The sequence below is a fragment of the Myotis nattereri genome (assembly GCF_964212035.1).
Source record: "Myotis nattereri genome assembly, chromosome: 8".
Taxonomy (NCBI): domain Eukaryota; kingdom Metazoa; phylum Chordata; class Mammalia; order Chiroptera; family Vespertilionidae; genus Myotis; species Myotis nattereri.
In genome coordinates this window covers 3,903,888-4,188,889 of record NC_138083.1, presented here as the reverse complement: position 1 = coordinate 4,188,889, position 285,002 = coordinate 3,903,888, and the positions used below count along the sequence as shown (strand labels likewise).

At 54.6% G+C, this 285,002-nt stretch overlaps 2 protein-coding genes and 2 pseudogenes across 4 annotated transcripts; 3 read left to right on the top strand and 1 right to left on the bottom strand.

Annotated features, from left to right (window-relative positions):
* Positions 1-47,132: 47,132 nt before the first annotated feature.
* CDH4 (cadherin 4) lies at positions 47,133-158,576 on the top strand (the record flags this gene model as incomplete). Its single annotated transcript, XM_081097674.1, has 21 exons — positions 47,133-47,208; positions 48,707-48,933; positions 63,517-63,714; positions 91,829-92,006; positions 92,209-92,315; positions 108,398-108,553; positions 108,690-108,750; positions 109,073-109,125; positions 110,056-110,200; positions 123,497-123,669; positions 135,840-136,034; positions 136,501-136,675; positions 138,285-138,364; positions 140,469-140,654; positions 145,657-145,910; positions 146,445-146,587; positions 148,788-149,021; positions 151,170-151,403; positions 151,841-151,980; positions 152,767-152,931; positions 155,131-158,576. 21 exons carry the CDS (start codon positions 47,133-47,135, stop codon positions 155,332-155,334), a joined length of 3,384 nt encoding a protein of 1,127 aa, XP_080953800.1. The 3' UTR covers positions 155,335-158,576.
* A 5,050-nt stretch (positions 158,577-163,626) lies between these two features.
* Positions 163,627-227,628, bottom strand: TAF4 (TATA-box binding protein associated factor 4; the record flags this gene model as incomplete). The annotated part of the gene is given in 16 exon segments (XM_081096704.1): positions 163,627-165,072; positions 179,609-179,728; positions 180,138-180,194; positions 180,590-180,715; positions 181,428-181,558; positions 181,818-181,987; positions 184,578-184,692; positions 185,032-185,179; positions 187,344-187,589; positions 188,310-188,399; positions 188,836-188,958; positions 189,551-189,670; positions 191,716-191,835; positions 193,024-193,190; positions 226,316-227,385; positions 227,387-227,628. Coding segments are annotated over 16 exon segments (3,213 nt in total). The 3' UTR covers positions 163,627-164,904.
* Positions 207,750-208,260, top strand: LOC308523872 (glycine cleavage system H protein, mitochondrial-like; annotated as a pseudogene). The gene has a single exon. The product of its transcript is annotated as a glycine cleavage system H protein, mitochondrial-like (transcript).
* A 49,678-nt stretch (positions 227,629-277,306) lies between the features above and the next one.
* On the top strand, positions 277,307-277,821 carry LOC308523041 (peptidyl-prolyl cis-trans isomerase A-like; annotated as a pseudogene). Its single transcript has one exon. The product of its transcript is annotated as a peptidyl-prolyl cis-trans isomerase A-like (transcript).
* Positions 277,822-285,002: the final 7,181 nt, after the last annotated feature.

Genomic DNA, 285,002 nt, shown 5'->3' with positions numbered 1-285,002 from the left:
CAGGAGCCCCAGAGAAGGGCACGCTGCTCTGCAGCCAGGTGGGCGTGCTGGGTGCTTCCTTCTCTGTCTCTCTCTCTGTCTGCCTCTCTCCCAGGCTCTGTCACACACATGCACACGCTCACACGCCCTGCTCTGCTCCTGAGACCCGGCCTCGCGGTGGGGCCTGGCAGGCAGGTGCGCCTGCGCCCGGACGCGCTTCCGGTGAAGCTGGATCCGGGCAGTAGCTGAGAGACCGGGCCTCTCGCTGCCCTGGCCTGATGTGTGCGGTCATTTCACCGTCTTCCTTTTCTGTCTTTTTCTTTTTCTTTCTTCTGCTGTCATGTCTTAACAAGCATCTCAACCTTATGCAATATTAGCCGTGTTCTCTTCAAGCATAAAGCACCCGTGACATTATAAGAAGAGTGACATAAAAATAACTCACATGTTGATCACATTTGCATTGTTGCAAAACTAGGTTGCCCTGCCAGGGGATATTGAATGTGCTTTGGAGAAGCGATCGATTACAAATTATGGATTGTGCAGCCCTGCAGACAGGACGCCTCCGGCATCTCCCGTGCACAGCTCACTCATTTCTTCCTCTGTCCTCGGAGTCCGGTTCCTTCCTTCGCTGCCCTCCCCCCGTCCCCCCAGTCACCCTGCGCTTGCGCACTGGATGATACAAAGAACGTCTGCAGGCTGAGTCAGCAGGGGCCGGCTTTGGGAGTTTTCCTTTCCCTGTTTGAATGGTGGATGTTCCTACATAAAGTCGGTTTCCTGACGGCTAGTGGGAACTCTCCCCTTCTTGTCCCTGAGCTCAGTCTCACCGAAAGCCCGGCGGTGACAGAGCCTGTCCTGTGCTGGGGGCCTCCGGTGTAGCCGGTCTCTTCCCTGGTGCTGTGAAGGCTCCGTCTGAAGCGCACCCGCGAAGTGCCTCTGAATGTAGCGGCCTGTGCAGTTATGAACGCGCGGTGACATTCATCCTCTGATTTACCTTTTTGTAAGTTCTCGGTGTCATGGGGCACGGGAGACGTCAGGGGACCCATAGAGCAGTCATGTTTCCACCTGTTGCCTGCCATCGCTGCCAATGGGGTCACGGTAGCCCTGCCCCTGCCCTCCACTCCCCACGCGGTGCCCTCCACTCCACACCCGCCCCCACTCCACACCCGCCCCCACTCTGTCACGGTGTCCTCTGCTCACTGGAGACCTGGTCGTGCTCCTGGCTGGCGCCCAGGCTCGCGGCTGGCCTGGTGCTAGGAGAGCCTGTGCGACACACTGGGCTGGCTCTGTGGACACGCGATCGCCAATCTCCCGAGTAAACAGTGGTGTCTGATCATTCCCCTGCCACAGGCTGGGTTAGGAAGAGAAGGTTCAGGGACATTTCCATCCACGGCTCTGGATCCATCCTTCAAGGTACAGCTTCCCCCTCCACCCCTCCCAGGAGCAGCAGCATTTGTTTGTTTGTTTGTTTTCTTGCTCCTCTAACCCTCTTCACCTCCCTGTGCGTTGTCTGTTAGCTAACATCTGAGTTGGATCGTCAAGACGTAGGGCCACCAGCAGCACACCAGCCCCAGAGGCTTCGCTCAGACAGTGGCCCCGGCGGCCTGTCCTCAGGCTGGTCTGACGGGCAGGGTGCGAGGGGCGCCCTGAAGAGGGCTCGCTGCTCGCCAGGGGAAGGGTGTGTCTGGCTGCTTGGAAAGTGGGTTGGCAGTCAGATGGCAAGACGGGCCTGTGAGTGAGTATGCTCAGCAAAGCCAGGCCTTTCAGGAGGGACAGTTCCAGCAAGGACCCCGGTCGGAGGTGGTGTGTGTCTCAGTTATTGATGGCCTTGAAGACCCGTCTATGGAAATTGGATAGAAAGAGTGAACATAGGGAGGGAGGGATGGATGGATGGATGGATGGATGGATAATGGATGGATAGGGATGGATAGATGATTACCGGGTAATGGATAGGGGATATATGGATGGATGGATATGGGATGGATAGATGGATGATGGATGGGTGGATGGATGTGGGATGAATGGATGTAGGATGGATGGATGGGTAGATGGAAGGATGGATAGATGGATGGATGGAGGATGGATGGATGGATGGATGGATGGATGGGTGGATGGATAGGTGGATGGATGGGTGATGGATGGATGGATGGATGGATGGAGGATGAATGTGGGATGGATGGATGAAAAAAGGTAAGATGCCAAGGCCAGTGGCTTGAGGCCAGCGGGAAGACAGCAAACAGCCAATGGTATGGGAAGACAACAGCATCCAGCATGGATGGGTGGAAGGGAAAAGCCCAACATAAGACAGAAGACCACTGGGGTCTGCAAAGGAGGGAGGTATTTGAACTCTAAAGGGATTTGGGAGGGAAGCAACAATGGGAAGAATAGTCTAGAGGAGAGCTAAGGAGAGGCATTGGGTAATGTGGGGTTGTCTGGAGACCAGCGAAGGGAGAAGGGCTCCTGGTAGGTCCTGTGGTGTTGGCAGAAGGACCTGGTGAAGCGTGGAGATGCCTCGTGTTCAGTTTAAGGTGTGTTGTGCGTGCAAACCTTCCCGTTGCCCCTCTCTGCCCACGCCTTGAGTTGAGTGCTCTGAGAAGGGGTTGGTTTAGAGTTTTGCCCTGACATCTGGAAAGATGCAACACAGAACAGGGGTGCTCGTGTGGAACGTGGGAGCACAGGTGACCCTGACACCTGGACCTGCCTTCCAGCTCCCAGAGACCTCAGGAGACCGGGGCTTCCACGCAGTGTGTCCGGGGACTCCTGCAGTCAGGTGCAGCAGACAGGAAGGCGGGAGAGTATGCATAGCGTCGTCATGGGAGTGACGTGGGGCACCTCACGCCGAGCACTTTCGGGGCACCTAGTGAGGCTCAGCAAATGGTGGTGGGACGAACGGACGCACGCATGCAGGTGAGAGAGCAGCGCCACCTGGGCCTCGCTTCTGCCCCGCACGAGGGATGTGTGTGCAACAGCCTCTGGCAACCGTTCTGAAGTCCCAGGCGGCGAGGAGCTGCAGATGCCAGAGCACGTGATTGTACAATGTCATCACCCGCCCCTCGCACCCTGCCCGTCAAACCAGCCTGAGGACAGGCCGCCGGGGCCACTGTCTGAGCGAAGCCTCTGGGGCTGGTGTGCTGCCGGTGGCCCTGCGTCTGGACGGTCCAACTCAGATGTTAGCTAACAGACAACACACAGGGAGGTGAAGAGGGTTAGAGGAGCAAGAAAACAAACAAACAAATGCTGCTGCTCCTGGGAGGGGTGGAGGGGGAAGCTGTACCTTGAAGGATGGATCCACAGCCGTGGATGGAAATGTCCCTGAGCCTTCTCTTCCTGACCCAGCCTGTGGCAGGGGAACGATCAGACACCACTGTTTACTCAGGAGATTGGCGATCGCGCGTTGAGGTGATCACTGCACCGCGGGCCGCGCCGCTGAGAGCCCGCAGTCATCGTCTCTGTACGCTCGCCGACTAGTCAGTGCCTGCCATTCCCAACCTGAAATAAACCGTTTACAATATTAATTTGAACACGTGACCTCTTCGAAGACATGATAAAGACGCGGGCGGTAGGTCATCTTGATCAACTGGAGTTTAACCTGCTGGGGGTCCAGGCCGTGCCGTCCAGGGATGGGCTGTGACCCTGCACAGTCCAGGGAGGGAGGCTGCTTTCCCGAAAGACGCACTGAGTCTCCTCTGTGACCCACATTCTTGGCGCGAGCTGAGGGCACAGGCCCTGCAGGACCTTTCAGAGCCGTGAGCAGCGTCGTTATTTCTTGGTGGACTTGGGGTCAGCCAGCCAATTACTGCACATCCTTTTGTATATTAAGACTACCATGGTGCCTGGCCGGTGTGGTTCAGTGGTTGAACATCGGCCCATGAACCAGGAGATCACGGTTCGATTCCAGTCAGGGCACAGGCCCGGGTTGTGGGCTTGATCCCCAGTAGGGGGCGTGCAGGAGGCAGCAGGTCGATGATTCTCATCATTGACATTACTCTCTCTCCCTCCCCCTTCCTCTCTCTCTAAAATCAATAAAAACATGTGTGTTTTAAAGGCGACCGTGGTGCGCGGGCGGCACGGCTCTCTGGCACTGGGAACGCCCGTGTTGTCATCTCGGAGCTGATTTGTCAGACGCTGAACCCAAACGTGCTTCTGTTTTGTCATAATTGCCTTCTGCTCGCTTTTGAAGTAATTGCATTCTCAGAGGAGCTTTTGTGGCTTCATCTTGGTGACGGTTCACTTCGGGAGGCAGGGGAGAGAGGGAGCTGCAGATCTGCCTTCCCCGCGAAACTTGGCGGCTTTGATGTTTAGTGGTGGATTTCGATAGAAAAAGCCCAGAGATAATAGCAGCATCTCTTTCTAGCTGGAGGAAGGCAGGTGCACAAAATCGTTTACTTTCCTTGTTCTTCGTGGCATCTGAGCGGTGCAGCCAAGTGCGCCTTCCCGCATGGAGAGCTTGAAGGCCAACTCGTTGGAGGGCAAGTGATGGCCACGTGTGGCTCTGTGGCCACGCTCGCTGGGACCCCGTGGCCCCACTCTGGTCCAGGGTGCACGGGCCGCCTCCCGAGGGGAATGGGACTCTGGCCCGGGCACGTGCAAACACAGCGCAGCATCAAGAGTGCGGTGAGCCCGGTGTTACTGAGGGAGACCAGCCGCCCTGCCGCCGGCTGCCGGGGCCCACGTGGAGGGCAGCCACTGTCCTGGGGCGTTTCCGCGAGTTGAGGCCCGTGTACAAGCAGGAAGCCCTGCCATGACCATGAGGAGGGTGGGAACAAATGCTGCGGGTGGTCCTGCCCACGCCCCCTTGGGAGGAGATAGGGGCAGGACTGGGGGCGGAGAGTTCTAGAAGGGCCTTGAATACACGTGTGAGTCCCCCGCTGCTAGAACATTCTGCCCCCTCACCCAGCACACTCAGCGGAGGTTAATTAAACACGCGATTCCGACCAGTGTCTGAGGAGCAGCGGGTCAGGCCACTGCAGGGCTCTCTGATCAGTGGCTCCAGTTCTGCTCCTAACTCCTAACCCACAAGTTCCCGCTCCGAGTCGGGAGAGCGTGACCGTGGCCACGGGAGGTGCTGGGCGGAGCGGCTGCTCAGGGAACACTGGGTCTGCGTTTCCGTTCCCACAGGGAGGCCTGGTGGCCTGTGTGTGCCATCCTGGCTAGTGGGCTGGTACCATGGGACTATGACAGATCAGAGGGGTGGTCAGTTCCCTATTGTGCCCTGTGTCCAGGCCCTTCTTGCCCCCTTTGAGACTGGCAAAGACGCCCTGGGTGGCAAGAGGCTCTTTTCTCTGTTGGCAGCGGGGGGGGGGGGGGGCACTGGGGAACACTGCAACTTGAGAAGGGGTGCCCGGGCAGAAGGGAGCAGCTTGAGAAGGGGTGCCTGGGCAGAAGGGAGCAGCTTGAGAAGGGGTGCCCGGGCAGAAGGGGGCAGCTTGAGAAGGGGTGCCCGGGCAGAAGGGGGCAGCTTGAGAAGGGGTGCCCGGGCAGAAGGGGGCAGCTTCAGAAGGGGTGCCCAGGCAGAAGGGGCAGCTTCAGAAGGGGTGCCCAGGCAGAAGGGGGCAGCTTGGCGGGCGGGGGGCCTGCAGAGCCTCACTGGACCCTCTACCAGGGTTCAGGTTCCCCATTTCCCGGCTGCTGGTTCTGGCTGAGCAAACGCGATGCTGCAGGCGTCGGGTGGGGGCCGCCGCTGCCGTCGGCTCCTCGGGTTCCTGTGCGCGTTCTCTCGCTCTGGCCCTGCCTTTCCCTGCCTGTCTGGGTTTCCTCCTGCCTCTGGCATTGATCTTCAGCATCACCGTGTATTGAGCTGTAGGTGTTACAGAAAGAATCGCTCTCACGCTCACTAGGGAGGGCGAGGAGGACTTTATTGAGAGGATTGCAATAGGGAGAGAGGCTGCACCCGACTCCACACGGCAAGACGTCGGGGGAGTCACCGGGCAGCCAGACGGACGAGGGGTGGGGAGGTGGGGGAACCACAGAGGAAGCTGGCTACAGGTCAGGGTAGCACTTCCCACTAAGGGCCGCTGCGTGGTTGGCTGTGAAGGGTGGGGCGAGACACAAGCAGATGGCACGAGCGGGAGGGTCCTTAATCTGCCTGCGGTTCTTTGGTGGAGCTGAGCGTGGCAGCCAGGCAGGCGCCTGGTGGGAGGAGGGCTAGCGGAGCCTGCCTGGAGCCTCGGCCGGGCGGCCTGGTCACAAGCCCACAGCTGAGCCCTGACGTGGAGACTGTATCAGGCCACACGGAGCGGAACAAGCCAAAAGCCAAGTCCTGGAGATCCCAACACCCACGCCCTGGGCAGCTCTGCCCTCCGACCTCATTTCCCCACGCTCCCCAGACCTGGCGCTGGGTCCGTGAGGGACGGTGGCAGAGGGGACCCGGCCGAGCGCAGGTGAGACAGCCGGGCCCCGGAGCCTCATCTGGGCAGGTTCATCGGGAGGAGGCCCCCAGACCTCCCCTCGCCTCCATGGGAGGCATCCAGGCAAAGCGGGGAACAGAACGGACCGTGTTCAACAGGAACCCTTACACGGCGCTGCTTTTTGCGGGTTTCTGGAATCCTCTGCGCAGGGAGCGGCCACACCCGCCAGCCGGGAGCAGCACTCAGAGGAGCAGAGGTAAAGCAGCCCCATCCCACGAAGGCGCAGAGCACAGTGCTTTCCGGTCCGGAGATGAGGCCCGCGTGGCGTGGGCGGGCGGAAGGGGGCGCCCTCCGTGTCGGGCCTGGGGCCCGCGGTGCCTCCCCTCAAACTCCCTGGGCTTAGCGGCTCCCCAGAGCCCTCAGAGCAGCCAGGACCTCTGAGTGGCCAGAGGGAGTGAGCAGCGGGAGGCGGATCCACGCCTCTGGTCCGTGGGGAGCAGCCACCGGCAGCCACGGTCTTCATTAACCCGGGGGAGGGGTCACAGAGCAAGGCCCTGCGCCAGAGCCAAGCAGAGGCCTTAGGCGTGAAGATGAGTTAACCAGCGCCTTGTCCTGGAGAAATCCCGACTGTTCTGCCACAGGTGCTGCTTCAAGGGCCACCTCGTTCTCCGTGCCCGTCGCCCGCCCCTGGGATCCGCCCTCCCAGGGCTGCAGCCAGGCCTCAGCCATGCCCCTCAGAGACACAGGCTCACCTCCGCATCAAGCTCAGGTCCGGGGAGAGGATGGAGGCAAGGTCGGCAGTATGAGCTGGACTCCACTCTGCCAGGGAACGGCCACGCCGCCTGGATTTTACCCTAACCCTGTAGCTTTCTTCCCAACTTCCTTTCAGCTTCCTCTTGCATGCTGCGCCCTCAAACGCATTTTTGAGATTCTAGAGACGCTGTACATCAGGTCACAGTATCTAAGTCGTGTGAAACTCTGCTTCCAAATGAAGGCTGCCTGGCCGGCGTGGCTCAGAGGGTGAGCATCGACCTATGAGCCAGGAGGTCACGGTTAGATTCCCGGTCAGGGCTCATGCCCGGGTTTTGGGCTTGACCCCGGTGGGGGGTGTGCAGGAGGCAGCGGATCTGTGATTCTCTCTCATCATCGGTGTTTCTCTCTCTCCCTCTCCCTTCCTCTCTGAGATCAATAAGAACATTTTTTTAAGTGAAGGGTTGCCATTCTGCCCACAGTGCAGGCGGGAGCCAAGGAGCAATGCGTTCACGACCGCACTTCGCTTCCTGCGGGAGACGCAGGGCGTCCAGGAGCCCCGGGGAGGTGTCTGGGCCTGTGATTAGGTGGCAAGGAAAGCTCGTGAGCCCTAAGCAGCCTCTGACCATTTGCTCCCAGGACAGTCCCTTGGCCAGGGACTGGCTTGCTGGGAGACCTGGGAGAAGAACGTTTAGGGACCTTCGCATGGACTCTGTTCCCAGCATGCAGTGGGCTGCCGGCTGAGGGAGGGCACACAGTGCCAGGGAGGCCTCCTCACCTTGCTGCCCGCAATCCCACGGTGCTTCACTGCGGAGGAGGCAGCTCCCGGCCTGCTGCAGCAGCGGGTGCCACGGGTGTACCCCAGGCTGACCCCGGTGATGCCGGCCGAGTCGGCGCCATCCCAGCACTGTCTCCGGGGCTGGTCGCTTTCCTGATGGCCAGTCGCACACACCACCTCTTCCAGCTCCTCCTATTCGTTCTCTGCCAGGAGCAGCCTTACTAGCCCATGTGTTCTTTTGTTTGTTTGTCTGTTTGTTTGTTTGTTTTAAATATATTTGTATTGATTTCAGGGAGGAAGGGAGAGGGAGAGAAACAGGAACATCAATGATGAGAGAGAATCCTGGATCGGCTGCCTCCTGCACGCCCCACACTGGGAACTGAGCCCACAACCCGGGCCTGTGCCCTGACCAGGAATCGAACCGTGACCTCCTGGTTCATAGGTCGACACTCTACCCCTGAGCCACGCTGGCCAGGCAGTCGATGTTTTTATAACAGAAACTAGAGGCCCAGGGCGCGCATTCGTGCACAGGTGGGGCCCATCGAACTCCCGGTCGAACTCCCAGTCAAGGGGACAGTTTGCATGTTGGCCTTTTATTGTATCGGATTGGAACGTGCCAGTGCTTTGCTCTGAGCTCTGCATCATGTTTAGGGAGAAGTCGGACCCTTCCCTGTGGGCCCGGCCCGTGGTGACTGCTGCTCTCAGCCCGGTCACTGCACCTGGCGCCCTTCTCTGGGGCCCTGAGCACCCAGCGCCTCCTCCCTCGGAGTCCCGGCTCACCAGCTCCAGAGGCGGGGCCCCGCACTTGTCCTGACAGCCCCTCTCCTGCCTTTGCAGTCGCCCCTCGATGTGCCTTGCCCGCCCCCCACACTCCCTTCTTCCCCCGGCCTGTCCTTGCTCTCGGGCAGGTTCCCACTCAGTACACATTTATTCCAGACGAATGTCCCACCCGAGGTCAGGGCTGTGTGCTTTACAGCTGCGTTCTCACGCCTGTGACGCCTGGCACGCAGTCAGTCATCAGCTTATGTACCTTCCACAGGACTTGGTCACCGGACACGGCTTGTTATCTGACTTGTATTTACATTTTTTGCATAAAGTTTGGATATCTGGGAGCATCTGGGCAAATACTGTCATTAACCAGTTCATCTTAATATTAGCCGAGGAGCACTTATTACAGATTTTGCCCTTTTATTTTTTTCCAAAAAAATACTGGTTGAGCACCTCTGGTATGACAGGCCCTGGACTGAGCCCTGGGGTGTGGGCTTGACTAAGACAGGCAGGCTCTCCCTCTTGGGAAAGCTGTATTTTAGCATCAGCATATGATCATCCCTATGCTGCTCGTCTACGGGATTTGAAGAGGTTTACTTTCGTTCTTCAAGGTAATAATAATTACAGGTATTTAGCACTGCTAGTCCAGAAAGAAGTAGTGTTTCTTAGTTTCTCCAAGAGCTAACAATTAGCTCAGTCTCTCTCACACATGTGGAATTTGTGTCCTAGACATTAGCACGGGTTTTAATCAACACACCCGTCCATGTAATTATGTTCTTAAGTGGCCCTCGTGTCCATTTCTACCCAGGGTGACATCAGACTTTCTGGAGGACGTTTTAAAGCAGTAATGTGGGCGAGGCAGACATTGGTGCTGCTGTGTGGGTTAGCGTCATGGTTGCCATGGCAGCAACTTCTGACTGCCGGTGAGGGACGGTGGGAAGGACACTGCCCTCCCAGGGGGTTCCCCACACTCACAGGGGCTGAGTCTTGCTTGAGTCCCCACAGCAAGTCCCTGCGACCTGGGTGGGGGATGCACAGCCCCCAGGACAGAGGCTGCGTCTGTGACACTAGCCCATTGTCACCGGCCCTCACCACAGCCAGCCCTCACCTGAGGCTGCGGCACACTGACCGGCGTGTGGGTTTGGACTCACACCTGGGCAGGAACTTCAGCTTCACCCTTCAGAGCCTGTGACCTTGACAGGTTGCCCACCTCTCAGGTAAACAAAGGGCCACCTGGGCCACCCTGCTGAGGGGAATCCCACCAACTTCCTCTCCTCCAAATTGAAGAACCTTCCATCTTTATTTTTGTTAATCCTCACGCAAGGATCTTTTTCCTATTTATTTATTTATTTATTTATTTATTTATTTATTTATTTTAAAGAGGGTGGAAGGGAGGGAGGGAGAGGAAAAGAGAAAGAAAGAGAGAGAGAAAAAAAACACATCGATATGAGAGAGACACATGGATTGGTGCCTCCAGCATGCTCCTGGACCAGGGATCGAGCCCACAACCTGGGCATGTGTCCTGACCGGGAATCAAACCTATGACCCTTTGCTGCTCAGGCCACACTCTAATCACTGAGCCACGCTGGCCAGGGCTCAATTATGTTGTTCTATGCGCATTTATTTTCCAATGACTTAGTGGTTTTAGGACCTGCCTCAGGCTCCTCCCAGTTTCCCTTCTCTCAAACAGAATCATGGAAAATGGTGTTCTTCTCTTCATTGGCTCCATTTTGGGGTTGCTGGTGGGTTGTATGCCCAGGGGAGGCCCCTGCTATTGTCCTGCTGCCAAGATGATCCTCAGAGAACAGGGAAGACGTCCATGGCAAGGGTGACGGGTGTGGTCTCCCCGGGTTAGGACTGTCGTCTGTAAGCACAGAAAAGAAGCCAGTTGGATGACAGGGGGTTGGAATCAGTGTCAGCATATTTTAATGTCACTGTCTCTTTAACCTCATTAAAGCACATCACAAACATTCATGAGGAAAAAGTGGGGATTACAGAAAAGAAGAAAAAGCATCCGTACCCCAGTGGCTGTGTAATGGCCGTAACCCTTTCACACCGTCCCTTCCACGTGCCCATTATTCTCTATGTGAACAAAGGGCGGGGCAAAGGGAGGAAAATAATACAGTAATTAATGAATAATAATACGATAGCTCTGTGTTTGCGTACTCACAACTGTAACCCCACTTTTGCCCCGCCCTGTTTAGGGTTCATTCATTGCACAGGCTTGTATTCTCCACAGGAAACCGCCGGTCGCGGCCTAAGCCGTGCACTTGTCCATGTTACAAACCCCCAGCAGCATTCTAAGTGACTGGCTTCCCTGTTAGGGGAAACCGTCCTCTAGCTGGTCCGTTGTGACTGATGTTTGGGTTACTTCCAATTTTCCAATATTATAAGTAACAGGATAATTAACACTCCTAATCACCCTTGAATTTGTCTATTATTCATTAGGATAAATTCTTAAAAATAACACTATCAGCCAAAACCGGTTTGGCTCAGTGGATAGAGCGTCGGCCAGCGGACTGAAAGGTCCCAGGTTCGATTCCGGTCAAGGGCATGTACCTGGGTTGCGGGCACATCCCCAGTGGGAGATGTGCAGGAGGCAGCTGATCGATGTTTCTCTCTCATCGATGTTTCTAACTCTCTATCTCTCTCCCTTCCTATCTCTCTGTAAAAAATCAATAAAATATATTTTTTAAAAAATAACACTATCAGGTTATAAAGCATGGACTTTGTAATGCTTTTACTAAATACTACCTGAGAAAAATGATTGTATGCATTCCCACTATTAGTGTCTGAGAATTCCATTCAAATCCATGGAATCTTGAAGTTTAATTTTATCTGATTTTTGCCCCAGGGTCATGCTGGAGATGTTAATCCCTGGGCTGATTTTTCATTTGGGGAAAATGTATGTTTCCATTCCCATAATTATTCCAAAGAAAGTTCAGGAATTGTGAGGAAGCTGTGTGAATTAGCTGTGTGTTTACATTGCATGAGAACCTATGGATTGCTTTTACAAACAGCTGTATGCACCATTATTGGATCTTCTCACTTTGCTCTTTTGTGCTTTGTTACGCCGTCTTATTTACTAGATGTGTCTCAACCCATTGCTGGGGTTCATTTGGCACCAAATCACACTGACTAAAAATGTTTACAAAAGAGAGTTAAATGGCATAACACGGTTATAAAATTAGGTTAAACAATAAAAGCAGGATATAAAATTTTATAGGGAGAGTGGTCTCGCCAGTGTAAACCTTGCCTAGAACAGCCATCAAACCCCAGGATGTGACTCTAGGCAGCCTGGCGCGGAGAGCGGTGGCTCGCCCAGCACGGTCTCCCCGCGGTGCTCCGTGTAGGTTCGCTCCCTGCCACCACAGGAGCAGGTGATGCTGTGTGGGGCGGGGAACGTGCACCAGGAGGCACGTTCGTTTTTATCCCATATATTTAAGGTTACTAGTTCTCTTAACAAGAATATTACATTTTCTCTAGCCAGTGAGGCTCAGTTAGTTGAGTGTTCTCCTGTGCACCAAAAAGTTGCTGGTTTGATGCCTGCCTGGTCAGAGCACATGCCTCAGTTGGGGACTTGATCCCCGGTGATGGGTGTGCAGAAGGCAGCCGATTGATGTTTCGCTCTCACAGTGATGTTTCTCTCTCTCCCTCTCCTCTCTGTAAAAGTTAATAAAAATAAAACAAAGCTTCCCTGTATCACATAGGAGCAGATGATAAACAGGAATAAAACACTTTAAAAAAGAATGTTACATTTGGAATCGCATTAAAACGGTCTGCAGGTATGCATGTGTGTCCTTATGTGTGTATCCGAACACAGAAAGAGCTGTAAGCAAACATGCCACACAGCCCAGGTCCTTCGTGGTGAGACAGCGGCTCTGGATTGTCACTCACGTGTGTGCCTCCAGTGTTTGAATAGTTACTTTACTTCTTTAAAAGAAGAAATATGTGTGGGTCACTTTTGACAGTACAGGCACACACACACACACGCAGACACACACACACACATTTATTCTGGCCCATCACAGTGAAAGGGCAAACAGGACCCCGTTTAAAGGAGTGGTCATGTTGCAGGTACTGCCTGGCCTCCCCGGCTACCGGCACAGCCCCCTCTCCAGGAGGCCAGGCCACCTTCCCGAGAGTCCAGATTCTGCAGAAGGTAATACCCTGGCCAAGCAGATCACTGCATTTTTGTTCGTGGGTAGTTTGTGCATCCATTGGCCCATCAGCTCAGAAAGTAGATTCCTCTCACTCACCCATTCATTCATTCATCTGTCCATTCATTCTCATCTGTTCATTCATTCATCTGTCCATTCATACATTCCTACATGCCTTCGTTCATTCATTCATTTCAACACTCATTCATTCCTACACGCATTCATTCATTCATTTGTCCATTCATTCATTCATCTAGTCCTATATTCCTTTGTTCATTCATTCATTCATCCATTCATTCATTATTTCTACACTCATTCATTCCTACACTCACTCATTTATTAGTTTGTCCATTGATCCTCCATTCATTCCTTTATTCACTCATTCAGGCACAAGGCTCTGTTCTAGGCATCGACACCACAGGGAACAGCCAGCACAGGTCCCTGCAGCCTGGGCACCTAGCATGGTCCCCAGTGCACAGCGGGTGCTCAGGGCAGCCCAGGGAATGCGACCGGCTGAGAGAGAGCAACCGGGCACTGAGGATGCATTTCCCCAAACAAGAAAGAGCTAAATGACCCTGTAGTGAAAGTGGAGAGATTGGAGGAAGGACTTGCTGGAAATTACTTCTTGGGTGAGGTGCCCACAGTGGCGGTTGGGCTTAGGGTGCCAGGCCCAGCGGAGGGTGAGACACCCAGCTTGGGAGCAGCTTCCTTCTCTGGCCGTGGTGGGGGCTGCATGTGCTGCTGTGTGTCACTAGCCTCAGTCACCAGGGGCCTCGGGCTCTGCAGTTTCTCTCCTGAGCAGGTGGCAAGTGCCCTTGGGCAAGCCCTCTGGCCGCCTGCATCATTGCTCAAGGATACAGGTGGCACAGTCGCACCACCAACCTCCACGAGGGCTAGGGCTCCTTGTTGTTACCGCCCAGAAACACCCACTGGGGACGTGCCAGGCGGAGATGACAATGGTTCAGTCCTCTGAGGCCACTGCTGAGACATCCTCAGCATCTAGAATATTCTTGGGTCAGAGCAGGCCTGACACATGTTTGGGTGAAGGGAATGACATGGCGAGGGCCTCACAGGAGTTGCCTGTGGGACCCTCTGGCCCCGTCACTGCGTGCCAGGCTGGCGCAAGTGCTTCTGTGCCCTGTCATCTCGGGGGCTGGTTTTCCTCTGTCCCACACAGCGCGGAGGGGGAGCTGACACTTGAACATATAAACTTAATTGCTAACCACACAAGGTCATCCCTCCCCGTGCCCCGAATCCTGAAGAGGGGTGTTTGGCTCCCAAAACAGGTTGCTCAACAGTCTCAGATGGTAACTGCACATTGTTGTGGGTATATTTTTGAGTGATTTCCAGGGTTCGGGGTTATAATGATAACTCCACAATCTATTTTCAAAGCAGTTTGTAGATGCTCGTCTTATACCATTAGTTTCAGGCCCTTTTTTCTTGATTATCAAAGAACCAATCTGCAGCCCGTGATGCAACAGGTAGCGGCTCCCTGGTCCCCCAGGGGAGGAGATGTGGCACGTAGCATGTTCAGGTAAACCCCTGTTGTGGAAAGAGCTTCGGAAGATGTCTTGTCTCTGGGCCTGGTTGTTGACACCCTGAGTTTTGCTGAAGGGACGCTGACCAGAGGGTTTCAACATGAAGACATGCGCAGGACACGTAGTAACGTGAGCAGGCATTCGCCTCACATGGAGGCAGGGCTTCAGGATTTGTCATGAACCAAAAATCAATAGCACTAAACCCGCACCAGCGAAAGCACTTAATCCATTAAAAATGCACTGTGTTCATTCGGGGGCGGGGGCGGGGGCGGGGGCCTGGCTGTGGGAGGGATGTGCTTGCAGGGAATTACAGGTGTGTCAGGAGGAAGGGCACCCCCACCCACCCACCCAGAAGGTTCTGAGTCAGGAGGCCCAGGTGGGACCAGAAGTGCACATTCAACAAGCTCCCAGGGCAGCGGCGGCTGGTCCTGAAGTCGCTTTGAGACCCTCCACTTGAACACACAGTAGTCTGTCATGTGTGGCACACATGTGGCAGGGCCTGGCACACAGGAGGAGACGGAATCTCCAGTCTTCTGGGATGCCCCTGCTGCATAGGCATTTCCCTACGGGTGGTGGGGCTTGCCGAGCCTGGGACCCTTAGGACCCTCCCATGGGTCCTAAGGGCGTGGAGGAGACCAGGCCTGGGACAGGCGCGGCCACCTGTGGGACCAGGAGCCACAGGGAGCGGGGAGGAAACGCTTGAGGGTGCCAGAGAAAGAGCATGTGCGCAGCACAGGAACGGGGTGAGTGTTCCGGGGCCACCTCGTCGGAGCCCACGCTCGCCCAGAGAGGGGGCGACAAACCCCAGTGTTGAGAGAGAAACCACCACCCTGGACTTCTGCGTCCAGCAGACTCTCCTTCCAGCGAAGGAAATAGCCCTGGCCGGTGGGCTCAGTGGTTATAGGACCAAAGTTGTCGTAAATGTTTCCCTCCACGTCCCACGTGGTTCAGGGTTCAGTATCTGGAAGAGGAGCCACACACAAATGAAAGAGAAAAGACACGAGATAATTTGGAAATACTGGGGGACCAGGCGGGTAGGTCCAACTCAGGAGGAAGGACTTCCACCGTGCTCAGGCCGCACCGACCTTTTATAGTCGGAGGTAAACAAGGCAGAGGTTACCATAGCTACAGTTCTTGTGAGTTTCACCTGTTTTGACCATGTTTACACTCCCTGCACTTCCCTCAGCCCATTAGCTTCCCAGGTAAGATCTGGGGAGTGTTATAAGGTCAAGCCTAATTATGTTAAGAGGACTGAGCCCTCTAAGCTGGGACTTGTTTGTGACTTTGCCAGCAGGTCAGTCCGAGGCTTAACCCTATATCATTTTCCCACACAAAGTGTCTTGGGCTCGATTCCCGGCCAAGGGCACGTACCTGGGTTGCAGGTTAGATCCCCAGCCCTGGTAGGGGCACGTGCAAGAGGCAACCAGTCGATGTGTCTCTCTCACACCAATGTTTCTCTTTCCCCTCCCTCCTCCCTCCCTTCCTTCCACTCTCTCTAAAAATCAATGAGGATTAACAACAACAACAAAAAGTGAAGGAAATAGAGACTTTCTCAAACAAACAAAAATGAGAATTTGTCACCAGTAAACCTGCCTTGTGTTAACCGAAAAATAAAACAGCCCTTCAATGTGAGAAGCAACAAGCATTTATTGAGATTAGTAGCAATAGCTATTCTGGAATCATTAATACAGGCAGAAGCCCACACAATGTTCTGATGTGGAGACCAAGGCGATGGGCGTCTACGAGAAAGGGAAGGGACAGTTCCGTCCTCAGCAGGAAGGCGCGGCTGCTGGTGCCGACCCGACCCGGTAACAGTGAGGCTGATTCTAAACAATGTTTTGATTTCCGTCTGGTACCATAAGGTGCGCTTTCTTGTTACCTTTGCAGGCAGTGGTTGGAGATACGATGTTGCCCCAGGTCCAGAGGTTACTTGTCCAGATTTAACCTCCAAAGGGTTGAGGTGTGAGACCTGCAGGGCAGTTCGTCTGGGACAGCAGCAGCTCAGGCTCTGTCTTAAGGGGGCTGCGTTTACGATTTCTTGCAAGAAACATTCTAGGAAGTTCTTCAGGGTGAAGAGAAATGATACATAAGTCAGAGACTCAGATCAGAGAAGGAACAAATGAAGGTAAAATAAAATCTTATTTTTCTCATTCTGGATTGATCTAACAGGAAACTTTATTCAAAAAGTTCTAAAGGGCAAAGATCTAAGGAAACTTGATTCAAAAGAATAATAGCAGCAAGTAAGCCTCGCTTGCCTGGCAGAGTTCTGTGTTATTTTAACTGGTTGCCAGCATTTAAAAATGTTGGGGTTTCACATAAAAGTCTGGATGCCACAGGCACCAGCCACCAGGAGGCCGCTCCGGGGCTGCTGTCTGCGCGGGCCAGCCCAGCGAGCCCTCCGCCTCTTCCCCAGCAAGCCCCCTGAGCGCAGCCTCTGAAGGCGGAAAGGGAATTCTGAAAACTCTAGCCGTGGCTTTTACAAGGTAGTTGTCCCAAAATAGACATGGACACATGGAGTGGGACAGAGGATGGGATGGGAGGATGAGGACAGGTGTGCGCCGACCTGACCCTGGACGCAGCCCTCATCCTGCCGCCTCGGAAGGCCGACGTGAGCCCACCCCAGGCTCATGGGCCGCCTCCCCCGTGGGGGCTCAGAGGCAGGGCCTGGTGTCCCTGAAGGGCAATGTCACCTCAGGGAGACAGATGACCAGCCCAGGCTCCTTCCAGGGGACCCTCTTTTTTCAGGGTGTGTGGAAGGTTCTAGAACACTGCAGGGCACACTCAGGGAGCCCTAGTTAGAGGAACAGGGAGCCTGACTCAGGGACCCTACTCCATCGGCTCTGAAAGGAGATCGAGCCAGGAGGGGAACCCAAGATGCCACCGTTTGCCCTGTCCCTTCCCCACTCCCTTCCAAGCTCTGGAAACTCCTTTTCAGGTGAAGGCAGACGCCTCGGGAGACCCGGATCAGAAGGGGCAGGAGGAGATGATAACACAATTCCACTTCCTCCTGGGGTCAGGCTACTCAACAGCCTGTCTGTCTCCTGCCTCTGAGCCCCCACATCTCCTGGGATTGAGCATCCTCACTCCTGAGCCCACTTCTCTGGGGAGACAGATGGGTCCCCTTCCAGAAAGAAGAGTGAGTGTAAAGCGAGGTGGCCTCTCTCACCCCGGACAGCTCATTCATGGATGATGGAGTCGCCTCCATGTGTGACACGGGGCAGGGATGATGGAATCACCTCCATGTGTGGCACAGGGCAGAGATGATGGAGTCACTTTCATGTGTGACACAGGGCAGGGATGATGGAGTCACCTCCATGTGTGGCACAGGGCAGAGATGATGGAGTCACTTTCATGTGTGACACAGGGCAGTGATGATGGAGTCGCCTCCATGTGTGACACAGGGCAGGGATGAAGGAGTCGCCTCCATGTGTGACACAGGGCAGGGATGAAGGAGTCACCTCCATGTGTGGCACAGGGCAGAGATGATGGAGTCACTTTCATGTGTGACACAGGGCAGTGATGATGGAGTCGCCTCCATGTGTGACACAGGGGAGAGATGATGGAGTCGCCTCCATGTGTGGCACAGGGCAGGGATGAAGGAGTCGCCTCCATGTGTGGCACAGGGCAGGGATGATGGAGTCACCTCCATGTGTGGCACAGGGCAGGGATGAAGGAGTCGCCTCCATGTGTGGCACAGGGCAGGGATGATAGAGTCACCTCCATGTGTGGCACAGGGCAGAGATGATGGAGTCACTTTCATGTGTGATGCCAGGAGAGATTGCGGAGAAGACTTCGTGGCCCTGGCGAGGGGGAAGCACTGGCCTCAGGTCCTCACTGCCGCTCCTCACTGCCGCTCCTCTCCTTCAGCCTCACGCAGGCAGATGAGACGTAATTGGCTGTGCATTTCCTACAAATTGTCTGCGGTAGCTTTCTGCAGGGTTCCGCTGACTTTCTCTTTCGTCCAGATCACACAAAATACCCTTTCTGAGTTGTTAAGATTGTCTGCCACACATTTAATGAGGCTTACTTAAATGACCCAAAGGTGACAAAAATGTGTGACAGCGATACACATTAGACAGTTCTTGGAGATTTATAACTGTGTGTTTCACATTTGAAGGTGTCTGAGTCCCCAGCCTGTGTACCCCGGGGGGCGGGGGGCGAGGGGGGAGCATGGGGCACTAGCCATGGTTGGAGGAAAGCCCCAGTCCTCCTGGAAAAAGGTGTGGGGCTCAGTGGCCCTTGCAGAGCCCCAAGAAAGTTGGGGTTCCCTCCGCAAATGGGCATGGGTGCGTTTGGAGCTTCTGCATCTGCCTTTGAAGGGCTCTGGCAGGCTGGCCCACGTGCCTTACTCTCCTGGACTTGGAGCCTGTCTCCAAGCAAACCAGTGGGCGGAGCGGGGGCTGAGGAAGCGATACCGTGACGCTGACGGTCACACGGGCGGGAACCCACGTGAGCCGCAGGGACCAGGGCGGCCCGGCTGTCATCTGTGTCCCTGCTATGGGGGCTGCATGCCCCAGGTTCTGTGCGGCGTGGGTGAGAGCTGCTTGCAAGGATGGGCATGGAGGGCTGAGTGGGTGTCCTCGTGTGGAGTGAGTGGTACAGCCGGGACGCCGCAGGGCACCAGGGGCACCCAGAGACCCGTCCACATGCAGGTTTGGGCACCATCCCTGCAGTTACCGACTTCATAGCTCGGAGGGGGGGCCTGAGGGTCCTGTTTTATATAGTGTATTTTTTAATTGATTTTACAGAGAGAGGAAGCAAGAGGGAGAGAGAGAGAGAGAAACATCAATGATGAGAATCATTGACCAGCTGCCTCCTGCACACCCCCTACTGGGGATGGAGCCCACAACCGGGGCATGTGCCCAACCAGAATCAAACCGTTACCTCCTGGTTCATTGGTCGACGCTCAACCACTGAGCCACGCCAGCCGGGCCCGAGAGTCTTCATGTTAAGTCCCAAGCGTGTTAGTCTCCGATGTTGCTGTAACAAATGACCAGAAGCCTCGTGGCTTAAAAAATACTCGTCTTACAGTTCTGGAGGCAAAGCGGTGTCACCGGGCTGAGGCGAAGGTGTCGGTGGGTGTGCTTTTCTGGAGGGAGAATTCTGGTCCTGCCTTCCAGCCCTCACCCCAGCCCCTCCTCCACCTCAAAGCCAGCGCGTGACCCCTGCCATGTCTGACCCTGACCCCGTCTTCCAGCTCTGGGACCCCTGTCGCTCTGCCAGGCCACGCCAGTCATCGGGACGGTCTTCTGCCTCAGGTTCCTAGTCTCATCCACAGACTCCCTTTCGCCATGGAGGGTGATACGTTGACAGGTTTGGGGGAGCGGATAATGGCATTTTTGTGGGACCACTATGCCGCCCACCGTGCCAGCCGATGCTGACACTGCTGGTCTGTGGACCAGACCGAGTGCCCGAATCAGGAGGACCAGCTCAGCCCCATGTTCGGTTGATGTGACATCAGCCGTCTGCCCAGTGCACCGGGCAAGTCCCCACACACGTGGTGCACCCAGACCGGTCCCTTCCCCCAGGAGGAAGTTCTGGTTCAGGGAGTCCACACTTCCACTCCCTGACACTCAGTCCCAGAGGCCTCGGGGCGAGGGCTGCTGAGCTGGGCCTGCCGTCCCGGACCAGGCCACAGCAGGGCTGACTTTGTTTGAGGCTCCGGGGTGTGGCCGTGTTTGTCTCACAGAGCAGGATGGGGTGTCCAGGTAACGAAGGCGATGATGGGCAAGCCCACCCCACCACTCCCTGAGCCAAAGCCCCACACGCTGGGAGACACCAGGGTGGCCCCGCAGGACAAAGCTGGAGAGGGTTGTGGGGTGGACAGGTGTCAGTACGTCCCCAAGCCTGTGCCTTTGATGGCACTGCTGCACCCTTCCTGGCAGGAGCCTGTCTCCGAGCAGACCGGACCCTGCCTGGGTCTGCAGCCTCGAGCCACCCAGCAGCAGTCAGGTCCGAGGCCGCCCCTCAGGGAACCCCTGTCTGCCCAGCTCAATCACTGACCCTGGCGAATTGCAGCGGTGAGGGACAGGGCCTTGTGCAGCAGCATGTGACAGACAGCAGGGGAGGGAGGGAGCACAGGGCCCAGTGGGTTTCAGCTACTGGTGGATCCAATACTGCCCTCAACACGTCACTGCCACTCACCTGTCTCCAGCCTGGACTCTGGCATCTACACAGGCTCCTGCCTTTATAGCGTTTACCTCAGTGGGCATGAGAAGGTGTGGGGGGTGGATGGATGGATGGATGAATGGATGATGGTGATGTACAGACAGAGAGATAGATGGGAGGGAGGGAGAGAGGAAGATGAAGGGAGGGAGGGAAGGAGGAGGGTAAGCTGGGTAGACGGATGGATAGATGAATGGATGGATGGGTGGATGGATGAATGAGTGGGTGGGTGGGTGGATGGATGGATGAGTGGGTGGGTGGATGAATGGATAGATGGATGGATGGGTGGGTGAATGGGTAAGTGGATGGATGATGGATGGGTGGGTGGATATATGGATGGATGCATGGATGGATTGATAAGTGCATGGATGAATGGATGGATGGATGGACAGAGGATGGATGGATGGGTAGGTGGGTGGTGGATGGAAGATGGATAGGTTGGATGGATGCATGGATGGATGAAGGATGGATGGGTGGGTGGGTGGGTGGATGGGTAAATGGATAGATGAATGGATGAATGGCTGGAGGATGGATGGGTGGATGGATGGATGGATGGATGGATGGATGGGTAGGTGGGTGGGTGGATGGAAGATGGATAGATTGGATGGATGCATGGATGGATGAAGGATGGATGGGTGGGTGGATGGGTGGTAAATGGATGGGTGGATAGATGAATGGATGAATGGCTGGAGGATGGATGGGTGGATGGATGGATGACGGATTGGTGGGTGGGTGGCTGGATGGGTAAGTGGATGGGTGGATGGGTGGGTGGATGGATGGGGTGGGAAAGGAGAGAGACATTAACAAAGAAAATAGAAGCAGAGGCATGGATATATGGAATAGACTGACAGCTGTCAGAGGGGAGGGGGTTGGAGGACTGGATGAAAGTGGGTGAAGGGATTAGCCGAAAGCACATATACATAGCACACAGACACAGACAACAGTGTGCTGACAGCCAGAGGGAAAGGGGATGGGAGAGGGGGCACAGGGAGGGGAAAATGAGGGAGGAAAAAGATTTCGCTTGGGGCAATGGGCGATGTACAGATGATGTTTGAGTTGTACACTTGAAACCTATATGGTTTTGTGAACCAGTGTCACTCCCGATAAATTCAATTTAAAAAAGAAAAAAGAACGAAATAACGCCTGGAGGAGTGTGAACTGTGTGCTTCCTGCTTAGTGGAGAGGGGCCTTGGAAACCCCAGGGCTCTAACCTGTGTGACACTGTGATCCTCTCAAATTTGTAGGTTTGTGGCCTTTGTCATGGGAACGTTTACCGCGTGGAGCAGCGTGTTGGTAAACAATCAGGAAGTGGGAATTGGCTGCTCACTCATCCCGCGGGACCCTTCCTCTGGGAAAGCACTTTGAACAGATGTGTGAGAGCAAATGTGAACGGTTCTCACTTGGCAGGTTTTAAAGCGTCCGCAGCTTTTTATAAAGATGGAAATCACAGGGCAGAGTCTATGAGAAGAAACGCGAAGCCGCGGAGTGTGGAGGTTGGCCGGGCGCCTCCTGTGGCCTGGGCGGCTGTTTTCTCCCTGAATTCTCGCTGGGTGGGCTGGTGCTGTATTCCCCACGTCGGGGTGGCCCCGGGCACGTGGTGAATCCTGAGATCCGTGTGCTGGTCTCATGAACCCCGATCTGTGAAAGTGGGAGGTAGACATTGGGGCGGCAGAGAGGACAGCGCCGCAGAGGAGAGCATGCCCTTCGGAGGCTGATTCTGCCACACAAAGGGCGCCGGGCTAAATCCCGTGTGGTTCCCCTCGAGCAGCACGCGTTGGCCTCTCTGAGCTGCCCCCCTGCAGCCCGGTGCCCCCACGCGGCGGTCCGGGAAGCCACGGCCGACGCCGAGGTGTGGGGGCCAGGTGAGAGGACCGCGTCTGCCCGCCCGGCGGAGGAACGCCCCGCACCCCTCCGGGCTGTCCTGGTGCCCAAAGAGGGGCAGTTTGGAGCCTTGCTTGCAACTTGTCACTCGCCGATGTCATGAAACATACTTTCCGTAACGGAATTTAATCATCCAACCAAAAAGTAAATGCCTTTGCTTCTGGCAGCGTCAGGCTCCCTGTGAAGACCGCCGCCAGGTGCGGGGCGGCCCTCTCGCGCTGAGCCCCGCCCTGCGCTGCGGGAATGGTCCCGATTCAAACCCTTTCATGGAAGCTTTTCGGGCTTCGGGGCATCTCCTGCCGCAGCGGGTGCGACAGGGGCCCACCTGGCGCACAGCGACAGCGGGAGACAGACAGGAGTCCCCCGACCCGAGGGGATGCGTCCCAGACCCCAAGAGGATGCCCGAAACGCTATACGCACCCTCCTTTTCACGTGAGGGACGCGCCTTCGGTTCTCCCGGCGGATCCCAGGTGCAGCGGCGCTGCTCTTGCGCGGTGGGGCCTCATGAAGTGGCATCCGGCGACTTCCCACAGCCCCGGGATACAGCTGGCATGGCTACTCAGGGAAGGCAGCGTGGGGACGCGGACACCGGGCAGATCGCGCCCCGGCGGGACGGCGCGGACAGTGAGATTCCGTCACTCTGCTCGGAACAGCGAGCAACTTAAAACTGATGAGTTGTTTCTGTCCGGAGTTTTCCATGTAATAGTTTTGGACCCCGTTTGACTGCGAGTAACAGAAACCACTGAAACGAAACCGCAGATGAGGGGGCGGCTGTTGCACAGGCCACCGCCACCGCCTGGCTCCACACGCTCCTCCCCAGGACCTGCACCCGCGGAGCGGCTCCATTCCAGCGTGTGCGCCTGTCCCCGTGGTCTGCCTGGTGCCTGGTGCAGGGTGCGCTGCGTGGAGCCAGCCGCACGCAGTCATTACCGCCACTCCCTCCCCAGCACCGTGTCTGAGTCTGTTTAGCTTCCGTTGTTTCTCGAGAGCCATACACGCCGCCAGTGGCTTCACAGCTGCCTGCGTGCCCCGGGGGTGCTGGCCCTCCCCGACTGAGGAGCCTGTGCGCCCGTGGCCAGCTTGCCGCCTCGTAGCAACCGCACAGGACATGGTCGCTCTCCCGGCACACACTGCCCTTCTTTTGGTCCCAAATCCTCCCCGTGGGGGTGCAGAGGGCATGCTTCAGTCCTGCTCCTCCTGCTGTGCTGTCGGGGCCCTTGCGTCATGTGGCTTCCAGCCTGGCCATTCAGCTCTTTGCAGCTCCTGCTGCCACCACCTGCACGCGGCAGTCCTCTGAGCCCCCTCCCCGCCCCAACTTGGGGCACCAGAAGCGCCTCCCTGTTGGGTCTCCAGGACCCCAGCCCTCGCAGGGTCACCTCTTACACAGCAGAAGCCTTGTGGGTGCCCAGTGCGCAGGCCTTCCCGTTGTCCTGGGCTGTGCACACCACCCGCAGGGCCCTGTGGGTGACGCCCATCGCCTTGTGGCGGCGTTTGCAGGGAGAGCTTCCCTTCCAGCCCTCACCCTCCTGACGCCAGAGGAGACTTGCCGCCCAGCCTCTATGAACACCAGAGGCAACATTACGGCCCATTCTGAGCTCCATGCAGGGATTTTCCTCCAGTGAAAATAGACCAGTGGTACCTGTACGGATAATTTTACTACTTTTCTGCCAGGACAATGGGGGTCTTGCCAGCTTTTCCTAAAAGAATCAGAGCCCCCGCCCCTGAAGAGCCCACCCCCTGCAGAGCCCTCTCCCCCAAGAGCCCTCCCCTGCAGAGCCCTCTCCCCCTGCAGAGCCCTCTCCCCCTGCACAGCCCTCCCTTTGCAGAGCCCTCCCCCGCAGAGCCCTCTCCCTGCAGAGCCCTCTCCCCCCAGGGCCCTCCCCTGCACAGCCTTCTCCCCCTGCACAGCCCTCCCCTTGCAGAGCCCTCTCCCCTTGCAGAGCCCTCTCCCCTTGCAGAGCCCTCCCCCTGCAGAGCCCTCCCCCTGCAGAGCCCTCCCCCTGCAGAGCCCTCTCCCTGCAGAGCCCTCCCCTTGCAGAGCCCTCTCCCCTTGCAGAGCCCTCTCCCTGCAGAGCCCTCTCCCCTTGCAGAGCCCTCCCCCTGCAGAGCCCTCTCCCCCTGCTGAGCCCTCTCCCCCTGCAGAGCCCTCTCCCCCCAGGGCCCTCCCCTGCACAGCCCTCTCCCCCTGCAGAGCCCTCCCCTTGCAGAGCCCTCTCCCCTTGCAGAGCCCTCTCCCCTTGCAGAGCCCTCTCCCTGCAGAGCCCTCCCCCTGCAGAGCCCTCCCCCTGCAGAGCCCTCTCCTCAGTTCAGTGTTAGCACACCCCCACATCTTCTTGGCTAAGGAGACTGTGAGGATGCATGGACTGAATGTGTCTCCCCAAAGTCATGTTAAATCCTAACCCCCATGTGATGGTGTCAGGAATTGGGGCCTTTGGGGGTGATTAGGCTGTGAGGATGGAGCCTCCGTGATGGGATTAGTGCCCTCATAACAGAGACCCCTGCGAGCCCCTCACCCCTACACCTTGGGAGGTCACAGCAAGAGGACGCCATGAAGTGGAAGTGGCCCCGTCAGACACCAAATCGAGCCTCCAGAATTGTGAGAATAACTCCACCCGTGTGAACAGCGTGGGCAGGCCAAGACAGAGCACAGGGTCCCGAAGGTTCAGAGAGAAGAGCCCCATGCATGTGCGTGTACGTGTGTGCACGCATGTGTATGTGTTATGTGTGTGCATGTGTGTTGTGGGTGTACATGTGTGTATGCGTGTGTGTAAACATAGATGCAAACATTTGAATCCTTAAGATCAATTAGCACCTATTACAGCCTTCTTACATGTCTATTATGTTCATCTATAAAGACATAAAAGCCTTTGTTTCTTAAAAAAAACCTTCACTTTTTTTGATGCAAGGAAATTTCTAGCATGAGGGGAGGTGAGTCCACTGGGGGATCAAGGTGTGTGTGTGTGTGTGTGTGTGTGTGTGTGTGTGTGTGTGTCCCTAGCCGGTTTGGCTCAGTGGATAAAGCATCAGCCCATGGACTGAAGGATCTCAGGTTCAATTCCAGTCAAGGGCAGGTACCACACTTGCAGGGTCAATCCCATCGATGTATCTCTCTCACATTGATGGTTTTCTCTGTCTCTCCTCCTCCCTTCCACTCTCTCTTTAAAAAAAAAAATCAATAGAAAATATCCTCGGGCAAGGATTAACAACAACAAAAAAAGATGTGTGTGCGCGTGTGTGTGTGCGTGTTTGTGTGTGTGTGTGTGTGTGTGTGTGTGTGTAACTTTTATGTTTGTTTTACCACCATGTCCTCAGGTTTAATCAAGGATTATGCAATGTTTTCTAGGGGCACCACAGGCATTTTATTTTCTTTCCGGCAGATGTATTCCTACAGGGACCTGTTTGAATAGATAGTAACCTAACGCTGATCTGCCTTCAGACTTGAGGAAAATAAGCCGGGAAGAAAGACGGGGCGTCTGCCTCAGGCCACGTGAGCTGGCGCGGGAGGTGTTAGCCCACGCTTCCTAACAAGCGTATTGACTGAACCAGGACATTTTCTGTCGGCGCTTGAGCGGGGGGCAGATAGACGGTGTCACAACGCTGCCCCGTGGCGAAGACCGCGTGCTTTGTGCGACTCCGTTTGTATCCACTTATATGCATTTCTGCAGCAACTGAGCAGCAAAACCCATTTAGATCCTGCTGTAGAGCTGCTTTCTGCCAGGGAGCAAGCGTTATCTGGCAAGTGCTAGCCGGGGCCTTGGAAATGCCCACGTGGGTACTGGTCAAAGGTTAGCACATTTCCTGAAGGCCTTTAAGCCAATAGAGTCAGGAGGTTTACGAAAGATGGATTTTTTCCGCTTCCAATTAAAATGATACATGGCAGCAGCCAGCCCAGGTGGAGCCTAGGAAAGGGCTTTGGGGTTGGGAGTGGCTAGTTTGGAATCTAGGAGAAGCCTCTTAACCCACCACCAGACCTACCGGTCACTAGTTAACCTACTGGTCACTACTTAAGCCACAGCCTACTATTTCACCCGTTGGCCACTACTAAACCTGGTAACTCGTGGGTGGACTGGGCGTTTGCTGGCGTGGCAGTGGGGTGGGACAGCCGTCAGCGGCCCCGCAGCCTCTGGGTCATCCTCTCACCGCATGCCTCCCTCCCTGATTGCCTGCTCTGCACCAGTCCCTGCGTGGAAACCCGCGGGCAGCCTGGGTGGCACTGAAAGGCATGGGCTTGTCGCACATGGAGGCTCGGACCTTGTCGGTGAGCAGTGTGTGGGTCCCTGGGTCCCCTGAACATGAAAGGGTCGCCCCTTCTCTTCTGCACCCCCAGAGCACCTGTGCCCTGCAGCCCAGCCACTGCGGCTCTGGCTCTGCCCTTTCACCTGCGTCCTGAGCAACACGTGCCACGGGGAGTGTGCAGGCACGCGTTTTTATGGGTTCCCGGCTTTTCCAACTAGAATGCCGTGAGTAACGCATTGTCCCCATCGGTACCCGCACACCAGAGCCGGACCCCTCTTCAGGAGGTGCCCCTGCCCATGGAGGGGTGGCAGGTGCAGTTTGTGAGAACGCAGTGTGGCCACTCGGAGCTCCACGTCACCGTCCCGGCCGCCAGCATGCGCCTTCCGCAGCCTGCAAGGCGAGCAGGATGCAGCGGGAGGGCCGCGTTGTCCTTGGCTTTGCATTTTCTGGGAGGCGTGGGGCTGTTTGCTCTCCACTGGCTGCCGAGGGCCACGGGTCTCAGTCCTGCATCCTCCCTGGGGGAGTGTCCCCTTCCGGTGCTGACGCGGGAGAAAGGGACTTCTTGCCTAGGCCAAGGGGAAAAGGCAAAGGTGACCCTCCAGGGAGTGAGGAGGCTCCGCATTTACATCGCCATGACCTGCCGAGGTGGAAGTGAGATGCTATCCTGGAAACAAGGGGCCACGGGCCACCCAAGAGACAAGCTTGAGTGGAGGAAGGCTGAATGGGGCCCTGGGTTAGAAGTGGAAACCCTCAGGGCAGCATCCACACCTGTGCTGGAGGTGTCAGGCCGGCACAGACTTTGTGGTCCCCACCCCCCAGACACTGTAAAGACGAGATCAGCAGGCGGCTTCCTCCTTTGCTTGGCGCCACCATCAGCGGTCCCTGGCGGTGCACGAGGTCCGTGGAGATAGCGCTGACAGAGCCAAGTGAAATGTCACCAGCGATGGGACGCCGAGAGCTGGACTGCGGCTTGTGCGTCAGAGACTGACAGCTGAATCTTCCCTCGCGTTTGCGGCCTGTGGCCCGATAAGGCTTCCCTCTGGACGGTGCGGGAAGGCGCAGTCGCCGCCACTTGGCTGCAGAGAACGAGCACAACAGCCTTGCTGGCTGAGGGCAGATGCTGCTGCTCTGAAGCCAGGCCCCAGACCGCCACGTGGGAGCAGGGCACGCAGTCACTAGCTCTGGCACGGCAGGCGCCAGCTGCCTGCAGGACGGCTGCACCCAGGGCGCGGCCTCCCTCCTGGGGCTGCCTGGCCTGGAGGGACTCCCTGCCCAGCATGTGCCCAGTCCTCCTGCTGGCCACAGGCCTCTCCGCGCTCCTGCCCTCGCAGCCCAGCTCCTGAGGCCCCAGGTGCTAAGGTTCAGTAACTATTTGTTCAGCCAGTGACTGACTGAGCCCGCTCCACGGGAGGGTTCGGGGCCTTGGGCTGCCACTCCCCCTGAAGTCTCCCCACGTCGTGTCCCAACGACACCCCCATGTCCCCTGTGGGATGTGTGTGCATGGTCTTTTCTGTCCTCAGCGCAGCCTGGCCAAGGCCTGATTGTGACCTAACGGGGACCTGGGAGGGCGTAGGCACTCGCACCTCCTCCGGACTCCTGCGTTTAATGGATGGTCGGTCATCCGTCCCTCCAAAAGGTCCCGCGCCTAAGGGATGGTCATCTGTCCCTCCAAAAGGTGGCTGTGGCTGTAGATGCGCGCAGTGAGGTGGCAGCAGAGAGGCCTGCCATGGCTCACACGCACACCCATGAGAGACCCCAAACCATGCCAGCCCCAGCTTGGGGTGTGGGCGATAGTCAGACACGGCCCGGGGCAGGAGGCATCCCCGGCCCGAAGCCCCACGTGGCCACTGAGGACAAAGCGGCACCTGTGTGGTGCTCCGAGCTCTTCAGCTCCAGAGATGAGTATTTTCAGAGATTAGAGTCCCCGGCACCGCTTGCCTGGTGACGTCCCGAGAGCAGCCCAGCCGCGCCCCAGGGCACTGGTTTCCCGGAGGTCACCTGGAGGTCACCGGGAGAGACCGGCGAGTGAGGTGGAGCTGACAATAAGCGGGAATGAAGGGCCTAGAGGACGACAGGCAGAAGGGGACCCAGCACAAAGCCTGTGATGGGGACGGGCTCCCCACTTACTGTCCCACCCAAAGCACACACTTCTCCCCGAGAAACCAGCAAGAACATCAAAGCTGAGGGCTCTTGGGGCCCGGCCGGTGGTCACTGAGACCGGAGAGAAAGGAAGGCGGAGGGGTGCTCACGGCCCTGAGGTCTTCAACACCCTGCCCCCCACCCAGATACCAGCACGCAGGGCCCGTGGGGATGGAGGGATGAGGCGGGAGCCTGGGTACCGCCGTGTCCACGCCAAAGCAGCGTCACGTGCACAGCCCTCCTGACTCAAGAGATTACTCTTTTCCGCTTGGGCAGAGGTCACACGGCTCCCTCATCCTTGGGGCCTCAGCGGCCAGTGAGGCAGAAGGGCGCGGCACTCCCCCCCCCCGGACGGCCACTGAGGCCCGAGCTCGGGAGGTGGCGTCCCCGACTGCGGGTGCCGGCTGCAGGCGGAGGGCCCTTTGCAGGCGCCTGCCCCGGCGTGTCTCCACTTGCCTGTTGACTCTGACCCTCACAGGAGTGGACGCCGTGCTGGATGCAGGGTCGGCAGTGAGCGGACAGGAGGTCCGTGCTGGGGCTGTGCAGGAACCCCTGCCGTGGAAACCACAGAGGAAATAGCAGGACAAGATGGCAGAGGTGGCCAGGCAGCACAGGCGAGAGCTGCGGCGGCTCAGCTAAAGCAGGTGGGCAGCCAGCTGTGAGCGTCCCTGGGAAGGACCTCAGCAAGATGGAGGCAGGACGCTGGCCCACTGATGCCGGGGGGCGGCCTGGTGGGTGACACCCCTCTGCAGAGTTTGCAGGCCTGTGGTTCTGGGCGGGGTGCGGGGGGAGGGGGCAGACCTACCAGAGGCCACCAGGGGCTCAACATACCACGAAGACCAAGCCAACGGTCAGCTGGGGGGCCTTTTGGAGCAGCTGAGCCTGCCAGCCTCGCGCCTCCATCTCCCTGCTGCCGTGTGAGCTGAGCCCCGGGCTCTGTGGCCAGGACCTGTGACGCGGAGCTTCCTTCCTGCACGGCTGGGGCCAATGTCTGAGTGAATGGAGGGGCCTGCACGGCGCTCCCACTTCCACAGGGAGGAGCCGGGGCCGGCCGGGACGGGTGAGATGCGGGCTGCGTTCGCGGAGTTTGAGCTAATGTGGGGAAGACACCATCTGTCCACAGCAACGGGTGGGCAGGCCAAGCAGAGCAAGGCCAGGGCACAGGGTCTAAGCCTCCGAGTCCTGCCCCGCGTCCTGTGTATGTGTGTGCGTGTACGTGTGCGTGTGCGTGTGTCTGTGTCTGTGTTTGAACAGCATTTACTCAGAGCTGCTTTACCTGTATTTTCATTGGGAAATATTAATTGTGACCTTTCAGAACTCCCAGTTCAACTTTCCCAATGAAGTGGAAAGGTGGCCTAGCAGGAGCTACGGCGGGCTCGGCAGATGCTCAGTGGCTGTGGTTAATGTCATTACCAGGAGGTGACCAGGCCGGCAGCCATGCCCCTGAGCTCAGGACACCCCACCAGGAAGCCTGGAGTCCAGGGACCCCTCCCACACACACACACACACACACAAGGCTGGGACCCCCAGCTCAGCTTTCAGGAGCAACAGTGTCAACCAGCTGGGGACCAGGAGTCAGGGGCTGAGGTTAATCTCCACGAGGTCAAAACTGTCCTGGTGCCCCTGACCATTTGAAGTGTGGCCTGTGTGGCCACCTAGGTGCCCAGGTCCACACAGTTGCCCAGGGACATGAACTCTGCTGAGTCTGCCTCCTTTCCAGCAGAGACACCTGTGCGCGCGAGCCTCCTCACTCCACGGTGCCCGGGGTGAGCTTTCGTGGTGTGGGAACTCGCCCAGCTCACCTGGCTCATGGGCCGTGAGAGACCAGTCAGAGGGACACTCGGCGCGTCCCTGCACGAGTGGACAGCACTCGCTCTCAGCACACCTGGCCCGCATGCCTTGCCCGGGGCCTGGCTCCTCCCAGCTCCGGGCCTGGCTCAGGCAGTGTCCAGGTGGCACATGGAGGAGACGGGCAGGAGTCCACAGGTATCCCAGGCCCTGCCACCACCTCCACATGACAGCGTGGCACTGGACAGCGTGGCCCAATGCCCAAAATGGGAACCCAGCACACACCTGGCCCTCTCTCCGGGGCGAGGGGAGCCAAGCTCCAGGACAGCTGCTGTCCGTGCGTTTCATCAGGGCGGTCGGGACCTCAGCCCACTGCCAATGGCGACCTCCACTGCCAGCCAATGACAGGGGACACGGAGCTGGTCCCACGTTTCCCGAGTAACAGGAGCAAAGGGCAGTGCCCGCCGTCTCCTGGGCCCAGAGCGGCTGCGCAGCGCGGGCGGCGGGCCTGCCATGCCTCCTCCTCGCGCAGGCAGCCGGCCTGGCTCGTTGTTCTCACTTGCACAGCACCTTGTCCTCTGTGGGTTTTTTCAAAATGTTAGAAAACAGATGATCAGTCTGCTTTTGTAGCCGTGTGAGAGTTTTCTCATTAACAGGCCGGGGCAGGATCATCTGTGTGTTTAGTGGAAAGTTTGCCACCAGCAGAGTTTAAAACTTAGAAACAGTGGCTGAGCAGATGCGTCACCAGCGCTGGGCTGCCTGGGCGGAGCTGGAGACACAGAGGCCAGAAGGCCGTGTTGGATGGGCCGCGGTCCCGGGCTGTCCTGGTCAGCTGGCCCTGACTCGGCGGTTTCCTGGGAATGCTAACCAAGCCGGAGAACTTTCAGAAAAAACAGTGGCCAGAAGTTTCTGCTGCCAGCTGGCTGTGTGTCCTCAGACAAGTCAGCTCACCTCTCTGAGCCTCAGCACCCGGAGAAGTTGCAGCTGATGGTTCTCAAGGCTCCTGTCCTAGGAAGGGACGCTGAGGCCATGCAGCATCCATGAGAGATTCCCAGGATGGGCCACAGCGCAGAGCTGCAGCCACCCTCGCAGCTCCCTCATCTCTCCTGGGGCAGAGCCTCCTGGGGCAGCACCCTCCTGGGGAAGAGCCCTCCTGGGGCAGCACCCTCCTGGGGAAGAGCCCTCCTGGGGCAGAGCCCTCCTGGGGCAGCACCCTCCTGGGGAAGAGCCCTCCTGGGGCAGAGCCCTCCTGGGGCAGCACCCTCCTGGGGAAGAGCCCTCCTGGGGCAGCACCCTCCTGGGGAAGAGCCCTCCTGGGGCAGCGCCCTCCTGGGGCAGAGCCCTCCTGGGGCAGTGCCCTCCTGGGGAAGAGCCCTCCTGGGGCAGTGCCCTCCTGGGGCAGCGCCCTCCTGGGGCAGTGCCCTCCTGGGGAAGAGCCCTCCTGGGGCAGTGCCCTCCTGGGGCAGAGCCCTCCTGGGGCAGTGCCCTCCTGGGGCAGCGCCCTCCTCAGGCAGAGCCCTCCTGGGGCAGCGCCCTCCTGGGGCAGCGCCCTCCTGAGCAGCACCCTCCTGGGGTAGCGCCCTCCTCAGGCAGAGCCCTCCTGGGGCAGCGCCCTCCTGGGGCAGCGCCCTCCTCGGGCAGAGCCCTCCTGGGGCAGCGCCCTCCTCGGGCAGAGCCCTCCTGGGGCAGTGCCCTCCTGGGGCAGCGCCCTCCTGGGGCAGCGCCCTCCTGGGGAAGAGCCCTCCTGGGGAGCTTCAGGTGTGGATTTCTGCAGTTTGTCATGAAAGTGATGCAAATCGATGGGCGGGGACCTAGCCAGTGAGCTGCACAGTCCCCTGCTGGGTGGTGGTGAGCAGGGCAGGGCCAGGGTGCAGCGGGGTAGCCAGAGCCTCAGTCACCCACCCCGTGTACGTCAGTGCTGCAGACACGAGGGGTTGAGTCGGTTCACGCCAGCAAGGCTGACCTCCTTCGTTCGCTCAGCAAACGCCTGCTGAGCACCGGCTCCAGCTCCACACTCGGCACTGCTCTCGGGAGACACGGGTCCGGACTGCAAGCCGGCCCTTGGGAGCGTGGCCACACTCCTGTGTAGCAGCACACAGACCCCGTGGCCTAAACAGCAGGAACGTGTCACCGTAGGATTCCGAGGTCACACGTCCCAATAAGGGTGAAGCCCAGGTGGGCGGCCTGCACCTCCTGGGCTCTGGGGCGGGTCCTTGCCTGTGCTTCCGTGGTCACATGTCCCTCTCTGACTCTGACCTCCTCCCTCCCTCTTACAACGACCTGGTGATGCCCCTGGGCCCCCAGCACCCAGGGTCACCTCCCTGCCGAGGCCCCTCACTTCAGGTCTGCAAAGAGCCTTTCGCATGGGAGTCACCTATCCCCAGGTTCTGGGACCAGGACGAGGACATCTGTGAGGGGCCATTGTTCTCTCCCACGGAGGGGACAGCCCACCACAGGCCTGTGGACGCTGTGGAACGCGGACACGCGCTCGGCGAGAAAGGCAGCTCTCCCTCGCAGATGTCGTATTTACATGTCACTGCTCCCGAAGGGTGGTTCGGGGTGAGGTGACAGCCCCCCTCGAATCTCATCGGGTCCCCCCTGCCCTGCACCAGAGGAACACGGTGGTGACACCTGTGTGGCGGGCCCTCCGTGGCAGATGCTGGCAGAGCCGTGGTCACAATCCAACCCGTGTTCCCAGTGCTGCAAGTGGTGTGGCTGAAGGCGGCAGGCCACTGTGAGCTTCGGGCTCTGGTCAGAGATTCGCTCCCGTTGACCTTTAGAGAGAGTGGCAGGGCGGGGAGAGAGAGAGAAGCATCGATGTGAGAGAGACACTCCTATCGTGGCCTCCCACAGGCACTGGGGATCGAGCCTGCAACCGAGGTAGTGCCCTTGACCAGAATCGAACCTGGGCCCTTCGCTAGCAGGCCAACGCTCTATCCACTGAGCCAAAGCAGCAGAGCCAGAGATTTTTTTAGGTTTTGGCAGTTTCTGTTCACCCCTGACGCAGCTGAGGCACCCACGGGCTGGCACCTGATGTGAAGGCGTTGCCGCCTGCAGCCTCGGGCAGCGCCTTCCAAGGCCCCGGCAGGCACGGGGCCAAGGCTTTTGCTTCTTTGAAAACAAAAGCTGTTTCCCTGGAAGAACCATGACATGCGAAAGCATTAGGGATGTTGCAAAATAGTCTCGGGAAATAACTGGAAATACTTCTCCAAAGCCTCAGCCTCAGTGGGCTTCTCTCCCCTCCCAGCCCAGAGAGGTCCTTTCTCCGTCTTTATCTGGCTCCTCCTGTAGTTGCCGCTTTACATCACAAACGCCTTTAGAGATATGGATGCAGAAGGCACAGAGATGCTCTCACCCCGCTCACCTGCAAGCCCAGCCCTCCCCGCACCCGCACACACACACACCCCCGCCCCCCCGCCATGAGGAGCAGTGGGAATTGGGGAGAGGGGCGTGCTCCTCCGGCAGCGCCTGTGCTGGGGCCCCGTGTAGGGCTGTGTCTCGCAAGCTCCTTTGTTCTTTGCTTCTGAAGAGCTCCGTTCCTGGGAGTGGGCGGTTCACTTGTCATTGTTTTTTTTTAAATTAAGGTACATTCTGCTGCCTGACCGCTCAGATAAAGGGGGTGGGGCCTGTGGGGAGGCACCTTGCTTTTGTGCAGAGGAAGAGAGGTGATAAGGCAATGCACTGTGTTACTTGGACAGCTGAGAAGTCAGGGCTGTGTGTCTGGTCGTTGTCAAGGTCAGCGTCCTCCCCCTTTAACTGCTTTTTGTTTCTTGGTAACAGAAGGGGGGGGGGGCGACCCTGGGGCAGGAAGCTGCCCTGTAGTCACCCACCAGCTCCCTTCTGCCTCCAGGGAGACAGTGGGCTCATCTTCCCAGCTGCCTCCAAATGCCAGGCACTGTACCCGGTCCCTCTCCGTGTCATCTCATTTCATGTTCAGAGAGGTTGAGCGAGGTGTCCGAGGCCACACAGCACGTCCCACCAGCTCCCGGCCTTAGCTCCTGGAGGCAGCAGGCTGCACTTTTCCCCTGTCATAGAGGAGGCCTGGAGGCGGTGCCGCCCCTCAGCGGGACTCGGTGAGGGAGTGAAGGTCTCTCTCTGCAGCAGCCAGAAGAGTCCAGTCCACAGGCTGCCTTTTCTCTCCAGGAAAACCCAGCCCTCCTCGCCGCCTGAGCCTGCAAAGGAGCGGCCCACCGGGACGGTGGCACTGGGGCAGGTGGGCTGGCTGGGCGGCAGGAAGCCCGCGGTCGGAAGCTGGGCCGGCAGGGACGCCCAGGGCTCTCCCTGCCCAGCCTTCCCAGTTCTCATCGTCTGAATCATCCCCGGTTCATTGACCTTTCTGCAAATTTTAATTGACACTGAGGAGGAAAATGTCATATAATTTTTATACATTTGGCTGAGCTTTTTCACCGTTAGATTAACAAACAATTCTTTATCGAGATTTCCCGTCAAACTCCTTCAAGGAGTAATCACCTCGGGACAGAGGCAGTCTCCCCGCGGGCGGCCGGCGCTGCGCTCCTCCGGGAGGGCGCGGTGTGCGGCCCAGGCGAGGCCAGGACCCACAGCCTCCAAAGTGACCTGGGTGACTGGCTGCTTTTCCTGCCAGGACAGCCACCACGTGTAGCTCCGATGGGCAGGAACCGGCAGGCTTGTTCCCGCTAGATGCGGCCCAGCGCGCCATACTGAATGGCCTCCGTGAGGGAAATGGGCTGTGGGCTCCGCGCGGCTCAAGGATAGAAGAGTGGGAGCATCTCAACCCCCACCTTCAGGGACCTCACAGCCTCACATGAGAGAAAGAACCACCAGAGTGACACCGTGATGGGGACTTGGCAGGGACACGCGGCCGAGGTGGGCGGGGGCTGACTTTGCAGGCAGGCTTACAGCTGTCCCTCTAGACCAGTGGTTCTCAACCTTGGCTGCACATGAGAATCACCTGGGAATCTTTTTAAAATCCTGATTTCTGGGCCTCATCCTCCGGAAATTCTGTTTCTTTGTTACTAATGTTATGGCCTCACCCCATAACAAAGAAACAGACTTTCTGGAGGATGAGGCCCAGAAATCAGGATTATAAATAGATTCCCAGGTGATTCTAATGTGCAGCCAAGTTGAGAACCACTGCTGTAGACAGAGGCAGCACTCGCTTGGCGTGCGTCCTCTAAGTGCCATCTCATTTCTCGTAGGACAGAAATCGCAGTTGGAATGTGTAGCGATACCCCCAAATGTGGCCGGTCTGTGAGGGAACAGCAGGCACAGGAGCCACTACTGTTAACATGTATTGTGTGCACACACGGTGGGTCTGACTTCCTCACTCCTGTGCTTAGGGCCAGATGCCCGCTTGGCTCTGGCCGAAGGTGTGCGAGCAGAGGCAGGTGCGTCCCCACACCCCCCAACAGGAGGAGGCGGGACAGCCAAGCGTGAGTCCCATTCCTCAGAGCCCGCATCCCTGGCCTCAGCCGTTGTGAAGCAGCTCGAGGACTGCAGGCAGAGCCCTCTGACCCACAGTGGCATGTCATGCGATTTGGGAGCTCTTTGTTACCCCGCTTAACCCACCTGTGTTGACTGATACACCCTGATTTCCCAGCATGCATTTCTTCCGGGGATAATAGAGTGTTCAGGTTATACAGGTGCCCTCACCCTCCGGGACTCCCCAGAGCCTGTCATGCTCTAGTGTGTGCGACAGATTGTCAGGGGAGAGAGCAATACACATACTTGTCACTCAAGTGACACCGTGTCCCTGCCCCTTCCCCACGCCAGCCCTGGCCCGTGCTCCTTGGACATTGTTAGGACCAAAATTCTGTGGCCGTGAGATGTTCCTCCGTGCTCTTTAGAATCAGGAACAACCAAACCCCAGCCGAGGACGCCGCCTCCTCGGGGTCGGCCCTGGCTGAGGAGGAGGTGCCCCTGAGCCCCGGGAAGAGAGGAAGGGGTGTTTCCTCCCCAGGTCGGGGTGGAATTCACTCCCCACCACTGAGCATCCCTAGTCCGAACCCCATCAATGTGTCCCCACGTCCCGGGTGACCGCGGGCCCGCCCTGCAAAGGAGTTCAGAGGGGCCGCGCTGGGCCCGTTTTTCCTGGAGAACTCTCCCGTACTGTCCCGGGGGGCCTCATGCACCCGGGAGGCCTGGGACGAGGTGGGCCCGGATCACTGTCCCCCTCACCTAGGGCTCCTCTTCCTCCTGGGTCCGCCCGGGGCCCAGGACCGTCAGGCCCCTCCTGGCTCCCCTGGCACCTTGTGCTGAGTCCCCACAGCACTGTCAGTGTGCGGTGTCTGTGCCATCGTCCCCGCTGTACCGGAGGAGGTACTGTGCTCCAGGCAGCCTGGCCCCCGTGGGCCTCAGGTGGACCGTAGGCACCAGAGATTCCCATCCTCGTTTGCAGGCCCACCGGGGTCTCCTCATCTCTAGGGGGTCCCCAGTATCTCCCAGTGAGCCGTGAATGCGCCCGGGAGACCAGAGAGGGGCCAGGCCGTTGGTGTGGCTGAGAGGGGAGAAAATGAGTCCTTTTTCTTTGCTTTAGAAAATGGTTGGCGGCCATCGCAAATGTGTTTGCAGAGGGAACGGCGGTAAAATTCAGAGTGGCGTTTGGACTCAGTCCCAGCAAACTGAGGCCGAGGACTTGCCAGGCCAGGGGATGCCAGCTGCCGGGCCTCTGAGCCAACGCAGGAGGGGCGCCAGGGCTCTGCACCATCCAGGGCACTGCACGTCTCAGGCCGCCCCTCACACCAGCGTGTGCCCAACCACAGCAGTGGTGGATGTGCCCTCGCACAGGGGTGTGCCCTCACATGGGGTGTGCCCTCGCACGGGGGATGGGGGATGCCTTCGCATGGGGGGGTGCCCTCGTACGGGAGTGTGCCCTCACACAGCGCTGGTGCCTCGGGTCCCTGCAGAGCAGCCTGGGCAGTGGATTCAGTGCCACCAGATTTGTACCCATAGAGTCCAGACCCCACATCCTGCCCAGACCCCAGGAAGGCCCTTCGATCAGAACCCAGAGGCTCTGGGATTTGTGAGCTCAGGGAAGTTGAGAGGAAGCCGCAGGGTCCCACCCTCAGGTGCCCACGCAACCCCTTGAAGATCCGGAAACGTTTGCCCACCTGCAGCCTCAGAATTGGCTTTCTGAATCTCCTGAAAACAAGGCCCTTCCTGGCACAGAGCTGCCCGAGACATGCCCCGTCCCTCAATCTCAAGCAGAAAGAGCAGTGGGGGCCCCTCCTGAGGCCACAGTCACCTTTATCGCCAGGAATAAGAGGCCTGCCCTCCCGCCGCCGCCATTGGTGGTCCGGCTGCTCTGCCCCAGGTCCTCCTTCTGATTTGTACATCTGAGGTGAAGGGCAAAGGGTGGCACGTGTTTTGCTTCTGTGTGTGTGTGTATGGGTTTAATCTAAAGAGCGGGGGGGGGGGGGTTGCGGACGGGTTGCTGATCCTGCTATTGTGAGGCCTGAGACAGCGTCCTTAGCACCTCTCTGGGTGTGGCCCTCGATCTCACCTGAACCCCAGTCCCCACGGCTTCAGGTGCAGCCGACCATGTGCAGACGCAGCTTCGGGGCCCCCTGCCCTCCTGAACCTCACCAGGCCTCACATGCCACGTCCTCCTTCGGGAAGAGATCAGTGAGGATTTAAGCCCACAGGAGGGCATCACAGGGAGCCCAAAGGAGGGCATACAGGGAGCCCACAGGAGGGCATCACACAGAGCCCACAGGAGGGCATCACAGGGAGCCCACAGGAGGGCATCACAGGGAGCCCACAGGAGGCATCACAGAGAGCCCACAGGAGGGCATCACAGGGAGCCCACAGGAGGCATCACAGGGAGCCCACAGGAGGGCATCACAGGGAGCCCAAAGGAGGGCATACAGGGAGCCCACAGGAGGGCATCACACAGAGCCCACAGGAGGGCATCACAGGGAGCCCACAGGAGGCATCACAGGGAGCCCACAGGAGGGCATCACAGGGAGCCCAAAGGAGGGCATACAGGGAGCCCACAGGAGGGCATCACAGGGAGCCCACAGGAGGGCATCACAGGGAGCCCACAGGAGGGCATCACAGGGAGCCCACAGGAGGCATCACAGAGAGCCCACAGGAGGGCATCACAGAGAGCCCACAGGAGGGCATACAGAGAGCCCACAGGAGGGCATACAGAGAGCCCACAGGAGGCATCACACAGAGCCCACAGGAGGGCATCACACAGAGCCCACAGGAGGCATCACAGCCCACAGGAGGGTAAAGAGAGCCCACAGGAGGGCATACAGAGAGCCCACAGGAGGGCATACAGAGAGCCCACAGGAGGGCATCACAGGGAGCCCACAGGAGGGCATACAGAGAGCCCACTGCCCTTCAATAAAATTCATTCCAATCACACACCAGGCCTGGAGGCCATCGAGGCCGCCCTTCCTCTCCTGGGCTCCCATCTGCAAAGAGGAGCGTGGAGGGGCTGGGAAGATGGCATCTGGCAACAGCCAAGAGAGCCCTCTCTCCCCCTAGGCCTTAATTGTGAGCGATTTCACCAGCTCAGTCCCAAAGCACAGCCGCTATTGAGAGGAGGCTGGGGTCCTGAAAAGAGTGGTCTTGTTTTTCAGACAATCCTCCCAGGGTCCCCTCCCCTGAGCCCCGCCCTCTCTTCCTTGCCACCTCACATGAACTGTGTTCACATGTGTGCTATGAGCCCCAGGAGGAGGGAGCGGGAGCCGGGCCCAGGCCACCAAAGCCCCAGCCCTGCAGAGGGAGGAGATGATGGAGGGAAAGTGGTCCATGGAGGGCGCTGTGGACTCCTGTGTCCTTGTAGCAACAGGCATGGGGGGACACGCTGAGGAGGGGCACTCAGGAGAGTGAGGCCAGGAGCTCAGCAGGCATGGGGGGATGGGGGGCAGGCCCCGCCCCTGTGCTGGGGGCAAGCTGCCCGGTGTGTCCTGCCTGGAGTTCCTACTGAGAGTCGCCCTGGCCCAGTGTCCCCTCAGGGACCCCTGCTCAGTGGACGCCTCCTGACTGCAGAGACCAAGTGTGGACGCTTGGACACACCTGGTCTTTACTTCCCAGAGCGCTCACCGTGAGCTGGGTGACGGCTGTCACTGCCATGCTGTCGGGGCGAAGGAGGGGGTCTGGGCATTGATTGGGTGCCACAGTTCTTGACGCGTGGTAAGGCCCCACAAACTGTCCCCGACTTTTGATGGCTCGACTTGGGATTTTTTGACTTTCAATGGTGCATGGGCTAGTCAGAACTTTATTATAAAACTAGAGGCCTGTTGCACGAAGAAATTCATGCAATAGGCCTTCCCTTCCCTTGGCTGCTGCTACCGGTTTGCCTCTGGCACCTGGGACCCAGGCCTTTGCTCTGGCCAGGCTCCAGCCGGAGCCGGCCCCGGAGCCATCAGGCTTCACTGCTCCGGCCCCAGGGCCATCAGGCTTCGCTCCACTGCTTGGAGCCTATGTATGCAAATTAACCGCCATCTTTTTTTTGGTTAATTTGCATACTCTCCTGATTGGCTGGTTAGCGTAGCAAAGGTATGGTCAATTTACATGTTTGTCTATTATTAGGTAAGACTAGAGTCCCGGTGAATCAAATTCGTGCACTGGGGGGTGGGGGTTGCCTCAGCCCAGCCTGCCCCTCTCACAGACCGGGAGCCCTCAGTGGATGTCCTACTGATGGCCACAGTCTGGCAACAGAGGCTCGGAGCAGGCGTCCCGTGTGTGTGTGTGTGTGTGTGTGTGTGTGTCTGTCTATCTGTCTGCTAGGGCCTGCCCCCAGCTGCGCCACGTAGGCTCGAAGCAGTTGCCGTGTGTGTGTGTGTGTGTGTGTGTCCCCACTGGGGGTCTGCCCCCAGCCAAATTGGAGGCTCAGAGCAGGCAGGGTGTGTGTGTGTGTGTGTGTGTGTGTGTGTGTGTGTCTGCTAGGAGCCTGCCCCCAGCCACACCATGGAGGCTTGGAGCAGGAGCCCCTCTGTGTTGATCTCTCAGGCTCCTAGCCTCCACTGCATGTTGTACTCTCCCTTGAGCTATGGCCAGGATGGGGGTGCTGCTTGCAAGCCGGGCTTTCCTGCTCCTGGATCGCCATGGCGACCGGGGAGAAGGCCCAGCTGGGGGCTGCCCACAGGCCAGGCTTTCCTGCTCCCGTTTCAGGCCCAGCTTGGGGCTGCCCGCAGGCCAGGCTTGCTTTCCTGCTCCCGGATCCTCATGGTGACCGGGGAGAAGGCGCAACTGGGGGCTGCCCTCAGGCCGGGCTTGCTTTCCTGCTCCCGGATCAGGCGCAGCTGGGGGCTGCCTACAGGCCACACTTTTCTGCTTACCGATGGCCAGATCACCACAGCAGCCCAAGGCCCAGCAGCACTTTCCTGCTGTCCAATAGTCTTAGGGTCCCGGCTTTGGGGCGGGGCTTAGCAGTGCGGGGCTTAGGCGGCACGGAGGTCCCGGCTGGGGGCTCAGGTGGCACACAGGTGTCCCCCAGGGCTGCACATGGGGCCCGGATGGCAGCTCGCGCTGTCCCGCCCTGCCTGTAGTATAGGATAGAGGCCTGGTGCACGGGTGGGGGCCGGCTGGTTTGCCCTGAAAGTGTCCCAGATCAGGGTGGGGGTCCCGCTCAGGTGCCTGGCCAGCCTGGATGACGGGCTGATGGCTGTTTGCTGCTGGTCACACCCCCTTCAGGGTGGGGGTCCCCACTGGGGTGCCTGGCCAGTCTGGGTGAGGGCCTGAGAGCCGTTTTCAGGCTGGAGGGCAACTTAAGCTCCCAGCCTCTCCTTTTTTTCTTTTTTTTTTTTATTCTGGGATTTATTTACCTTTTATAGCTGTCACTGGAGCTTAGAGCCGGCTCCAGCTCTGAGGGATGAAAGCAGGTTTCTGGGTCTGTTTGGCTTCTATAATTGAAACTCTCTTGCCATCACAGCAGCTCTAAGCTCTGAGGCCGAAGCTGGCTGAAAGCAGGTTTCTGGGTCTGTTTGGCTTCTATAATTGAAACTCTGTTCCCATCACAGCAGCTCTAAGCTCTGAGGCCGAAGCTGGCTGAAAGCAGGTCTCTGGAGCCTGTTTAGCTTCTATAATTGCAACATAGTTGCTTAGAGTGCAGCTCAGAGCTGGGCTGCGGCAGGCGGGGAACCTTAGCTTCCTCCATGGCTGGAGCAAGCAAGCCTCCTGTTCACTTCAGCTGCGTGGCTGCCGGCCGCCATCTTGGTTGGCAGTTAATTTGCATATCCTGCTGATTAGCCAATGGGAAGGGTGTCGGGGTTATGGTCAATTTGCATGTTTCTCTTTTATTAGATAGGATGGTCTGCGTTCAATGGTTTGCCCACCAGCGGGCTAATGAATGTGTTCTGAGCACGGAGAGAGTCCTGGGAGATGTGTCAGTAACGTGTCAGATTGTGGTCCGGCTCGGGGTGAGGGAGCCCCGAGGGAAGTGTGGTTTTGTGTTCCCTGCTGTAAACGAAATGGCACGAGAGGGCTCCATGTTTTGCTTTAAAATAGGATTTTTAATATTTCTAAGCAGAGTGTTTCCTCTGGTGAATATCCATTTTTAATAGACTATTTTTAGAGAAGTTTTACATTTATGGGAGAATGGAGCAGGAAGTGCCCAGCTCCACACCACGCTGCCCTCCTGCCTGTGCTGTTACAGCTGATGAGCCAGTGTGGATTCATTGTTGTAACTGGAGCCCACGGTGTGCACTGGGTCACTCGGTGTGGAACGTTCTGTGGGTTTGGACAAATGTGTAATGACATGTGTCCACCTTGACACTGTCACACCGGGTAGTTTCATGGCCCTAAAGTCCCCTGTGCTCCCCCTGCCCATCCATCCCTCCTCCCCAGTAACCCCTGGCCACCACTGGTCTCCCCAGTGTCACAGTTGGCTCACATTAGCCTTTTGGGATTGGCTTCTGTCACTTAGTAACACGCATTAAGGTTCCTCCTTGTCTCTTCATGGCTCGACAGCTCATTGGACATTCAGTTTCAAAGCAAAGGGGAACGGAATTTGTGCTTTTATCCAACTGGAATTTCTTAAGCACCTACTGGGCGCCAGACAACCCCAGTGGTAGGTTCTGGGGACCTCACTGTGGAGGGCGGGGCCCCACGCTTACAGCCTGGCAGTGGAGCCGTGGTGAAGCAAGCACCTTGGGGGCTTTGGGGGCACAAAGGACAGCCCCCAGCAACCTGGGGGTGGGGGGAGGAGAGAGTGTCCACCTGCACAAAGTGGATGTGCGCCTGGGAAGTTAGAGACTGGGTGCTGCCGGGAGGCAGGTGCACACGCATGTTTGTGCTCAGAGAAAGCGCGGGCACGACTGTGAAGACAGGACCACGCACTGAACCACTCGGAAGGGATTAGCTCAGCTCCGTGTCCCCATCACGGCCGCAGGAGCTCGGAGGGGCGAGAGGCAGGGGCGTCTGAGGCTGGGCTTCCAGAGGAGGCGCTGGCACCTCACAAACCAAGTGGCGAGGGGGCAGCGGTGACCGGGGGACTTGGAACTCCGACATCTGGGCTGCGGGGTGCCGAGGGCAGTGCCCCGTCAGGCCTGGAGGCAGCTCACGTGTAGTTGAACGCACATCCCCATAAGGCTCTAAGGGCCCAGCTGGACCCCAGGGCTCAGCGTCCTGGCAGACCTGTCTTCTGAGAGCGGGCCCTGCGGGCTCAGCAGACCACTGGTCCTCACGGGGTGGCAGTGAAGTGTGGGGAGCAGCTGCGAGCCCCAGGACTAGGACGTCTGCAGAGCAGGACATGGTGTAGCAATGAGACCCAGGCCCCGGGTCCACATGGCCTCAGGGGCCGCCAGTGAAGTGAAATCCTGAGCTGGGCGAGTGTTCTCAGCGCTCCCCACGCCGTGCAGCCAGCGGAGGGCTTCCTGGGCCATCAGTCCTCGCTTGCGCTTCCGGAACAGCCTTTGAGGCGGGGCGGAGCCCAGCCGCATGCAGGCACAGCTCAGGAGCGGGCAGACGCTGGCGGGCACTGGATGGAGCAGCTGCCACTCTTCTCTGGGCATCTTCCCAGGACAGATCCAGGGCCTGGAAAGGGACTCTGTCCTGCCCACGCCTGTGCTGCGTGGGCTGCAGCGCCCACCGAGAGCTCCTGATTCTGCACCTGGGCTCCCAGTGGGTGAGGAGCAGGATCCCAGCGGGTCAGAGCCCCACATGCCGGCTGACCCCGCACAGCCTGCAGGGCCCCTAACCCACCCCGGCACTCCCAGACCAGTCAGGGCCCCTCTAGGTGACCCCACAGAAGCCGGGGTGGTCCAACCATCCGAGTTGTCGTGCCCCAGTCACCTCCCCCTCCAGCCTCCGCTCTGTCTTCCCAGGCAGACCCAGAGCTGGCACCAGGGGCCACACGTTTGTGGAATGAATGACCTCGTGTGACCTTGGGCAAGTGCCTCATCGTCCTCAGATGGGTGGAGAGCATGCCAGCCGGAGCGTGAAGGAGGCAGGCTGGCGTCTGTCCAGTGTCTACCCTGTGCCGGGGCCGCCCGCCCTCTGCTTCTCCCACATGACAGGACAGGGACCGTGCTCAGAGCGGCCACTGCTTGTCAGTCATGGACCTGGGGTTCCAGCCCCATCCCAAAGGGGCCGGGCTCGTGTGGGTGTGGCTACAATGCACACCCCCACCATGAACACCACTGCACACAGTCCCCACCATGCACACAGTCCCCACAGGGCGCACCCCCCACCATGCACACAGTCCCCACAGGGCGCACCCCCCACCATGCACACAGTCCCCACGGGGCACACAGTCCACACAGGGCACACCCCCAACCATGCACACGGTCCCCACGGGGCACACAGTCCACACAGGGCACACCCCCAACCATGCACACGGTCCCCACGGGGCACACAGTCCACACAGGGCACACCCCCAACCATGCACACGGTCCCCACGGGGCACACAGTCCACACAGGGCACACCCCCCACCATGCACACGGTCCACACAGGGCACACCCCCCACCATGCACACAGTCCACACAGGGCACACCCCCAACCATGCACACGGTCCCCACAGGGCACACCCCCTACCATGCACACAGTCCCCACAGGGCACACCCCCTACCATGCACACGGTCCCCACAGGGCACACCCCCTACCATGCACACGGTCCCCACAGGGCACGATGCCGGGGTCCAACCCCAGCGGGTCCAGGGGTCCCCAAAGGTGTAGACGGAGTCGGCGAAGAAGGAATGACACGGAGACAGCGATCAGTTGATCAGCAGCCTAGCCAGGATCTCCAGCCAAGTTCTGGTCTTGATCTCCAGAGAGGTTCTGCTGTTTATTGTCTTGTTACATCCGTATTTATCCCAGTTGATTTTAATCCTGTCAATTTCTATTACAAAGGTTAGGGCGTTTCTTATCTCCATTCCAGGGAGTAAAGATTATGTAGCTTAAGCATGATTGTTTGTAGTTAAAGTGATTAACTACCCACCTGGCACTTAGTTAAGGAGTTTCATCCCCTCCCTGACTTCAGGGAAAAATTCCTACCTGGGGAAACAACCTTTCTAGGAGAGGCATCCCCTCCCTGACTTCAGGGAAAAATTCCTACCTGGGGAAACAACCTTTCTCGGAGAGGTGACCTTGGTTAAAACACACAGCGCTAAGGGGAGCAAACATATTAAGAACAGTATGCTATATACGCCAGGTCCCTTGAAACATATGCTGTGCAGATGTTTCTTTCCTGCAGCGACTGTGTCAAGCAGCAAGGATGGACCGGCTTCCGGCAGCACACCCCCTACCATGCACACAGTCCCCACAGGGCACACCCCCTACCATGCACACGGTCCCCACAGGGCACACCCCCTACCATGCACACAGTCCCCACAGGGCACACCCCCTACCATGCACACAGTCCACACAGGGCACACCCCCCACCATGCACATGGTCCCCACAGGGCACACCCCCCACCATGCACATGGTCCCCACAGGGCACACCCCCCACCATGCACACAGTCCCCACAGGGCACACCCCCTACCATGCACACAGTCCACACAGGGCACACCCCCCACCATGCACACAGTCCCCACAGGGCACACCCCCTACCATGCACACAGTCCACACAGGGCACACCCCCCACCATGCACACAGTCCACACAGGGCACACCCCCCACCATGCACACGGTCCCCACGGGGCACACGGTCCCCACAGAGCACACGGTCCCCACGGGGCACACGGTCCCCACAGAGCACACGGTCCCCACAGGGCACGCTGGCAGGGATGGCACCCTGACATTGACCATCTGTTGGTGTCTGCGGCCAGGGGACAGTCATGCTCACCCCACCCCTCCCAGGCCTCCTCTGGAAGCAGTGCTGACTCTTGTGCCAGGGCCCATGCACCCTGCCCTCCTCCCCCAGCGCTGACTGTCCAGGTGCCCGGCCACCACCACGCGGGGGACGGAGGCCTGGGGGCTGGACTGTGTGTGTTTTAAACTTTGGCTTTAACTTCTCTCAGGATATCTTCTCTCTCGTGTCAAGTGCGTTTAACACTAATGGGAGGAATTGGCGCGCGCAGCGATGCGCACAGCAGTCGGGCTGTGGGTAGGCGTCAGGGATCCCGAGTGGGGTCCAGGATGGAGGAGGCGCCCTCCAAGCAGGTCTCCATCAGTGGAGCCAAGCGGCTGTGACCTTTGTGGCTCCCCCACAGCTGATTTCTCCCCAGGAAACAACGTTCCGCCTCACAGTTAGTGCTGGGTCTCTGGTCCGGGAGGGCGGGGTCACAGGCAGCCCCGCGCGGGGACCGTGTGGCCATGGAGGCCTGGAATCGCAGCCTCCGTGAGTGGACAGGAATCCCCCAGGGTCCGATTTCTCTAGGCAGCAGCAGGAAGTCCCCCAAGAGGACCTGGAGGCCACATCGCTAGGCATCCGAGGGTCGCCTTGCCCCTCCCAGAGAACCAGCCTCACGTGGCAGGCCAGGGTTCCAATCCCGCTGCCTCCGCTTGCTGCTGCCAGAAGGTGCGAGGTGTCTGTGAGCCTCAGTTTCCTCAGCTGCAAAATGGGACAATGCCACCTGCCGACTGTGCCTCCTGTCGGGCTCGCGCGGGGTGCTGGGCATGGGGAACGAGGCACTTCCCTGGGCGACCTCAGGTGAACTAGGGTGGATGTGTAATTCTGAATTTAAATCAGAATACAGTCCAAGTTTTTCCGTATTCGATGGTTTTATCTAATACATTGAGGGAAACACTTTCTAGCGATGCCACTGCATTTTAAATTTCTCCTTAGGACAAAGAGAGAAATTAGATCGAAAACAAATACAAATATAAGGTGATGACCCGTCGGACGGAGCAGATCGCCCAAGTCGTAGTCACACTGAAGCCGGACGCGGGGCTTCCGGTTGTCACAGGCCCCGTGCTTGTCCATGCCTGAACGGGTTCTAGTTAGACACAGACTGGAAGGGCGCTGGCGTGTAAAACCCACAGACCACGTGAGCACCGCGTGGGGGGCCCTTGACTGAGCCACAGGTGTGGTGTCTCGGAGGCTGGGCATGGCAGCCGTTCCTGGTGTCATCATCTCCGACACCCCGAGGGTCCCGGCCGCCAGGGACGCCATCACCTGAGCAGCCCGCTCCTGCGGCAGCACCGCCCGCTGGGCCGCCAGCTGCGCTGCTCTGAGGGGCGTTGGCACCTGCACGGGGGCCAGCACAGCCGGGCCTGTTTATTCAACGGGACGCATGGCCCGGATCCCGAGGCCGAACCCCGGGCTGTGCAAGCCCATTGGTGTTAGAAACCTGCTCGTAGAGAACGAAGGTGCTCACCTCTGCATCGAGGGCTAATCTCCCGGCAGTCACGGAGCTGTCATGTTTGTGTGTCCGTGTCACAACTGTCAATCCGCGTTTGCCGATTTTAATGTTTGCTGTGAGGAGCGCTGCTCTAAAGCAGCTCGGAATTGTCCTGTCACATGAAAGCAAGGCCATGGCTCCTCTGTCAAAGGGAAAATTCCAGGGAGCCACGGCCACTCACACCCCCTCTGTCCGCCCGGGGGCTCCACGTGTGGGCTCTCCTGGGCCAGGCGAGGCAGAAACGCCTGGTTTCATCCCATTTAAAAACGTTTTATAATCAACCCGCAAGTGGGAGGTGCGGGTAACTGGGGCGCTGGGGAAGGTGAAGGATTTGATAGAGGGAACGCGTGTTATTTGTTATTTCTGAGCAGGCGACGGTAACTGGTGAACGCGGAGGGAAAACACTGCACCGGTGCAGCCGCGAGGAGCTTTTTTTAGTTTCTAGAATAAATAGCAATTAAATCATGTAAGCAGTGACAGTGAAATTGCTTCAAAAACCGATCCTCCCACCATAATTGCTGAGGGACTCACATTTTTATAAATACGGGGTAACTTTATCCATCGCTCTTATCAGCAGGATGTGACACGGGCTGCAGGGCCTCGGAGTGTACAGGCACGAGGCGGCCCGGGGGCGCGTGGAGGGTGTGCGCAGGTCCAGCGCCGGCTCCGGGGGTGTCCCCGCGCAGAGCAAGCGCCTCACTGGGGGCCGGCAGGCCGGCTTAGCTGATGTTTGGGAAGCCTGGCTGCCTGCACTGCGCCTCCCGGTCACCGACAAAGCACCGGCTGCCCCGCGGTCGCTGACGGCCCATCGCCGGCCGCCGGCCTGGTGGACAGTTCGCAGGTGCCAGGTTTGTGTCCAGAAAAAAACGGACCTGAGGCCGCAGCGGATGCAAGCCCTGCCCAGAGCTGCTCTTCTCCGTCCCGCACTTGGCCGTCTTGGGTGGGAAATGGCCACTAGGGCCTTCAACGCCTGTGGGACGCAGTTTGTGTGTGGTGGGCGCGGGGGTCGTGCTTCAGGTGGACAACACCCCGCACCCGGACTCCGAGATGCCCGCAGGAGCGCCGCTCAGCTGTGCTAGGTCTCCAGAGAGCGCGGCTCAGCTGTGCTAGGTCTCGCGAGAGCGTGGCACAGCTGGTCTAGGTCTCGCGAGAGCGTGGCACAGCTGGTCTAGGTCTCGCGAGAGCTTGGCACAGCTGGTCTAGGTCTCACGAGAGCGTGGCACAGCTGGCCTAGGTGTCGAAAAGCCGCCACTGGTTTTTAGTTCCTTTTCCTGAGTCCTCTCCGTGTTCCCCAGGGGGAGAGAGAAAGCCCCAGACCTGACAAAATACATCCCTGTCGTGGCTGATTCCTGCTGTCCTTAGAAACCAGACCTGCTGCCTGGAAGGAAGCCATGTGACACGCCTGCCTTTCCCCTCGCCCACCGCCCACACCCCCGCGTCCTGACCCCCTCTCCCTCCTCTTGCAGTCAAGTTCAGCAACTGTCTGGGGACCGAGGGGACGCAGTATGAGACCAGCAGCATGGACTTCAGAGTCGGGGCAGACGGGACGATCTTCGCCGCCCGGGAACTGTGGATCCCCTCTGAGGAGTTGGCCTTCACTGTGACCGCGTGGGACCGCCAGATGGCGCAGCGATGGGACGCCCTGGTGCGGCTGCTGGTGGCCCAGACCTCGTCCCCCGGCTCTGGACACAAGGTAAGGTGGGCCGCCGCGATGGGCATGGTGCATGCCCTTCCTCCTCAGGCCCCTGTTCCCTGCAAAGGCCCCGGAAGACAGGCCACCCCGGTGGCTGGGACAGCAGGAGGGGCCTCAGAAGAAGGGGGCGGGGAGGACAGAAGGAGGGAGAAGACAGGGAGAGAGGCAGGGAGGAGGCGGAGGAAAAAGATGGAGCGACATTCACCACCCTCCCTCTACTTCACTTCCCCCAGCTTGCCTGCAGGGCCTGTCTCTGTAGGTCGGAGTGGGGTGAATTCACCCTCCCCTGTTCCTAAAAGGCCTCTCTCATTGCTACATTGCCTAGCAACCCATGGCCAGCCCCCAAAATCCTCAATGTTAGGGTTCACGTGTCCAAGGGAGCCAGGTCTTAGTCCTTTTCTGCTGGTCCCATGTTCGGCTGCTGCATCGGCCTTGGGTGTGGGGGCTGCGGGGCCGGCAGGGAGGTCCCAGCCCTGCTGCTCATGGCCGCCTGCCCCGGGACAACTGGTGCGGGGAGAAAGTACGTGAGGCCCCTGACAGCCCACGGGAGGCCTGTGCGGTGCGTGTCATCGGACTGCATGTGCGGCTCGTTAGCAAAGGAGCACACGGGTGAAGCAGTACGAGGTGACCTTGGTGGCGTTCACAGCTCCCTCAGGAGAGGGCCCGTGGGCAGTAAAGAGTTAAACCACGCTGGCCAGAATCCTTTCTATCGACTTGCCCAAAACCTTATGCAAACCTGTTGTCTGGACCTCACTGGGACAGTCTGCAAGTTTCCCCAAATCTCTTGGCCACGGAACCCTTTTCATGGAATTTTTGGCAAGAGAGGGGTTCCAGGGAACCCACTTTAGGAAAATGGGGTCTGCATCTTGTTTTTAGAGGTGGTTGCGAAAGAGAATGTTGTGACTCAGGTGGCAGCGTTCTCATTGGTGAGCTGACCCCACGGGGAGGGACACCTCGAGCGCCTTGAACCAGGTGTCCCCAAGGCAAGGGCCTCGTCCTGTGGTGACGAAAACCAGGTCCGATGACTAGTTTTTCCTCTCTCCTGAGTGGTTATCACAAGCCGTGTCCTGAAGGAAAGGCAGTGAGCAAGGCCAGCCCCGGGGCAGCCCCGGGGACACTGTCCCATGCGGGGCCCCTCCCTGCAGGTGGCGGGGACCGGGGCCGAAGGACAGGAGAGCGGTAGTAAGCTGCCATCCCTGACTCTGGTGCAGACCCTGTGTGCCTCCTGAGCAAAGAGCAGGCTCCTTTAAGCCTCAGATAAAAGGCACTAATTGAGAACATGCCTCTTGTTAGGCATGTTAATGAGGAGGCTCTGATGCGGTCAGCCCCTGGTCCTCCGTGGAAGGTGGTTGCGATTAGTCCCCGTAGGAGTGCACCGCCAGCCCAGGCTGGTCTGGCAGAACAGGACACGGAATCCGTGCCCCAGGCTCGGAGCATCTGTGGGGTTGCACACCCACGTGTGTGAACTGTGACCATAAGAGACGGCGGGCAGTCTGCAGCCCACCGCCCGGGCCTGGTTCCAGTCTCGTCACCTGCATGGCTTCCTTTTTCCTTTTTCTCCAAACCCAAAGCAGCCCGGCCTGACTTCCGGATGTCACACAGACCCTGCTCTATGTGGGATCGTCTCTCCTAACCCTCACGTGTCCACAGTGGGCACTGCAGACGGAGAAACTGAGCCGTGTGACTGCAACCCCTTTGCTACATGGGAGAAGCGATGTTCTAGAGAGGAGTGAAAAGTGGATGTTAGTGCAGCGGAGCCCCATTGTGGAGGGGCCTGCCTGCCGGGCTGTGGGTTTGAACCAGGGCTTCTCCAACTTACAGGCTGACAAGGCAGAAAATCATATCTAAACATCGATGTCAAGAAATTATGAAAAGAACAGGAAATGAAACACAAAGTAGAAAGAAGGAAACAGAAAAACCAAGAGGAGAGACTATATAGATAGAATCAACAGACAAAACCTGGCTCTATAAACTACTAAGCCAAGCCCTGGCCGGGTGGCTCGGTTGCTTGGAGCATTGGCCCGTACACCAAAAGGTTACAGGTTCAATCCCCAATCAGGGCACATGCCCAGATTGAGTGTTTGATTTCCAGTCAGGGCACATATAACCGATCAATGTTTTTCTCTCATGTCGATGTTTCTCTCTCCCTTCCTCTCTCTCTTAAAAAAAAAAAACAACAAAAAAACAAAACAAAACAAAAAAAAACAATAAGAGCATTACAATAAAATAAACTACTAACCCAATCGGGTTGTATAAGAAAAAAGAAATTGCAAATTATCCTAATCAGGAATGAAAAGAGGGCATCGTGACCAATGTCATAAACTATAAAGAGCATTTGAGGATATTATGTATGATCTGTGCCAACCTTTTGAAAACACATGTGAAACGGATAACATTCTAGAAATATATAGTTCACCAAAACTAGCATGAGAAGGAAATCTGCACTGTTTATTATTCCAAACAAAATTTAAATTAAAATCCTTATCATAAAGAAATGCCCACACCATCATGGCTCCACTGGTAAATCCTACTTAAGCCTTAAAGAGCAATTGAAATTAATCCTGTACACGTTGTCCAGAGAGCCGAGCCAGAGGAGTCATTCCCCAAACAAGCAAGCACCGTGTCCAAACCACCGCGAGCCCTTCTCAGAGCCAGCAAGAGCTGTGTCCAGAACCAGCCAAGACCTTGAAAGAACAGCAGGGAGGTTATTATAGGCCAGCCTGCTCACAAGTAGATGGAAAAAATACCTAAACAAAATGTTAACAAACGAGTCCAGCCATGCATACATAAAATAAGCCACGGCCACACCAGTGTGTCCAAGAATGCAAGGTTGTTTAACATGTGGAAGTTAGTCCATGTAATTCAACACAGAGTAAAGTGCATAGTGATTGTAAAATTTCACCTCATTCAGGAGGAAAATATTCAGCCGATTAGGGAAAGAAAGGACTGTCCTTAATACTGTAAAGGATGTCTTAATGCTGAAAAGCAGACAGCAAGCCTCAAGTCTACAAAGCCTTCCTTGACATTGGAAAGAGGACAAGGTCATTCCTACATCACATGCTGGGGGTTCAAGCCAAGGTTAGGCAAGAAAAGGAGATCAAAATAAATAGGACTGACATTTGTCGCTGATATGATATGACTGAAGATCTGGAAGAACCTGTAGGTAGCACGCTGCAGTCAATGAGTGAGGGTAGCAAGGATGGAAAAGCCATCCTCCCTCTACAGACCGGAATAAATCATCAGGAAATGAAATTTGAGCCGGATATGAATTACGAAAGTATAGAAATGGTCATGTAACTAGAAGTAAGCCTAACAAAACTGTTCAAGACCCTTCCATATTATTGAGAACAATTAAAGAACCCTTTAAAAGGGAGGGGTGTGCTACTCAGCAGGGAATGCCGGTTCTACCCAAAGGTTTCTGCAGACTCAGCACATTCCCAGCATGGTTTTTGCTTGTTCGTAGGAGGTTAACAAGCTGACTTTACATTTTTTAAAGGGAATGCAAAGGCCAAGAATGGCCTAGAATAACAGGAACACAGGACTTGGACATCAAGACACACTAGTAGACCCAGCCAAGCTTCTCGGCCTCACGCTGTTGGCATTTGGGGCTGTCCTGCACAGTAGGGTGTTGCCAGCAACCCTGGCCTCCACCCGCTGGAGCACCCACACCACCCCATATGCAGCCAATGCAATCTCCAGTCATCGATTGCAACGTTGCCCCCGTGGCAGAACCACTGAACTGTTAGAGCTAAAATGGTATGGTTTGGGCGCGAAGAGGGTCAGATGGACAAATGGAACAGAAGAGCAAGGCCAGAAAAAGATGTTTAAACCTTTAATTAAAGGTCATCTTCATAAAGGCATCGCTTTTGTACAATAAGACTCGCCCACTTCACATGGACAGTTTGGCAAATTCTGTCACGCACATGCTGAAGACCCTTGGGTTTTGTAGGTGTACCAGAGGTCAGCCAGCCAAGCGGCAGGCCAGCTCGGGCCTGCCGCCCGCCTTTCGGTGGCCTGCAAGCTAAGAATGGTTCCTACAATTTAAATGGTTGTAAAAGTGTTGTATTAATAGCCTTGGTTTCGCTCCGTGGCCCCCAATGCCTAAAATCTTTAACTCTCTGGCCCTTTAACAAAACGTTTGCCAAGCCCTACTTTGAATAGGGAGGGAGGACTATCTTTCGATAGTGACACTGGGCCCACGGCGCCTCCCACGCACACCCTGCCACCAGCTCCCCGTGGACTGTGAATCTACGTGAGCAAGACAAGGCGAGACGACTGGCAGAGCATGTGAGGAGGGGGTCGTGGGGCCGCCTTCTCACACCTCTGCTCACCAAAGCAGCCACTTAAGAATGAAACGTTGAGCCTGGGGATGGGAGAGGGTATTTCTGACACCTGACAACTAAGGACGCACATCCGAGTGCACAGAGGATGTCAGTCACCGGGTGAAGGAGAGCCGGGCTCGGCCAGTGTGGCCGCATTCAGCCTCGCAGGGCAAGGCAGACCCGGGCTCCACACCGAGAGTGATAACACCCATATGGGTGAGGACGGGTGCAGTTGGCATTTTCCTGCACTCACGTGGGGGTGTATTTTGGTGCAACGTCTTTAGACCCTGATGCGGCGTGCTCACTCAGTTGAACATACGTGTACTCAAGTAAAAGGAAACCACTTCCTCTACTCACAGCACATCCGACACCGAAGGGAAGAGCTCTCTGCCTGAGCTGCTCTCCAGCTCCACAGACACAGCTGGGGGTCCTACCACGCAGGCCCTAGGCTTGGGGTCCAATCCCAGTCCCAAGCAGCAGCAACATGAGTGAGTGTCCTCGACACGCGTGAGGGGAGAAGGCAGACGCCAGGCAGGACACGCACACTGTGTGACTGCACACAAGTGGGTCCCCGTGTGTGACAGTCAGGACAGAGGTCGCCTGTGGGAGGCGGGAGGAGGGGCTGGGTGGGGCCAGAGAACATGAGGCAGGGCTTGGGGGCAGGTGTTCATTCTGTGATCATTTAACTGCTCACTGATGTTTTAAGCACTTGAATGCAGGTAGTTTGTAATTCACAATTTTTTTATATTTTTTAAAATATATTTTATTAAGTTTTTACAGAGAGGAAGGGAGAGGGATAGAGAGTTAGAAACATGGATGAGCGAGAAACATCAATCAGCTGCTTCCTGCACGCCCCCTACTGGGGTTGTGCCCGCAGCCAAGGCACATGCCCTTGACCGGAATCGAACCTGAGACCCTTGAGTCCGCAGACTGACGCTCTATCCACTGAGCCAAACCGGTTAGGGCTGTAATTCACAATTTTAACACTGCTTTCAGTGTCCAGATCCCTGGCTGGGATTGAACAAGGTGGGGGGTTCAGACTGGACACAGTGAGCAAGGTTTCTGTCGGCAGAAGGTTCTAGAAACAGGGCCTCCATTAAAGGAGCAGTTTGCAGTGTTGGAAGTCTGGGGGCGCTCTTAGAAAGGGAGCCTGGAAGCGACGCCCTGGAGGGGCCTTTCATCCTCCAAGGCCCAGGCTCCTCCATGCCTGTTGCTCAGTGGCCCTGGGTGGAGCTGGCCCGGCCGGCAGCTTTACACTCAGATGAGCCGTGCAGATTTGGCAGCGCTTCTCCTTCCCATCCTCTCCGCTCCTAGCAACTGCCGACAGGCAGGCGTTCGGCAGGCAAAGCGCCTGGGTGGGGAGAACGCTTGGTATGTGTAGTCTGGCAGGAAAGCCGATAGCAATTCAATTAGAAAATGCAAATGCGGTCACACGCTTCCCTCGGGAGTGCTGAGCGCCTCGGGGATCCGAGCAGTAGCCCGGCCACAGTACTCGCTGACGAGAAGCGGCCCCCCCTTGTCAGCTCGGGCGCAGTGGCACTTGGAAGGGCAATGGGGCCTGTGGGTATAGTTTGCGAAGAAGAAACCATTGTTTATGAAGCTAATATTGGGTCTTACGGCTGCGTCAGCATTTATGAAAGAGACTCAGCCCAGCGACACCCCTGTGTCAGACTGCCCGCGGCCGACCGTGTTCTCCCCTCGGGCTTCTGCCCCCAGGCATGTGGGCTGAGTTGTGTCCCCCTGAAACTCTTGTCGGGGCCCTAACCTACAGGCCCAGAGAATGGGCCTGTGTGTCTGCAGGGTGAGCAAACGTCACTAGTGAAGCGAGGCCATCGGGGGCCCGACCTCACCTGCCTGGCGCCCTATGACGGGCACGCAGAGGGGAGCACTGTGTGACAGAGGTCGGGCGGTGCTTCTGCTGGCCAAGGGCCCCAGCGGTGACAGGCCACCACGGCACCTCCAGAGGGGCCTGGAGAGGCCTCTCCTTCCTCCGGAGGAACCTGCCCGCCGCCCTGGACCCCAGACTTCCAGCCCTCGGAGCTGAGGGGGAACGTCTGCTGTTGAAGCGCCCAGTCTGCGGCGGGGGGCGGTGGCCCCCAGGCACTCACACCAGGGGTGGGACCTGTGTCTTCCTGCCGAGGTGGAGACTCAACCCCCGGGAGTGCAGATGCCCCATCACCCTGACGACCCCCAGGATGAGTCCCGACCTGGGGCCCACCCAGCGCCCCAGACGCCCTCAAGGCCTCTTCGCTCGGCCACTCGGGTCTCCACAACAGCGAGAACCAGGCTTGCTGAGCCCCGATTCTTTAGCCCCGTGTCCCGTGGCCTGTGACCCTCCATCCCCATGGTCTCCCCTGCCCCATCCCCACAGTTGTCACCCCTCCATCCCCATGAGTGTGTCTCCATGGGCCCAGGTTATTTATAAAACAGTGGAAGGGAGGACCTGGTTGAGAACCATTCCTGTGTCAACCCGAGAGATGAGGCGCCAGAGGTCAGGCCCGCCGCGTGCGGATCCCGCGTGGCCTGTGTCCCCATGAGCGCCAGAGGGCTGGTGTGCGGCCTGAACCCTGACACACGGGTCCAGAGCTTTCTCCAAGGGGCCACCTGGGGCTTGCATGCCAGGTGTCACCTTGGGGAAGCACCTGAGGTCGCTAGGTGCCGCCCAGAAGCAGCGAGCTGGTCCTTCTGTCCTTTCCCAGAGGCGGCCCTGCCCGTGCGCTGAGAAACAGCGGCTCTGCAGCAGCAGTGTCACGGACCAGGCGTCCGCACTCCCGTTCCCAGGACGATGCCAGCTGCCTTGATGAGTGTCAGCCCCTCCCCTCAGACAGCGCCACGCGTGAGGCTGCTGCAGACCCGCTCGACGGCCTTGGGGGTGAGACCCCTGTCCCCATGTGCTCTGTGCATTCCTCCACGGCACAGACCCGCACAGCGGCCGGCAGAGCCCACAGCCCTGTCAGTGCCCCACCCAAGGTGGGTATTAACAGACGAACAGGGCTCCCCAAAATAATCGCCGCCTTTAACTCTTCGTAGGGGTGAAGGCGGGTGACTGTTCTCATCGGGCGAGAGTCTCCTTTGCCCTGGCTTTTCCGATGGCAGCCCCGGCCCACACACCTCAGCTGCCGGGGGCTGCGCTCTCTGGGCAGGCAGGAGTCCCAGGGTGGAGGTCACACTTAGGCGGTGCTCCAGGCAACAAATGGCCTCACAGGGCAGCCCCTGCAGCTGGACCGGGGCACAGCCAGGCTGAGGAGCGGCAGCGGCAGCGGCATCGTGTCCTCAGTCACCTTCCCCGGCCGGTCCCGTGGAGGACACTGCCGGGCCCTGTCTCAGGGAGACCTGCTGGGACAGGACAAGACAAGCGAGCCCTCACAGGTGACTTGCTGGGCCCTGGGCAGTGTGGGGAGCAAGGGGGCAAGAAAGGGCGTGTAGGCAGGGAAGCTCCCGAGGATGACAGTGGGGGGTGCCCGGGAGCCACTGCCTGGACCTGGTTTTGTCTGGTTAGGCCTCAGTCAAACCCTTCCCTCGTCCTGGCCGTGGCCTTCCAGAATCATCCGAGCAGATGGAACTGACCATTTTTCTCACTAACTGACACCAACATGAACCACTCCATTCATTTCCACCATTAACAATTTTGGCTTAACTTACTAATTTAAATTTTTACTGTGATTTTATTTTTCCCTGTAAACTGAAAGGTGATTTCATTTCAGATAGTTCTCACTAAACATGATTTCTTGATTCTCTAGAGCAAGTCCTCAACCAGGGCATGGGAAGACATCTGGGCTGTCCCCGCAGGGGGCGCAAAGGGGGCTGCTCCACACCCCACAGTGCCCAGGAAGCCCCCAGACAGTGATCTGGCCCCAAGTCAGCTGTGCCAAGGGGTAGACCCTGGTCTACAGTCAGGTGAGGGACAGCCCAGATACTGGGGGTCTTGGTACAATGGGGAGGTGAGAATGGGGGAACAAGGCCAGCCACATGGTAGTTACATACACACATGCACATACACACATATGTGTGCGCGCACATGTGCACGTACATATATGTGCATACACATCCACATATGCACATGGGCATACACATGTACAGGCATACACCCTCAGAGCCGCAGCCCACATGCCACACCCACCCTTTCAGCCAAGGGGCTGAGGGGACCCTGGCCCTGGCTGCCTGGGCGCCCCATCCCCAGGTGTAAGCGAGGGCGGGCCAGCCCCACCTCACGTGGGTGAGCCCGTGACGCAGGAGGGACGGGTGCAGAAAGTTAGCGCTGAGGCTTTCCGTTCCAGTGGATGATGCAGAAGTGCTCGTGCTGGCCGCTCAGGAAACCTTTCTCTGGTGTCTGTGGAACTTTCCAGAAGGACCCCACCTTAGAAGAGACGGGAAATGAGGACTAGCGTAGGGCTTGTGGGGAACCACGCGTTCAGCCCCCTAGTGTCATGGACGGAAGAGCGTGCTCAGCTACGTGCCTCCTCAGCGCCGCAGGCACGCCCGTGTTATTTAAATGGCTCACAGCATCTGCTTGTAAAGAGTGGCGGTGTCCCTGTCCTTTTGTTTTCTGTTAGTTAAGCACCATTTCATTCTGTCCATCCTTAGCTACCATGGAAACCAGCCGCAAGGTTGCGTTCAGTGCCCTGGCTAAGTATTTTAAATATACGTGTTTGCAGGTGAGCAAACTGTGCCGCTTCTGAAACATACATTGAAGGGAAGGAGAACCAGCTGCATAGATTATAGTGCCTTTTTTTCTTTTTAAGAAATTGAGTTATTGTCACTGACAATCAGCAGCAGGTTTGACATTTGGGGGAGGGGCGGGGAGGACACGCTGTTCCTTTAGTAAAGCATGTTTACCCCAAAGCTATGAGGAAGCAGAAAAGGGGAGGATGGCCGAGTGGGAGACACAGAAGAGTGGAAATGGCATTGGCATCTGGGCACGCTCCCCTGCCCAGTCCTACGGTGAGTCGTGTCCGTTCATAGGACAGAAGCAGTGCGGGTTCCCACATGTTTCATCCTGAGGACAGCCCCTAGGAGCTGAGCGACCTCGGGACTCCAGGGCCCTGAGACGTGGTGTTCGCATGCGGGGCCTGGGCCCTTCCCAAACATCAGAGCCGCCTGATGAGCCGGTGTCGGTGGGTCTGGGTGTGACAGGTGGAAGACTGGACAGAATTCGTCAAAAGGAAGGAAGGGCCCACAGGCTGGGTGGAGACTGCTGTATGCGCCCCGGAATGAGGGAGGGCTGATCGAGGCCTCCTCGCGGGCCTCCCGGACCTTCCATCCTGGGTGAGCACAGATCCACCCCTCGGCCACACAAGGGTCGTGCAGACTGTGGCGAGATAGACCGGGAGAGCAGGAAAAGTCGGGGAGTTCCCCACCCGCTTGTTCTCTGCTCATGCAAATTGCAACATAGGCCCCCTCCAGAGAAGCCAGTCTCGGCATTAGGGGTCTGCCCAGCTGCGCTGCCAATCAGAGGAATTGCTGTCCTGCGTCAGGGAAGCTGAAGATTACATCTGGGGCAGGGCCGACCTGGAGCCCTTGATTGAGGAGAGGCCTCGAAGATATCAGTGGTCACCGTGCCGGGTGGACGTGTCCCACAGGAACCTAACGGACATTGTTCCGTTAATTGCATTATCGAATCAGGTGGGCTTGTGTCCATGCCGTTTTCTCAAACGGGGGAGAATTTAAGGTGCTCAGGAAGCGTCAGCAGGCCCGCCCAGGACCCGACGGGTGGGAAGGCCTGTGGGGACAGCAGGCTGTCATCTGGGACCCTATCTTCAAAGGGTGAGCTGCTGGGCATCCTTAGAATGTTGCCACATGCGGCTGGCTTCGGAGCAGCTTCTACTCTGCTACCTTCTCGGAGAACGGGAGCCTCGCTCCCCACACAGTGCCCAGTCCCGGCCGCCCAGCTCTCCCGCGCTCCCTCCCGCCCGCTGCTCCTGGGGCTGGCCCGGCCCAGCCCTTGCTCTAGTGTCCCTGCGTCTCAGAGGCGCTCCTGCAGCACCGTGGAGCCCCCACGTGGTTGCTCCATCTCCCGGGCACATCCACCATGCGGACCCCAGGCCACCTGGGGAGCCTAATTTGGTGGGTCAGGACTGGGTGGCCCTCGGCATTCCTGTCGCCTGGAAACTCACACATCGCTCACTCACCTGCCAGCCAGTCCACACCCACCTCACCCTTCATGGCGGGAGGCCCGGGGAGGCACCCAGGGCTCCTGCCCCGAAGGCCAGCCCTGGGTTATTACACCCCCCGTGCAGTGACCCCCGAGTGTGTTAGGGGCCGGCCCGCTGGCTCGCAGCCCGCGCGCACACCTGGCTCTTCATAACCCTGTGTTCTCAATCTGTGCAGTTGGACAGAGAGGATACATTATACCAGGGGTCCTCAAACTACGGCCCGCGGGCCACATGCGGCCCTCCGAAAACATTTATCCGGCCCGCCGGGTGTTTTTGCCACCGCTGCCTGTCCTGCTTAGCAGCCGGGCCCGCAGTGCGCATGTGTGGAATGTCTGAGGGACAGTGAACTGGCCCCCTGTTTAAAAAGTTTGAGGACCCCTGCATTATACCTTTGCATGGTGACTGGAGGAGGTGCGTGACCGCCCTCCTCCCATGCACTTCCTTTTCCTCTGTTTTTTTAAGGCGATAATTTAAAGCCTGCCCCAGGTCAGTCTTGCATTATTCATCTTTCACTTGCAAGGGACGCCGGGAGGAGGTGGCCCACCTCTAGGTGATAGTGGTGAGTCCCTGAGGGCCTCACCTGGGAGTCATAGTCAGTTACACTCACAGTCAGACAGCAGTCCCCGACGAGGGGCCAGGCGGGCGCAGGCGGGGACCTGGGAAGGGAGCTCAGGAAAATGGGGTGCGGGATGAGGGGCCAGCAGGTGGAGGCGGAGGACAGGTCACTTGGAGTTCAGGTTTGGGCCGGGGAGGTGAGGGTGGTGAATGATGGGATTTGGGGGCATCATGAAGCTGGCCCATGAACTTGGGGGCTCAGCCGGGCATTGCTACATGCCGTGCTCCGAGAGGGCCCGGGTCACGGGTGTCCAGGACACGCTCGCCCCATCCAAGTCCCGGCCCGTCACCTTGGGCCTCCCGGAGAGGTGGGAACGTCCTGCTGGCTGAAGCGGGCACAGGGCTGGCGCCGATCTTCCCCAGATTTGTTATTACGTTTGTCCCATAGCTTTAAAATAGTCGCAAATACAGGCAATTTATTTAAACAGCCCTAGGAAAATTAATGCCGGGCAGCTCTTCCTGAGCAAATGAAGATAAAACAGGGCGTCTGGGCTTTTCAATGGCTCTTTGAAGCCCTTTGAAGTTCTGTGTCTGTAACTCAGAAGGCTCAGGTGAGCATCTGCTGGGGCCCAAGCGCCCCGCTGAGGCAGACCTGTGCTCTCCTGTGCGGCGCGGTTAGGGTGTTTTGGCCAGGTTCAAGCCTCGGACTAATGAAAGGACAGGGTCCTCTCACTGCCACGTGCAAGTCCCAGCTGGAGGGCAGGGCCCTCCCAGCACAATCATAGCCAACGGCTGGGCTTGTGAGCTTGAACCTGTGGTCCGAACGCGTGGCCCCACGTGCCTTGTGCTAGAGTTCGGGTGCATGTAGTTGAGTAGGGTTGAAACTCACGAGAATGCTGTAAACAACGTGACCACGCCCCTACTTTGCCTCGTGGCATCTGCTATAAAATAAAGACACGGCTGGTGGGCGCTGTCGTCGTCTCCTCATCAGGGAGCAGCGCCCCACCGAGACCCAGCTTCCATTCTCTTGTCTGTCTTTCCTTAATCCTTTCACACACACCCCCCCCCAATCAGGATCACCCTTGGCTGTGCCGGTGTGGCACACTCTCCTACTGTCATGCGGGGTGTGGGGGCACACGGACAGCCCCCCAGAGGCTATGCTTGTGGCGGGGGCTCCCGGGTCATGGTGCACAAGGTGGGTTGGGCGGAGTCTGCCTGCTGCCCTGTGCGGACATGCTCAAGAGCAGACCCCGCCCGGCCCCTTCTGAGCAGGGACCTGGGGACGGCGGAGGAGTCCCAGGCAAGGCTGTGAGTGTGTGGAGCACGTGGCACCTGGAGGGCCCCTAAGCAGAGATTCCGGGCCCACCCCAGAGGCAGCAGATCCAGGTGACACCTGAGCCTGGCATTTCTAACGAGCTCCTGAAGCTGACTCGCCGGGACCTCGGAGCGCTCCCTCCACAGCCTGGGGTTTAGCACCACGTCTTCAGTGGGGACCCTGGTTTCTGCACAGCCACCTAGGCCAGGACTGGGAAAGGGGTGCAACCTCACAGGCACGAGCCTCCAGCAGGGGAGGGTCACTCCCCACCTGGTGCTCTGGCCTTGCAGTCTGGCTCCCAGGGTTCAAACCCTGCCTCTCCCTAATGAGCTGTACCCTCAGGTGTTCCTTGGCGCCTCTGAAGTCCCCTGCTGGGTCCCTAGTAAAGTGGGGGTGCCTCCACCGAGTTAGCGATGGGGCGGATTTGGGTGGAAACGGCGGGACGCTCAGCCCCTGTGGCGTGGAAAGCAGCTGCGCCCTGCCTGGTCCCGAGGCAGCGTGCAGCAGGGGGTGCAGTGTCCCAGCCTGCGGCAGCAGGGCCACAAGGGCGCACGTGCCTCCGGGGCTCCTTGCTGAGGAAGAAGGACAGTGACCTGGGAAAGCCCTCGGCTCTGACTGGGGCAAACTCTTGAATTTGGGAGCGGAACACAATGAGACAGCAGGGACCGACGGGACATCCCAGCGGGTCTCTCACGGGAGTGTGGGTGGCCAGATGGGCTTTCCCTTGGAGTAGCTTTAAGTTTGGGCATCTGGGCGTATAGAAGTTTTTTTGTTTGTTGTTTTTTTTGGCATCAACAAGGCAGTTTTGTGTGCATGTTTAACTTACTGCTATGCAGCTTTTTGGCAAAACAGAGTGGGAAGTTTCTCTGTCCACAGAGGACGATGCTAAGACCAGCCGGGGGCCTCGAGGGGCCTTGAACTCAGTTGGGGGTGGAGGGGGGACCAGCCAGGATTGCTCAGACGCCTCCAGCCAGTTTTGTCCCTCCGCCTTGGCTGTCCTGGCCCAGGTCAGCCTTGCCGTGTGAATTCTCGGCTCAGGGCCCGAGACCCGGCGTGAAGTGAACATCCACCAGGAACACCGGCTGAGGCGCCACATGGGCGCCTTGAGAGTAAACACAGAGGTGACAGATGTGTAAGTGCCCCGTGCACACATGAAGTTCTGCTGGCTCCTTTAATTATAGAAAGCCGTGCATGTGATAGCGTTCAGGTACACAGAAATATAAAAGGAATAAAGCAAAATGAAACCCGCTGGTGACCAGAGAACACAGGCGGCCTCTGGGTGCGTCTGTCCCATCTCTTCTGGATCCTTTGAAAAATAAGACTTGGCCCTGGCCCGTTTGGCTCAGTGGGCAGAGTGTCGGCCTGCGAACTGAACCCCAGGTTCGATTCCGGTCAAGGGCACATGCCCGGGTTGTGGGCTCAATCCCCAGGGGCATGCAGGAGGCAGCTACTCAATGATTTTCTCTTGCCATTGGTGTTTCTATCTTTCCCTCTCCCTTCCTCTCTGAATCAATAAAAAAATATTTAAAACAAAAAAGAAAGTGGCTGGAGTTTGGCGAGATGAAGGGACTTAGCCGGTGTCCCGTGAACCCTTGCGTGCACATAAGTGAGACCCCAGGTCTGCTCCCCGCCCAGCCCCGCGCCCTCGGCCCTCTCTCTGCGGCTCACGCACAGCACACCTCTCCCTGCAGAGCGCCCACTCGGTTTGGGAGGTGAAAGGACACATTGTTTTGCTTTGTTTGATTACCGGGACACATGGGCGGTTTTAGGAATTTATTGGTCCTTTATTTTGCTATTAAGTTTCTATTCATGTCCTTTTCCTGTTATAAAAAAGATTCAAAATGTTTATTGGTTTCTAAGTTCTGTTTGTATAGCAAGGCTGTTAACCCTTTGCTCCTAGTCCAGCAGTTGCTTTTAAGATCTGTTTTCCTAGCCAGGAGTTTTTAAACTAAAATGTATTTGTCCCTTTGTGATTGTTTTCCACTCGGGATTGAAAAGCTCGGTCCACTCTATTGGTTAGCTAACTGCATTTTCTTATTTTTTGTGGTTTCTTCCCTCCCCCCCCCCCCCACTCCCCGTCTTGTTTGGTGTTTTCGCTGACACAGCCCCTCCTCACAACATCATCCCGGCTTTCCCTGTCGATCAGGAAAGTTTGGGTTCTCTAATTGACGCCGTCTCCTCAGAGCAGAACCTAACTGCGTGGTGGCTCTTCTCTCCCCCTCCCCACCCCACCCTGAAGCTGCCGCAGATGCCGCAGAAAGGAAGGAAGACTCCAGCCCTGGACCTCGCCCCGCCTCCCAGCGACCTGCTACTGCCGTGGCCCCAGCACCCACCTTCCAATGGCCTGGGCCTGCGGAGGCAGAAGCGGGACTGGGTCATCCCACCCATCAACGTGCCGGAGAATTCTCGCGGGCCCTTCCCGCAGCAGCTTGTGCGGGTAAGTGCAGGCCCTCTCCTGCGTGGGGACCCCCTCCTGCATGGGGCGGGGCGCCCCTGAGTGGGGAGCCCCTCCTGCGTGGGGCGGGGAGCCCCCATGCATGCAGACCCCCTCCTGTGCGGGGAGCATTTCCTATGTGGTGAGCCCCTCCTGCATGGGGAGCCCCTCCTATGTGGGGTAGGGAGCCCCCTGCGTGGGGAGCCGCTCCTGCATGGGGAGTCCTCCCTGCGTGGGGAAGGTCTAGGCTTCCCAGCCTCTGCTCTGCGGCTCTTGCCCATCAGGTCTGATGGGCTTGCTCCTGGTGGCGGGAGGGGTTGCATTTGTATCTAAGGTTGAGATGTCGCCTTTTCAGTGAGAGTTACACGAATGACAGAGCAGAGAAACCCAGGGGCATCCAGTTGTCCAGGGCAGATGGGCTACGTGAGTTGGGTCCCCTGGGTCCCCTCTCTCGCAGTTACTGTCACGTGACTGTGCCCAAGAGTGGGAGGAGGCAAGGCGGGGCTTTGGTTCAGGCCCTTGGCCTCTGACACCTGTCTTTGCCTGATCGGTCACACGCCTTTCAAACAATGACGAAATTGCTGAGCGGTGGCGTGACTGTATGATGATCTTGCTGAAAAGTCACAAGACTTGAGTCTGGACTGTGATTCCGAGTTGGCGGGGGGTCATAGCCAATGACTGAATGCATTCCGGCTGCCTAGTGAGACCCCACCACAACCCACAGGCCCTGTCTCGGAGGGCTTCCAGGGTGTTGACCATGGGGGCGTGGGGGCAGTGGTGCTCCGGGGAGGGCATGGAGCCTCCACACCCTTCTCCACACCTTGCCCTGCGTACCTCTCTCACCGGCCTGTCGCCAGCTATATCCTCTATGATTAACTGGCAATCTAGTGAATGAACTGTTTCCCTAAATTCTCTGAGCTGCTGTGGCCAATTAAGCGATGCAAGAAAGGGTCATTGGAACCTCCGATTGATAAACAGCCACAGGTCAGCAGCGGTGACAGCCTGGACGGGGGGTTTGGCATCGCAGTGGGCAGTCCTGAGGGCCTGAGCCTTTCACGGGCCGGAGTGGGGCGGGGAGGGGTGGCGCTGTCACTGGGTAGGTCGGGGCAGGAGTGAGTTAAACTGTAGGACACCAGCTGGTGTCAGGGAACAGCTTAGTGGGGAAACCCCACCCGGTGTGAGAGTGTGAGCAGTAGTCGGTGACACAGGCATTTCCCAGCTCACAGCACAAAGCCGGCCCTCCTTCCCCACCCCCAGGTGGGGAGAGGGGCTTCCGGGCCTTCTCCGGCCCTGGAGTGGCCCGACTGGGGATGTCGCTGTGAAATGGAGGTCAGGACGTGGCGAAGCACTCGGCCATCGAAACCCCAACCTGGGCAGTTTCCCCGGACTCCCGCCTTCCAGGCCACCTGCCAACCCCAGCCGCCCCTCCAACCGCCAGGCCCTCGCCGAATCTGATAATCACTTGTCATTTAGTGAAAATTTTTCTCTAGTGATTGCTTGTTAATATAAATTTATGCTACAAGGAGACTTCCTGGTAGGCGACCACTGGGAAGCCAGCGTTCCTGCGAAGCAGCCACAGGCAGGGCAAGTGCTAATGCCGGCTGCTCGCTGCCCACCGCAGCCCAGAGCTGCCTGCCTGTGTTCGAAGGGGCGGCGACCCTGAAGCATCCACAGCAGGACCCGCCCAGCCGTGTGGCTCAGTGGATAGAGCGTGGCCTGCACTGAAGGAAGGGGCTGGGGTTCAGTTCCTGGTCAAGGGCACATACTTGGCTTGTAGGTTCCATCCCCAGCCCTGGTCAGGAAGTGTATGGAGGCAACCAATCAATGAGTCTCACATCAATATTTCTCTCTCTCTCTCTCTCTCTCTCTCTCTCAGAAAATTATCCTCAGGTGAGGATTAACAACAACAACAAAAATAGATACAGCAGGGCCTGAAGCTTAGCCCAAATGTTGTCAGGATTGAACAGACTGGCAAGGGAGTGAGGCTTCCATTGTGACTCGGTTCTAGTTAAAGTTTTGTGCTTGTTCTAGGTAAAGGTCACCTCTGGTGGAAACAGGTTGGTCTGACTCAGGGGGAACATTTTCAGTAAAAGGCAGAGAGTAAGTAGTTGAGGCTTTGCCGGCTGCCTTTGTGGTCTTTAAGGTGTGAAAGCTACCATAGGCAACATGTAAACACAGGGGTGTGGCTGTGTGCTAATAAAACTTTATTTACAAACACAGGCAAGGGGCCAGATCTGGCCCCCGTAGCAGGAAGGTTAGAGTGAGTGAGTGGGTTTATAATGAATACCCAGCACTCTCATCTGCTCACACACCAGAGGGCACGCGTGTGATGCTTGGCGGGCGTCTGGTGAGCTGTGCCAGGGTGCGCTGCAGGCCTGGCTTTGTAGTTTCTCAGGTTGAGGATCCCGGCACCGACACATGGAACCTTCTTCCTCTGGGCGCATCCATACACAGACCTGTAAAAGGTGCCAGAGGAGAGACGGCCACTGTGGACAGAGCCCTCCCTGGAGGATGCCCAGGACCTGCTAGCAGCCCTTTGGGGAGGGCCACCTTCAGGCCAGATGTCCATCTGAACAGGCTGTGAGTGCAGGGTGGGGTGTGGGTGAGGCCTGGCTGGCTGCTATGACGAGCATCCCAAATATCTGAAACCTCACGTGGAGGCTTACTTCTTGCTCCTGTGAAGGTCTCCTCAGGGTGTCCCTCAGGCCGAAGTGAGGGCCCAGCCACGCCAGGCTCTCCTGGGGCGCTTCCTCTTCAGCAAATGGGAAATGGGATTTCCGTTACGGCTTCTGTAAAAGATTTGTCTTTTCCAAATGGACTCCAAGTTATGACGTAAGAACTCAGCCCACAGACACACTCTCATAGGCTCACCTTCTGCTTCCCTCCCCACCTTTCCCGCATTAATTTCTTCTCCCGCACAGACAGGTGTTTCCTTTCGGGTGCTTCTCACCTGTCACTGTCTCCAGGAGGCTGATGAGTTTCCTGGCCGTGGCCCCTGGCCCCGCTGAGGGAGCGGGAAGCGGAGCGAGGAGCACGGGGAGGTGCAGCTGGGATCCGCTCATTAAGGCGCTTCATTCTGACGGGACAGTTCAGGGCCATCCTCGGGTGCCAAGCGCCTGCGGGCACGGAGATTCTGAGGGAGGAGTCCGTTCGCGCCGCAAGAACCGCCAGGCGTCAGCTCTGCTGCTCACTCCGAATTCGGCCCCTTCACTGTCCCTGGGATTCTTCCCAAGTGGACGAATGCGGGGCTTTGAGACCCAGGGCTTCTCTCGCAGGCGGAGGAGGCTTGCCTTCTGGCAACACTCAGGGTGAGGATCAAGCAAGCTTTTTAAGAAGAGGTGCATTTCCTAGCTGAGTCTAATCAGCAGCGTTCAGACTGTGTTAACGGGAGAGGTTGTCCAAGGCAGTGTGGGAACTGCCCCAGAGGATGGGAGGCAAGTCCTTGAATTCTGGAAGCAGGTATTTAACAGACAGGAGGTCGTGCAAACCCATCCTGGGGGCCTGCCAGGGAGCAAGGCCTGGAAAAGGACTCGGAAGCAAGCCCTGGCACAGGTGCTCAACGTGAAGGCAGCACGTGGCAAGGACGAGCAGGAGAGCATTTCTGGAGCAGGAGCTCAGGGAGCACAGCCGGGGCCCTGGTAAAAGCAGCTGCTCACACGAGCAATGCCGGTGAGCGGACTGACACCGGGTTTTCTTCACATTGCCTTGGTAAACGTGGCTCCCATTTCGTGCACATTGCTTCACATCCAGCCGCAGTATGTACTGACCTTCTGCATGAACGGGTACAGGCTGGGTCTTTGGGGCAAGCGCTCCATGACGTGAGCTGCGCCGGGGCCTGCCAGGGACACGGTGAGTCCCATGTGTGGCCCAGGTAGACTCTCCATGAATGTCCATCTGCACACGAGAGATGGCGCTCAGTGCGAGTCTACAGATGTTTGCTGGGTGACTGGACAGGACACTTACCATGGGTCCCCCTGGGAACCTCCTTGCTGGCACTCTGAAGACACCCAACCAACATGAATGACGGACATGGTCATTGCTTACTGCCAATGGAGGCAGGTGGCTTGCCAAGCACACTGTCTGTGTGTCATGTCATTCCCTTCCGTCCTTTCCCCGTTGTCCCCAGGAGAAAAATCAAACTCCTTAGCCTGTCACACAGGCCTCCACGATCTGACTCTGCCCCAGACGCCAAACTCCAGCCATGCTGGACTTTTTGCAGCTTCCAGACTTGATCTTGTGCTTGGTTACCTGGAGGCCTGTGTGTGAGCTCTGCCCTCAATCTGGAGTGTTTTCTCACTGCACCTGGCACCCCAGCCTGGCTCCTCCCCACCTCCTCTGAGAATGCCCCACTTCTCAGGACCCTGCCCTCCCTGCCCCCCCCCCCCCCCCCGCCTGCCATGGTGGCAGAGTTCTTGAAACTGTCTTGTCAGTGATTATCGGTCTGTCTTCTCTATAAACATGAAAATCCTTGAGGGATAGATATGTCAAGCACAACAGAGGGGACAGAGTAGTGTCATCAGTTCTTTATAAATGAATGAATGGTACAGCCCCATGCCACCTCCACCAGGCAGCCTTCCAGGAGCACCCTGTGAAACATGCTAGGTGAGCTATACCATCGCTGACAATAATGGAATTGCAAGTTTTGCTTCTGATAATGGTGGGATAGTGTATATCAGACTAACACTCCTAAAACAATAATTATAAACTCGGGGTCGGAGGGAAACTTAAAGAACTTTGCAGTTACTTGAGAGTGGTCACTAGTGGGCAAAAACTGTGGAGACTCCACCCTTGAGAAGAAAGCAGCCCTGGTTGAAGTCTGTGTTTGTGTGGCTTTCCCTCTGAGGGTACTCCTTGTCCTGCTTCAAGGTTGGCTAGTTCTCACGCAGAAGACCACTGGCCTGCCCTGGCCAGTGTGCTCACTGGTTAGAGCGTTGGCCCACGCACGGGTGGCAGGTTCAGATCCCAGCCAAGGACACGTACCTGGTTGCAGGTTCATCCCTGGACCAGGTTGTGGAGCATTTGGGAGGCAACCAATCGATGTGTCTCTCTTACATTGATGTTTCTCTCTCTCTCCTCCTCTCCCTCTCTCACTTCTACTCTCTCTAAAAAGCAATGGAAAAAATATACTCAAGTGAGGATTAACAAAAAAAACAAAAACAGTCTTACCGGTCAGTGGAGTTGGAAGATGGGGTTAGAATGACATAGCAGCTGGAATGTGAAAGGATGAAGCCTATAAAATATGTAGCTAGAGGCAGAGACTCCCAAATCCACTTACAAACTCTGCCCAGATCCTTGGCTGCCCCTTGAACTATGCACGCACAAGGGAGACCCAAAGAACCCAGTGAAAAACAACGGTGAGATGATTAAAAGAACTAAGCAGAGGTTTCAGCTGCTGCCTAATGCAAGGGAAGCATGTGTATTTCAGATCAGCCAAGTTAACTCCGGGCTATAACAAAAATCGACACCCTTCAGAGGAAGATAACAGAGCCAGAATCTCTGCAATGTATCATTCACAATGATCTGTATACAATAAAAAATTACTAGATATGCCAAAAAAATGTGACCCATACTTAAGAGGAAAAGAATGCCCATAGAATCTAACCCTGAGGTTTCCCATATAGTGGATCTCTTATACATATGCTCAAAGACTTAAAGGAAAATATGGTCACAATGAATGAATACATGGGAAATCAGCAGAAAAATAGAAACTCTAAAAATATAACCAAATGGAAATGGTAAAACTGGAATGTATAAAATCTCTAATGAAAAACTCACTAGATGGGCTTATAAATAGATTATAGAAGGCAGAAGGAAGGCTCAGTGCATTCGAAGGTAACGCAGTAAAAATTATCCAATCTGGAGAACTGCAGGGCAGAGGATTGAAGCATAGAGTTTCAGTGAGATAAAGTCTGGTGACTTAGTGTATGTCATTGGAGTCCCAGAGGGAGAGGAGAGAGAGATAACAAGATAGAAAAAAAAAATGGTTGAAATTTCAAATTTGGTCGAGAAACAAACAGATCCAGGAAATTCAGTGAACTCCAAGTAGGATAACTACAAAGAAAGCCATACCTTGATCAGAGTCAAACTGCTGAAATTAAAAAAAGAGAGAAAGCCCTAGCCCTGTGGTCAGCAAACCGCAGCTCGCGAGCCACATGCGGCTCTTTGTCCCTTTGAGCGTGGCCACGAAGTTTCAGTCACACTGTATGTGCGTGCCCGCATGTGGTATTTTGTGGAAGAGCCACACTCAAGGGGCCGCAGTTTGCCGACCACTGCCCTAGCCTATTTGGCTCAGTGGATAAGCATCAGCCTTCGGACTGAAAGGTTCCGAGTTTGATTCCAGTCAAGGGCACGTGCCCAGGTTGCAGGCTCAATCCCCAGTAGGGGGCAGCCAGTCAATGATTCTCTCTCATCATTGATGTTTTTACTTCTCTCTCCCTCTCCCTTCCTCTCTGAAATCAATAAAAATATATTTTTTAAAAAATCTTGAGAGTAGAGGAAAGATGTGTTACATACAAATGATGACAGTGAGGAATGAGGGCTGGATTCTCTGTAGGAATAATGGAGCCCAGCGTGGCTCAGTGGTTGAGCATCAACCTATGAACCAGGAGGTCACAGTTCGGTTCCCAGTCAGGGCACATGCCCGGGTTGCAGGCTCGATCCCCAGTGTGAGGTGTGCAGGAGGCAGCCAATCACTATCTCTCTCTCCCTCTCCCTTACTCTCTGAAATAAATAAAAACATTTTTTAAAAAAAGAAAGAATGGAGACCACTCAGCACTGGAATGACATTGTCAAATTGTAAGGCAAAAAGTGGTTGGCAATTCAGATCTGAAGGAAGAGTTGGAGAGCACAGAAAAGATACATTTGTGGGTTCATATAAAAGGTTATATTTTCCCCTTGATTTATTTAAAAGACAGCTGACTACTTAAAGCAAAAATATATGACACTGTATTGTAATGTTTGTAATGGATGTAGATGTGATAAGTTTGGCAATAAGGACCTGCTGAGGAAGGGGACTAGACGTACCCCAAACCCTGAACCAAGCCCTGCCTGTCGCATGGATTGTCTGATGAACACTGCACAGGTAACGGGACTTGCTCCTCTGTGCACTCCCCAGGTGCAAGGCGCCCTCCCCCAGGTGCAAGGGGCCCTCCGCCAGGTACAAGGAACCCTCCCCAGGTACAAGGGGCCCTCCCCCAGGTGTAAGGGGCCCTCCCCCAGGTGCAAGGCGCCCTCCCCCAGGTGCAAGGGGCCCTCCCCCAGGTACAAGGAACCCTTCCCAGGTGCAAGGGCCCTTCTTTCTGTGAGATGGGAGGCACATCCACTTGCCTGCCACCTGCAGTGCAGGAATGCCTCCTTCCCAGCCCATGGGGAGCATCCGACACCACCTACCCTAGCGTGGCTTCTGACAGCTCAACCCTGACACACAGGTGCCCTGTGGGATCTTGGGCCACGGCGTCAGCCGCCCTGTGACGACCAGTGTATACCACGTTGAGACCTTGGGGAGCTCCTACCATCCCCGCCAGCGCCGGAGGGGACGGGAAAGCAGCCGTGAGCAGAATGCGCGGCTCCTTTCTGTGTCCGTTCCGTCTTAAGTTGCTCTCATGACTAGATTTATGCCTCTGAACGTTCCTTAAAAATGAGAGTAAAATCAAAATGCTGCAGAGGCTCCGATGATTTATTGGTGAATAGTCAATTGGATGTATTAATGTTTTAGATTTACCTTAGTGATTTCATAGTCAGAGGGTTCATCTGGTCCTTGAACTGTGGTAGCCCCCTGCGTGGGCAGGAGCTTAAGCACCTGCTGAGACTGGCCGCCTGGAATTGGGGTCCCAGCCACAGCTCCCACCAGCTGGGCTTTGGCCACAGCCACCAGGCCTCTAGTCCGCAGACCAGACGCCGTCTGTAAGTGCGGACACTCGCCGAGGGCCCCGATGGGCCTCGATGCGCAGCCAGGGAAGAGGTCAGGGCTGGAGTGTTCCGGAACTCAGTGAGCAGTGCCGGTCGTCACGGGAGAGGTGGCTGTGAGGGTGGAGGCTCATTCCCGGGCCCACCGGCCTGGTCCATCCTCTGCTAAGTCACCTCCAGGACAATTGGGACGTTATCAGGGAAACCACTTCCTGCCCCTGAGGTTCCCGCTAATGAGTGGGCCGGGGCTGTGGAGGGTATGCGGGGCAGGCCTGCCTTCCTGGGAAGGGGGTCCTCCGTTCTTCACGTGGCCCTCCTCTTCCTGGCGGGAGAGGATGATAATGACAGGAAGACAAATGACTCCGGGGTGGCGGACAGAGAGCAGGCCCTCGCAGGCCGGATGGCCACTGACACAGGAACACGCAGCAGGTCAGCTCGCTGTCCCGGGTTCGTCTCCCAGGTCCTGGCTGGCACCCAGCGATGGCTCAGGAGGTGCCTGCATGCCCCCAGGGAGTGTCCCCTTGAGACAAGGACGAGGCAGCCTACAGGGCATTGCCTTCTGGGATGGTGACAAGACGCCCGATTGGGCAGTCTATCCCGTGACTGCACCCTGCAGGAGGCCCGTTCGTGCTTCCGATGATGTTCGCCTTTCCCATTGGTTTCTTCCAAACCGCAGACGTTTCACTCGAAGACGCCTTTCTTCTGAGCAGCAGAGAACCAAGGGGAATACCTTCTCCAAAGGCTCTGCGCATAGAGCCTCTTCCACTCACGGCCACCGGGCAGAGGCCACATCAAAAGCAAAGCCAGGCAGTGGGGAGAGGCCAGGGAGGGCTGTGGGGAGATCAGACCTCGGCTGAGCTGCAGAAGGTGACTGAACGGGCTGCAGAGCGGCTTCCTGGCAACGCTGGAACCGTTGGACTCTGGCTTTAAAGTTACTCTTAAAAATGATGCCCCAGTCCGGCCGGTGTGGCTCAGTGGTTCAACATCAAACCATGAACTAGGAGATCACAGTTCCATTCCCGGTCAGGGCACATGCCCGGGTTGCGATCCCCAGTGTGGGGTGTGCAGAAGGCAGCCGATCAATGATTCTCTCTCATCATTGATGTTTCTATCTCTCTCTCCCTCCCCCTTCCTCTCTGAAATCAATAAAAATATGTATGTTAACAACAACAACAAAAACCTGAAAAATGGTGCCCCAGAAAGAGGCTGTGCTGATGGCTGGATTGTGGCCGGGTGCTCTGTTTTGTTTGCTTCTGGCTGATAGTGGCCTCCCCAGCACGGCAGGGAACCTCGCTGTGCCAGCCACCGGGAAGGGACCTCGGCAGTGGCGGCCCTCAGTGTCTCAGACCCCGAGATGCCTAAGGAGGAGCTCGCTTCTGCTCTGAGCCATTCGCCCGTCGGGCCGTGTGACTGAGTGAGGCGTTTGATTTGGGCTTTGGGGATTCGTGAGCTGTAATGCTGATTTCAGCTGAGATGCTGATTTCATTTTCCTAAGATGTGGGGCAATAAAAACAAGAAAAGCCACAGAGCCTCATGTCTAGTAAAAGCAAAACTAAGCCGGCAGCTGAGCAGCACCTGAGAGAGCACCTGCAAGGAGGTGCCCCGCCCCCCCCCCCCCCCCCCCGACAGACACACACTCACACACACCGCCGGCAGCCTCCCTCCCGCCCCCTCCACGGGGAGCTCAGCTCTGCCTGCGCATCCGCATCCAGAGGACGGCCAGGAGCTTACCTGAGCTCACGGCCTCAAGAACAGTCTGCACACCTGAAAAGAGCGGGAAGAGAGCGCACGACTGAGGGTTCTGTGTCTCGGCAGCAACCTGCTGTCTCCGCTGTGACTTGCTCTGAGGCTCCTTTGTCCCAAGAGGGCAGAGCTGGGCACACAGCATTTTCAGTTCGCCTGTCGCCTCTGGGAGGCAGCGTTGACCATCTGCTGTGGCCAACCTGGGATGGGCCAGGCCTGGCACTTTGCTTTTGGAAGTGAGGGGCCAGATCAAGGTTGGGCTTTCCATTAAGACTAATAGAATCCAATGAGGATAAAGGGGGCAAATGGTGACGAAAGGAGACTTGACTTGGGATGGTGAGCACACCACACAGTATACAGGTGATGTATTATAGAATTGCACACCTGAAACTATATAATTTTATTAGCTAACTAGAGGCTCAGTGCATGAAATTCGTGCACTGAGGGGTGTCCCTCAGCCCAGCCTGCACCCTCTCCAATCTGTGACCCCTCAGGGGATGTCCAACTGCCACACATAGGGCCTGAACCAGCAGTCGGACATCCCTCTCACAATCCAGGACTGCTGGCTCCTAACTGCTTCTGTCTGCCAGCCTGAACACCCCCTAACTGCTCCCCTGCCGGCCTGATTGATGCCTAACTGCTCCCCTGTGGGCCTGGTCACCCCTAACTGCCCTCCCCTGCTGACCTGGTCGCCCCCAACTGCCCTCCCCTGCAGGCCTGATCGCTCACAACTGCCCTCTCCTGCCGGCCACCTTGTGGTGGCCATCTTGTGACAATGTGAGGGTGGCCATCTTATGATGATGTGGGGATGGCCATCTTGTGACAACATGGGGCGGCCATCTTGTGGTGACGTGAGGGTGAGACGCCACCTACGCTTTTATTAGTATAGATGTTACCCCCCAATAAATTCATTGAAATTTTTTATTATTTCAGAGGGAGAGAGAGAAAAACATCAATGATAAGAGAGATTGGCTGCCTCCTGCACACCCCCCATTGGGGATCGAGCCCACAGCCAGGCATGTGCCCTTGACTGGAATCAAACCTGGGACCCTTCAGTCCACAGGCCGACACTCTATCCCATGAGCCAAACCAGCCAGGGCCATTTAAAATTTTTTTAAAGAACAATGGAATCCAAAGGTGACATAGATTGCAAGTTTCACATGCAGATTTGGACGGGGCTTACACAAATTCATAATGCTCAGTCCTAAACTGGTTGGTGAAGTATGACAGGTGGGTAGTACTAGTACATCCATACTCATTTAGGCCAGTATTCATCTCTCTGACCATCTGTCCACCCTTCCACTTACTCATCCTTTCATCCATCTATGCATCCATCACTCATCGATCGGTCCTTCCACTCACCAATTTATTATCCATCCATCTGTCCATTTATCCATCCATCATCCATCCATTTGTCCTTCCACCCACCAATTTATTATCTGTCCATCTGTCCATTTGTCTGCCCATCCACCCATCATCCATCCTTCTATCTGTACATTCATCCATCTGCCCCTCACCCACCCACTCCTCTACCCATTCATCTGTCCACTTGTCCATCCACCCATCTACCCACCCATTTGGCCATTTGAGTACCCGCCCCTCTCCGCACCCCCACTGCTCCTGGCAGCAGCAGGACCTGAGGTCAGAATTCGGGCACAGCCACAGCGACACTCCTGCTGCTTTTCCAAGACACTCAAGCCCTTTGAGGTAAAGGACAAACCGAACAGGCAGAAACCTGCAGCAGTACTTTCCACCCTTAAATCGTTTCAGCATTTGAAAACTCCCCAATGAGGATGAAGGTAATACGTTGGTGACCGTGGTGGGCAATTCTTCCAGGGGGTCGGGGAGCGCCATTCCATTTGGTGTGACTATAAGCCTATACAACTCTGACTTGACAAGGAGGCCGACCCCCAAGGAGGGCGCTGGGCCAGAGAACCTGTCCAGATCGTCTTCCTAAATCATCAACAGCAACAGAAATGTGGGCTGATCAAAGAACCGTGTGTGTTTCTTCGGATTTCTCCTTGGAGGAAATGTTAGTGTTTTAGAGGCTAGTCCATCTTGGGTCAGAGGAAAAGGGACCCACCTGGTCACCATAGAGGCATTTGTTACACATGGACTCTGCCATCATTGAGGCACAACGGTGGCCACACTTTTGTGGCCCCACCCTGTCTTTGAGAGCTGACCCCGTGATGGTGGAGACAGAAGAGAGAACGGAAACTGTCAGACCTGGAAGGAACCACGAGAAAAACAACCCAGGGATGAGACAGGCCAGAATGGGCAGGTGGGGGGCGGGGAGCAGATGCTTTAAATGGGGCACGTCCGTGAAAGCTGCGCCAAGACTAAGAGCTGGCTGTGCAGCCATCAGGCAGCGAGAGCAGCAGGTGCAGGCCTGAGCTTGGCACACCACGGGGCGGAAGTCTGCGGCAAGAATGCGGCCAGCAAGCCGAGGCGGTGGGAGAGCAGGCCCGTGAGGAGGGCCGGAAGCAGGTCACACGGGGCCTCTGGAGGCCCATCACAGGGTAAGAAGCCTTGAAGAACGCCATCGGGTTTGCTGTCTGCCCGGCGCCTTCGGGTGCCGTGTGGGGGTAGAAGTATAAGGACAAGAGCTGCGCCAGAGCACAGGGAAGGAGGGAGTCGGCCCAAGAGTGGACGTGGGCCTGGGCAGGACCAGAGAGGCGTCGGTGAGGAGAGGAAGGGTGGGGGAGCCCAGCGAGGTAGGTGGGAAGCGTGGACAGGACCCAGGCCTTGTTCAGGAGGTGGGAGGTGGAGGAGAGGGAGACCTTGAGGCTGGTTCCCGGACCTGCAGCCTGGGGAGTGTGTTAAAATGCAGATCCCGGGCCCTGCAGACCTGGCTGGGCTGGGGAAGGTGCGTCGCTGAGGCCTCTCTTTTCCCAGTAAGGCCCAGCCTGGTTTTGTGCAGCCAGCAGCCTCTGCCCCTGAGGAACCGGGTTGGGATGGGGCGTGGTCCTCTGGTCCACACCCACTGTGTCTGGTCCCGCTCAGCAGGTCACTGGCTGACACCTGCCTCCTAGCAACGCTGGCAGCCAATAAAAATGACCCCCTCCGACCCTGTCTCATTGAGAACCAGAGGCCGAGGGTCCTCTGAGCTCTCCCTGAGCCTCGGTCCTCTTAATGCAAAATTGAAAAGCTTTTCATGTGGTTAAATACACGCCAGCAACTGTCAGAGCCGTGGTCACTGAGGATTAATTTATAGCTGAACCATTTCTGATCAACTGTTACTTAAATTAGCCCCAATAAACATTTCTGAATAATCAGATAGTATTTGAATGTCTTAAAAGGAGTCAGTACCGTCTGATGACTTCTGTCAGGAGGTCAGAGCACGGAGGCGGCCCGTGGGTCTGGCTGGTGAGTGTGGGCTGGATGACACCGGCTGTTATCCTCGGGGGAAGGGTCCCATAAGTTTCAGAAAGTAGGAGCATTGTTTTCGACATTCCCGTGAGTATCAGGAGAATTTGAGCGAGCTGTCCGCATTCCGAAGTCAAACTCTAAATAAAGACCCAGGATTCTACCCAGAACTCCCCATTCAGGCAGCAGCCGCCCAGGCCTGAGGTGGGGCCTCGCCCCCTGGGGGTTGGGGAGGGCATTGGCCAGCGCACACATCCGGGGCCTCGTCCTCCCCACTGGGATGTGGACACTCCACCCGGTCCTGGAGGCAGGCTGCTGGGGTGACTGCAGACGTGGGTGCTGGCTCAGTGGGAGGGGCCCCCCCACCGTGTGCTGGACCCCATTGCTGTCAGCGGCTGCAGGCATCCCCGTGGCCCCGCTAGACCCGTGCGGGACACACGGTGTTAGTGCGTCACGTGTACTCTGTGCTGTATTCTCACAACAGTGAGCGAGAGGAAGTGCCGCGAAGAGAAGAATAAAAAGAGAAAGCACATTTACAGCACTGTGCACGTTTACTGAAAAATCCGCGAACACGTGGACCTGCACCTCTCAAACCTATGTTGTTCAGGGGTCAGCGGTATAAAAGAGTTAAATTTCTGGTTTTGTCCGTGAGTCGTTTGTCAAGGAAGTTACCGCAAGAGGCACGTGTTCTCTCACTGGGTTTGTTTTTGTAGGGCGAGGACAATAGGGTACAGATGTTAAAGGGGGGGGGCGGGGGTGCAGGTGGTGAAAGCCAGCTTGCAAACCGCCCAGCCTGCCGTTAGGTCCGAGAGCCGCCGAATGGCAGCGATGGGCCGGACGGAGTTCGTCTCCACATTGAGCCCCTGCAGGCCGAGTCCTCATCCCGGGCGCATGTGCACCGGCCACAGCCTCAGAGCCTCGGGGTGCCGACGTGGGGTTCATGCCGCAGCGGGTCCGACGTGGGGTTCGATGCCGCAGCGGGTCTGACGTGGGGTTCGATGCCGCAGCGGGTCCGACGTGGGGTTCATGCCGCAGCGGGTCCGACGTGGGGTTCGATGCCGCAGCGGGTCCGATGTGGGGTTCATGCCGCAGCGGGTCCGACGTGGGGTTCGATGCCGCAGCAGGTCTGACCGGGTCCGACGTGGGGTTCATGCCGCAGCGGGTCCGACGTGGGGTTCATGCCGCAGCGGGTCCAACGTGGGGTTCATGCCGCAGCGGGTCTGACGTGGGGTTCGATGCCGCAGCGGGTCCGACGTGGGGTTCATGCCACAGCGGGTCCGACGTGGGGTTCATGCCGCAGCGGGTCCGACGTGGGGTTCATGCCGCAGCGGGTCCGACGTGGGGTTCATGCCGCAGCGGGTCCGACGTGGGGTTCGATGCCGCAGCAGGTCTGATGTGGGGTTCATGCCGCAGCGGGTCCGACGTGGGGTTCGATGCCGCAGCAGGTCTGATGTGGGGTTCATGCCGCAGCGCGTCCGATGTGGGGTTCGATGCCGCAGCCGGGGAAACACTGCCTCACCCTTCACTCTGGCAGCCGTTTAATTTCCGGGGCAAAAGGTGACAGAATGAAGGTGGGAATCTTCGTCCCAACCATGGCAGCTGTTCAGGGTGCCACTGTCCAGGGCACGCGTGTGCCATCCCACAGGTGGGCACAGATTCTGAGCCGGCGCCCATGAGGCCGGGCGGGGCGGGTAGAGTGGCATCTGGCCCCAAGGACGCGTTCAGGGCCATCTCCTCCCGAGACCAGTGTGGGGCGTGGGCAGGGCTTGGGCTCCTGAGACCAGAGCTGCACTTGGGAGAGCGCAGGTCTTTCTAACTGCCCAGAGGCCCTCTAATAGCAGGTTGCTAAGAAACCGCCACAGCAGACGATTTAGAAAACGTCTCATTTGTCTTGATGTGTATGAGTCTCCAGCGCCATGGAAACAGCCCAGCCGCCCCGTTGGAGCACTGCAGGGTGCGCGGGGGGCGGGTCCTGGGAGGGACTCCAGTGGTCGGTGGGTGAGCCAGGCTGGGGTCGCCTGTGCAGAGAAGCCATCGTGGGAAAGTCCGTGCCGTTGGAAGAAAGAGCGGGTGTTGTCAAGCCCACAGCCTCCGTGTTCTAGAACCACAGGAAGGACCAGCCTCGCCCCGCCCAGCCGGAGTCGGGGTTCGGTTGGACAGTCCAGCTTCGGGCTTTGCTCTCGGCAGCTGGTACCAGGGTGCCCAGACCCATACAGTGTCTGAGTTTGAGGCTGTTCAAGCTCAAATCGCTGGATGCAGAATCTCCCTTCCCCACCTGCTCCTCTCCGCCGGGGTCCACAGGCCCTTGTCCCCTGTGAGGCTTGGCAGCTCCTGCCATCTGGGAGAGCAGCGGCCTGGGCTGTGATCGTGTGTGTGAAGCAGCCACGTAGTAATGACCAAACAGCATTCAGAAAAGTAAGCAGAAGCAAGAGGACAGACAAGCTGAGGAATGACAGCCCTCAGGCTGAAGGAACCGGACAGCAAAGCCCCTGGGAAATGTGCTGAGTAGAGAGGATGAGCAGGGCGCTGGGCACTTTGAAATGCAGGCAGGAGGTGACGGAGAGTTCTGTCTGCACCTGGTACTTGATCAGCCCTCCGGATGTCTCGAGCTGCTCAGCAAGTCCAGAGACTCACAGCCAATCACGTCATCTGTCACTGTGTTAAATAGCATCCACCCAGCGTTTCGCTTGCAGGCCTGGCCGGGACGCAGGCTCCAGAACCGTGCTGGCTGGACTGAGCTGGGCTGGGCGCCACCTCGGGCGAGCCTGCCACAGACACAGTGATCCTGGCCGGGGCGCGTCTCCAGCGTGAAAGTGGACAGTGAGCCAGCTCGTCCCAGTCCAAACCGCAGTGTGCGGGAGGCAGCTAAGTGCAGGGAAATTCACTCCTGCCCCATTAGGGTCACTCAGAGATGGTGTAGCTGACTGCACGCCGGTACAGTAGCTTAGAAAGCATGCCCCGGCCAGGTGGCAGGTGGCAGGTGCCACGGGGAGGCCACGGCGGCAGGGCTCTCACCCCACAGAGCTCTGGTTCAGGAACACTGTGTCTTCTCCACCTGTCACCAAGGAATCCCCACTCCCAGAATCCAACTTGGCTTTTGAACCTAACGGGCACATCTGTATCCTGGGCCTGTTTTCAGTGCAGGGGAGGGAAGAACACAGCTGAGGACACACTGTCACCGGTGCCTGCGTCAGGACGAAGCCTCTGTGCAGCCTCGTTCTGAGAGGGCGGCACATTACGGACCAGCTCTCAGTCTAACGATGTGGAGGATTCCCTCGGTCCCGGCGCTGCCCTTCCCAGATCTCAGTAGGTCTCGGCACATTAGGGGAATGTATAAAAATTCATCCTAATGAGATCTGCAACAGAAGAGCAATCGGCGCGGCTCCTCAGAGCAGCTCCTCCAGCACCACTCGCCCTCCCAGTGCTGGCAGCCCTCGCCCGCGGCCACACGGTCACGCTGGCCCGTCGCGCCCTTCCCAACTCCCCTTCCCGCTCTCCGCCGTTAGCTGGACCCTATTGCTCCCCAATGCTGTTATTTAAACCAACCCGCCTTTTACACTGAAGTTTACTTTAAAGGACATTTTATGTAACCATCCGCTGTCACTGGCCTAAAGAGACTGGAACCCCCAACACGGCAGCAAAAACGACATTATCGTTTAAACCACCCGTCACCGACAAATATCACAGCCTGGGGAGTGAATGTCAACAACGGGCAGCGGTGAGCAGTCCCCTGGCTGAGGACTTGCACGTGGAAGCACAGTGCGTGGATCTGATTCTGCCCCGGAGGGGGCGCGCCCCCTGTCACAGCTCAGAGCGTCTCCGGGACGATAGCGGGCTGGCTCGGCTCAGAAATAACTTGTAGCCCTGAATGTCGTGGGAAACTGTGCATGTCACCCAGGAAGACAAAGGGATCTGTTTCTTCACAGGTTTCAGAACTAAAAGCAAACCAAACCCCAGTCGGAGGAGCCGAACCAGGCGACACCTCCTTTAAGGGGCAGCCGGCGTGCCCACAGCGTGGGACCAACCAGGTCTGCGCGTGGGGGAGGGGAGGCGGAGTCTGGCGTGGGGATGGGCGGCGGGGCAGCTGGAGGTGAGGAGACCAAGGCTAGGCTTCCTGCTTGAAGGCTGGGGAGGACAGAGAGCGGTGGGCCCGCCAGGACGGGCTCTGCGTCGCCCCGGAGCAGCTTGGACAGGGCAGAGCTTGACCGCGCGCACACAGCACATCAGGAGTGCACAGCTACCGGCCTCCGGTGGGCCAGGGCGGTGGGCGCGGAGGCTGGGCCAGGCTGAGAACTGGTCTAAGTCTCTGGGGCCACGGCAGGTTCTGTCGGGAGAGAGGTGATCTGGGTTTCGTTTTAAAAGATCCCTGTGTGGGTTGCTGCAGGTGCCCTGCGAACAACCACCCATGTGACCCCGGGTTTCTTGCTCACCTCGGGGGCCTGGCTGGGGCTGGGCTGAGCGGGTCTGGGAACCTCCAGGGGACCCAGGCCATCCTGCAGACAGAGGGCGGCCCTGGCCAGGCAGGGCACTGGCTCACCCAGGAAGGCGAGGGCCGTCGGCATGGATGCCAGCAGCCTCGTGTTGTTGAAGTCGCCCCCCACACCCCGTCAAGGGCAGCGGGGGCGGGGCGGGGCGGGGTGGGGCGGTGTGCTAGCTGTTCGCATCCCCGTCCTCGGTGTCGTCACTGCCGGCTCCCATGTGCGTCCTGATGGCTGTCCTGTGGCAGGTTCCTCAGACTCTCCCAGCAAACACTGGCCCAGCCAGAGGCAGTGAGAGAGGGCATGCTTAGAGTTTACCGGGCACAGAATTCTGGTTTTGCCAGAAGTAGAAGTTCCGGAGGTCTGTGGCCAGTGTGCGTACCTAGCATGGCTGCACTGCCACTCACAGGAGGAGGGTGGGGGATTTCACATTAGGCGGCCTTTTACCTCAATAGAAAAAGAATTGCTAGGCCGAGCTAGGCACCCTAAAATAAAATCTACCTCCCCCTTATTTTAAGGAATTCGTCTTTTAAGTAGGACATGCTGAGTCGAGCCTGCAGCTCCCTGTATAGCGTGCGTTTCTCGGGACCTTTTGCCGCGAGGAACAAAGCCAACAAAATCAACCCATTGAAAAGGGAAAAGAGATGGAAAAATGTTCACCTCTAAGGGTGTGGGGGCTTGAGGGGCCCAGCCTCACCAGTGCTGCTGCGTGAGTGGCACTCACCGTCCATGGGTAAGCCCAGCAGCACCCACGCAGGGCCCCCGGCCTGCAGCCCGGCCAGCTGTCCTGAAGACGGTCCACGCGGGGCTCCTGCTTGATGCCCTGGGTGGTTTGACCACACCCCCTGGGCACTCCCAGCAGTTTCCCCACTGGGCGCCGCACCAGCCTTCCACGGTCCCTGGGTTCATGGGCTCTCAGGTGGCTGCCTCCACTGCTCCCGTCCCTGGTAGCAGAACTCAGACTGGGACTGGGCGCGTGTGATGGGGGGTGGGGGGAAGTGCCCAGTAGAAGAGGAGGGAGGGGAGCAGGCAGGATGGGTGGGGAGAAAGCTAAGCGAGGGTGTGGTCTCAGCAGAGCCCAGCCTTGGCCTGCCCCTCAGCCCCGGCCCACCCCTCCTGGGTGCCCGTTCGCATAGCCGTTCCTGGGCAGGGCTGTCTGGGGGCTCCCGTTGGCCAAGAGGAGCAAACCATTGACGGGGCAGCTGGGAGCTGCAGGCAGCGGGGAGGGCCTGCTGCCTGGTGAATGGGTGCGGGCACAGCTGCAAGGGGAGCCCCTCTCTTAACGTGTCCTCTAACCGCCCGGGAGAGCTTCCCTCCCCGCAGGGCCTGTGTTGTAAGTCAGACCATCCCAAGCACGGCCTTGAGGTTTGATGAAGACCCTCTCCACGCTCCGCCACCGACCAGCCGGAACCCATGGCATGTGTGTAGAAGATGGCTCACTACCGCAGGCCCGTGGGAGAGCTGAGGGTGGCAGGGTGCAGCGTGGGCGTTTCCAGGGATTGCTTCTGTGTAAAAGTCACGCAGCCTCCTCCCCCATCCCCTCAGCCAAGCGTGCCCCAGTGTGTGGAGAAGTGACTCGTTTCTAAGCAGCTGCCTGTCCCCCGGTGTGGCGACAGGGCGGCCAGGTGTCCTCACAAAAACAGCTCAGGGGAGGCCATGCCACCTGGGAACACGCAGGGCTGGCGTCTGACCAGCAGGCGGCCGAGGGCCCACCGCACCCAGGACAGCGCGCCGCCCGGCCTGCGGCTCCCAGGGTCACAAGTTTCACGCTTCGTTCGACTAGAGACCGACTCGGATTCACAGGCAACCGCCTCCCTCCTCACACGGAGAGAGCGGTCTTAAATTATTCCTGCCGCAGATTCCAACCAGAATCGCTAACACCCTTGGCAAACCCCTTCAGTTCTGAGAATTATCCGTGTAAACAAGATTGAGCTGGGGTTTAAAATGTGTTTCTGGTCCCTCCGGCACTACAGCGGCCCCAACCTCTTTCCGCCAACCAGGGTGCTGATCCAGCCACCGCGCCAGCCCTGGGCAATCCTCGCCAATTCTCGTGCTGCGAGCGCTTGTGTGGGTGATCACAGCGCCCTTTTGTTGGGGCACTCAGGTACCCACTGGCCTCACCTGTACCTCTCGCCCGGCCCTGACGCCCAGGTCAGATGGAGTGAGCATCACAGATGAGGACACGGAGCCTCAGAGAGGCTGAGTCACTTGCCCAAGGTCACACAGCGGGGAGGCAGCAGCGTCACACCCAGCACTGCCTGCTTCCCAAGCCCCAGTGGGGACACTGCAGCGAGAAGAGCCGGAAGCCTCGCCCGACTGTGTGACTGTGTGACTGTGTGACTGTGGGCCACCTGCTTGCCTCGTCTGTGAGAGGGGACAGTCGAGGCCCCCCTCCCAGACAGAGGACTGACACCCGGCACGCCCCAGGGACTGCCATCTCCTCCTCACACCATTACCCTCATTTTGTAGACGAACAGAGTGAGTCACAGACTGTGTGTAACTTGTCCAAGGTCACACGGCTGGGACGTAAGAGCAGGGTGGGAACGCAGGCCAGCTGAGCAGTCCCTGGGGCAACGCAGCCCAGGGGCGAGGCTGGCAGAGCTGCCCCACGAGCCGCTCCTCACAGCCCCTTTGCCTAGTCTCTGCGTCCCCCCCTGCCCCCCGTAAGCTGGTGCACACCGACCTCTCACACCAGAATAACTTGCAGAAACTCACAGTGCAGGAGACACCAGTGGAGCACGGGTTGGGGGCACATTGCAGCGGACGGTTCAACGGTGCTCTGTGTGGGCTGCCTATGGGCCCTGAAAGGGAGACCCACCAAATGCGTGTTCCAGGTGCTGGGCGGCAATGGTGGTGCCTTCAGAAGCTCCTGATCCGCACCTGCCAGGGCTGCGGCACTGCTGCGCGGGGCAGGGAGCATTACTCAGGCAGCAAGCGTCCTCGCGGCCAGGCACCTGCCACTGAGCCACATTTCGAAGACAGCATGTCCCACCTGGGCCAGTGGGCGGTATCAACGCTGTCACTGCTTCGCATGAAGCCCCAGTGAAGGCAATGCCCCTCGTACCCCACGGCAGACATCCGTGTGCCCCGCCCGCGTGCGCGGCAGCCCAGCTCCTCTGCTCCACCAGGGTGCCCCGCCCGCGTGCACACAGGTGTGGCCCGCAGGACACGGCTCCTGAAACTATTTCTTCCCGTCGCCAACCCGGGGATCCCTGCCTGCTTTCACAGCAGCCAGGGCCGCTGAACAGGACGCTGGGAAATCCCTCACCCTGAGCGCTGCCTTTGGGGGGGTGTCACATGGGCATAGGTGTGCCGGAGGGCGGGATGGGGACAGGCCCGGCAGAAAGGCTGGTGCTGTTCAGCCTCCGAGTCTTCCCAGGCGATCACCAGGACCAGGGCTGACATCCACCGCAGAGGCGACTGGGTCTCAGAGCCTGGCCGGGCCACCCCCTGCGGGGTGGTAGGCGGGTCACAGGCACCAGGCTTCATGACACGACCTATTTGGGCGGCCCCAGGAATGGCCTCGGCCGGGGTTCCAGCAGCTTCTGTGCTTGTGAGCACATTGGTGACCTCATCTGTGCCCAGGAGAGTACAGCCTCACAGGCCTCGGGATGCGCCCTCAGAATTGAACTCCTCCATCCGCCCCCAGTGGAAAACCTGCTCCCTGGAACCAGCGGCCGCGAACAGGCCTGGAGAGTGCGTTCCGGCCCCAGGGCCGCCGCCGGGGAGATTCCAAGCCAGCCTGGGAATAAGCCCGGACGCCGGCTTCCTGTGTCAAGTCTTTGAAACTGTTCCCTAGATGACCGAACGCAGTGCGTGGTGGCCAGGAGTGGAGCGCTCACGCAGAGGAGACGGCGTGGCGCCAGGCTGCCCTCGTCCTCCCGCTTATCTGCTTAGCCCTCCGTGCTCTCATTTACAAGAGGGTTTGAGCCGGCACTTCCGTTTGGCCTTGGCACACAGGCGCTAATGCACCCAAAACCCACCAGCTCAGGCCCTCGCTGGGGAGCCACGTGGGGCTTTCCCTGGGACCCCTGGGAGGCGCCCGTGTGGTCTTGCTGAGCTGTGGCCTGGAAGCTGGTCCTGGAGGGGAAGGCAACAGAGGGAGGTTCTTCCTGGAGGTGTGGCCACCGTTCCCAGCCTGAAAACCCACTGAGGTTGGTGTTTGCTCTCATCATTCTTTTCCTGGTAACGATATTTCCCCTGACGTTCACAGGGGATAAAACACCAGCAAGATTAAACCACTTTCACAATTGCTCCCCGATTTTCTAAATGCAAAAGCAGCAGTTCCGCTGGCATGGTTCAGAGGACCTTCTTCTGAAAATAGGACGGGAAATTCTATTTTCCACTTCCTTAAGCACCAAATCTATTTTCCTCTGTCCTGTGAGGTGCTAATTTCTATGACAGCAGAGGCTGTGCTCCTGCCACCCAGAGAGGCTCACTGGTTACAAGTGTAGCTTGAGCCAGAGGCCACCCCTCGCCCCTTGCAAGGGGCCAGCCCGTGCTGGAAGCCGAGATCTGTGCCCGGCGGGCAGAGTCCACTGGGGTCTGGAAGGCACCCAGGGGGCGCGGTTGCCTCCGGTTGCCGGCAGGACAGAGGTCTCCTAAGGCCCCACTGCGAACCTGGGCTTGCAGGGTTCACTTACACTTGTGCTCAACCCCTTCTACCACCTGAACTTGTTTCCATAAGTGGCGTCAACCTTATAGCAGGAAAAGGGCCGGAGAGGCCGCGTGCTCGCCGGACCCTGGGCCTGGGCCGTGGACCCCCAGGCGGCCTGCCTCCCGGAGCGCCAGGAGCCCGCAGTCCTCGCCGCGCCTGGGCCCCCACCTCAGGCTTTAGTCAGCGGGGCTGCCTCTGGCCTCCAGGTGGCTTACAAGTGTGGGGAGTTGCCTTTGTCTCCCCCGTGGGCCTGGAAGGTTTCTGACCCGGTGCGGTCTGTCCAGGTCCCAGGAACAGAGCTGCAGACTGGCTCTCCGGCTTTTCTGCACGTCTTCGTCCCCACAGACCTTGCAAGTCCCCCTAATTCACGACACAGAAAAAGTGGGTCCTTGTCAACTCCTCCTGCTCATCGGTCTTTCCATCCTGAACTGCTAGAGAGCTGTCGGGGTCCCTGGAATGTGCTCAGGTGGGCGCCACCACAAGAGCCCCAGGGCTGCATCTGGGCGCCCGGCCGTCCCCATCAGACCGCGGACCCTGCCTGGCGGGCCTCTGGCTTCTGTCCATTCTCAGCCCCACCCCCACCCTCATACCCCCTGCCCAGGCCTAGGATCTGTGGACCTGCACGAACTTCACCTCCATTTCCCGGAAGACCTTTCCTTGGAGAGCATCCCGGAACGTGTCCCCTCGGGAAGGGCGGGGCCCAGGGGAGGACGGAGCTTGTGTGCACCTGAGCTGCGTGTTCCAGAGGCATTTAACTTGCGTTCTGCAGCCCTCGGCTCTGCGATTGGTCACGTCGCCTCCAAATAACCGTGAAGACGGTCGGTGTGTTATGGAGGCGCAATCGGGCACCAACACTCACTGTTCCCACCCCTTTGGCCCAGATGCAGCCCTGTGTGCACCAGTCAGAAGGAAACACACTTCTGATGCCTGGACGGGTCATTCCCACTGCCGCCTGTTGGTGTAATTTACATGTGGGCTCGCAGCCCCGCCAGGCTGGGACAGCTAATGGCACACGCGATTCCTAGCCCTTCCCTGCAGCTCTGTCCCGTGAGGAGAGACATTCGTGGGCTCTCAAGCTCTATGGGTGGCAGGCACAGTCATCTGCCACATGCCGGGGGCTTCTCGGGGATGGACCGGCCAGCCGGGGCAGTACAGCATGGTGGGCGGATATTGCTGATCCGACTCTGTGGCCGGAACTGGGACACAGTGACTCTGAGAGGCCCGAGCGGAACTCCTCACGCAGGGACCCCTGGGCCAGTTTCACAGTCTCCTTCCTCCTACGAGACCTGCTGCTTTTCTCGGGAGCATCTCTGGCCTCCGTCCGCCTCCCTCATCCCCTGGCTGCACTTTGTTTCAGACGTGGGGCCCCCATCTTCACCCCCATCCTGTCTCTGCACTCATGTCCCCCAAGCCTTGCTTTTCCCAGAGAGCCCCATGGTCATTTGGGGTCCCCAAGACCCCCCCACAGTGCCCTCTCCTGGATGCCCCTTGCAGTGGCACAGCCAAGTGTCACTGGGCACTGACCACATAGGCACCTGACACTTGTGCCACATGGACAGCGCGGGCTCGGCCAGAGGGGCCTCCGTGGGCTGAGGGGAGAACATGCAAAGCAGGCTCTGGGCTCAGTCAAACCCAAGCTCACCTGTGCTCACAGGTGACACCACCTCCTCCCTGCGGAGCAGCTGGCCCTCCGTCCTGCTCACAGCAGCCCGGCGTCCCCGTCAGTCAGATAGGGACAGCAGTAGCCTCGCCAGGGATGGTGGGAGGAGAGAGGGGAGGCCACACCGGAATGGTGGCTGGAAGGAGCCTGGTCCAGGGTATGTGCTCACGGTGGGCCAGCCCAGATCAGGGGCAAATAGGGCCACCCAGCTGGCACCACTTCTAACATTCCTGAAGGGAGCTGCACAGCCTGTGGGCTCTCCTGAACCCAAGGCCTGACTCAGCTGCTGGTGGAGCTGAGCAGGGAGCCCAAGCACCTGTGCAGGCGCCGGCTCCTGACCGCGTGCCGAAGAGGGGGGCCCCGCTGACCCGTTCAGCTTCACACGGTGCCCCCGCGTGGGAGGGCAGCCTGGGGTGGGGTTACCAGCGGAGCAGTTGACTTTTTTTAAAAGTATAGATAGCATTTCTTAGTTCTTCAACACAAAGAAATAAGGGAAAGAAAGTGGTTTCTACCCCCCACTCAGTTCACCATTATTGACCTTTTATTTAAATAGAACATGTGAACACGCTTAGAAAATTCTCTTGAATTTCTAAAAAGTAGCATAGTAGAAAGTAGAGCCCTCCTCCCCTCCACCCACTTGGTCATAACCTTTTCTGATTTCTTTCCCCCAAAATGAGCCGGTGCGGATGTGCACGCGTGCACCTTGGTGAGGGTGAGACGTGAGAGCCGCCCTCGCCATCGCCGCTGTCCGGGCTGCCGGCGCCTCGTCCCCTTGGTGGCGGGAACGGCCTCGGCGGTCGGGCAGCAGGGCCCTCAAGAGAAGTCCAGCCGCCTTTGCCGGCCAGCGGGGTCGGCCGAGGGTGCAGGTGCGAGAGCGAGTGTCCAGCCGCCTCAGGTGTGGGAGGCTGCCCCCCCGCACCCCCCCCCCTTGCCCCGCCGCCCCGCCCCGGTCTGAGCACCTGCCCCGACCGCACCAAGGCATTTGCCTGGAGTCCTACACTCACGACGAAAACAGACTTCTCACTAACACCTTCGTGCCCATCATCCTCTTCTTCCGTTCAGAGGGGCCCTCGGATCTCCAAGCACACGGACCCTTTTCACCTCAGACACAGGCCCTGTGCTGCCCGCCAGCCCTGCCTTCCCTCTGAGCCCTCCGCCTGGTGGTGAGGACCCTGCCCCTCTGCACCCCTGGGGCTGCTTCCCTCGCAAGGAACTGAGTGTCCGACCTCCAGGCCTGAGCACTGGCTATTTCGTGTCATGAGAAGGGAAGACAGGGCTGCTTCACCAGCTCAGCGATGCCCTCAAGGACTCGGCCCCTTTAGTTCCTGGTTCCCACCTTAGCCGCTGGCTGTGTGCTCTCATGGTTGCAAGAGGGCTGCCATGTGCCTGCCACCTTGTCCCCTTGGAAAGGCGATGGTAGTAACTACCTTTTCGTGCCAGTTGCTGGGAAAGCTGAAATACCCAGCATCCCCTGCACTCTGTCCCTCTGTCTCATCCTTCAGAGACTGGTCCCAGATTGCCCTGAGCTGCACGGGGGGCTGGGACAGCAAATGTGGGCAAAATTCTAGACTCTGTGGTGAGAGACAGGGAAGGGGGAGGGTGGATGCGGGATTGGCCACGCTCCACGCACCTTCACAAGCTAGGAGGCTCCTCGGGCAGCTCCCTTCCCAGCTCCTCTGGCTTCGGGAGAGAGTAGATGTCTTATTTCGTCTTTAGGGAGAAAGGTGGGGCTTTGAGGTTTATACTTAGACACCTTCTCGTTAATAACTTACGTGTTTGCAGTGACCGTGCCGTCAAATGCTGGTGAATTATATGTTTGTTTCTTGGGAGCAGCGTAAAAAGCATCTGATGCCTACGAACATCAGTCGTGTAAATAAAAACCTCTGTCACTTATTCCTTTTAGTACAATAACATCTTGTCTCGTGTTGTGAGTGTCATGGTTGGGCCTCTGGTGACAGCAACAACTGAGGAAATGGCACTTTTTATAGAGCAGAGCTCGGTGATCAGAATGCTTGTTGGCTAAAGTGAAAGCTGATAAGGGAGTGGCCTCGCACACCTGTGGCTCCCGGGCTCTGAGGCGGAGGATGCGTGATCCAGCCAGCACGCGCCCAGGTGTCCAGGGTGCCCTCCGTGTGCCCGGTTCGAGGGTGGGGCTGGCGGGTGGGAAGAGCTCTGAGGAGGCCCTAGAGGGAGTGCCCACCAAGGATGTCACTGGGAAGTGCTGGGCTTCACCAAGTTTTTGGTGGGAAAGTTCGCCTTCCGTCAAGCATGGCCGACCAAAGGCCCCTGGGCCTGTCAGAATGGCCAGCTGCCCTCCTCACCCCTCTCCCTGCCCCCAGTCAGACCCCAGACACAACAGGAGACTGTGCCCCCCCCCCCCGCCATGATCTTTGAACATAAAGCTTCCAGGGCAGCAGGTTGAAGACCATGTGCAGCCCACCTGGGGCGGCACCGCCGTGCCACTGCCCGTCCATGGCAGGTGGGAGAGACGGCGACGTGATAGCCAGGTTTCTCAGAGAAACAGACCAAAGGCACGTGTGCAGTAGAAAGGAGATTTACTGTAAGGAATTGGCTCGTGCAGTTATGGAGTCTGGCAAGTCCAAAATCCGCAGCACGGGCCAACAGGAGGGGGACTCGGGGGGCGATGGTCAGATGAAGTCCGAAAGCTGTCTGCTGGGGACCCCCCTCGGGAGGCCGGTCTTTTGTCCTATTTAGGCTTCAACTGATGAGATGAGGCCCCCACTTGAGGGAGAGAATCTGCTTTTCTCAGAGTCCACTGATTCGAAGGGCAGTCTCACCCAAGACGGCCAGGCAAGGTGGCACACAACAGCCATTACACGTGGGACTAGAGCCCCAGGCCAGGCACTCGTCGCGGCCTCATTCCGGAGGCTGCGTCACCCTGACTGTGTCTCTGGTCTGGAAGCACCTGGGGTGAGGCACACAGTATTCCAGGAGACACCCCTCCTGGTGCTAAAATGAAAACCGATGAACTCTCCTAGAGTTTGGACCCACATTCAGAGAAGAACTGAAATAGTGGCCGTTCGTGATCATGTGGAAACTGTGACGGTTCTATCCCAGGCGGTGCCAGCCCAGTCGACAGGATCTTGGAGGACCAGCTTCCCTGGCATCAACAGCCAGCCATCGGGGGTTAAACTGTAAGGGCCGAGGCTGAGCGGGTGCACGGTGGGAGCTGGGGCTATGGGGCTTCCCGTTTCTGTTACAAGGGCCCAGGTCCGGGCCAGGCTGAGCATGAGACAACGGGGTGTGGTGGAGACTGCGGCGGACCCGAGAGCAGGCGCCCCAGGGAAGAGGGTCCTCTCCACCCTGCTGGATATTGCCAGGGGCCCACTGTGCCCAGATGTCCCAGTTTTTCAAGAGAAGCCAAAAAAATCCAAAATAAAACACCACCAACAACAAAAAAATATCCCAATTCTTATGAAAACAGTAGGACAAACAGAGCCTGTGGAAGGGCCCACCATTCACAGGGCCCCTTCCCAAGCCCACAGCCGTCGCTTCAGCGTGTTCTCACGCCCCATCCCACACATTCACCACAGCAGCCTGCACAGAAGGAGATCCCTGGCGCCCACGTTGGCTCCTGGCAGACAGTCCAGGCTCAAATGCAGCTGCACCCCCAGACCTCCCAACCGGAGGTCTACTAGACGGTCACATCTCTGCCTTCCTTGAGGCAGGAGCTGGGGACACAGAGTTGGGGAGACACTGTCGTCCCCCTTGGACATGCCCTGACTCAGAAGCCAGATCTGCTGTGCTTCCTGTCAGATGGTTCCAAGAGAAGCAAGCCATGCAGCCTCCTGCATGGCCGCCAACCCACCGCCACCCACCTCCCCTGGGAGTCCTGTGGGCCCCCCCATAGGGTGAGCGGAGTCTTCTCCACGACACTAGAGGGGCGACAGCGGGACCGGCTGAGTTAAAGCCCATCAACACTGTGAAGGTCGCCTCCAATTGGACGAGAGAAATAAAGCAGGTCTTACAACTTCCTGCTTCAGAATCATGCACTGAGGTGCATGTCTTTCGTTCTCCCTAAATCTGCATTTCCTATCATCATAAAAACCAGTGGAGTGGGGCAGTGCGGGACAGGGGAGGACATCTGTAATGCTCTCATCAATAAAGGCTTTTTAAACACAGGGTTTAGAAGCAGGAGAAACGTTTTAGAGATTGTTTGGTCCAAACCTTATTTTACAAAGGACATGGAAGTCCAGCAAGGGGAGGAGCTTGCCCAGGTCGCCCAGCAGGTGCCACTGGATGAGCGGGCCTTTTTGGATCACCACCCACACCGCCTCCCACCACCAGGGACACTTTCTCGTGGCTCTTTGTCATTGTGTGAGACTCATCAGCGTGTGCAAGAGAAGTGGACATCTGTCCAGCGCCCTAGTCCACTTGGCTGAGCTCTCCACCGAGCTCCTGGGGAGTCCCTCCAAGGGCCACCGGGCTCTCTCCCAGATCAAGCACGCTGGTCTCAAGGTGCCAAGTAAAGAAAACGTTCCTTCACCACAGCTTTCACTTGTGAAATCAGCTGCAATGTAAGAATTCTTCTTGAGAAGTGGAAGAGTCAGCTACTCCTTTCTGTTGCCCCACAAGTACTCTTAGATACGTCCATCTTTGGGGCTCACTAATAGTCTTCAGTATGGCTAGGTGACACGTGTGCGGTATCTCTTCATCTCCCTTTATAGGAGCAGATGACTCCTCATACCATGACGAGGCAGTGGTGCTGGCAATGATGCTGATGGTGGTGATAAATGTGAGGGTGACGGTGGTGATCATGATGGTGATGATGACGGTGGTGGTGGTGGTGAGGAGAAGGAGGAGGAGGAGGATGGCAATGTTGATGATGATAATGGTGATTATGGAGATGGTGGTGATGGGATGATGTGATAATGATGGTGGTGATAAATGTGATGGTGATGATGGGATGATGGTGGTGGTGATGGGAAGGTGATGATGAAGGTGATGGGATGGTGGTGATAAATGTGATGGTGATGATGGTGATGATGGGATGATGATGAAGGTGATGGGATGATGTGATAACGATGGTGGGGATAAATGTGATGGTGATGGTGGGATGATGGTGATGGTAGAGAAGGAAGAAGTTGCAACCCCATATCTTGAGCACTTTCTATGAATCTTCTAAATTACAAACATCTTTGTTTTGACCCTCTTGGAAATTTTGATGTAGTAGGTATCATCACCTTCTACATGAGGAGACAAGGGCTCGGGAGGCCAAACATGTCCACACTGATAAGTGGCAGGATGGGGGCTTGAACCAGAACTATTGGCATCTCAAACCCATGCTTGTGGTCATCGGTGCAGTGCTTTCACCATGAATCTGTGTGTCCTGCACCAGATGAACTGCTAAGCCCTTGATGTCCACTCAAATATTTGGCAGCATAAGAATAAATGCATTTAGCACGTTTATGTTGCCAGTTTGTGTAAAGCCTTTAAACAATAAGACATGCGATTGTCCACGAGGTGAATTTCATGCCTAAGCATGGCTCCACCAATCAATGCTCTGCAGTCAAGCCGTGTCATGGGCCAGCTCTCTTAGGGCAGAAGGTGTGTTTTATTGAGAAGCGTGGAAGAGACGGTGTCGTAGGGGTAGAGAAGAAATCGCTGGAGAGCCCTCACTGGTTTGGCTCAGTGGATGGAGTGTCAACCAAAGACTGAAGGGTCCCGGTTTTGATTCCAGTCAAGGGCATGTACCTTAGTTGCAGGCTGAATCCCTGGCCCTGTCAGGGTGCGTGCGGGAGGCAACCAATCGATGTGTCTCTCTCACATCGATGTTTCTCTCTCTGTCTCTTCCCCTCCCTTCCACTCTCTCTAAAAATCAATGGAAAATATCCTCGGGTGAAGATTAACCAAAAGAGAAATTGCTGAGGAGTGCGAGTCTCGGGGCCATCGTTTTGTGTGCCAGTTGACCACATTGGCCATTTTCCTTTTCCCTGATCATTTCCACCAGATGTCGGAGAAGGTCCCGGGGTCCTCTTGTCCTCCGAAGGGCCAACAGCTGGCTGTGCAGGCCAGCTCCCTGCACCTCAGGCCGTCTCCTCACTCGCCTCTCCAGAGGCCTCCTCCGGCTAACTGCCAGGTGCAGGCTGCTGGTGGGTCGCTGGGTTTGGCTTGAATCTTCTAAAGATGGATAAAACCACGGAAGCAATGCCGGCCTCCCATCCCTCGTGTCCTGGTGATGCAACTCAGTGCGTTGACAATGGAGAGGCAGGAAGGAGCGGAAGCAGGGGCTCCGGGAGCACCTTGCGGGCCACAGGCCTTGCCACGGAGGCGAGAGCCTCATGGGTCTCCTCCCTGTGCAGCCGCCTGCCTCTGCTTCGAGAGCCTGTGTGCGGACAGGTAGTGTTTCTACGACTGGCTTCATTGATGTGTCTGGAATGAACCAGCATGAGACTTGGGGGAAGAGGTCTTGATACGAAATAGTAATCCGGTGGCAAACAAGACGTCCAGGTCGAATGTGCTCCAGTTGCAGGGGTGTTGAGAAGGGAAGGACCTTAGTGTGAGGCCTTTGTCATCGACAGCCTTCCTCCCTCGGGGGCCATGAGCAGGGTCAGAACAGGCTTAGCCCTCCTCAGGTGTCAGGTCAAATTGTCTGGGCGCTGGCAGCTGCCACACGAGGCTTTTCCCGCCGGATGTGTAAAGGTGGGATCACCCCAAACCCGCCCTATCCTGGGACTCCAGAGCCATTTCTTTCATCCCGTGGCCACAGCCAGGGCCCCGCCTCCTGGGCTGCTCTGAGATCCTGAGATCGGCTGGCATTTCCCAAACGCATCTGCCCAGGGAATTCTCTCCCTCCACCAGAACACGAAGAACCGATTTGGGGGAACTAGCCTCACATTTTGGTTGCTTGTTTGGATGTAACATGGCCCCTGAGGTTTCATCTAGTCTCACAACCTGTGGCCTTTCCGCCCTTGCTCTGGGGCAGGCACAGGCCCCTCACAGGACCCTGCACCTCAGGGCAAACAAACAGGAGTCACATAATACAGTGAAGACGAAAGTGAAACTATTGGGAATGCTAACAGGAAGGACCTGTGCTCTGAGTTGCCCACTGGGGTGAGTGGAGGTGGCACCTACGCTGAGAACTCGAGTGTGAACAGGAGTTAACACGGAACAGGAAGGCAGGTGTAGGGACGGCATGTGCAAAGGTCCTGGGGGGAGCGAGCACAGTGCATCTGGGAGCTGAAGGGAGACGGCGTGGCTGGGGAGGAGAGAGAGAGGGCGAGTGTGGTCACAGCTGAACTGGTGGGCCAGGCTGGGCATGGAGAGAACAGGAGCAAAACGATGTGGGAGAGGCTGGGCAGCGAGTCCAGGAAGCAGGCCTGGTTTGGGGTGAGGGTCAGGACAAGAAGACCTTTGTGGACAATCTGAGGTCTGCCCACCTCCTCCAACCAACACTAGATCCCATAGCCAACAGGGCCCAAGACCCCCAGGGCCAGGATCACATTTTCATGGCCTGGGTCATGGAGACCACAGCTGGCCCGACACAGCCAGTCCTGGCAGAGACAGGAGGAGGCGGGAATGCCCCCACCCGGCTTGACCTGAGGGTCCCAGGGTGTCGTGACCCACTGGGGCGCAGCACAGGCTGGTTCCTGGCAGAGGGTCTGGCTCTTCCTTTCTGATGTCATAGCAACCCGCCTTTCGCTGTGAGCCCAGCGCCCCCCCACCCCCACCCCGCAGCCCCTTCCCCGAAAGCTGCTGGGGATGCCAGGAAGTGACCACTCTGCTGCTGTCCCCAGCCCCGCCCAAGCCCAGACTGTCCCTGGGGGATCCAGAGAGCTGGCCCCACAGCCTCCGAATGCCCGGTATCTGTGGTCATCACAGGGCTGCCGGGAAGCGGCTACGGCCCCATGTGTCAGCAGCTCCTCGAGGACTGTCAGCGCACAGATGCCTGATGCTGCGCTTCCAAACCCACACGGGCCCCTGAGTGAGACGGCCCCTGCCGGCCGCCGTGCTGTGTTTCTCGGGCGGTTTGGGGAGCACTGTGCAGGGAAGTGGGTGCGCAGATGCCAAGCCTGGGCCCAGGCTCAGGCACTAATCAGGGGCTTGAGGCCTGAGGGAGACAAGGCAGAAGTCCTGGGAAATGACGGCCCTAGACTCAGAGGCCCCACACACAAGCTACCAGTGCGCTCACCTCTGCTCCCTGCAAAGTCACTGACACCTGGTGACTTTGCTTTGGATGGAGACTTGAGCGTTCAAGGTGTGGCACCAAGAAGACTCTGCCCCTTTCAACTCTGCCTCCTCCAAGAAGCCCTCTTGGAGTCCCCAGGCCAGGCTTAGGCCCAGTGCTCTGAGATGTTCTCCCCTCCCCCAGGGGTGTTGCGTGACTAGCAGAGAGGGGGTGATGGCTGGTAGTTCTGTATTCGAATCCTGGCTCTGCCTCCCTGACCGCCACACTCTACATCTAAAGGGGCTTGGCACCATCTCTCTCAGGTTGTCGGAGGGGTCACTGCGGTAAGGCGTGTCGAAGGGCTGAGTGCAGGCCTGGGGCAGAGCAGTCACCTGGTAAGTGCCCAGGAGGAAGATGAGAACGTGCAGTCATCACCAGGGGACAGGCACCTGCAGAGTGGAGTCCCCCATCACTGGGGAGAGGGAGCTCTCCAAGGTGCTAGGACCTACGCAGAGTGAGGCAGGCAGTGGAGGGGAAAACGGGTGATGAATAAGCAACACGCACTCCAGGTTTACAGATGATCTTAAAAGAGGCAGTTGGACGGTCACTGCAGGCCGGGCAGGCAGGGAGGGCTGCTTGAGGAGGTAGCCTTGGGCTGAGATCTGAAGGCTGTGAGAGGCAGGGTGGGACGCTCCCTTGGGAAGAGGGTGGAGTCTCACACTTTGTAGAGAGCAGCTACTCTCAGCTCTAGGGGCCGTGCCTGTGATGGGGTTTGCGTACAATCCATCGTCCCTGTCCCTCAGTGGCCTCACACAGGCCGCACGTGTCCCCGCGTAAACCTGCCTGTGTCCGATCACGCTGCCCTGGAGCCCCGGCCGGGAAGTGTGCCAGCCCTCCCACAGCTGAACAGAAAGTGCGATTTCAATTAAAAGGATAAGTCACAGTGATGCATTCCTCGTGGTGAGGGTGGAGCCCGAGCCTCCGTTTCAGGCTGGATTTCGCTGAGGAGCAGCCATTTCTTTGAAAAGCTGACGGTGCTTAGCGGTAAAATCATGGGAGGCAAGTCCCCGGCATCGGTTTCCAACGCCTTGGTCACATCCCGGCGGGACTGAGCAAGTCACTGTCTGCAGCCCGCATAACGCCCGGGCACGGGGCTGTCAGACAAGCATCGTGGCCGCCAGCCTGACGGGCAGCCCTCCATCAGCATCAGCCTTTCCTTGTCCCCTCTCAGCCTTCCCTCCCTGAACCAGGCAGCTTCACTGCCCCCTTTGGATGCGCTCACAGAGCAGGTGTCCCATGGGCTCACAGGCAGCTTCCTCTGGACCCAGCCCGCCCTGCTCCACACCCCTCCACCTCCAGGCAGGGCCAGCTTGGGAGTCGCTGGCCTGGGCAGGAGTGGCTGGAACCCGCCTGGCATCCCTGCCCACCTCGCCTCCACTGGAGGGACCTCCTCACCCACTCTGTCTCCTGAGTAGAGTGGGCGGTTCCTGTTGCCGTCCCAGGCCTGGCCAACCTGCTGTCCTAGTCTGTAGCCATGGCAGCTGTGGACTGGTCATGGGAGCATCTGCCGTCGTTACTGTGGTCACACTTCCACCACCTCTGCTTCTGCACCACCGATAACTCAGCCCTGGTTCATCGGCAAAGTTCAGGACCCAGCCCACTGCTGACTCAGTCAGTACTCAGCCCAACTCAGAGTACTCAGCTCTCATTTATTAAAAACAGTGCTGACTGAACACAGCCCTCAGCCCTCAATGCTGACTGAGCACAGCCCTCAGCCCTCAGTGCTGAGCACAGCCCTCAGCCCTCAGTGCTGACTGAGCACAGCCCTCAGCCCTCAGTGCTGACTAAGCACAACCCTCATCCCTCAGTGCTGAGCACAGCCCTCAGCCCTCAGTACTGACTGAGCACAGCCCTCAGCACTCAGTGCTGACTGAGCACAGCTCTCAGCCCTCAGTGCTGACTGAGCACAGCCCTCGGTGCTGACTGAGCACAGCCCTCAGCACTCAGTGCTGACTGAGCACAGCCCTCGGTGCTGACTGAGCACAGCCCTCAGCACTCAGTGCTGACTGAGCACAGCTCTCAGTGCTGACTGAGCACAGCCCTCGGTGCTGACTGAGCACAGCCCTCAGTGCTGACTGAGCACAGCCCTCAGCACTCAGTGCTACCAGTCAGAGGTGGTGCGGACCATCAGTTGCCGCCTCCCATACCCTCCTGACCACAGCCCTGCAGGGTTGGCAGAGGAATCCTGTTTCAGTGAGGACAATACGGAGAGGCAGGGTGAGCCCCGTGGAGCCGTCCTTCCCAGGAAAAACCGGGTGACAGACAACGGAGGAAGTTTGCTCTGAAGGGAATCACTGTCGTTGTCCCAGCTTGGGTGACGAGCCCCTCCAGTGTCAGGGCAGGTGCGCCTGGGGCCCATGGCAGGGTCCTGCCCACCTGTCCATACAGAGCAGGTGGGCAGTGTTCTCCAAAGGGGAGCAGAGGTGGGGCTCAGCAGAGGCCGGGCTGGTGGATGCCTCATCACCCCATCTCGACCTGTGTCCAGCCTCACCCCTCCTCACTGTCCCCCAAATGCCCATCCTCCACCCTGTTCTCTTTCAGGGGCTGGGAGCTGGCCTCCATCCTCGTGGGGACCTGCCCCCTCAGGCTCCCGCGTGGCCTCCCCCCCAGCCCAGCCCTGGTCAGGCTGCCGAAGTCCCCCGCCCCCCACCACCCCGCTGTCCTCCCCGAGGACTGGACCCTGTCTGGGGCCATCGCAAATCCCAGCCAGCTGGCACAGACCAGAGGCGGCGGGGAACATGAGTTAAACATCAATGAGGCTGACTTTCTGACAAGACTCTTGACTCGCCATTTGGAGACGGAAATGGCAGCAGGCAGGGCCAGGACGACAAATCTGAGAGGGAACGCTCAGCCCACCAGCTGTCTCGCCATGTCACGCGTCCCACAGACCCTGCCAAAGCCGCGAGACAGTGAGCCCGGGCAGAATCCGTCTTCCCGCCGCCCCACGCGCGCGTGTCTCCGCGCCCGGCAGCCAGGGAGACTCCTCGCCGGGTCTTTGGAAGGAAGAGCGGCCTCGGCCGGCTCCGTGCAGACAGCCCTGCCGCTGGACGCCGCAGATCTGCCCAGGCTGCTGCTCCAGCCGCTCGCTCCTCCACGACGCTGCCAGGCGCCACAGGCCCGGTGCCCGTGGGTCACGCTGCACCCTTGGCCCTGAGCGCTGTCCTGTGGGAGACCGAAAGGGGCAGTGAACAAAGTGAGCAAGGACACGCTGGCAGTGCGGGGCTGTGCAGGCGCCCACACTGGCTGCAGCCGGCCCCACGAGCAGTCCAGCCTCACGCCTCCCAGCCCGACACGAGAGAGGGCGCCGGCCACAGTGGGAGGTGCTGGGAGCACCCTGCCTGGCCCACAAGAGCCTGGCTTCTTCGCCCCCAGGCTCACGTCTCTCTCTGTGAAGTTCACAGGCCTGAGGCCCCTCCCCGGGAGAAGACTGAAGCTGACCACGCTGAGACCACGCCCTCCTCCCTCCTGCCTGTTCCTGAGGCTCTGCCCAATCAAGCACTCCCACAGAACCCCTTCTCGGGAAACCCCTCCCCAACACTAGGATCCAGAGGTCAGGGTGAGCCCCAGCTGGTGGCTCAGTGGTTAAAGTGCCAGGCCCAGCACCGAGGGGTTGCAGGTTCGATTTCCGGTCAAAGGCACCCACCTGGGTTGCAGGTTTGATCCCAGGCCCTGGTCAAAGCATGTGCGGAAGGCAACCAATCTCTCTCTCTCTCTCTCTCTCTCTCTCTCTCTCTCTCTCTCCCCCCCCCCCCCCCCCCCGTCACTCCCTCCCTCCTTTCCACTCTCTCTAAAAAGCAATGGAAGAAATATCCTTGGGTGAGGAATAGCAAAAAAAAAAAAAAAGCTCAGGGTGGGCGTTGGTGTAGGTCTGGCTGCCCTTCCCTGGCCAGGCCGTGCTCAGGGCTCCTCGTGCTAAGCTGGGGGCAGGCGGGGGCTTGCCTTACTGGGACGGGAAGCAAGTCCAGCTACCCAAGCACAAAGCCTGTGGGAGCGCCCGGGCTGCACGGCCGGCCGGCAGGGAGGTGGCAGGCACCCCGGGCTCCGGCCCCACCCTCCCCTGATGCGTTCTTCACTCAGGGTCCACGTTTGAAAGAGAAGCAGGCTGTCCCAGTGTGGCTCCGGGCCTGCCTGTGGGCTGGGGAAGGGGCGTCGTGCCTGACTGTCTCCCCAGACCACTCACAATGGGAACAGCGCTCCCCAGGAGGAAGGCAGGCTTCTGTTGCAGGAGGGTGGGGAGCCTGGCCATTCCCCGTCCGTCTGTCCGTCCACAGTGGCATCTTCCATGCCCCACACCCGGAGCCCAGCAGCCACCTCTGCTCACTGGCGCCCGGAGGGCATTTCCAGAAGCGTGGGACGACACACACACCCCCCCCCTCGTCCTCCGAGCATCCTCACGGCCTCCTTCGTGTTCCTGCGACTGAGGAGTCTTTCGTGATTTATAAAATGCAAAGCACCTGGGAACGGTGATGCACACCAGTGTCTGCGTGACACCACAGGTGCCTTCTCCTGGCACCCGCCGGGGTTTTCTGCTCCTTACGAGCCCCTCATTGAAAGCCCTCGAAGGCGGGACTTCGCCATGCATGCACCGCCAGAAACACAGACACCCCAGGCCTCTTGACAGAGAAGTTCGAGAATCAGGGGCGATCGTACGCATCCCTCGTCACCCGCGCCCACGCTGTCGGTGATGTGATGAGAACGCTTTCCCGTGGCTGGATGCTGCTGCCCCGGGCCGCGACCAGGGCGTTTGGATTAAACTGCGCAGCGAGCTGAACGAGACGCCCGCGGGGCGGCTGGCCGTCCATAATCGCTTCCCAAGGCAATTAACGCCAAGCTCTCGTCCTGGACCTTGGCGCCACGGTGGCGTTTAGAGCTCGGGGCTTCGGCGGTCCCGGCACCGCGAGCCGTGTGCGCAGAGCGGGCTGCAGTGGCCGAGAGGCGAGTGGACCTGGGGAGTCCACGGCTTCCTCATCGCCCCTTCCTGCTGTAGGGGCTTCTTAGGAAGGGGCATCACCGAAATAGGGCCTGCGTCCCCAGCTACTGCTGAGCCTGGCCCAACCCCTCCTCTCCGGGCCTGACCCCCTCTGCAGAATGGGTTGGCCCAGCGGTGGGTGGGGCTGGCATTCTGGGATTTCCCTTGAATGGTCCCCTAAGGAGTCCCGGGGTGGGGGCGGGGAGTCCTGGCTGTCCTCTTCAGAGGGGGGCCCTGCACCCCGTGAGCCAGCCTGGGGAGGGGGGCCGCAGCTCGATGCTCTCCCAGACCCTTCCCCTTCTTTCCTCTTCTCCCTCCCCTTTCCCTGCTCATTTTCGTGCCCCTCATCCAGCAGCCCCTGTGCCTGAGAGGCCTCGCCCGCCCCCCCCCCCCCTGCAGCCTCCCTCACCTCCCCCCTTCCCCCCCACCCACCCCGCCTGTGAAGCTCCCCCTGGGAGCCCTCTCGCCACCACACACCCTCAGGGACCCTCTGCCCCACCGTGACCTGGCACCAGTTGGCTGGCTGCCGCTCCTCCACCAGGCAGTGTGTCCCTGTTTCGCTGCTCACCCAAAATTTATTGAGCACCTACTGGGTGCAGGCTGCCAGGCGTGGCTGTGCCGCCCTTGGGGACAGAGACAGCTGTGTTGTGTTTCTAGGGACCAGAAACTGGTGCAGGGAATCCTTAGTGCTCAGCATTGAGGGCGGGCACGTGGTGGGCGAACACGTAAGCCTGAGAAAGGCCTGCTTCTCAGCAAGAAAATCAAGCTGCCCCCATGGAGGCCTGGCAGCAGGGCTGGCCGAGGCTGCGGCGACTGCAAGTGCCTTTCGATGAAACAGACTCTCACCTCTGCGCTCCGTGGAGTCGGAGTTTAAAAGAAAATTCCCTCTTGGCCACTGCAGTCACCGCCAAGCGCGAACCGCCGGCTGCGTCCTGGCTGGTCCAGGGAGGGGGCGGGCGGGTGTTTTACTCCGAGACATGGGAGCTGTGGAGGGAGCTCACATGCCCAACAGGCAACAAAAATAGAATTCACAATCAGTTTTCTTGGGAAATCGCTGAGTTTAATAGCGCACGAGGAGAAAGAGCTGAAACACTTCACTACAGAATCTCGTCCCGTGTGGGAGCGAGGACCCGCGGACTTGGAAAGCATCTCTCACTGCTCCCACGCGGCCAAGGGCACCTTCCAAATGGTGGGCAAACCCACTCAGATGCAGAGCCGTCGTCACCTTCCGGGAGGGCTGGTGATGCAAGTATGCACACGTGTGTGTGTGTGTGTGTGTGTGTGTGTGTGCAGTTTGTGTATGTCTGCATATGTGAGTATGTGTGTATGTCTGTGCCTATGTGTGTGCAGTTTGTGTATGTCTATGCACACCTATGTGTGTGTGCCTGTGTGTGTGTTTGTGTGTGCCTATGTGTGTTCAGTTTGTGTATGTGTGCCTGTGTGAGTGTGCGCCTATGTGTGTGCAGTTTATGTGTGTGTGCCTGTGTGAGTGTGTGCCTATGTGTGTTCAGTTTGTGTATGTGTGCCTGTGTGAGTGTGCACCTATGTGTGTGCAGCTTATGTGTGTGTGCCTGTGTGAGTGTGCGCCTATGTGTGTGCAGTTTGTGTGTGTGTGCCTGTGTGAGTGTGCATCTGTGTGTGCAGTTTGTGTATGTGTGCACACCTATGTATGTGTGCCTGTGTGTGCCTGTGTGTAGTTTGTGTATGTGTGCGCACACCTGTGTGTGTGTGCTTATGTGTGTGTGCCTGTGTGTGCTTATGTGTATGTGTGCACCTATGTGTGTGTGCCTGTGTGCACCTATGTGTATGCCTGTGTGTGCCTATATGTGTGCCTGTGTGTGTGCTTATGTGTATGTGTGCACCTATGTGTGTGCCTGTGTGTGCCTGTGTGCATGCAGTTTGTGTACATGTGTGCACAGCTGTGTGTGTGTGTGTATCCAGAAAGCGTGTGCAGCAGTGGACAAGACCAAAGACGCCTTTGGAGCCTGACTCTCTCTATGACCACCCTGCCCCTAAGCTCTTCCACCAGGTCTCTCACTGGCTTATTTTTGCCCCAACGATCCTTACCCCACTTTACAATTACGAGAGGGCACCATTCGTAGATGCCTCTCCTGTGGGCCCGTGGCCGCAGGAGGGAGGGCCATGTCTCAGTTCCAGGCTGGGCGCACAGGGCGTGGGGTGGGCAGTGGTGCTGGAAGCCGGGGGTGCTGGCGGGGCGCTACCTGCAGCCAAGGGCCTCTGGTGGCTGCGTCCCGATGGCTCTGTCCCCGTGGTGTCTGCTCCTTCCGTGCTACCGGGACGTGTCTCTGAGGTGCTTGCAATTCAAGCACAGGCTGGCTGTTCTCCACTTTCCAGTTCATTTGAAATTAGGCAAATACTCCTCCTTGGGGGATCCCGCCAGAATCCCTCAGTGGAGGACGCAGCCGGCCCCCACAGTCGCCGGCACCATGAGCTATTTTAATGTAGACATCCTTTCAAAGTAACCCGACCTTCACCGTCTGCTGTGTCCTTCGATAACAAATGTGAAAGAGCGGCGCTCTTGAGCGCAGCACAGCGGTGAGCTGCTGGCCGTGCCCCTCGTCGTGGCGGGTGTGCTGCGAGAGGCCTCCCCTTTTCCAGACACAAGTCGGCACTGCTCCCCTGGCCTGCACTTCACTCGCAGCGTTTCTTCTCCCCACGGTACCGAGGGGGGGCTTGGGCCAAAGAGCCCCGGAAGCACAGCACCCGGGTTTCAGAAGGCGCCACTGAACGGTGCCTGGAGAATTAGGCAAATGAGCCGATGGTCAAAATATAATGAGATTTCTCTGCAAAAATAAAATCTCTAAAATACGTGGTGGGCTCTTTTCCGCAGTTTTATAATTAAATGTCCCTGTGAAAGACAGGCTGTCTGGCCCAGAAATTGTACAGGAAGCTGCACTGGGCCTGGCTCACACACCCTCCTCTATCCAATGCAAGTTAGCCAATGTTGTTTGAGGGCCTACTGTGCACTCCAAGTGCCCGGCTCTTAATCTATAGTCAAGGGGAGCCCCTGGACTCACCAATATTCTAGAACAAGCATGTCAAACTCATGGCCCACATGTGGCCCACAATGAATATTTTTTCAGCCCAGCCAATATAACAGCATGTAAGAAATATTTTAATAAAAATTTCTTAACTTAATTTTTACAATATCCTCTTATACATAATCCTATCTAATAGAAGAGAAACATGGTAATTAGCCATAACTTCGCTACCCTTCCCATTGGCTAATCAGGGAGATATGCAAATTAACTGCCAACCAAGATGGCGGCCGGCAGCCAGGCAGCTGAAGCAAACATGAACATGGGGCTTGCTTACTCCAATGATGGAGGAAGTCAATGTTCCCTGCCTGCCGCAGCTCAGCTCTGAGCTCCGGATGAAACAATGTTGCAATTATAGAACCTAAACAAACCCCAGAAACCTGCTTTCAGCCAGCGCGGCCTCAGAGCTTAGAGTGGCCAGTGATGGCAACAGAGTTTCAATTATAGAATCTAAACAAACCCAGGTACCTGCTTTCAGCCCGCAACAGCCTCAGAGCTGGAGCCTGCTCTCAGCTCCAGTGACAGCTATAGAAGATAAATTAATCCCAGAATTTAAAAAAAAAAAAAAAAGGAGAGGCTGGGAGCATCAGTCACCCACCAGCCTGAAAACAGCCCTCAGCCCCTCACCCAGACTGGCCAGGCACCCCAGTGGGAACCCACACCCTGAAGGGGGTGTGACCAGCTGCAAACAGCCATCATCCCATCATCCAGGCTGGCCAGGCACTCCAGTGGGGACCCCCACCCTGATCCAGGACACCCTTCAGGGCAAACCAGCTGGCCCCCACCCGTGCACCAGGCCTCTATCCTATATAGTAAACGGGTAATATGGAAACTGACCTTAACAGCAGAAGGACTGGGAATGACTGATCACTATGACACACACTGACCACCAGGGGGCAGACGCTCAATGCAGGAGCTGCCCTCTGGTGGTCAGGACGCTCTCACATGAGAGGAGCTCTGCTCAGCCACAAGCCAGGCTGATGGCTGCCAGTACAGCAGTGGTGGTGGGAGCCTCTCCTGCCTCCTCAGCAGCGCTAAGGATGTCCGACTGCAGTTTAGGCCTACTCCCCGCTGGCAAGTGGACATCCCCCGAGGGCTGCCTGGCTGCCAGAGGGATGTCTGATTGCCATCTTAGGCCCAATCCCCTGGGGAGCGGGCCTAAGCCAGCAGGTGGTCATCCCCTGAGGGGTCCCAGACTGCAAGAGGGCACAGGCCGGGCTGAGGGACCCCCCATTCCCCCGAGTGCACAAACTTTTGTGCACCGGGCCTCTAGTCCTATATAATAAAAGCCTAATGTGCAAATCGACTGAACGGTGGAACAACCAGTTGCTATGATGCACACTGACCACCAGGGGGCAGCTCCTGCATTGAGCTGCCCCTGGTAGTCAATGTGCTCCCACAGTGGGAGCATCGCTCAGCCAGAAGCTGGGCTTACGGCTGGCGAGTGCAGAGGCGGTGGCAGGAGCCTCTCCCACCTCTGCTGCAGGCGGGTGGTAAGGAGCAAGGGGTCCCGGACTGTGAAAGCCCTGGACTGCAAGAGGGATGTCTGACTGCCAGCTTACGCTCCATCCCCCAGCCGGCAGGGAGGCATCCCCCAAGGGGTCCTGGACTGTGAGAGGGAACAGGCCACACTGAGGGACCCCCCCCCCCCGCCCAGTGCACGAATCTCGTGCACCAGGCCTCTAGTTATTAATAACGAACTACAATGTTTGATAATGACTGATACTATAATCATGTTACATTCATTTCCCTTACACGCCTTATGCACAGGTGCACCATTTCTCTCTACTAATACCAGCAGCGAATATTTTAGCAGCTGATTGCCACATCATTAGTCTTGTTCTGACTTGTTTAGTGTGCGCAACAGGAAATATTTCGCTTTCAGAGAACAAGAAAAATAGGTTTATTTGTTTGACACTTATTAATCTGTGCAGTTATTCAGTGTCTGTTAAGTCAATGTTCAAGAAAAAATATTAACTTTTACTAAAATGTTCTATTATTTTATGTTAACGATGATTCATTATTTCAGCCCTTTGTAGTCAGCATGTCTCTATCGAAATAAACCTACGTTTCTATGAAAATTGAAGCTTTTGTTTTTTTGTGGCCACATAAACCCTTTTATTTGGCCCGTGTCAGCCTTTGAGTTTGACATGCTTGTTCTAGAACCTTCCGCACTCCTGGAAGCAGAAGTGGTCCCTCGCATACAGCAAGCCTTGGCTGAGCGTTCCCTTCTCTCCTCAGCACAGTGTGGTCTCATTTAAGCTGCTCTCCAAGCACCACGGAACAACGCCAGCCCAGGCGGCAAGCAGGGCCTTTCCTTTCTCTGACCTAGACTTGCGGCTTTTGCCCCGTTTCCCTGGTGACCAAGTCTTGGTGCAAACTCTCCGTGGGTGGAGAAGATGAGTCTTGGCCACGGAGAGCAACCTTGCTGTTCAACAACCCCTGGGAATGGAGCCAGGCCCCCAGAAAGAAGTCTCCCTCAGTCCCCACTCGGCTGCCTGGCCACGGCTGGTCTGAGCAGGTCAGCCGTTGTGTCTGAAGGACGCCACCTGGTGGGCAGCAGGGAGGCATGTGGTGAAGAGCGGGCGGAGCTGGTCCTGGGATGCCTGGCACTATCCGTGAGACCACCTGCCAAACGCAGGAGGCCGGGGCCCAGCATGTCACCTCCTGCAGGAGGACCCGGGGTAGCTGTGCTGACAGAGCAAAGCCAAGTTCAGGGGTTTCTGGGCCCGAGGGGACAGTGTGGGGGTGGCATCTGTCCTCAGACCAAGGCCTGAAACCAGGATTGATGTGTGCTGCTCGGACAGAGCCAGGGAGAGCCCTGCCTGACCAAGGAGAGTGAGGCGGTCAGAGGACCCAGAGCAAAGACATCACTTGCGGACGATATGTGTGTGTGTGCACATGCACATGAGATGTGTATGTGAGCATGTGCACACATGAGTGCGTGTGCCTGTGTGTGAGTGTGTGCACATAAGTGCATGAGTGTGTATGCATGTGTGAGTGTGCATGCATGGGTGAGCATGAGTGTGTGTGTACACGAGAGTGTGTGCGTGCATGAGTGTATGTGCTTTTAAGCATGTGTGTGGGCATAGAAGTCTGTGAGTTTGTGTGCACATGAGCGGATGTGAGTGTGTTTGCGTGAGTGTGTGCATATGAGCGTGTGTGTGCTTCCTCTCCGGAGGCCACCACCCCGCAACCCTAGGCTTGCACGGACCTACACATGCCTGTGTAATGGAAGTCTTACCTCCTCCGGCTGTGGCAGGAGTCCTTGCCCCCACCTTCGCCCTCAGTGGGGAGGCCCAGTTATCTCCGTCTTTTATTGCTTTTTAAGAACTGCCTTGTTTAATATGTTTTACTGATTTTTAGAGAGAGGAGGGGAGGGGGGAGAAGGAGGGGGAGAGAAACATTGATGCGATGGAGAACATTGCTGGGCTGCCTCCTGCGCATCCCCTAGGGGGATGGAGGCCCCGGGGACAGGTGCTCTGCTGGGATGGAGTGGTGGCCTCTGGGGCTGCTCCCCCGAGCCTGCACTTCTTGGGGGGACATCACCAGGACATCGTGGTCTCTTCAGGTTTGCTATGTCTTCGAGTCGAGTTCAAACTTTTATATTTTCTCAAAAAAGAAGTCAGTGTTATTAAGGTTTCCAACTGAGTCACCAATGAAGTAAATAACAAAACGTTAAGAAAACTCACATTTTTATCTTAAATTTGCCGAAGGTGCGTCTGTTTTCTTGAGGATTTTCCCCTGAGGCAGCTCTGGAGTCGGTTTATCAGCTCTTCTGTGTTCCGTCCCCAGAGGCGGGCTCCTGCTCCTGCCTTCGCGGCCCCGCGTTCTCCGCCTTGTCCTGCTGTGCCGCTCCCCTCCCTGCGGCTGTTTCAAGGATCAAACATTCGAAGTGAAGGCTTTGCGAGGGCTCCACCTCGGCCCAGTTCCCTGGGCTTGGCCATGTGATAGCCTCACCGTTGTTACGGTTTTTAAATAGCCTCTGAATGCAGCTTCAATTCCCACCTGGCCCCGTGGTTAACTTCAGGATGGTTTTAAAATCCCTGACATTCTCTCAGTGGCAGCACGCAATTGTAATTGCATTATTCCAACACGAGGCCCGCCGATTCTGCGTAGTGGAATTCTTTCAGGTTTTCACTGCGGTCCATTTCATCCCGAAGTGTGATCCCGGCCCCTGGGCCCCGACGCAAAGCTGCGCCTTCCGAAGGCACGTTCCCCGTGGGTGCCCGTGTCTAAGGCGGCTCCGTGCCATCCCTGCGCTGAGGTCGTCGCTGCGGTTCCCCTCGGAGCGACCAGCTGTCCCGGGAGCAGGAGGCCGGGGTTATTCTCCCTCTGGGCACATCCAAACGTGCCCCTGGCCTTACCGCACAGATGACAACTCAGCCGCATAAACGTATGGGTCCCTCAAAGTCCCGTACACTCTGCGGTGTGCTGGCGGTGGTCTCCCTGAGGCCGATGGCTTGGAGTAGGATGTGCTGTCCTTCCCTGGCGCCTGAGGTGCTCAGCAAGTCCCCAGCACTGGCTGCCCCCGGTGCTGGGCGCGTGGACGGAGCGCGAGCTGAGGCCTGGGTGTGCGGGAAGGCAGGCGGGTGTGTGATGGGGGAGCGTGGTCCCCGCTCCGCCGCCGCTGACCGTCCTCTCCCTCCGTCCTCCTCCAGATCCGGTCCGACAAAGACAACGACATCCCCATCCGGTACAGCATCACGGGCGTGGGCGCCGACCAGCCGCCCATGGAGGTCTTCAGCATCGACTCCATGTCTGGCCGCATGTACGTCACTCGGCCCATGGACCGGGAGGAGCGGGCCTCCTACCACGTGAGTACCCACCTCAGGTCCGCGCTGCGCAGGCTCTCACCGCTGAGCCACTGAGCCCCCACGGGGCAGGCACCGCGCCCAGGTCTCCCCTCGGGGTCGGGGAGCCCGAGAACTTGCACTTGTACCTCCTTCCCAGGTGGTCAAGGAGGTCACGGCCCGCGTCCACGTGGCCGCCCAGGTGCTGGTGGGTCCGGCGGGTGGGGTCACGGGGCTGCACAGTCCGGCCCTGGGCTCTAGCCACCGAGCGCCCCGCAGCCTCCTCCTCCCCGCCCCCCCCCCACCACCACCACCACCACCTCCCTGCTGCCGCCTCTGAGCCGGGCTGGGGCAGCGAGAAAATGCAGGCGCAGGCCTTCCTTAAAGGGCCGCCTCCTTTCCTCTGGGGCCTCACTGATCCTGACAGGGTGGCTACGAGGCGGGCAGCTGGGCACGGTGGGAGCTGTGACCTCTCGCTCTCGTGCTCTGGCGGAGCCCGCCCTGCCACTCCACCCCTCTGGCCTCCTTCTCTGTCCCTCCCAGAGGCACGGCCCCCCGAGGGCGCCTCCTTTGGGGCCTGCAGGGAGGCTCAGCCAGTACGGGGCCCGTGCACAGCTGAGTGAGCGCGAAGAGGAAGGGGAGGGCGCCAAGGCTTGTCCCTCGTCCCAAGCAACAGCGACTCCAGGTCTCTGCCAGCCGGGCCCCAGCATCCCCTCCATCATGGCCGGTGCCCCGCCCCGAGGTCTCCGTCCCTGGTCAGCCGGCGCCTCAGGCTGACTGCACTTCTCTCCTTTCTGGCTGAGCCCATGGCTCCGGTTAACCTTAGCCCACTCCCGGCGGGGTCTCCCAGGCCTGACCTCCCAGTAGCAGGACTTAGGGTCCAGCTCAGGTTGGCCCAGGGCTTTTCTTCAGCCGTTGGAGGTGGACCTGCACTTGCTGTTGGTGCAGGGCTGAGCGGAGCAGGGGTCCCAGGTGGCCTCAGCACTGGGCCTCTGTCAGCCCCAGCTCCTGCCCATCACCCGATCCATCCTCCTGCGGACCCCCCTCCCACGACCTCCCTGCGCCCCCTCCCTGCCTCCCCCACCGTCCCGGCTTCCCCCACCTCCCCCCTCCCATGGCCTCCTCCCTCCCACAGCCTCCCAGCGTCCCTCCCCCGCCCCCTGCCTCCCTGCCTGCCCCCCTCCGGCAGCCTCCCCCCTCGCATGGTCTCCCCCCTCCCCCGCCTCCCTGCTCCCTCCAGTCCCCCGCCTCCCTGACACCCCTACCCCCACCTCCCCTGCCTCCCATGCCTCCCTGCCCCCTCGCGGCCCCCCCTCCACAGAAGAGGGAACCGAGGCTCAGAGAAGCTTCGGGATGTGTTCCACTCCCACCCCCCCCAGCCTGTCTCAGGGATCCAGAGCTGCTATAACATCCCTGCCCCAGCGTCTCAGGTCCCAGGGATCTTGTTGTCGCTGCTCCCCGAGGCGAACAGTCCGGAGTGTCCCCCAGAGGCGCTCAGGCCCTGACCCGCCTGTGCTGCTTTCCAGCTCCGAGCCCACGCCGTGGACATGAACGGCAACAAGGTGGAGAACCCCATCGACCTGTACATCTACGTCATCGACATGAACGACAACCGTCCCGAGTTCCTCAACCAGGTCTATAACGGCTCTGTGGACGAGGGCTCCAAGCCAGGTGAGCCCCAGGCAGCGGCCGGGAGGGGAGGGGCCGAGGGGCCCATCGGATGAGCTCATCTGGCAGATGTTTACTGAGCACCACTCAGGCGACGCTGCATGGGGGCGGGGCCTCGCCGTCCAGACGGGGACAGACAAAAACTGAGCCAAACCGAGTGCATGGAGCCATCGCAGTGATGAGGAGGCTCAGACGGGGACCCTGTAGGTCAGGGAGGGCCCCTCCTCGGAGCTGACATGTGGGCCGAGAGCTGGCGGGTGAGAAGGAGCAGGAGGCAGAGAAGGGCTGGGACCGTGCGGAGCTGGAGGGAGGCTGGGGAAGGAGAAGGCACGTGCTAAGGTCCTGGGGCGGCGGCGTGAGGTCAGAGAGCAGCCCTGCCACTCGCAGTCTCGGGGACCACGCTGTGGGTTTCACTCCAAACACCACAGGAAGCCGTGGAGGCCAGACCTCCCCGCCCAGAGAGGTGAGCCGAGCCTGAGCCTCCATCCCCTCGGCGCGGACCCCAGAGCCCCTCACCCTGCAGATCCAACCCAGCATCAGTGATGACCATCACTGGCACGTCCCCGCTCTGGCTAAGCCGGTGGCCTGTGTGGTCTCTGGATCCTAACTACCAAGAAGGGGGCCCCGCCCCCCTTAGCACAGACGAGACTCAAGGTTCGAGGGAAAATGAGCAGCCCAGACGCACGGTACGGCTGCGGGTCACAGCCCCAAGCCCAGGACCAGCGAAGCGTCGGGGGCAGGTCACACGGCGGGGTGGGGGGGGGGGGGGGCGGGCCTGGTTGGGCAGACAAGAGGCCCAGGTGGTGTCTGCGGGCGCCCAGGTTGAGAAGCACGGCCCACACTGCCGCCTCCGATGGGGAGGGGCCGGACAGGGGTCTGAGCCAAGTGCCACCCGTGAGGCCCGTGGGGCTGCCAGGAGCAGCCACTAAAATACAGGCTGCCGGTTGCATGTGAAGTTCAGACAAACGGAGTCATTGTCACCTGTAAGCTGGCCCCGTGCAGCACTTGGAACAGAATTGCATAACACCGTGTCCCGCGTTCATCTGATCTCTGCTGTCCACGAGCACTGGTCCCGGGAGGGCTCTGGTCAGGCCGCCTCCCGCTGCCCCCTGGGCCAGGCCGCCTCCCGCTGCCCCCTGGGCCAGGCCGCCTCCCGCTGCCCCCTGGGCCAGGCCGCCTCCCGCTGCCCCCTGGGCCAGGCCGCCTCCCGCTGCCCCCTGGGCCAGGCCGCCTCCCCGCTGCCCCCTGGGCCAGGCCGCCTCCCCGCTGCCCCCTGGGCCAGGCCGCCCCCTGGGGGGGAGGACAAACATTTATCATCACTGCGCTGCTGCTGCCGGAGGCGGTTGTCACAGCTCCTCGGGGCTGCTGTTTCACAGGTGAATTGTGTTTTCGATTGATTGTCTCAGAATCCTGAGGCGAGGGCCAGCCTGGGGTCAGCGAAGGGAACAGGATGTGGTATTATTTCTGCCACAACCTTGGGTGGCTGGTCCCTGCAGTCCCTGAGGGGCAGGGGCAGGCGGTGGGTGGGCAAACGAGCTGTGAACCAAAGAAAGCGGAGGAGGGCTGCCAGCAGCCCCTCTTCCAGAAGCGGGGGGGGGGGGGGGGGGCCGGCTCGAGGTGCTCGCTTGCTAACAGGTGTCCTGGGGCCCAGGGCATCCCTAAAGGTGCCTGGATTTTCTATCGCAAATCAAACCTCCCTAGTCTTATTGTAAAACAAACTGATGGTGGAAGTCTTCCCCGTCGTGCTTCTGGCTTTCCTCGCTAGGATAGCAGAGGCAGACATTGCTGTGTCTGCTCCCGGAGCCCTGAGCAGCCTGAGCCTGGGATGGAGTGATCCGGCCCCCGCCCGCTGATCCTGAGACGGCCCCTTTTCCCACTCCCTCCTGTGCCTTCGGGGCTGTGTTGGACTAAATGTGACTGACATTCAGAGCCCAGGGGGACCCCGAGTCCGTCTCCGGTCCCAGAACAGCCCTCACTGCTGGCCCAGCTCCACGTCCTCACTCACGCTGGTCACGGCAAGGGCCGACGCCCCAACAGAGCCCAGCGTGGCCTCTGGAGCCCCGAGACTCCCAGGGCCTGGATCAGGCCCCCGTTTCTTCCCTGTCAACGTAAGTTCCAACCCCAGGCTCACCCGGGCCTGTGCACAGCACAGAGGAGCCCGCCAGGAAGGGGTGGTCCTGGAGGCCAGGCTGGCGAGGGCTCCAGGTGGCTCCCACGGGAAACCAGGGGAGGGTGTGAAGGACTGACTCGGCTCCGAAGAGCCTTTCCAGAGCTTGGGGTGCTCGTCTGGGGACATCAGCAAGCCCACATGGGGCTGCCCACCCCGTGTTCTTTCCCACCCTAAGCCCCTCCATTTTACAAACTCCTCTTTGGTGTAGCTGGATCAGACAGGCTCAAAGGGTGCGGAAGGCCTGGGATGGGCCTGTCCCGTTCAGGACCGATGTGCTTAGTGGTCTGGGGTCAAGAGCGCCCTCCTTCCGACCACAGCCTTAGGTCTCTTTGTAAGCGGATAGCCAAGGCCCCCTGAGTGACCCCTGAAAAGGGGACACATTGGCTGAGTAACGGGGAAGCCTGAGGTGGGAGCTGCAGGCGTGGAGGCCGGGGTGGAGGGCGTTGTCTGGAGTCCTGGCCGCTGTTTGACTGTCTCCTCTGCGTGGGTTTGTTCTTGGGGAGGCTTCCTCTTCTGTGGCCTCAAATCTTTGGATGTTAAACCAGTAAAGTCAGCTCTGGGCCCGGCCTGGGCACCATTGTATCCCAAACAACTGTTTGCAGAATTAACAATACAACACATATTGTGACTCCCAGTGATACATTACGGGATCTGCGCCAATAGGGACGCCTTCCTGCCATGGATGGGCCTGTCCCCTCCCTTCTCATAGACGCCATCGCCTTTGTCTCTTCGTTGGAGCTATTCGGGCTTTGGCCCGAATTAATGGCTTCAGAATAGCTGTTCTTCTTGACGTCAGTGAGTGCTGTTGCCTCCCCCTCGGAAAGGCCTTTTGCCGTAGCTTGGCACTGAGCACAGGCTAGCGATGGGACCTGATGCACACCTGGCCATGCTCACCTCACCGTCAGGCCCGCGAGGCAGCGGAGTCTGGGGGGTTACCCGGAGCCTCCACTCCTATGTGGAGGGAGGGGGGCCTCTGCCAGGCCTGCAGCAGCCGGCACCTGGCCCGCGCTCGTCCTGCGACTCCCTGAGTCACACGCTCCCTGCCACACTGCCCAGCAGCCAGCTTTCCAGAAAATGAGCTCCCAGCGCTCAGGGCAGACCTCAAGCAGTGTCCTCCCACCAGACCCGCCTCAGCCAGACCCGCCTCCCCGCCAGCCACATAGCGCACGCTCCAGCCCTTCTCCTGGGGAGGTCCCGGTGGCTCCCCGCCCAGCCCAGCCCAGCCCAGTTTCTCGAGCTTCCTGAGAAAAGATGCCTTCGTATTACCTTTTCTAAAAGGGCTCTAAGTGGAATTCCTGCTTCTCTCACCCCTTATAACTGTGTGAGGTTGTGTGCTTTAAATTTTTTAATTAATGTCACTTTGAAATATTAAATAGCAGAGAAACCTACAAGCAGCAAATGAAGTCCAAGCAACCTTCATCCATATAACTCCGGTTCTGCGCTTAAATAGATTATTCTATTAGTGAGCCCATTTATTTATTAATTTATTTCCGGGCTGGCGGAGGACCCCCGAGATGAGCACACGGCCCCATGCACAGATGGCGCGCACACTCGGAAGTCGTCTGAATATTAAGAATTTAAATCTTTAGCCTCAGTGATTTGAGCAGAAAGCCAATTATGGGGCTGAATTAGTTTTCAAATTAAACTGCAATTTGAGGCTTGTGAAATTAATCCTTTAAGGCGCCTGGCAGTACCTACAGGAGCCCCTCGGAGGCCCAGCCCGCCTCCTCCGTCCGCGGCGTGACTGATAAAGCAAAGTCCGGAGCCAGCGCCCCGGCGGGCAGAGCACTCCGTGTCCACGTCCTGTCTCACCTGCTGAGAAAGACTCCCCGTCTCCTTCCCCTGCGCAGAGGCTGAGGGCTCCGGGGCGGCACCTCCCGCTTCCCAGCCCAGACGACCCCCCGGCGGCCTGGCTGCGGTGATCGCACTTGCTGCCGCGCGCCCCTTCCTCAGCAGAGCGCGGGCAGGGCCCTGCACAAATCACTCAGGTGGCCTGGCACCGCCCACCGAGGCCTGTGGCATCCGGGAGCTGGGGGCTCGTGGCTGTGTGTGGACTCAGACCCACCAGCTGCAGAAGGCGAGGGGCCGGGAGGGGACCTTGGTGCCAGGGTCACGACTGCCCAGACACAGCCACCCTGCTCAGACCCCGGTGCCCAGCTCCCAGGGGGCTCTTCCGCTCTCCCCGTGGCCCCATGAGGGACACCTGGCTTCCAGAGGAGGAGCCCCTGGCTCTGAGCGGCTCGGGGGCAGGTGAGCCAGGTCCTGGGAGAGAGAGCCGGGATCTGACCGGATGGAGCACCCAGCCCCGCTCCAGTCTCTGAGGCCACAGAAAGGCCTGCCTGCCGCCGGGCTTTGCTGGCGGCATGAGCCCGCCTCAGCCTCAGCCACTCCCTGTGGTGATGGAATGGAAACCCCAAAATCACGTCCACCCGGAACCTCAGATGGGACCTTTTTCAGAAAAAGGGTCTTTGCAGATGAAACTAGTTAAGACGGGGCTGGTAGGGTGGGCCTGAGCCCCCGTGGCTGTGTCCATATGAGAAGAGGCGATCAGGACGCTGATAGCGAGGAGATGGCCATGCGAGGACAGGTGCAACCGCAAGGCAAGAACCACAAAGACGGCCACCAGCAGAGGAGGCCACACCCAGCCCTGTCCTGCGGGGATGTGAAGCGGGCCCATCGTAGGAGTTCAGTAAACAGGTGTTGAGGACTCACCCGTTGCCGCCCCCAGGGGCGCCGGGGCACGACAGTCTGTGACCTGCTCCTTGGGGCGGAGTCCTAGATGTGGGTTTGCAGGTGGGCACATTGGAAGAGCATGTGGACTCAGACGGCCAAACTGCTCCAGGCCCTGAGGCTGTGGGGTAGGTCCCCGCCAATAGGTCCCATCGTTATTTTAAAATTGTATTTGCTCATCTGGTACGTGCAACATGCCTTCCCTTCATCTCTTTGATCACAAACAAAGTTGATTGTAAAAAGCAGAAGCAGAGGGGGGAAGGCGTGAAGTGGGCTCTGTGGCTGGGATGCGGGCCGGAGGCGTGTCCAGGGGCAGCACCCTAGAAAGGCTCCAGTGAGCGCACACTGGTTACTGTGAGTGTGCTTTACTTTGCAACCAGAAAAGAATGATCAAAAGTATGCCATTTGGTTTTTAGAAATCAGATTTCTGAGCTTAGCCAAGAAGGTGGATGCCCAGATCTAAGACAGTGTTGTGATGAGCCTGGAACCGAGGGCAGGCCTTGTTACCAGCCAGTCGTCTGGGTCTCCAGGTGCAAATGACCTCTTTTTGACTGTCTACATAAGCCTTTTATTTCACTTTCATTTCAAGAAAGCTTACAATAAAGGATTCTGGGTTGTCCATTATTTTCTTTCACCCCATTGTTTTCTGGCACCCATCATTTCTACGGAGGCCTGGTTTTAAGGCCTATAGTTCCATTAAAAGTTTTATGCCATTTTAACAATTCTCCAGCTGCTTTTAAATTTATCTTTTTTAATTCAATTTATTGGGATGGCATTGGTTAATAGGTCACACAGGTTTTAGGTGTAGATTTCTACATTACAAGATCTGCATATTGCACTGTGTGCCCATCACCCAAAGTCACCTTTTTATCTTTGGTTTTAGCAGTTTGACTGATGGGACTTGCTGTGGTTTTCTTCATCTTTATCCCACTTAGAATGTTTAGTGCTTCTCCAATCTGTGGCTTGACGTCTCCTTTGGTTTGGGAATTTTTCAGCTGTCATCTCCACAAATATTGTGTCTGCCCATTCTTTCTCTTTGGTCCTTCTAGGACTCCAATTATACATACGGTGGACCTGCTCACCTCTCAAGTTTCTTATGCTGAGTTTCTTATGCTTTTGTCCGGATGTTCTCTTTGGTACATCTTCCAATTCTCTCTTTAGTTATATTTAATCTGCTTTTACATCTATTCACAGTCTGATTTCAATACTTTTTCAAATACAAATTTTCTGTTTTTTTTTTTATAGTTTCTAGTTCTGAAAAAGAAATTCCATCTCATCCTTTTAATTCCTTGAACATATTAAGCTGAGATGTGTTTGTTTTCAAGCCTGCTCCATCAGCTGCCTCTCCCGGGCTGGCCATTGCCTGCTTTCCTCTCTGTTATCAGTGGGTTTGGGTGCTTGTACACCTAGTGAGTTAGGTGCTGCCTCTTGTGTAGGAAGAATTGCAGAGATCATTTTAGCTCTGTAGGATGTCAGCTCTCTCCATGGAAATTTACACTAATAATCTCTTAACCTAAGTTACCTCTGTTAGAGCCTATTTACTCCCAGGTCACACTTACTCCTGGGTGCTGCCCTTCAGGGTCCAGCCCTAGGACCAGAGAGTTCTCTGGAGACTTTCCTCCTGGGCAACCTTAAGCGCAGGTCGTTTACTCCTGTTCTTATACATCTGCTGAACGTTCGATGTAGCTCTTCAGCTGTCAGCAGCCAACTCCAGAATCAGCAAGTCTTCTAAGAAAAGATGGCCCCAGGTACTTATATTTTATCTGCATTACTTGATGGCTCTTTAATGCCTTTAAGCAGGTGTTTTTATTTTACACTAGTGGCCTGGTGCACGAATTCGTGCACCAGAGGGGTCCCTCGGCCTGGCCTGCAGGATCAGGCTGAAACAGGCTCTCCAACATCCCCTGAGGGGTCCCAGATTGTGAGAGGACATAGGCCAGGCCAAGGGACCCCACCAGTGCACAATCGGGCCCGGGGAGGGATGCAGGAGGGCTCCAGGGCATGTCCGGCCCCGTGTCACTCATTCCCCATCTACCAGACCCCAGCAGCAAGCTAACCTACTAGTCGGAGCATCTGCCCACTGGTGGTCAGTGCATTTCATAGCGACCGGTCGACTGTCTTCCCCCTGGTGTTCAGTGCACGTTATAGTGAGCGGTTGAGCAGCCTTAGGATATCATTAGCATACTAGAGGCCAGGTGCACGAATTTGTGCATGAGTGGGGTTCCTCAGCCCGGCCTGTGGGGTTGGGCTGAAACCGGCTCTCCAACATCCCCTGAGGAGTCCTGGATTGCAAGAGGGCACAGGCGAGGCTAAGGGACCCCACGGATGCACGATCGGGGCCAGGGAGGAATACGGGAGGTTGGCCAGCCAGGGAGGGACCGCAGGAGGGTTCCAGGGCATGTTTGGCCTGTCTTGCTCAGTCCTGATCTGCCGGAACCCAGCAGCAAGCTAACCTACCGGTTGGAGCATCTGCCCCCTGGTGGTCAGTGCACATCACAGTGATTGGTTGACCAGTCAACTGTCTGCCTCCTAGTGGTCAGTGCATGTCATAGCGAGCAGTTGAGCAGCCTTAGCATATCATTAGCATATTACTCTTTGATTGGTTGAATGGACGACTGGACACTTAGCATATTAGGCTTTTATTATATAAGACTAGAGGCTCGGTGCACAAAAATTTGTGCACTTGGCGGGGAGGAGGGTCCCTCAGCCCGGCCTGTGCCCTCTCGCAGTCTGGGACTCCTCGGGAGATAATGACCTGCTGGCTTAGGCCTGCTCCCGGGTGGCAGAGGGCAGGCCCAATCCCTAGGTGCAGCCCCTGGTCGGGCTCAGAGCAGGGCCGATTGGGGAGTTGGGGCGCCACCCCCTGTCATGCACAGAGCAGGGCAGATCAGGAGGTTGCGATGCCACCCTCAGTCGCGCTCAGGGTAGGGCTGATTGGGGGGTTGGGGCACCGCCCCCTGTCACACTCAAGGCAGGATCGATGGGGAGGTTGCAGCACCACCCCCTGTCATGCACAGAGCAGAGCCAAACAGGGGGTTGGGGCAGTGCCCCCTGTCATGCACAGAGCAGGGACCATCAGGGGGTTGGGGAGCTCCCCCCTGTCAGGCATAGAGCAGGGCAGATCAGGGGGTTGGGGCACCGCCACTGTCACACTCAGGGCAGGGCGGATAGGGAGGTTGTGGCCCCACCCCCTGTCACACACAGAGCTGCAGGGCGATTGGGGAGTTGGGGCACCGCCCCCTGTCACACACAGAGCAGGGCGGATCAGGGGGTTTGGGCGCTGCCCCCTGTCACACTCAGGGCAGGGCCAATGGGGAGGTTATGGCTCTACCCCATCACACACAGAGCAGGGCCCATGGAGGGGGAGTTGGGGCGCCACCCTCTATTACCCACAGGGCAGGGCCGATCAGGGGGTTGGGGCACCGCCACTCTCACACTCAGGGCAGGGCCGATGGGGAGGTTATGGCTCCACCCTGTCACAGCCAGAGCAGGGCCAATCAGGGGGTTGGGGCGCCACACCCTGTCACACACAGAGCAGGGCCGATCAGGGGGTTGGGGCGCCTTCCCCTGTCACGAACAGAGCAGGGCGGATAGGGAGGTTGTGGCCCCGCCCCCAACACACACAGAGCTGCAGGGCGATCAGGGGGTTTGGGCACTGCCCCCTGTCATGCTGATCCTGGTGCCGGGAGGCCTCGTGGCTCCGCTGATCCCGGTGCTAGGAGGCATATTACCCTTTTACTATATAGGATAGTGGCCTGGTGCACAGGTGGGGGCCGGCTGGTTTGCCCTGAAGGGTGTCCTGAATCAGGGTGGGGGTCCCCACTGGGGTGCCTGGCCAGCCTGGATGAGGGGATGATGGCTGTTTGCAGCTGGTCACATACCCTTCAGGGTGGGGGTCCCCACTGGGGTGCCTGGCCAGTCTGGGTGAGGGGCTGAGAGCTGTTTTCAGGCTGGCAGGTGACTGAAGCTCCCAACTGCTCCTTTTTTTCTTTTTTTCTTTTTTATTCTGGGCCAGCTTTAGCTCTCAGGCTTGGCTCCAGCTCTTAGGCCTCAGCTGCTGAAAGCAGGTTTCTGGCCTTTGTTTACCTTCTGTATTTGAAACAATGTTGCAATCCTGCTGGCTGAAGCCGGACGGACTAAAGCAGGTTTCTGGGGTTTTGTTTAGCTTCTATATTTGTTACAATGTTGCTTAGAGTGCAGCTGGCAAGGCAGGCGGGGAAGCTTGGCTTCCTCCGTCACTGAAGCAAGCAAGCCTCCCTGTTCGCGTCAGCTGCCTGGCTGCCGGTCGCCATCTTGGTTGGCAGTTAATTTTCATATCTCACTGATTAGCCAATAGGAAGGGTAGCGGTCGTACACTAATTACCATGTTTCTCTTTTATTAGATAGGATTACACTTCGGTTGGTTGACCAGATGACCGAACACTTAGCATATTAGGCATTTATTATATAGGATTTTACCTAGCTTTTCTGGTTTTCCTTGGGGAGAAGATTGGTTTAAAAGCATAGCTCACCGTTTGCTAAAAAAAGAACTTCCTGGATTTTTTAAAAAATGCTTAATTTCCCTCTGGGGAAATTCTGCTGATAATTAAATTCATTAAAGTTGGGTTTACACACAATTCTTTGAGAATATATTCATTGCATGAATAAGTGGGAGAGGTACTTGGAGAACTTTTTTCAAGGATTCTCAGAACACAGACATTCATTTTTTCCCCTAGAAGACACTTCATAAAGATGTGTTAAAGAATGAATGAATGAATGAATGAATGAATGAATATCCTAGTGGGTGCAACATTTTGGTCTAATTACAACCAATCCTATACAAAATCCAATGAATGAATTAGCCTTCTTACTGTCTACCCTCCAAACACCAATACGTCTGACTTCTAACAGTCTTTTTTCTGTACATGTCTGAAAAGCACAAACTTGATCACTCATTCCCCTGATGAAAATACAATACTGGCTTCCCTGTGATCTTAGAATAAAGTCCAGAATCCTCACCATGGGCCCCACCATCTTCGACCCCATCACATGCCATGTCCTCCTCTGTTCCACAAACATGCAGAGCTCTTCTCTGCCCCGCTACCCTGCCCGCTGCCCAGGGTCCTCCTTCCCTCCCACCCCACCCCCACATCTCTCAGAGAGGCCTTCCAGGTTCCTCTCTAGTTCCCCTTCTCACCTAGCTCCGTCTGCGCATGCGGACTGTCTTTGTCCTGCAAAGCCCTGGTCCTAGTTGACAGTGATGCATCTCTCTCCTCTCTCCCTCCCCAGCACATAAGCAGCAGGACATGGTGTGTCGGTCATTCTCACTGCGATGACCTGAGCACAGAGCCTGCTGTCCACCCCCAGCAAGTCCTTAGTCGGTAACGGGGGCGAGTAACCCCAAACAATGGAAATTTATTCTGCCATGAAAAGGAAGAAACCTTGAAAACACTCAGCTTGGTGAAAAAGCCAGACACAAGGCCACAGAGTGCAGGGTTTTGCTTATAGGAAGTGTCCAGAAGAGGCAAATCCCTGGAGACAGAAAGTAGGTCAGTGGTTGCCAGGGGCCAGGGAACAGGAGAGGCTGACTGCTAAGAGATGCAGATTTCTCTAGGATGATGGCAATGCCCCAGAATTAGATTCTAGACCAGGGGTGGGCAAACTTTTTGACTTGAGGGCCACAATGGGTTCTTAAACTGGACCGGAGGGCCGGAACAAAAGCATGGATGGAGTGTTTGTGTGAACTAATATAAATTCAAAGTAAACATCATTACATAAAAGGGTACGGTCTTTTTTTTTTAGCTTTATTCATTTCAAACGGGCCAGATCCGGCCCGCGGGCCGTAGTTTGCCCACGGCTGTTCTAGACAGTGGCACAACTGTGAATAAACAAACCCCCTGACTTGTGTATTTTTAAAGTGTGAGTTTTATTGTATGTGACTTATCCTATCTAATAAAAGAGAAACATGGTAATTAGCCATACGTCCGCTACCCTTCCCATTGGCTAATCAGGGCGATATGCAAATTAACTGCCAGCCAAGATGGCAGCCAGAAGCCAGGCAGCTTGAAGCGAACATGAGGCTTGCTTGCTTCAGTGACAGAGAACTCCAACGTTCCCCACCTGCCGCTGCCGGCCTCTGAGCTTGCAGTTTGAAACATTGTTACAAATATAGAAGCTAAACAAAACCCCAGAAACCTGCTTTCAGCCAGCCGGAATCTCAGAGCTGGAGTTGAAACAGTGTTTCGATTATAGAACCCAAACAAACCAGATACCTGCTTTCAGCAGTGGAGGCCTAAGAGTTGGAGCCAAGCCTCAGAGCTAAAGCTGGCCCAGAATTAAAAAAAAAAAGGAAAAAAGGAGCAGTTGGGAGCTTCAGTCACCCACCAGCCTGAAAACAGCCCTCAGCCCCTCACCCAGACTGGCCAGGCACCCCAGTGGGGACCCCCACCCTGATCCAGGACACCCTTCAGGGCAAACCAGCCGGCCCCCACCTGTGCACCAGGCCACTATCCTATATAGTAAAAGGGTAATATGCCTCCCAGCACTGGGATCAGCGGAGCCACGAGGCCTCCCGGCACCAGGATCAGCATGACAGGGGGCAGCGCCGAAACCTCCTATCGCCCTGCGGCTGTGTGTGTGACAGGGGGTGGTGCCCCAACTCCTCCATCGGCTCTACTCTGTGAGTGACAGGGGGGAGCTCCTCAACCCCCTGGTGGGCCCTGCTCTATGCGTGACAGGGAGGAGCTCCCCAACCCCCTGATCGACCCTGCTCTGTGCGTGACAGGGTACGGAGCCCCAACCCCCCCGGTGGGCCCTGCTCCTTGAGTGACAGGGGGCAGCGCCCCAACCCCCTGATTGGCCCTGCTCTGTGCATGACAGGGGGTGGTGCCACAACCTCCCCATTGACTCTGCCTTGAGTGTGACAGGGGGCGGTCCTCCAACCCCCCAATCGGCCCTACCCTGAGCATGACTGAGGGTGGCATCGCAACCTCCCGATCTGCCCTGCTCTGTGCATGACATGGGGCGGTGCCCCAACTCCCCAATCGGCCCTGCTCTGAGCCCGACCAGGGGCTGCACCTAGGGATTGGGCCTGCCCTCTGCCACCCGGGAGCAGGCCTAAGCCAGCAGGTCGTTATCTCCCAAGGGGTCCCAGACTGCGAGAGGGCACAGGCCGGGCTGAGGGACCCCCCTTTCCCCCCCCCCCCCCGAGTGCACAAATTTTTGTGCACCGGGCCTCTAGTCTATAATATTAAAAGCGTGATATGCTAATTAGACCAGACCGCCAAACGACCTTCCGGACGACCTTCCAGATGAAGCCAGGGCTGCCGCCGTGGCTGCGAGGGCCGAGGGCAGCCACCACGGCTGCGAGGGCTGAGCCCCTTGCACAAATTTCGTGCATCAGTCCTCTAGTATTTCAATAAAAATATATTTCTGTGTGTCCAGCCAGTGTGGCTCAGTGGTTGAATGTTAACCTATGAACCAAGAGATCACTGTTCGATTCCCGGTCAGGGCACATGCCCCAGTTGTGGGCTTGATCCCAGTAGGGGGCGTGCAGGAGGCAGCCGATCAATGATATATACATTCATGTGTGGGGACAAATGGGTGAGAAGGGCTATGGCCCTCATGCCCTTAGGCCTTTTAGTTTCCCAGAAACCTCTGCAAACACCTTCTCCTGGGTCACTGGCTGTGTCCCCCTGGGGGAGGGATTACTGACCCACGGGGCCTCCGGAGGCCAGAAGATGGACAGACAGAGGATGTGCCAATGTCCCCTGAAGACCTCATCACTAGCTCATGGATGGGGAAACTGAGGCACTTGCTGAGGGAGGGAGTGGGCTGTTCACCCAGCCCCCAGCTCTGAAATGAAGCCAATCACTCCCTCCACACGTGCCCCCAATTTACCGCATCCGACTCAGTCCCCGTGCACAGCCTCCCCGCTCAGGGCTGCCCAAGTCTGTTTCCCGTGTGTCTCCTCAAGCGCTCATCACACACCTCCCATATACCCGGCTCGGCCAGGCTGTTTGTCACTGCAGTTGCCAGCACAACCCACTCCGCATGAGCCCTGTCGAGGCTCAGCAAACACCAGTGCCGTGGTCCCAGTGCCTCGGAGAGCACCAACTCGGGCCCCACATGCTGCCCCCCATGCCCTTCTTGATTCTCTCAGACCCCGGTGCTCCCCCATGGCGAGGGGAGGCAGTCCGAGCAGCTGGCCTCAGAGGACCGAGCGCGGGAGAGACCCTTCAGTGGTTCCACCAGGGCAGTGCCCCCTCTGATGATTGGCAGCCCAGGGGGTGAGGAACAGTGTGCCTCACACCCAGGCTCCAGAGGATCTACAATCAACCAGTGATGTCTGTCCTGAGTGAGCAGGTGTGGCAGCGGCCCTTATGCAAACCTTTGCCTCTGAGCAGCTCTCTCTGTTCCAGGCACCTACGTGATGACAGTCACGGCCAATGATGCCGACGACAGCACCACGGCTAACGGGATGGTGCGGTACCGGATCCTGACCCAGACCCCACAGAGCCCGTCCCAGAACATGTTCACCATCAACAGCGAGACGGGGGACATTGTGACCGTGGCCGCCGGCCTGGACCGAGAGGTGAGGTGGGCGCCGTGGCCTGGGGAGAGACTGACTCAGCTCTGGTTGTGTCCCCTGAGCCCCCTGCTCCATAGCGGACATCAGAGCTCCAGTGTGACCTCTCCAGTGGGACACAGTCCAGAGACACCGGGATGCTGGCCCAGGGTGCCTGTCCTGGGTGCCTGGGACAGACCCAGGATGGGTGTCCTGCTGGCGCGTGTGGTTTGGATGGCAGTGGGGACCCCAAGTGCCGTGAGCCTAGACCTCAGACTCGGCAAACCGGCCGGTTCTTGTCTTAGCACGTTGTCACCCCCGTGCCTGTCAAATCAGCACCTGTCACATCAGTGGAAGTGCCAGGTTGTGGCGTGGAGAGTGCCACCGCCCCTGCCCTGGGAAGTGCCGGGAGGTCAGGCAGCCACAGGGAAGGTCGTTGTGCCGCCTGGTGGCTCAGCAGGAGGCATGGGCACCCAGAGGCTGCCTCCAGACCAGGCGCCTGCCTCAGTGCAGTGGGCGCAGCCTCGCCCGCCTCCTGGGCTCCGCCGGGATGGGCAGAGGCCCTGCGGCCTGGCCAGGACTGGCAAGGACGGTGTGGGTGGGGCTTCATGGGGGAGGTGGGCTGGGGCCTGGGCTCAGGGGGCCTCTGCCAGTCCGGGCACCTCCATCTCGTGCCTGGAGGCCCCACCACCCTCCGGGTGGCCACCAGGTGCCTGCCCTGCCCCGTGAGGCCTGCAGGAGCCGGTCAGGAGCCCAGCCTGGCTTCTGGAAGCCTGTTGTCATTAGCGGGGAGGGGGGAAACTGGGGAAGGGGTGTCCTGTGATCTGACACAGTGAGGTCCACCCACATACTAAGCCAGGGGTCCTCAAACTACAGCCCGCGGGCCACATGCAAATACAAATCTTGTATTTGTTCCCGTTTTGTTTTTTTACTTCAAAATAAGATATGTGCAGTGTGCAGAGGAATTTGTTCGTAGGTTTTTTTTAAACTATAGTCCAGCCCTCCAACGGTCTGAGGGACAGTGAACTGGCCCCGTTTAAAAAGTTTGAGGACCCCTGCACTAAGCAAACCAAACACTGTGCCCACACTCCCCCACTCAGGGCAGCCTGCCTGCCCTGGGGAGAGGCTAGAGCAACACCCCTTTCTCCAGCTGTCACCTGGCCCGGGGCTTTCACTCCCTAGGGGAGAGCACCTGTGGTCTGAAGGGGCTGTGCATGCACGTCCTGGGTCACTCACCCTCCAGGAAGTGCAGGCCCTGCTCCGTGGAAACTCTTCCCAGTATGGGCAGGGGGAGGTGGGGGGAGGGGGACAGGGGGAGATGGGGAGTGAGGGGGCAGGGGGAGATGGGGAGTGAGGGGGCAGGGGGAAATGGGGGGAGGGGGGCAGGGGGAGATGGGGGAGGGGGACAGGGGGAGATGGGGGTCAGGCACAGGTTCTCTCTCACCCTCCAGAGTCCGGGCTGTACCCCCCTTGCCCTCGGTGTCTCCCCCCTCCCCCCACCCCCACATTCTGCTCACTGCTCTCAGCAGACCTCTCTCTCCCCTCTAGGCAAGAGGGGCAGGAGCTCAAGTTCAGGGCTCATTGACTTGCACGCAGGCAGATCCCGCCCCCGCCTGCGTGGAGGAGCCTGGCCCTCCGTGGCCAGCACTGGAGAGCTCTGTTCATATCTGATGAGTGTGCGCTTGAGACACGGCAGCCGAGGGGCAGCCGAGAACCTCCGGCGAGCCCAGCGTCCGGCACGCAGTTGTCACCTGCTCCCTGAGATGAGAAGCAGCTCCCAGGCGGCCCTGCGGGAGCTGGGCAGGCGGTGTGGGCCCCAGAAGGAGGCGCTCCCGGAGTCTATCTGGCGCCGGAAGGGGACCAGCCAGAGCACCTGTGGGGGCTGCAGACGGGGGCACTCCCAAACTCAGGGCCTCGGAGGAGCTGCTGGTCCACAGCATGAGCCCGCGGGACACCGTGCCTCAGTTTCCCCAGACTGGGTTGGAGGCGATGAGGGGGCCGTTGCTGGTTTTAATTTATTTGTGAATGAACAGGCACGTGTTGGAGGGAGCGGGAGACAGAGGACAGTGACGGGGCCTTCCGCCCACGTGAGCGAGCGTCTCCAGCTCCTGTCTCCACTCCTTTAGCCAGTGGGTGCCAGGGACCGCTGTGGGCCGGGTGCCAGGGACCGCTGTGGGCCGGGTGCCAGGGACCGCTGTGGGCCAGGCGCCGCGCGGTGAGTCGTGGATGAATCATCCATCCATTGGCCCGGGCAGCAGCGTCCCCCGGTGGAGGAAGGACCTGACACTGCGCCAGTCAGCAGGTGCCCCCCCCCACCACCCGCGTCCCCACCTTCCCAGGGAGGCTCCGTGCCAGCTGGAGTGGCCATGCCGGCCCCGCCCGATTCCACACGGGCGTCCATCAGAGCCGAGCTTCGGCAAACCACCACGTTCAGTGTGAGCATGTGGCAAGCAAGCGTGGCTGGTCCCTGCTTTTATCTGCTCTGCCTGGCACCACTGCCCACCCGGAGGCAGCCGGCGGTCTGGGCCCGGGACGGGGCCAGGCAGGTGGAGTTGGCCATCCGCCAAGGCGCCTCTCTGAGAAGCCTGGCTTGCTCCGCGCCTCCCCCTCCGTGCCCCGGGGGACACCGGCAGAGGGGAAGCTAGATGGTGCCTACGGGCGACAAGGTCCCTGAGAGCCGGCTCTGCTGACCAGGGAGATGGGCAGGCAGGGGCACGGCAGGCAGGCCCTCCAGACATCAGGGCTGATCCTATGGCCGGCCCAGCTGTCACCCAAGACAGGATCCTGCCCTCGCCTGGAGCTGTTTGCCGGCAGCTACCGAAGGAGCCCTCCTGGAAAATGACCCTGGGCGAGCTGCAGAGGGCCGGCCTCGGAGGTGCGGCTGGCGCCTGGGCTGGCAGTGCCTGGCTGCGGTGGCTCGGGGAGCCTCAGCTTCCCGCCAGGAAGGGCTGGTGTGGGCAGTTTCTCCCAAGACCCGCTCACGGGCTGTGGCTGCACGACCGACGGGCCAGGGCGCTTCCTCCTCTGTGGGAGCACCGACCCCGCGTAGCAGCCCTCTGCGGGCACCGAGTGGCTCCCTGCTGGGCAGAGGGGCGTCCAGGAAGGGCAGAGCCCACCCCTCCTGCCACGCGTCTGGTAGCAGAGCCTGTGAGGGCAGCACTTCCGCTGACTGAAATGTCGGCAGCGGCTTGGACGACACGCACGCCGTTCCAGTCTCTTGTGCAGAGGGAGGTGCCCTCTGGGAGCCCGTTCATCCGCCCGGCTCGCTAATGAGGGTCCGGGCCTGCGAAGATGGGGTGTGGCGGGCGGGTTCCACTCACGCTGAGGGTAGCTTTGCTCTGATGGCCCAGCGGTGTGAGGCGCACGGAGCCCCGCAGCCCAGGCCACTTCCTGGCTGTGGGTGGAGTCCATCCCACCTGACGACCTCCGCCCGACCTCTGTCCTAGTGTGTGTGCGCGCGCGCGCGTGTGTGCGCGCGTGTGTGTGTGTGTGTGCGTGCGTGTGTGCGTGCGCAGTGTGTGCGTGTACGTGTGTCCATGTGTGTGTGCGTGCGCCGTGTGTGCGTGTGTCCATGTGTGTGTGCATGTGTGTGTGCGTGCGTGTGTGCGTGAGCAGTGTGTGCGTGTGCGTGTGTCCATGTGTGTGTGCGTGCGCCGTGTGTGCGTGTGTCCATGTGTGTGTGCATGTGTGTGTGTGTGTGCGCGCGCAGTGTGTGTGTCCGTGTGTGTGTCCGTGTGTGTGTGCGTGTGTGTGTGAGTGTGTGTGTGTGTGCGCGCGCAGTGTGTGTGTCCGTGTGTGTGCGCATGTGTGTGTGTGCGCGTGTGTGTGTCCGTGTGTGTGCGTGTGTGTGTGCGTGTGTGTGTGTGCGTGCGTGTGTGTGTGTGCGCGCGTGGACCCCATCTTCATCGACCTGAAACTCCCTCCCAAACTAGGGGGCCGATGGATTCTCTCAGGGTCCCTGGGTTTCCTGATGTGTTTTCCAGACGGTCCAGCCTACGTCTTCATGAGAGGAGGCGGCCGGGGGCCTGACACAGCTCTGCCCGGGGCTGCTGGGCATCGCGCGGACGCAGTGACCGGCACGCGGTGCAGACCCAGGAGGCGTTCTTAGGTGACAAGGCCACGTGGCCCTTTGCTCTGTGAGCCGCGTCGTGACGGCCACGCAGGACATTCTGACAGCGTCTTCCCCAGACGCGACTCCGTGAGCCCTGCGCGGGCACGGCACCGTCCGCGGGAGGCGGGCCAGCGTTCCTCGGAGGCCGAGCTGTGACGCATTTTTGCGGGTCCCGCTCTCAGACCCAAGCGCAGTGCTGTGGTCTCAGAGAGGAAAGTTAACAGTTAAGACAACTTTGCCACCAGCAACCTCATTTGCATATTCATCCCTGGAGTCTTGCTTGTCCCCAAAATAGAGCAGAGGAAGGAGAAACTGAGCCAAGCACTGGCATCACTTCCCTGCCGCCTGCAGGGTGTCCGGGCACAAGGGGCCTCGCTGGCGTGGGGGCGTGGGGACTCTGGCTGGCGCCCGCACCGGACGCAGAGGCCTGTCCACGCAGGCGTGCGGGCGCCTCTCTGGGAAGCCTCGGGGCCACGCTCTTGGCCACACCAGGGCGCTGAGCCATGCAGCGGGGCGTCCCCGACAGCGCAGCTGCCTTCCAGCCACCCCTGCTGGGCTTCTCCTCATCCCAGAAGCAGCACATTGAGGCAGGACAGGCGGAGAAGCCCAGAGGCAACGAGGGCCTCTCCCTCCCCCCTCCCCCCTCCCCCCCAGCACAGCAGGCCCGTCCCGCCCAGGCTTCCCGCTGGCACACGTGCAGCCAGGCGCTTGCGCCCGTCACAACGTCACAACCGCCCGGCTGCTGCTTTCCCGTCGCGGGAGCGGGTGACTCCGACAGCTCCCTCTGCGGGCCTTCCCCTGTCCTCCGTCCTTTGGCATGTGAGTCCCAGAGCCGGCCCGGGGACGACGGGAGCGGGGACAGGTCGGAGGTCCGGGAGGCTGTGCAGGGAGGGGCGCGGGGCAGTCACGCAATCAGGGTCAGGGGACCAGGATGGCGTTTTTATTGTTCGCTGCATCTACGACTCCAAGTTCTGTGTGAAACACTTATTTCACAAGCTGCTTTTAAAAAGTCACCGGTAAACCCAACTTACCGCTTTCTTACTTGGAATTTCTGTTTTATTGAAAGAGCTCTTGAAGCCTGGTTGAGGCCGAGGCCACATCAAAGGACAGTGTGAGTGCGACAGCCACTCTGCACACGACCACTCCCAGGAGCGGAGCTGATGATGCACGTGTGCACACGTGTGTGTTTGTATACACGTGTGTGCACACATGTGGGTGCATTGCCTTTGTGCGTGTACAAGCCATGTCTCCCGAAGGTGTGCAGGCAGGGTGCTCATTGGGCTGGCGGTGCTGAGGAGGTCCGGTGGGTGTCACCCACAGTGGGATCTCTGGGGGTGAGGGGACTCCCCTTCCTGGCTCCGCGCGGCCCGTGCCTGAGCTCACAGTGCCATGCGCCCGCGACAGGCGCCCAGAGCGCCGAAGGAGGAGCGGGCCTGTGCCTCTATGTGCAGCACAAGCCAGGGTCTCAGCCAGAATCCAGAGTCCCAGACCCCGCGGCCCCGGAGGGATGGAGGGAAGGGAGACCTCAAAGAGCCCTGGGCTCGGGTCTGGAAGGTTCTCCCCTTGCTGCCAGCCCTCAGACCTCAGCCGCCCCCAAGGCGAGCCCGCGTGGCCCTGCGGCCTGGCCTGGCTGGACCGGCCTTCGCTCCCTGTGAGGACGGAGGGGTTTTCTGCAGCGGGACCTCCAAGGCCAGTGCAGGACAGGGACACGCACGCCCTGGCCACAGGGGCCGTTCGGTAGCCACTAGTGGGCATCAGCGACTACCCAGTGAAACTCGCTTCCCCGCGCACTTGACTCTCCCGTGAAACCGGAACCCTGCCCTGGCTCCCGGCCTGTCATCCCCCGGGGACCTCCGGCCCCCGCGCTGCGCCCTGGCCACCTGGCTGCCTCTGGTCCTGCCAAGGAGACCCTCATGCTGTGCTCCCCGGCCGGGCTCCACGGCGCCCTCCTGCTCCGTGGCCCCAGGCTCTCCTGAGCCCTCGGGAGCCCGCCCCGCCTCCGGCGCCTGCCAGAGTGTGTGCTCCGAGGGCCAGGTGCTTCTAGAGCAGCGGTTCTCAACCTGGGGGTCGCGGCCCCTTTGGCGGTCGAACGACCCTTTCACAGGGGTCGCCTAAGACCATCCTGTATATCAGATATTTACATGACGATTCCTAACAGTAGCAACATTACAGTGATGAAGTAGCAACGAACATAATGTTATGGTTGGGTTCCAGCATGAGGAACTGTATTTAAAGGGCCAGAAGGTGGAGAACCACTGGTCGAGAGGAAACTCAGCTGGCCTTTCTCCTGGGTCTCCCAGGGAGCGTTCTCATCACTGAGGTTTGCAGTCCACGCGTCTGGCGGTCAGCATGGTGGGCAGTGTGTGTAAATGCCTCGCGCTGGGCTGCACGAGGGACCCGGCCCCCCACCCTCCTCCTCCCTCAGACGCAGCCAGAAGCACACAGGGACCTGGCTTTGGGAGCCCTGAGCATCCTGGTCCCAACCTCTCTGGGGCTTCCAGGCGCCGTCTCCCTGACAGCCACCACTCACCGGCTCCCAGGAAGAAAGAAGCCCTCGCAGGAGAACCACATGCCCCTTAAAGGAAAATTAAAGTGTAAAATAAAAGGCCCTGTCTCTGCTGCTGGTTCCCGGTGTGAGCCTCCGCCCCGGGGGACGGAGCCGGCAAAGTCACCCCAGAGCCCGTCACAAGCCATTCGCCGGTCACTGCTGTCCAGGCCCCTCGCGGGCACGCCGGCTGCAGGCGACCTTTTCCCACCTCTGCTGCTCCTGGGCCCTGCATCCATCGGTGGGCAGGGGCCTGGGGCGGGGTGAGCTGGTGCTGCCCCCGGGCTTGCGTTCGTTCTGTGGCTGAATCATGTCCTGCCATGGGCCAGACCAGGTCTGGTGGCTCGCTCAGCTGTCGGTGACGTGGGATTCTTGCCACTGTAGCTGCTGGGACTGGTGCTGCTGGAACCCAGGCACCATGTTGGTCTGAACTCCGGTGTCCCGTTCTCACGGGTGTGTGCCCAGCAGTGGAGTGGCCGGGCAACGGGTGGCGTGTGACTGGGGATGCAGCGTCTCGATGCACCGCATGGACGAGGACAGAGCCTGTGGCTTCCCGTCTGCAGTGTGCAGCCTGCAGGTCCTCCAGTCGCATTCCTGGGCACCGAGCAGACCCCAGGACTGAGCAGTGGGAGCAGGAGACACAGGCCGGACCAGCCCTGGGCGCCGGCTCAGCCTCAGGGGACAGGGGTCCCAGCAGGGCACTGGCCCAGGAGGGAACACGGCCTTGGGGCGGGGCTGCCAAGAGGATCTGCAAGTTGGAGGTGGAGGGCGGCTCCCAGCCTTCTACTCGCAGCACAGCCAGGAACAGCGGCTGAGCCGCCCAAGCAGCGCTGGTCCCCCTCGGGCCAGAGCGTGGGGTTGATACGGGCCAGTGTGCGTTGGCGGCAGCCCTGGCACCCCGCATGGGAAGCGGGAGGGGAAGGCACACAGGAGCCTACGTGCTGTTCTAGGGCCGTGGTCGGCAAACCATGGCTCGCGAGCCACATGCGGCTCTTTGGCCTCTCGAGTGTGGCTCGTCCACAAAATACCATGTGCGGGCGCGCATGTACAGTGCGATTGAAACTTCGTGGCCCACGTGCAGAAGTCGGTATTTTGTGGAAGAGCCACGCTCAAGGGGCCAAAGAGCCACATGTGGCTCACGAGCCGCAGTTTGCCGACCACTGGGCAGTGGCTGCATTATTGATGGATGTCGTGCAAAATTTAAATGCTGAGCTAGGAGAGGCAGTGAAATCGCAGGGATGGCCACTTCCAGTTTCTTCCTTCTTCTTGAACTTGAAAGCAGCCAAGTCCTGCGCCAGGGCGGGCGTGGGGCAGGCTCGCGGGCAGGCCAGTGGAGGACTGGGCCGCAAACACGGCCGGAGCTGCCCTCGCTTCGCAGGCTCACTCACGCAGCTGCAGGGGAAGGACTCACGCGGCTGCAGGGGAAGGATGCCCAGCCCGTGAGCCCGAGAAGCCAAGCCCTGCCTACGGCTTTTCAATCCAGGCTTCGAAACCCCCAACCACGCCGCCCCATCCCCTGAGTGAAGGTGGGACAAGTATGGCAGAGGTGGCCGTGCGCAGAGACGCCAGGACGCCCACCTTCCCCGGCATGCGCCCGGGCCTGCCTCTGAGCACCACTCCTGAAAGGGATTTGGTGGAAGAGAACGGCGATCACCACTGCGTCTGAAAAGCACACTTTCTAATCTAAACCAAAAGCCACGCGAAGGAGCCTGTGTCGCCACCCCCGCCTCCCGCACTCTCAGGAGGGGCTGAGGCACCGAGTTCTGCGGGGGCGGGGGGCGGGGGGGGGGCGGTCTCCAGCATTTCCTCCTGCCGACTGCATTTGCTTGGTGCCCGCACTCAGGCCAGGAAAGACACCCACCGGCTGTCGAAAGCCAGACCAGCGCGCCCTCTAGTGGCAGCCAGCTGCACACACCGGCTACCCACCAAGGGTACACGTGGGTACATACACCCACCCGTACGCGTACCTGTGCCATGTCTCTGAGACTGTTTCTCTGCAGGGTCTCTGAGGCAGGGCCTGGATGGTCCATGGGGAGGTTGTGATCCGCTGACTTGCAGAAGCCCCTCATGCAGCAGTCACAGGACTAGGGGCTAACACTTTCTTCCTCTCTCTGGGCTAAATCCCTCCCTTCGCTGTCGGCCTCTGCCCTCCTGCTTTCCGCTCTGGCCCCTTGTGGTAGCAGCTGGTCCTGAGGGCGAGGTAGGGGTGTGAGGGTTGAGGGTTCGAGTGGCCAGCCCTGGTCTCCTTCCCTCCGCCAGGCGGTCAGACAGGCCGAGCCGGACCGGGGGCCATGCTCGCCGGGCCGGCCCTTGCAGTCTTGCTGACAGTGACAGGCAGCCTCAGAGGTGGCGTCTGGTGTGGAAGGGCCTGCCCGGCCTCCTGCCCTGAAGCTGCTGTGTCCTTGCAGCTGAGTCTCCCCGCCCGTCCTGGGAGGGAGGGGGGCAGATTTGTAAAGAACGAGAGAGGCTCGGTGAGAAACTGAAGGGAGGCTGCCTGCGGCTTTGTCGGAGAAGCTGATTTCCCTCCGCACGTTTCCTCGGGGAGGGCACTGGAGTCACCGAGGCCCAGTCCATGGGGTCGTTGGCAGCTGTGGGCGAGATACAGATGAGAGGTGGCTCCTGGGCAGGACCCGGGCCCCTCCCCACGGGCCTGTGGGACTGGGGTTCGCATTCGGTCTGCCAGCCTCCCCACTAGCCAGGCCCCGTTCCCAGCCTGTCCCTGCAGTGTCCTGGCTGAGGCAGGGCCCTGAGCAGGCCAGCAGCGCCCTCTGCTGGACAGGAAAACGAAGCGCGTTCCTTCTGGGACCTGGAGGCACAGCAGCCCAGGACCAGGGACAGTGGCTGGGCCACACCCTGACGTCAGGGGCCTGGTGGGTTTCTGCGTGTGCATTTGTACAGCAACGGCAGCTCCAGCCTGCTGTCCACCCACACACGCATGCTAGGGGCCCAGAGGCGTTTGGCTGTTATCAGGGTCGCGAAGGAAGAATGCACGAGGCCACAGCGGTGAGGGATTATACATTTATTAGGTCATCTGGAGACAGATGGGCTGAGCCCCAAAATGGCACCAGCACACAGGTGTCCGTGTCCGTGTCCAGAGACGGCGGGGGAGGGGGAGGCAGAGGTTTTAAAGGACTCCAGGTGGCTTTTTCTGGGCAGAGAATTCTCTGGGCGGGTCTGGGTCCTGGGAAGGTCCAGAGGGGAGAGATAATGGTCTTAGCAAGTGGAATGTGGTCTTAGCAAAAGGGAATGTCCGTTGTGAAGTGGCCTAAGGTCAGTTCCCAGGGGAGGGGCACTGATTCAGCTATCTGATCAGACCTAACAGCTGTGTGGGCAACGTTGGTGCCATAACGAAGTCCTGAGAGCAGTGGCTGGCATCAGCTCCTGGTGGCAATGAGGTCACATCAGCGTGCCCTGCTCACTGCCTCAGTGGCTGGTGTGGCCACCAGTGGAGTCTCCGACTGGAACATGGAGGTCAGTGAGGGCCGGGGCGCGGGGCTCGTCTGGCCGGCTGGTGGGCCTGGCTCCTGCCTCATGGGCCGCAGCCCCTACCCCCCCCCCCCAGCACCTCGCTGGGCCTGTGGAGGAGCCTGACTTTGTGCTGAGGCCTGGCTTCCTGGCACCTGCCTCCTTGGTTGTGAGGGGGTGGGGACCAGCGTTAGCACCCGGCCCAGCACGCTATCCCTGGCTTTGCAGGCTATGTGACCTCTGTCTCAGCCACTCAGCTCAGCTGTTGTCATTGCAAAAGCAGCCACAGGGAATGCCTAAATGAATGGAAGGGGCCGTGCACTAATAAAACTTTATTTCTACAAGTCAGCAACGGTTGGCCCATTGAACACATGGAATCCTGTGACTCATCTCAAAGCCCCCTCAGTGCCTCCCAACTGTCCACAAGTGCCCAGACACAGGGATCGGTGGACTGGCCTCCATTCCTCAGAATCTCTGCTGTCATCACGGTCATTTGGGAACATTCAGGGCACGTTCACTGGGCACCTACCGTATGATAGGCACCACACTTGACCCTGGGGACACGGTGGTCAATAGGACAGCCATGGCCTCCAGAGCTCAGTTTGGTGAGGGTCACAGACAACGATCAAATGACAGCATGATAACTGTGAAGTCAGAACTGTGCCACACGCCATGCTGGGGCCTGGCTTGGGAGCGTCAGAATTCCTGAGAAAGGGGGGTTTGAGCAAAGATCTGAAAGAAAAGTTGGCATTGCCTAGGGGAGAATAAGAGTTCCAGAGGGAGGAGCACGTGCGAAGGCCAGGCTGGGTCAGCATAAGGAGCTGAGGGAGGTTTATGGGAGGTGAGGGGAGCCTGATTCAGATGAGGCCTGAGAGGCAGTCAGCAGCCAGGCACGCAGCCTCGGGGCCACAGGAAGGACATGGGTGTGAGCCAGTGAGCGCTGCTGCATAACAGAACATCTCAAAGCTCAGCAACCAAAACAATGTCCATTGGTTTCTATTTACTTAACTCTCAATTCCACAGATTCTCAATTTGGACTGGGCTCATCCGGAAAACTCTGGCCTTGGCTGGGCTCATCCATGCATCTGTCACTAGCCTCTGGGAGGAAGGGAGAAAGGGACAGAGAGATGAAGGGAGAGAATGATAGAAGGAAGGTGGATGGATAATGGATGGATGGATGGATTGATGGATGGTGGATGGATGAGTAGAAAGATAAGTGGATGGCCCTAGCCAGTTTTGCTCAGTGGATAGAGCATTGGCTTGTAGACTGAAAGGTCCCGGGTTTGAATTCTGGTCAAGGGCATATACCTCGGTTACAGGCTCGATGCCCGGCCTTGGTCAGGGCATGTGCGGGAGGCAACCAATTGATGTCTCTCACATTGATGTTTCTCTCTCTCTCTCTTTCTCTCCCTTCTACTTTCTCTTAAAAAAAAAATCAATGCAAAAATATCCTCTGGTGAAGATTAAAAAACAGAGCAAACAAAAAAGAAAGATAAGGGGATGGATGGATGGATGGATGGGTGGGTGGGTGGGTGGTGGATGGATGGATGGATGAGTGGATGGATGGATGGATGGTGGGTAGATGGTGGGTGGATGGATGGGTGGATGGATGAATGATTGGAAAGATAAGTGGATGGGTGCATGGTGGATGGATGGGTGGGTTGATGGATTGATGAGTAAAAAGGTAAGTGGATGGATGGATGGGGGGGTAGGGGGTGGATGAGTGGAAAGATAAGTGGATGAATGGATAGAGAGAGGAGGGATGGATGGAAAGAGAGACAGTCTGGTAAGCATCTGCTCTTTATAATGAGTTCTTTATGGAACCAGTTTTTGGAGCCTGAGCCCACTTCACTGAATAGGATGGCTGGGAGCCAGCCTTTTTCCTTAACCTTGTGGAGGAGTAGGACTTGAGATAGTTTATCACTTGGAAGACGTTTCCTAAGGTCCCTTTCTGCCTCGGGCCCCCGAATCCTTCCTCCCCGAACGGTGCCAGTGAGATGTGGGCTGCGGTCCCCGCAGAGAGCTGCCACCAAGCCTCGCCTGTCACCTCAGAAGCTCCTGTGGTCTCTGGCTCAGAACAGGGACATAGAAAGGCCACTTCTGCTGCCCAGGGGTGTCCGCACCAGTGGCCTCGGCGAGCGCCAGGCGGACACGGCCAGGTGCCTGATGGAACTCACGCTTTCCATCAAGTTTTGCCCGCCTGTTGAAGCTCACCCCTGCATGCGCCTGGATGCTCAGCGCTCCTCTGGACTCCGTTCAGACAGTGCGCTTGTATCGACGCATCTGCAAAGAGCGGAGAGGGCTTGTCTCTTGTTTGAACGTCAACCCGCAGCTGAGCTGGACACTGAAAATGCTACAGGCACGAGTCCTTCCAGACACGGTCTGGGAGTGGCGCTCTCTTTGCAAACTGCCCGTCCCTGGCTTTGCAAACCCAGTGCAGTACCCAGTGGCCCCCCTCAATCTTGGCACCAATTATGATCTGTACTTATAACGGCCAGAGCCACTGAGATGGCGTGCAGCCGGCTCTCGTGCCGCGCGGTTTCCCACAGAACATCCGTCCACCAGGTCTTGCGCTGAGAGTGTGGGGAGAGCCATGCGGCCAGCGTGCCTCGCGCCGGCCTGAGGCCCAGCTGCTGCGAGCTCTGCCTAAGGGCACGCTCCTTTGATGAGACGTATAAGCAGCCTGTAAACTAAAACCCAACTGACACCCTGCTCTTCCCCACCTCGTTCCTTCTAGAAAGTTCAGCAGTACATAGTCATTGTTCAGGCCACAGACATGGAGGGAAACCTCAACTACGGCCTCTCGAACACAGCCACGGCCATCATCGCGGTGACAGACGTGAATGACAACCCGCCAGAATTCATCGCGAGCACGGTGAGTACCGGGGGCCCCGGGGACGTGACCATGCAAGGTAATTCGCTGACCCTTGGCATTTCTTCTGTCCTTGCTGCTGCAGACAGGAGGAGACGGACAGCCGGGCGGGGCAGAGGCCTGGACAGGGGAGGCTGATGCAGGTGACACCTCTGGGATCTGAACCCGGGGGGCTGGCCTGCTGGGGGCGGGCTGTGCTCCCGTCTGGCACAGCAACACCCCCTAGGGAGCGAGGGGTGGCACCTTGAGAGGTTCCCAGGACAGAGCGAGCTGGACCCTCGTTCTGAACCCAGAAGAGCTGACCAGTGGTGCTCGGGCCCTGGCGAGGGGCAATGTCTCAGCTGCTCTTGGAGCCTGCGTGTGGCTGTGTGTGCGGTGCACCCGCGGGGCCTGCCAGGTGGGGCCTCGGCCAGAGGCAGGGCAGGTCTCTGCAGGAGGAAGCGGGGTATACGGATAAACTGCCCCGCGCCGCCTTCCCCGTCAGGCACGGCTGGTGGCTGTGACCAGGCCCCGCACCAGGTGGACCTGTGGCTGAGCCCCCTCTGTGGACATTTATTCATTCACTCACTCCCAGAGTGTTACTGGACGTCCAGCTGGGTCTAGAGCCAGCAAGTCACAGAAACAAACTCCCCGCATGTGGGGGACGTCCTAGGGGTGGGGCTGAGCAGCCACAGCCACAAGTCACGAGGCTTCTGTCCTGTCAAACCCTCAATGCTCACTCAGTGCCGGCACATGGAGGCGCCCTTCTGTGCCACGTGGAGGTCTCAGGACCCGGCCTCCGCTCCCTCCCCCTTACCAGCCTCCCCCCTCCCACGGGACCCTTAGGCCACATCCCGGGAAGCTGAGACATGGGGGGAGCGGCTTCCTAGGGGCCATGGGAGAATAACGGCACCCAGGCCCCAAGACCACATCATGGCCTCGCCCTCACCTGGCCCTCTTCCCTCCACCTGCGCTGCCTCTGGCGACGATGCCAGGAACACATGGCTGTCTTCAGGGCACGCCAGGCCCCTGCTGGGGCATGACCTGGGCAGCCCACCTCAGGGGTCTCAACAGCCCAGGGCAGGTGCCAGGTACAAGGACGCCATTTCCAGGGACACAGTCCTGTCCTGGTGCTAGCCTGGTCCAGGTGTCAGGGGGCGGCTCCCCAGGAAACAGCCTCAGGACGGCTGTGGTCACCATGGAGACCAGGGCAGAAAGCAGCCAAGCCAGTGTCCCTGACGTGAGTAAAGGGTGGCTTCCGGGCCTGAGGCCCGTGGTGCTCTGGAGAGTCGGGGCTCAGCGCCCCCTGCTGGTCTCCTCAGCTCGCCCATGGGTTGGGTGCAGAGCACCCAGGGGATGCTGAAGGGAGTACCCCAGGGAGCTGGGTTTTGGCAGGAGACCCGAGAGACCCAACCTGCTCCCCGACTTGGTCCACGCCTGTTTCCATCCACAGTGGGGTTTCGTGCACCAAGGTGCCCTGACGGAGTTTGCAGCCAGCCAGGGCTCGCACGTGATCCCATGGACTCGGGGCTGCAGGCTGGATGGGGAGCCAGTGGGCCCCGCACAAGGCAGACCAGAGCCCTCGCCCACCCTCCCGCCCCAATCTGGCTGATTCCATCTTTTACGTCCTAGTTGGCGGAGCCAAAGCCGGCAGTCCCACCCGCTCCCAGGGCCTCTGGCCTCCTGCTTCGAGTCTGACCGGGTCATGTTCATGGTCCTGAGGTCTGATGGGCGAGACCCACAGATCTCGGTGGGTTTTCAGCAATGTCTGCGCCCACAGAGACACAGAACCTGCCCACCAGCAGCTCCTCCCGCCACCCCCCCAGCATGTGCCTCATGTCCACTGCCGAGGGCTTTGCTGCTGTTCTAGACCGTCATCCAGGGGCACTCACGCAGAACACACCCTTCCTTTCCGTTGGCATCTCCCACCCGAACAACGAACGCTCTGGGTCCCATGGCAATCACTGGGCATCTAGCTTCTTGGGATTGGGTGGCCTGGGGCATGTGGCCCTTGGGTTGGGTGACAGGCAGCCCCAACCCTGGTTTCTCCGCCCCTGGGGTGGGCGGGACTGAGGGCTGGCCACACCCCTCGCAGCAAGGGAGCTCAATCAGGAACAATCAGCAGAAGCCAAGGAGACACGGGGGTTCTGCACGATCTGACTCCTGTTAAATGTTGATTAAACCTTTTCTTCGCTTCACCTGCTCTGCACGTACACCCTGCCCTGGCTGCTTGCTGCCAGCCTGCGCCCCGCTGGCCCGGCCTCTGCATCAGCACTCTCTCAGGGTGAGCCGGGGTCGGCTGCAGGGCCGGGGCCCCCAGGACCCCCTGTTCGCCTCGTCCTGGGTCCTGGAGTGAAGCCTGGACACCCAGCGGACTGGCCCCTGGCCACCTGCCCCGCCAGGCAGGGGTCCACTTCCCTTAGACGTGGGACGGCCACCTCCTTGGCGGGGCTCCTGAACCCCAGCCAGGACCGCCAGCGGCGTGCGGAGGTGGGGCCTCGGTGGGGCTTTCTGTCGCTCAGCTTCTCATCGGTGAGTGGGGACGCTGTCCCTGCCTGCACGCAGGGGGCTGGGTAAAGAGTAAAGTGGTTCTTGTTGCCGTATATTAATAACAATTACTGTTGACAACATGATCCTTCAACCTCGAAGAAAAAAGCTGCTTGGAACTGCGGGCCGATCTGTGTCGAGGTCAGGAAACCTGTCCTTCCTGGAACAAACCTGCTCTGTGAACCCAAAGGCTGGGGAGGGTCTTTCAAGCCATTTTTTGAGCTAAGCGGCCGGGGCGGGGACGGGAGCACTCTCCATGGCTGCCCATTTGCTCTCCAGCAGCCCCACCAGGTGGGCGGGGGATTGCAGAGGGGCCCCGCCAGCACGACCACCTCTCCTGGCCTCCGTTTCCCCATGAGATGTAGAAGGAGGGCGGACAGCAACCAGGGTCCCTCCAGTAAAGAGCCATGATCCCACCAATCTGACTGATTCCGAGCTCAGAAGCCAGCAGAAATCAGCAGTTTTCCTGGACAGAAAACTACAAACATCATAACATCCCAAGGAGCCCCTGGCCTCCTCCCCTGCAGAAGCCACCACAGATGCAGGGACAGTGCTGGCGGGTCCCCAGGCGTCCACAGCCCCTCCGGTTCCTCCACCAGATCCTGGCAGGACGGGCTTCCAGGGCCACGATTTGGGCTCTGGTCCCGCCTGCCAGATCCGGGTCCCAGGCTGGGAGAGCTAGTTAGATGTCCTCCTCAACCCCAGGCCAAGGGCCTGGGGGGCGGGGAGCGAGTGTCCTGTGCCCGAGGGGCAGCTGGGAGGGTCAAGTCCTCCCTGAGACTCATTAGGACCAGCAATGCTTCCGAGCACTCCGGGAAGAAGCAGAGCGCCATCTTGGGGTCACGGTGTCCGCGGGGCGCAGATGCCGAGGGCATCACTCTCGGGCTTCTTGCCTGGCTGAGGGTGCTCCCTGCATCCTGGCTGGGCTTCCTGCTCTCCCCCAAAGCCTGCTGGCCGTGCTGGCTGGGCCCCTGTGCTAACGACCTTCCCCTGGGGCAGGAGAGAGGGCCCGAGATATTAAACTGACAGCTGATGGCTGGGACGTGGGAACGGCCTGAGGGGGACTAGGAGAGAAGCGTGGCGTGCACGCGTGTGCTTCTGTGTGTGTGCACGCAGGTAAGGATGTGATATGTGCAGATGCGAGTGTCCGGCCTTGCTGGGCCTCCCTGGAGGCACCACCAAGAACGTGGGAGGGGCCCAGGGGCCACCCACAGGAACCACGAGTCGGAGAGCAGCTGGCGGAGAATCTCTCCCGACCCCTCCGGGCTGCTGACGGGTTCTGACGCCCCCTTCTCTCCGCTTTGCAGTACGCAGGGGAAGTCCCCGAAAACCGGGTGGAGACCGTGGTTGCAAACCTCACGGTGCTGGACCGAGATCAGCCCAGATCACCAAACTGGAATGCCGTCTACCGCATCATCAGTGGGGACCCCTCAGGGCACTTCACCATCCGCACGGACCCCGTCACCAACGAAGGCATGGTCACCGTGGTGAAGGTGGGTGCTCACCTCGCTTCCTGCCAGGTGCCCCTGGCACGTGCCCCAGGACAAGTTCAACAGAAATGATCTTCACCCCTAACATCCAAGAACAAAGGATGGCACCCAACACGCTGGTGGCAGAGGCAGCCTTCACGGGGACCTGGTCATGTGACCTCCAGGGACTTGGCAGACTGACCCGCCCACCCCCCAGAGTTACTCTCCCAGCCCCTGCCTGAAGGCTAGCTCTTTAGCCTGTCATGGGTGACCTCCACCGAACACGGAAGGTGACCATCCTTGCATTCCTGAGTCGCAGCCACGTGGTCACGGAGGAGGGCTCTGTAATCCGTGGCAGGACTTGCTTTGCTGCCACCTGAGCATTTTCCCTGTATTTTTTGGAGCAGTTTGGGCCAATACTTTTCCTTTCCCATACTGTATATGTATCTAGGCTTTGGTACCAAGATTACAGTCTGCAGGAGTGTGCGGGGTGGGGAGGGCTTGGTTACACAGGCAGCAGGAGGGCACCTGGGGTGAACTCCTGTGTCTGGTCATGGTGGCGGGTATATGACTCTACTGGTCAAAATCCACAAGTGACTCTTGGTGTATGCAAATTTTTTTAAATGTTTTATAGATTTTAGACATAGAGGAAGGGAGAGGGAGAGAGAGAAGCATCGATGTGAGACAGAAATATCGATCAGCTGCCTACTACATGCCCCCTACCAGGGATCGAGCCCACAACCCAGGCATGTGCCCTGACCCGGAATCGAACCATTGACCTTTTGGTGCACAGGACGATGCCCAGCCAGCTGGGTCACGCTGGCCAGGGCTGCGTATGCAAATTTAAAAATAAGTTTTAGAGCACTGAGCTGAGAGTCCACACAGCCCCACGGCACACAGTGTCATGGTCACTGTGTCCCAGGAAGACTTCAGCGGTAGGCACCACACTTTCCCCATTTTTCTTTCATTTTTGCCTTTATTTCCTACAGGGCTTTCCTCTGCGATTTCCACTTAGCGTTTTCAAATCGGGTTTGCGTTCTTTGATAGGGACCCCATCCTTTCGGACACTCGCCTTCTGCGGGGGTGGCCCGGAGGGGCTGGTGTGTGACAGGGACATGGAAGTGCGGGGACAACTAGGGAACCCAGCCCAAGGGGAAGTCGGTGCCTTGGGGACGTTTGTTCTTGGGTCCCATGCTGGGTCTTCGTTCTCGGGCCCCTGCCACGGCCGGCCGCCCTCTCGGTGCTGCTTCCCACATGAGGCTGTGGGGGGAGCGGCGCCCAGCTTCGCGCTCACAATAGAGCAGATCCTGGGTGTAAAGGCCTTGGCCAGCGCCTGCCACGGAGCAGGAGCTCAGCGACAGCCAGAGCAGCTGCAGGCGCTGTTGTCACGTCCTCACGGACTGGCTGCTCCCCAGCTCGTTCTCAGTGCCGTGTACACGCACTGCGGCCCCGACCCGCCACCACCCGCCCTGCAGGGTCTGTCTCCACAGAGGGACATGGGGCAGGGATGGCGAGTGACCTCATGGCAGGTGCGTGCTGGAGGTCCCGGCCCAGCAAGGCGGGCAGAGCGCCTCTCCTCGGACACACCCAGCGTCTAGTTCTGGCCCCCGAGTCCTCTGGACGGGGACACTGCCCTTCTCTGAGGGTCCTGTGCGTCTGGGACTGATGCAGCGGGGAGGGGGTGGAGACACGGGGGTGCCTGGGCACAGGTGTCGGCGCTCGCCTGGTCCTCAGCCTTCTGCCTCAGCTCCTGGCTGCACCTCCCTCCCACCCTGCGGTCCAACTGGCTCGCTGTCAGAGGAAGTCCACAGTCATCTCGGGAGTCTTCTGGGACCCGCCCAGCCCCACCAGCCCCCCAGCTCTGTCCTCCAGGCGAACGGGACCTGGGGGCTCCTGGAGCCTCGCCACCTTTGAGCTGAGCCCAAAGAGGGGCACACAGCTTGTCGGCTCTCAGACCCCTCGAAGCAGTATCTGTCACCACGCCCCATCCTCAGGAGCCCCTGTCTATGCTCTCCTCCCTCACACCCCCTCCTGCAGCCATGGAGTCACAACTTCCTCCAAGGAAACACCCCAGCTCAGATCATCAGGTTCTCCCAGGTCTTCACCTGGGCCTTGGGGTTTCAACCCAAACCCAACACTGGGCTCTGCTTGCCTTCATGACAGGGACTCCAAGGCAGTGAGTGAGCTGTGGCCTGGGGACAGGGACTCCGAGGCAGTGAGTGAGCTGTGGCCTGGGGACAGGGACTCCGAGGCAGTGAGTGAGCTGTGGGCCTGGGGACAGGGACTCTGAGGCAGTGAGTGTGCTGTGGGCCTGGGGACAGGGACTCTGAGGCAGTGAGTGAGCTGTGGCCTGGGGACAGGGACTCTGAGGCAGTGAGTGAGCTGTGGGCCTGGGGACAGGGTGTCTGAGGCAGTGAGTGAGCTGTGGGCCTGGGGACAGGGACTCCGAGGCAGTGAGTGAGCTGTGGGCCTGGGGACAGGGTGTCTGAGGCAGTGAGTGAGCTGTGGCCTGGGGACAGGGACTCCGAGGCAGTGAGTGAGCTGTGGCCTGGGGACAGGGTGTCTGAGGCAGTGAGTCAGCTGTGGGCCTGGGGACAGGGACTCCGAGGCAGTGAGTGTGCTGTGGGCCTGGGGACAGGGACTCCGAGGCAGTGAGTGCCTGTGGGCCGCAGGACAGGGACTCCGAGGCAGTGAGTGCCTGTGGGCCGCGGGACAGGGACTCCGAGGCAGTGAGTGAGCTGTGGGTCTGGGGACAGGGTGTCTGAGGCAGTGAGTGAGCTGTGGCCTGGGGACAGGGACTCCGAGGCAGTGAGTGAGCTGTGGCCTGGGGACAGGGACTCTGAGGCAGTGAGTGAGCTGTGGGCCTGGGGACAGGGACTCCGAGGCAGTGAGTGAGCTGTGGCCTGGGGACAGGGACTCTGAGGCAGTGAGTGAGCTGTGGGCCTGGGGACAGGGACTCCGAGGCAGTGAGTGAGCTGTGGCCTGGGGACAGGGACTCTGAGGCAGTGAGTGTGCTGTGGGCCTGGGGACAGGGACTCCGAGGCAGTGAGTGCCTGTGGGCCGCGGGACAGGGACTCCGAGGCAGTGAGTGCCTGTGGGCCGCGGGACAGGGACTCTGAGGCAGTGAGTGAGCTGTGGGCCTGGGGACAGGGTGTCTGAGGCAGTGAGTGAGCTGTGGCCTAGGAGCCTGAGGCGGTTCAGGTGTCAGGAACACTGGGCAGGGGTCAGTGAGGGGGTCGGCTTCCCCTCCACCATTTTTCCCACCAGCCCCTGGCAGTTCTTGGAGTCCTGCCTCCCAATGCATGACTACCCTGCTGCCCTGTGTGCCCCAGGGTGCCATGCTGTAGCCAGCCCCGCCCGCACACCCTGCCCCCTCAGCTTTGAGCCAAGGGTCCCACCACAGCGAGAGGGGGCAGCCAGCTGCGATGAGAGCAGGGCACGTCAGATGACCCCTACGTCCCCAGGCACCTGTGGGGCACCGCTGACCCAAATGGCAGCATGCTGAGCGCCGCGAGGGGTGGGACCTCAGCCATGAGGACAGGTGTGCTGTGGAGGGAGGCGGCAGGGACCACCCCTTCCTTCGGTGGACAGGAGGCCACGCCTGGAGAGGAGGAGGGCTCCTCAGCGTCACGGGGGCTGTGGGAGGACAGTGGGGGCATCAGCACCAGAGCCCTGGCCTCCGCTACTGCCTCTGGCTTCTCCTGCGGGGCCACTCCTGCTTCCATGACCGGCGTCTGTCCTTTTCCAGGCCCATCGGCTTACGTACTTAATCCCTCCCCTTTGCACTTAATTCCCTAGTTAGTAGACTGTAGACCTGGTCTAGTCAGTGAGGGGGTTGGGAATCCTGGCACCCCCAAAAGAGGTTTTAAACAACAGGAATGGGTTCTCTCGTGCTTCTGAGACCAGAAGTCCGGAATCCAGGTGTGGGCGGGGCTCCCTCCGGAGGCTCTGCAGCTCCTGCCGCCTCTCCCATGCTGGTGGCTGTCGGCATCTGGTGCCCCTCGGCTCCGGCTGCATCGCCGATCCCGCCTCTGCCTTCACCCGGCCTCTGCCCGTGCCTGTCCGTGCTCTGTCTCCCTGCCTTCCTCTCGCAAGGGCACCTGTGCTTGGGTTGGGCCCAGCCTCAATCCAGGGTGACTTCATCTCAAGATCTATAACTTCATCACACCTGCAAAGACCCTATTTGCAAATAAGGTCCCATTCACAGGTTCCAGGGGGACGTATCTTTGGGGGGCCACCACTCAACCCACGATACCTCGGGGGATACTGTGAAAGGCCACGGCCAGCATGGCTTTCGGCTTCAAAGGTTTGGAGAAAGAGCTGGCACACAAATTGACACACAAGACAAGAAATATTAATTTTGAAATTATGGGGGAAGCCAGGGGAAAACTCGACTGTAGTCGTCCAGTTCCCCTGAGTCTCCGTTCCTGTCTGCTTTTATTTATTAGAATACACAATTGCCTTTTAGGAATGTAAACAGACATATCAGTGGTAATGTTTAGTAAACAGTAGGATTATCAGGTTTTGGGGGGAGTTTGCTTTAGGCCATTGAGTCAGCAGCAGGTAATAAAATGCAAATATTCACCCTGTGAATAGCAAAGCCCAAACTCAGCCTTCTGATGGACTCCTGCATTTATATTAATTACTGTTGATCTTGGTTTCCAGCAGGTCACCCCTGGGCAAATGACACTCATTTTGGAGAACAGGGCAGGCATGGTGTCCCCGTGCCTGATGACAGCCAAGTCATGGAGGGGAGTCCAGCTACGGCCCACTGTGACACAGACAGGAGGGCAGGGTGCCGGGGTCCTTCACCCCAAACTCCCTCCTCCCATTGTCAAACCCAGCAGGGAGCCAGAGACAAGGCAGTCTGGGGGATGGCATCCCTTGGGGCCAGTCTCCTGGGTACAAAGCAGGGAAATGTAGCAACAGACAGGGGTGGTGGGTGCTGACCATCCAGCCCCGCGGCACCCGCTCCGTCCGACCCCACGCACCTCTGCAGCTCACACGAGGTCTTCTCTCATCCCAGGCCGTGGACTATGAGCTGAACAGAGCATTCATGCTGACCGTGATGGTGTCCAACCAGGCGCCTCTGGCCAGTGGGATCCAGATGTCCTTCCAGTCCACAGCGGGGGTGACCATCTCGGTCATGGACGTCAACGAGGCCCCCTACTTCCCCTCCAACCACAAGCTCATCCGCCTGGAGGAGGGCGTGCCCCCGGGCACCGTGCTCACCACGTTTTCGGCGGTGGACCCCGACCGCTTCATGCAGCAGGCCGTGAGGTGGGTCTGAGGACAGGGTGCCCTGCCACTCAGGCCCTTGGACCAGGGCTCTTCACACTCAGGCCCCCATTTTCCAGGAGAGGAGCCTGAACGCCCCATGAAACCTGAAGCCAGAACGTCCCCCTCCCTTTGGGGCTCAGGCCCAGTCCTGAGGACAGGCAGCTGCACGGGCGACGCCACAGCCACGGGGTTGTCCTGACTGACACACAGTGTCCGGAGTCGGGCTGGGTCCTGCTCCTGGCCTTGCTCTATAGCTGCATGATTGCAGGTCCCTCGCCTCCCTGTGCCTCAGTTTCCCCACCTGTGAATGAGCGTGATGAGAGAGCCTGCCCCAGCTGTCCTTGTGAGGATGTGGAGCCCGCCCACCTTGGTGACCATGAGTTCCTGTTGTCACCGTCCCTCCGTGGGAGGACCTGCGCGGGGCTGGAGCCACCTGGTGCCCCAAAGAGTGGGCTGGCAGCCCACAGGGGCTGGGGCTCCAGGACAGACCCGTGCTCCCCAGCCCTCGGCTCACCCCTGCTTCTCCCTCCACAGATACTCAAAGCTGTCAGACCCGGCCAGCTGGCTGCGCATGAACGCCACCAACGGGCAGGTCACCACGGCGGCCATCCTGGACCGCGAGTCCCTCTACACCAAAAACAATGTCTACGAGGCCACCTTCCTGGCGGCTGACAACGGTGCGTCCCTCCCCGGGTGACTGTGGGTGCTCACCCATGCCTTGGGCTCTGGCAGGGAGACTGAGGGAGGCCCACCGGCACCCAGAGGGAGGCTGCAGTGGGAGGCACAGTGCCAGGTGCCCTGTGCACAGCCGGGCCAGGGCCTCGCCATCCTTCAGGGCCCCCAAGCAGTCATCCTCCCCACGTTTATTCAGAGCATCGCCATTCTACCTGCCCACCGACTCTCTCACCATCCAACCATTCCCACAGTCGCCAGGGAGGAGGAGGCGGGGAGGGAGCCCGGGATGCGGTCAGGCTGCGTTTGTCCCCACCCTGTGGTGGCTGAACTGCTTCTCAGCCTCCCCCCTGAAGCTAAGGCACATGCACGTTTCTGCCGAGCAGCGCTGGCCCAGGACCCTGGGGACTGGGCCTGGCTCCAGCCAGCACGGCTGCTGCTGTGACTGCTCCCTGACCCCTCTGTCGCCTGGCACTGCTCCTCAGTGGACACGCACACAGACACCCTCTCTGCGTGGCTGGCATCCAGAGGCCGGTGTGTTCACTAGAACCAGGGTCAGCTGCATGGTAATGACAGTAATTCAGCCCGATTAGGCTGGCGGCAGGCAACCAGGGTCCGGCCTGAGAGATGGCTCACTCTGCCGTGCCATCTTTGGGGAGCTGCCGCGTGGTGCAGAATGACTGCTGGTGCTCCAGCCATCATGGCCCCGTCTGGCAAGCAGGAGGAGCAGGGCGGGCAAGGACGTCCACTCACAGCTCACGAAGGCCAGAACTTAGTCTTGAAGCCATGCCTCGCTGCAAGGGATGCTGAGAAACTTGGCCTTCCAACCAGGCAGGGGTGACCCCAGCTAAGACTGAGGCCCAGTTCTTCCTATGAAGGAGGAAAGGGGACCTGGGTGTTGAGGGAGACTCAGCAGTCTGCCCAGGGAGACGGGTGAGAAACAAGTTAGCCAGGTCATTTCAGGAGCAAGAAGTGCTGGGAGAAAACAGAACGGGGAGGGGAGGGCGGCCAGGGCCTCCTGCGGTCCCTGGGCTCTGAGGAGCTTGGGGGCCACGACCTGCGGGACCAGAAGGACACGCCGGGGAAATGGGCGGAGGGGAGGCCCGGAGTCAGGAAGCAGCCTGTGCAGGCCACGGGGCACGCTGTGCCTGCTGGGTTCTAGGCACAGCTGTGCGGCTAGAATTCGTGAGGCTCGTGCCATAGCCCGCGAGAGCCGGGCCCTGGCAACCTCCGCCGCCTCCTTCCCGCCTCCCTGTCGGCGGGTCCACGAAGGCGCTGCAGCCACCTCTTCTCCAGCGGCTCCGCCCCAGGTTAGGTTAGGCGGTGACTGTCGGTGGCTCCGTGGCTGGAGTGCGGCACGTGGACCCCAAATGGAGCGCCAGCCGCGGGGCAACAGGACCTGCCGGTGCTGCTCACACAGCTTCTAACGGCAGCACCGAGCTGCGTGGCCGTGATGATCCTGAAGATTAAAGAAACGTGCTCCACTTGTCTCAGCCAAAAAACATGGTTGCTGGTGTCGGGGTCAGGAGCTGGCCTCCCAAGGCACAGCCGCTATCAGAAATTGTTGCCACCCCCTGCCGTCCTGGAGGGCAGACATCACATGCTTCTGCGGCTGCCCAGCCTGCACCCACCATACCACCGCCTGGGCCAAAGCATGGGGGGCGCGAGGGGCGGGGAGGCCCTGAGGAGCTCTGGGCCTTAGCAGAGCGTCTGTTAGCACCTAGAGGCCAGCCGAAGCGGAAAAACTGCTACGGAGGGCGCCTGCTGGGCAGAGGGGAACTGCTGGGCAGAGGCCCTCAATCCCAAACTCGTCTTGCCAGTTCCCTTCCCCAGGGACACAGTTCCTAAGACTCTCTGGCTATAAGAGTCTGAGCACAGGGCGCCTGGCCACAGGGAGCCCCGCTGGGAGGAGGGGCAGGCAACCTGGAAGACGGGGAAGGGTCCTGAGTGTGGTTGTGAGCTCTGTGGGCACCGTCTCCTGCAGCTGTGCCCTGCACGGAGGTGTATGCACATGTGTGCGTGTGTGTGTGCATGCATGTGCGCGGGCATGTGCTCCCATGGCTCTACGTCTGTCTATGCATATGTTGTATGCGGTTAAGTGGGTGCTGGTGCAGCTTTGGGATGTTCTGGGTGGGGCTGTGGTGTGTCCTGTGGTCCTGGAGGATCAGCAGTGACCCCGCCTGGTCACCCGTGTCTGTCCCACAGGGATCCCCCCAGCCAGCGGCACCGGGACCCTCCAGATCTACCTCATCGATATCAATGATAACGCCCCCGAGCTGCTCCCCAAGGAGGCGCAGATCTGCGAGAAGCCCAGCCTGGACACCATCAACATCACAGCAGCCGACGCCGACATCGACCCCAACGTTGGCCCCTACGTCTTTGAGCTGCCCTTCGTTCCCGCCGCTGTGCGGAAGAACTGGACCATCACCCGCTTAAATGGTGAGCCTCACCCAGGCACCCAGAGAACCAGACTGAGTCTGCGGTGCAGCCCCCAGGGGCCCGTCACCCGGGAAGGCGGGCAGCAGGGAGGGGAGCTGCCCACAGGAGGGGCACCTAGCCTCGCCTGTAGGAGTCCCTGTGAGGCTGGGGCCCCGCTGTGCTCCAGTGCTCAGCCACGCCCAGTCCTAGGCTCTCACCAACCATCCCAGCGTGACCATCCTTGCAGCTGATCCCCGACCACTATATTTCCTGGGAGTGGGCTCATAGAGAAGGTACCGGAATTCTGAGTTCTGCTAGCGTTGTGCAGTGTGTCTAGAAAGGTGACACAATTTCCAGTTTCACTAGATGTGCAGGAGTGGGCTGGTCCCCAAGCCTCACCAACACGGAGTGTTACTGTTGGAAAACCACTTTCTGATTTCTTAACCCAATCATTGTTTCATTTGTATTTCTTAACTAGTGGTGGACATTCTTTCATGCTAGAGGCCCGGTGCACAAAATTCGTGCACGGGGGGGGGGGGGGCGCGGCAGGTGTCCCTTGGCCCAGCCTGCACCCTCTCCAATCTGGGACCCCTCAGGGGATGTCCAACTGCCGGTTTAGGCCCGATCCCTGTGAAGACATTCCTCTCGCAATCCAGGACCACTGGCCCCCAACTGCCCTCCCCTGCCACCCTGATCTCGCCCCCAACTGCCCTCCCCTGCCAGCCTGATCACCCCTAACCACCTGCCAGCCTGATCTTGCCCCTAACTGCCTCTGCCTCGGCCCCCACAACCATGGCTTTGTCTGGAAGGAAGTCGGGCATCCAAAGATGGCCGGTTGACCCAGTCTAATTAGCATATTACCCTTTTACTAGTATAGATATTTATTGGCACTTTTTGTTTCTTCTGTTAACTGTCTGCTCAGTGCCCCACCTATTTTTCTCTGGGGTTTTTGCTTTATGGTTGATTTGGTCAAACTCCTCATACAGTAAGGAGATAGTTCTTCATCCCACGTGTTCAGTGTCTTTTCTTGAATTGCCAGTGTCTTTTACCTTCGTGGTAAGATGTAGTGTGTGTATGTGCATGCATGTGCTGGTACATGATTACACCTGTGTATGTGTGTGTGCTCATACATGAGTATACTTGTGTGTGTGAATTATATGCTTGTGTGTGAGTATACATGTGTGTGCGTGTATATGTATTGTGTGCTTGTACATGAGTATATCTGTGTGTGCGTATGTGTGTGGTTATACATGTGTATAGCTGTATGTGTATGCATGTGCTTGTACCTGAGTATAGCTGTGTGTGTGTGCTTGTACATGAGTATACCTGTGTATGTGTGTGCTTGTACCTGTGTATACCGGTATATTATGTGTGTGCTTGTACATGAGTATACTTGAGTATACCTGTGTATGTGTGCGCTTTGTACATGAGTATACCTGTGTATGTATGTGCATTTATGTGGTTATACATGAGTATACCTGTGTGTGCATTGTGTGCTTGTACATGAGTACACATGTGTGTTTGTACATGTGTATACATGTATATGTATGTGTGTGCTTGTACATGAGTATACCTGTGTATGTGTGTGTGTTTGTACAAGAGTATACCTTTATATGTATGTGCTTGCACATGAGTATACCTGTGTGTATGTGCCTGTCCATGAGTATACCTGTGTATATATGTGCTTGTACATGAGTATATCTGTGTGCATGTGCTTGTACATGAGTATACCTGTGTATGTATGTGCTTGTACATGAGTATACCTGTGTGTATGTGCCTGTCCATGAGTATACATGTGTATGTATGTGCTTGTACATGAGTATACCTGTGTGCATGTGCTTGTACATGAGTATACCTATGTATGTGTGTGTGCTTGTACATGAGTATACCTGTGTATGTGTGTGTGTGTTTGTACAAGAGTATACCTTTATATGTGTGTGCTTGTACATGAGTATACCTGTGTGCATGTGCTTGTACATGAGTATACCTATGTATGTGTGTGTGCTTGTACATGAGTATGCTCGTGTGTGTGTGTGTGTGTGTGTGTGTGTGTGTGTGCCACACAGACTGAGAGTTTCATGCTGTCAGATTCAGTCTTTCCTTCAGAAGTTGTGCTCAGGAAGGAGGGCCGGGTGTTCACTAACAAAGCGCATGCTGTTGCTTTGCCAGGCGACTACGCCCAGCTCAGCTTGCGCATCCTGTACCTGGAGGCTGGAGTGTACGATGTTCCCATCATGGTCACAGACTCTGGGAACCCCCCCCTGTCCAACACGTCCATCATCAAAGTCAAGGTGTGCCCATGCGACGAGAACGGCGACTGCACCACCATTGGCGCGGTGGTGGCAGCTGGCCTGGGCACAGGTGCCATCGTGGCCATCCTCATCTGCATCGTCATCCTGCTGAGTGAGTACGGCCGAGCACTGCAGGCGCACACCACCCAGGGTTGTCCAGGAGTAGGCGAAGCCTGGGTTGGCCCTGCAGCCCATATCTCCCCACCTCTCCCAACCCCCAGGGACCTTTCAGAAAGCCCGTTGAACCGGTCTGTGTGATCGCAGACACACTCATGAGCATGCATGCATCCCAGCACGTTCACATGGGCTGTCCATGCGCATATGTGTGTACATGGCTGTGCATGCATGCACATGCATAGCCACATGTGGACGTGCACAGCGTGTACACAACAGGCAGCAATATGCACACTCTCACAGGTGCACAGCCCACCCATATTCGTCCCAGTGCACACACGTGCATAACATGCTCACACAGGTGCACATAACACATGGTGCTTGCCTGCACACATGCACACACACCCCTGCTCATGGCGCCCCCAAACCCCACAGCCATGGTCCTGCTGTTCGTCGGGTGGATGAAGCGGAGGGAGAAGGAGCGCCACACAAAGCAGCTTCTCATCGACCCGGAGGACGACGTGCGTGACAACATCCTCAAGTACGACGAGGAAGGCGGCGGCGAGGAAGACCAGGTGAGGCGGCAGTGCGTCCGTGGCCATAGCGGGGAGGTGGCCGTGTCTAGTGAGGACAGCAGAGCCCTCTTCGCCAGCGGGGCCTCTCTGCCCACGTTTCCATGCACTCACACCGCTGCCCCCCCGAGGGGATCCCGCCTCGGCTCTGGGTCCCCTCACCCTGCTCCCTGCGCCCCGGGGTGGGAAGGACAGACCTGTGTTCCAGGGCTGTGGGGTGACCAGGAGCTGCCTGGTTGGACCCTGCGCTCACCACAGCCATTTTGGGAGTCGGGGCAAGTTCTTACCCCACTAAAGCTTCCTGTCCCCACCCAGAACAAGGGTGACAGCAGCCCTAGCTCGGGGTGTTCTGAGGAACAAAGGAGGAGCGTGTGAGGGAGTGGAGCAGCATGGGCAGCGGGGTCCCTGGGGGCCCATTAGGCCAGGGGCACGGGCCCCCCCACGTGCCTTCAGGACAATCAGGGTCTGGACCAGCCGTGGGCAAACTATGGCCCGCAGGCCGGATCCGGCCCGTTTGAAATGAATAAAGCTAAAAAAAAAAGACCTACCCTTTTATGTAATGATGTTTACTTTGAATTTATATTAGTTCACACAAACACTCCATCCATGCTTTTGTTCCGGCCTCCGGTCCAGTTTAAGAACCCATTGTGGCCCTCGAGTCAAAAAGTTTGCCCACCCCTGGTCTGGACGGAGAGGAGGTGGGCGTTATGGGAAGGCGACCAGGGGAGGGAATAGGACAGTGGATGCGAGCCTCCCCCCCCCCCCCCCCACTCCTCTCGGCCCGCCCAGGACTATGACCTCAGCCAGCTGCAGCAGCCGGAGGCCACGGAGCACGTGCTGACCGCGGCGGCCGGGGTGCGGCGGGTGGACGAGCGGCCGGCGGGCACCGAGCCCCTGTACCCAGTCAGGCCTGTGGTGCCCCACCCAGGGGACATCGGAGACTTCATCACCGAGGTGGGTGCCCAGGCAGTGGGGAGGCCCCGAGCAGGGCCCCTCCTAACGGTGAAACCCTGTTAACACAGACAACCTACAGCGGTGCCCTCTGCACTGGGCCCTGGGGTGCGGGGAGAAGGCCGAGCCCCGCCCTCAGCACCCGGTGAGGGGCCTACTCCCCTGCCCTCATTTCTGACTGCATTTGCAGGGGGGCTGGCCGCACTCACACCCCCAGAATCTGACTTGGGGAGACGTTATTGAAACGTAGGGCTCAGGTAAAAGCAGAGACTGTGCAGGACAGCCCCCAGCGCAGGCCGCGTCCCGGCAAGAGAGGCTGCCACGCCTGCCCAGAAGGTCACTCGGCTTAGGCAGCGCTCGCTGGCTCCCGTGTAATAAAAGTTTTAAAACGCCTGAAAGTAGGCCCTCCCCAATCCATGTTTTTAAAGTTTCCTTGTTGTATTTTTGTTGCAGTCTAAATTATTTTTTGTATTCTTTATTGTTGAAAGTATTACATATGTCCCCTTTTCTCCCGCTGTCCTCTCCCAGCCGCCCCCGTCCCTCAGCCCTGGCCCTCCCCCACACCCCCCCCCCGCCATTGTCTGTGTCCATTGATTATGCTTATATGCATACAAGTGGGTCTCTTCCCCCTCTGCCGCCCCCCCCCAACCCACCCTCCCTTACCTTCCCTCTGAGATTTGAAGGTCTGTTTGATATTTCTCTGTCTCTGGATCTATTTTTGTTCATCAGTTTATGTTGTTCATTTTAATCCACAAATAAGTGAGATCATGTGATACTTATCCTTCTCCAACTGGCTTATTTCGCTTAGCATAATGCTCTCCAGGTCCACCCATGCTGTTATGAATGGTAAGAGTTATTTCTTTTTACAGCAGCATAGTATTCCATTGTGTAGATGTAATCCACTCATCTGCTGATGGGCACTTAGGCTGTTTCCAGATCTTAGCTATGGTAAATTGTGCTGCTATGAACATAGGGGTGCATACATACTTTCTGATTGGTGTTTCTGATTTCTTGGGATATATTCCTAGAAGTGGGATCACTGGGTCAAATGGCAGTTCCATATTTAATTTTTTTAGGAAACTCCATACTGTTCTCCACAGTGGCTGCACCCGTCTGCATTCCCACCAGAGTGCACTAGGGTTCCCTTTTTCCACATCCTCTCCAGCACTTGTCATTTGTTGATTTGTTGATGGTAGCCATCCTGACAGGTGTGAGGTGATACCTTTTACTGTTGTTTTGATTTGCATCTCACGGATGATTAGTGACTTTGAGCGTTTTTCCAGTTCACTTTTGAATAATTCTTCCAGGAAGTAAAAATGGACACACTACCAACTGTTCAGTGCTGAATGGTCATAAGGGTTGGGCAGTGAGGCGTCAGCCAGCCAGTGAGCACCGTGGACACGTGGGCCACTCTGCTGGGGACCTCCCAGAGCTAGGTTAGACCCCGACCTCCAAGCTGTCCCAGCCACGGGCAAGGGGGGAGGGCTGCTCTCAGGGTCACCATCAGCCAGCCAGCCAGCCACACTCGAGGACAGAGGGTAGCACCTGGCAGGGCTCCAGCCACACTTGCAACATTGCCAGCTTTTGTTCATGGGGATAGTTAACTTCAAACCTCTGACTCTGGCCAGCTCAGGTGCACAGTCCATGTGACAATGATCATGGACTCAAGACCCACAGGCCTCCCTGGAGGGACTGAACTCCAGTCACAGCCCCACCAAGCCATTGCCCCACACAGGCACGGCCCAACACAGCCACGGCCCCACCAAGCCATTGCTCCACACAGCCACGGCCCCACCAAGCCATGGCCCCACACAGCCACGGCCCCACCAAGCCATTGCCCCACACAGGCACGGCCCCACACAGCCACGGCCCCACCAAGCCATTGCCCCACACAGCCACGGCCCCACACAGCCACGGCCCCACACAGCCACAGCCCCACACAGCCACAGCCCCACCCAGCCACAGGCCCATGTAGCCACAGCCCTGCCCATCCCCCCTACCTCATGCTAACATTGAGTTTTCCACCTCCAGCAGCTTCTGACCCTTCTCTGCTTGGTTATCTGAGATACCCTTTGGTTAAATGTAGGGAGCACTTATTGAGCACCTATGGTATGCAGGGCCCTATAGCTTTGCCTCCCCTAATCTTTTTCCTATTCCTGAGGCCGCAAACCCTCCACCCTAACTGTGTCTCATGACCCCCAGGGACTTAGAGCGGCAGACAACGACCCCACAGCGCCCCCCTACGACTCCCTGCTGGTCTTCGACTATGAAGGCAGCGGCTCCACCGCGGGCTCCGTCAGCTCCCTAAACTCATCCAGCTCCGGGGACCAAGACTACGATTATCTGAACGACTGGGGGCCCCGGTTCAAGAAGCTGGCGGACATGTACGGAGGTGGCGAGGACTGACCGACCGCTCCCCGGACCAAAGCCGGACCAGCACTCGGAGGGACAGACGGACAGAGAGAGGAGCAGGACTGGGGGAGGCCGTTGGTCCTCCCGACTCCCCGCAGACACGTCATTTATGGTGCGCTAGGGGGTCTCCCCGCCCCAGCCCCCCAACATTGAGCTGTCTGGCATGAACACTTCTCGCCGCCGCCCATCACGGGAGCTGACAGTCCCTAAAGGAAGCAAGAGGCACTGGGTCCTGACTTGATCTTAGAACAGAAGCGCTGCTTTAAAAAAAAAAAAAAGTGCCTTTTGGTACATGTATCAGTTTCCCTCAAACTCAGGAGTGACTGAAGCAGGCAGACCAAGCCCCCACCCCAGCCCCAGCACCTACCCCAGCTCCTCCTGGCTCCGAAGGCACCAGTTTAGGAATCAGGAGAATGTGTCTCTTTATTTTTTAGGCCTTTTATGAAGGAAAAAAGTGGGTGACTCGCTTGACAAAATTTACAGAGAAAACATAGTTTGGGATCCAAATCCCAACAGCTCAAGTGTTGCCTCATGCAGCCTGGGTCTCCTGGACCCCTTGGGGTGCCTGAGGCCAGGGGGGCGGGGAGCCCAGCTTCGGTTCCTGCGGCTGTGTTCCCCGGCACGCCAGAGCCCGTGACCAAAACCGCTGTGTGCGCATGGCTTTCACTGTGGCCTGGCCGTGCCCCCCCCCCCCAAGATGCTTAAATAACTGGGGCGGGTGAGGTTCCAGGGGCCATCTCTGCCCTTGGCTGTCTCCCCGGGTGTCCCTGGTCAACCATTAGGCTCCCCCACCCCGAACACCAGCCAGGCTCCCACTGCCTTTGGTCCAGGAAAGTATTGTATCCCAAGAAGCCACAGCCCAAACCAGCCAGCGTCTCACCAAACCATGGCCTGAGCCCTCCTCCCCTCCAGACCAAACCTTGTCACAGGCCCAGCGAGCACCCACAGCACAGCCCAGACCGCGGCCAGGCCCGGGGCTGTGCGGACTACAAGGCCGAGGCAGCCTCTGTCCCTGCCCCACCCTGCGCGGCCAGAGCGCTCACTTGCTGAGCGGCGTGGACGGTTGGGACCTGCTTGGAATGTCCTGAGATGCAGCTGGGTAGCACCTGCTGGAGACAGCAGCCCATCTCTCCTCTGGACCGGGCCACGCCCAGCAGCTGAAACTGCCCTGCGAGTACCAGTCTGGCTCAATCCAGAGGCTGGGGAGTCGGTTCTGCAGGATGGACAGTGACGGGCGGTGTTCCAGGGCCCTGGGGAGACCCCGGCTGCAATCACACTGAGTGAGAAGCAGCCCCTGGGGCACTCCTGAATGTGAAGGCGCCTCCGGCCGGCAAGAGACAGGCACCCTCAAGGGGGACCCTTGTGCTTGGTCCACCTCAGGCTCCCCGAGGAAGGGGGAAGGGTGCCACTGGCCTGGGCAGGACTTGGCATCAGGGCCCCCTGGGGGAGGGGAGTCCCAGCTGACCAAGGACAAGGAAGCCGGCCTGCTCCTGGGAACAGGGAGGAGCCTGGGGAAGTTGGGGTGCGGCAAGGCAAGTGTTCCCCCTTCTCCATCTGGGGTCCTTGAGTCGTTCCTCCTCCTATGGCCTGTCCCTGTTCATGGTCACCCTCTTTTCAGAACAGCTTTGGTCTTGAAGGTGAACTTGAGTGCTCATGGGCATGTCCCCATTGGACATCAGGGTTCTTCCCCAAACCACACTCATCACCAACTCCATCCATTCTCCCAGAGCCGAGCTGGGCTGCAGCTGCAGCCTGTCCCACGAAGGGCTGCGTGGGCTCTGTCCCTGACCCGTCCCTGGCTGCCCAGGGAGGGAGGTCACTGTGTCACAAGCTGGAAGTCAGGGGGTGACCTTCCAAGAGGAGGGGACCAGGCCCCCAGTCCTGAGCCTGGCTATGCAGAGTGTCGGGGCGGGAGAGAACTGGCCCTGCAGCGTGGCCACGCGAGAGCGTGGTGGTGGGGTCAGGGCTGGTAGGAAGTGAGCTGGGATGTTGTTCTTGTTTCTTTGGGGAAAGTGCATCCTTCAGGCGACGTGCTAAGTGTGACTGTGGCTCTCCAGCTGAGGCAGCTGTGGGCCCCTCTCTCCAGCCGAGTCCTCCTGGGCCCCCAGGGGTTCACCTCAGGGATGGCGGTGCCCAGCCAGCCCAGGACTCAGCAGCCCGTGCACCGACCCACCCCTCCTCGTTCACCCTTCCTGTCCCTCTGCCCCGAGGTGGATGTCCGTCTCATGTGCCTCCTTCCGGCTCCTTCCCCTCCCCCTGCCTCTCGTTACTGCCAGGCCCCTGGTTCATTTTGCCTAAATCCTGCAGGCTGAGGCTGCAGCAGCCTGCTGGGGACGTCACAGGGGCCTTCCCATGCCTGTCCCTGCTCCCAGACAGCGGGACAGCTGTGCCCGCTCCCTCCCACCCCGGCAGCCCCTGGGGGCCAAAGAAAGATGGGTGCCAACCCCCTCCCAGATCCAGATCCACGCTGGAACTCTTCTGAGGCCAACGAGTTAGCATTAGCTAAGCGTACAATCGGTGTTGAACGTCTTATGTAGCTTACAGACTCGGCGTGTCCATGACCAGGGAGCTGGCCTGGGCCCGGACTCAGCGATGGCAAAGAGCTGGGGCGTGGCTGGTTACTGGGGGAGTTTTGTTCTGTGAGCAGGACAGTCCAGTGCTGCGGGGCCGTGTCAGGAGGCCCTGACGTTGGTCACTGGCACCCCAGTCCAAGGCCGCCATGTCTGCCAAGCACAGGTCTGCGCTTCCTCATGTCCTTCAGCACACCCGAAGTGTCAGGGGGCCAGGCCCGGAGACCCCCAGTGAGAGCACAGCCCACACAGGCCCCGAGAGCACGGCTCTGGTAGAAGCTGGGGAGGGAGCAGTCAGTGCTCACAGGAGTAGCACCGCAACCACGGCAAAGCCTCGCGTGCACAGGGCGGCCCGGGACGCGGCTCGCGCGCCGTGGTGTACACAGGCGGCCCGGTGCCTCGCTGGGCCACATCTCTGTGCAACGGGAACGCGTTCTGCTTTCCTTTCTCCTTCCCCATTCGGGTTCTCTTTTTGCATGTTTCTTTTGAAAAAGGACAAAACGTGTAGCAGCCCGCATGACTGTGGTTGTTTTGGCGAAAGATACGGGAGTGTGATGTATTCGCGCTGCAGCTCTGAGCATTGCGCAGTGAGACAAACGTTCCGACTTCTTTTGTAATCGTCAACAGCACAACTATTTTGTATTGTTGTTTGTATCATTTTGTACCAAAAAAAAAGAAGAAGAAAAAACAGGACAAAAGGGAAACGTGTCGATGTTTTCAGTGTTTTCAGTGCAGCGGCGAGTGAGGAGCAGCGCACGCTTGTCCCGCAGCGGCCGGCGCCGCACGCTGCTCTGAGGAGTGAATAAAGGCCCCTTTGAAACAGCTGCCTCCCTGGCTTGTTTCTGTCCCCGTGGTCAAAGGCGGATGGCACTCGGACGCGGGGTGGACCAGCGTGTAGGGTTTGGTGTCGGTGGGACTGTCCACTCAGCAAACGCTGTGCGCGCCCCTGCTCTGTCCCTGGCGCTGTGCTGGGCGCTGGGAGCACAGACAGAAACGGCCAGGCCCTTCACACTGAGGCCCAGGGAAAGTGTGCAAATGAAGGTCCACCTCACTGTCTCAATATTTCAAAGTTCTTAGATGACCCAATGCAAGCTAACAAACTAAAATAGCACATATCCCTCTCCTACCCCAAAGTAAACCTCCATGAGACCATGGAAATCTGGCTCAAATTTACAATTCTCAGGCCTCCCTCACCCCAGACGGTGAACCCAAAGACAGGCAGTCCACCCCCTAACCCCCAGGCTCAGCTATCCTTGGAAGCTCTCCGATTGGCCCAGCCTGGTCATGTGACCCAGCCTGCCCTTGATCCCCAGCCTGAGTCTGAGCTGGAGGAGCTGCAGAGCCAGCTGGCAGAGGCCACACACCAGAGGCAACCAGGAGGCCGGACCCACAGAGGCTCCACCCTCCTCAGGGACACCCCACTAAGTGGCACAGTCAGACCCAGAGCTGGTCTGGACCCCAGCACTCCTCCCAGGCCTCTCCTGGGCCACAAATTTGCATCCACAGCAATCCCAGGGCAGGTGATCATTACAGGCACAATGAGCCGCTTGCTAACTTTAAGGTTGCGAGCAGAGCAGCTCCTTACAGTCACAACTAAGCGAGTGCTGTGGCTTGCTCCTGTGGTGGGACAAATGTTCCTGTAACCAGGCCCAGCACCAGGCCCTGGGGGAAGTCTGCTGTGTACACAGGCAACACAGCAGAGGGCTGGCTGGCCCAGAGGCAGGGCCCGGCAGGTGCCCACCTCCTGTCCCATCTAACCCAGACCCTGGTGCCCTGAGGGAAATTTCTGTCCCACATGTACACGTCCCTGCCCCATCTGCCCACCTACATGTTGCTCATCACAGGTCCCCAGGAGCTGCCCCAGCCCCTGATAATCAAGGCCAGGCTAGGGGATGGGGATGGAGGCAGGACCTGGGTGTGGGAAACGCCCCTGAGCAGAGATACCCCCCAAGAAGGGCTACCAGTGTAGGGCATGGGGGCTGGCCACAGCTATCCCGCACGAATCTGCCAGCACTGAGGCCAGGACAAAGCATCTCATGGTGAGATTGGGAGATACACTCTAACTCCCACTCTAATTTGGGGGCCACTGTCCCAGGAACATGCTACTCATTGATCCCACAGCTCACGACAGCCCCGCGGGGCACCCGGCTAACCTGGACCTGCCCTGGACCTGCGCCTACTAAAGGGTCGAGGGAGTGGGGTGTGGCCAAGTGACAGGTCACACACAGGGGCAGACTTCAGGCGGGCCTCTTCCTCCACCCTCCCTCCCAACCCAAGTGCTCCTTATCACACACACACACACACACACACACACACACACACACACCCGTATCACAGCCCTAACGCATGCCCACCACCAGGCCCCAGCACTCCCGCTCACCTGCTGCGGCTCAGGGCGGCTGCAGGGAGCTGTCCGTGGTGCTGACCCTCCAGGTGTGGGTCTGGTGGCCGTGGCTTCAGATGCCTGCAGCAGCTTCTGCTTCTTAGGAATAAATTGTCTGCTTGGAAAGCAACCTCAAGGATGAGAGTGGGGACAGAGCTCCAGGCACAAGGAAGTCCCTTGGCCCATCCCTCCCTGCTGAGCAGGCCATGCGGAGGCGCCCAGGGGTTGGCCCCGCGGCAGCTCCTGTTCCTCTCGGTGGCCTCCCCCTTGCAAGGCTGGGAGAACCTGGGGTGCTGAGTCCTCAGACTCCTTTGTGGGGGAAGCTTTTCTGCCCAAGTTCCTCCTGTGGTCCTCACAACCCCTTCTTTCATTGATTTCTTAAAGCAACTGAATTATTTTACTTATGTGCTTTTCCTTGAATATTTCCTCTGGTCTGTCTCCACCTCTTGGCAGGGCCTGGCTGGGCTCCTGAGCACTGGCCTCTTACTTTCCAAGGTCATCCAGCTGGGGGAGGAGTCCCCGAAGAGCAGGGGGCTCAGTCCCCATGGAGAGATCTGGAGGTGAGGTGGGGAAGGGAGGCAGAGAAACTTCCAGAAGCATGCTAAGGGACCAGGCAGGAGGGTTGAGCTCACTGCACCTGGAGCCATGAGTGACCTCTGCTTCAGCCACCCTGCCTTTCCCTTCCTTTTAAATTTAGGGAATGGTCGTCATGGAAACTGAGGCCTGGGGTCAGGAGCCATTGCCCAACACCGATCCGCTGGGCCTGCTGGGCGGGGTGGTGGAGAAGCCGCTCGGTGTGCACCTCCACATCCCTGCCACCCGGCCGTGGCCAGCCCCGTGAAGCCCCACCCATGCCAAGCCACCTCTCTTCCCTCGGCTGCCGAGAGGAAGCGCCTGGCAGCAATGCCAGCCGTTGAGGGGCTCTGGCCATGATGAGACTGAGCCCACTTCACAGGGTCTGTGCCCCGGACCCAGGAGGCCCAGCCTCAGCCGAGGTCTGTTCCTCCAGCTCACCCCAACACCGAACTAAGTGTTGGTGTGTTTCCGGGGTCACTGTGACAGGACATGCTGGGCAGCTGACACAGATCTCTTTTCTCCCAGATCTGGAGGCCCGAAGTCCGAGCCCAGTGTCACTGGGCTGACCCAGGGCCAGGCTCCTTCTGGGAGCACCCACCTGCCTGTTCCAACTTTGTCAGCCCCAGGCCGGGGCAGGGACTGCATCGCCCTGGTCTCTGCCTGTCCTCACGAGGCTTCTCTAACCTCCCTCGCCTCCCTCTTAAGGACACCTGTCACTGGGTTTAGGACCCACAATGGCCTCACCTCAAAACCCTTAACTTACACCCAGAGACCCTTTTTCCAAATAAGGTCACAGCACGGGGCTCTGGGGATTGGGACCTATCTTTTGGGGCCATTTTTCAATCGGCCACAATTGTTGACATTGAAAAATCGAAATTTTAATGCCACTGCCCAGCCTCCTCTGCACCTCTCCCTCCGCCCCCACCAAAATGAGCCTGGGTCTGGGTTCTCTCAGGAGGTCATCTGAGTCTGGGGTCAGGGCTATGGGTGTGGAGAAGCTGCTGGAGAGGAAGCGTGAGGGGCGGGCCTGTGTCCACTGGCCGGATCCCTGGCTTAATCTCAGGAGGGCAGGTGCTGACTCTGACCCCACGTGCCACTCCCTTAGCAGAAAGAGCTTGTCAGCTCCAAGAGGTGACTGGCACTTGCACATCCCCACCCCAGTGCACCCCAACCCCCAATGCTCAAGTCCCTGACCTTGCCACCTGCCCACCTCCCATGTGTCCTGTGTGCCCAGACTCCTGTGCCTGGCCCTCCTGCCCAGCCCCCATGAGCCTCCATGACCCCCATCCATTGCCCCCAGCTCCCACCCATGTCAAGCCACCTCTCTTCCCTTTCTGCATTCTCCTCCCAGTGTACCCTGCCCCCAGGTAAGCCCAGGTCCTGGGGCCCAGCTGCCATCTGGCTGGCACCTGGTGGCCTCAATGCTGGAGTGCGGTCCCTGCGTGCCCTCGATGGATGCACTAGCCCCAGCCTCCCCCGTGGCCTCCTGGCCATGGCCTCCAGCAATCTCACCTGGGCGAGGTACCCCCACCACCCAGACACCCCTGCGCTGGAGAGGGGTCCCAAGAGCACCCCAGAGACCCTGCGCCCACCCTCTGAACTTGCGCCCAACCCCCCCACACTGCCACTCCTGCCTTCACTACGTCCCAGCCAAGTGTCTTCACACTGGAACACAGCTTTGTTTTTCATTCACATTCATTTACTTCTGCATCTTCAATGAGATGTGTTTGATGTGCAATAAACTGCACATGTGCTTATGGAATGCAGTTCGACAAGTTCTGACGCTCGCACCATGGCCGGCACCAAGCCCCTCCCGACTCCCAGGAAGCACAGCTGTCACAGGTCCCTCGCGTCCCAGGCTGCCTCATGATGACTCTGAGACTCGTGGTGGCTATAAAAAGGGGAGACTCAGACACACAGACGGACACGCACAGGGAGAAAACACCACACAGAGGTGAAGGGGTGATGCTTCCCAAGCCCAGGGCTGTCCGAGATGCCGCAAGCCAGGAGCTGGGGGAGGGGCCTGAAACGGATCGCCTCTCGGACACCCAGCCTGCAGAACCTGGACGGCAGATGTCCACTGTGGAAGCCCCATGTGCTGGGCTTGGCTGCACAGCCGCGGCCGGCACAGCAGCTACCGCTCTGAGAGCGGTGGTTTCCAGTGTGACTTGTAAATAAGCCCACATATTGCTGCAGATCCATCCAACCAACTAAACTTAATGTGATAAGTAGACACCAACTCCAGTAAAGCCAACGACTCGTCACTTATGGCTCAAGAGGCAGTACACTGCTGTGGATGTGACCCCTGAGCCTTGCAGGGGGTCCTACCTGACCCCTTAGATACACCGGAGGCAGGGCCGCCAGGAGACCCCACCTTCCTCCGTGGTCGTGGGTCCTCATCGGGGCTTGGCCATCCAGGCCGCCCGCACAGGCCCACCAGCAGGGCCCATCATAGGCCTTGCCTGGCCTCACCCAGCTGGGCCCCAGCTCGTCTGCAGGGACCAGAGCCCTGCTGCCCACACAGCACAGGGCCATCTGTGTCCCGTGGGGTGGCCCAGACTGAGAGCCCACCAAGGTGTGAGCTCAGCCCTGCCAGGCCTTGCTCTGCACCGTGGCGTCCGTCCGTGGAGGTGAGTGAGTGGCTGGGGCTTCGATGCTGGTTCTAACAAGTGGCTCCTCAGTAAGCAGCCAGCAGAGCCACAGCCGAGTCTCTCGCAGCATCTGAAACTGGAAACTGGGAAAAATAGGCAAAACAAATACAGATAAATTTGTTTTTAATAAAGGAGTTAATTTTCTCTCAACCCTATATAAAACAATAGCAATTAAAAACTTCATTTTTGAAAGTAAAATATTTACATATGAACAAGTAACTGTGCAAAATTTACATGAAAAAATGGAAAGACGGGATTTCCTAAAAGACAAAATAAAAGGTGTAACAGTTCTCAGGTGTCGGTAAAAAATACTGATCTTTCAGCTCCCACTCTGGCGAATCAGTCTACTGCGAGGCTCCCACGGAGAAAGCCAAGTATTTACAGTCATAAAAGTACTATCAATAGACAATTTAATACAATAACCTCTGAAAATATAAAGAACCAATTAGTATATTTGTAATAAAAAAATAGGTACAAAGAAGGGGCTTGCTCTGGGCATCTGTAAAGGGCCCACAGCTCGCACACAGTCTCTTAGCAAAATAATTACAGTTTACAGAGGCGTTTCATGTTATGTGCCAAAATATGTACAATTACTGACAAAATACACCAGCCATTCTCAACACTTGATTCACACTGAGAAAGTCTTTAGATGATTCTTCTCAACTTTGATTTTATTTCATCTAAGTTTTCACTTTTAGCTAAAAAACACAGTGCAAGTAAAATATATTTATGCTGAAAAGGTTTTCATTTCTTTTAACTTTACAGCTTTACAAACTATAGCAAATAAAATGCATTTGTACAGATGCCGGCCACACAGCCAGGAGCCGCCAGGCCGGCTCCGTGAGGCAGGAGAGTGACTCACCCGGAGGCCGTGGTGGGCCGTGTTCCTAGTGCTGAACGGGGGAGGGGGATAAATAGGCTAAAAATCAGTTTGCTTTGCCAACTGACTGATACAAAAATAAAATAAATGAAATGAGGTCATTGGCTTGCAGACACACACCTAGGCAGTAAGTGGGGCTGAACTAAAACCAAACGCACAAATAATGTAAAAGCCGCCGGGCGGCGACATAGGGCAGCTGATCATTTGCTAAGCGACTCTGTCAGCTTCTACATATGGCTTGTTTGGCAAGAAGGCCACTCAGTCGAAGATGAGTTAGGGTTTAGTTTTCCGTTAAGAGCGCCCATGGGCCTCTGTTCTCTGTTACAGAAACTTGTTTTCTTCCGGATGAGGAGTTGACTTAGAAACAGGAATATAAAACGGTTCCGTTGCAAAGAGGTGGCTGTTTTTGAAACAATATCCCATTTGCTTGTTACAAAAAGGCGTAATCTGCAAATATATAAAAACGTCCCCAGGCGTCTCTAACGAGATGCCGCAGGTCCTGTGCTACTTAAGGAACGCTTTATAGAGCAACAGTGAATGGCTTGTCTCGCGTTCATTTTCTAAACAAAATATGAGGTCCCTGAGGTTGACCCGCGTGATCCTTTGTCGTGTGAACTGTCGGGGGGTTCCCACGCCGGAGCTGCCGGGGACTGCAGAGCCCGGGCCGGACCCCTGGTGACAAAGGAGAGAGAGCCGAGTTAGTGGTGCACAGGGTAGTCAGAACTCAGGACAGAAGAAAGGGCAGGGCCAGGTGAGGGCCCCAGGATGGCACGTCTGGGGGCACATCGAGTCTCCCTTAGTGTCCCAAGGAACCCTGACTGTGGAGGAAGCCAGGCTGGGACAGCCCCATCCGAGAGGCCCACTCCTTGAGCTGAAGTGCTTTATGAGTCCCCACAGGGTGGGGCAAGGCAGGGGCAGGAACCCACACCAACCTGCAGGGCCGCACCCCAGAACACTAGCCCCAAGCTCCCCAGAGCTCACTCTCCGACCCCTGTGGCCTAAGGAGGGAAGAGGTGGTGGCTCCTGCCCAAGGGCACAGCAGAGCGGCTCCTGGGCTTGTGGTGAATGTCCCCAATCTCCACGCATCTGGGGGCTCAGGCGGGGCCGATGCCTGGGGCCAGAGTATCATCCCCACTTCACTGACAGAGGCACATTCCTGATGCGACAAGGTCTGGAACTGGTCGGGCTGGTGGTCAGCTGGCTGGGCTGCAGCACTCCGTGGTCACTTGGACAAGGGAGGGACTCCCTGCCGGTCTGAGCGGATGCAGCCTGCACCCTGGGCACCCGGCATGGGTCTGAGTCTCTGGCACTTGTAGAGACGGAGTCTGGGGGTCCTCCCAGAAGCACTTTGTAGGCCCAGCAGCAGCAGTATCCGTGGTCTCAGCACATCCATCGCTTCCATCGCACACTCAGGCACAAACCACACAACTCCCACTGCACGGCTCTCGTATCTCCAAGTGGAGTGGAAACGAAGTCTCTGAGTCTGATGGTTAAAGTTGCTCGTGTACAGTTCAAGTGCAAAATCACCATGGCGTTTTTACAGCATTTTCTCCAGGTTTAAGGTGGGAGCAGAGGGGCGAGGCCGCAGCACTGCAGGCGGCCAGCAGGTGGCAGGTGAGGCCATGCCTGGTCCCCCTACCTGAAGCTCATTCCCCAGGGGACCTGGTGGCCCCAGGCATCTCAGGCACATCTTCCACCAATAAATTACATTGTCTGTGCACCCCTTTAGGCCCCCCAACAGCTCCCAGCCCCGCAGCCCTTCCACGACTGCTTTTCCTTGTCAGAAAGAACTACCCAATGGAGTGGTTCATGTAAGAGCCAAACAGCGCTCCTGAAAAGGCTGTGCTGACAACACAGCTTAGAGGAGGCAACAGGTCAGCCCGCAGAGCAGAGGCCAGTGTCGGGCAGGAAAGCTGGGAGGCTCTCAGGCAGTGGCCTCTCCCCCACCTGAGCTCACGGAGGCAGGAGTGTGTGACTCGGAGGAACAAAAGCACCACCTACATCACGGACCATGTGTCTCTGACACACACTATCAACCTGGACCATGTTTGTGTTTCTGCTTTCAGAACAGCTGAGCGGCTAAAACTGTTAAAAGTCAGAAATCAACATGAACAATATTTTCTAAAAACCAAAACAAATGAACAAACAAAATAGCAACAGTCATGGCAGAGACAAACTGATGATGGCCAAGGGGTGGGAGCAGGTGAGACCGAGGAAGGTAACTAGGGCTGCAAACTCCCAGTTACGGAGCAGGCCACGGGGACGTGACCTGTGTGCTCGGCGACAGCCGTATCACTGGGCTCCCTTGTAATGCTTATAGATAAGCAAGCCACTGTGTATGCCTGGAACTAATACAACGTGTAAGTCAATTGTATTTCTTTTCAAAAAAAGACAAATACTTTAATACAATATTTTTTTGGAAATCAAAACTGTTACAAAAAAATCCCGATGGGCAAGCACCCACAGGGCCCATGGGTGTGGCCGCACACCTCCAGCCAGGGCTCTGAGGTCAAAGAACACAGGAAACCAGCACTTCTCCTGCTTCTGTTGACTTTTATAAAAACCCGGTGCCAAGGCACCCTCCCTGACGCTCAGATTCCTTCTAATTACAGGGGAGGGGAGCTATTTTTCTACTTCTCCCCGATCGGAGGGCAGTGTTCAGGTCACACTACGGCACCTGGCTCCAAAGGAGGGTCCGGCCTTGGGGGGTAAAAGGAACCTGAGGAAGAACCCTGGCCTGGACGTCAGGACAGCCCAGCCCTGCAGCCAAAGGACCCACAGGACCTCAGATAAAGAGCATCTGTTCCTGGCTTAGGCGGGTGACCCTGGACATAACTCAAGTGTGAGAGTGAAGGGGGACTGAGTGGGGACAAGTTAGGGTCCTGCAGGACGAGAATGTCACCATCAAAGGACAGGGAGCCCTCCCCTCAGTCTAACCAAACAAAACCCTGCCCAGCTACCCCGACTTTGAAATGCTGCCAGAAGAGGGAGCCGTCCGCCCATTCATCTTGTAAAACACCAGACAAGAGCAGCCTCGCAAGGCCCTGAAGAACCGCTGCAAAAATCAGAGCACACGACCCCACACGGTCAGAGGCAAACTGTCTGGAAACACAAGAAAACTAGGAGGACACTTTCAACAATAAACAATATAGATGTAAGCATCTGAGAATAGGAAAACCACCTTAAATCAAAAACTCAAAAATTAGGGAAGAAACAAATCTAAAACCAACAGAAACAAATTTAAAACCAGGAGAGTTAATTAAACACAAGAAAAGAAATGGAAAGAGCCCTAGCTGGTTTGGCTCAGTGGATAGAGCATTGGCTTGTGGACCTAAGGGTCCTGGGTTTGATTCTGGCCAAGGGCATGTACCTCAGTTGCAGGCTCCTCCCCGGCCAGGGCCCTAGTCAGGGCTTGTGCAGGAGGCAACCAATCGACGTATTTCTCTCACATCGATGTGTCTCTCTGTCTTTCTCTCTCTCTAACAATCAATGGAAAAATATCCTCGGGTCAGGATTTTTTTTTAATGGACAGAAAAGACAAAAGTAGCTCCGAAATGAGTAAATTCACTGCAAAGTGTACAGGGGAGAACAGACAAATAAAAGTGTAGAAAGGCAGGAAAGGAGGTGAGGAAAATGAAAAAAGTCGGGAAAAAGGGCAGGGGAAGTGGGAGCTCTGAAGAGGGCAGGCAGATCAGCACTAGGACTTGAACTACAATCCAAGCAAACCCTCCAGGACAGACAAAGAGCAACACCCCACACTGAAAGGGCCTGGGAAAATTAACCACAACAACTCACTGCTGTGACCTCCTAGCACTTAGTTTCGGAGTCAAAGCTCAGTCCTCTGGTAGAAAGAGAAAACAAACTCTGAAGACAAGAGAGTTAGCCTGGCATCAGGCTTCTCACAGCCCACGTGCACAGCCAGGCGGCCACGGAGCTGCACTGGGCCTGAGAGGAAGCAGGGCCCAGCACTCCTAGCCAGCTTGCCCTCCTCCATCCCCGGCCAAAGCAAGCCCCTTTCAGCGTACAGACATGGAGACCGTGCCCCGAGGCCGCATGCAGACCCTGTCACAGGACGGCACCATCCGGACAGGTGACAGACAGCACATCACAGACCGTGGAAATGGGCGCCTGGAACACGAGAATGTGCAGCAACACCAAAGGAAGGATGAGGCGGGAGGACGAGTGACAAGTGTCCTACGCTGTGACAGAGGGGAACTGGTGTGACACAGGAGAGGAGGGGAGAGAACGGGATAGGCTGAGTTCATTGACGACCGACAGCCAACAGGTGAGGCTGAAGGTCAAGAAAAATGAATAAGCTGAATAGTAAACAGGTAAGTGAAAACCAGGGGAATAAACACTAAGAAAGATTTAAGTGCCAAAGTAACCGCTGGAATACAGCTGCAGACGGGAAGGAGGAAGGGACCCCGGAACACACAGTGCTGAGCGGAAACGAGGAGGCAGGTGGGGGACCAGCACCTGCGTGTGTACAGCTCAGACTGTCAGGCACGGCAACGCTTCACCTGAAAACAAGCCATGAAAATCAGCCCAGATGTGGGAGTCCCACGGACACCGACAGCAACCAGAGAAGGTCCCTGCATGCCAGCGGGGACAGCCCTGGGAGGGCGAGCCCATCTGAGTAACTTCAGAGTGAGGGCTGGGCCTGACGCTGTGAGACCAAACAGAACAAGGACCACGACAACCTACATTCCCAACGGGGCATCTCACAGGGCTGCGCAACTCTGAACCCTTTACCTGCCCGTTAGGACGGAACAGGCCAGTCAGCCCAGAGGAAGGAGGGGTTGCCAGGAGGAGCCTGTGACCTCAGACTGACCCTGAGGTGCAAGTACAAATCCACTGCGTTCAGTCTAGGTGTACGTGGGCAGGAACAACACAACACAGACGAGTGTGTGCATGCGGAATCCGCGGGGGCTGAAAGCAGCACATCCCAGGAGCAGGAGCTCCCGGGGCCCAGGTCCTGATCCCCAAACATGGCCCTCCAATAAAATGAACAGGGCTCCTTGAAGAAATAGCTGATCTCTTAGTCATGGCCGGAAAAGTAAAATAAGCCTGGAACAGTTTGTAGTGTGAGAAAGAAAACCTTTAAAAACTGATGAGTCGTGTTGACGGACACAGGAGACAACCTGAAGGAGGTCACCATGAGTGACTGATGACGAGACCCAGGACGGCAGTGCAGTCCCGTGTCTCCCACACACGGCAGTGCAGTCCCGTGTCTCCCACACACGGCAGTGCAGTCCCGTGTCTCCCACACACGGCAGTGCAGTCCCGTGTCTCCCACGACAGCAGTGCAGTCCCGTGTCTCCCACACACAGCAGTGCAGTCCCGTGTCTCCCACGACAGCAGTGCAGTCCCGTGTCTCCCACACACGGCAGTGCAGTCCCGTGTCTCCCACAGACGGCAGTGCAGTCCCGTGTCTCCCACACACGGCAGTGCAGTCCCGTGTCTCCCACACACGGCAGTGCAGTCCCGTGTCTCCCACACACGGCAGTGCAGTCCCGTGTCTCCCACACACGGCAGTGCAGTCCCGTGTCTCCCACACACGGCAGTGCAGTCCCGTGTCTCCCACACACGGCAGTGCAGTCCCGTGTCTCCCACACACGGCAGTGCAGTCCCGTGTCTCCCACACACGGCAGTGCAGTCCCGTGTCTCCCACACACGGCAGTGCAGTCCCGTGTCTCCCACACACGGCAGTGCAGTCCCGTGTCTCCCACACACGGCAGTGCAGTCCCGTGTCTCCCACACACGGCAGTGCAGTCCCGTGTCTCCCAGGACAGCAGTGCAGTCCCGTGTCTCCCAGGACAGCAGTCACAAAGGGACAGGCAGGAACTTCACAGCGAGGCCCCTGCAGCCCCACATGGACCGAGTGTACCATTACCACCAGCACTGGGGCCTCCGCCTGACAGGCTGGGAGGGAACAGCCCCCCTTCTGCGACAGCCCGGCCAAATTATATGACCTGGGTTTAACCACAAGGAAGCACACTACCGGCCCCAATTAAGGGACATCAGCAAATAACCAGCCCGTGCCCTTCAGACGCGCCAGGACCAGAACGGACAGGGAAGACCAAGGACCTTCACAGACAGGAGGAGGCCAGGGAGAGAGAGGGCCAAACGCCACAGGGCCTGCAGCGGGAGAGGGCATCGGTGGAGATGGGAAGCCAACCCGGAGGAAAACGTTGCAAGAGACACATCTGATAAAGAACTGTTATCCACAATATGCAAACAACTCTGAACATTTAATAAGAAAACAAACAACCAGATTAAAAATGGGCCCAGACCTTCCCAGACCCCTCACCAAATAGATACACAGATGACGGGTAAGCAAATGAAAAGATGCTCCGGTCCTAGTCATCGGGGAAATGGAAATGAAACAATGAGATCCCACTGCACACCTATCAGAGCGGCCAAAACCCAGAGCACTGACCACACCAAGTGCCGGCGAGGACGGCAGCAGCGGGAGCCCCCTTCACTGCTGGCGGGAAGGCAGGGGCGCAGCCACTGTGGAAGGCAGCTGGGTGGTCTCTTACCAAACTGAACAGACTCGTGGGACCCAGCAGTCACGCTCCCTGCTATTTACCCAAAGGAGCTGAAAGCTGATGTCCACACAAAACCTGCCCACCGACGTTTACAGCAGCTTTGTTCTTGATTGACAGGACGGGAAGCAGCCCAGGCGTCCTTCCGCAGGTGGGTGGGTGAGTCACCGTGGTCCACCCAGACGGGGATATTATTTAGCACCGAAAAAAATAAGCTGTTAGGCCATGAAGAGACACAGACGAACGTGAAATGCATGACTGAATGACAGAAACCAATTGAAAAGGTTACAGGCTGTGTGACTCCAGCTGTGCAGACAGTGAAGACCATGGTGGCCAGGGGCTGGGGGGAGGGACGGACAAGGGGGCACAGAGGATTTTAGGGCCGTGAAACTACTCTGTGTGGTACTATGATGGTGGGCACATGTCGTAACACATTTGTCCAGACCCACAGAACCTACAGCCCTGAGAGCGACCCCAGTGCACACCGTGGGCTCCGGGTGCTGATGTCAATGCAGGGTCACTGACTGTTACAAATGCCCCGTCAGGTGGGCTGTGAATAGGGGGGCAGGGGCTACAGGGAACTCTCTGTACTTTCCTCTCAATTTTGCTGTGAACCTAAAACCACTTTAGAAAAAGCTTATTAATTTAAACAATTAAATTCTGAAAAACAAAATAGAGTCCTCAGTGAACAGTATAATACCAATGACACAGTAGGGAATGCTGGGTGACAGATATACAAAAACTCTCACCCTACCCAGTTTGGCTCAGTGGATAGAGTGTTGGCCTGCGGACTGAAGGGTCCCAGGTTCGATGCCGGACAAGGGCACATGCCTGGGTTGCAGGCTCAATCCCCGGGGGGGGGGGTGCAGGAGGCAACTGATCAATGCTTCTCTCTCATCATTGATGCTTCTATCTCTCTCTCCCTCTCCCTTCCTCTCTAAAATCAATACAAATATATTTAAAAACAAAAACAAAATAATCCAAAACTTTAAAAAAAACTTTCCAAAGTTTCTGCAACTTTTCTATGTGTGTAAAAGTTAGTTCAAAATAAAAACTATTTTTAAAAAAATACCCTGAGGAAATAATCTTAAACTTGGGAATAAAAAGACAAGAGACTGAACACCATCTCTACTAGAGAGGCAGAGAGAGGACTTAAAATTCTGGGCTTGGTGTTGGCCATCGCACGTATAACACAACTTCTTCTGAAGTCCAAATGGGCAACGCCGACACTGCGGGGAGGCCCCCAGGCGTCCTTGGTGACAAGCTTCCCACCCGCTCATCTGGCTCCCCGTCCTCAGGCCGGTCTCCTCCACCCTCGCCCGCGCCCCCACCCATGTGGAAGCACTGTGCCTTGTCTGTCCGTTAGAGTTGTTCTGGATATTTCACCACCTAAGTCAAAACACTCTTCCGGGGAACCTGCCCTCCCATCCTCGCACAGGGACCAGAGCCACTGACATGGTCGGGAAATCAGTTTCATAAGCAAAACACCGCACACACTGAGAACAACAGAAACTCAGTTTCCACCAAGAGGGGCACAGGCCAGGGCAGTGTGCTGGAGAGAGGCCCCAGGGTACCCAACCCAGTCTCCACTTCGACGTCAACACTGAGCTGGCTTCAGATACTGAAAGGGGCACGCGTGACACACAGCACACACACACACATACACACACACACACACACACACGATACGCCCATGAACGCACACAACACGCTTGCACACATGCACACACGACACACAGTACACACACACGTAAGCACATGCAGGCACACGCACAACACTCAGCATGCACATACGCTCACACACGTATGCACAGGCGCCGCCCTGAAAGGAACCAGGGCTCTGGACCAGCTGCTGGCGGGGTGCCCGGAGCCCTTGCGCCAGTAGAAATGGGACGCCTGAGGAATAAGGCGACATTTCAAAAGGATATAGAGAGCAGCTTGAAGAAGCTTCCACTGACCATCTAGAAATAACGAGAGGATTGATTACCACCCACTGAGAGCAAAGGAATCTGCCAGTCCGCGCGCATGGTGAACAGATGGGGATGAAGGGATGAGGGAGAAGGTGAAGCTCTTCTTACAGGAGAGAAGCTAATGATGGAGAAGGTGTGACAACAGACAACCCCAATTGGCACCTATGGTGTCGGCGTGCAGGTGGCAGTTGTGAGGGTGCTAAGGCTAGAGGTCTGGTGGGAAGGAGGGCTGCACAGCCTGCAACATCTCCTCACTAAGGACTGATCTCTCTGAGGGCGCAGCATGAGTGTACACAGGAGTGGCCTGGCAGACGCCAGCTGAACCAGATGGCATCGAGGTCACCAGGTCAACATGGGGGCCTACTGACTGATGACCACAGCAGAGAACCAGTGATCCTGAGCCCAAGGCCTGACCTCTAAACCTGTCCCACATAGGGACACTCAGAAGAGACTAACAAGGCACGTGAACTGGACCAAAGAGAAAAGGAGAAAAATGCTGCCAGGACAGCTTGCGAAATGTGACCAGTCTGAGGACTGGCCGGTGGCCGGATCCGTGCTGACTCCCCCATGACAAGGTTGGATAGGCAGCATTGATGCACGTGGGGATGACAGAACAGCATATCAGAAACATTGTGTGGGTGTGTACATATGGAGAACAATCCTATCTAATAAAAGAGAAACATGGTAATTAGCCGTACGTCCGCTACCATTCCCATTGGCTAATCAGGGTGATATGCTAATTAACTGCCAGCCAAGATGGCGGCCGGCAGCCAGGCAGCTTGAAACTAACATGAGGCTTGCTTACTTCAGTGACAGAGGACTCCAACGTTCCCCGCCTGCCGCTGCAGGCCTCTGAGCCTGCAGTCTGATAGATTGTAACAAATATAGAAGATAAACAAAACCCCAGAAACCAGCTTTCAGTGAGCCGAGATCTCAGAGCTGGAGTTGATACAGTGTCTCGATTATAGAACCCAGCAGAGGCCTCAGAGCTGGAGCCAGAGCTAAAGCTGGCCCAGAATAAAAAAAGAAAAAGAAAAACAGGAGCAGTTGGGAGCTTTAGTCACCCGCGAGCCTGAAAACAGCCCTCAGCCCCTCACCCAGACTGGCCAGGCACCCCAGTGGGGACCCCCACCCTGAAGGGTGTGTGACCAGCTGCAAACAGCCATCATCCCTCATCCAGGCTGGCCAGGCACCCCAGTGGGGACCCCCACCCTGGTCCAGGACACCCTTCAGGGCAAACCAGCCAGTCCCACCCATGCACCAGGCCTCTATCCTATATAGTAAAAGGGTAATATGCCTCCCAGCACCAGGATAAGCAGAGCCATGAGGCCTCCCAGCACCGGGATCAGCATGACAGGGGGCAGCACTCAAACCCCCTGATCGCTCTGCGGCTCTGTGTGTGACAGGGGGCGGGGCCACAACCTCCCTATCCGCCCTGCTCTGTTCTTGACAGGGGAAAGCGCCCCAACCTTCTGATCAGCCCTGCTCTGTGCGTGACAGGGGGGAGCTCCCGAACCCCCTGATCGCCCTGCAGCTCTGTGTGTGACAGGGTGCAGCGCCCCAACCCCCCCCCAGCCCCCCATGGGCCCTGCTCTGTGTGTGACAGGGTAGAGCCATAACCTCCTCATTGGCCCTGCCCTGAGTGTGAGAGTGGCAGCGCCCCAACCCCCTGATCGGCCCTGCTCTGTGGGTGATAGAGGGTGGCGCCCCAACCCCCGCTCCCCCTACAGGCCCTGCTCTGCATGTGATGGGGTAGAACCATAACCTCCCCATTGGCCCTGCCCTGAGTGTGACAGTGGCGGCACCCCAACCCCCTGATCGGCCCTGCTCTGTGGGTGATAGAGGGCGGCGCCCCAACCCCCTGATCCGCCCTGCTCTGTGTGTGACAGGGGATGGTGCCCCAACTCCCCTATCGGACCTACTCTGTGAGTGACAGGGGGGAGCTCCCCAACCCCCTGATGGGCCCTGCTCTGTGCGTGACAGAGGGGAGCTCCCCAACGCCCCCTGATGGGCCCTGCTCTGTGCATGACAGGGGGGAGCTCCCCAACCCCCTGATCGACCCTGCTCTGTGCGTGACAGGGTAAGGAGCCCCAACCCCCCTGATGGGCCCTGCTCTGTACGTGACAGGGGGTGGCGCTGCAACCTCCCCATCGACCCTGCCTTGAGTGTGACAGGGGGCGGTGCCCCAACCCCCCAACTGGCCCTACCCTGAGCGTGACTGAGGGTGGCATCGCAACCTCCCAATCCGCCCTGCTCTGTGCATGACAGGGGGCGGCGCCCCAACTCCCCAATCGGCCCTGCTCTGAGCCCGACCAGGGGCTGCACCTAGGGATTGGGCCTGCCCTCTGCCACCCGGGAGCAGGCCTAAGCCAGCAGGTCGTTATCTCCCGAGGGGTCCCAGACTGCGAGAGGGCACAGGCCAGGCTGAGGGACCCCCCTCCCCCCCTGAGTGCACAAATTTTTGTGCACCGGGCCTCTAGTACAATAATAAAAGAAGAAACTCTGTGTTTCGTGTACTCACAACTATAAACCTACTTCTGCCCCATTCTGTGAGTGTGCAATACTATATATATAATACACAAATGCACATACACACAGACATGGGGGTGGGGGAGACAGGGCAAAGAAGAAAATGTGATAAGTGTTCAGAATGGAAAATCTGAATGAAGGGTGTTCTTTGTACTAGGCCTAAAATTCTTCTGTAGGTTTGAAACTATTTTAAAATAAAAACACTTTGAAAGAAGTTCATCAACATATCCAAGGGAGATGATAACAGGGGCAGCATTTTTAGCATCTTGCCAAAGGCCCATCTATATAGATAAAAGCCTAAGCAACCGTTCGACCGTTTGACCGGTAGCTATGACACGCACTGACCACCAGGGGGCAGATGCTCAACGCACAGGCATGGAAACATGGAACAGACTGATGAATCTCAGAGGGAAGGGGAGAAGGGGGAGGGCGGGAAGAGATTAACCAAAGATCTTATATGCATACTAGAAGCCCAGTGCACAGATTCATGCACTGGTGGGGTCCCTCGGCCTGGCCTGCGGGAATCGGGCCAAATCCGTGCCCCAGGCCTCCAACATCCTCCTAGGGGTCCTGGATTGCAAGAGGGCACAGGCCGGACCGAGGGAACCCACCGGTGCACGAATCCGTGCACCGGGCCTCTAGTAGCATATAAAACCCAGAACAGCCAGCAGACACTCTTGAGAACAAAGCCAGTGAAGGTGAACCACAGCAGTCACACACCTCAATGGTATTGTCAAACGGTGCAGGGCAAGTTGGAAAAAGGCCACCAGCACCACCAGCAACCCAGGGGCCAGCAGGCCTTCACTGGAAGAGCAATGGCTCATTCAAGAGCAGGAGCTAAACCTGGGAGGCTCTGTCTCCTCACACAGCAGCCCAGTGCTGGGAAGCCTTACAGGACTGGCCAGGGTCCCGGTCAGGAAATCAAGCTGAGCAGGAGGGGGCAGTGGGAACAGAGAAAGGTGCAGAAAGATAGGGTGGGGAGCTGAGCCATGGACTCTCAGAACATGAGCACCCACACTTGTATCACCATGGAAACAACCCAATCAAGTCACAAACTTCCCTCAAACCACACTGCCTCTTAAAAGTTCAAGAAAACAAATTCACAAAAGTGAGCAACTGAAAGCATCGGCATCAAATCCCATACAAGACACTACAGGGAAAAGGAGAAAAAGCAGCAAGATAACATCCCTACAGACGACAAAAAACAGATGAAAACTGTAATGTGCTAATTCAAAACAAACTAAAGACATTAAGGAAATAATGACAAGCATGAAACAACAAAAATCAGAACTGACAAAACTTAGAGATGAGGCGACAAAACCAAGAATTAGAAATTAGAAACAAAATTTCATTTGAGAAATGAAGACTAAACTAAAAAGAACACAAGAGCAAAGAAGCACAACAAATAACACCTTAGGAAGAAATTGTAAAGGTGAGACAATGAAAAGTATAACTTAAAAAATAGATAGATTGAAAATATTCAAGCAAAGAAGGTACGACATAGAGTAACGGGACTCTCTGAAAAGGAAAACAAAATAGACAGGCACCGTTAAAGAAAGTGTTTCTGAAGGAAGATCTGATGCTGCATGCTAAACGGACATACCGACACTGAAAAGGCCAATCCAGTGTAACCAACTCCATGTAAACGAAAGGCTTAAAGAAAAGAATTCTCTGGGCATCTTTGGGAAAAAAGAACATGATACACATGAGAAATGCAGTATCATCAGACCTGGACAGCACTTTCTCCTAGAAACCAGTATCTGGAGTGACACATGTAAGGTTCTCAAGGAAAGAAATGTGAGCCAAGGATTTATGGCTGCCAGACTGACCTTCCAATGGAAAAGGCAGTTATCAAGATGCGACCACTTGGGAAACGGTGTCTCCAGGAACCATTCCAAAAAAGGCTGGTAGAGTGAGACTCAGAAAAACAAAATGACAAAACCGATGTCAGCATAGAAACTAGTCATCAGTATCAAATACACAGTTTCTTCCTGAACTGAGAGTAAAGGAGCTACAGGGAGAGGGCAGACCAGGGAAGCGCTACAGTGCAGTACTTCTGTGGTGAGCCACAGCCCTCCACTCTCCTGGCACCCAGGAGTCAAGACCCACCCTCTCACCCTCCAAAAACCTAAAACCAACCTGGCGGGGGAGGCAGAGCCTGCAGGTGAGTCTGCTAGGTCAGAGGGGCTTCTGAGACCCCGTGAGCTTCCTACAGACCCTTTCCAACACCAAAGTGAAAACCAGCCGAGTGGCAGGACTTCCTGCTGAAACATGAACAACGCTCTTCAGAGGAAGACAAAATCCAGAGTCAACCAGCACGTCAGGCACAATAGCCAGCACTTGATCAACAATCACTAAACACACAGAGAAACAGGAAGTATGACCTTCAGTTGGGGGAAAAGGCAACCTGAGATGAGCCTGAGACAGCACAGATGTTAGACATGACAAAGATATCAAACAGCTTTCACAGACAGAATGAAAGAAAAATGGGAAAATATGGTTGCACAAGGGGCAACGGGGAAGCTCAGCCAAGAATTAGAAACCATAGAAACCTAAGTGAAAACCCTCCAACTTCAGAATACGTGAGCAATGAAAATTTCACTGAAGGGGCTTGCTTCACAGCTGCCTGGAGATGTGGTTGGGGAACTTGAGGATAAGTCACTAGAAATTATCTAGTCTGAAAAAAAGGTGGAATGTACATGTAACTGGGAGTTCCAGGGGAAAAAAGACGACAGAAAAGAATTTTGAAGAAATAAAAGCCAAGATATTCCAAATTTGAGGGAAAATACTCTCCTAGAGATCTAAGAACTCCAAGCAGGTTAAGTATCAACAGAACTCAGTCTGAACACAACACAGACAAACTTCTGACTATCTAAAAAAAATAAAGGCAGAGAAGTGAGATGTACAGGCAACAGGGACCTGGAAGACAGTGAAACAACAGCTTAAAGAAGTAGGAGGATGGTTACACACCTGTGGTTGTTCCTAGTTTAGAATAGGTGTGCAGTTCGGCAAAGCACGAAATTTAATCTCCCTTCTTTTGTGAGCTGGTCAAGAAACCACGGCACTGGGACATTCCTTAGAAAGGAAGGAACCAGTGGTGCAACAGAAGGGTCCGAAGAACAGGGAAAACGTCAGGGATGGCTAATTCCTGGATTCACTTATCCCTTTAGTCTGTTGTTCTATAAAATTAAATGACGTATATCTGGTTTTGCTTGGCTTATTCAAGAATGTAGGAGAAATTAAATCTTAAATTTTAGCCGAAACCGGTTTGGCTCAGTGGATAGAGCGTCGGCCTGCGGACTGAATGGTCCCAGGTTCGATTCCGGTCAGAGGCATGTGCCTGGGTTGCGGGCACATCCCCAGTGGGAGATGTGCAGGAGGCGGCTGATCGATGTTTCTCTCCCATCGATGTTTCTGATTCTCTGTCTCTCTCCCTTCCTCTCTGTAAAAAATCAATAAAATATATTTTTTTAAAAATCTTAAATTTTAAGAAGAGTTGAAAGAAAAAAACAGACTGTCAACCCAGGATTTCATACTTAGAGAAAACATTGTTTGAAACAGAAAAATACAACCATTTTCAGGATTCAAAAGCAAGGCCTCCACCGCCAGCCGTTACCCTATAATGACCAGGCAAGTGCCACACTAGAACGGGCCTCAGGAGGGCACGGAGAACACCGGGAACAGTAGAGAAGTAGGGACAAATCAGAGATGACATTTTCTCTTCCTGTAATTGAGCTTAAAAACAACTGACAATTTAAAGCAAAATTAGCGTTCTTTAAGGTTCGATCTCTAACTATATATGAAGATATGCCAACAAACAAAGCAGGAAACGGACACGGCGCCGGGAGTGACCGTCCCCTATGCTGATCCCTGTCCCGTCCAGTAGGAACAGCTCTCCTGGGAAGGCCCTTCCCCTGACAGTTATAATCGCCCATATTCTTTTCAAAGCCAGTCTCATCTCATTGTATTAAACCATGCAACTAAACTGCTTATGGAAAGAACTCGTCCCCTGTGATGTTCACAAATAAATCGATTTTAATGTAAAGTGTCAACCACACATGTGAGAACGCCCATTCTCCTACATGAGTCTGACTACCCGAGGGGTGAGCTTCCAGGTGCCCCACGGCCCCCTCAAGCCCCCACCTCCACAAGCTGCTGTACCTCTGTCCCGGAACCCGGTCCCGGGGAGTCCACTTTCCGCTTCTTGCGGGGCCCGATGGCTGCCAGCGCGGTGAGATTGGCGTCACGCTGCCTCATCTGCGCCAGCTCCTGCTGCTGCATCTGTGTGAAGAGGAAACAAGGATGGTCACCTCATGCGTGTTTCCTGCTCTCAACAAAGTGATTCACAGACAAGGGATTGGCACAAATTTTCTAAATTAAAATTATGTTCATGTTTGGTCCGTTTTTTGAACAGAAAGCATATTTTGCAATCAGAAAAACAACAAACCAAGTGGCGCTCATCGCACAAAGCTCAGGACAAATTTACAAGTACAGACGGAACGCACCGGTGAGAAAGTGCACTAGCTCTGAAGTGGGCAGTCAGCTCCGAGACGCCTGGGCAAGCACTTCACGCGTCTACAGAAATGCTGCCTCGCCAACGCCATCACTAACCCACTCCCCACGCACGTTTCGGGGGACGGGGACAGGTCCCAGCAGCTGAGAAGGCTCTCCCACCCCAAGAGCCCCTCACCTCTTTCGCCTTCTGTTTCAGCCTTAATTGTTCTGGATCCTCTTGTCTGGAGCGAGACTATTTTTCAAAGAGGGAAAGAAGAAAGATACACTATGACATAAATGCTCGCGACATGGCAACACCGAGGTCGTGACAGGAGGCACACTGTTTAAATGCTGAAAGCCAAAAGATGAAAATCTGTGTTGCATGTCACAGGAAATAAAACATAATTCTTCAGAAAACAATACCGATTTGGACATAAAAACTAAGATACAGTCTCTGATGTGCCTGCTGGTTACAGGGACCTGACTGGGTAGGACACAGGACAGGCGCCAGGATGCGCCCTGCCCCACGTGCCATGGCTCCTGAGGCCTCGCGCCCCAGCCCCATTCCTGATTGCACCCCAAACACCGCTTCAGCGCCCTAGGAACCCCGAGGGCATCTGTCGTCCCAGGATACTCAGGAGCACTTGCCTTGGCTGCTCGCATTAAGATCTCTCTTTCCTGTTCATCTTTCCTCTGTTTTTCAATCTGATCGAGTTGTTCAAAAAACTTGAGCTGAGCCCGAACATCACTTGCTTGCTCATATCTGTCATCATCCTACAAAGAAGGTAAAAATGGTCTTTTGATCAACTGGAAACCCAGCTGAACAGTCTGCACCCCTCCCCAGTCCAGTGCCCACAGTGCCACCCTGCAGGCCCCACACCCGATGCGCCCCCACGTTTACACAAGGAAAGGCGCGGTGAGCTCACGGGGAGTTTCCACTTTATACACTTCGTTGTTTGGTGTTTTTTTAAGTAACATTTAACCACGTTTATAGTAACATAAACATTTTCAGAGTAAAACAGCTCTGTGCTTTCATTTTAACAGCTGCTCTGTCGGCGCTATTGCCGGCCTATCTTGCTCCTCGGTGCCTGTGGGACAGCACTCGCTGGAGCACAACAAGGATGCATGCTGACCACTGCTGTGGAGGCCAGGCCTCTGGTGCAGGCAACCTCAACAAAACACAATGGGTGATGTTCCGAGTCACTGAGCAGACTGGAGCCCCCCGTCTGCAGGGTTAGTTGGAAACCCCTGGGGGAACTGGGTGCCAGACCCCATCCTTCATGTCCAAGCTGAAAGTCACCTCCACCTCTGCCCCCGCCACAAATCCCTCCATCCCCAGCCTGGGGGACAGAGCACCTGAGAGCACTGTGCAGCCAGGAAGTGGATCTTCCCCACACCTAGCTCTACAGGGGACCTGGAACAAGCCGGCGGGGCTGCCTGCCTGCGCTGGGCAGCAGGACGCTGGGTGCAGAGAACAGCATGTTACCTTATGAGAAAAGTTCTTCTGCTGAGCCGTTTCTGATATTTTTTCCACGAGGTTCTGTAGCCTCTGTTGTGTGGCGTGTGACACGTAACTCACGACGTCGGGGTGCAGTTCCGTTATGCCGTGTTTCTTACCTGGGGGTCAGGCAATAGTTCACGCATTTAAGCACTTCTTTCTCACCACTTGCTGCCTTATGCAGCCTCGGGGCAGCCCAGGCAGGCCCTGGGCAGAGCACCATCACCACCGACTTCGTCGAAGGTACAACACAGGCAAACCCGTGGTGGGGAGTTGCTGGAAAGGGCAGCTTGACCCCGACCAAGCACTAAAGTCATGGTGCCCACAAACCCACGTGGGGACGCAGACGCCTGTGACAGCCGTGAAACAGGAACGTACCTATTTCCAATATCCTTCTCTGCAGAGGCGCTGGCAGGAGGAAGGTTTCGTCTTTGCAGGACCGTGTAAGCGTGCCCACCAACTCAGAGTTCGTGGCTAAGATCCTTGCACTTTCCTCCGATAGGTTTACTCCAGCCATTGACGCCACATCGTTAATGTCATCGTCGTCCCTTCAGATAAGAACAACAGATGACTGTGCCGAGCATGGGCTGCAGCAAAGCGCATTCAGGTGGTCCCAACTTAGGGGCAATGAACAGGTGGAGGGAACAGGGGACCCCTTGGAGAAAGCGCGGCTAACATCTCCCCAGGCACGCGTCCGCCATCTGTCTCGTGCTGGGTGCTGTCACCTGAATGAGGAAGCCTAGGGGTCTTCTTTGACAGTGACCCCGGTCTTTGAAAGAAATACCCATTCAGGGTCAAGCGGGCGTGAGTCTTTGCATATGGACGGATGTGTGCACGGGGCTCCCCAACAGTCAATGCCAAGTTCAGACAGTAAAACCCAACACTCTACTCACTGCTCGAGGAGTTCCCCCAAATGGAACTCTTTTTTAAAAGTCACAGAGCATTGCCCTAGCCAGTTTGGCTCAGTGGATAGAGCACTGACCTGTGGACCAAAGGGTCCCGGGTTCAATTCCAGTCAAGGGCACATATGCCAAGGTTGCAGGCTCAATCCCCAGTTAGGGGGCATGCAGGAGGCAGCCGATCAATGAGTCTCTCATCATTAATGTTTCAATCTCTCTCTCCCTCCCCCTTCCTCTCTGAAATCAATAAAAATACATTTTAAATATAAGCATAACCAATGGACACAAGACACTGGGGGGTAGAGGCGGCCAGGGGAAGGTCAAGGGGGGGAAAAAAGGAGACATATGTAATACTCTTCTGTAATACTTTAAGCAATAAAATAAAATTTAAAAAAATAAAAATAAATACATTTTAAAAAAACAAAACTGTGCCCATTTTACTTTAAAAAAAAAAAAAAAAGTCACAGAGCATTGCCCTAGTCAGTTTGGCTCCATGGATAGGCCTGCAGACTGAAGGGTCCTGGGTTCGATTCCAGTCAAGGGCACGTACCTTGGTTGCAGGCTCCTCCCTGGCCAGGGCCCTGGTCAGGGCTTATGCAGGAGGCAACCAATCGATGTGTTTCTCTCACATCAATACTTTTCTGTCTTTCCCTCTCCCTTCCACTCTCTCTAAAATCAATGAAAAAATATCCTCGGGTGAGGATTAAAAATGAAGAAGAAAAAGAGCATCAATTTATGTATCACACAATCACAGACTCTGGGGAGAACTGGAGCTCAGTAGGAAGAACTCCTTCCTGAACCACCTGAGGGTGCACTGCCGACCCGACACTCCTACTTGGCGTCCTCGCCGACAAGGGTACTCCTGAGAGAACCAGGTCGAATCACCAGCCGCACTCAGACCCGCCCAGATCGGCGGACTGTCCCAGGAGTGCCGTCCACAGCAGAGGTCCTATTCACAGGCACCTCTGGCATTTTACTCAGTGTCTTCAGCCTCCTTAGGCCTGGAATGCTCCAAAGCCCTTCCTTGATCTCATGCCCTTCACACTTAGGTCACAGGCCGCTGGTTTTAACGTGCGTCCTTGTTTTCCATCTAACTGATGTCCGCTCATGACAAGATGCCTCTTTGGCAGGAGTTTCACACAAGTCACGTCCGCCACCTCCACAGGGCCTGAGTCTTGCTGGTCCCTTACTAGCGTGTCCTCCAAGCTCCAGCACCATGGTCCCTGCCCAGCTTCCCCACCACCAGGGTGCTCTGCGCCCCCCCTTGTGGCTGGACGTGAGGACCTGTGTGTTTGTGCACCTGTGTGAGCTCTGAAACTGGGTGTCCCATTCCTCATAAACTATCAGTTATTCATTTTATGGGCTCCTGGCTTCTTGTCTCTGCTGTGAGCACAGTCTGTTCCTACAGACGTGGCCAGCAGGAGGGAGGCCTCTGTCTGTGAGCTCTGACCCCTGCCCGTCCACCCTGAACACTGCTCTCTGACCTAAGGAGATGCGCCGAGCCCACTTCAACTTCCCCTGACCCGGCCTTTTCCAGGCACCCTGGTCACTGCAGGAAAACAGTTGTCAGAAGATGAGATCTGAGCGCCCGGGTGCTTGCTACCACCAGGTGTCACTGCTCCGGGCTCCTTGGGTGGGCAGAGCGAGGAGTTCCCACCTGCTACTTCAGACCTGTCTACACTGCACCAGGAGGTGACGCCACCATGTCCCATTTCAACCCGACACCACAGGTCCACTCAGCTCGCTCTGTTCTGCATTTGACTCCCTTCCCTTCCCTTCCCTTCCCTGCCAGGGAGAGGCCCAAGCTTCCCCACCTTCCATCCACTCCCAGTTCTGAGCTGCAAAGACCTCACCTCCCATCTCCAGCACCTGCCCCCCACACACACACCCTGGCACTGCCCACGAGCTGGGCTGCCCAGGCACATGGCCCCTCGCCCTGCTGACACTGGCCCGGCTCCAGCCATCTGATGGCTGTGGGGGGGAAGGTCCCATGAAAGCCTTCTGACCCGAGACATTTCCTACAGCTCCATCACGACAGTCACCACCACAGCCCTTCCTCTGCCCCAACAGGTTAACTCCACCACGAGCAGGCTCAGAGCTGCGCGTCAGAGACCCCATCCACATTCTGAGGGCCCTGAGGTTGAGAGCAGGGCGAGTGAGGCACCCCAGAGGACTGACGCCCTCAGAGTACTGGGCTATTCAGGACCATCACAATGGCTTCTCAAGCAGAACTCCTTACCGAAACGAGCCTCCCCCGGGCTCCTTGAGTTTATTTTTCTGCGCAGCAGCTGCTTGGGCCGAGACAGCAGAAAGAGCTTTGGTTCCAGGTAACACAGCAGGTTTCACCACCGGGACTGCAAAACAAGGGACCCAGGAACCCCGATGCAGGTGCATGTGCACTGTGCCCGTGCCCAGCAGAGAGTCGGGGAGCGTGTCCCCACCCACCACAATAAAGTTCTTAAAAGCAATGGGTTTCTAACCCTAAACCACAGGTAAAAGGCTGAATGGCGTCTCTCAAGCCTTTACTTGCTGCACCACACTGACAGGTGAAGGCTGACCACACTGAGTAGTCAATGCCACTGAACTGGACACTCAAACGGCTCAAATGGTCGCTTTTGCTGTGTGTGTCCCAAAACAGTAAGAAAATTGGAAGACAGGACCTTCAGTGAGTGCCCCTGGGCCTGCGGCCTCACCTGGCTGCAGTGGGTTCAGCTGGATCTGCTGGGGTGTGGTCAGCACGATGCGGTTGTGGGGCTGCCGGAGGGCCACCATGGGCGTCTGCGTCAGCGTCACCTGCGGGGGCCGGATCAGTGCTCCGGGCTTGGGCGGCTGCTGGATCACCTGAGGCAGAGCCACGTGCCCATGAGCACTAACACACCGGGTTCCCAGCCGTCCCCCGCCGTCCTCCTGCCACCGCCCGGCCAGGGCAAGGTCAGGCTGCCAGGACCACACCAGCTTCAGTGCGGATCTGCACCGAGGCGGCCTAAGACCCAGTGTGGGGAGGCTACTTCCCCCGCAGGTCAGCGGAGGTGACATGGCCACCTGAGGCTACAGGTCAAGTTTTTGTTTCTCCTCCACATTTTCTCTAAGAGGTGAGGTGGCCTTTAACTGGGGGGAGGCTAGATCTCCGACGTCCTGCCCTGAACTGTCCCTGAGACGGCCTGAGCCCGGCCCCGGCGGTGTGCCTGCTCCTCTTCCTGCACGGCCTGCATGGCTCTGTCTACCTGAGACTCCTGCCACTGATCACGTGCTCGCCTCTGGCTCTGTTCCCCTTTTACTCATCTACCTGTCCAGTCCGCCCACCTCTTCCGCATCCAGCCTCGGTCCGACCTCCCACACGGCAGCACTCCAAATCCTGGCAGCACCGACTATCCCGCAGGGGCCAAGCGACACTGTGGCCACTTCTAAAGCCACACAGCTACAGTCCATGTGGCCTCGCTCCACACCTCTGCGGCTGAGGGTTTCAAAATCCAGTGTCTGGCCCTAGCCGGTATGGTTCAGTGGATAGAGCGTCGGCCTGAGGACTGAAGGGTCCTGGGTTCAATTCCAGTCAAGGGCACATGCCCAGGTTGCGGGCTGGATCCACATTGTGGGGTGTGCAGGAGGCAGCTGATCAATGATTCTCTCCCATCACTGATGTTTCTATCTCTCTCTCCCTCTCCCTTTCTCTCTAAAGTCAATAAAAATATATGTTTTTAAATCCAGTTTCTGAATTTTACAAAGGTAACCTGGTGGAAGAGTTCTGGGGCACGCACAGAGGGGACAGGGTGGTACCCTAGGATCAAACTATTTCTGCACCGACACCTGTGAAAGCTTACGCTGTGCAGGATGAGTAAAGTGACGCGCCTCGGGTCTTCAGGTCAGGTTTAGCCTGAACCTGGGAAAGCTTCCAGTTTTCACATTTATAAGCTTCAAGGAAACCGGTCAGACTCGGGCCTGGCTGCCCACTGCTGTCCACCCCCCGCCCCAACACACACACACACACACACACACACACACACACACACGAATCTGCACAGAACCCGGGAAGCTGAGTGCAAAAGGGTCCCTGCTGGTCAACACAGCCTCTGTCTAAAGCCAGGGAACACCGGTGGCGTCACCCACACACTCACACCAAAGGTCAATCTCTGAGAACAAATGGCTTCCCATCAGGCTCTCTTCAAGAGAACCCAGCTTTTGTGAAAATCAGCCCTAGGGGTTGCCAAACAGAGCAGCTCTGTACCTGCGCCACATGAAAGGAAAGGAAGTCTGCCCCTCGGACTGAAAGGAGCGTGGAGCTGTCACATGGGCACCTCCGGCCCTGACACTACTCACAACCTCCCGCCACCGGGTCAGCCTGCTTCCTCACCACCGATCCAGGCCAAAACCAACCTGTGCAGGTGAGAGAGCCCCACGTGGATTTCATCGCGCTCTGGGTTACCATGTTGCAAAACACACTACTAAATGCCATGAAGTCTGGGTTGTGTTTTTCTGTAACTGGCTTTAGAGAAACAAAATCTCTTTGAAATTATTTTTAAAGGCCCCCAATCTGCCTATGGGAGCAAAGACAGCCTTTCTCCAGCTGCAAAGCTCAGAACACGGAATCCAAACTGGCAGTAAACGAATGACAGCAGCCTGCCACTCCAGCTCCTGGAGCCACTGAGGCCCAGACTCGCTGCACGCCCAGGCCCACACTGTGAAACAAAGGCTCACGCAGCCGCCTGCTCGTCCAACACCAGCACACACTGTCTATTTCTTATATGGGAACCATTGCTCCCAAAGGTAATATCCAGCTAAGAGTCACTATAAACTCACCATGTCCCTGTAAGCCAGGATCACCCCCGATACAGGTGCTGGATGGACAGTGGGTGAAAGCCAACACACTAACTTCATGCTACTGAGGAATGAATCACAGAATTGTGGGGCCCAGGCTGCTGGCTTAACCATGGAAGCTAACGCCCAAGGCTGTCCTGCAGGCTCCCTGAGCCGAGAGGCAGGCAGGGGTAAGGGGCTGTCGCCTGCATACCAGCGGCGTGGGCTGCCCCTGCTTGCCAACGCCAACCTGTGTGGGCTGCGTGAGGCTGATGACAGGGGGCTGGAGGGCGCTGGTCACAGTGGCCGCCGTCTTCCCGGCCGTGCGCTGGACGGAGCTGCTCAGCACCACGGCTGTGAGCGCAGTGGTGGCCTGCGGGGCAGGCGGCTGCTGCTGCTGGCTCTGCTGGATGAAGGCTGCGGAGTCAGGCGTCAGCTGTCTCAAGGCGGGCAAGCTCCTCTGGGTGAACACAAACACAGGGTCGGCAGGCAGCACAGCATGGGGTCCCCCCTCTGAAACTCAGATACACCCCATTCTGAGTTAAAGTTCTTGAGCTCAAGTGCCGGTTTTGCCAGCCAGCGTGCCTCAGTGGGCTGAGTGTGCTCCCCTGCACTAAGAGGCCACAGGTTGGATTCCAGTCAAGGCACATGCCCGGTTTGCAGGTTCAATTCCCAATAGGGGGCATACAGGAGGCAGCCAATTGATGTTTCTCTCTCATTCATGTTTCTATCGCTCCCTCTTCCACTCTCTCTCTAAAATAAATACAAACTTTTTTTTAATAGTGTTGGTTTCAGAGCTTAAAGATACCTCTGGTGTGGGTGGCAGCCTCCAGCACTCACTGACCCTGAGCCCAGAAAGATAGAGCAGCACTTCTGAAATGCTCTAAGAATGCTGTGGCACCAGAGATTACCTAAGGGACAACCGCTGCTGTGGAACCCTGGGTCTTCGCTGGGGTGGGTGTCCCATCAGCCCTCACGCTCACGGACAATCCGCGGGTCGGCCCTGTGCTTGGAGTGGGACGCCCGAATGCCAGCAGTACTGAGGTCCAACTCCCAGAAAAGCATCTAAGAGGGCACCGCACATTCTGCTGCAGGCGCTTTAGGCTTTCAACACAAGGTGCCAACTGTGCCCACGCCTCCCTCAGAACAGCACGGAAGTGGACAAGGGCTTTGCCGTTACCTTCAGGAAAGGCACAAGGTAAGGTTGAGGTGAAGAATTAAGTTCCCGGTACAGCCGGCTGGTGAAATCTTCCGCTTCGATTTTTCCATCCTTAAAAATAAAACTCACATGAAATTCCTGCAGGACTGAAAGTTCGCACACACACCTCTTGAGGCAGTGCTACTCTGGTCTCCTGGTCTCTCTGCCAGGCCTGGGCTGACAGAGGCAACAGGAGAGTCAGTGTGCCCCGTGCTCAGGCGATATGGGCATCCCGATCTCCCTCACCCAGCTGTCACTCAACACGGCCCAGGCCTGACCACATGTCAGGGCATCCTGCCAGGAGCCAGACCAGCCTGGGGGAACCTCACTGGCACAGTCAGAGCTGCGAGCACAGGCACAGAGGGTCAGGGACGCCTGTCCTCAGGGACGACACTTCCCCACCAAGGCCCCAAGCCTCGGGGAGTAAGCCCCGCAGGGGAAGGCTCTGCAGATCCCAGGACAGGCTGCCGTGTCACACGCGGGACAGGGCTGGTGGCGAAGCTCTTACCAGCAGGTGCTGCACCAGCTCCTTCACGTTCGCCGCCGTCTCTGTGGACTGTTTGCCGGATGAGGCCAGCTTTATTAACGTAGACAGAAAGTTCTTACATTTCTTCACGTTTTCCATAGTTTCCTGCATTCAAGTAAAAAGACACCTGTGAGAAAGTCTTACAGGCAAATGCCCATCATCACCCTGAGAACTGTTTCTTCTCTAAGTGCTCTCCTAGCCTGCTGGTAGGGCATGGCCCTGGCAGGTGCCCAAGGAGCGTGCCCAAGGACACCTGGCCATACAACCAAAAGAGGCCCGGCTCACACTTCCCTCAGCTGCCAATTCCCTCCCTTGAAACGTAACAAGGCGAAAACCACAAAGGTAAAAAGGTGACTCCATCAGATGGTCCCGGCATGCTGTTCATCACAAAGAAGAACCGGCATCTCCCCGATGCACAGTGAAAGGGTTACAGTGCACCACAACTACTAACGCTGACGGAACTACTTAGCGAAGAAACTGGAAAAAGCCACCAATAAAGCGGGATCCCAGTTTGAAGATTTATGCACATGCAGGGAACTACTGAAGTGTAAACGCAAATGGGTAAGAGTGCTGTTCTATAGACGCAATGCACACAGTCCATGAAGGACTGCTTCAAACACTACTGTCTGGGTCTGTCACCATGGGGAGCCCTCTACACACGCTGTCCCACCTGAGGGGTGCACGAGACGGCACTCACCGTGGCAGCTGTGGAGGTGGTGGTGGCCCCCGGGACAGTCCGCTGAGGTGTCCCCGTCTGAACAGCTGTCGCCGTCCCAATCGAAGCTGTCTGGGCAGCACCACCCAGAACAAGCTGAGGCTGCAAGATTCCAAAACACAAGGTAAACAGAGGCTGCAGGCAGCAGCCTTAGGTCTGAGAAGAGAGCTCCCTGTCGGGGTGGGGCCCCGCTGACCAGGTGTGCTGGGGGACACGCACCCTGAGGACCTGCAGACACAGCGACAGGCCAAGCCTGAGCACTGCTGTCCTCAGCACCTGAGAAGCAGGATGGTGCATCTCCAGCAAAAACTGATAGAAACAAAGCCAATCGCTGGAAGAACCTGGTGCTCAGGAGTGGATTCTGGAAGTCACATGGTGACCAGTACCAATGGCCTTTTAATAAGCAAACTAGGTCTCATCCTCAGAAAGTTCAAAAACTATGGGAAATGTCACCACCTGGTCTGTACAGAGCCTGGTGACAAGTCAGCCCTCCTGCAAGGCGGCTCTGGGAGGGAGTGGGCTGGGGTCCTGGCCCCTTCTGCCGCCAGACCGGCCTTTTCCTTGCACTTCAAGAGCGAGTCTCATCATGAAGTATCACTAATGCGGCTGGGGAGCAACAGGAGAAGTGGGTGGGAGTCGGTGAGGAGACCCCTTGCAGAATGAATGGACAGCAGCTCCAGCCTCGCCCAAGGTCAGGCTCCTGACCGACCATGGTTCTGCAGCAGGGTCGTGATGCCAACATTAACTGGCTTTCTAACTGGTCCTCCAATTTATAATCTAGCTTTCAACATTTTCCCTCCAATTTTTAAAATGTCCCTTTCTTACGATTTCTGAAAGTAGGGGCAGTGCAACCCCTGCGCATGCCTCCGGTGTGGCCTAGTGCCCATTAGGGAGCTGACGCAGTCCCTGTATGGACCCCTCCAAGCTCTCGGGTGTCCCAGTGGCCCCAGGCTGTGGACACCAGCTTTGGGGAGGCCTGGGAGCTACAGGTGGTGACGGGCTTTACAGTCAGTCTGTCTTCTCTCACTTGTAACATGAAGCATGAGTCATCACTGTTGTCGCCAGCAAACATCAAACTCCAATCTCAGGGAGGAAAGAAGGAGCAAACCATGGCTGCCATCTCGGAGCAGCGGGGCTTCTTTCCTTCACACAGGGGCCTGTCCCCACATTTGCTCCTGCTGGCCCCACCAACTCCCACTCACGAGACACATCCAGACTGCACAGAAGCGGACGCCAAGCTGACCGTGCCTCCTGCTTTCTGGAAACCCTTTCGCAAAATGTAGAATCAGATGCACCAACCAGACAGAAGCCCAGGCTGAAGCCTGCATCCTGGAAAGTCCCCCACACCTGGACAACCCTTCCCGTGTTTCAGACAACACTGCCACTCACTGCAGACGCCACAGGTAAGAAAGAGAAGACAAGATCCAGTGGGGAAGAGTGTGGTGCTGGGCTGCTCCAGACCCTCTACCACCACTGTCCCCGCCACCACTGGGCTGTGGTTGCCTCATTCGGAAAAACAGAATAGCACCAACTGCCATGGGGATCAACACAGACCAGCAACGCAGCAAAGAGTCACCCTGGGCCACAAAGACACCTGGTAAAACCTGGCCAACGGTGCAGCACCTGCACTCACAGTGCACGCTCACCAACACCTCACCCCGCAGCTTGAGCCATCTGCTTTGTACACTCTGGCCTGTTGGCCCCAGCCAGGTCTCCTCTGATGTGACGGGAAGGGCCAGCCTGTCCGGGACACCAGAGGCTGAGCTGTTGAGAGCATCACAGCCCATCGCTGTGATAAGGACACACAGTAAGACCTGAGACACAGTCAACGACAGCACTGCCACCATCGGCGCATTCACGGGGAGACAGGTGCACACACAGACTCTGCCCTAGGCTTTCCCTGCTCCAGAGATGCCTTACAATCAAATACTGATCAGGTGACCCTTTCCTTCTTCTCTGGCAGGGGCAGCTTTAAAAGTGCTGCTGGTGCTCAAGTCCGTGCGGCTTTGAGGAAGAGGGACCCGGCCACAGCCTGTGCTGTCGTCAGAGAAGAACCCCCTTTTTCTACACCTTCCTCCCAAAACTCTGCCTTGAGTCCCACACCCAAGTCCGTGCCTGGTCCCTGCGTGCAGGACGCTGGGCCTCACCTGCACTCCGGGTGAGCGCTGCAGCGCGGCGGCCGGCTGTACCGTCGTCTGGGCCTGAGACACCTGCTTAATTATGGTCGTCGGGGTCACCTGCCGGGCAATAATAGGGGTCCCAGGTGCCTGGAAAACAAGCAAGACCCATCTAAAAGGGGCAACAGCGTGAGAATTCCCCGCCACCCCGTGCACCCAAAGCAATCCAGAACACAGAACCAGTGCTCAAGTGCGTCCACAAGTTCACTCGCAGTTTCCACAGAGCCACCCTAATTCTAAATGCCTGTTTCCAAAGTAAAAGTGCAGGCTCCCCATCTTTGCTACTACAATGAAAATGCCTTAGACTTCTTTATCCAATCAGCATGGTCCTTGAAAAACACATGTACCTGGGAGGGGTCCTGTGAGGACTTCTGTGATCTCGCCCACAAGCACTAAAGAGTGACAACGGCACTAAGAAGTACGTGTCCCCTGGGTCTAGGACCAGTCACACTAGCCCCACGGGAAGCTCGAGTCCTGAGCAAGGTAATGATGAAGTTGGTTTGAAAGGAGATGGACAGCAAATGCTGATGGTCACACGGTGATATGCACAGCCAACAGCTAAAGTGAGACCACAGATACCGTACGTCTGCCTCACACTGAACAGAACAGACTGGGAAACTGAGCCGTTCCACTCAGCGAAGGGGCCCTTGTGGGTCTCCCAGCACACAGAGCCGCTGCTGCAGTGCAGGGCGCCACCCAGGGTACGCGCTTGGCATCACGGAGAAGGAGGTCTCCGCTTCAGTCACTAGCCACTCACTAGCTTAGAACAGAGGAAGACGCAGTGGACAGGAAAGCCCCGCAGACAGAGGGAACGGGACAGTGCGGACACGTGCCCACAGGAAAGCACGACACGGACACGGAACCCAGACGGGGGCAAGCCCTGCCTGCTCTTCAGCATCAGAGCCTGCCTCCCGCCAGTCTCCAGTGCCTGTGTGTGGGGAGGCAGCTCTGCTCAATGCAAGTGTGCCAAGTCCTCTGTGCCTCCCTGATGAAGGCCCGCGCTCACGCAGTACCTGCTCTGCCCACCAGCTTAGCGCTGCACGTCTCCGCCCAGCCTGGGACCCAGCTCTGTGGTGTAAGCACTAGCACACTGTCCACTCCACAGGAGAGGACACTGAGGCAGGGGAAGGCAGAGTCATGGAGAGAGGACAGCTCTCAGGGACTCAGAGCCAGCTCTTCCCAGCAGGGCTGTCCTGGACGCCAGGGTTAGCCACCCGGTGGTGGGGCAGGACACCTGCCACACGCCCTTGGCAGGCGCAGGGTGTACGCATGACTCACCTGGACGGTGGAGATCTGGACAGGTGGGGCACTTGTGGGGGTTGCAGGGCGGGGTGCCATGGTGGTCTGAGGCTGGGCCTGGGCGTGGGCCTGGGCCTGCATCTGGGCCAAGGCCTGCTGAGGGATCATTAACAACTGCCCGTTCTCGCTGCGCACGAGGACCATACCTGGGGACAAAGGACATCTGGCGTCAGAGCCCGGGAAGCAGTGGCTCTATGGGGAGGCCTAGCAGCTCTGAGGAGAAACAGGACCAGTGGTGAAACACGGAGTCACCGGCCTCTGACTGACATGCCTACCAGACGGTGCACAGGATGAGGACACGCACAGGGCAGTTTCATGGATTCAAAGAGCAACCAACTGACGCCCAGCCAGTGTGTCTCAGTGGTATGGTAGAGTGTGGACCTATGAACCAGGAGGTCATGGTTCGATTCCCGGTCAGGGCACATGCCCAGGTTGCAGGCTCAATCCCCAGTGTGGGGCGTGCAGAAGACAGCCAAACAATGGATGATTCTCTCTCATCGCTGATGTTTCTTTCTCTCTCTCTCTTTCTCTTTCTTTCTCTCTCTCTCTCTCTCCCTCCCCACCCCCCTCCTCTGAAATCAATAAAAACATATTAAAAAAAAAAAAAAAAAACAACCAAGCCTTCCTTCTGTAAGCCAAGTACCACGGCTCTGCCAGCCCCACTGTCGCCCCACAGCCACCCCACAGCTGCCCCACACTGGCCTCAGCATGCACCCACTCCAGAGGAAGCCAGTGGGGACGCCAAAGGCCTGGCAGAGTCCCCACAGGCACACACTCTCCCCGACACAGATTGCCAAGTGCTCAGGAGGTGGCGGTGTCGAAGAGAAGTCAGAGATCCCGCTGGAGCCGCAGACCCCAGCACTGCCCAGCACAGTTCCCTCCATCCTGCCCCCACTGGCCCTGTGACCAGGGGCAGCTGGGGCCTGTCCTGGGAAACCCCAAACAAACTTCCCCTCCAGCACATGGACCCTGTGGCACCCAGGCACCTCACCTCTCTGGGTGTGGGCAGCAAGGTGCCCATGGCTGACCAGAAGGGGGCCTCACAACACAGACAGACAGAGAGAACCACTCACACAGCACATGCTTGAACTCCATCACTGGAAAGCAAATCCAATCATGCAGGTTTAGCATTAATTTTAGCTTCAAAAACCAGCAGCAATCATAGCACAGACGCCATCAGACACATAACACAAGTGTCTAAGTTCACATTTAATTCTATGACAATCTATGATGGAGCTTCGAGGAGAACCTGCACTCTTCCTCTGGTGGGGCCTCAGCACACCACTGGCCAAGCCCCGTCCTCCCCTCGGGCACAGCTGGAAAGGGTGCCCTTGGGAAATGAAAAGCCAGGGCGAGGGCGTCCTGTGGGCGTCATACCCTCCTGAGCCTGACCAGTGGCTGAGAAGAGCCTCTGAAGGTGCTGGGCTCTGGCTCCTTCAACACCCATCAGGTCATCAAGAAACAACAGGCCTCTCCCTGGACTCACACCTACAAGGCTTGATCCAAAAGAACCACCTTTATGCCCACTAACATCCCTTTTAAAGTAAACCATGCTAAAATTACAAAAACAAAACAAAAACCAGGCTGTGGAAATCCCCCAAACCAGGGAGCCTGTTAGGCAGACAAGGCAGTAGCTGGAGACAGCCATGCGGGCCACCAGAGCTGGGGTAGGACATCAGGGACTGCCCAGCCACTACTCAGGTCCACACTCTGCTGGGGCCCGCAGAACAGAAAACATGGCGAATTCCCTGATGCCATCCTCCCAAACCCACCACTCACTCATCACACTCCCTCATCCGTCCACGTGGGAGCCTGCTCCTCCCCTTCTGGACACCAAGAGTCAGCACTGGCGGGACAAGGACCAAATGAGCCTTAGCAGTACCCACACTTAACACCCAATGGTAATATGGCAGTTGATGTATATACTCTAATTAGCAGATGCTTTGTTGATTAAAAAGGTACATCCACAGAAAGTTAAAGAAATATTTAAAGAATAAATATTCATGAAACTGCAGTGTGGGTTAAAAACTAATGAAGTAAGACACCCTTTCCAGGGCTGGCTTTTCTCAATAAATCTCAGTTCCATTCATAAAAAATAAAATAAAAAAATAAAAAATAATGAAGTAAAAGTATAAGTAAACATATGCTGTTGGCAAATTGCCTGTCGTTAGAACAAAGGTCAGGAAAGGGATCACAGGTCCTGCCAGAGTGATGTGACCTTAAGCAGGGAATGCAGCTTCTCAGGCACTGAAAGTATCTGCGAGCCAGCCAGTGTGGCTCAGGTGTTGTCCAATGCACCGAGAGGTTGCCGGATTCAACTCCTAGTCACAGCAACAGCCCAGGTTGCAGGTTCAATTCCCTGTCAGAGTGGGTGCGGGAGAGGCAACTGATCAATGTTTCTCTCTCACACCAATGTCTTTCTCTACCTCTCCCTTCCTTTCTCTCTCTAAAATCAATAAAAACATATTTACATATACATATCCTCCTATATAATAAAAGGGTAATATGTAAATTGACCCTAATGGCAGAAGGACCAGAAGGACCGCTGAACCAGTCACTATGAGACCATTGACCACCTCTCGGTCCCTTTCCCTGGCCAGCAGGCTCTGATAGCCTGATGGCAAACAGAGAACTGGGGGTGGGTGGCGGGGGACGCGGGCGGCGCCAGGACAAGGCCCACCCCGCCGGTCGCCCCACACACCGAGGGCAACTCGCGGCAGGGGCGGGGTCAGCAAGTGAACGGGAACAGCCGACCTCTCAGTCCCTTCCCCTGGCTGTCAGGCACTGATCACCCAATGGCGAATGGGGAACCAGGGGTGAGTGGTGGCGGGGGCAGGGAAGATGGCCCTGATACAGGCCAGGCCTAGGGACCATACCTGCACACGAATTTCATGCGCCGGGCCTCTAGAGTATGAGTGAGTGTGTGTGTGTGTGTGTGTGTGTGTGTGTATCTCCTATGTAATAAAAGCCTAATAAGGAAATTGACCGAATGGCGAAATGACCGGTGGAACAACCAGTCGCTATGATGTGCACTGACCACCAGGGGGCAGATGCTCAATGTAGGAGCTGCCCCCAGCCTGCAGGCCCCAGGCCAGCCAAGGTGGGTGCCAGCAGCCCCCGCCCCCATCACCCCACCAGTCACCCTGCAGAGGGAGGCGACCAGCAGCGGCAGGGGGCAGGGCCAGTGAGCGGGTGGCACCAGGCCAGCCAAGGTGGATGCCAGTGGGGGCCTCCTGATTGCCCCGCCGGTTGCCCCACAGATCAGCCCTGACTGCCGGCCAGGCCTAGGGACACTACTTGCGCACGAATTTCGTGCACTGGGCCTCTAATATATATATTCTAGAGGCCCAGTACATATAGGATTTGTGCACTTGTGGGAGGCATGGCCTGCGGGGATCAGCCCGCTGTGGGAGCACCACTCATCCCGGTCAGCCAAGCGGTGCTCCCACTATGGGAGTGCACCAACCACCAGGGGCAGCCCCTGCATTGAGCATCTGCCCCCTGGTGGTCAGTGCACATTATAGTGACCAGTCGACTGGTTGTTCTGGTCGTCCTGCCATTCGGTCACTGGGCTTTTATTATATAGAATATCTGTGAGTGGATAAGCAAGAGAAATGACAAATGCCCCTGGACATACAGGCAACGCAGGAGGCTGTAGAAATAACTGCTCTAACCTGAAGGCAAACTGTGGCTCCTTAGGTGAAAGAAAGTTTGTTTGCATTCGTGGGGGGTAGGCCTGTAGGCTGTAATGGGGTGTGCTTTCCTCTGCCTTCCCTAGATATAATGTATCACAATCACAGGCAAAAGTCAGACACACTGATGGCCTGGGGAGCAACCCAACACCAACAGCTGCATCAGTGCATGTTTTAATGGCATTATCGCAGTTCGGGACCTCGTGAACTGGTTGTAATCACTCATTTCAAACAGACGCATAGCATACTAGTACAGTATCTATTCATGCAAAAGCAAAGAAACACAACTTTGCTTCAAAATGGAACTGAAGAATGTTAGAGAAAAGGTTGTGAAGAAGCAATAGCCTGAGTTCACAGACAGCTCCTGGCTGGGGAGATCATTCTGTCCTCCTCCATCAGGGAAGGGACCCTGCAGGTATGGCCCACTCCCACCTTACAGACGGGGCCACCGAGGCCGGCGGAGGACTGATTTCTCCCAGAGTGCCCAGGGCAGAGGCTGGCACACCCCAGTGCCTCCGGCTCCACACATACCCCCTGGGCTTCACTTCCACAGTGACCAAGGAGGGCTGTATACCATGGGCCGTATTCTTCCAACCTTTAAATTGGGAAGGAGAAGGCCACACCTCACACAGTAAACAACTTCAACTTCAAAGGATCCTTCAGATTCACCTTCCCACCAATGTGGCCCATTCCAGGTCAATTCCCAAACACAGTTAACGGGTGCCGGAGTGTGGCCTGGGACTTTGCTGCGTGATCAAACCACCTCCGCCCGGCCACCCACCCTCAGCCCACAGAGCCTTCCTTGTCTCCCTCCTCTGTACTCAGGCCACCTGAAACCAGAGCAGCCCATCTCCACGAGGAGTCGTCATGATGCACCCCAATCAAGCAGACACAAGACAACTAGGGTTTCGTTTTGTTCATGATAGAAAACAAGAAATGAGGAACCAGAACCTCCTGAAACGCCCTGCCCTGTGGTTACCAGGTGCACTCATCCTTCTTCCACTCTGCCCAACGTCCACATTGCCGTGTGTGCTTTAGTAACTGTGAAGAAAACTGGGGCCATTTTGCTGATGTTCAGTTTTTTGTTTTCTTCTTTTCACTTCTTTTTTTTTTTAAACATATTTTTATTGGTTTCGGAGAGGAAGGGAGGAGATAGAGAAACATCAATGATGAGAGACAATCATTGACTGGCTGCCTCTTGCATGCCCATACTAGGGACGGAGCCCACAACCAGGGCATGTGCCCCGACCAGGAATCAAACCATGACCTCCTGATTCATAGGTCGTCAATCGGCCACTAAGCCACACTGACCGGCTTCTTTCTACTTCTTGTATCATAAGTAATTCCATGTCATTCAACATTCTTCAAAAACAATTTTCAGTGGCTACAAATTTCATCCAAAATGTATTTTTAATGTCCTTCTTGGTGAAAACTCAGGCTGTTTCCCTTGCTCGTTATCAGGAAAGCTCCAGTTTTAAAGGTACACGTGCTGCCTCACACCCTCCTCCTGCAGTCAGAGAGGCGACACTGCAGGCCAAGACGGAGCTGTGTGAGCTGTGCGAACTGCGCGAGCTGCGCGAGCTACTCACTGATACAACAGGGCCCTGACAACCACCTGTTTGGGAGGCCAGCATGGCCCCACCAGGGTGGGATGTGGCACCGGCAGCACAGCGGGCAGCCCAAGGCCACCAGGCCACTCCCAACTCCACCCAAGCACGACCACTAGGTCTTAAGGACTGAATGAGCCCTCCCCTCCCTGACTCACCAGATTTCAAGGAACACTCAAGTGTTCTTACCCAGTTACAGCTTTTCTGATCCTTCTCATGCCAATATGTTTTACTGTATCCGGAATGAAAATCTAGGTCAGCCCAGCTGCACTGCACAGTGGCCAGGCGTTTTTTGGACTTGCCTGGGCCTCCACCTGGAAGAATCCCGCGTCACACGCGTCAGCATAAGTTTACCCGCCACAGCCCCTCACACACGCTGTTCTCACATGCGGTTCAGGGGCTCCCCCAACCCTGGGAGGGCACATCACCTGGGAAAATGGCCCAGGCGTAATGACAGGAGCAGGGACCAGACCCCTGCACTCCCCCTCACCCCCATGAAGGTCCCTAGGCTGTCGCCTGTCAGACAGCAGAGAATCTGCAAAGACAATGGTACAAAAGGCAAGGCCTCTGCAGGGAAACATGGGCAGAAGGAAGCTGCCCCTAAACACTGATGCTGACACCGAAGCAGCCAGGAAAGGGACTGTCTGAAATACGCAGAGAATCTGCTCTGAGGCTGCCCCGCGGAGTCCTGACTGCCAAGGGGACTTGCGGGGACGTCCCTGTGGATCGGGAGAAGGAGTCTGGACAGAGCCAAGAGCCCAGGAGGACAGCTACCCTCAGCCCACAAAGCCCTTCCCACCAGGCTGTCCTCAGTTCTGTGCTTTCGGAACGGGATGCAGTGTACCTGGCAAATACCCTTCTGCGCTGGTTTACCAAAACCCGCTAACTTCACCTTTACGATAGCTCACATCGTGCTAGGCACAGTGGTGCGCACACGTCACGTCACCCCCTGACCGGGAAGAGAAGCACCGCAGATTGGGAAGTGCCCTGGCCCCTCCCTCTCACCCCTCAATGGCTGCAGGGCCCCTCACTCTCCACCTCAATGGCCCTGCCACGGTTTGTGACCAGTCTGCTCAGGCAGAAACCACAGCCGCCTGCAACTCGCAGTCAGGCAGGGCTGTCCATGTGTCACAGCCACGACCTCCACGACGGCCAGGCCCTCCCACAGCGCAGGCCAGTGCTGCCACTGCTTCAGCTGAGGCTCCAGAAGCAGAGCCAGGACCCCCAGGCAGGGCCTGCTCCAGCCTCCACCCTGCTCAGTGGAGAGCACTCAGGTGACCTTGGCGACAGCACAGGGTTCTGTCCTCACTGCCAGCATGCGGCTGTTTCCAGCCCTCGTCCCACCAGGGCTGCTTTGGGCCCTGACACCTGACTTTAGGAATTTAGCTCCTAAATTCTCTTCAAGTACAAGTTAGCTTTAATTGACTAATACACTTTGCTAAGATTACAAATTGTCAATGTGAAAATGTGCTTACATGTAACATACAATTCAAGTGAGTGAGAGTGAAAGTGTATTTGACTATGAGAGTGTGTGTGAAAATGTGTGTGTGAAGGTGGCTGGGTGAGTTAGACTGAATGTAGGTGATGTGAGTGGGTGTGAGTGGGTGTGAGTGGGTGTGTAAGCAGCTGGTGCTGGACGCAGCGCTGTTGTGAACTACCACCGAAAGCTCAAGACCCACCGGACGCCTGTGCCCACAGTGCGCTCGCATGTGGGAGCCACATGGCGTTTTGCCTAACGACCCCAAGAGCACAGACCAGCACAGGCTGGATCCCGCACACGCCCACCCATGTCAGCTGTGGATTAAGTCGCTTAGATAAAATGGTCAGGACAGGTGAATCGGGGAGAGTACAGAACTGTCCCCTGGAGGCCTTTTGTATGAGCCTGAAGTCTGTCAAAATACAAACAAGCCAGAACATGCTTTGCTCTCTAGGGACACAAACTCAGGTGGCAGGAGCAGGGTTTGGGTGGGGGCAGGGGAGGTGCGGGCAAGGCAAGCACGTGCAGTCCCAGTGCCTGACTCATGCTGGGGCTTGGTGATGAGTCCCTAGTGGCCAGACCCCTGCTATCTCGGTACCCTAGGACCTTGTACCCCCAGGCACACAGTCTCAGTCATCCAGTCCTGGGCTTGGCCCCTGACCTCCAGGCCTGACAGTCAAAGAGAAAACACTTCCATCAACCAGAGGACTGTAGGTGGCCAGGGGCCAGCCAGGATCTGGACAAGCGGGGAGAACAGAGTGCTATGGGTGCGTGAAGATGATGAGGGCATGTGGAGCTGGCCAGGCAGAGGACAACAGTATGCCGGGGAGAGGGGCGGGGGGTAACTCGGGGTGACAGGCCACAGGGGCACCAGGCACACAGTGAGCAGCACTGTAGCAGAGGAGCCACACCCACACCTCCAAGCACTAGGGGACAGTGGCTATGTGCCCCTTAGTGCATCCCTGGAACAGATGCAATAACTGGCTTCAAGGCCACAGACGTCACCTGAAAGCTACACAGATGGCTTCTTCACATAAAAGTCTAAGACTAACTCAGATTTGCTTTAGGATGTAAATAGACACATAATTTAAAATAGCCCAAAATGTTAGAATTCTTTTCTGTCATGTAATGAAAGCTCCCTGCCTAGCGGTGTGCATTATGACTTTTTCTTAAAATCGCCGTTTGGTGGCCCATTTATGCCCTGTCATGAGGGTGGGTTGAAGGGAGCTTCCCTCGGGGACACACACTCTCGGATGTCACCTCGGGAGGCCCGGGCACAGCAGCATCACAGGAAAAGCACCCAACTAGTCAACAGCGTAGTGCCTTTCTATCTGATGTGCAAACCACACCCTTAGGCCAGCTCCAAACACGACCAACCAGAGTAAGGCAAACAGCCCAAAAAAAAGAAGCAAGTGTCAACCTGGCTGATGCACACATAAAGAATTATTTTTCTGTATTATAATGCTTCCAAATACTAAAGGTTAGAAAAGATATCTGAAATAGCTGATTAAAACAAAAATTTTAAAAAACACACAAAAAGGCCCCGACAGGCAGGCCCCGCCCATCTTCCTCCCACCTTTAGGTGGGGTTTCCCACCCCACACCTGTCAACATCACGCAAGCAAAGCCCAGGGCAGCGGTCGGAGAGGAGGGTGGCCTAAGCCTCAGCCAGGAGGACACCTCATTTATCATTTCATAGACAACACTCAGTCTTAATGAGACTTAGGGCCACCGCGGTTTAAAGCAGCAGGTCCCCTAGAGCCGTGGTCGGCAAACCGCGGCTCGCAAGCCACATGCGGCTCTTTGGCCCCTTGAGTGTGGCTCTTCCACAAAATACCACGTGCGGGCGCACACATACAGTGCGATTGAAACTTCGTGGCCCATGCGCAGAAGTCGGTATTTTGTGGAAGAGCCACACTCAAGGAGCCAAAGAGCTGCATGTGGCTCGCAAGCCGCGGTTTGCCGAGCCACAGATTGCTGACCACTGCCCTAGAAGTCCTCAGGTGCTGTGTTTAAGAACCTCACTACAGTGCACAGGTGCACGCACAGGCACCCACCGAAGAATGAGCATGAGGACAGGAGGAGGACCCTTGCTGGCATCACACATTGCCACGCAGGCTGACATTTTCAATGAACAGGTCTAGAGTACAATTTCTGAAAACTCACCACGTTAGACTAAAAGAGAACAATCACGTGAGCATCATATATGAAGAATGGCATTTCACAAGATCAGGCATCATTTGTGACAAAAAATCCTCACCAACTAGCAAGAGGAGGAAAGTCTTCCACCTCACAAACAAAGGGTGTCTCTGAAAACCCAGACCTAACGCAAGAGGTGGGAAAAGAGGCACACACGTCCCTTCTCGTTGCTTCTGTTCCACGTGCACTGGAGGTTTCAGCCAGGCAGTACGACAGGAACAAGAAATTAGAGGACAGACGATGCAAATCAGGAAGGATAAAGTGCTGCAGACACTATGCTTGTCTTTATAGAAAATCCTAAGAAAGCTACAAAACTGCTACAAGACCCGATATGTGAGTTAAGCAGGGTCACAGGATCTAAAGTCATTATTTAAAAAAGAGATTGTATCTTAAATGTTAACAACAAATAACTGGAAATTTCAATTTTTAAAAATACCATTTATACAACATAAAAATGACTGTTTAAGGATCTATTTCACAAAACATGCAAAGGACAAACACTGAAAACTATAAAACAATGCTGGTGGAAACTCTGAAAGATCCAAATAAAATGGAGAGGCTTACCATGTTCATGGATCAGAAAACTCAATACTGTTAAGATGTCAATATCATAAATCTAATACAGTAGGTCTTCGGGTTACATCGGAGATCCGTTCCTACAGGCGACGTAACACGATTTTCGCCGTTAAGTCGGAACCCACCAACATAAGCACCTATATCACTCACATGAAGCATATACACAGCAGTAATCAAGTGAAACAGTAAAAAAAATGTAAAAGAAAGATAACAATTTCTGACCTTTACTTGTAAATAAATAATAAAAAACATAAAGCACAGCCCTAGCTGGTTTGGCTCCGTGGACAGAGCATCGGCCTGCAGACTGAAGGGTTCAATTCCAGTCAAGGGCACGTGCCTGGGTTGCAGGTTCGATCCCCAGTGGGAGGGCATGCAGAAGGCGGCCAATCAATGATACTCTCTCATCATTGATGTTTCTATCTCTCTCTCTCCCTCTCCATTTTTCTCTGAAATCAATAAAAATATACTTTAAAAAAAACAAACATAAAGCACATATGTACATACGTCGAAATGACTGAGCTTTTTTTATATATAAATAAATAGGAGATGGCGACATAACCATGAAACAACGTACGTCGAGTCCGACGTAACCCAAGGACTGTCTGTATACAGATTCAACACAATCCCAGGCAAGATATCAGAAGACTTTTTGTAGAAAATGGCAAGCTGATTCTAGAACTTATATGGAAATATAAGGACCCGAGTAGCCTCCAAACACTTCTGAAAAAGAAGAGAGGCTCAGTCTAAGTCCAGGCCTTCCTCCGAAGGGCTACATGGATCAGGTTCTGTTCTGCAGTCTGGAAACTCAATACATATACACAAGGTCCACTGATTTTCAATAAAAGTCGCAGGAGAGCCCTAGCTAGTTTGGGTCAGTGGATAGAGCGTGGGCCTGAGGACTGAAGAGTCCCGAGATCAATTCCGGTCAAGGGCACATACCTGGGTTGCGAGCTCAATCCCCAAGAGGGGGGCGCGCAGGAGGCAGCCAATCCATGATTCTCTCTCATCCTTGATGTTCCTATCTCTCTCTCCCTCTCCCTCCCTCTCTGAAATCCATAAAAATATATACTAAAAATAATAATAATAAAATAAAAGTGGCAGGAGAGGCCAGCTGGTGTGGTTCAGTGAATTAGGCATCATCACATACACCAAGAGGTTGCTGGTTCGATTCCTAGTCAGGGCACATGCCCAGTTGTGGGCTAGGTCCCCATAGAGGGTGTGCAAGAGACAGGTGGTTGATGTGATGTTTCTTTCTCATCAATGTTTCTCTCCCTTTCCCTTCCTCTCTCTAAAAATGAATAAAAAAAATTTTTGTTTTAGTGACAGGCGAATTCAACAGAGACAGAAGGTGTTTTCAACAAACAGGGCTGGAACAACTGGATATCCTGTAGGAAAGAAATAAATCTCAACTCCCCCTCCCTTACAACTATCCCAAAATTAACTCAAACTGGATCAAGTGAGAACTAAAACCATAAAAATTCTAGAGGAAAACTTGTGCTTAGAGTTAGGCAAAATCTCCTTGATGAGACCCAACATAAACTCTTAAAGAAAATGATAAACCAGACTTCCTTAAAATTGAAAAGATGCTCTTTTAATAAAAAGGCACAGGCTAAAAAAAAAAATTTATAAAACAATTCTATCTGATAAAGAACTTGTATCTAGAATATGTTTTTAAAACTCTTATCAAATCAATAATAATAAAAACAGCCCAATTAAAAACACAGGCAGAAGATTTGAATAGACGCTTCACAATAGATATGTAAATGACAAATAAGTGCATGGAAAGATGCTCATCATTAGTCTTTGGGGAAATGCAAATTAAAACCCCACTGGAATCCCATCAAAAAAATGGGCAAAGGACCTAAATAGACACTTCTCACAGGCGGACATACAGAAGGCCAAGAGATATATGAAAACATGCTCAAAATCACTAATCACACAAGAGATGCAAATCAAAACAACAATAAGGTACCATCTCACACCTGTCAGAATGGCTATCATCAACAAATCAACAAATGACAAGTGCTAGAGAGGATGTGGAGAAAAAGGAACCCTCTTGCACTGCTGGGGGAATGCAGACTGGTGCAGCCACTGTGGAGAACAGTATGGAGTTTCCTCAAAAAATTAAAAATGGAACTCCCATTTGACCCAGTGATCCCACTTCTAGGAATATATCCCACGAAATCAGAAACACCAATTGTAAAGGACATATGCACTTCTATGTTCATAGTAGCGCAATTTACAACAGCTAAGATTTGGAAACAGCCTAAGTGCCCATCAGCAGATGAGTGGATTAAAAGACAGTGGTACATCTACACAATGGAATACTATGCTGCTATAAAAAGAAATAACTCTTACCATTCATAACAGCATGGATGGGCCTGGAGAGCATTATGCTAAGCGAAATAAGCCAGTCAGAGAAGGATAAGTATCACATGATCTCACTCATTTGTGGAAATAATGAACAATGTAAACTGATGAACAAAAATCGATCCAGAGACATAGAAAAATCAAACAGACCTTCAAACCTCAGAGGGAAGGTAGGGGAGGTTGGGAGAAGGTGGGGTAAGAGATCAACCAAAGGACTTATATGCATGCACATAGGCATGACCAATGGACAGACAGTAGGGGAGTAGGGCATGTGCTGGGGGACGGGAGTGGCCGGGGGGAAGTCAATGGGGTGAAAAGGAGACATATGTAATACTTTCAACAATAAAGAATTTAAATTTTTTTTTAAATATATTTTATTGATTTTTTACAGAGAGGAAGGAAGAGAGATAGAGAGTTAGAAACATCGATGAGAGAGAAACATCGATCAGCTGCCTCCTGCACATCTCCTACTGGGGATATGTCCGCAACCCAGGTACATGCCCTTGACCGGAATCGAACCTGGGACCTTTCAGTCCGCAGGCCGACGCTCTATCCACTGAGCCAAACCGGTTTCGGCAAGAATTTAAATTTTTAAAAAATCATTGGGCCAGCATTACAGCCCAAAATGGCTAAAATTAAAGACTGACCACAGTAACGTTGGACGTTGGGTGAGGACTCAAACTAGCTGGCACACACTGCTAGTGGGAAGAGCACCGGCACTCCTGTGCCCAACTACCCACGCCGTGGGTCTACCCAAGAGAAATGAAAACTTAAGTCCACACAAGACTCACAGGGATGTTTCTCAGAAGCATTATTCACAACAATCAGAGTTGGAAACAACCCAAAGCTGGACCTGGATGGAACCAGCAGTCAGTCCATCCCAGCATGGAATCCTCCTCCACGGTGAGAAGGCGCAGACTCTGAACACAACTGCGGAAATCTCACACAAACCCTGCTAAGTGCAAGAAACCAGACAGGAAGCAGTACAGGTGAATCGTTTCATTTATATAAAACTCGTGACAGCCCTAGCTAGTTGGGCTCAGTGGATAGAGAATTGACCTGCGGACCAAAGGGTCCCAGGTTCGATGCCAGTCAAGGGCATGTACCTTGGTTGCAGGCTCCTTCCCCACCAGGACCTGGCTCATGCAGGAGCCAACCAATAGATGTGTTTCTCTAACATCGATGTTTCTCTCTGTCTTTCCCTCTCTCTTCAATTCTCCCTAAAAATCAATGGAAGAATATCCTCGGGTGAGGATTAACATAAAACCTGTGACAGGGCAGCAATGGGTGCTGGGATGAGGGTGGAGACCGATAACCAGCCAGGGCGAGAGGAATTCTGAGGCTCTAGAGCAGCGGTTCTCAACCTGTGGGTCGCGACCCCTTTGGGGCTCAAACAACCCTTTCACAGGGGTCGCCTAAGACCATCGGAAAACACATATATAATTACACATTGTTTTTGTGATTAATCACTATGCTTTAATTATGTTTAATTTGTAACAATGAAAATACATTCTGCATATCAGATATTTACATTATGATTCATAACAGTAGCAAAATTACAGTTATGAAGTAGCAACGAAAATAATTTTATCGTTGGGGGTCACCACAGCATGAGGACTGTATTAAAGGGTCGCGGCATTAGGAAGGTTGAGAACCACTGCTCTAGAGTGTTTCTGTATCTTGCTGTAGGGAAAGGTCCGTGGTGTGTGTGCTTATGAAAAATCACAGACCACACACTAAGAAGGGTGAGTGCTCCTGATCTAAACCATGCCCGTTAAAGTGAGAAACATGCACGTACTGGTGGACAAGGACAACAGAACCCTCAGGCACGGCCAAGCCACTTAGGAGACGGGCTGGCGGTTCCTGACGAGGCTAACCACACACTTGCCACACAGCTCAGCCATTTCTCCTAATGTGCGCCAGGAGAGGAGAGGAGGGCCTACCCAGGCGCTTTAGCAGCCTGCCAATGGTGAGCGGATGTTAAGCGTGGAAACACGGATGCTCTCACCGTAAAAACACATCACTGCCGCATGCGGTGACATGCACAGAGTTAGGCCAGACACAACCAGTGTTCAAGCCATTGAGGCGAGAAAGACTACTGGGCAAACGGCAGAAAGGTCTGCCCCACGCGGAGAATTGCCTGCCAAGGGCATGCAGGGCCTCCAGGGGAGAGGGACATCGAGTCTGATGGTGACGGTGGAGAGACAGGTGCACATATTTCTCAAAACTCTACTGGGCTCTAGGCGTGTGCTCAATGGTTAGAGCATTGGCCCACACACCAAAGGGTCACAGGTTCAATTCCCAGTCAAGGGTATGTATCTCGGTTGCAGATTCAATCCCCACCTCCAGTTGAGGCGAGTGTGAGAGGCAAGCCATCCATGTATCTCTCTCGGTCGATATTTCTCTTTCTTTATCTCCCCACCTCTCTCTCTCTTCCTCTCTCTCATAAAAATCAATGGAAACATACTTTCAGGTGAGGATTAATAAACAAAAAGAAAAACTTCAAGCTGCACACTGATGTCTGTGCCCCTGCTGGTGTGAGAAAAGGAACCAAAGGTGTGCATGTTCGCACCTGTTTCAGTCTACAAAATGCATCCGGAGAGGATGGCCCAGAAAGCACTGAAGTTAACACTGGAAAGGTACTGACGGAAGGGGAACAGACCAAAAGTGCATCTCAAAAATTTGGCTTTTGTACCGTGGTAATGTTCCACAGATTCAAACTATAAAATTATTGCTCAACCCGCCAGGGCGGCCTTGGAGCAGTGCCGCAACTCCTCTAGCGAACATGGCGCTCCGAGCCGCAAGGGCCGTGTGGGCCGCGGCCTGCAGCCTGCGCACCGCACCGCGTGGGCGCCCGATGCGGCCCTGGGGCCTGAGGGCGGGCGCCATCCGGACGCTGCACACCGGTCCCGATCTGCTGTTGGTGCGTAAATTCACAGAGAAACATGAATGGATAACAACAGAAAATGGTACTGGAACAGTGGGAATCAGCAATTTTGCACAGGAAGCATTGGGAGATGTTGTTTACTGTAGTCTGCCTGAAATTGGGACAAAACTGAACAAGCGACGAGTCTGGTGCTTTGGAAAGTGTGAAAGCTGCTAGTGAACTCTATTCTCCTCTGTCAGGAGAAGTAACTGAAATTAATACAGCGCTTGTGGAAAATCCAGGACTTGTCAACAAATCTTGTTATGAAGACGGTTGGCTGATCCAGATGACACTGAGTAACCCTTCAGAACCAGATGAACTAATGAGTGAAGAAGCCTGTGAGAAATACATCAAATCTACTGAGGAGTGAAAATGAGCCCACCTAAATAAAGCAGTCTGAAACTAAGTAAATAAATAAATAACAAAATATAAAATTATTTTCATTTTTACTGAATTTATTGGGTTGACACCGGTAAATAAAATTACATAGGTTTCAGGTGTCCAATACTACAATACATTATCTGTATATTGTATCGTGTGTTCATCACCCCAAGTCAAGTCTCCTTCCGTCACCATTTACCCCCCCATACCCTCTTTTACCTCCCCCTACCCTTTACCTCTGGTAATCACCATACTGTTGCCTGTGTCTGTTTTGGGGTTTTTGGTTTTTTTTGTTTGTTTGTTTTTTGCATAACCCTTCACCTTTTAAAACAAATGGAAAATAGAAACTAAAACAAACAAAAGTTAATTGTATATCAAAGTGGTAACATTACACACACACAGAATCATTTCCGTGGAGTTTGAACACACAAAGAACCTTACACTGAGTCTCACTGTCGTAGCTAAGTATATGGTAGCACATGCCAGATACATAGATGCTTCATTTCATCAGGACCCAACGTTCTCTGTGCAAGAGGAGTGATGCAAACATATCAAAGCATTTATGGGCGAAACCTGCTGCACCAGAAACTTGAACCGGCAATACTGTCTTGAGCTCATCCATGTGGCTGCAATGGACTTCCTGGCCACCTCCACTCAGACCCCAGAAGCAATGACATGTCGCAGCAACCCCAAGCCTGGCCGGAAAAGTCCACCTGCAGGCCCAAGGCAAGGAGGACCCAGGAGCCAAGAGCTCTCCTGCTCCGGCGAGGGAGCGCTCACTGCCAACTAGGACAGAGATGTAAGGGGACCAAAAGAGGCCAACTCACCTTACTATATGCAAAAATTAATCCCAGAGGTGTTTACTACTAACAGGAAAAGGACATTCTGGACATGCACATGAAGACGGGTAACATCCAGGTAAATTAAGGCAGGGAGAGCCACCGCACACTGTTCCCACTCACACCTACCACCCACCACGCTCACCCCCACCACGCGCACCCCCACCACACGCACCCCCACCACGCTCACCCCCACCATGCGCACCCCCACCACGTGCACCCCCACCACGCGCACCCCCACCACGCGCACCCCCACCACACGCACCCCCACCACGCTCACCCCCACCACGCTCACCCCCCCCACGCACACCCCAACCACACTCACCCCCACCACGCGCACCCCCACCACACTCACAAGAAGCCTGCCACTTCTTCAACCCCTCTGACCACTTCCCACACCAGAACGCAGCTCTAGCTCAGCCTGCTATCTGGAAGGTTCCTCTGCCAGCATTCAGGGGCTCCCTGTCCCGCCGTCCTCAGAGAGGCCTCCCTAACCAGCCCCAAACACCTGATCTGCTCCACACCTGCCTGCCTCACTGTATCTGAGCTGCAGGGAAAGGGCACGTGCTCTCCTTCCGGCAGCACCCCCTTCGCAGGTGACAATGCCCAGCACAGAGAGTTGGCACTCGATAAGCCCTGGAGAATGAACGCACAAATGTTAACTCACTACCCGTCCATTATAGTCGTGCTGACCACAGAACAGGTAAGGATGTGGGAAACATCAAAACTCGGGACAACATCAGGGACAATTTTAAAGACCTCTGGTGACAGGACCACAGATTACTACTCATTTCTTTCCCACACTCTCTGTCTTTATCCAACTTTCCATGATGAGCATGTATTACTTAGGGAGAAAGCAACTGTTAAAGACTTGTAAGTACAGACTGTCTTCTCGTGGCCACCCCCAAAACCAGCGCACCCAGAGGAAGGCTCAGCAGACCTGGGGTTCAGTGCACAGCCCCCACAGACACCCAATCTTCTCTCTCCAGTGAAGACGACAGAGGTCATCACCTGAGCAGACAGGTGGAAGTGGCAGGTGCTACCTGCAGTCCCTACCAGGTTGCTCGTGGCCCCTGGGCTGCGGGAACAATAACAATAGCTTGTCTCACGCACAGGAGACAGCAGACCTGAACTTCAAGCCAATAAACAGACACAAGTCACAACTCCCCCTGCAGCCTGAAACACTGCAGCATCAGGGCAGGAGGAAGAACCACGGGGAACGTTTTTGTACAGCTTTGTGAAGTGCAGCTTACAGGGAAAAGATGACCCATTTTAAATGTACAATCTGATGAATCTGGACAAATGCACACATTTGTACAGTCACTACCACAATCAAGACTGAACACACTTCCATCAACCTGAACAGTCCCGGCGGGGCAGCAATCCCCACTGGGGAGCTGAACTGCTAGAACCCGCTCCTTGGGGTCAGACATGATGGGCTGTCTGCCTGGCTTCTCCAGGGCAGAGTTTCAGACCCTGCCCCCGCATTGTTGCAGGTGCCAGCACTGCTCCTGGTGCGGCTGAGGGCGCACTGTGGCTGGATCACCTGGTTCACCTCCCGGTTCTTCCTGATTTGGGCTATTATCAATGAAGCCAAAGCTTCCCACCAGTGTCTCCTTTCTCGTGGAGCAAGACTGCTGGACATGGCATTACCCACTGCCCCCGTTGGTTCCCCACCCTCCACCTCCACCACCAGGAGGAGAAGTGGGTCCCGTAATGACAGCGTGCTGAGGGTGGATTGGCTGGGTACGCCATGCGGCTTTCACCTGCATGGCCTTGTGGGATGTGGGCATCTGTCACATGCTTGCTGGTTTTCATATCTTCTTACTGTCTGTGCATACCTCCTGCTGTTCTTCACAGAGCTGAGTCCTCGTACTGGGAGCTGTGGGTCCTCCCCCTGCACTCTGGGCACACTCTTGCCAGCTGCACCCTCACTGCATGCCCGCCTTCCACTTTCTGAACGTCTGCCAATGCTGAAGTCCACTTTGTCACCTCCTCCTCCAAGAGCGTGCTGCTCCTGTCCTAGGAAACCTCCCAACACGCAGTCACAAAAGGTCACCATCTGTCTTCCTACAGGTGCTCTTTTCTTGTAGGGCAGGGCTTCACTCTCACTTCCGGGGACACTGCTGTCCTGAGGCAGCTGGGTACCCCCGTCTCCTCAATAAGAGCACAGAGCAATATAAACCCACACGATCACACTTCAATTGTGGGAAGAAGTGACACAGTCAAGGAAGTTCGCGCCTTGGCTCCCCAACCAGGGCATCCCAACTTGGGGCAGCTGACGAACCAGCCTCACCCCAAGCCCTTCTTCCTCCTACCGCCACCATCCGCCACTCCCACGCCACCCAGACAGGCAGGGCCAACAACACTCCTTGGCCACCATGCCCATGCGGCCCCACCATGAGGAGGCACCCTCTGTCATTGCCGAGGGTGGCTCCATAATACAAGTACCAAAATCACCCTGAATGTCTCCTAAAGCCCCAGAGAGTTCGGGCTGAGCCAGCTCCCTCCCAGGCATAGGGGCCCTTGCTCCCTGAACCCCAAAGCAAGGAGGCCTGCCTTGTGAGGATCCTGGTGTACCAAAACTTCTTCTAAAGACACAGGACTCAGGGTCAGGGACTGACAAGAGGGACAGTCTATCGCTGCACTAAGCCCAGACACACCTCCTCCCTCCCAAGGGGCACTGCTCACTGCCTAGTTACCGCTGGGACAGCTGACACTCCAAGGGTTAAGGGGCAGTGGAACCTGGCTCTCTCAGGACCCCTCCTACCCTTGGTCCAGAAGGACAGAGACGGGCAGAACCACCTGCAAGTGGGAACTGGACATCTCCCATCAGCCTCTAGGGCTCCTCCTCCCATCCCCTCCCACACAGGGCAGCCCCTACCCTGTCCCTGCAGAGGCCTGGAACTAGTGAACAGTTGCAGTAAGATTGCAGGTTATGAGGTTTATACACAAAAGTTAGTCACTTTCCTATAAACCAGCAATGAACAAGTGGAATTTGAGATTAAAAACAATACCATTCACATTAGCACCCAAAAAATTAATTAGCTAAGTACAAATCTAACAAAATACATATGAGGTCTATCTGAAGCCAACTATAAAACTCTGAGAATGAATCAAAGAAAAATTAAGTTGCTTGACTGGTGTGACCCATGAACCAGGAGGTCTCCTGTTTGATTCCCAGTCAGAGCACATGCCCAGGGTGCAGGCTCCATCCCCAGTAGGGGGCATGCAGGAGGCAGCCAATCAATGTTTCGCTCTCATCAATGTTTCCATCTCTCTATCCCTCTCCCTTCCTCTCTCTCTAAAATCAATAAAAACATTTTTGTAAATAAAATAAAAGAACTAAGTCAACGGAGAAATATTCCATGATCATGGACAAGAAGAATCAATATTGTCAAGATGTCAGTTCTTCCCAACTTGATCTGTACATTCAACACAATCCCCATCAGAACCCAGCACATTATTTTGTGGATATGGACCAACTGATTCTAAAGTTGATATGGAGGCAAAAGACCCAGAGCAGCCAAAGAAACCATGAAGGTGAAGAACAGAGTTGGAGGACTGATGCCACCGACTTCAAGACTGACTGTAAAGCTACAGCGATCAAGACAGCGTGGTTACTGGTGAAAGAACAGACACATAGACCAACAGAGCAGGACAGAGAGCCCAGAAATAGACCCCGTAAATATGGTCAACTGACCTCGACAAAGGAGCAAGGGCAGCTCAATGGAGAAAGAACAGTCTCCTCGACAAGTGGTGCTGGAACTGCTGGACATCCACATGCAAAACAAGGATCTGCACGCAGAATTAACCCAAAACGGACCACAGACCTAAACGTAAAACGCAAAACTATAAAACTCCTGAACGTAACAACAGGAGAAAACCTAGAGGACCTTGGGTTTGGAGGTGACTTTTTACAACAACAAAGGCACGACCCAGGAAGGAGAAAAGTGATGAGCTGAACTTAATTAAAAAAACACTTCTGAAAAAAAAAAAAAAAAAACACTTCTGGCCCTAACCAGTTTGGCTCAGTGGAGAGAGCATCAGCCTGAGGACTGAGGGGTCCCGGGTTCGATTCTGGTCAAGGGCATGTACCTTGGTTGCGGGCACATCCCCAGTGGGGAGTGTGCAGGAGGCAGCTGATCGATGTTTCTTTCTCATCAATGTTTCTAGCTCTCTTTCCCTCTCCCTTCCTCTCTGTAAAAAATCAATAAAACATTTTTTAAAAAATAAATAAAATAAAAAATAAAAATAAATAAAAAACACTTCTGCTCTACAAAAACAATACCGAGAGAATGAGAAGACAACCACGGAGAGGAGAGATAGTTGCAAAAGACACATCTGATGCAGGACTGTTTTCCAAAAGATACAAAGAATTCTAAACCCAGAAAGAAAACAATGAACCTGATTAAAAATGGGCCCAGACCTTCCCAGACCCCTCACCAAATAGATACACAGATGACGGGTAAGCAAATGAAAAGATGCTCCGCGTCCTAGTCATCGGGGAAATGGAAATGAAACAATGAGATTCCACTGCACACCTATCAGAGCGGCCAAAACCCAGAGCACTGACCACACCAAGTGCCGGCGAGGACGGGAGCAGCGGGAGCCCCCTTCACTGCTGGCGGGAAGGCAGGGGCGCAGCCACTGTGGAAGGCAGCTGGGTGGTCTCTTACCAAACTGAACAGACTCGTGGGACCCAGCAGTCACGCTCCCTGCTATTTACCCAAAGGAGCTGAAAGCTGATGTCCACACAAAACCTGCCCACCGACGTTTACAGCAGCTTTGTTCTTGATTGACAGGACGGGAAGCAGCCCAGGCGTCCTTCCGCAGGTGGGTGGATGAATCACCGTGAAACAAAAGCAGCTCTACACAAACTGTATTTACTTTTTTTTTTTTTTTTTAATGATGTTGCTAGTATTAGAGACTCCAGGAGATGGCCTAAACCCCCTCAGAAGAAGCCTCTGGTAGCTGGCTGACCGGCAGAACTAGGATGTCTGGGCCCCAGTACAGTGGCAAAGCCTCGGAGCATGCGTCCAGGAGCCCGTGTACATCACACATCAGGGGGACAGGACATGGGACACAGGCTCAAGGCGCCTCCTTTCAGCCAGGCGAGGCTCAGTCCCAGATGCCACGGGCATGCAGGGCACAGCCATCTGCTCACATGCAGCCTCCTCCACAGTGACCTGGGACTAGTCCCAGTACGACATCAGCAGCAGGAGTGGGACAGCCACTGGACACCCTGGGATACCCTGCTCAAGATACCCTTCTATCTGGGCTCTTTTATCAGTGTCCTCCTTCCACTCCCAATAACACCTGGTAAACAATCGCCATCACACTGGTGCGACCCACCTAATACCAGACCCCCAGCCGTCTTTGGTCACTCTGCACTCACCAAACCCGCCCTGGCAAGGCGACCTGCTCTCCAGCCACAATGTCCCAACAGCTGACCCACAGCTTGGTGCTCTTCCTACTAAATTAAAGCTAAAATCAACCCATGTGTTTAGCCATGTCTGGGAAGAGGCCACAAGCAGGTACGAAAGAGGAGCGAAGGTGTGGTGACCATGGGTGAGACAGCGGCTGCCAAAGGTGCAGTGGGACGCTGGCCGGGTCCCAGCTCTTCTGGGGTGGTGTTTGTAAGGTGCTTATTTTTTTAAATATATTGTTATTGATTTCAGAGAAGACAGGAGAAGGAGAGACAGATAGAAACTTCAATGATGAGATAGAGACATTGAACAACTGCCTCCTGCACACCCCCTACTGGGGATCGAGCCTGCAACCCAGGCATGTGCCCTGACCGGAAATTGACACTGAACCACTGAGCCACGCTGGCTGGGCTATAGGTGCTTATTAAACTGTTTAAATGACACATAGATAAGGCAGGCTGCACTCGGACCAAAGACTGTGACTAATTCAAATCCATGCATCTGACTCCTAAACATGGGCCCTGTCCTCACCTAGTCCCTGTCTCAATTAAAGGCCATCAAAAGTCCCAGCCTGTCTGCCCAGTGGACAGACCACAAACACCTCCAGGAAACTCCCTGACTCAGGCCACAGGCACGCCCACCACGCGAGTGCCACACTCATGCGCAGGTTCCGGAATGAGACCAGCCAGCCATGCCCTCTGCCGTCAGAGAACCCACAGAGCGCCACCTCACAGGCTCAGCACCACTTGCCCCATGGCCAAACCCATGGACACGGCCCCAGTGAGACCCAGCGTCCTGAGGAAGCACCGGGCGTCCAGCAGGCACACGGGGCCTGGGGCCAGAGTGCTGAGCAGGGTGTCCAGAAAACCATGTCCTGGGCAGAAAGGCCAGCAACTGCAAAGGGCAGCCATGACCTGGCCTGCTGACCAGTGAGGGAGGAAGTGGGCTGTGCTGGAGCTGGGACAAGACTGTGACACCTCCCAGGTTCAGTCCACCATCCGGAGGCCAGGCTTCACTCCAGAAGCAACAGAAACCATGAGGTCCCAAGTGGAGCAGGCCCAGCCAGGGGACGAGTAAGGAGCAGCCAAGAGCGTGCTCGGCCTGCGCACTGAGGGGACTGAGACCACGCCCTCCCGCTGGAAGCCACCTGCCCACCAGCCGGCACGGAACACCCAGAGACTGGCTTGATCAAGGTTCAAAGATACACAAGACTATGAGATAAGCACTCCAGGCCCTCCCACCAGAACAAGTGGTTGCTAAAGTTACCCTAATAGCTCAGACCTCTTTCAGAGAAATAAAAACGCACAGGTAAAGGTAAAGAACCCATCCCGAGGTCCAGGCCCGCATTCCAGTCCCCAGAAGAGGACACCTGCAGGGAGTCCTAGGACCAACACGCCCTCGACACACAGGTAAGCACAGACCTCACCAGCATGTGGCCCTTCACAGATGCCAAGAAGGACTCACACGGGACACCGTGCCCACCTGTGTCCCACACACAGCCACCTCACCATCTCACATGCGGACACAGAACTGAGTTTGGTGACTTCTTACCGCCTGTGCTTTCACAGGTTGTTGGGCCTCTGGCTCTCCCAACTCGGGACTCAGTTCTCTCTAGAGCAGTGGTTCTCAACCTTCTGGCCCTTTAAATACAGTTCCTCATGTTGTGACCCAACCATAACATTATTTTCGTTGCTACTTCATAACTGCAATGTTGATACTGTTATGAATCATCACGTAAATATCTGATATGCAGGATGGTCTTAGGCGACCCCTGTGAAAGGGTCGTTCGACCGACAAAGGGGTCGCGACCCACAGTTTGAGAACCACTGCTCTAGAGCAATAGGTCCCGGCAGGTGGCAGCCCTGCAGTCACCAAGCCAACACCATCCCAGAGCACAGTCTTAGGGAGCCACAGAGGCATGTCTGGGCAGGGCAGCCTCCACCAGGGGTTCAGGGTCAGCACCCTAGATGGCACCCAGTCTATGGTTTCCAAACTTCCAAGTGTGACATGAAAGCAGGGTTGGCTGCAAGGTGCAGGAGCTCCGCCTGAATTCAGGACGCTGAAGGGTGCCAACTCAGGGTTGCCTGTGCCTCCTGAGCCCACCACAACCGCGGCTGGTCTGGGACCACCTTCGCCACCTCACTCCAGCGCTCTCAGAACAGACTTTTTGGACCGAGTTTCCCAACTGTAAGTACATGACGGAGTGGCACCAACCTGACTGTTTCTAATCAGGTTAAAGCAGTAGAGGAACTGTAGTGCCCATGTGAACACGACAGGCAGAATGCCGGCCTGAGACAGTGTGCTGGACAGAGCAGCTAATGAGACTCCATTCAGAAACGACACCGCCAACTGGACACCCACACCACACTCGGATCTGCTGTGGTCCCAGCACAAGCCCATCAGAGGGCAGGACATGGGCCTGGCGGAAGCTGGTGCTCAGTGAACATTTGCTGACTGACGAACCAAACTCACAAGCCAGCGCCCAGGTCAGGGCTGATGACTGTCCACCAAGGCAGCCCCCAGGCACAGCGGCTCCTGCAGCTCCCTGTGCAGGAGAAAGGGACCACTCCCAGACTAGGATGCCTCCAGACACTCACCCTTCCTTCCAGCCGGTGTGATCACTATAGAGCCCAGAGGAGCTGTTCAGACTTTCCAAGGTAGGACCATGAAGGACAAGTGCCTGCTAACCCAGGAAGTCCAGCGGCCACCAGACACATGCTCATCTCCTGCCCCCAGGTCTCTGGCACACATGTGTCAGATCCTAGGCACAGTCAGCCTCTCGCTGGGCATGCAAACACTTCCCTTTGTGGCATTTCTCTAAGAAGCCTGGTCCCTCTGCATCCACTGCTTCATGTGGACACAACCAGAAGAGATGCCACAGGAAGGAGCCAGCCCCAAGGGCCTCTCTACAGGCCTCACCCCTCTGTTAAGTGTCCATAAGGTCTTTGAAAAGCTCCTCACCTCTGCTGGCTTCAGTAGCTTTGCCCAAGGGAGCTTTTCTTCATGGGTCCATGTAGCTCCAGAAACCTATAGACTCGTGAACTGTCCCTCAGCAGACGGCAGGAAGTCTAGGATTGCACACACAAAAACTGCAAGCCACCTGAGTCTATCAACTCAACTATCCATCCCAAGTAATAATGTCCATTCTAAGCCATTTTCATAAATAAAAAGGCAAAGAAGCCAGGAGACAATTGCTACTCTTAATGACAAACATCCCTACATTATAAAACACTTTTATGCCCTGGCCAGTTTGGCTAAGTAGATAGAGTGTCGGCCTGCGGACTGAGGATCCCAGGTTCGATTCCGGTCAAGGGCACATGCCTGGGTTGCAGGCTAGATCCCCAGTGGGGGGTGTGCAGTAGGCAGCCAATCAATGGTTCTCTCTCATCACTGATGTTTCTATCTCTCTCTCCCTCTCCTTTCCTCTCTGAAATTAATAAAAATATTTTTTTAATCTGTTAAAAAAAAAAAGCTCTTCAGCCCTGACTGGTTGCTCAGTGGTTAGAGCGCCAGCCCTCCTAACTGAAGGGTCACAGGTTCAATCACGGTCAAAGGCATGTACCTCAGTTGCAGGCTCAATCCCCAGCGCAAGTCAGGGCCTGTGTGGGAGGCAATCAGTCAATGTGTCTCTCACATCCATGTTTCTCTGTCTCTCCCCCTCCCAATCTCTCTAAAAATCCATGGAAAAATATTCTTGGGTGAGAATTAACAAAAATTTTAAAAAAAGCTCTTAAAACAAGTGCCCCACATATACCTTGCTTTCCCAGAGACCTGGCAGCATTCAGGACCCACTCTGCCTAGCTCCAATCGCCGCCTCTCCCCTGCCATCCTCTAAATTCCATCAGATGCCATGACTCCCAAATTCCGACCTCTTCTTACCTCTCCCTGCACCCCTGCCTTACATTCAATTCCTCATACACTTCCTCAGAAACATGTCAAAACAGGGACACTGGTCCTCCTCCCCTCCGCAACTGCCCAGATTCCAGGGAGGGCAGTCCCAATCTCAGTCAACCCTCACTTCAAATCTATCAGCATGTCCTGTGACTATGTCCACAGCACGGCTGCCCCCTCACCAGCACCTTCTTGCCCCGAAGTGCGCAGTCTCACTGGCTGCCGCCACAGCCTTTCCCTGTCCTGTGCGGTCTGCTCCGGGCCAGCGGCTGCCACACTGACACCGGGACACAAACACAGCCTGGGGAGGAGGGATTAGCTGTCCTGGCTCCTAGAATCCTGCTCTGTCCACTCAGACCTCTGACGCTCCAAAATAAGTCACTTCAGGCTGAGAAGCTCCTATCATTTGCCACTCAAGTTCTGAAATCTGACATCCATCTGATGGCATCATAAAGAACTGTCTTCAGCCGAAACCGGTTTGGCTCAGTGGATAGAGCGTCGGCCTGCGGACTGAGGGGTCCCGGGTTCGATTCCGGTCAAGGGCATGTGCCTGGGTTGCGGGCACATCCCCGGTGGGAGATGTGCAGGAGGCGGCTGATCGATGTTTCTCTCCCATCGATGTTTCTAACTCTCTGTCTCTCTCCCTTCCTCTCTGTGAAGAATCAATAAAATATATTTAAAAAAAAAAAAAAAGAACTGTCTTCATTTCTCCCCAACCTCTGGGTTCAGAAACCATTTGGATATAGGCCCTCTGGGGTGCAAGTTCTCCAAAGCCATGGGATATCCCACCCGACCCCCTTCACATGGACACACTGCTCCTCATGAGTTCAGGGGTCAGAAGAAGCATGTGCATTCCTTCCTCCCGGGTCACGTGGGAGAGGCAGAAAGATCCCATCAAGGCTCTAACTTCAGGAGGGAAGCTTGAAGGTCCAACCCAGCATAACAGGCCCAAAGGGCTGCAGAGGGCTGAGCTCACGACACCCACAGTGGAAGGGCGGGGAGCTCCATAGCCTCCACCTCCTAACTCAGTCCCCTGCTCCCAGCCTTTTCCCCCATCCCCCATCCACAACCTCAGCCCCAAACTCCAGTCCCTGCCTCCAGCCATGGCCTCCATCTCCTGCCTCAGCCTCAGTCTACTCACACACAGCAGTGTGCGGACGGGCAGGCAGCCAGAGAAGGGAGCCAGACAAATGGGAGAGAGGGGGGACACCTATGCACTTTTCAGGTATGGGCAATTTTTATATCTGTTTCCTAAACGCTTTGATTACTTGGACTAGACATCTAAGGATATGTAAAAATCAGAAGTTCAGTCCTAGCTGGTTTGGCTCAGTGGATAGACCAGCGGTTCTCAACCTGTGGGTTGCGACCCCTTTGGGGGTCGAACAACCCTTTCACAGGGGTCGCCTAAGACCATCGGAAAACACATATATCATTACATATTGTTTTTGTGATTAATCACTATGCTTTAATTATGTTCAATTTGTAACAATGAAATTGGGGGTCACCACAACATGAGGAACTGTATTACAGGATCGTGGCATTAGGAAGGTTGAGAACTACTGGTATAGAGCATCGGCCTGCAGACTGAAGGGTCCTGGGTTCAATTTCGGTCAAGGGCACATGCCCGGGTTGAGGGCTCAATCCCCAGTAGGGGGCGTGCAGGAGGCAGCCAATCAACGATTCTCTCTCATCATTGATGTTTCTCTCTCTCCCTCTCCCTTCCTCTCTGAAATCAATAAAAATAAAAATTGGAAGTTCTAACTCAAAGAGTTCGTAGCCCCACCACAAAGATACCCAGTTTCCAGTCTCACACACAACTTCCCAGCACTCACTACCTCACAGGGAGTAGAGGAGCTATTCTAAGGCATGCCATATGCACGTGTGTGTAACGCACCATGCCACCACAGGAAAGGACAGTCCCCGTCACCCTCCTGGCACACAGAATCCAGAACAGAGGGGCCTACTGCGGAAGCCCCTCCCCTCTGCCTTCCTACTTCCTATACCTGCCTGATGACTGTCAGAGGTCCATCAAGTCACAGCTGCTGGCCTCCAGCCTGCGGCAACTGTCAGAGCTGAGAGCATTAAGCAGTCACTATTTCCCAGGACCAGGCAGCCAGCCTGAGACTCCTGATGCATCAACATGAAGAAAAGTTAAAGTACTTTTGAGAACTGTGCAAATTTCCCCAAATCTGAGGCAACTTTCTCCAGAGTCCTTTCAAATCTCTGCTTCAAGATTTTCAAAACCAGTTGTTAGATTTTGATCAACTCACATATGACTAAAAAAGCTCTTCAATCATCTACACTAATAAAAGAGAAACATGGTAATTGGCGTACGACCGCTATCCTTTTCATTGGCTAATCAGCGAGATATGCAAATTAACTGTCAGCCAAGATGGCGGCCGGCAGCCAGGCAGCTTGAAACTAATATGAGGCTTGCTTGCCTCAGTGAAGGAGGAAACCAACGTTCCCCGCCTGCAGCTGCAGGCCTCTGAGCGGGCAGTTTAAGAAGCATTGTAACAAATACTGCCGGACTTCAACCAGCAGATTCGCAACATTGTAAGCAAAGGCCAGAAACCTACTTTCAGCGCGGAGGCCTAAGAGCTGGAGCCAAGCCTCAAGGTAAAGCTGGCCCAGAATAAAAAAGAAAAAAAAAAGAAAAAAAGGAGCGGTTGGGAACTTCAGTCCCAGCCTGAAAACAGACCTCAGCCCCTCACCCAGACTGGCCAGGCACCCCAGTGGGGACCCCCACCCTGATCCAGGATACCCTTCAGGGCAAACCAGCCAGCCCCACCCATGCGCCAGGCCTCTACCCTATATAGTAAAAGGGTAATATGCCTCCCGGCACCGGGATCAGCGTGGCAGGGGGCAGCGCCCAAACCCCCTGATCGCCCTGCGGCTCTGTGTATGACAGGGGGCGGGGCCCCAACCCCCTGAGCAGCCCTGCTCTGTGCCTGATAGGGGGGAGCTCCCCAACCCCCGCCCCACGGGCCCTGCTCTGTGTGTGATGGGGTAGAGCCATAACCTCCCCATCGGCCCTGCCCTGAGTGTGAGAGTGGTGGCGCCCCAACCCCCTGATCGGCCCTGCTCTTGGGTGATAGAGGGCGGTGCCCCAACCCCCTGATGGGCCCTGCTCTGTGTGTGACGGGGGGTGGCGCCGCAACCTCCCCATCGACCCTGCCTTGAGTGTGACAGGGGACGGTGCCCCAACCCCCCAATGGGACCTACCCTGAGCGTGACTGAGGGTGGCATCGCAACCTCCCAATCCGCCCTGCTCTGTGCATGACAGGGGCGGCGCCCCAACTCCCCAATCGGCCCTGCTCTGAGCCCGACCAGGGGCTGCACCTAGGGATTGGGCCTGCCTTCTGCCACCCAGGAGCAGGCCTAAGCCAGCAGGTCGTTATCTCCCGAGGAGTCCCAGACTGCGAGAGGGCACAGGCCAGGCTGAGGGGCCCCCCTCCCCCCCCAGTGCACAAATTTTTGTGCACCGGGCCTCTAGTATATTTATAAATGTGTGGAACTCTGGGCAGGTGTTTAAGAGCGACTCCTTCAGTGCACCTGAGAGCCAGGCATTGGGCCCCCTGGTGGTGCCAGAACCGCCCTGGGAGCCAGGCCTCTGGCCCATTGGGTCCACCAACCACCCATGTAGCCAGGAGACCACTTCCCTAAACGCTTTATTATGGGTCCCTCACAAAGAGGGCCCTTGTGTGGCAAATTGTAAACAGCTGGAAGAGCCGCCCACTGTTCAAACTCAGGTAATTCAGCCTTAAGCCCTCAGCACAGGGCAGTCAGCCCCCTTTACGGCGGGGGGGTGGAGGGACTAAGCAACCTTGTTGCTAAAATGTGAGGACCGCCAACTCCAAAAGACACCCACATCGGCGTGCAACTTTATCCCAATCCCAGTACCCAGACAGCTCTGTCCACCCTAATGATGCTGGGGACAGCCAGGAGGGAAGCCTGAACAGAGGGTGAGAAAGAGGGACCCCTGCTCACACCCTGGGCCTCCTTCCATGGGCAGTATGAAGGTGCTAGGCCAAGGAGAGCTGTCCAGTGCTGGCCATGGACAGCTCTCAAAAAGTTAGTCCCATGCCGAACCGGTTTGGCTCAGTGGATAGAGCGTCAGCCTGCGGACTCAAGGGTCCCGGGTTCGATTCTGGTCAAGGGCATGTACCTTGGTTGCGGGCACATTCCCACTGGGGGGCGTGCAGGAGGCAGCTGGTCGATCTCTCTCATCGATGTTTATAACTCTCTATCCCTCTCCCTTCTTCTCTGTAAAAAATCAATAAAATATATTTAAAAAAAAAAAAGTCCTTTTTCTTTCCAAACATCACTGTTATCTAAGTACAGCCAAAGAAAACTTTGGTTAAGGCCTTTGGCCTAAGCGAGGCCCACTTGTCTGGGACCCCCTGCAACAAGCTGGGCTGGTTTCTTCTCACAGAAGCAGCGTCAGCCACAGCAGCAGGCTCCTGGGTCCCTGAGAACATGGCCGTCTGGACAGTTTGAATGGGAACAAAGCTGTGTGGAGTCTTCGCTGCCTCTACAGCCACATGAAGTTCTAAAACCAGTGAGAACATAAGGGGCTGGGACAACGTGTGAATACCGAAGGCTCCGTGGTGGCGGTGTACAGGGCTCACCAGATGCAATTTCACAGGCTTCACAAACGCCGATCCCTTTTCCAGTTGGGAAAGCCGAGGCTCTAAGGAAACATGTTCTGCCCCAGGTCAGAAAGCAACAGTGTCCTTGAGTAACAAAATCTCAGCTTCTAAGAATGTCCCTCATGCCAAAGCACTTGCTACAAGTCAGCCACCAGAATTTCCATTTCTTGCAACTTCAGGGCTGGGCGCTACATGCTCCACCACCCAGCTGGGGACCATACTCCCGACTCAGCTGGCCTAAGCAGCACGGGCAGCTACCACTAGATTGTCTCTTTCCCCACCAACAAATAACTCACTTCACGTGTCAGGGAAGCAATGTCGCAGACACTGGTCTCTATAAGCATATTACTCCAGGGAGTGTTCACTTTATTGAGTTTAGAGAGAGCAAGGAAGAGAGGAAGAGGGAGGGGGAGAGAGGAACACTGATGGGTTGCCTCCCATGCACACCCACACCGGAGTTCAAACCCGAAACCTGGGTATTGCCCTGACCAGGAATGGAACCCGCCACCTTTTGGTGTACAGATAATGCTCCAACCAACTGAACCACCCAGCCAGGGAAGAAGGGTTCACTTCAAATAAGTCACGTGCAAATGTCCCCGAGGGCAAGGTCCCTGGGCCAGTGGGGGGAAATGGTGTTGCCCTGGAATGGGAGCCCACACTGGCCAAGCCTTAGAGCCACGGGAGAGCAAATCCTGTGGAAGCAGGACAGACAAGGTGTAAAGGAGAGAGGGACAAGGGTCACCATCCCTTGGAGGCCATACCTGGGCCTTGGTACTTCAGCGTCAGCCCACGGTGGGCTCGTGCTGAATTGGTTTTGGCAAGCTCAGTCTTGGTAGTCTCCCTGCCACCCAGACTGACCCCAGGAAGGGAGGGTTCTGAGAGGGCCGGCTTCCTTCACACATTCCAACTGCCTACAATCTGTTATTTCACTTGGCACCTGTGTGTGTGGCTTTGTCACTTGGCACCTGTGTGTGTGGCTTTGTCAACCCTGAGACCCTTAATCCCTCCCAAGCATTTGTATCACAGTTGTAACAAGAATGATCTATTAGCCAAACAAGAATCATATTTATAAGTTACTTCTACCTCGCTTTATACCTTCTTATGATGAAAGACTTAAATGAAAAGGAAACATCCAATAGGAGGATTTAGTATTTTCTGATCAATTACATGATGTAGCTAGAATATTCACATCTGTCACTTTGGTTTACAGAATTAAATTGTACTCTGTACAAGAGGACGCCGTTCTGGGGGCACTGGGAGAAGTTTCAACTCAATTTTTTTTGCTTCTACTGTTATTAAAATGGAGTGACTTAATTCATCAGAGTTCCCAATCAGAATATCAACTGGGGAGGAGGGGTATGAAGAGATGTAAACTTTTTGTTTTCTAGAAAACATGTGGCTCCTTTAAAGCACAGATCTCAGCCTTCATCACGCAAACAAATGTCACTATGAGCTGTCCTGTGCTCTCACACACGGGACTAATGCAAAGACTCACAAGACAGCCGGCACAATTGTTACTACGTTGTTTGTCTACCTGTCACATGAACACATTCCTCACACTGACTTAGAACAAAAAATGCAAGTGAGTCTAGGGTCACTGTCCCTACACTAGGAATCACACACCAAGGGGATCCCATGAACCCCAAACACCACACCTTTCACAGCCCCTGCAAGCCAGGCCCAGCGCCCACTTCACAAACTTCATGGACAAGCTCACAGCAGGTCTAGATAACGAAAGTATTGAGTAGGCATTGTCCTTGCTGAAAACAAGGCAAGTGCTGAAGCCAGCAAGGCCGCTGAAGGGACCCTCACAGACAAGTAAACAGCCTCCTGACAGCTTACATCATGTACCACAACCTCAAATTCCCTTTTGTAAATGGCCCTAACAACTAGCCATACTTTCTACTAAAAGGTCAAAATACACATAATGAGTAAAACAGAGCCACCAATAAAACACCCCTACAAACTCCGAAACCCCACGGCCTTTCCCCCTGGCATGCTGCCCCACCACCACCCACAGCACTGGTCCTGGCAGCCCCGTCCCTCCCTGCCCCACCCCATCAAAACAGATGCCCGCCAAGCTCTGCCCCCAGGACCAGCTCACCTGTGGTGACAGGAAGCCTTTCCTTCTTAACTCGCTGGAATTCTTTCTCAGGGTGACCTGTGGCTCTTTCCAGCAAGCACGAGGGGACACGAGGTGCTGTTTCTACTACTCCTGCCACCTCTGCAGCTGCTCCACCAGCACATGTCACTACACAGCACGGGAGGAGCACTCCAGAAGCTCAGCACTCAGTCCACGCAGGCGAGGCGGAGCGGACACAACAGAAAGCAGGCGCCACAAGTGTAAAGGTTCGCTCTGCCTAAGAATCCCAGAACAAGCAGCGGGACGAGTCAGACTGTGGGGCCCTTGCACTGTCACACCAAAGAACCCGAAAGGATGGCGAGTTGACAGGAGACCGAGTGGAGGACACAGAAGCTGTCTGTCGGCACCTCCGAAAAACCCGCAGCCTGGAGAGCAACCTGCCCACCACTGATGTCACTGATGGTAGTAACCAAAGGAACTGAGGTCCTTTCAGTGATCACACTGTGCTCAACAAGAAAATGACAGAAATATTCCTGCAGCCCAGGAAGGGTATGTACCCAGGAGTCCCCCAAGGTGCCCCAGAACCTCTGTCACTTGGGTGTTAGAAGGGAAGCAGAACCTCTCCATGCAGACCTGCCCAGCCTCAAGGAGGGGTGTCACTCTGCCTGACCCACCATGAGGGGACACATCACACCAAAGGAGCAGGAAAGTTCAGTGAGAATACAGGCCATATGCCTTATCCCAGAAACAGGAGAGGAAATCACCAAGTGTGGGAAAACCATGGAACCAGGCTGTCTCCACACCCTGTAAAACCCAGTAAGGTGTGCCTGGGAGCGCCTGCTATTGCTCTCCACAGAGGAGACACCAAGCAAGGGCACACAGGGCCAGCAGAGGAACTGTGAGCACTGGCACAAAAACTTTGCAACGCAAAGCCAACCGCTGCACAAAGTAACAGATCCCGGCTGCCACATCACACTGGGTGTGCAAGAACTCACACTCACACTTGCGACTCTCCAGCACCTGGGCTGAGGTGCACCTGAGCTTGCTGCAGGCCCGTGCAAGACCCATGACCTTAGGTCCTCCAGTCCTACAACTTCCTGGACTCCCTACTAGGGCAGCAAAGACCCTCCCCCCGCCAGTGGTCACTCACCTGGAGGCAGCTGGAAGTTCTGGATGTTCGTTGGGTTCTGGGGCGGCTGTGGCAGACGAGGGGCCAGGACCGTGGGCGTCAGCGTGGCCCGGATACCGCTGGTAGTGACCGAAGGCGTCCTGGGCAGACTCTGGGTGACCGCGCTGGCAGAGCCCTTGGGCAGCCCGGTAGGGGTGCCGGGGGCGGGCGGCGGGAGGCCGGTGGCCGTGGACAGCGCCCCTTGCATAGTTGGCCCGAGGATCATGCCGGCCCCCGCGCCGGCTGGGCAGCTGGCCGCCAGGGTCTGTGGTGGCGGGGGCGCCGGCTGCACCGCGGTCTTGGGTGAGTCTGCCTTGGCCACCTGCGCGGGCGCGGCGGCGGGCCCGGGCGCAGCAGCGGGCCCGGGCTGACTGTTGGCGGCCTGCGCGGGGGAGGGCGCGGGGGAGGGCGCGGGACCCGGGGCAGGCGCGGGGGCGGGGGCGGGCGCGGGCGCGGGGGCCGGGGCCGGGGCCGGGGCCGGGGCCGGAGCAGGCGCGGGGACTGGGATGGGCGCAGGCGCAGCGCTGGCCCCGTTCTGCGCGGCCACTGGGGGTCCCGCCGGGTGGCCGGCCGGCCGGGCCAGGCTGGCGGCGGCGGGCGGCGGCGGGGCGACGGCGGACGTAAGGGGCGCGGGGGGCGCGGGGGGCGCGGCGGGCGCGGCGGGGGGCACAGGGGGCGAGGGGGCGCGGGGCACGGGCGCGGCGGGGGCGCCGCGGAAGGGCGGTGTCTGGATGACAGTGGCGGCGGCGGGCTTGGGCGGCGGCGCGGGCGGGGGCCCGTTGTGCAGCAGGCTGACAGCAGGTGCGGCGGCGGCGGCGCGGAGTGAGTTCCCCAGCGCGGCGCTCCCATTCAAAGTTTGCGCGGCGCCGGGGCCGCCGGGCGGGCCGTTGCGGGCGGCGGGCTTAGCGACTGGCGCGGCCCCGGGCCCGGCGCAGGCCCCGGTTCCGGGCCCCGGCGGCGCTCCGGCCTCGAGTGTGCTCAGCTTGGCGGCGGGCCCTGCGGGGACAAGCGGCGGCGCGATGAAGAAGCGGCCCGGCGGCTTCCGCCCGCCCCAGGCCGCGCCGCGCTCTACCTGCGGGGGGCGGCTCCGGCGCCGCGGCGGGCGCGCCCTCGGCCGCTCCGGCTCCGGTGTGGTTCCCGAGCGCGGCGGCGGGCGCGCGGGGCGCGAGGTGATGGTGGTGGGCCGCGCTGGCCGCCAGCTGCGACTCGAGCGAGCCCACCAGGTCGCTCACCACTTTCTCGTCCACCTCGCTGTTGAAGAAGACATCGTCCAGCAGATCCGAGCCCGCCGCCATCTTTCCTCCTCGGCCCGCCGCCGCCGCCGCTCGGCCGGCGCTGGGCGGGGAGGCGGCTCCGTGCGGGCGGGCAGGCGGGCAGACGGGCAGCCGGCGGGGGCGGGCGGGGGGCGGCGCGCGCCGGGCGGGGCGGGGGCGGCGGCCGGGCGGGGGGCGCGGGAGGCCGGCGCTGGGGGGGGGCGGGGGAGGGCCGCGCTGGTGCACTGCGCAGGCGCGGCGGCGCGCCCGCCCCCGCCCGCCGCTCGGCCCTCTCCATTGGCTGCGGTGTCCCCCGCCCGCCGCCCAGCGCCTCACGATTGGTCGCTGCGCTCTCTTAAAAGGCGTAGCCAATGGCTGCGAGCGGCAGAGGCAGGGGCGCGGGTGGGCTGCCGGGTAGTTTACAGTGGGTGGGCGCCTGGGGGCTGGGGCTGTAGGGGTGCGGGCCGCCGGGCAGGCCGGGTCGGACGGCAGCGGGACCGCTCCCGGGGCCTGGTGGGGCGGGGGCGGGCTCGCTCTTTGTCTGCGGTCGCTCCAAAATGGCTGCGGCGGGAGCGGACGGGGCGGCGAACTGGTGAGAGAGCGGGGACGCCGTACTCCGCGGCCCCGAAGTCCTTCGCCACGGAGACCGTGCGCCCGGGAAGGACGCGGGCCGGGGCAGGGTGGCGCCCGTTGTCGGCGCCATTGCTCCGGGCGGGGGGCGGGGGCGTGGGAGCGGGCACGGGCCTGCCCTCCGGCCTGGCGTTGTGTCCGCGACCGGGCTCCGCGCAGCAGTTTCCGGGGCGCGGCGGGAGGACGATGCCCCGAGACAGGCCCGCCGAGGCTTCCCCGGTGTGACCGTCCTGTCACCCGGCCGCTCGGTCTCCAGACAAGTCATGGGAAGCCAGCCGCGCCGCGGGGACCGGTGCTCCGTGGGCAGCGGACCCATCTGGAGACCCTGCCCGCCCCTGGTTTCCTGTAAGTCATCTGAAATCGTGTTTACGAAACTTTATAAAATATTTCGGATAAGGTTATCTCTGTGCGGTTTTTTGGGGGGTTCACCAAAAGATGGTCATGCTATGGACGTTTCCAGTGGTTTTCTTCTCCCCTTTTTGGGGAGAGGCAGCGGGAGGCACAGGGCCAGGCTCCCGCTGCAGGGACAGTGTCCACGGTGACCCCCACCTCCGCCGTGGACGGCTAGTGCCCCCTCCAGCCGCCCGGAGAGAAGCGGCCCTGGCTCTCACAATCCGGTGTGCGGGCTGAGTCCTGGGGTCCCGGTCCCGGAGTGTCTCTCCTCCCTCGCCCCCAGCTTCTAGTCCAGGAGCAATGGAGGCTGGAGCCCGGGAAAGGTGCCTGCCTTCCCGGGAGTGTGTCGGGCGAATCCGCGAATGTGGAACCGGAATTTTGCACCTGAACTTTAGGGCCCAGGAGGCAGGAGAGGGGAGCCACCTGGAAGCGGGGAGCCCTGGGATGGGCACTGACCCTAGCCACCTTGAGCACAGCGTGCGCCCGTGGCCTGGTTTTCAAACAAGAGCAGACGTGCGGAATTGTGTGTAAGATCTTAAATGCTAACAACTAACTAATTAGAAAATGTTAAAGTGAGCTGAACAAATGCATCAACAAGACGACTTCAGCCTGGTGTAGACATCCATGGTGGGAAACACAAAGGGCCTCCAATTGCCCTCAAAACAGGAGTCAGGGGAAATGCAAACCGCAGCTACAAAGCTTCCAGACTCCGAGGCCCTGGCAGGGCCACGTGCCTGCGGGGGAGGGGCCCATTTCGGTTCCTCACTGAGATACTTAGTGAAGGTCCACGCGCCATCTCAGGCTCTGCTGTGTCCCACAGAGCGGTGGCCCCCCAAGGCCCGCGAAGATCCTCCAACCCAGCCTAGTCCCGGGGCCTCCTCCGCAGGCAGGCGGGACTCTGTGTCCTTGGGTGCCTGCCAGGGCCCTCCCCTCTGCAGCTGGCCTCTTCCCGCATTGGTGCTGACATCACCCCCCAGAGTCCTCTGGGGCACCCTCCGGCACAGCAGGAAGTGTGGGAGGTTGAATCTGCCCTGCCCCCACCATCCCAGCTCCCTGGAAAAGGTGGGAGCTGCAGGCAGGCAGTTTAGGCTGGTGTGGCGCTCTCCAGGGCTCTGCCCGCCTGCAGAGTGAAGCCACTTGGCTCCTCCCCTCCCCCTAACAGAGCGGGGAGGGAGACCAGCCAGCCCGTCAACCTTGGTCACCCTAGAAACTTAGGGCGTTTTCTTCCAATATCTGTGTGGTTTCATTTGTTGCCCTGAACAGTTATGACTTCTGTAGCTTGGAAGTAAGATCACACCTGAACATAAAAAGAAAAGGGGGGCATGAAAACTAGTGTAAATATTTAAACACCAGGTTTAAATATGGGGAAAAAAATGTTTGCTGTGAGAATGGCAGAACCCCAAACAGTACACCCTCCCTCGTCACCTCCCACACTGCAGATGGGCAAGGCCATGGGCAAAAGGCAAACTCCCTGGCTGGCAGCTTTGTCGGCCACTGATTAAGTATATTGTCTTTTCGCCCTGACCGGTTTGGCTCAGTGGATAGAGCATCGGCCTGCGGACTGAATGAAAGGTCCCAGAGGTTCAATTCCAGTCAAGGGCACATACCTTGGTTGCGGGCAAATCCCCAGTAGGAGGTGTGCAGGAGGCAGCTGATTGATGTTTCTAACTATCCCTCTCCCTTCCTCTCTGTAAAAAATCATTAAAATATATTTTTTTAAAAAGTGTACTGTCTTTTCAATAAAATAGGAAAAGCAACAGACTTACTCATCTATACTAATAAAAGGGTAATATGCTAATTAGACCAAGAGACCTTCTGGACAAAGCCATGGTGGCGGGGCCAAGGCAGAGGTGGTTAGGGGTGATCAGGCCAGTGGGGGAGGGCAGTTGGGAGCGAGCAGGCCAGCGGGGGAGTGGGGGGGCAGCTGGGGGCAAGCAGGCTGGGGAGGTGGGGGCGAGTAGGCCAGCAGGCAGGTGAGTGGTTAGGAGCCAGCGGTCCGGGATTGCGAGAGGGATGTCCCAGATTGGAGAGGGTGCAGGCCGGGCTGAGGGACACCGCCCTCCCCCCCCATGAATTTCATGCACCAGGCCACTAGTTTAATATAAGAACAAATAACTAAGTCAATCATTTCTGCCTTGCTCTGCTGTACGAAAGGTACAAAGTGTGTTTGCTCTATTACCTGGGATTTTGTTGTCTGCCTGAAGTACATAACAATAGCTTTTTAATAAAGGCGGGCAGCCCTACCTGGTTTGGCTCAGTGGACAGGGCATCAGTCTGTGGACCGAAGGGTCCCAGATTTGATTCCAGTCAAGGGCATATGCCCAGGTTGCAGGCTTGATTCCCAGTGTTGGGTGTGCAGGAGGCAGCTGACCAATGATTCTCATCATTGATGTTTCTGTCTCTCTCCCCCATCCTCTCTTAAGATCAATAAAAATATATTTTTTAAAAAAATAGCCGAAACTGGTTTGGCTCACTGGATAGAGCGTCGGCCTGCGGACTGAGGGGTCCCGGGTTTGATTCCGATCAAGGGCATGTACCTGGGTTGCGGGCACATCTCCAGTGGGAGATGTGCAGGAGGCAGCTGATCGATGTTTCTCTCTCATCGATGTTTCTAGCTCTCTATCTCTCTCCCTTCCTCTCTGTAAAAAATCAATAAAATATATTTTTTTAAAAAATAAAAAAATAAAGGCTGGTAGCTAGATGGCAGCTGTGGGGACCCAGTTCCTGGAGTCCTATCTGGGTGACTCCTACACCCCAGCCAGCAGTGCTTGGTCAAGTACATCCACATCCCAGGGACAAGCTCATGAACACATAGCTAATCTGTAAACACTCACATATTCATTTCTTAGGGCCTTTGGAACATTATCACAGATCTGGGGACTTATCAGACATTTATTCTAGTCGCATGGCTTTTCTCTTTCTGCCCTCTCATTGTATTAGGAAACCAGTCATTGGATTTAAGGTTCATCCTACATCCAAAATTATTTCCTATCAAACTTCTTAACAATTACATGTGCAAAGACCCTCTTTCCAGATAATGTCATATGTGAGGTTCTGGGTGGACATGAATTTGGGGAGGGGGGGGGAGTATTCAACCAGGTACACCAGATGACCAGCTTGTCCACTTGTGGCGAGCAGACCTATCAGACAAGTCAGAAGGCATTCCTTAGCCTGATTGGCCCCTTTGCCCCAGGACATGGCTGTAAGAGGCTGGAGTACCAGACAGTAGCCTGTGACCTGATGGGTCTGGAGAAAAGACAGTCCCGCTCTGTTCTGCCTTGCCAAGAAAGTGGCCACCGTAAAAACCAGACTGATGCACAGAGCTCTGCCTCTGAGCCAAGCCAAGACTGTTGGAGAAGAGGGAACTGAAGCTTGGGAGGGTCAATCAATGGCCCAAGGTGTCTCTTGGGGAGAGGGGTGGGGGACAAACCTGGGACTGAGACTTAAAGCGGGACAGACATACAGCCTCTGGAACAGCAGGACCCCACTGGTCAGATGTTAGCTTCTAAATTAGAGCCGGGCCTGCTGCAAACAGACTGCCCCAGATCTCCGGATGGGGCTGACTGTCTGCAACTCTCCAATGACTCACAACAGCCTCTGGGCTGACTCCCACAAAGGGCAAACTGTAGCCATTGTACATGGTTTTACTAGTTCTGCTCAGAGAGGAGCTTACTTCCAAGCTCAAGTGGGAACTTCTGTCCTGGCATCACTCTGACAGGCCAGCTTCCTCATGCCGTCTCCCTGACCACCCCAAGTGCAAGCCTGGAACAGCCTTGCTCTCAGGTGAGGCCTGGTGGCATTCTGAGTCCCCCTTACCTGGACAGGGATGGCACTGCCAGGCTCCACTTTCTAAGCACCATGCCCATCAAGTGGTTTCTTAGAATTGCTTGTTGCTGTGGTTACTGCCTAGCATAAGTTGCCCCTCACTCAGCTCCAGGATGAGTTTATAAATCTCAAGCCCCGACCCCTGAAAACTTTTAGGTTCCCTGCAAGTGCCCTGGGCAATGCAACAAGCCATGGGTTAGTCATTGGCAAAGTCCGTGTAGTGAGCATTGATCGTTCGGACAGGCCATCCAAATCTAAAATATTAGGCACTAGCCATTGAATGGCAGTTCAGATGTAAAAGATTAAACTTTTAAAATGACACCACTTAAAAGAGCATCACAAACCAAATGCCACCCAGCTGGTGTGGCTCAGTGGTTGAGTGTCGACCCATGAACCAGAAGGTCATGGTTCAGTTCATGCTCAGGGCACGTACCCGGGTTGTGGGCTTGATCCCCAGTAGGGGGCCTGCAGAAAGCAGGCGATCAATGATTCTCATCACTGATATTCCTATCCCTCCCTCCCTCTTCCTTCTTCTCTCTGAAATCAATAAAAATATATTTAAAAAAAGGAACAGCCCTAGCTAGCTGGTTTGGCTCAGTAGATAGAGTGTCAGACTGCGGACTAAAGGGTCCCAGGTTTAATTCCAACCGAGGACACATGCTTGGGTTGTGGGCTCGATCCCCAGTAGGGGGCGTGCAGGAGCAGCTGATCAATTCTCTCATCATTGATGTTTCTATCTCTCCCTTCCTCTCTGGAATCAATAAAAAATGTATTTAAGGCAACAACAGCAACAACAAATGCCTTGGTATAAAACTAACAAAAAAGCCAAAGACAGCCCTAGCCAGTTTGGCTCAGTGGATAGAGTGTCAGCATGCAGACCAAAGGGTCCCGGGTTCTATTCTGGCAAGGGCACATTCCTTAGTTGCAGGCTCCCAGCCCTGGTTGGGGGCATACGAGAGGCAACCAATAGATGTGTCTCTCTCACATTGACGTTTTTCTGTCTTTCCCTCTCTTCCACTCTCTCTGAAAATCAGTGGAAAAATATCCTCGAGTGAGGATTTTAAAAAAGCCAAAGACTTATAGACACAACATCATAAAACATTATTGAGAGAAATTACAGAAAAAATAAACACATGGAGTGACATACCAAGTTCAAGAATCAGAAAGCTCATTTCTCCCCAACATAACCTACAGATTCAGTGCAAAAGGGATTCTAAGATCCCAGCAGGGTTTTTATCACAGAAATGGACACTTGGAGTTTCCACTTCCAGTGTGGTGGCATAAACTCCAATGGAACTGCCTCCCATAGACGGACTGTGAACTCTAGACCAAACACAGAATAGCACCTGCAGCTGCCAGGGCGAGCACAAGCAGGCAGGTGACTGGTGGAGCCAGGGAAGGAGGGAACCTGTTTTCACAGCTACCAGTCTAAGGTCAGGCCACATCCCCGCCACACAGGGCAGATCTGGAAAGTAAAGGGGCATCCCAGAGTGGGAGAAGGGGAGCCCCTAATTTTGTTTGTAAACTGGGCCTAAATCTCCAGGTGATATTTCAGTACAGATGTGGAGCAGACTCCAAGCAGCTGGGCTGAGATCTGAACTCTTGTGTGTGGGACCACGGAAAGCCTTGCAGCCTGAGCCCTGAGTTAACCGCCTTGTGCTAACAGGAACACAAAAATAATAAAATCAACACTCTCTAGTTATTATAAGAGAATCCAACATCAACACAAAATAACACAATGTCCATGATATAATCCAAGATTACTCAGTATACAAAGAAATGGAGCCGCGACGGCCCCTGCGAGGCTGCGACAGCCCCTGGGAAGCCGGCAGAACTGCACGAGCCGCCCAGTCGACGGCCCGCGAACCAGCTCGCAGCCCAAAGCACAACTATCACCTGAAGGGCGAGAGGGACGAGGGCAGCTGTAGTGTTGCTTTCTCCTCACTTTTGGTAGCGAAATCCTCATTTTAAACATAAGAGGACACATTATTTTAAAAAGCCGTTACGTGGCTCCGTACCCTTTCTGAGTAGAATGTGAACAAGTCGTGAGAGACCTTTCTGAGCACAGGGACACGTTGCGGATGGAAATAGCTACATTTTCCATGTGTATGACCTTTGACCTGGTGACAAAAGGCGTACACCTATGGATGAGGGCAGTGGGGGGGGGGCGGTAACGGCAGAGGGGGGGTGGGAACTGGGTGGAGGGGAGCTATGGGGGGAAAAAGGGGGAACAACTGTAATAATCTGAACAATAAAGATTTATTTAAAAAAAAAAAAGAAATGGTGCCGAAGCTGGTTTGGCTCGGTGGATGGAGCATCGGCCTGCGGACTGAGGGGTCCCGGGTTCGATTCCAGTCAAGGGCATGTAGCTGGGTTGCGGGCACATCTTCAGTGGGAGGTGTGCAGGGGGCAGCTGATCGGTGTTTCTCTCTCATCGATGTTTCTAGCTCTCTATCTCTCTCCCTTCCTCTCTGTGAAAAATCAATAAAATATATTAAAAAAAAAGAAAAAAAAAGAAATGGAGAATGTTAGCTATTCTCAAAAAGAAAAAGTAATAGAGGTTAATCCCTAATATGACCCCAATGATGGAATTAGCAAACAAAGATTTTAAAGTAACTATTGTAACTATAGTCACTCATGTAAGGGAAAAGTACCTTTAACAAGTGAAACGATTTTTTTTTAAATCACAACAGAGAACTAGAAATTATCTCTAAAAAGTGGAAATTCTAGAACTAAACATTAGAATAGCATAAATATATAAATATAAAGTTAATAACTGGATGGGCCTAACAGAGGAGTACAAGGGCAGAGGAGAACTCAGTGAACTGGAAGATTATTAATAGAATTTATTCCATCTGAAAAAGACAGTGGGGAGTAGATTAAAGAGCCCGAGGGATCTCTTGGACAATATAAAAATATCTACATCTGTGCAACTGAGGTCACAAAGAGAGAGACAGGAAAGAATGGAGCAGGGAGATGTATTCAAAAAAATAATGGCTGGTGCCCAGGCCAGATGGCTCAGTTGGTTAGAGTGTCATCCTGTGCACCAAAAGGTCACCAGTTCACTTTCAGGCCAAGGCACATGCCAGGGACTCAGCTACCTCGCTGGTGAGGAAGAGAGCACGTGCTGACGAGAGTGGGGTGGGTTCAACCACCTTGGAAAATGGCGATTTATACTAAAGCTGAGTCACTGCTCAGCCTGGGCCCAATATTGTCCCCAGGGAACCCACTGAAGCATGTCCTCTATGCACCAGGCAGAGGGCTGGGTGGCCAGAGCCCTGCTCCTGACCACCCCAAACTGGACACAACCCAAAGTCTATCTGCAGTGAACGGTGGCCTAGTCACACAGTGAATGGTTGTGTTCGCTTCACAGAACGTGTCGATGTGTGTAGTTTTTTGCAGATGTCACACTTGAGGGAAAGCTGATGAAGGACTGTGACAGGCTCACTGTGCACACCAGCTCTCAGAGCTGCAAAGCCTCGAACAAACCCCTCGCTGTGTAAGAGAAGGCAACCTGAGCCCAGATGTTAGAAACAGAGCCAGAGGTGGTCCATTTTCAAGGCAAGGCATTTAACCCAGAATGGAAAATTACTGCATGGCGGCCTGTGGGCGTGACAAAGTTCTTGCACCTGGAAAGCCCCCAGGCTAACAGGATGTTAGGAAGAGCCCACCAACAGGGGAGGATGGATGACGATGAAGTGAGGAAGCCGGTAAAGACTGTAACCTGGCAGAAGGCACACACCCCAGGAGGCCTCCCGCCACAGAGACAAAGGGAGGTGGAGACAGACCAAAGCCCACAGCCACTTTTTAAACAGCCCAATAGGAAATCATGAAGCTTGGGCGGTGTCTGGGAAGATTGTGCGTTCCATAGTGCTCAGCCAATGAGGAACCGGGGGAGGGACGAGCACTAGGGATAAATTGCTAGCTGTAACCACCCTTGGTGTGCCTGCCTACCGGACACCGAATCTATCAAGACCACCATTAAAAGTTTCACTATTGCCCTCGCCCTGTGGTCAGCAAACCGCGGCTCACGAGCCACATGCGGCTCTTTGGTCCCTTGGGTGTGGCTCTTCCACAAAATACCACGTGCGGGCGCGCACGTACAGGGCGATTGGAACTTCGTGGCCCATGCGCAGAAGTCGGTTTTCAGCCTGGGTGAGTCTATTTTGAAGAAGGGGCGTTAGAAGAAGTTGGGGGTGTTGGTCGGTCGGGTGACAGAAGACGCGGTATATGCAGGGCAGGGGAGGCGCCAAATAGCAACAGTAACTATTGCTATAAACTATATAGGTAGGTTAATAACAATGTACCTACCTATATAGCTTAAGTTTAAAAAATTTGGCTCTCAAAAGAAATTTCAATCGTTGTACTGTTGATATTTGGCTCTGTTGACTAACGAGTTTGCCGACCACTGCCCTAGCTGGTTTGGCTCAGTGGATAGAGCTGTCGGCCTGCGGACTGAAGGGTCCCTGGTTCTATTCCGGCCAAGGGCATGTACCTTGGTTGCAGGCACATCCCCAGTAGGGGGTGTGCAGGAGGCAGTTGATCGATGCTTCTCTCTTATCGATGTTTCTAACTCTCTAACCCTCTCCCTTCCTCTCTGTAAAACATCAATAAAATATATTGATGTTTTAAAAAGTTTCGCTATTGCTGTACTTTGTGTCTCCAAGTCCATTATTTGAGTTTGGACAGGTTAGCACGTTTCTCACAAGTTTGGGGGCTCGTCCAAGATCTCAGTGCCCGTGCAGAGCGCGGCCCTGGTAGAGGAGGAGGCACATCCCACAGGGGCCTGCCCTGCCTGGCTGCCCCATCTCCCCGCAGAAGCCATAGACAAGCCCGAGACCAACACAGGGAAGAGGAAGAAGGCACCATGGCAACCAGACAACCTCATGCATGGGGCAAGGTAAGAAAATTGGGCTGTAAGTACTGCCTTGGTGGTTGGGTATTTTTGGAGGCAGGGAGTGTATAACTGAGGCGTGTCCTGGACATGAAGTGAGTGCAGAATCCCGATCCACAGTTTCGTTCTCCCGGGAGGGAAACGGTGGGAGATGGATGAAGCGAATCTGAGGGTGTGCAAGAAACCTCCAGTGGGGAGGGTGGGGGGGTGAGCACATAAAGTAGTCACAAAGGACCTGCCGAAAATGGGAAACAAGAATTCTAGGCCTAAGGAAACCAAGGAAAGCGGAGCCAAAGAGGCTCGGTTAGCATTCCCCCAGATAGTCCATTGGGGAGAATGCTGAGGCTCTAGGGGGGAAGTCCCCAACCAGGGACAAAAAGAAACAAAAGATGATCAAGTACTGCTGTTTCTGATAGATCCTCCCTTCCCCCAATTGGTGGGTGGAGTAACAGCAAACATGACGTAACCTGCAGCCCAGAAATACCTGAGTGCCTAACCATGTACCTTATACGGACCATGCATTAAGCCACCAATCAGCACACGCCGAGTACTCTAAGCCCCTATTCTTTCCCATTCCGCCCCTCAAAAGGCGTGCTCACCTCTGCAGGGGTTACTGCTCTCCCCTTGGGAGTAATACCTGGTTTTCAGCTCCCATCTGATCTTTCAGTTCAATATGGCCTAAAGACCCAATTTGTAGACCTTCTTCTGTCTTTTGACCCGTGTTTGGCTCAGATGAAGACTGGGTGTGCCAAACTCTAGTTATTTAAGGGAATGAAAAGACCTCGTCCACACAGGTGGAGAAAGGTTATGCCCTTTGCTGGTTACAGGGACAGGCCAGTATGTTTCCTCTTAAAGAGGAGGAGGGACTCAAGGAAAAACCTTGGGGCCCCTTATCATGTTTACCCCTCCTTACATTCCACAGACTGGGAGGTAGCAGGAGCAGAGAGCGACCAAGGAACCAGAAGAGACAGGGACTAAAGATTGTGGGGAGCCCAGCCAACTGCTCCTCCCCCAAATCTGAGAGAAGAGTTAGCCCTGACCGGTTTGGCTCAATGGATAGAGCATCGGCGTGAGGACTCAAGGGTCCCAGGTTCGATTCCGGTCAAGGGCATGTACCTTGGTTGCAGGCACATACCCAGTAGGGAGTGTGCAGGAGGAACTGATTGATGTTTCTAACTCTCTATCCCTCTCCCTTCCTCTCTGTAAAAAATCAAAAAATATATATATATTTAAAAAAAAAAAGAGAGAGCAATGTACGAAAGACATTGAGAACTTCCCAATCGCTTATAAGCAGCCAGTGTTTGCTCTCTGAGAGGTTCCCATAGGATGAGGGGAAATTGGATTTGGGAATGCTCCTCTCACCAGCACAGAGGTTAGGAATTTTAAGAACGAGATGAAACCATTTTTAGAAGATGCCCTGGGTCTAGCAGACCAGTTGGACCAGTTTATAGGACCCAGCTCCTAGACTTGGGCTGAGATGTTCGTTATGAACATCTTATTTACAGGGGAAGAGAGAGGAATGATCGGAAGGGCAGCCGTGAACATCTGGGAGAGACAACATCCTCCTGGGCAGGGGGTCTTGCCAGCAGAGCAGAAGTTTCCAAATGTTGACCCCAACTGGGGTAACAATGACCCTAAGCACCAAGTGTAAACGCAGGACCTCAGGGGGCTTATCATTAAGGGGTTAAAGGAGTCTGCTCCTAGGTCACAGAATGTGTCTAAGGCACTTGAGGTCCAACAAGAGGTGGAAACCCTTCGGCCTTCTTACAAAGACTCAGAGATCGGATGAGAAAATATCCCCGCCTCGACCCAGAAGATTCAATAGAACAAGGCCTTTTGAAGGCCACGTTTGTGACCAAGAGCTGGCCAGACATTGCCAAAAGGTTGCAAAAGATTGAGGGTTGGAATGAAAAACCAATAGAAGAATTACTGAGAGACGCTCAGAAAATCTTTATAAGAGGGAGGAGGAGACACAGAAACAGAAGGCAAGCAGCATGGTCTCCGCTGTGGACGGGGTGGTCAGACAGCGGTGGGTCAGGCTCCTTCCGACAGACATGGAGAAATGCTAACCCCAGGTGCCAGCAGAGAGACAAAAGGGAAATGCAAGGGAAATTTTCTAAAAATATAAATGGGTATTACAAGTGTTAAAAGCTGGGACACTTTAAAAGAAAATGTCCAGAATTAAAGATGGAGGAAAAAGTGATCCCCTTATGACCTTCAATGCGGACTAGCGGGGACAGGGGTTCCTTCTGACCAGGTCCCACCAGGAACCCTTGGTAAATCTGAGGGTGGGACTGGAGGGAGAAGAGGTGATTTTTTTGGTCTGCTCACTAGTCTCTTATGTATCAACCGAAGAGTACAGAATTATCTAAGGAAAATTCTCTGTCTTAGGGGTAAAAGGGAAGGGATTTCAGGTTTCAATTTTCAAGAAAATGCTAGTCACGATGGGGTCAGAACAAATCGAGGGGTCAGTATTATGTGTTCCTGGGGCAGGAGTTAACCTTCTGGGTCAGGACTTGATTGTGAGGTTTGGTCTAGGGTTGGGGGTAGAAGGACAAATAAACGTAATGATGGCTCTTCTGGTGGAAGAGGAGGAAAAGAAGATTCACCCCCTGTGTGGGTCAAGGAGGGCAACAGGGGAGGCTGAAAAAGCACGCCATTACAGACGGGGCTAAAACAGCGGGAGGAAGTCGTTTGCAGAAGCAATACCCCATCCCTATGGAAGGAAGGAGGGGCCTACAATCAGTAATCAAGGGATTAATTAAAGATGGACTGTTGGAGCCCTGTATGTCGCCGTACAACACCCCAATCCTCCCGGTTAGCAAACCTGATGGGTCATATAGACTAGTGCAGGACTTGAGGGCTATAATCAGATTGTCCAGGCCCGCCATCCTGTTGTGCCTAACCCCTCACCCTCCTCAGCAAAATCCCATTTGAACACAAATGGTTCAGTGTAGTGGATCTAAGAGACGCATTTGGGCATGTCCCCCAGACCGTAAGAGCAGAGACCTCTTTGCCTGTGAGTGGGAGAATCCGACATGTGGGGGGAAACAACAGGACTGCTGGACCGTGTTACCCCAAGGCTTCACGGAGGCCCCAAATGTATTTGGCCAGATCCTGGAAAGAGCACAGAGGAGTTTCAGCCTCTGGCAGGGACCCCGCTTCTACAGAACACAGATACCTCCTCATAATGGGGAGAGGAAAGATAAAGTGTCAGAAACTACGACAAATCTGCTCAACTTTCTGGGAGGAAAGGGTTGCGTGTCCCCCAAAACAAATTGCAATTTGTAGGAAAGGAAGTTAAGTACTTAGGGCATTTAGCTAGTGAAGGAAAAAGACGAATAAACCCAGAGAGGATCCCAGGCATAGTGAGTCTGCCGACACCCAAAACAAGGAGGGAGCTCAGAGGGTCTTGGGGCTAACTAGTTATTGCCAGTTGTGGATTGACTCATAAGCTCAAAAGACAAAGGCTTCATCTCAAGCTGTTAGAAGGAGAGCCTGACCCCTAACACAGACTCCAGAGGAAACTCAGACAACAGAGGAACTAAAACGAGCTCTCGCACTAACCGGTCTGGCTCAGCGGATAGAGCGTCGGCCTGCGGACTCAAGGGTCCCAGGTTCGATTCCAGTCAAGGGCATGTACCTTGGTTGCGGGCACATCCCCAGTAGGGGGTGTGCAGGAGGCAGCTGATCGATGTTTCTCTCTCATTGATGTTTCTGACTCTCTATCCCTCTCCCTTCCTCTCTGTAAAAAATCAATAAAATATATTTAAAAAAAAACAAAAAAAAACGAGCTCTCATTGCAGCCCCGGTCCTCGCCCTATCGTCTTTGGAGAAACCGTTCCATTTGTTTGTAACAGTGGACCAGGGAGTAGCACTTGGGGTGCTCGCCTAGACCTGGGGGAGGGGTGGGAAAGACAACCCGAGGCCTCCATTTCCAGTTTCCAAGCTCCTTGACTCCGTTTCCAGAGGATGGCCCGAAGGCGTGCAGGCTGTGGCGGCTACCGCCTTACTGGCAGAGGAAAGCAGGAACTAACTTTTGGAGGAGCCTCAATAGTGAGCACTCCGCATCAGTCAGGAGCATGCTGAATCAGAGAGCGGGAGATAGCGACAGGCTCCGGAGTTCTGAAGGATGAGGCCATATTATTAGAAAGGGATGATTTGGTTTTGACCACGGGGCCTGCCTGAACCCCACCAGTTTCCTATGGAAAGGAGAGAAAAACCAGGCATCGCACACAGCTGCCTACATATCCTAGGATACAAGTGAACGTCCCACTGCAGGATGGGCCAAGCTGTTCCTTGATGGGTCATCCTGGGTAACAGAGGGAAAGAGACATAATGGCTACGCTATCATTGATGGAACCAAATGTTCCTTGTGTAAGGGAGGTAGACTCCCTAATTGCTGGTCAGCCCAGACCTGTGAAATATATGCTCTTAACCAGCCTTAAGAAGGCACTATATGCACCAACTCTAACTGCTTATGGAGTAGTGCATACTTGTTAAAAAAATAATTCTCTTAAAATAATTCTTAACCCCCTCCATCCCACACCCCCTATGGACACAGACAATAGGCCTTCAGCACCCTATTATCTGTGTCCATGGGTTATGCATATTTGCACAGAAGGTCTTTGGTTGATTGCCTCCCACCCACCTTCCCTCTGAGATTCCGCATTCTGTTCCATGCTTCCATGACTCTGCATCTACTCTGTTCATCAGTTTATTTTGTTACTTAGATTCCACATATAAGGGAGATCATGTGATACTTGTCTTTCTCTGACTGACTTATTTCACTCAGCATGCTACTCTCCAGGTCCCTCCATGTTGTCTCAAAGGGTAAGAGATTCATCTATTTTACTACTGCATAGTATTCTGTGGTATAAATGTACCACAGCTTTTTATCCACTCATCTACTGATGGGCACTTGGGCTGTTTCCAGATCTTAGCTACTGTAAATTGTGCTGCTGTGAGCAAAGGGGTGCATGCATTCTTTCTGATTGGTGTTTCAGGTTTCTTAGGATATATTCCTAGAAGTGGGATCACTAGGTCAAATGGCAGTTCCATATTTATTAGGTGTACTGGTTAATAATGCAGATGTTTTTCAATAGATGGAGTTACACATATGTTGATATATATGCGATTTGATATGTATGCTATTTTGTTATATTGACAGCAAGCTTCAAAACTTCATATGTCAAATTTGCTGAAGGTGTTAACATCATAGATATTTTTACACTTAAAAATGTCGAATTTTGTGCCAAAAAAGAGCATTTGCGGGAAGTTTTAATTCATTACTTTATTTTGAAGAAAAGTGCTGCTAAATACTTTGGGAAGCTTTTGGTGAACATGCTCCATCTCAAGATACTTGTGACGCTGGTTTAAATGTTTTAAAAGTGATGATTTCTATGTGAAAGACAAAGAATGTCCAGGTCAACCGAAAAAGTTTGAAGACCAACAATGACAAACATTATTGGATGAAGGTCCGTGTCAAACTCAAAAACAACTTGCAGAAAGATTAAAGGTTGCTCAGCAAACAATTTCTGATCATTTACAAGCAATGGGAAAGATTTTTTTAAAAAATATATTTCTTTATTGATTTCAGAGAGTAAGGGAGAGGGAGAGAGAGATAGAAACATCAGTGATGAGAGAGAATCATTGTTCGGCTGCTTTCTGCATGCCCCACACTGGGGATTGAGCCCACAACCCGGGCATGTGCTCTTGGCCAGAATCAAATCTGGGACCCTTCAGTCCCCAGGCCGACACTCCATCCACTGAGCCAAACCAGCTAGGGCACAATGGGAAAGATTTAAAAGGAAAGAAAATGGGTGCCACATCAACTGAACAAAAGACAAATGGAAAACTGAAAAGTCATCAGTAAAATGTTGCTTCAACGGTACGAAATAAAGTCTTTTTGCATCGAATTGTGACTGGCAATGAAAAGTGGATTTATTTTGAGAATCCCAAACACACAAAATCAAGGGTTGATCCAAGTCAACCATCAACATCGACTGTAAGGCCAAATCACTTCAGAAAGAAGACAATGCTCTGCGTTTGGTGGGAGCAGGAAGGTGTGGTGTATTATGAGCTTATAAAACCATGTGAAACCATTAATACTGATCACTACCGACAACAAATAATCAATTTGAACCACGCTTTGATTGTGAAATGACCAGAATGAGCCAGAAGACACGGCAAAGTAATTTTGTTTCAAGATGACGCACCATCACACACTTCAAAATCAGTTAAAGACACGTTAAAAGATCTTGCCTGGGAAGTCTTAACCCACCTGCCGTATTCATTCACCAGACCTTGCTCCTTCAGATGACCACTTGTTCTGATCGATGGCACATGCACATTCTGAGCAGCACTTCAAAACGTACAAAGAAGTGGAAAATTGGGTCTCTGAATGGTTTGCCTCAAAACAAGAAAAGTTCTATTGGGACGGTATCCACAAATTACCTGAAAGATGGGAGAAATGTGTAGCTAGCGATGGACATTACTTTGAATAAATCACTTTTGATGTTTCTCTTGAAATTATCATGTTTTCTTTGATTAAAATATCTGCCATTATTAACTGGTACACCTAGTAATTTTTTGAGGAAACTCCAAATTGTTTTCCATAATGACTACACCAGTCTGCATTCCCACCAGCAGTGTTCTAGGGTTCCCTTTTCTCCATATCCTCACCAGCACTTGTTGTTTGTTGATTTGTTGATGGTAGCCATTCTGACCAGGTGTGAGATGGTACCTCATTGTCATTTTGATTTGCATCTCTCTGATGATCAATGACTTTGAGCATGTTTCCATATGTCTCTTGGCCATCTGAATATACTCTTTGAAAAAGTGTCTATTTAGGTCCTTTGCCCATTTTTCAATTGGATTGTCTTCCTTCTGTTAAGTTGTCTGAGTTCCTTATATATTTTGGATATTAACCCTTTATCAGATATATCATTGCCAAATATGTTCTCCCAAACAGTGGGCTCTCTTTTAGTTTTGTTAATGGTTTCCTTTGCAGTGCAGAAGCTTTTTATTTTGATGTCGTCCCATTTGTTTATTTTCTCCTTAGTTTCCTTTGCCTTAGGAAATATATCTGTAAACATGTTGCTATGAGAGATGTCTGAGATTTTGCTGCCTGTGGTTTCTTCTGGGATTTTTATGGTTTCACGGATTACATTTAAGTCTTTCATCCATTTTGAGTTTATTCTTGTGTACGGTGTCAGTGGGTGGTCTAGTGCCGGTGCTCTTGATCCAGCATCTAGAAGGGTTCCGCCGGGAGAACCAAGATGGCGGCATAGGTTAACGCCGGACTTTGCTGCTTTGAACAACTACTTCAAAAGTGAAACTAAAAGACGGAACGGACATCACCCAAAACCACTGGAACGCTGGCTGAGTGGAAGTCCTACAACTAGGAGGAAAGAGAAACGCATACAGACACTCAGAGGAGGCGCAGTGCTGAAGTCAAATTCTGAGGTGCGGAGTGCGCACGCGGAGCGGGCTGGTGGCGGAGGGCGCAGTTGGCGTTTTCAATCGGGAGGGAGTCGCAGACTCTGAGCTCCACATCCGGGCGAGTCTCTAGGGAACCAGACGCAAACGGGAGAAGCGGGACTGCCTGGTTTCGGTCAGAGCGAGTGCAGCTTTCTCTCCGAGCTTTGCAGCGGGTGCTGGGACTCAGAGAGGCAGAGCCCCTGGGGACAGGACTAAGAGCCGCCATAACTGCTCTCTCTGGCCCACCCTGTTGATCCTGTGCGACCCGCCCCGCCCAAGCCCTGCACACAGGCATTTGCCGGATAGCCTCAGGCAAACGCCAGATTAGCACCTCCCTAGAGGACAGAAGTTCTCTCACTGCTGACACAGCTGATTCTCATAGCCACTTGGCCTGGAGGTCAAACCCTCCCTGGAATTAGCTACAACAATCAAGATTTAACTATAAAACCACAAACAAAGACCACTAGGGGGTGCACCAAGGAAGCATAACAAAATGCGGAGACAAAGAAACAGGACAAAATTGTCAATGGAAGATCTAGAGTTCAGAACCACACTTTTAAGGTCTCTCACGAACTGTTTAGAAGCCGCCGATAAACTTAATGAGATCTACAAGAAAACTAATGAGACCCTCGATGTTATATTGGGGAACCAACTAGAAATTAAGCATACACTGACTGCAATAAAGAATATTATACAGACTCCCGACAGCAGAACAGAGGAGCGCAAGAATCAAGTCAATGATTTGAAATGCGAAGAAGAAAAAAACACCCAACCGGAAAAGCAAAATGAAAAAAGAATCCAAAAATGCGAGGATAGTGTAAGGAGCCTCTGGGACAGCTTCAGGCGTACCAACATCAGAATTATAGGGGTGCCAGATGAGAGAGAGCAAGATATTGAAAACCTATTTGAAGAAATAATGACAGAAAACTTCCCTCACCTGGTGAAAGAAATGGACTTACAGGTCCAAGAAGCGCGGAGAACCCCAAACAAAAGGAATCCAAAGAGGACCACACCAAGACACATCATAATTAAAATGCCAAGAGCAAAAGATAAAGAGAGAATCTTAAAAACAGCAAGAGAAAGAAACTCAGTTACCTACAAGGGAATACCCATACGACTGTCAGCTGATTTCTCAACAGAAACTTTGCAGGCCAGAAGGGAGTGGCAAGAAATATTCAAAGTGATGAATACCAAGAACCTACAACCAAGATTACTTTATCCAGCAACGCTATCATTCAGAATTGAAGGTCAGATAAAGAGCTTCACAGATAAGGAAAAGCTAAAGGAGTTCATCACCACCAAACCAGGATTATATGAAATGCTGAAAGGTATCCTTTAAGAAGAGGAAGAGGAAGAAAAAGGTAAAGATACAAATTATGAACAACAAATATGCATCTATCAACAAGTGAATCTAAGAATCAAGTGAATAAATAATCCGATGAACAGAATGAACTGGTGATTATAATACAATCAGGGACATAGAAAGGGAATGGACTGACTATTCTTGGGGGGGAGAGGGGTGTGGGAGATGCGGGAAGAGACTGGACAAAAATCGTGCACCTATGGATGAGGACAGTGGGTGGGGAGTGAGGGCGGATGGTGGGGCGGGAACTGGGAGGAGGGGAGTTATGGGGGGAAAAAAGAGGAAAAAATGTAATAATCTGAACAATAAAGATTTAATTTAAAAAAAAAAAAACAAATAAAAAAAAATAAAATAAAATAGAAGGGTTCCGGAATCTGGAGAAGGCAATGTGTGTAGATTAATCAAGAATCCAGAGATGAAACAATTTTGAAAGGCATTTGGGGGCCAGAGGAGCTTGGCTAAAGAAATCAAGTTTTCCTTGTCTCAGGACCCTTACTATTTATTAACACAAATTGTCCTAAGGCAAGGTAGATATACACATCAAAGGGTAGGGTTAGGTATACAGAATCATTGTCAGATTGGTGAAAATGCCTACGGCTGTTCAGGTGTTTGGCCAGTAGAGGCAATAACATGTAGATTGGCCGAAACCGGTTTGGCTCAGTGGATGGAGCGTCGGCCTGCGATTCCGGTCAGGGGCATGTGCCTGGGTTGCGGGCACATCCCCAGTCGGGGATGTGCAGGAGGCGGCTGATCGATGTTTCTCTCTCATCGATGTTTCTGACTCTCTGTCTCTCTCCCTTCCTCTCTGTAGAAAATCAATAAAATATATTTAAAAAAAAATAAATAACATGTAGATTGAAATGCCCTGAGCTGTCTGGCAGCAAGCAATCATTTAATGCATCCTTTTCAGGTTTGGGGAAATGCCCTCAGCCATTTCTAGATGATTCAGCTCTGCTGACATGCTTGAACTGGCTCCTGACATCTCACCCTTTTTGATTTTATAAATTTAAAAAGAATGTATGTTTTAAGAGTTTTAAATTCAATGGAAAGGATAGAGTTCTAACAAGTTCCTTTAAATTACTGTCAGGCATTAAAGGAATCAGTCTGCAGTAAGTTTCTTTCTGGGCCAACAGTTCTTTTGAGTCCCAATTTCAATGTTCAACAGTTTTTTATGTGTACATGTCAGCAATAATATTTCAGTTCTGGATGGTGGACAAATGGTGGCAATGCAAGTCCGACCTTCTCTGGCTTGGTCCTGGGCAACCTGCAGCAACACACAGGACATGTCAAGGCGTATTCACCATCTCCATCTCTGGACTGTTTCTCCTCTTGTCTTGGGGGTCACTGCTATTCTGCGGCTGGAGCAATCTGGTCAGTTCCTCTCTGGAATCCACTGTTGCAGGAATCCACAGGGGCTTGAAGGAGTTTTCTGGAAATATACAAACATATTCTCGACCAAAGGTTAGTAAAGGAATCATTCTATAAATTAGACTTGGGATCCTTTCATTCTTAGCCCAAACGATTTTTCTTTGGCTTATTTTGACACCATGTGTGTTTTTATGGGTGTCTTCCTATCAGCATTACAAGTGAAAAATAATTTTCTTAAAGTAAAAATTTTCTTGATGTAATTTACTTACAGGGGAAGTTTTCTTACAGGGGATTATTCTACTATCCCCCCTTTTTTTGATATAAATATTATTAGGAGACTTCGGGAAATTTTACAATGCAGTCTTGAAAACTTTTAATTTTAATTTTTCTGCATAGGAATATGACTGCTTTGGATTCATTGCATGTTAAGCAATTTTTACTATGAGATGAACCATCAGTAAAAAATTAGTTAATGCTTTAGGAACAGTTTCTTGCCCAGTACAATTAAGTTTTCTTGAATATTCACTTATATCAATTAGCCAATTTAAATTAACCTGAAGTAAAGTTTATTTTTTTTAACTTACTTATCCTAGATTATGGACACTAATTAAATTTCTGCTATTAGCCATTGAGTAACTTGACATAAGCATTGTTTAGGGAGGCAAAAGTACAAATTATTTATTTTTCTTTTTGAGGCCTAACATAATGACTTTTGACTACAGTTAGACATTTGAAGCAAACCTCTATTTCCTTCCAGAATAACATTTTTGCCATATGTAGAGCGTGTCATTTAAAAAAAAATTTGTCTTTCTTTTTCACACCAAGCAATAAATATAACAAACATTGGTTGCTTTTTCATGCTGGCTGATATTGCCAGGCCATGTAGTCACATTAAATGACTCCCCTTACATTTATGGTGACTACTATTATTGTCAGATTTAGTACTTTATTTTGTTTTTATTCAGATTTAATACTTTAATAACAATCTTTAGTTTACCCTGTAAATATTAGCAGAAGAAATTTCAAAATTTTTAAATTTCTTCTTTTTATTAAGTTTAGAATTATATTTTTAAAGAGTATCCTCTTTGGCTTATTTGCATATACAGAGGGATTATGGGAGGTCTCAATAATTTTCATAAATTTCAATAAAAATATTGGCTTCTCATATAACTTAATTTATATGAGACCTTGGTTATATTTTAAAAAGCCAATTTATTAAGTAATTTAAGTAGGCATCTTTTTTTAAAAAATATATATCTTTTATTGATTTTTTACAGAGAAGAAGGGAGAGGGAAAGTTAGAAACATCGATGAGAGAGATCAATCAGCTGCCTCCTGCACGCCCCCTACTGGGGATGTGCCCGCAACCAAGGTACATGCCCTTGACCGGAATCGAACCTGGGACCCTTCAGTCTGCAGGCCGACGCTCTATCCACTGAGCCAAACCGGTTCGGCTTAAGTAGGCATCTTTAATAAAAAAGCAAAGCAAGTAAATTTAGTAAACTTATACATCTAATTCACAAGACACAAACAATACCCCACCTCCAGCCTATTTAAAATGCAGGCTGCTAGTGGCTTCTGTTATTAAAATTTCATCTTAAAATTCTGCTGTTGGATTTTAAGAAATATTTTGTTGCCGAAACCGGTTTGGCTCAGTGGATGGAGCGTCGGCCTGCGGACTGAAGGGTCCCAGGTTCGATTCCAGTCAAGGGCATGTACCTGGGTTGCGGGCATATCCCCAGTGGGAAATGTGCACGAGGCAGCCGATCGATGTTTCTCTCTCATCGATGTTTCTAACTCTCTATCTCTCTCCCTTCCTCTCTGTAAAAAATCAATAAAATAAATTAAAAAAAAAAAAGAAATATTTTGTTACTTTATTTTGCCCTCTTTAGAGGCCAAAACCTATCATAACAGTTAAGATATATGTATATAAGTAAAATATAGTTATTAATTTTTTTATTTGATAAAGCTTTACATGCGATTTCAAGTATATTAGATTGGCTAAATTTAAAATATTTCCTTTAAGAAGACAGAACAAATTCTTTGAATCACTCCAGGCCCTTGGAATGTTCCAAAGTTATCCCTGGGTTAAAGCCTTGAAATTTAACTTGGAAAAACCATCAAATATATATATATATATATATATATATATATATATATATATATATATGATTTAAAGATTATGTACTTTTTATAATTATCATAAAGAGTATCGCCAAAACCGGTTTGGCTCAATGGATAGAGCGTCGGCCTGCAGACTGAAAGGTCCCAGGTTCGATTCCGGTCAAGGGCATGTGCCTGGGTTGCGGGCATATCCCCAGTAGGAGATGTGCAGGAGGCAGCTGATCGATGTTTCTCTCTCATCGATGTTTCTAACTCTCTATCTCTCTCCCTTCCTCTCTGTAAAAAATCAATAAAATATATTTAAAAAAAATAAAATAAAAATTTCAAAAATACAAGACATAATTAATTAATAGATTTAATTCTATCCTCTAGATTTTTTATGAGGCTAATTCATATTATTGAACAAGTTTTTAACATTTGATTTAGTAAACTTTAAAGTTTTAAGTTGCCAGCAGCTCTGGAAAACCAAGTTTGAGGCTGGCAAAACAGGTCTGGCCTAGTAGCTTGACTTCAAAATGACCTTTTTTTTTTTTTGCTGGGGGAAGTCAAGAAGCAAACTTGTAGGTATTCAAATGCAAAATCGTCACAGTCCTTCCTTAGAGATTGCCCTGGGAAGCCAGCCTTCTTAATTAACAAAGGGCGTAGCCAGTCTTCACCTGGGCTACTTACATTTTTATAATTAATATATTATTTATTTATGTTTCAACAATTTTGGAGATTCTAGAGCTAATTATAATTATCCAATTGGTAAAGTTTATAAAGAGATGATTTACTGATTTTCTTGGTGGCCTTAAAGTTAACTTTGGAGTGTGGTTCTTTATTATTTTAAAAAGTACTTTTTATTATGGAAATACCAATCTTATTGGTAGAACCAGCCTGTATTTTTCTTTTTGCTTCCTTTCCGCCATCTTTCTGAGGAAAAAAACGGTCTTGGCTTTTCTACACCATCTGTAAAGAGAATAAAGTTTAGCTCAAAACTTTTTTAAAATCTGAAATCAGACTGTTTGCGCATTTTTGTCTTAAGCCAGCTTTCTCTCTCTACAAGTACAGAAATTCCAGATGCACTTCTAAATTTTGTAAAACTTTTAAATTATGAACATGGCAAGAATGAGACTTTTTGAAATGTCTTCCTTCCCCCATATCCTGCTTGCTTTGGGGGAAGTTTCAGCAACTGATTTGGCCGTGTTTCTTTTCCCAATTAAAGGCATGCTTAATATAAAAAAGCAGATTTTAAATTTTTCCTATTTCGCTTTCCAAAGTAATGACTAGCACTTAAGTTGATTTTCGCTAACATTTGCTTATCCCAAGATGTTCTCTGGTAATTTTTAAACAAAGCATTAAGGAATCTCCTGGGGAGAAAGCTGACCGCTTAGATTAAAGCCTAGTCTCTCCTCTCCAGGGGCAGAGGATCTTGCGGCTTTTTAGAAATTATAGATTTCGATCCTCAAAAAAAATTAGGTATTTTATGATATGAACAAGAAACCACACTTAAGATGAATTTTGCCTTTTAACTGAATTCTTCCCCATTATAATCTGACTTAAACAAAAGACTTTTCTTGCCCACTCTGGTTTCGTGACTTCCAGAGCTTGGTACAAGCTCTACGCACAGTTCAATCTTACCACTATAACCGGTGCTGTTTTATCGGCTCGGCTGAATTCTTCTTCTCCCAATTAGCCATATTTCGGGTGCCAATTAATACCGGTGGTCTTGATCCAGCATCTAGAAGGGTTCCGGAATCTGGAGAAGGCAATGTGTGTAGATTAATCAAGAATCCAGAGACGAAACATAATTTTGAAAGGCATTTGGGGTGGCAGAGGAGCTTTGCTAAAGAAATCAAGTTTTCCTTGTCTCAGGATCCTTACTATTTATTAACACAAATTGTCCTAAGGCAAGGTAGATATACACATCAAAGGGTAGGGTTAGGTATACAGAATCATTGTCAGATTGGTGAAACTGCCTAAGGCTGTTCAGGTGTTTGGCCAGTAGAGGCAATAACATGTAGATTGAAATGCCCTGAGCTGTCTGGCAGCAAGCAATCATTTAATGCATCCTTTTCAGATTTGGGGAAATGTCCTCAGCCATTTCCAGATGATTCAGCCCTGCTAACATGCTGAAACTAGCTTCGGGCAATCTAGTTTCATTGTTTTGTTGTATGTGTCCAGTTTTCCCAACACCATTTATTGAAGAGACTCTTCTGACTTCATTGTATGCTTTTGCCTCCTTTGTCAAATATTAATTGAGCATAATGGCTTGGGTTGATATCTGGGGTTTCTGTTCTGTTCCATTGAATCTATATGCCTATTCTTGTGCCAGTACCAGGCTGTTTTGATTACAGTGGCTTTGTAGCATAACTTGAAATCTGGTATTGTGATTTTTCCAACTTTGTTCTTCTTTCTCAAGATTGCTGAAACTATTTGGGGTCTTTTTAAATTCCATATAAATTTTTGGAGTATTTTTTCTAGCTCTGTGAAATATGCCATTGGTATTTTTTTTTTTTTAAATATATTTCACTGACTTTTCACGGAGAGGAAGGGAGAGAGAGTTAGAAAGATCGATGAGAGAGAAACATCGATCAGCTGCCTCCTGCACATCCCCCACCGGGGATGTGCCCGCAACCCAGGCACATGCCCCCGACCGGAATCGAACCCGGGACCTCTCAGTCCGCAGGCCGACGCTCTATCCACTGAGCAAAACCGGTCTTGGCAGCCATTGGTATTTTAATAGGGGATGCATTGAATCTGTAGATTGCCTTGGGTAGTATGGACATTTTAATGATGTTGATTCTATCAATCCATGAACACAGTATATTCTTCACTTGTTTATCTCTTTTCAATGTCCTGTAGTTTTCCGAGTACAGGTCTTTTGCCTCCTTGGTTAAGTTTATTCCTAAATATCTTAATTTTTTTGTTGCAATGGTAAATAGGATTGCTTGTCTAGTTTCTCTTTCTAAGAATTCATTATTGGTGTATAAAAAGCCATCAATTTTGGGATGCTGATTTTGTATCCTGCTACATTACCAAATTCATTTATTAAATCTAGTAGTTTTTTGGTAGAGTCTTTAAAGTTTTCTATGTACAATATTATGTCAACTGCGAATAATGAGAGTTTTACTTCCTCCCTTCCAATTTGGATGCCTTTTATTTCTTCTTCTCGCTGTGGCTAGGACTCCCAGTACTATGTTGAATAACAATGGTGAAAGCAGACATCCCTGTCTTATTCCTCTTCTTAGGGGAAATGCCTTTAGTTTTTGCCCATTGAGTATGATGTTGGCTGTAGGTTTGTCATATATGGCCTTCGTCATGTTGAGATATGTTCCCTCTCTTCCCACTTTGCTGAGAGTTTTTATCAAAAATGGGTGTTGGATTTTGTCAAATGCTTTTTCTGTGTCTATTGATATGATTATGTGATTTTTGTTTTTTCAATTTGTTTATGTGATGTACACGTTTATTTATTTTTATATTTTTAATTGATTTGAGAGAGGAAGGGAGAGGGAGAGAGAGAGAGAAACATCAATGATGATAGAGAATCATTCACCAGCTGCCTCCTGCACGCCCCACACTGGGGATCAAGCCTGCAACCCAGGCATTTGCCCTTGACCAGAATCGAACGTGGGACCCTTCAGTACACAGGCTAAGGCTCTATCCACCAAACCAAACTGGCTAGGGCTGTATCACACTTATTGATTTGCGAATATTATAGCAGCCTTGCATCCCTGGAATAAATCCCACTTGGTCATGGTGTATGATCTTTTTAATGTATTGCTGGATCCAATTTGCTAATATTTTTTTTTCAATTTGCTAATATTTTCTTGAGGATTTTAGCATCTATGTTCATCAGGGATTTGGCCTATAATTCTCTTTATTTGTAGTCTTTATCTAGCTTTGAAATTGAGATTGTGAATGATCTCACGTCCCACGTGGTTCAGGGTTCCGGCTCTGGAAGAGGGGCTGCACGCAAATGACAGAGATGAGAGAAGAAATAATAATTTGGAAATTGGGGGTTCAGGCGGGAGCCCAGGAGGACTCCACCTCAGGCCTTGCCATCTTTTTATTCAGTTTGGGATACACCTATAGGATAGCCCTTAGGCAGGCAATTTCCAGTAACAGGCAGACTATCTTATCAGCAAAGATTTACATGACTATAGGGTGGGGAAGTTGCTTCAGCTACCATTGTCTCCACTAAACAGTTGGTTCATAACTCTGACCTTTGCCAGGGCCCAAAGATCACCAGCCTTCCTGCTCCTTATCCACACCTCTCTGCTAGTGAAGATAATTGGCAGCTTCCCACAGGGATAATGCTGTCCTCATAAAAAGAGTTTGGAAGTGTTCCATCTTCTTGGATTTTCTGAAATAGTTTGAGGAGTAGAGGTGATAGTTCTTTTCTGAATATTTGGTAAAACTCCCATGTGATGTTGTCTGGACGTGGACTTTTGTTTGCTGGAGATTTTGGATTACTGTTTCTATTTCATCAGTTATTATTGTCCTACTAGAGGCCCGGTGTACAAAAATTTGTGCACTATGGGGGGAGTGGGTCCCTCAGCCTGGCCTGTGCCCTCTCACAGTCTGGGACCCCTCAGGGGATGACCACCTGCTGGCTTAGGCCTGCTCCCCGGGGGATTGGGCCTAAGCTGGCAGTCAGACATCCCTCTGGCAGCCCGGCAGCCCTCGGGGGATGTCCACTTACCAGCGGGGAGCAGGCCTAAGCTTCAGTTCGACATCCTTAGCGCTGCTGAGGAGGCGGGAGAGGCTCCCACCACCACCGCTGTGCTGGCAGCCATCAGCCTGGCTTGTGGCTGAGTAGAGCTCCCCCCTGTAGGAGTGCACTGACCACGAGGGAGCAGCTCCTGCATTGAGCATCTGCCCTCTGGTGGTCAGTGTGGGTCATAGTGACCAGTCATTCCCAGTCTTTCTGCTGTTAGGGTCAGTTTGCATATTACCCTTTTATTATATAGGATAGAGGCCTGGTGCACGGGTGGGGGCCGGCTGGTTTGCCCTGAAGGATGTCCCGGATCAGGGTGGGGTTCCCGCTGGGGTGCCTGGCCAGCCTGGGTGAGGGGCTTATGGGTGTTTGCAGCTGGTCACACCCCCTTCAGGGTGGGGGTCCCCACTGGGGTGCCTGACCTGCCCAGATGAGGGTCTGATGGCTGTTTTCAGGCTGGCCACACCCCCTTTAGGGTGGGGGTCCCCACTGGGGTCCCTGGTCAGTCTGGGCGAGGGGCTGAGGGCTGTTTTCAGGCTGGCCGGCAACTGAAGCTCCCAGCCTCTCCTCTTTTCCTTTTTTCTTTTTATTCTGGGATTTATTTACCCTCTGTAATTGAAACTTTGTTGCCATCACTGGAGCTCCATGGCCATGGCCTGCTAAAAGCAGGTTTCTGGGCTTTGTTTAGCTTCTATAATTGAAACTTTGTTGCTTTTGGAGCTCAGAGCCAGGCCACGGCAGGCGGGGAACCTTGGCTTCCTCCATCACTGGAGAAAGCAAGTCTCCTGCTCGCTTCAGCTTCGTGGCTGCCGGCCGCCATCTTAGTTGGCAGTTAATTTGCATATCGCCCTGATTAGCCAATGGGAAGCGTAGCGAACGTACAGTCAATTACCCTTTTTGCCTTTTATTAGATAGGATTCAGGTTTTCTGATTCCTTCTGATTCAATTTTGGGAGATTGTATTTTTATAGGAATTTGTCCATTTCATCCACATTGCCCAACTTGTTGGGCATTTAGTTGTTCATAGTATTTTCTTGCAATCCTTTGTGTTTCTGTGGTGTCAGTGGTTACTTATCCACTTTCATTTATTTGGGTCCTCTCTCTTTGTTTCTTTCTTTTTTTTGTAAATATATTTTATTGATTTTTTACAGAGAGGAAGGGAGAGAGATAGAGAGCTAGAAACATCGATGAGAGAGAAACATCGATAAGCTGCCTCCTGCACACCCCCTACTGGGGATGTGACCGCAACCAAGGCACATGCCCTTGACCGGAATCGAACCTGGGACCTTTCAGTCCGCAGGCCGACGCTCTATCCACTGAGCCAAACCAGTTACGGCTCTCTTTATTTCTTGATGAGTCTGGCTAATGATTCATCAATTTCATTTTGTTTATCCTTTCAAAGAACCAGCTCCTGGTTTCATTGATTTTTTGTATTTTTTTTTAGCCTTTATGTTATTTATTTCTGCTCCAATCTTTATTATTTCCTTCCTTCTATTTACTCTGGGCTTTTCTTGTTGTTCTCTCTCTAGTTCTTTAACTTGTAGGTTTAAATAGTTTCTTGTTGATTTTTCTTATTTTTTAAAAAATATATTTTATTGATTTTCCACAGAGAGGAAGGGAGAGAGATAGATAGTCAGAAACATTGATGAGAGAGAAACACCGATCAGCTGCCTCCTGCACACCTCCCACTGGGGACATGCCCGCAACCAAGATACATGCCCCCGACCGGAACTGAACCCGGGACCCCTCAGTCCACAGGCCGACACTCTATCCACTGAGCCAAACCGGTTTTGGCAATTTTTCTTATTTTTTTTAGATAGGCCTAAACTGCCCACTCAGGACTACTTTTGCTGTGTCCCAGAAATTTTGAGTTGTTGTGTATGCATTTTCATTTGTTCCCAGAAAGTTTTTCATTTCTTTCTTGATCTCGTTGGTAACTCATTCATTGTTTAATAACATGCTATTTAGTCTCCATGTGTTTGAATATTTTGGGTGTTTTTACTGCAGTTGATTTGTAATTTCATTCCACTGTGATCTGAGAAGATACTTGATATGATTTCAGTCTTCTTAAACTTGTAGAAACTTGTTTTGTGTCCTAACATGTGGTCTATCTTTGTGAATGATCCATGTGGATTTGTGAAGAATCTATATCAGCCGTGGGCACACTACAGCCCGCGGGCCAGATCCGGCCCGTTTGAAATGAATAAAACTAAAAAAAAAAAAAAAGACCATACCCTTTTATGTAATGATATTTACTTTGAATTTATATTAGTTCACACAAACACTCCATCCATGCTTTTGTTCCAGCCATCCAGTCCAGTTTAAGAACCCATTGTGGCCCTCGAGTCAAAAAGTTTGCCCACCCCTGATCTATATACTGCTGCGTTGGGGTGATAGCCTGTATAATAAAACGCTAATATGCAAATTGTCCCCTCGACCAAGAGTTCGACCTGGAGTTCAACTGGGAGTTCAACCAGGGGGTGGAGTCGGCCAGCCAAATGCCCAAGGTCTCTCCCCCAGCCAGCCAATCGGTCCCAATTGGGGCATGCCAGTTAGACCCCACCTGTGCACAAGTTCATGCACCGGGCCTCTAGTTTATCTACACTAATAAAAGACAAACATGAAAATTGAGCGTACCTCCGCTATGCCTTAAGACACGCCCACCAGGAAATCAGAGCAACTATATGCAAATTAACCCAACCAAGATGGCGGCCGGCAGCCACAAAGCTGGAGTGAGCAGGAGGCTTGGTTGCCCCAATGATGGAGAAAGCCAAGCTCCCCACCTGCCGCTGTGGCTCTGAGCTCCACTTAAAGCAACAAAGTTTCAATTATAGAAGGTAAATAAACCCCAGATACCTGCTTTCAGCCAGCCGTGGCCACGGAGCTGGAGCGAGCAGGAGGCTTCCCTCCCACCTGCCCTGGCCAGCTCTGAGCTCCTCTCAAGGCTACAAAGTTTCAATTATAGAAGGTAAATAAATACCAGAATAAAAAAGAAAAAAAGGAGAGGCTGGGAGCTTCCGTCGCTGGGGGTCTTGGTCAGACTGAAAACAGCCCTCAGCCCCTCACCCAGACTGACCAGGCACTCCAGTGGGGACCCCCCCACCCTAAAGGGGTTGTGGCCAGCCTGAAAACAGCCATCAGACCCTCATCCGGGCTGGCCAAACCTCCATGGAGTGAGGGTCCCCACTGGGGGGGGCTTGACCAGCCTGCAAACAGTCATCAGCCCCTCACCCAGGCTGGCCAGGCACCTTAGGAGGACCCCCACCCTGATCTGGGACACCCTTCAGGGCAAACCAACTGGCACCCACCCATGCACCAGGCCTCTATCCTATATAATAAAAGGGTAATATGCAAACTGACCCTAACAGCAGAAAGACTGGGAATGACTGGTCACTATGACCCACACTGACCACCAGAGGGCAGATGCTCAATGCAGGAGCTGCTCCCTCGTGGTCAGTGCACTCCTACAGGGGGGAGCTCTACTCAGCCACAAGCCAGGCTGATGGCTGCCAGCACAGCGGTGGTGGTGGGAGCCTCTCCCGCCTCCTCAGCAGCGCTAAGGATGTCGAACTGCAGCTTAGGCCTGCTCCCCGCTGGCAAGTGGACATCCCCCGAGGGCTGCCAGGCTGCCAGAGGGATGTCTGACTGCCAGCTTGGGCCCGATCACCCAGGGAGCGGGCCTAAGCCAGCAGGTGGACATCCTCCAAGGGGTCCCAGACTGCAAGAGGGCATAGGCTGGGCTGAGGAACCCACACCCCCGAGTGCACAAATTTTTGTGAACCAGGCCTCTAGTCTACACTAATAAAAGAGAAACATGGTAATTGGCGTAGGACCGCTACCCTTTTCATTGGCTAATCAGCGAGATATGCAAACTAACTGTCAGCCAAGATGGCGGCCGGCAGACAGGCAGCTTGAAACTAACATGAGGCTTGCTTGCCTCAGTGACGGAGGATCGTTGGAGGAAACCAACGTTCCCCACCTGCAACTGCAGGCCTCTGAGCAGGCAGTTTCAAACATTGTAACAAATACCACAGGACTTCAGCCAGCAGATTCGCAACATTGTATGCAAAGGCCAGAAACCTACTTTCAGCAGCAGGAGGCCTAAGAGCTGGAGCCAAGCCTCAAGCTAAAGCTGGCCCAGAATAAAAAAAAAAAAAAAAAAAAAAAAAAAAGGAAAAAAGGAGTGTTTGGGAGTTCAGTCACCCCCAGCCTGAAAACAGCCCTCAGCCCCTCACCCAGACTGGCCAGGCACCCCAGTGGGGACCCCCACCCTGATCCAGGACACCCTTCAGGGCAAACGAGTTGGCACCCACCCATGCACCAGGCCTCTACCCTATATAGTAAGAGGGTAATATGCCTCCTAGCACTGGGATCAGCGGAGCCGAGAGGCCTCCCGGCACCGGGATCAGCATGACAGGGGGCAGCGCCCAAACACCCTGATCAGCCCGGCTCTGTGTGTGACAGGGTGTGGCACCCCAACCCCCACCCCCAGCCCCCTCGGGGCCCTGCTCTGTGTGTGACGGGGTAGAGCCATAACCTCCCCATCAGCCCTGCCCTGAGTGTGAGAGTGGCGGCGCCACAACCCCCTGATCGGCCCTGCTCTGTGGGTGATAGAGGGCGGTGCCCCAACCCCCCCCCCCGCCCCCCCACGGGCCCTGCTCTGTGTGTGATGGGGTAGAGCCATAACCTCCCCATCAGCCCTGCCCTGAATGTGACAGTGGTAGTGCCCCAATCCCCTGATTGGCCCTGCTCTGTGGGTGATAGAGGGCGGCGCCCCAACTCAGTGATCCGCCCTGCTCTGTGTGTGACAGGGGATGGTGCCCCAACTCCCCTATCGGACCTACTCTGTGAGTGACAGGGGGGAGCTCCTCAACCCCCTGATGGGCCCTGCTCTGTGCGTGACAGGAGGGAGCTCCCCAACCCCCTGATGGGCCCTACTCTGTGCATGACAGGGTACAGAGCTCCAACCCCCCTGATGGGCCCTGCTCTGTGTGTGACAGGGGGCAGCGCCCCAACCCCCGGATTGGCCCTGCTCTGTGCATGACAGGGGGTCGCGCCGCAACCTCCCCATCGATCCTGCCTTGAGTGTGACAGGGGGTGGTGCCCCAACCCCCCAATCGGCCCTGCTCTGAGCCCAACCAGGGGCTGCACCTAGGGATTGGGCCTGCCCTCTGCCACCCGGGAGCAGGCCTAAGCCAGCAGGTCATTATCTCCCGAGGGGTCCCAGACTGCTAGAGTGCACAGGCCGGGCTAAGGGACCCCCCCCCCCCCCCGAGTGCACAAATTTTTGTTCACCGGGCCTCTAGTATATATATAAAAGCCTAAGCAACCGGCGTAGCTGTGACATGCACTGACCACCAGGGGGGAGATGCTCAATGCCGCAGTGGATACCAGAGGCATGGAAACATGGAACAGACTGATGAATCTCAGAGGGAAGCGGGGAGGGGAGAGAGTGGGAAGAGATTAGCCAAAGATCTTATATGCATACTGGATGCTCCATACACCAGTGGGGACCTCCCCCTGGCCTGTGCCCTCTCTAAATCAGAAACCCCTTGGGGGAGGTCAGACTGCCACTTTCAGCCTGATCCCTGCAGGCCAGGCCAAGGGACCCCACCAGTGCACAAATTCATGCATTGGGCCTCTAGTATTCTATAAATGTCAATCGACCTGATCCAGTGTGTCCATTAGAGTCATTGTTTTCTTGTGAAGTTTTTGTCTGGACGATCTATCCAGTGAAGTCAGTGGGATGTTAAAGTCTCCTACAATGACTGTATTGTCGATCTCTCTGATAAAGTCCTATAGAAGTTTTTTAAATGTATTTTGATGCTCCTATATTGGGTGCATATATGTTTACAAGGGTTATATCTTCATGTTGGATTGATCCCTTTAGTATTATGTAATGACCTTTGTTGTCTCTTGTGATGGCCTTCATTTTGAAGCCTATTTTGTCAGATATGAGTATTGCTATTCCAGTTTTTTTCTTTTCCATTTTTTTTGGTTTTGTTTTTGTTTTATTTTATTTTTATTTTTTATTGCTTAAAGCATTACAAAGGGTATTACATATGTGTCCTTTTTTTCCCCCACTCTTGACAATCCCATGGACTCCTCTACCCCCTGGTGTCTTATGTCCATTGGTTATGCTTATATGCATGCATACAAGTCCTTCGGTTGATCTCTTACCCCCCTACCTCCTGCCCCCAACCCTCCCTGGCCTTCCCGCTGTAGTTTGACAGTCTGTTTGAGGCAGCTCTGCCTCTGTATATATTATTGTTCAAAAGTTTATAATGGTCTTTATTATCCATGAATGAGTGAGATCATGTGGTATTTTTCCTTCATTGACTGGCTTATTTCACTTAGCATAATGCTCTCCAGTTCCATCCATGCTATTGCAAATGGTAAGAGTTCCTTCTTTTTTACAGCAGCATAGTATTCCATCGTGTAGATGGAATGTACCACAGTTTTCTAATCTATTCATCTACTGATGGGCACTTAGGCTGTTTCCAGATCTTAGCTATGGTGAATTGTGCTGCTATGAACATAGGGGTGCATATATTCCTTCTTATTGGTGTTTCTGGTTTCTTGGGATATATTCCTAGAAGTGGGATCACAGGGTCAAATGGGAGTTCCATTTTCAGTTTTTTGAGGAAACTCCATACTGTCTTCCATAGTGGCTGCACCAGTCTGCATTCCCACCAGCAGTGCACAAGTGTTCCTTTTTCTCCACATCCTCTCCAGCACTTGTCGTTTGTTGATCTGTTGATCATAGCCATTCTGACAGGTGTGAGATGGTACCTCATTGTTGTTTTGATTTGCATCTCTCGGATGATTAGTGACTTTGAGCATGTTTTCATATGTCTCTTGGCTTTCTGAATGTCCTCTTTTGAAAGGTGTCTATTTAGATCCTTTGCCCATTTTTTGATTGGATTTTTAATCTTCCTTTTGTTAAGTTGTATGAGTTCCCTATAAATTTTGGAGATTAGACCCTTATCAGATATGACATTGGCAAATATGTTTTCCCATGCAGTGGGTTTTCTTGTTGTTTTGTTGATGGTTTCTTTTGCTGTGCAGAAGCTTTTTATTTTGATGTAGTCCCATTTGTTCATTTTCTCTTTAGTTTCAAGTGCTCTAGGAGCTGTATCAGTGAAGAAATTGCTTCAGCGTATGTCTGAGATTTTGTTGCCTTTGGATTCTTCTAGAATTTTTATGGTTTCCCGTCATATATTTAGGTCCTTTATCCATTTTGAGTTTATTTTTGTGTATGGTGTAAGTTTGTGGTCTATTTTCATTTTCTTGCATATATCTGTCCAATTTTCCCAACACCATTTATTGAAGAGACTATCTTGGCTCCATTGTATGTTCTTGCCTCCTTTGTGAAATATTAATTGAGCATATTGGTTCGGGCTGATTTCTGGGCTCTCTATTCTATTCCATTGATCTATATGTCTGTTCTTGTGCCAGTACCAGGAAGTTTTGAGAACAGTGGCTTTGTAATACAGCTTGATATCTGGTATTGAGATCCCACCTACTTTGTTCTTTCTCAGGATCGCTGCAGCTATTCGGGGTCTTTTTTTATTCCAGATGAATTTTTGGAGAGTTCGTTCTAGATCTGTGAAGTATGCTGTTGGTATTTTAATGGGAAGTGCGTTGAATTTATACATTGCTTTGGGTAGTATAGACATTTTAATGATGTTGATTCTACCGATCCATGAACACGGTATGTTCTTCCATCTGTTTATGTCTTCCTCTATCTATTTTTTCAACATCCTGTAGTTTGCTGAGTAGAGGTCTTTTACCTCTTTAGTTAAGTTTATTCTTAGATAGCTTAATTTTTTTGGTGCGATGGTAAATGGGATTGTTTTTATAATCTCTCTTTCTGAAAGTTCACTATTGGTGTATAGAAATGGCTCAGATTTTTTGGGGTTAATTTTGTATTCTGCTACATTGCCAAATTCATGTATTAAGTCTAGTAGAGTCTCTAGGGTTTTGTATGTATAATATCATGTCATCTGCAAATAACGACAGTTTTACTTCCTCTTTTCCAATTTGGATGCCTTTTATTTCTTCTTCTTGTCTAATTGCAATGGCTAATACTTCCAGTACTATGTTGAACAAGAGTGGTGAGAGTGGGCATCCCTGTCTTGTTCCTGTTCTTAGGGGAAATGGTGTTAGATTTTGTCCATTGAGTATGATGTTGGCTGTGGGCCTGTCATATATGGCTTTTATTATGTTGAAGTATGATCCTTCTACTCCCACCTTGCTGAGAGTTTTTATCAAAAATGGGTTTTGTATTTTGTCAAATGCTTTTTCTGCATCAATTGATATGACCATGTGGTTTTTTTCTTTCAATTTGTTTATGTGATGTATCACGTTTATTGATTTGCGGATATTGTACCATCCTTGCATCCCTGGGATAAATCCTACTTGGTCATGGTGTATGATCTTTCTGATGTACTGCTGGATCTGATTTGCTAAGATTTTGTTGAGGATTTTGGCATCTATGTTCATGAGGGATATTGGCCTATAATTCTCTTTTATTGTGTTGTCTTTACCTGGTTTTGGTATTAGGGTGATGCTGGCTTCATAGAATGAGCTTGGAAGTGTTCCTTCCTCTTGGATTTTTTGTAGTAGTCTGAGGATAGGTTTTAGTTCTTCCTTGAATGTTTGGTAAAACTCCCCTGTGAAGCTGTCTGGTCGTGGGCTTTTGTTTGCTGGAAGCTTTTTGATGACTGCTTCAATTTCTTCCATAGTCATTGGACTATTGAGATTTTTAGATTCTTCCTGATTGAGTTTTGGAATGTTGTATTTTTCTAGGAATTTGTCCATTTCCTCCAGGTTGTCTAGTTTGTTGGAGTAGAGCTGTCCATAGTATTTTTTAACAATCATTTGTATTTCTATGGGGTCTGTTGTTATTTCACCTCCATCATTTCTGATTTTGTTTATTTGGGTCCTCTCTCTTTGCTTCTTGGTGAGCCTGGCTAGAGGTTTGCCAATCTTCTTTATCCTTTCAAAGAGCCAGCTCTTGGTTTCATTGATTTTCTGTATTGTTTTTTTGGTCTCTATGTCATTTATTTCTGCTCTGTTCTTTCTTTATTTATTTTTTTTAAAAAAATATATTTTATTGATATTTTACAGAGAGGAAGGGAGAGAGATAGAGAGTTAGAAACATCGATGAGAGAGAAACATCAATCAGCTGCCTCCTGCACATCTCCTACTGGGGATATGCCCACAACCCAGGTACATGCCCTTGACCGGAATCGAACCCGGGACCCTTCAGTCCGCAGGCCGACTCTCTATCCACTGAGCCAAACCGGTTTCGGCAAATATATATTTTATTGATTTTTCACAGAGAGGAAGGGAGAGGGATAGAGAGTTAGAAACATCGATGGTAGAGAAACATCGATCAGTCACCTCCTGCACATCTCCCACTGTGGATGTGCCCGCAACCCAGGCACATGCCCTTGACCATGCTCTGTTCTTTATTATCTCCTTCCTTCTGCTCACTCTGGCTTTTTCTTGTTGCTCTCTTTCTAATTCTTTGAGTTGTAGAGTTAGATGATTTACTACCATTTTTTCTTGTTTTTTTGAGATAGACCTGTAGAGCTATAAACTTCCCTCTCAGGACTGCTTTCATTGTGTCCCATAGGTTTTGGATTGTTGTGTTTTCATTGTCATTAGTTTCCCGGATGTTTTTAATTTCTTCTTTGATCTCATTGGTAACCCAATCAATATTTAATAACATGCTATTCAGCTTCCAAGTGTTTGAGTATTTTGGGTTGTTTTTATTGTAGTTTATTTCTAATATGCCATCGTGGTCTGAGAAGATGCTTTGTATGATTTCAATCTTCTTGAATTTGGGGAGACTTTGTTTGTGACCCAATATGTGGTCTATTTTTGAATCTGTCCCATGAGCACTTGAGTAAAATGTATATTCCGTGGCTTTGGGGTGAAATGTTCTGAAGATGTCAATTAAGTCCATGTGTTCTAGTGAGTCATTTAGGATTGCTGTTTTTTTGCTGATTGTTTGTCTAGAGGATTTATCCAGTGATGTCAGTGGTGTATTAAAGTCCCCTACTATGATTGTATTGTTGTCAATCTCTCTTTTGATATCTTCCAGGAGTTTTTTATGTATTTGGGTGCTCCTGCATTGGGTGTATATATGTTTATCAGGGTTATATCTTCTTGTTGTATTGATCCCTTTAGTATTATGAAGTGGCCTTCTTTATCTCTTGTTATGGCCTTCACTTTGAGGTCTATTTTGTCCGATATAAGTATTGCTACCCCAGCTTTCTTTTCCTTTCCATTTGCCTGAAAGATATATTTCCATCCCTTCACTTTCAGTCTGTGTGAGTCCCTTCTAATGAGGTGGGTCTCTTGTAGACAGCAAATGTATGGGTCATGTTTTTTTATCCATTCAGCCACTTGATGTCTTTTGGTTGGAGCATTTAGTACATTTACGTTTAAAGTTATTATTGAAAGGTACTTGTTTGTAGCCAGTTCTTTTTTTGTGTGGCTGTTTTCGTTCTGAGCTTTTTATTTCTTCTTTTTACACCAGTCCCTTTAGCATTCCTTGCAATGCTGGCTTGGTGGTGATAAACTCCCTTAGCCTTTTTTTTATCTGTGAAGCTTCTTATTTCCCCTTCAATTTTCAATGATAGCCTTGCTGGATAGAGTATTCTTGGATTCAGTCCTTTGCTTTGCATCACTTTGTAAATTTCCGTCCATTCTTTTCTGGCCTGATGTGTTTCTGTTGAGAAATCATTTGATAATCTAATGGGAGATCCCTTGTATGTAACTTTCTATCTCTCTCTTGCAGCCTGTATGATTCTCTCTTTGTCCTGAACATTTGCCATGGTAATTATGATGTGTCTTGGTGTGGGTCTTTTCAGGTTCACCTTGTTTGGGACTCTCTGGGCTTGTGTGACTTTTTTCTTCCCCACCTCAGGGAAGTTTTCTGATATTATTTCCTCGAATAGGTTTTCTAACCCTTGTTCATCTTTCTCTTGTTCTGGCACCCCTATTATTCGTATGATGTTTTGTTTCATGTTGTCCCAAAGCTCCCTTAGGCTCTCCTCCTGTCTTTTAATTTTTTTCTCCAATTGCAGTACAGTTTGGGTGTGTTTTGCTTCCTTGTCTTCTAATTCACTAATTCAGTCCTCTGCTTCTCCTAGTCTACTGTTGATACTTTCAATGGTGTTTTTTATTGCAGCTATATCACTCTTCATTTCTTCTTGCTTCTTGCATAATTTATTGATTTTTTTCATCTGTTTCTTCTTGCTTCTTTTTTTTAAATTAAATCTTTATTGTTCAGATTATTACATTTGTTCCTCTTTTTCCCCCCATAAGTCCCCTCCTCCCAGTTCCTGCCCCACCCTCCGCCCTCACTCCCCACCCACTGTCCTCATCCATAGGTGCACGATTTTTATCCAGTCTCTTCCCGCATCTCCCACATCCCTTTCCCCCCCCCAAGAATAGTCAGTCCATTCCCTTTCTATGTCCCTGATTCTATTATGATCACCAGATTATTTGTTCATTTGATTCTTAGATTCACTTGTTGATAGATGCATGTTTGTTGTTCGTAATTTGTATCTTTACCTTTTTCTTCTTCTTCCTCTTCTTTTTTTTTTTTTTTTTTTTTAATATTTTTTATTGATTAAGATATTACATATGTGTACCCTCTACCCCCCCTCTCCCCGCTCACCCCCTCACCCCCCCGTTGTCCGTGTCCATTGGTTAGGCCTATATGCTTGCATATAAGTCCTTTGGTTGATCTTTCCCCCTTGCCCCCACCCTCCCCTACCTTCCCTCCAAGGCCCGACAGTCCAATCAATGCCTCTCCGTCTCTGGATCAGTCCTTGTTCATCAGTTTATGTTGTTCATTATATTCCACAAATAAGTGAGATCTTGTGGTATTTATCCGCTCTCCAGTTCCATCCATGCTGTGGCAAATGGTAAGAGTTCCTTTTTCTTCTTCCTCTTCTTAAAGAATACCTTTCAGCATTTCATATAATGCTGGTTTGGTGGTGAGGAACTCCTTTAGCTTTTTCTTATCCGTGAAGCTCTTTATCTGACCTTCCATTCTGAATGATAGCTTTGCTGGATAAAGTAATCTTGGTTGCAGGTTCTTGCTATTCATCTCTTTGAATATTTCTTGCCACTCTCTTCTGGCCTGCATGGTTTCTGTTGAGAAATCAGCTGACAGTCGGATGGGTACTCCCTTGTAGGTAACTGACTGTCTTTCTCTTGCTGCTTTTAAGATTCTCTCTTTATCTTTTGCTCTTGGCATTTTAATTATGATGTGTCTTGGTGTGGTCCTCTTTGGATTCCTTTTGTTTGGGGTTCTCTGCGCTTCCTGGACTTGTAAGTCCATTTCTTTCACCAGGTGGGGGAAGTTTTCTGTCATTATTTCTTCAAAAAGGTTTTCAATATCTTGCCCTCTCTCTCCTTCTGGTACCCCTATAATTCTGATGTTGGAACGCTTGAAGTTGTCCCAGAGGTTCCTTACACTATCTTCATATTTTTTGAATCTCTTTTCTTTTTTCTTTTTCGGTTGGGTATTTTTTGTTTCTTTGCATTTCAAATCTTTGACTTGATTCTTGGGATCCTCTTGTCTGCTGTTGGAGCTCTGTAAAGTATTCTTTATTTCAGTCAGTGTATGCATAATTTCTAATTGGTCCTTTTTCATGACCTCCATGGTCTCACCATACTCCTTGAGGGATTCATTAAATTTATCGGCGGTTTCCATAAAATTCTTGACAAACCTTATAAACGTGGCCTTGAACTCTATATCCAGTCGTCTGGCCTCCTCCGTTTCTGCCAATTGTGACCTGTTTCTTTGTCTCCGCATTTTGGCTGCTTCCCTGTGTTGATAGAGTGGCCTGCGCGCCAGGTGTCCTGTAGGGCCCAGTGGCTCAGCCTCCCCAGTTACCTGGGGTGGACACTCTTGGTGCACTCTTGGTGCCTCGCTTGTTGTAGGATCACTGGGAGGAATTGACCTCCAGGCCAATTGGCTGTGGGAAGCAGCTGTGTCTGAAGTGGGAGAATGGTCCCCCTCTGACCACTGGGTACAGTGGCTCCTGGATCTAAGGAGGTGCTAATTCAGCCCCTGCCTGAGGCCACACAGCCGGCCACGAAGAGGCTCAGCTGTGAAGCAATGCAAGCCGCTGCGGGGCCTTGGGCCTTCTCTTGGAAGTTCCGGGTCTGGCTGGCCCGGCTGCAGTTAGGCAATTATCAGGTTGCAAAGTTCTGGGGCATTCACATGCAAAAGCCTCTGCCGCAGCCCGGGTGGGGCGGGGTCTCAGGGAGGCAAAAGGCCGGAGAAAGAAGCTATGGCTGATTCTCCGTGCCCGGAGTCGCGCGTCTCAGTGTCCCGGCAATGGCTGCAAGCACCTCCGAGGGAAATCTGCCCCCAAGTTCGCCGCTGCCGCCTGAGAGAGCAGCCTCTCCCTGTATGAGACCTGGGTCCCCAGAGACTTCCCAGAACCGGAGATCAGAGCAGTCGGGAGCTTGTGATTCAAAAAGACAGCCGCGTCCTCAGGTGCCACCCCCTTTCCGCGTGCGCGCGCGAGCCGCCGCGTACCTCTGCACTCAGCCTCCGCAGCTACTCTGGCTCTCAGCGTGCTTTTCTTTTCTTCTAGTTGTAGAAATTACACTCAGCCAGCCTTCCTGTTGTTCTGGACGATGTTTGCTCCGTCCTTTGGGCTAATTTTCAATTGTTGTGTGGAGCGACTATTTCCCGGTGTTTATCTATGCCGCCATCTTAGTTTCTCCTCTTCTTCCTCTTCTTAAAGGATACCTTTCAGCATTTCATATAATGCTGGTTTGGTGGTGATGAACTCCTTTAGCTTTTCCTTATCTGTGAAGCTCTTTATCTGACCTTCAGTTCTGAATGATAGCTTTGCTGGATAAAGTAATCTTGGTTGTAGGTTCTTGGTATTCATCACTTTGAATATTTCTTGCCATTCCCTTCTGGCCTGCAAAGTTTCTGTTGAGAAATCAGCTGACAGTCGTATGGGTACTCCCTTGTAGGTAACTGAGTTTCTTTCTCTTGCTGCTTTTAGGATTTTCTCTTTGTCTTTTGCTCTTGGCATTTTAATTATGATGTGTCTTGGTGTGGTCCTCTTTGGATTCCTTTTGTTTGGGGTTCTCTGTGCTCCCTGGATCTGTAAGTCTATTTCTTTCACCAGGTGGGGGAAGTTTTCTGTCATTATTTCTTCAAATAGGTTTTCAATATCTTGGTCTCTCTCATCTTCTGGCACCCCTATAATTCTGATGTTGGTACGCTTGAAGCTGTCCCAGAGGCTCCTTACACTATCTTCGTATTTTTGGATTCTTTTTTCATTTTCCTTTTCTGGTTGGGTGTTTTTTGCTTCTTCGCATTTCAAAGCTTTGCCTTGATTCTTGCGCTCCTCTGGTCTGCTGTTGGGAGTCTGTATACTATTCTTTATTTCAGTCAGTGTGTGCTTAATTTCTAGTTGGTTCTTTATCATAACATCGAGGGTCTCATTAGATTTCTTGTAGACATCATTAAGTTTATCGGCAGCTTCTAGACAGTTCTTGAGAGACCTTAAAAGTGTGGTTCTGAACTCTATATCTTCCATTGACAATTTTGTCCTGTTTTTTTGTCTCCGCATTTTTTTTATGTTTTCTTGGTGCACCCCCTAGTGGTCTTTATGCGCAGTCTTGTTGTAGTTAAGCCTTGATTGTTGTAGTTAATACTGGGGGGGATTTGACCTCCAGGCCAACTGGCTATGAGAGTCAGCTGTGTCTGCAGTGGAAAAACTTCTGTCCCCTGGGAAGGTGCTAATCTAGCCTTTGCCTGAGGCTATCTGGCAAATGGCTCTGTGCAGTGCTTGGGCGGGGCGGGTCGCACGGGATCAACAGGGCGGGCGGAGCGAGCAGTTATGGCTGCTCTCAGTTCTGTCCCTAGTGGCTCTGCCTCACAGAGTCCCAGGAACCGCTGCAAACCTCGGAGGGAAAGCTGCCTTCGAGTTCCGACCGAAGCCAGACAGTCCCGCTTCTCCCGTTTGAGTCTGGGTCCCTAGAGACTCACCCGGATCTGGAGCTCAGAGTCTGAACCTCCCTCCCAATTGAAAACAACAACCGCGCCCTCCGCCGCCAGCCCGCTCCGCGTGCACTCCGCACCTGAGTATTTAACTTCAGCACTGCGCCTCCTCTGAGTCTGGGTATGATATTCTCTTTTCTCCTAGTTGTAGAATTTCCACTCAGCCAGCCTTCCTGTGGTTCTGGATGATGTCCGTTCCGTCTTTTAAGTGTACCCTTGAATTGGTTGTTCGAGGCAGCAATCTCCGGCATTAACCTATGCCACCATCCTGGTTCTCTTCTTGCTTCTTGCATAGGTAGTTGATTTTTTCATCTGTTTCTTCTTGCTTCTTGCATAAGTTGTTGATTTTTTCCTCCATCTGGTTTATGCACTCTAGGACCCTTATTCTGAATTCTTTTTCTGTCATGTTGCATGCCTCTGTATCACTTAGCTACTTTTCTGGCGAGTCCTCCTTTTCTTTCCTTTGGGGCTTTCTTTGTCTACCCATGTTTGATCTCACTGACATATCTAGACGTTGAGTCATTCAGTGGCTGCTCCCTGGGTGGCAGTGGCTCCTTGAGCTATGGTTGCTCCTCGAGTGGTTGTGGTAGCAGCTGCTCCTCAGTTGGCAGCAGCTCCCCTGGTGGGTGCTGTTCACAGCTGTGGTGGCTCTTCTGGCTGGCGGGGGTGGGGGGGAGGCTTCATGTACAGCTGCTGTTCCTCAGACAGAGGGTGTGGTGCTCAGGAGGCTGCTGTTTCTTGGATCTGCTGCATTGATTTAAAGTCACAAAATACAACACAAGGCACCACGTACCAGGCACTGAACACAAATATATTCACGATATTAATAACCCCAAATAAAGGTGACCACCCAAATTAAGGGAATTAGGGGATAAGGAAGAAAGAAGAGAAAAAGATAAAACAGAAAAAAGAAAAGTAGGAAAAAAAGGAGTGCAAAAATGAAATTGGAAAAAAGGAGGGGGGATAAAAAGAGCAAAAAGAGAGAACGAAGTAGAAGAGGGGAAGAGACTATTTATATGAGGAAAAACTCGATAGAACCTCCACTAATCCCAACAAATTCCAGCAACAGCTCCCTGGAGATGAATGCAAACTAGAAACACCAATAATATCAAGGGAGGCAAGGGAAAACAGAAGCCCAAAAATAATCGGGGGGGGGGGTGGAGGGAGGGAAAAAACCAGCAGAAAAAAAGAAAAAGAAAAAGCAAAACAACCTCACAACCAGTCCTAAAACACACACACACACACACACAAAAACACCCCACAACAACAAGAAAAAAAACCAATATACTCAACAATCAAGCAAACAGCAACAAAACAATAGAAAGAGAAAAGAAGAGAAAAAAAATTTTGGATAGTGAAGAAAGATAAGGGATAGGTGTATAAGAATTTAGAGCAGTGGATTGGAAATAGGATATATAAGTAGGGTGAAATTTTGACAGGAGGTAAACAGAAGGAATAGGGAAAATCTAAAGTAGGAATAGGGCAAGAGAAACAGGACAACTAAAGGGGAAAAGTGAGGGAGAGGGTTTTAGCGTAGAGGTAAAATTGAGGTAGGGAAAATTGATGCTAAAGGAATGATGAAAATAGAATGGAGAACACTAAACCCAAAATAAAATAAATGAAAAGAAAATGGCACTTTAAAAAATGGTAAAATGGTAGCAGTAATAATACTGGTAAAAAATAAAAATGTAGTAATTTAAAGGGTAAAATCAGGTGATGGAAAAAGAAGAAGAAGAAAAAAGATTTGTTGCTTAGTTAAAAGGTGAAAAAAGAAAAAAAAAATTTGCAGTAGTGAAGGTCCTTCGGTTCTTCTACTCGTCAGTCTAGCTCGCCTTAGTCCTGCCAGGTATTCAGGCGAGTGTTGAATTTCCCTATGATACACTGGTCCTCCATGTTGTAAACCACAGTCCTGATTTTAAAGCAGGCCATATTTGTGTCCCAGACTGCCTTAATTTGTATTTAGCTAAGAGTCAGTTTGTGGCTCAGCCTCTGGGTGGCAGTGTTTTTGGGTTGGCCTCTGAGGCTATATGGCTTCTCTATCCAGTAGTAAGGGTTTATTTTCTCTATTGCACTTAAAACTGGTTTGGGGAGGTTAACTGTCCAGAGCTGGTTCTTTAATCGTTACCCTGCTCTGTGTTGTTGCTGGGATTGAAAATCTCTCTATAGGCCAGACCCTGTTAACTCCCAGGGACTAATCAGATTATTTTAATCCTTCATCTCATTCAGGGTGGAATCTGGGTGTGGCTGTGCTCCTTGCCTGGGGGCTAGGTGGAGGAGTCCCACTCTCCGGAGAGAATGGCTGCCCCAATCCTGGGCCCAGGGGTTTCTCAGCACTCAATTCGCTGCCACTTCTCCTGGCCCCCCCCTCTCTCCTCAGCCTCTCCCCAGATTCCACTCGTACGCACCTTCTCCCTCTCTTCAGCACAGGTGAGTGTCTGTATCCGAAATGTCCTATGAACAGGGTTCAGTGAAAACAAACAAACAAACGCCGGCCGTGGAAACAGGGAAGGCTGAGTTTCTGTAAGTTCTTCTCCTACTGGCACTGCATGGTCTGGTCAGCTCTTCAGGCTGCCCCCTTTAGGCTCAGTCCTCCATGATCACAGAACCCAGATCTCAAATCCCTCAGCACCAGGAATCCCGCGGATCTCCTTTCCTCAGTCAGGGGCTGTGCCTGTCCCAAGGAACGCAGCTGTCTGCCACGTGGTCTCCCTCTGACCCTCTGGGCTCAGAGGTCTGGCAAACTTTCCTGCCCAGATCCCTGGGGTTTTTTTTTTACCATTCCAGGGGAGTTCTGCCCTTCCTGGCTGCAAACCGTCTCACCAGCTGAGTAATTTCGCCAATTCAGGGTGGGTGTTATTAGTTTCAGCTGCTTACTCCATTTGCTCCGGGACACGACCTGGGACGCGTCTGCCTATATTGCCGCTATCTTGTCTTCTCTCTCTTTTCCATTTGCATGGAAAATTGTTTTCCATCCCTTCATTCTCATCCTGTGTGTGTCTTTTGTTCTGAGGTGGGTCTCTTGTAGACAGCATATAAGTTGGGTCATGTTTTTGTACCCATTCAAAAACCCTATGCCTTTTGATTGGAGCATTTAATCCATTTACAGTTAGGGTTATTATTGACTAGAGGCCTGATGCATGAAATTCGTGCAAGAGTAGGCCTTTTTTCCCCTGGCTGCCAGCACCGGCTTCCCTCTGGCATCCAGGACCCAGGCTTCCCTCTAGCCACCAGCACCCAGGACCCAGGCTTCCCTTGCATCCCCCGCTTTGTCTGGAAGATCATCCAGAAGAACATCCAGAAGGACATCTGGTCTAATTAGCATCTTATGCTTTTACTGTTATAGATAGGTACTTATTTATTGCCATTTTAATTCTGTATGTCTAGGTTTCTCTCTCTGTTTCTTCTCATTACAGCAGTCCCTTTAGCATTTCTTGTAATGCTGGCTTGGTGGTGATGTACTCCTTTAGCCTTTTTTTGTCTGGGAAGCTCTTTATCTGACTAACTATTTTGAATGATAGCCTTGCTGGATATAGTAATCGTAGTTTCAGATCCTTGCTGTCCATTACCTTGAGTACTTCATGCCATTCCCTTCTGGCCTATAGAGTTTCTGATGAGAAATCAGGTGTCAGCCTTATGGGAGCTCCTTTGTAGGTAACAGTTTGCTTTTCTCTTTCTGCCTTTACGATTCTTTCCTTGTCTTTAATTTTTGGCATTTTAGCCTTAGTCATTTTGGCTCAGTGGATAGAGCATCAGCCTGTGGACCAAAGGGTCCCAGGTTCGATTCCGATCAAGGGCACATACCTTGGTTGCAGGCTCCTCCCCGGCCCAGGCCCTGGTCAGGGCTCATACAGGAGGCAATCAATGTGCTTCTCTCACGTCGATATTTCTCTCTGACATTGCCCCTCCCACTCTCTCTATAAATCAATGGAAAAATATCCTTGGGTAAGGATTGAAAAATAAAAAATAATTTTTGGCATTTTAATTATGATGTGTCTTGTGTGGGTTTGTTTGGGTTCTTCTTGCTTGGGGTTCTTTGTGCCTCCTATACTTGTGTGACTTTTTCCTTTACCAGATTAGGGAAGTTTTCTGCCATTATTTCTTTAAACACGTTCTCTATCCTTTTCTCCTTTTCTGGCTCTTCTGGTATACCTGCTATTCTAATATTGTTACGTTTCACATTGTCTCACAGCTTTCTTAAGGTGGCCTCATGTTTTTGTTTTTTTCTTTTTGGTTCTCTGATTGAGTGATTTTTTTCAACCCTGTCTTTTAACTCACTGATTCAATCTTCACCTTCCCCTAATGTGCTGTGTAGTCTTTCCAATGTGTTCTTTATTTGTGTAATGTCATTCTTTATCTCAGACTATTCTTTTTTCATCATTACTATATCTTTTTTTTCTTTCTTTTTTTAAATATATTTTTTATTGATTAAGATATTACATATGTGTCCTTATCCCCACATTACCCCCTACCCCCCCCTACCCCCGCTCATGCCCTCACCCCCCTGTTGTCCGTGTCCATTGGTTAGGCCTATATGCTTGCATATAAGTCCTTTGGTTGATCTTTCCCCCTTACCCCCACCCTCCCCTACCTTCCCTCCAAGGCCCGACAGTCCAATCAATGCCTCTCCGTCTCTGGATCAGTCCTTGTTCACCAGTTTATGTTGTTCATTATATTCCACAAATGAGTGAGATCATGTGGTATTTATCCGCTCTCCAGTTCCATCCATGCTGTGACAAATGGTAAGAGTTCCTTTTTCTTTTTCCTCTTCTTAAAGAATACCTTTCAGCATTTCATATAATGCTGGTTTGGTGGTGATGAACTCCTTTAGCTTTTCCTTATCTGTGAAGCTCTTTATCTGACCTTCTATTCTGAATGATAGCTTTGCTGGATAAAGTAATCTTGGTTGTAGGTTCTTGGCATTCATCACTTTGAATATTTCTTGCCATTCTCTTCTGGCTTGCATGGTTTCTGTTGAGAAATCAGCTGACAGTCGTATGGGTACTCCCTTGTAGGTAACTGAGTTTCTTTCTCTTGCTGCTTTTAAGATTCTCTCTTTGTCTTTTGCTCTTGGCATTTTAATTATGATGTGTCTTGGTGTGGTCCTCTTTGGATTCCTTTTGTTTGGGGTTCTCTGCGCTTCCTGGACTTGTAAGTCTATTTCTTTGACCAGGTAGGGGAAGTTTTCTGTCATTATTTCTTCAAATAGGTTTTCAATATCTTGGTTTCTCTCATCTTCTGGTACCCCTATAATTCTGATGTTGGTACACTTAAAGTTGTCCCAGAGGCTCCTTACACTATCTTCATATTTTTGGAATCTTTTTTCTTTTTTCTTTTTCGGTTGGGTCTTTTTTGTTTCTTCGTATTTCAAATCTTTGACTTGATTCTTGGGATCCTCTTGTCTGCTGTTGGATCTCTGTATATTATTCTTTATTTCAGTCAGTGTATGCTTAATTTCTAGTTGGTCCTTTTTCATATCCTCGAGAGTCTCACTAGATTTATCGAGGGCCTCACTAAATTTATCGGTGGTTTCCATAAAATTCTTGAAAAACCTTATAAACGTGGCCTTGAACTCTATATCCAGTCGTTTGCTTTCCTCCATTTCTGTCATTTGTGACCTGTTTCTTTGTCTCCGGATTTTTTATGCTTCCCTGTGTTGGTAGAGTGGTTTTGTGTGCTAGGTGTCCTGTAGGGCCCAGTGGCTCAGCCTCCCCCGTTACCTGAGTTGGACACTCTTGGTGTACCCCCTTGTGGGCTTTTTGCACAGTCTTATTGTAGTTATGCCTTGATTGTTGTAGGATCACTGGGAGGAATTGACCTCCAGGCCAATTGGCAGTGAGAATCAGCTGTGTCTGCAGCAGGAGAACTTCTGTGCTGAAAACACCCTTCTGGGGCAAGACTTGCTTCAGTGGGGATTTGGTGCTCACTGAGTCTGCACCCTGAGTGTGTCCCTTATGGATCTGAGGAGTTGTAATCTGGATGGTCCCCCTCTGACCACTGGGTACACTGGCTCTTGGATCTAAGGAGGTGCTAATTTAGCCTCTGCCTGAGGTTACACAGCAGGAGCTACGAAGAGAACTGCAGATTCCCCTTCCTTTTTGGAGTTTGGAGGTACCCTGATGAGGCCCAGCTGTGAAGCAATGCAAGCCGCTGTGGGGCCTTGGGCCTTCTCTTGCAAGTTCTGGGTCTGTGTGGCCCAGCTGCAGTTAGGTAATTTTCAGGTTGCAAAGGGCCGGGGCATTCATATGCAAAAGCCTCTGCTGCAGCCTGGGGGGGGCGGGGTCTCAGGGAATCAAAGGGCCGAGCAAGCAGCTATGGCGGATTCTCAGCCCTGCCCTAAGGGGCTGCATGTCTCAGTGTCCCGGTAATTGCTGAAAGCACTTCTGAGGTTGCTGACTTCAAGTTCCGAGTTCTGCCCACTGCCAGACAGTCCAGTTTTTCCCTGTATGAGTCCTGGGTCCCCGGAGACTTCCCGGAACCGGAGTTCAGAGCAGTCGGGAGCTTGTGACTCCCTCCCGATTTAAAAAGACAGCCGCGTCCTCAGGTACCAGCCCCTTTTCGTGCGCGTGAGCCTCCGTACCTCTGCACTTTACTTCCGCAGCTCCTCTGGCTCTCAGCGTGCTTTTATTTCCTTCTAATTGTAGAATTTCCACTCAGCCAGCTTTCCTGTAGTTCTGGATGCTGTTCGTTTTGTCTTTATGTTGTTTTTTTTGAAGTTGTTGTGGGAGGCAGCAATTTCTCGGTGTTTATCTATGCCGCCATCTTAGTTTCTCTCTACTATATCTTTTTTTTTTTTTTTTATGCTGTTGAGCATCTTTACCATCATTACTGTGAACTCTGTTTAGGATAAATTTCTTATCTCTGTTTCATTTATCTCTTCTTCTGGAGAATTCTCTTGTTCTTTCATTTGGGGGTTGTTTCTTTGTCTCCCCATTTTGGCTGTCTGTTTGGGTTTGTGACTATGTATCAGTAGTGCATACTTTTGGAAAAATTTGGGCAGAATAGGATCTCATCAACAGCCAGGGTAAATAATTGGTCCACAGAGAATTAGTCAAGCATGTCTTTTACTCCCGACAGAAATGGCTGTTGTCCATGTAAATGGACACCAGAAGGGAAGCTCTATGGAGGCTGTAAGTAACAAACTCGCAGATGAGGCTGCCAAACAAGCCTCTCTGGAGGAAGAAATCGGACTCCTTAACCCGATCCCCAGTGTTCCAACTCCAACGGTAACATTCAGGCCCCGGTTTACTAAAGAGGAAGAAAAGGAATTAGATAAAATAGGAGCAACTAAAACAGGAGATGGAATATGGGTTCTCCCTGGTGGGAGAGAAATGATAAGCAAGCCCATGATGAGGGACCTGATGTCCATACTGCATAGGGGGAGTCACTGAGGTCCCCAAGCCATGTGTGAGCAATACTTAAGAATTTTGAGTGTGTGGGTGTCTATACTATTGCTAAACAGGTGTGTGAGGGATGTGTGGCTTGCCAAAGAATAAACAAAAAGATGAAAGGGGAGACCACCCAGGCTGAGACCATTTCAGAGCATTCAGGTAGACTTCACAGAGATGCTAGGGTGGGATGACAAAGATTCCTACTAGTAATAGTGGGTCCCGTCTCTGGCTGGGTGGAGGCCTTCCCCCTCTCAACTGCCACAGCACAGAGAGTCAGCAGAGTCGTCTTAGAGCAGATCGTACCTCGGTTCGGTCTGGTGGAAAACATGGACTCAAACAACGGGAGTCACTTCACCTCAAAGGTGTTGGAGGGAATAATGAAGGTTAGACATCAGCTGGGACTATCACACTCCCTGGCACCCACTTCCTTGGGAAAGGTGGAAAGAATGCATCAGACCCTTTAGAAACAAATTATGGGCTTTTCAGATGCCGCCTCCCCGAAGCCGCCCGAGATCAGCCATGGTGAACCCCACCGTGTACTTTGACATCGCCCCCGACGGCGAGCCCCTGGGCCGCGTCTCCTTCGAGCTGTTTGCAGACAAGGTTCCAAAGACGGCAGAAAACTTCCATGCTCTGACCACCGGGGAGAAGGGATTTGGTTATAAAGGTTCCTGCTGTCACAGAATTATTCCGGGATTTATGTGCCAGGGTGGTGACTTCACACGCCACAATGGCACAGGCGGCAAGTCTATCTCTGCGGAGAAATTTGAGGATGAGAACTTTGTCCTGAAACATACAGGTCCTGGCATCTTGTCCATGGCAAATGCTGGACCGAACACAAACGGCTCCCAGTTTTTCATCTGCACGGCCAAGACTGAGTGGTTGGATGGCAAGCATGTGGTCTTTGGCCAGGTGAAGGAAGGCATGGATATTGTGACAGCCATGGAGCGCTATGGGTCCAGGAATGGCAAGACGAGAAGATCACCATTGCTGACTGTGGGCAACTCTAATAAATTTGACTTGTGTTTTATCTTAACCACCAGACCATTCCTTCTGTAGCTCAGGAGAGCACCCCTTCACCCCGATTTGCTTGGAATGTTCCATAATCTTTGTGCTCTTGCCAGTTTATTGGTTCCATAATTTCCCTCCCCTTTCCCAGTCTAGCTGGATTACAGAGTTAAGTTTATGATTATGAAATAAAAACTAAACAGTTGTCTGTCAAAAAAAAAAGAAATTATGAAACTGATCCTAAAAACTAAATTGCCCGGGACCACATGTCTCCCAACAGCTCTCCTGAGGATTAGAGCAGCTCCATGAGAAGATGTGGGATTGTCCCCTATGAAATGTTATATGGCTCCCATCCTTGGCAGGACTGCTGATCTTCCTACCATGAGACTAATGATCAATTTTGGAGGAACTCTACATTGGCCATACCTCCTACCCTGTCATCCCTCAGGCTCAGAGGACTCCTCGCTCAGCCCCTGCCTCTTGAATTCGCAGTTCATCACGTCCAGCCTGGTGACCTGGTGCTGATCAAGACCTGGAAGGAGGACAAGCTCCAACCCAATTGGGAAGGCCCCTACCAAGTGCTCCTGGCTACCGAGACTGCCGTACGGACAGCCGAGAGAGGGTGGACTCATTACACTCGAGTTCAAGGACTGGCAAAATAGAAAGGGGAAGGAGAACCGTGGGAAGTATTGGAGTCCCCCAGTAAACCTTTCCGAATAGTTCTGAATTGAAGAGCTTAGTGTCCATAGAACATGTTGAGCTGGAAACTGCTCTGGGTTGGATGGGTAATGATACTGAATGTAAGCTCTCATACTTTGGTTTCTTGGTGGCAATGTATATAATGCTGATTATGAGCATCCAATCAAGCTTGTGAGTAATACAACCAAGACCCCTTCCCCTCAGACTATTAAATTTGATGCATGTCAGGCTTTACCTTGTGGGAATCTGGAAAACCAGAGGAGACTTTCAGAAGAAGACAAATGCCTTTGTCCAGAACCAGAAATAGGCTATAGAGGCCTTGTCCCAGTTGGAATCAAGTATGATGGAACACTCAGTGTCAGGGTTGGATAGCAAATGCACCACAGGTTAATTCCAAACTAGCACCCTTAAAACCAAAGCTACATTTACCTAAAGGCATCCCACCTGACAACTGCAAGAATTTGGAGTGTAACCCTATACTCATAATGGCTACTGATCCAGCCACCCTGGACCAAGAACCCAGGATAGCAACAAGAGTAGACGGACTAGGAGCAGACGTCTCCGGGAGGGATCCCTTAGGAAGACTAGCCCTCCAGTTAATTGAGAAAAAGACTTCAGCTTTATCTCCAGATACGGTGACTCAGGAACCAAGTCAGGAACTAGCACCCCATAGGCCAGAAAATGATCCTAAGAGAATAAAGAAAATTGAAATCAAAGACTTAAGGCAGACTCTAGAAATAGAAGCTTGGTATGGTGACATGAATTCCTGGGTTTAATGGGTCAAATTTACGGTCCAGGCTCTTAACAAGAGCGATTGCTTTGCATGTGCTGCAGAATGGCCACAGCGCAGGTGGTTCCCTTTCCCCTCGGATGGGATACTGACCCCGGAGGGATGTATTGCATGCTGGCCCTGTACCAAGACAAGGATGCTTGGGGAAACGAGACCTGTAGGAGTCTGTCTTTGCTCTTTCCCGCTTTGCAAAGATCAGACCCTAGTGCCAACCCTCTTTCTCTATAGGGAACATGGACTATTCCTCTTGCCTCTCTAAGTAGGGGGCAGCATTCACTAGACCCATGGGAGAACTAACAACTTGCACGGATGGGTCCTAGCTGGTTTGGCTCAGTGGGTAGAGTGTCAGCCTGTGGTCTGAAGGGTCCCGGGTTCGATTCCGGTTAAGGGCACATGCCCGGGTTGTGGGCTCAATCCCAGTAGGGGGTGTGCAGGAGGCAGCCCATCAATGATTCTAATCTTTGATGTTTCTATCTCTCTCTCCTCCCTTCCTTTCTGAAATCAATAAAAATATATATATTTAAAAATAATGCCCTTTAATAAATAAATAAATAGCACTGATGGGTCAAGCACTGGCAATTACTCTGCTCTCCGCATACCCTAGGCAGGCATCTGCTGGTATTGTGGGAAAGGGAACCTTTGTAACGCACAGCGTCCAACTGGACTGGGATGTGTGCCTTAGTTCCGTTGCCTATACCCGTGGTCGGCAAACTGCGGCTCTTTGGCCCCTTGAGTGTGGCTCTTCCACAAAATACCACTAAATACCACAAAATACCACGTGCGGGCGTGCACGTACAGTGCGATTGAAACTTCGTGGCCCATGCTCAGAAGTCGGTATTTTGTGGAAGAGCCACACTCAAGGGGTCAAAGAGCCGCATGTGGCTCGCGAGCCGCAGTTTGCCGAGCCGCAGTTTGCCAACCACCGGACTATACCATTCAGCCTGGCATTCCACCGAGAATCCAGGCAGAATAGTCAGGACTCGAAGAGCAGCGGCAGGATCTTTGGGCTCCAATATTTATATTGATTCAACAGGAGTCCAGAGGGCGGTCCCTAATGAATTTAAGGCCCGGAATCAAATAGCTGCTGGATTTGAGTCTGCGCTCCACTGGTGGTCCACTATTAAAAAAAACGTAGACTGGATTAACTACATCTATTATAATCAGCAGAGGCTTGTCAGTTACACCCGGGATGCTCTTCAGGGGGTAGCTAGTCAGTTGGCTGCCACTAGCCGGATGGCTTGGGAAAACAGGATCGCGCTAGACATGATACTAGCAGAAAAAGGGGGGGTTGTGTTATGTTAGGAGGAAAATGTTGTATCTTCATTCCCAATAACACAGCTCCCAATGGCTCCATCGCAAAGGCATTCCAGGGACTGATGACTTTGGCGAATGAACTGGCTGAAAATGCCGGCATTGATGACCCCTTCACAGGATGGTTGCAGAGATGGTTTGGAAAATGGAAAGGCTTAATGGCCTCAATTCTTACATCTCACATCACTGCAGCAGGAGTCCTGACAGCGGTAGGGTGTTGTGTTATCCCCGTGTAAGAGGATTAGCACAGAGCCTAATTGAGGCAGCTATTAACACGCAAATGCCCATGACTTATCAGCAGAATCACCTGTTATTATTAGAAACCAAATTAGACTCACTCTTCTGTGATGAGGAAAGTCAACAGGTTCTAGAGCAATTTAAAAAATGAAAAATACAAGAATGAAAATAAGACCAATAAAAGTAAAAAGAAAAGAGGAGGGAATTTGTTAGAAATAGAGCCAGAGGTGGTCCATTTTCAAGGCAAGGCATTTAACCTGGAATGGAAAATTACTGCATGGCGGCCTGTGGATGTGACAAAGCTCTTGCACCTGGAAAGCCCCCAGGCAAACAGGATGTTAGGAAGAGCCCACCAACAGGGGAGGATGGATGACGATGAAGTGAGGAAGCCGGTAAAGACTGTATCCTGGCAGAAGGCACACACCCCAGGAGGCCTCCCGCCACAGAGACAAAGGGAGGTGGAGACAGACCAAAGCCCACAACCACTTTTTAAACAGCCCAATCCTTTCTAATAAAGAGGGAATATGCTAATTGACCCTCACACTATCACAAAGATGGTGGCGCCCACAGCCAATAAGGAGGGAATATGCTAATTGACTGCCCCACCCTCAAAGATGGCAGCACCCACAGCCAATAAGGAGGGAATATGCTAATTAACTGCCCTGCCCTCAAAGACAGTGGTGCCCACAGCCAATAAGAATGGAATATGCTGCCCTGACCAGTTTGGCTCAGTGGATAGAGTGTTGGCCTGCGGACTGAAGGGTCCCAGGTTCGATTCCAGTCAAGGGCATGTACCTTGGTTGCGGGCACATCCCCAGTAGGGAGTGTGCAAGAGGCAGCTGATCAATGTTTCTCTCTCATCGATGTTTCTAACTCTCTATCCCTCTCCCTTCCTCTCTGTAAAAAATCAATAAAATATATAAAAAAATAAAAATAAAAGAAGCATGTGTCTATCATAAAAAAAAATTAAGAAGGGAATATGCTAGTTTACTGCCCCGCCCTCAAAGATGGCAGCACCCACAGCCAATAAGAAGGGAATATGCTAGTTGACTGCCCCACCCTCAAAGATGGCAGCGCCCACAGCCAATAAGGAGGGGATATGCTAATTGACTGTCATGACCTCAAAGATGGCGGTGCCCACAGCCACAAGATGGTGGCACCCAGTCCTCTCAGCCCCACTGGGGCGGCAGGTGCACAGCAAGGCTGGTCCTGCCCCAAGGTGGGCCCGGCCTTGCCACACACCTGCCTCCGGAGCCCCCCAGTCCCCTCAGCCCCCCAGCCACCCAGGGCTGCCCAAGGATCAGGTAACCAGGGCCGGCCGAGGCTTGCGCTGCTGGCAGTGGCAGCAGCAGAGGTGTGATGGGGCGTCACCTTCCCCTGATCGCTGGGTCGCCTCCTGCCCCTGAGGGCTCCAGGACTGTGAGAGGGGGCAGGCCGGGCTGAGGGACCCCCCTCCAGGGCATGAATTTTCATGCACCGGGCCTCTAGTAGGAAATAATGAAGCTTGGGCGATGTCTGGGAAGATTGTGTTCCATATTACTCAGCCAATGAGGAACCGGGGGAGGGACTTGCGCACTAGGGATAAATAGCTAGCTGTAACCACCCCTGGTGTGCCTGCCTACCAGACACCGAATCTTGCAAGGCCGCCATTAAAAGTTCGCTATTGCTGTACTTTGTGTCTCCAAGTCCATTATTTGAGTTTGGACAGGTGAGGGTGTTTCTCACACAGAGATGGCAAGTAACCTGCATAAGCCAACAGGAAGTGGGAGCATGCGGACCAGAACCCAAGTTTCCTGCATTCCCAGCCAGGGTTGCACAGCAATCTGTTTCAGCGACATCCTTTTTTTCTAGTTTTGGTAAAAAGAAAATGACATAAAATTTACCGTCATAACCATGAAACAAATTTTTAAAATTAATTTGAACCCTAACTGGCTTGGCTCAGTGGATAGAGCGTTGGCCTGCAGACTGAAGAGTCCCAGGTTTGATTCCAGTCAAGAGCATGTACCTTGGTTGTGGGCACATCCACAGTAGGGGGTGTGCAGGAGGTAGCTGATCGATGTTTCTCTCTCATCGATGTTTCTAACTCTCTATTCCTCTCCCTCTCTGTAAAAAAATCAATAAAAATATATTTAAAAAATTAATTTGAGAGAGAGAGGAAGGGAGAGAGAGAAACATCTATGAGAGAATCATCTATCAGCTGCCTCCCACATGAGCCTGAAACCTGGGCATGTGCCCTGACCATGTATCGAACTGATGACCTCTTGGTGCAGGGAGTGATGCTCAACCACTAAGCCACACAGGCTGGATTCATAACCATTTTTAAGTGTACAGTTCAGTACTTAAGAATATTTGGCCGAAACCGGTTTGGCTCAGTGGATAGAGTGTCAGCCTGCGGACTGAAGGATCCCAGGTTCAATTCCGGTCAAGGGCATGTACCTGGGTTGCGGGCACATCCCCAGTAGGAGATGTGCAGGAGGCAGCTGTTTCCCTCTCTCATCGATGTTTCTAACTCTCTCTCTCCCTTCCTCTCTGTAAAAAAAAAAATCAATAAAATATATTTAAGAAAAAAGAATATTTGCTTTGTTGTGCTATAGATTCCCAAAGGTTCTTCATCTTTTCAAACTGATACTCTTCCCATTAAACAATAACCTCCAAGCCCCCAGGCTCTGGCACCACCATTCTACTTTCTGTATCTATGAATCTGATGATTTCAAGTGCCTCTGACAAGTGAATCACACAGTATTTTGTCCCTTTGTGACTGGCTTATATCACTGAGCACAATGTCCTCAAAGTTCACCCATGTTGTAACAAGTGTCAGAGTTTCCTTCCTTTTTAAAAATTTCTTTAAAAATTGATTTTAGAAAGAGAGGAAGGAAGAGGGAGGGGGAGAGAGAGAGAGAGAGAGAGAGAGAGAGAGAGAGAGAGAGAGAGAGGGAGAGAGAGAGAGAGAGAAGGAGAGAAACTCTGATGGGCTACCTCCCCCAAGTGCACCAACTGAGGATTGAACCTACAACCTGGGTATGTGCCCTGAACAAGAACTGAACCGGCAACCTTTCAGTGCAAGGGATGACACCCAACCAACTGAGCCACACCAGCCAGAGCAGGGCAGCTATTCTGCCACAGGGTACCCTCCGACAGGCAGTGTGCTTTGGAGCTGCCCACTGGCTGGCACACCACAGTCAATGGTTCCTCCTGCCCAATCCTGCTCCCTCCTTTTCTCCTCTACAGGGTGTGACTTTTTGGAGAAATCTTTTGTATTCCCAACTCCACTTCAGCACCTGCTTCCTGGAGACTGGAGGAGTTGAGAGGAGGAGTGAGGTGGTCCAAGAAAGCAGGCAGTGAATGGGTTTGTGCCTGGTCAGTGAGGAAGCCCCATCCCTGGTGCAGGGGGGTACACACAGACCGGCTGTCCAGAGCCCTGTCGCTGACACTTTCCCTGGGGGTGACTTGGGAAAAGGTGCTGGTGGAGGGGCCAGCGGATTGGACTGAACAGGCTTCGGTGGCCCAGGATCAGGCTTCAAACTGATTCAGCTGTTTGAAAAGTCGAAGAGGGAGGGATAATGGACCTGGAGGGCTGTTAACCAAGTCACACTGACCCTAGAGATGCTAATGACAAGTAGAGGGCAATTAACAAACAATTGAAAACGCAGAGGAGGGCCTCAAATCTCATTAACAGCTTCAAAGGGGCCCACATCTCCGGGGGCAGAGCAGAACAACTCAAGTTCAAATCCAGATGCAAGAGCCACAGTGACTGAACTTTAAAGGCTGCTGAGTGCTCAGCTGAGCTTGACAGTTATGCCAATGTCAGTGTCTGGGCCTTCCCCCATCCCCCCAACCCCCTGGGTGGGGACCTGGTGTGCCTGCAGTTTGCCTCTTAGGATGCCTCTGAACCTTCTGAGCCTGCAGACCGGGGCCCAACCCTTCCCCTAAAGAGCAACCCATGCTCCCCTGGGGAGACAACAGGTGCCTCTCTGGAGCTGTCCCCACACCCTGTCCAGGCCTGTAACCAGAGTTAAGTCACAGTATAGCTGGGCTGATACTGGAGGAGAGGGGCTGTACCCCACAGAGGACCTGCAAGGCTCAGCCAGCATATACCACCAACACAGAAAGGGGGTACTTGTGGGACTGGACACTGTCAGGTGAGGA